This window comes from Dendrobates tinctorius, unplaced genomic scaffold (genome assembly GCF_039654945.1).
Source record: "Dendrobates tinctorius isolate UK_male_01 unplaced genomic scaffold, ASM3965494v1 ptg000164l, whole genome shotgun sequence".
NCBI lineage: Eukaryota > Metazoa > Chordata > Amphibia > Anura > Dendrobatidae > Dendrobates > Dendrobates tinctorius.
In genome coordinates this window covers 8,981,805-9,200,294 of record NW_027361831.1, presented here as the reverse complement: position 1 = coordinate 9,200,294, position 218,490 = coordinate 8,981,805, and the positions used below count along the sequence as shown (strand labels likewise).

Genomic DNA, 218,490 nt, shown 5'->3' with positions numbered 1-218,490 from the left:
CCCTGGGACCTCCAGTGCCGCGATCCAGAGGGTCCACTCTCGGACGTAACCTATTTTGTTATCACAGCATACGTCACAGCATAATCAGGCCATGGACCCTGCTAGCGCCTCAGCGGCCACCCAAAAAGAATAGCTCTTTTTGCGTGAAAATCAGACTAGAATAATGTCTTTTATGAAGTCCATGGACACCCGCCTTTCCGCCTTACAAACCACCGACCCGGGGAACGCCCCGTTGCTAACAGGACTCCAGCAGGAGCTCGCGCAGCAACGTGACGCCCAATCCCACATTCTTAGCTACATGGCGTCCGTGAACGACCTACTCCAATCGCTACAGTCCTCTGCTGCCGCTTCTGCCCTACCTCGGGATCCCCTATCCCATCCTCCACCACGCTTGGGGAAACCTCCCAGGTTTAGCGGTGACCCCAAGTTGTGTCGGGGGTTTTTGAACCAGTGCCGTTTGCACTTCGAGCTCCTGCCTCAGCAATACCCATCGGATCGGGCCAAGGTAGCTTTCATTGTGTCCCATTTAGAGGGAGAGGCCTTAGCCTGGGTAAATCCCCTCTGGGAGAGAGATGACCCGGTGGTATCTAGCATCCACAACTTCCTGGATACTTTCCGCAGAGTATTTGATGAGCCTGGCCGTGTAGCCTCCACCACGGAGGCTCTTTCCAATCTTTGCCAAGGCTCCCTCACCGTCGGTCAATATGCTATCCGCTTCCGGACCCTGGCCTCTGAACTGGGGTGGAATAACGAGGCTTTGGTTGGGGCCTTTTGGAGGGGACTCTCGGGTAAAATAAAGGATGAGCTGGCTGGCCGGGACACCCCTACCACTCTGGAGGATCTCATATCCCTAGCTACCCGTATTGATTTACGGTTCCAGGAACGCTCCTGGGAGTCAGTTAGGGAGAAGAGATCTTTTCGGTTATACCAGGCGCCCATTCCCCGCTCCCCAGCGTCTTCCAGTAATTCCACTCCTGAGCCCATGCAAGTAGACCGTGTGAGGTTGTCAGAGAAGGAACGCAGGGAGAGAAGGACACAGGGCCTTTGCCTTTATTGTGGCGGGGCTAACCATTTTGTGCGCACGTGCCCAGTGCGGCCGGGAAACGCCTCCGTCTAGGCCAGGTAAGAGAGGCCTCCCTAGGTGACACCGATTCCTCTCTACCCCTTACTATTTCGGCTTTAATTGTTTCAGGTCGGGAGCGCAGATCTGTGGAGGCGTATGTGGACTCGGGTGCGGCTGGTAACTTCATCCGGCTCAAGGAAGTGGACCAGCTGCGAATTCCGGTTGTGACGTTAGAGAGTCCGCGCTCCATCGCTTCCGTGGATGGCAAACCGCTACCTGAACCTATCACCATGGTCACTCTTGAGGTGGAGATACAAGTTGGAGCCCTTCACCGAGAAAAAAATCGCCTTTTATGTTTTGCCCAGTTTGTCTCATGCCGTGGTCCTCGGCTTACCCTGGCTTCGTCTACACAAGCCCGTTCTAGACTGGCATTCCGGGGAGATCCTCCGTTGGGGACACTTCTGCCATAAATGCTGTCTGTTGCCGGTATCTCGCCCCAGTCCGCAGCAAGCTCCTATCGATCTTCCTGGGCTTCCTACGGCTTACCACTCGTTTGCCGACGTCTTCAGTAAGAAGGAGGCTGAGATTCTACCGCCGCATCATGCTTATGACTGCCCAATTGAGCTGTTGCCAGGAGCAATCCCTCCCAGGGGAAGAATTTATCCCCTGTCGCCGGCAGAAACCGCGGCTGTTATGATTGAGTCACCGTAGGAGGCAAAATCAGAAATGCTAGCTAAGTCCAGAAAACCAGAGAAGTTGGCAACTATCGGATTGCAGACCCCTGATCCTATCAACACAACTAGCAGTAGCCGTGGGGGGTTCCTACAAAGCCCTAGACCCCTCGATCACAGCCGGAGAATTAAATAGGCCTAAAGAAAGAAAGGGGAAATCTAAACTGCCCCAGAGCAGACCCCAAAGCAATAGGCAGCCCCCAACATAAAATGACGGTGAAGCAAGATGAAAGCACTAACACAGACAGAAAGACAGACTGAGCAAAGACGGGGCCCAAGCTAACTAAATAGGAAAGGACAGGAAGGCTGCTGTCTGCAATCCGTGAAAAACCCTATGAAAATAAGAGCCAACAGACTGACAGTGAAAAAGGCCCAGAAGACGCTAGGCTTCAAAAAAGCTATAATCAGTACTCAGGAATATTCTGAAGACAGAGCAACCGGCAAAAGGAGATTCAGCTCACCCCAGCAGGGAATGGCAGAATCCAGAAAAGCAAGGTAAACAAAAACAAAACACAAAAGCTACCGGGCAAAGAAGAAACTTAGCTTTAGAGGAGCAGGAATCAGACTGGTGTCCTAGGAGTCCACAGAGAAATCACCCGCAGGGCAGAAGGGCGTCGGCAGCCTTATATCCAGTCCGTGACTCCACTCAGCCATTCATCCTCATCAGGCTCAGGTGCCTGATAATCAGGCTCATTACCTTCCTTCACCAGAATAGGGAGTTCACCAGACCTCAGTGAGGAAGGGGAAAATGAACTCACAACAGTACCTCCCCCTTGAGGAGGGGTCACCGAACCCTCAACCACGCCACCAGGGCGATCAGGGTGAGCCCGATGAAAGGCACGAACCAATCTTTTGGCATGAATATCAGAGGCAGAGACCCAGGAATTATCCTCCTGGCCATAACCCTTCCACTTAACCAAATACTGGAGTCTCTGTCTAGCCAGACGGGAATCCAGTATTTTCTCTACCTCATATTCCATGTTACCTTCAACCCATACAGGGTCTGGAGGTGCCACCCCAGGAACAACTGGTTCAACAAACCTCTTCAACAAGGACTTATGGAACACATTATGGATTTTAAATGTGACAGGAAGAGCCAACCGAAAAGAGACCGAATTAATAATCTCCAAAATCTTGTAAGGTCCAATAAATCTAGGCTTAAACTTAGGAGAAGCCACCTTCATAGCAATATTTCTTGATGATAACCACACCATATCACCAATCTTAAACTGGGGACCAATGGTCCTATGTCGATTGGAAAACCGCTGGGCCTTTTCCTGGGTGAGAGATAACTTATCCACCACTTGGTCCCAGATCTGGTGCATTCTCTCCACCACAGTGTCAACACCTGGGCAGGCAGAAGGCTCCACCTGCCCTGAAGAAAATCGAGGATGAAACCCAAAGTTACAAAAAAAAGGTGACATCACGTGGCAGAACTAGCTCTATTATTTAAAGCAAATTCGGCCAAGGGCAAAAATGAAATCCAATCATCCTGATCAGCGGAAATAAAACATCTCAAATACGACTCCAAAGTCTGGTTTGTTCTCTCTGTCTGCCCATTGGTCTGAGGGTGAAAAGTAGAGGAGAAGGACAACTGAATTCCCAGCTTGGAACAGAAGGTCCTCCAAAATCTAGACACAAACTGAACTCCTCTGTCAGATACAATGTTCTCAGGAATCCCGTGTAAGCGAACCACCTGTTGCAAAAACAGGGGCACCAACTCAGAGGAAGATGGCAACTTAGGGAGTGGTACAAGATGAACCATCTTAGAGAACCTATCACAAATCACCCAAATAACAGTCATTCTTTGAGAGACCGGCATATCGGAGATGAAATCCATTGAAATATGGGTCCATGGCCTCCTGGGGACCGGCAAAGGCATCAACAACCCACTAGAGCGAGAACAAGATTTAGACTGGGAGCAAGTCCCACAGGACTGCACAAAATTCCTGACATCATGAGACAAGGTGGGCCACCAAAAAGAGCGACTCACCAGATCTCTAGTACCAAAAATACCTGGATGACCAGCCAACGCAGAGCAATGAACTTCAGACATCACTCTCTTCTTCCACTGGTCAGGAACATACAACTTTCCACTGGGACAACGCTCAGGTTTGTCCTCCTGGAACTCTTGCAGAGCAAGTCTCAAATCGGGCGAGATGGCAGAAAGAACTACCCCTTCACCTAAGATGGTAGCAGGCTTGGTCACCACAGGAGAATCAGCAAAGAAACTCCTAGAGAGGGCGTCTGCCTTGACATTCTTAGTTCCAGGAAGAAAAGAGACCACAAAATCAAAACGTGTAAAAAACAAGGCCCACCTAGCCTGTCTAGGGTTCAAGCGTTTAGCCGACTCTAGGTAAATCAAATTCTTGTGGTCAGTGAGGACCACAACTTGATGTTTAGCTCCCTCCAACCAATGTCTCCACTCCTCAAATGCCCATTTCATGGCCAACAGTTCCCGATTCCCCACATCATAGTTACGTTCAGATGGAGAGAACTTTCGGGAAAAGAAAGCACAGGGATTCATTTTAGATGTTACAGGATCCTTTTGGGACAAAACAGCTCCTGCACCAATCTCAGAAGCGTCCACCTCTACCTGGAACGGGAGTGAGACATCAGGTTGCCGCAAAACTGGGGCGGAGGTAAATCTTCGCTTCCGCTCCTGAAAGGAAGCAACAGCCTCCGGAGACCAATTCAACACATCAGCACCCTTCTTAGTCAGATCAGTCAATGGCTTGGCGATACTAGAAAATTTTGCTATAAATTTCCGATAAAAATTAGCAAAACTCAAAAACTTCTGGAGGGCCTTCAAAGAAGTGGGCTGAACCCAATCATAAATGGCCTGTACCTTGGCCAGGTCCATTTCAATAGTTGACGGAGACAAAATAAATCCCAAAAATGAGCAACGGATCCGCTTTTCCGCCTTTTTGGCGGATTTTAACTGACACGAAAAACTTAAGTGTGAAAGAGGCCTAAGGCTTTGTATTCTTTCTATCTTTGCATTTTTATCCCAAAGGTATCTCACTGCTTTCTTTACCATGTGGCTGTGAGAGAATGATATATTCCATCTGTTACAGTAAGAAGTCGCGTCACGGCCTCCCTCACTTACCCTGGTGTGACTGGAGGGGTCCACTATAAGACCACCCAGTCTGTCTGAGAAGATTACACCCCAATGTGCATCTCACACTCCTGACTGCCCTCACTAAGGATTGGCCTAGGAGCAGCACTCTTCTCCCTGCCTCCATGTTATCTGTAAGGGGTTACTGCCCAGTAATGGAGGGGTTACTGTCCCCTGTGCCCAGTAATGGAGGGGTTACTGCCCCCTGTGCCCAGTAATGGAGGGGTTACCGCCCCCTGTGCCCAGTAATGGAGGGGTAACTGCCCCCTGTGCCCAGTAATGGAGGGGTAACTGCCCCCTGTGCCCAGTAATGGAGGGGTTACTGCTCCCTGTGCCCAGTAATGGAGGGGTTACCGCCCCCTGTGCCCAGTAATGGAGGGGTTACCGCCCCCTGTGCCCAGTAATGGAGGGGTTACCGCCCCCTGTGCCCAGTAATGGAGGGGTTACTGCCCCCTGAGCCCAGTAATGGAGGGGTTACTGCCCCCTGAGCCCAGTAATGGAGGGGTTACTGTCCCCTGAGCCCAGTAATGGAGGGGTTACTGCCCCCTGTGCCCAGTAATGGAGGGGTTATTGCCCCCTGTGCCCAGTAATGGAGGGGTTATTGCCCCCTGTGCCCAGTAATGGAGGGGTTACTGCCCCCTGTGCCCAGTAATGGAGGGGTTACTGCCCCCTGTGCCCAGTAATGGAGGGGTTACTGCCCACTGTGCCCAGTAATGGAGGGGTTACTGCCCCCTGTGCCCAGTAATGGAGGGGTTACTGTCCCCTGAGCCCAGTAATGGAGGGGTTACTGCCCCCTGTGCCCAGTAATGGAGGGGTTACTGCCCCCTGTGCCCAGTAATGGAGGGGTAACTGCCCCCTGTGCCCAGTAATGGAGGGGTTACTGCTCCCTGTGCCCAGTAATGGAGGGGTTACTGCCCCCTGTGCCCAGTAATGGAGGGGTTACTGCCCCCTGTGCCCAGTAATGGAGGGGTTACTGCCCCCTGTGCCCAGTAATGGAGGGGTTACTGCCCCCTGTGCCCAGTAATGGAGGGGTTACTGCCCCCTGTGCCCTGTAATGGGGAATCTCCAGCACCTACCTCCACCTGCAGAGCCGCACTCCACATATAAGGGTATGTGCACACTTAGTTTTTTGTCTCTGCGGATTTTGTAGAGAAAACCGCAGGAAATCCACAGGACAAAGTGCTGCGGTTTTTCTGTGGTTTATCTGCGTTTTTTCTGCGGTTTTGCCCTGCAGTTTTACACCTCATAATGGATGAGGTGTAAAACTGCAGCGTTTCTGCACCAAACAATTGACATGCTGCGTTTTGAAAACCGCAGCAAAGCCGCGCGGAAAAAAACGCAGCATGTGCACTGCTTTTTTTTTTATTTCCATAGGAAATAAAGGTACTGTACAACGCAGCAAAATCTGCTGCGTTTCTTCAGAGCCAAAACCGCTGCGGAAACGCAGCAGAAACCGCAAAGTGTGCACATACCCTATGGCTGCTCTGTGCGCACAGGACCTGGGATGAGGTCACAGGAGGGGAGGAGTCAGGGGTCACATGATCAGGGGCCTCAGTGTATGCAGGACTCTGCTGTGCTGGTTGTCATGGTGCTGGATGAGGGGAAGTTTCTGTGTGGGGTCAGGAAGGGATTACAGGGGGGATGTAGCAGAGCCGTGTGTGTACGAGGTGTACGGAGCAGAGCCGTGTGTGTACGAGGTGTACGGAGCAGAGCCGTGTGTGTACGAGGTGTACGGAGCAGAGCCGTGTGTGTACGAGGTGTACGGAGCAGAGGCGTGTGTGTACGAGGTGTACGGAGCGGAGCCGTGTGTGTACGAGGTGTACGGAGCGGAGCAGCGTGTGTACGAGGTGTACGGAGCGGAGTCGTGTGTGTACGAGGTGTACGGAGCGGAGCCGTGTGTGTACAAGGTGTACGGAGCGGAGCCGTGTGTGTACGAGGTGTATGGTGCGGAGCCGTGTGTGTACGAGGTGTGCGGAGCCGTGTGTGTACGAGGTGTATGGTGCGGAGCCACATATGTTCGAGGCATACAGAATGAAGCAGTGTGTGTATGAGGCGTACAGGGCAGAGTCGCATGTGTACAATGTGTGTGGAACAAAGCTATGTGTGTACGGAGCGGAGCCACGTGTGTACGAGGTGTACGGAGTGGAGCCATGTGTGTACGAGGTGTAAGGAGCGGAGCCGTATGTGTACAAAGTGCATGGAGCGGAGTGTGTGTGTACAAGGTGTACAGAGTGGAGCCACCTGTGTACGGGGTGTATGGAGCGGAGCCGTGTGTGTACGAGGTATACGGAGCGGAGCCGCATGTGTACGAGGTGTACGGAGCAGAGCCGCGTGTGTACGAGGTGTATGGTGCGGAGCCACGTATGTTCGAGGCATACAGAGTGGAGTCATGTGTGTATGAGGCGTACAGGGCAGAGTCGCATGTGTACAATGTGTGTGGAACAAAGCTATGTGTGCACGAAGCGGAGCCGTGTGTGTACGAGGTGCACGGAGCGGAGCCGTGTGTGTACGAGGTGCACGGAGCGGAGCCGTGTGTGTACAAGGTGTACGAAGCAGAGCCACGTGTGTACGAGGTGTAAGGAGCGGAGCCGTGTGTGTACGAGGTGCACGGAGCGGAGCCGTGTGTGTACGAGGTGCACGGAGCGGAGCCGTGTGTGTACGAGGTGTAAGGAGCGGAGCCGTGTGTGTACAAGGTGCATGGAGCGGAGCCGTGTGTGTACGAGGTGTACAGAGCGGAGCCGCCTGTGTACGGGGTGTACGGAGTGGAGCCGTGTGTGTACGAGGTATACGGAGCGGAGCTGCATGTGTACGAGGTGTATGGAGCAAATTCGCATGTGTACGAGGTGTACGGAGCAGAGCCGCGTGTGTACGAGGTGTATGGTGCGGAGCCACGTATGTTTGAGGCATACAGAGTGGAGCCGTGTGTGTATGAGGCGTACAGGGCACAGTCGCGTGTGTACAATGTGTGCGGAACGAAGCTGTGTGTGAACGAGGTGTACAAAGCGGAGCCGTGTGTGTATAAGGTGTACGGAGTGGAGCCTCAGTGTATGAAGTGTGAGCTGTGCAGCTCCTGTACACTGATATCCGGAGCGCAGACGCTGCATGGAAACTTCTCCTCAGTCCCGTGGGTCCTGGCACTCTTGTAACTGTGGTGGGAGCTGATGGATTGCTCCCTGACACTCAAGGGTTAATTCATGTGATGTTCATGTATCTGATAAAGGTATGATACCCACTTGAGCTGCAAGTAGCTAGGACAGGGTTAATTATAATGGCCTACCAAGTTTGGGAGGGGGAACTGAGTGTTAGTGGTAAATGGAGGAAGTGACAGTCCATGTGAGTGTAGCAGTGCGTAACCTAGCTCTACTGAGCCTGCTAGGGACAACGTGGGCCTAATACTTGGTGATTGCTGAAAATACCCTTCCGTGTGATTGTCTAAATGGCCTAGGACAACCTCCAGATGGAGTTCAGGGGCCGGGGCACACTCAGCTTGTGAAGCTACAGGGAAAGATGGACTCAGACCACATGGGGTGAAAGTTATTGCAATCCATATATACTAGATGTGAGGAAGATTTCCTAATGCTAGGAAAGCCAGAGAGGGGACTATGCCACCTATACCAGGGCTGAAATTGTATCCAGTACCTGTGGGAGAGATGACAACCTGTTGAGCCTTATCCTTTGTGTCTGAATGTAAATTGTCATGATCCTAGTGCAGGTTTTGACCTGCACGTCAGGGGTTAATGTCTTGAGCCCAATGCAGGCTTTGACCTGCATGCCTGGGGTTAATTATTGTGGCCTCTCTTTGGTTTGGGGAGAGCTTCTTATAGCCCTGGGAAGCTCCAATCCCAGTCAGTTACACTTTTGACTTTGGCTGAGTGTGGTGACGCCTTGTGCCTGTCTTCTAGCTTGCTTCTATGGTTCTGACTCGGTTCTGTCCCCCGTTGTGAGTTTGCCTTTTGATTCTGTACTGTGTATCTGCTTCTCTGGTTTCTGACTGCTGCTATGTCCTGACTATCCGTTCTGTCTAATCCTTTTGTACTGTTGTGCTATCTCGTGCTTTGACCTCGGCCTGATCTGTTTACGTCTCTGTCTATGCCCCTTGGTAACTTTGTCTCGTAGTTACCCTTGTAGAAGTTTTCTTGAAGCTCTTAGGCCACGCCCCCAGCAGTCACGTGCTTCAGGTCCTGTTGGTCTTGCACGCATCTTCACTGCTGCTGCCCCGCTCCACAGGTATCTTAGAGCACAGTTTGTCTTACTCAGGACACGCGCACTGGCTCAGTGAACAAGTGCAGTGCGGTGTTCCTGACATAAATACTACACATACTACCATTCACAAAGTAAAAGTATGGATTTTATAACCCTTGTGTTCTCTAGATTAATTGCTGCCCTGGTTCCAGAAGGATTCCTGGAGTCAGAAGAGGCCTGCAAGCCAGAAATGGGAAGTACCACATACTTAGCAGCACACCTAGACTGAGACACACCTTTTCTGTAGGATGCCAGAGCGAGTGGGGACTGTTGCTCACCCACGACTACCTCGGTTGGGCACTCACTCTTACAGATTTGAGGCATCTTGGTAGAAGTCTCTCCCGGTCTCTTACACAAACTCTCTGTCTCCGGAGTCTGGCGCTCTCTTACAGATTTGTGACATCTTGGTAGAAGTCTCTCCCTGTCTCTTTCTTACAAGGACTCTCATTTCCGGGGGTCCAGAGCGCTCTCTTACAGATTTGGGATATCTTCGTAGAAGTCTCTCCTGATCTCTTACTTACATGGACTCTCAGTCCTGTGGATCGGTGCTCTCTCTCTTAAAATTTAGGACATCTTGGTAGAAGTCTCTCCCGGTTTCTTACACGGACTCTCAGTACCGGGGTCCAGCGCTCTCTTACATATTTGGGGCATCTTGGTAGAAGTCTCTCCCGGTCTCTTACTTACACGGACTCTCGTTTACGGGGGTCCGGTGCTCTCTCTTACAGATTTGGGGCATCTTGGTAGAAGTCTCTCCTGATCTCTTTCTTTCACGGACTCACAGTCCTGGGGGTCTGACGCTCTCTCTTACAGATTTGGAACATCTTGGTAGAAGTCTTTCCTGGTGCCTTACTTACAAGTGGACTCTGATTTGTCTGCTTGGAGACAAAGAGACCCCATACATGAGGGAATTATCACCATTCACCAGATGTCTACTATATGGCGGCAATAATACAGAGATAATATTGAGCTCGCCCCACTTGCATGCAGGTAAGAAGCTGAGACTATTTTACCGGTGAGTGCCATGTCTGGCTGGTAAGATGCAGTCAAAAATATCAAAGTCTGGAGGAAAAGTTCGACAACCATTGGATAAAATAAAAAAATCTTTAATTCAAAAATAAAAACAGTAATCCCATGGTGAAAACTTGTAAGAACTGAACTGACGAATTTTTTAGGACATTAGAAGGATTTTAAGTTTAGCAGCAGATTTCTAATATTGATCTTTCGTCTTTGGAGACAAATTCATTTCTAAAATAGTTTTGAGGGGCCCAAATATTTTCCTGTATTAACGCTTCAGCTTTGGGAGTGTTCATCATAGCATGGGGGAAGATTGTTAGAGGGGGGTCAGATGCTGATCACAAAGCTGTCTGCTTCCCCAATGTCTCACACTGGTAACACCCTTTCTTTATAAATTAGCTCTGGGGGCAGATTCTCGGGGAGATCTTTTTTCCCTTCACCCATGACAGCACCACATGAGAGAGGGATCCGCCCCGCCAGGACAGGAACCTACTGAAACATAAGGGGCGGCACCTCTCCCCCGCTTCAGTTGGGTTCCTGTCCTGGAAAGGAATCCCTTTGACAGCGGCGGTGCCTGTCAGGATGAAAAGACCCAGGGCCGTCCCGGCGGGTAAAAATTGCAGGGCTAGCTTACCTGCGACGCCGGCCGTCGGCAGCTGGTAGCGCAGTCCCCGGGGTGTTGCCTGATTCGGGCCCTGGGTTCATGCGGGCACGTCCCGATGTCCTCCCTTCGGAGGTCCTCCCCGTGCCGCCCTCCCCCTGCGCGCGCACCCGTCCTTCGCCTGCATGCAGGGGAAGCCGGGGGCGGAGACCGGCGTCTGACGTCAGCGGCGCAGAGGATTCTGGGAGCGCGACCGCTGACGTCATCAGGACGCGACGGTCATGGCGCCGGGCGCGACGCCGGCCAGGAGAAGCGGCTGGCGGTCGCAGGGGGAGGGGTAATGAGGGGCTCACTCACCGATAAAAGAAGGAGCAGAAGCGGCTGCAGGGGTGACAATGGCGTCTCAGGAGGATCGCTCACCGTCCCCATTGTCCCTGCCCTCATCGCAAGCTTCTGGTCGCAAGAGCCGCTCGAGCGGCAAAAGCAGCAGCCGTCCAAGTCCAGACAGTGATACGGGGGGCAGACCTTGCTTTCCCGTAGAAGATACGGACGCTCTCCTTAAAGCCATCAGGTCCACTATGGGCCTGCAGGAGGAGAAGGTAGAGAGATCACTGGAGGATGTAATGTTTGGCGGCCTGCAAGAAAGGAAAAAGCGTACCTTTCCGGTCAATTACAAGGTTCAGGCCCTAATCGAGAGAGAGTGGAAGAAACCGGAGAAGTCAGGTAGCCTTCCCTCCTCTTCAAAGCGAAGATACCCCTTCGAGGCTAAAGACACGGACGTCTGGGACAAAGTCCCAAAGATTGACACAGCAGTGTCTAGGTCTTCCAAGAAGTCGGCCCTGCCCCTGGAGGATTCAGGGGTTTTGAGAGATCCCTTGGATAAAAAAGCGGACTCATACCTAAGGCACACTTGGGAGGCAGCGGCAGGGGGTCTGAAACCAGCAATAGCCGGCACCTGCACAGCCCGGTCATTAATGGTCTGGTTGCAACAACTTGAAGAAAAATTAGTCTCCAAAGTACCAAGAGAGAAAATATTAGGAGAAATGTACTTGCTACACGGAGCTGCCGCTTTCTTGGCTGACACCTCCGCCGACTCGATGAGGTTAACGGCAAGAGCAGCGGGGCTATCGAACGCCGCAAGACGGGCGTTATGGCTCAAAGGCTGCCCTGGGGACATTCAATCTAAGGCGAAATTATGCTCGTTACCATGTGATGGGCAGTTCCTGTTTGGAAAAAACCTGGATGACATCCTGGAAAAAGCCGGTGATAAAAAGAAGGGCTTACCCAGATTCATGGGTGATCAGAGGAGACCGCCCTTTCGGAGGGGAAGGTTCAATAGAGGCCGTCCCCCGGGAGAGCGGAAAAGGTGGGACGACAAGAGGAAAAAAGAACCAGGGTTCATGTTTGGGGGAACTACCTCAACCGCCAAAAAATCCCCGCAATGACACCAGCCCTCCTGTGGGGGGAAGATTGAGGCTCTTTTCCCAACAATGGGAGAAAATATCAGCCAACAATTGGATTCTGAACATTATAAAGAAAGGCCTAAAAATCCCCTTCTTCCAGCATCCAAGAGCTTCATTTGTGGTGACCCCCGTCAGAAAGGAACCAGGAGAGCAATCAGCCATAGAAACAGAAATCTTAGGACTGTTGGAGAAACAAGTTCTGATAGAGGTCCCAAAACATCAAGAGAGAAGGGGGTTCTATTCTCCCCTCTTCCTAATAAAAAAACCCGACCTTTCCTTCAGAACGATAATAAATCTCAGGCGCCTCAATCAATGGATTATGAACCAAACATTCAAAATGGAATCAGTGACTTCGGCCATAAAGCTGTTACACCACAACTGCTTCATGGCCGTAATAGATTTGAAGGATGCCTATTACCATATCCCGATGCACCAAGAATACCAGAAATACCTGAGGGTAGCCCTATACATCCAGGGCGACCTCAGGCATTTTCAATTTACAGCTCTTCCGTTTGGCATCTCCATAGCGCCAAGGATTTTTACAAAAGTAATAGCGGAAATGACAGCTTTCCTTCGAATCCACAATGTGATTATGGTGCCTTACTTAGATGATTTTTTGGTCATTGGCAATTCAGAACATCACTGCGCACATCAGGTAGAGAAAATAACAGAGACCCTGCAAGAACTGGGTTGGATGGTAAACTTAAAAATATCAAAACTTCAACCCCTAAGGAAACAAACATTTCTAGGTTTCGTCTTGGACTCCGACCGTCAAGTTTGTCTCTTGCCAGAGAAAAAACTAGAGAAGGTGAGAGAAATGACCCTTACAGCAATACAGCATCCTCACATGACCCTAAGAAGGGCAATGTCCCTGTTGGGCACGCTAACAGCCTGTATCCCGGCGGTCAACTGGGCACAGTTTCATACCCGACAACTGCAGGCGGAAATCTTGTCAGCCCAGAGACGATTGAAAGGGCGATTAGAAGGGAAGCTGGAACTTTCCGAAAGGGGGAAAAACTCTCTCACTTGGTGGCTAGACGGCACAAATTTAGCAGGGGGAACTTCGTGGCACAGGCCCATGTCCGATGTGATATTGACGGACGCAAGCTCCTCGGGATGGGGGGCACACCTGAGAGAACATATGGCCCAAGGGTCCTGGGGTCACATAGAGCAGAAGGCTTCCTCCAACTTAAGAGAGTTAAGAGCGATAAACAGAGCCCTAGAGGCATTCATTCCCATGTTACAGAGTCAAAACGTCCGAATTATGTCGGACAACAGGGTGGCAGTGGCGTATGTCAACCACCAGGGAGGGACAAGGTCAAACTCCCTAATGGACGAAGCCAAAAGAATCTTCCTCAAAGCAGAACAACATCTAACCTCCCTAACAGCCCTACACATCAAAGGGACAGAAAATGTTCAAGCCGACTTTCTAAGCCGCAACAAATTAAAACAGGGGGAGTGGGCCTTAAATCGTGTAATATTCCAGAGGATAGTACAGTTATGGGGGCAGCCAGAGATCGACCTCTTTGCCACCAAAAACAACCGGCAAGTGAGGAGGTTCTGCTCATTAAACCCAGGGGAAAACCCGTGGGCAGTAGACGCTCTACAAATCCCGTGGCTGTTCAAACTGAGCTATGCCTTTCCCCCAGTAGCGTTAATCCCGGCAGTGGTAAAAAAGATAAGAGACGAGCAAGCCAGAGTAATCCTCATAGCCCCGTTCTGGCCAAAAAGACCGTGGTTTTCACTACTACAAATGATGTCTCTCTCGGACCCGTGGGTACTGCCAGAAATTCCAGATTTATTAGCTCAGGGGCCGATATTCCACAAACAAGTCAAGGGGCTCCATCTGACGGCGTGGAATTTGAGAGGGCACTTTTGAGAGATAAAGGGTTTTCCCCGGGGTTGGTGACTACTCTAATGAAAAGTAGATAACCAATAACAACCAACATATATGGCAGGACGTGGAAGAAATTCCTACAATTCCTGGGAAAACCGTTAGGTCAAGAACCCCCAATCGAGTCCATCTTGGAGTTCTTGCAGGCAGGCCTACAGCTAGGCCTGGCGGTTAATACCCTCAAGGTGCAGGTTTCAGCGCTGGGTGCATTATACAATTGCAATATAGCGGCAAACAGATGGGTAGCCAGGTTCATAAAATCTTGCCACAGATCTAGGCCAGTTTCCTTACCGAAAATAGCTCCATGGGATCTAAATCTAGTGTTGGAAGCCCTTACGAAGGAGCCGTTTGAACCCATACAGCAGATTTCAACTAAAAATCTCACCCTAAAAACCATCATTTTGGTAGCTCTAACGTCGGCACGTAGAGTTAGTGACTTGCAGGCCCTTTCAGTCAACCCACCATATACCCAGATATACCAGGATAGGGTGGTTATGAGAACAGACCCTGCTTACTTGCCGAAAGTAGTAACTAACTTTCACCGAAACCAAGAAATTGTCCTCCCTTCCTTTTGCGAGAATCCGAAAAACCCAGGGGAGGAGAAATTTCATAGCCTAGACGTTAAAAGAACCCTAGTGGAGTATATGTCTATAACCAGCCAGTGGAGGAGGTCCCAGTCCTTATTTGTAGCCTTCCAGGGTGCCAGGAAAGGTTATGGAGTGTCAAAGGGGACTATTGCCCGATGGATTAGGGAGGCCATTAGTGTAGCCTATTCAGCTAGTGGCATCCCGGTTCCTGACGGCATCAAGGCTCATTCCACCAGAGCCGTGGCGACCTCCTGGGCTGAGAAAGCAGAGGTATCAATAGAGCAAATTTGTAAGGCCGCTACCTGGGCCTCACCCTCAACTTTCTTTAGACACTATAGACTAAACCTATCCTCCTCGGCTGACTTGACCTTTGGTAGAAGGGTGCTGCAAGCGGTGGTCCCTCCCTAAGGTGTTCAAAGTCTCCAGAATCTCTCATGTGGTGCTGTCATGGGTGAAGGGAAAACCACCATGGTTACTTACCGGTAGCCGGTTTTTCCGGAACCCATGACAGCACCCGTATATTTCCCCCCCCTTTTCACCGTTTGGGTGTGCACAATAGTCGGGTGTATTTGTGTGATGTGGTGTTGGATAAATATGTAACTAACCGGGAAGTCCTCTCAAGTGCTCTGTAATCCAACTGAAGCGGGGGAGAGGTGCCGCCCCTTATGTTTCAGTAGGTTCCTGTCCTGGCGGGGCGGATCCCTCTCTCATGTGGTGCTGTCATGGGTTCTGGAAAAACCGGCTACCGGTAAGTAACCATGGTGGTATCTGGCCCAAAGGTCTTAACAGCTCATTTATATATTGGGAAAAGTGTGGATTTCTCTAAAATAAGACATCAGATAACAAGGTATCATTTTTTTTCAGCGTTCTATGACCTGCATACCCATAGAAGAGGCTTGGGGGGGGGGGGTGGATCCTACTGACAAATTCCCTATAGACTTCATATTTTTTTTCTCAACATTAAAAAAAAATCAAGACAAAAGTTTGAAATCACAGTCATCATACTGAGCTGGATACTCCTACTGACGGGTCATTTTACCATAAAGTTAATGTCAAAACTAACAAAAGCAAAACTCTTCTCCCCCCTCAAAGAAAAAATAAATTAAAGGATTTATGTTCATTCACTACTTGTCTTTATTGCAGTGTGCTAAAGGGACACCATTTTAATTGACGCCTCAGCAGGAACAAGAGAGTCAGCCCTGTCCAATGACAGACATAGCACATCATTGGTGGGTGTCAGTTCCCGCACCAGAACGGGCTATGTCTGTCATGGCTTTGAACTATCACTGCGTGTTTAGCTGACAGGCACTGGATGATGTGTGGGGACCTATGGCGGTGGTCCCGGCACCCAGATAGCTATGATCAGTCAGTCAATCTGAATGACCTATCACAGCCTGATTATGCAGAAGATGCTGAAATATCAGCACCTCCTGGAAAGTCAGTGCAGCAGGGACCTGATCATTGCCATGATAATGACAACCCCCAGGTCACCAAGCTATAGAAAGCTTTTGGGACCATGCTCAGAGCATGGTGTCAGAAGCTTTCAGTATAGGTATATGCTGGTGCATTTGCGATGCATTATACCTGCAGTCGAAGTAAAAAAGTGAAAGTCCCATAAAGGGACTGTGATGTCACGTGTGACTGGATACTCCGCCTCCAGCAGGGCAAATTTCTATGACACCCGTGACCCTGGATACACCGCCTCCAGCATGGTGAATTTAAAGAATGAAACGTGCAGCCGGATACACCGCCTCCAGCAGGCAAATTTCAATAGTTACACGTGTATCTGGATACACCACCTCCAGCAGGGCGAATTTACAGAGATAAGGGAAACACCAGGGAAACCGATACAATGGAGGGCCCTGCAGAAGGGAACAGGGACGTGGAGACCTCCTGCACTCCCCTGAGTCAGTGTCTCTACACTCCTGACGGTCCCTAGACAGGTTCCACACCTGGCGACGAGCAGGATACCTAAAAACCCTAGCTCGCCCTGCACCTATCCCTTTCTAATGAATTGGACAGTGCAGAAACTAATCCCACCACTGCACTAATACCCACATAAGGAAAGTTACAAACAGGGAAAAACCACTTAGCTTTGCTCTGTTGCTATTGCTCCCAGCAACAGAGTCCAGCACCTGAGTGCAGCTTTCTGCCTGAATAGCTGCTACTTCACCAAAGCTTTGTCAGAGCTGCAAGAAACTCCTCACTGTTGCTCCTTCCACACCAGGACTCTGACTGAGCTGCAAGGAACTCTTCTCTAGCTCCTTCCTCCACCAAGGATGGTTGGAAATGACAAATATCACCAACAGTGAGTGAGACCACCTGACTCTCCTTTATAGGCAAGAGCCAGAGCAATCACACCTGCTAGTGATTCCTGTGTAATAATACTAGCCACCACCGGGGGCAAAATTAGAACTAAAGACACCACTGTGTAATGACCCTAATGGCCACCGGGGGCAAAACTAACTTTAAGCAAACAGCTTAAAGGAAAAAAGTTACATGTGCTTTTATCTGTCACAATCCATCATGGATCGTGACAGGGGCTAAGTAAAAATATGTAAAAAATAATTATAAGATAATTATAATTAATATCACACTATACACATTTTCATGTAAAAAAAATAAAAAATAGTACACGTTTGGCATAGTCGAGTCCAGAACAGCTAGATCTATAAAAGTGTCACACTAACTAACCCCTTCAGTAAACGTAAAAAACAAACATGTTTTTTCACCATACTGCTGGAAAAAAGTGGAATTAAACGTGATAAAAAACACAGATATAAATAAACATGATACCATTGAAAACATAGAATCGTAGAGTTGGAAGGGACCTCCTGGGTCATTTGGTCCAACCTCCTGCTCAAAGCAGGATTCGCTAAATCATCCCAGACAGATGTCTGTCCAGACTCTGTTTGAAGACTTCCATTGAAGGAGAACTCACCACCTCTCGTGGTAGCCTATTCCACTCATTGATCACCCCGTCAAAAAGTTTTTTTCTAATATCTAGTCTGTGTCTCCACCCATTCAGTTTCATCCCATTGCTTCGAGTCTTTTCTTGTGCAAATGAGAATAAAGATGATCCTTCTACAATGTGACAGCCCTTAAGATATGTGTAGACAGCTATTAAGTCTCCTCTCATTCTTTTTTTCAAGCTAATCATTCCCAAATTCTGTAACCGTTCCTCATAGGACATGTTTTGCAGACTGGTCACCTTTCTGGTCGCTCTCCTCTGAACTTGCTCCAGTTTGTTGATGTCTTTTTTAAAATGTGGTGCCCAGAACTGGACACAGTATTCCAGATGAGGTCTGACCAAAGAGGAGTAGAGGGCAATAATGACTTCACGTGATCTAGACTGTATGCTTCTCTTAATACATCCCAGAATTGCATTTGCCTTTTTTGCTGCTGCATCACATTGTTGACTCATGTTGAGTTTATGATCTATTACTATACCCAAGTCTTTTTCATATGTGCTGTTGCTTAGCCCTATTCCTCCCATTCTGTATATGCTTTTTTCATTTACAGTGGGGAAAAAAAGTATTTAGTCAGTCAGCAATAGTGCAAGTTCCACCACTTAAAAAGATGAGAGGCGTCTGTAATTTACATCATAGGTAGACCTCAACTATGGGAGACAAACTGAGAAAAAAAAATCCAGAAAATCACATTGTCTGTTTTTTTTTTCATTTTATTTGCATATTATGGTGGAAAATAAGTATTTGGTCAGAAACAAAATTTCATCTCAATACTTTGTGATATATCCTTTGTTGGCAATGACAGAGGTCAAACGTTTTCTGTAAGTCTTCACAAGGTTGCCACACACTGTTGTTGGTATGTTGGCCCATTCCTCCATGCAGATCTCCTCTAGAGCAGTGATGTTTTTGGCTTTTCGCTTGGCAACACGGACTTTCAACTCCCTCCAAAGGTTTTCTATAGGGTTGAGATCTGGAGACTGGCTAGGCCACTCCAGGACCTTGAAATGCTTCTTACGAAGCCACTCCTTCGTTGCCCTGGCGGTGTCCTTTGGATCATTGTCATGTTGAAAGACCCAGCCACGTTTCATCTTCAATGCCCTTGCTGATGGAAGGAGGTTTGCACTCAAAATCTCACGATACATGGCCCCATTCATTCTTTCATGTACCCGGATCAGTCGTCCTGGCCCCTTTGCAGAGAAACAGCCCCAAATCATGATGTTTCCACCACCATGCTTTACAGTAGGTATGGTGTTTGATGGATGCAACTCAGTATTCTTTTTCCTCCAAACACGACAAGTTGTGTTTCTACCAAACAGTTCCAGTTTGGTTTCATCAGACCATAGGACATTCTCCCAAAACTCCTCTGGATCATCCAAATGCTCTCTAGCAAACTTCAGACGGGCCCGGACATGTACAGGCTTAAGCAGTGGGACACGTCTGGCACTGCAGGATCTGAGTCCATGGTGGCGTAGTGTGTTACTTATGGTAGGCCTTGTTACATTGGTCCCAGCTCTCTGCAGTTCATTCACTAGGTCCCCCCGCGTGGTTCTGGGATTTTTGCTCACCGTTCTTGTGATCATTCTGACCCCACGGGGTGGGATTTTGCGTGGAGCACCAGATCGAGGGAGATTATCAGTGGTCTTGTATGTCTTCCATTTTCTAATTACTGCTCCCACAGTTGATTTCTTCACTCCAAGCTGGTTGGCTATTGCAGATTCAGTCTTCCCAGCCTGGTGCAGGGCTACAATTTTGTTTCTGGTGTCCTTTGACAGCTCTTTGGTCTTCACCATAGTGGAGTTTGGAGTCAGACTGTTTGAGGGTGTGCACAGGTGTCTTTTTATACTGATAAGTTTAAACAGGTGCCATTACTACAGGTAATGAGTGGAGGAAAGAGGAGACTCTTAAAGAAGAAGTTACAGGTCTGTGAGAGCCAGAAATCTTGATTGCTTGTTTCTGACCAAATACTTATTTTCCACCAGAATATGCAAATAAAATGAAAAAAAAAACAGACAATGTGATTTTCTGGATTTTTTTTTCTCAGTTTGTCTCCCATAGTTGAGGTCTACCTATGATGTAAATTACAGACGCCTCTCATCTTTTTAAGTGGTGGAACTTGCACTATTGCTGACTGACTAAATACTTTTTTTCCCCACTGTATATTGCCCAGATTTTTCTCTGTTAAAAACCATTCTGTTTAGTTTCTGCCCACTGCTCCAGTTTATTTATACCTTTTTGAATCCTCTCTCTCTTCCTCTCTTTTTAACAGGGAAAAATGCAAAGTACTACATCTGGGCAATAAAAATGAAAAAAGCATATACAGAATGGGAGGAATAGGGCTAAGCAACAGCACATGTGAAAAAGACTTGGGTATACTAATAGATCACAGACTGAATATGAGTCAACAGTGTGATGCAGCAGCAAAAAAGGCAAATGCAATTCTAGGATGTATTAACAGAAGCATACAGTCTAGATCACGTGAAGTCATTATTTCCCTCTACTCCTCTTTGGTCAGACCTCATCTGGAATATTGTGTCCAGTGTTGTGAGTTCATTTTCCCCTTCACTACTGAGGCCCGAGGAACTCCCTCTTCTGGTGAAGAAAGGTAGTGAGCCTGATTGTCAAACACCTGGGGCTGATGATGATGACTGGCTGAGTGGAGTTGATGACTGGATATAAGGCTGCCGACGCCCTTCTGGCCTGCGGGTGATTTCTCTGTGGACTTCTAGGAAACCAGTCTGATTCCTGCTCATCTAAAGCTAAGATTTCTGCTTTGCCTTTTTGCATTAGTGTTTTGTTTTCCTTGCTTTTCTGGATTCTGCCATTCCCTGCTGGGGTTAACTGAATCTCCTTTTGCCTGTTGCTCTGTCTTCAGAATATTCCTGAGTACTGACATAGCTTTTTTGAAGCCTAGCGTCTTCAGGGCCTTTTTTACTGTCAGTTTGTGGGCTCTTATTTTCATAGGGCTTTTCACGGATTGCAGACAGCAGCCTTCCTGTCCTTTCCTATCTAAGCTAGCGTGGGCCCCATCTTTGCTCAGTCTATCTTTCTGTCTGTGTTTTGTTCTTTCTTCTTGCTTCACCGTCATTATATGTTGGGGGCTGCCTTTTACTTTGGGGTCTGCTCTGGGGCAGTTTAGATTTCCCCTTTCTGTCTTTAGGCTATGTAGTCCTCCGGCTGTGATCGAGGGGCCTAGGGCATCGTAGGAGCCCCCCACGGCTACTGCTAGTTGTGTTGATAGGTTCAGGGGTCTGCAATCCGATAGCTGCCAACTTCTCTGGTTTTCTGGACTTAGCTAGCATTACTATTTTTGCCTCCTACAGTGACTCAATCATAACAGTCCAGTTTTGGGCACCACATTTTAAAAAAGACATCAACAAACTGGAGCAAGTTCAGAAAAGAGCGACCAGAATGGTGACCGGTCTGCAAACCCTGTCTTATGAGGAAAGGTTGCAGGATTTTGGAATGTTTAGTTTGCAAAAGAGAAGACTGAGAGGAGACTTAATAGCTGTCTACAAATATCTAAAGGGCTGTCACATTGTAGAAGGATCAACTTTATTCTCATTTGCACAAGGAAAGACTAGAAGCAATGGGATGAAACTGAATGGGAGGAGACACAGATTAGATATTAGAAAAAACTTTTTGACAGAGCGATCAATGAGTGGAACAAGCTGCCATGAGAAGTGGTGAGTTCTCCTTCAATGGAAGTCTTCAAACAGAGGCTGGACAGACATCTGACTGGGATGATTTAGCGAATCCTGCTTTGAGCAGGGGGTTGAACCAGATGGCCCAGGAGGTCCCTTCCAACTCTACGATTCTATTATTCTATGATTCTATAGTATTAGCTATCCCCCTAGCTTTGTGTCATAAGCAGATTTAATCAGTGTACCCTCAATTCCTTCATTTAAATCATTGTGCAAAAAAAAACCCTGTTTGGGAGACAAGAACAGACAAATCGCGGCGCCCTAAGTGCGTAAACACAATATTGTAGTCTTTAAAGGGTGCACAATTTTATGCACTCGCCTGATAGAAGACTAATATGGCTTTAGATTGTGTATCCTCAAAAATCCTTCCTTCTGGGATACTTCTCAGTAGACAGGGCTTGCAGCTTTCCTCGGGTGGATCCAAGTGAAAGAGCCAGGTTCAGGCTCACACAGGACGAGTAAATCAAGAAAGGCACATCCAGCCCATGAACGGCAGCGCTTCCCAGGACTCACATCAAAAGATGATATTTCACATTTTTTTATTTCATAGGTTAAAAAAAGAAGAGATACAACACGTTTCGGATACAGTGTATATCCTTCATCAGGTGTCATAAAAACACAGTACAAATCCTAATAGTATAAAATTCAGTTACACTTATATATAGTAGCAACCTTTTATCCCAGTCTCAGAAACTTGATTTAGGGTGCGGACCAAGTTCAGGAACACACCCACTGATTGATCCAACCTTGACAACATACATGCAAGAAGGAAAAAAAAAAAAACCCAAAAGGAAAAAAAAACCCAGAAAAAAAAAAAAAAAAAAAGGCAACGTTCAAACTCTCTCTATGATATCATTCAATCCATTTGGATGTAATGTTCCCAGATGATATATCCAAAACGTTTCTTTCTGGTTTAAAAGAGCATTCCTATTTGCAACACCAAACGGTATCTGTTCCACCGAGTTACTCCGATGCCTTTTTTTTGGTTTTTTTTTTTCCTTCTTGCATCTATGTTGTCAAGGTTGGATCAATCAGTGGGTGTGTTCCTGAACTTGGTCCACACCCTAAATCAAGTTTCTGAGACTGGGATAAAAGGTTGCTACTATATATGTGTAACTGAATTTTATACTATTAGGATTTGTACTGTGTCTTTATGATACCTGATGAAGGATATACACTGTATCTGAAACGCATTGTAACTTTTCTTTTTTAACCTATGAAATAAAAAATATGAAATATCATCTTTGGATGTGAGTCCTGTGAAGCGCTGCCGTTCATGGACTGGATGTGCCTTTCATGATTCATTTAAATCATTGATAAAGATGTCGAACAATACAGGGCCCAGGACAGAACCCTGTGGTACCCACTTGAGACATTCTTCCAACTGGATGTTCAGCCATTTACGACCACCGATCACTAAGTCAGTTATGAATCCACCTAACAGTTGTCTTATCCATTCCATACTTAGTCATATTTTCAATAAGGATGATGTGAGATACTTTGTCAAATGCTTTGCTGAAGTCAAGATATACTATATCTACAGCATTTCCCTGATCCACCCTGTCATAGAAGGAAATTAAGTTAGTCTGACATGACTTAATTAATTACAAACCCATGCTGGCTCTGTTTAATCACTAAATTCTTATCCAGGTACTAACACACATGTTGTTTAATAATTTGCTCAAAGATCTTTCCTGGTATAGAAGTCAGACTCACCAGCCTATAGTTCCCTGGGTCTACCTTCTTCCACTTTTTGAAGATAGAAACATTTGCTCTTCTCCAGTCTTCGGGGACTTCTCCTGTTCTCCAAGAATTTTCAAAGATTATGGAGAGTAGTTCTAGAATTTCTTCTGCTATCTCCTTCAGTACTCTGGGGTGTAATTCATCTGGACCTGGAGACTTGCATTCATTTATGTTAGCTAAGTGTTTCCTCACTATCTTTCTGTTTATAGATATCCTGGATTCTTCTATTCCTTTAATAGCACAGTGAAGATCAGTTGATGTTGCATTTCCTTTCTGAGATAAAACAGATGCAAAATAGAAATTTAAAAGGAATTTAAAACATCATCTTGCCCCGCAAAAAAACAAGCCGCCGAGGGGGGCGTGGCCAGCCGCCGAAGGGGGGTCTGGCCAGCGGCCTAGGGAACAAGATGTGTCTCCTCTGGGCTCTGCTTTCAGAGAGAAAGAATCTGCCATTTATCCCAATCCTGGTGGCCCATCTGAATCACAAACGGTCCCCTGACAGAGGATTAAGCTGAGGAAGATCAAATTTAGAGGAGTGCCTTGATCCCCTGGGGCACGGCGCGGAGGGAGATAGCTGAGGCCTAGCAGAGGTGCTTCCCCTCTGCCATCTTGCCACCTGGAGGACAGCTTACCCTCACACTAAAGGACTGCCGGAGGCCAGAGGGAGATTACAGAGAGACTTCTACCCCCCACCTGGATGGCATATTGGTGCGTCGTAATCTGGACGCGCTGCGGACGCCCGGGGCACTGAAGAGATTTAAGGCTGAAGAGAAGCCTGGGGCCTGGTCAGCGGGGCTCCCGCCACCCTCCATAACCTACTTTCCCGCTCCCTCACTTACCGACATTGCAGCGAGCTTTGTGATCAGCTTAGTTGCAGCGGTCGTCCTCACGAACGGACCCGGGGGAGGCTTCTTGAGGCGTATTGGTGTGACGGACGGAGTGGAGGGGAAGGCCTCGTGGTAGGCCCCGAGACCGGCAGGAAACGCTTGCCGCCTGTTGGCCTGCACCAACAGCTGTCTTTTAATCCACCGCCAACTTAATATCTTAAAGATAAGACCGCTACTCTGATCCTCTGCATATTAACACCATAACAGCTCCAGGCTGCCCCGGGCACGCTGTGAGTCAGAAAGCTCTGTGACACACCTGGAGCCCGTTTTATTAGAAGCACAGGCTAAAAGGCAGGCTTGAGATAATACAGGCACTACAGCAATAAATACAGTATGCTGAGCCCTTAGTGGGCTGAATTGAACTGATCTAGCAAAATCCAGATGGATCCTCTGTCCGATGGACATAAAAATAGAGCCACCACTTTCTCTTTTTAAACATTGAGCACACTCCTGATTGTGGAGCTCCACCTACTGGCCACTATTGAACTATGCTGACTTCTTAGAAATGACTGCTTAATTATACTGGAATGCCCAAACAGTGAGATTGCCCGTATTCATTTGCATTCATAATGGTTCACTCAAAAAATATACGGGCAAAAAGTTTACCAAGAAATACTGGGGAGAATCTGAAACACACACCCGGGGGAGATTTAGAGAAATTCTTAACCAAAAAAACAAGGTTAATGTGGCCTTCAGACAACTTATAGGACTCTAACATGGACTCTACTAAACTACCAGAAATTTCAGACATAAGCCCAGATGAGTCTGAGTCGGAGGGTGAATCGAACACGGGTGACCAGGCACCCATTTCACGAAATTTTATGAAGAAACATTTGGCTACTAGTATGAAACCCTTGACCAGGGAGATCGCAGGCCTAAGATCCGACATGAAACATATAGGCCACAGAGTGGAGGCACTAGAAAGCTACCAGACTGAACTGACTGAAGCTTCTAACTCATTAGGTGATCATCTGCTCGCTCATCAAAAACAGCTCAACGCTGCCTTCCTTGCAATAGAGGATCAGGAGAACAGAAGCAGAAGGAAAAATATAAGACTGAGAGGGATTCCGGAGTCTTTTGCTCCCGAGTCTCTAAACAAAGTCTCCAAAGAGATCTTCTCGGCTATTCTGGGACAAGACCGAGCAAACAACATCATTATTGAAAGGGTCCATAGAGCTCTGAGACCGAAACCTAAGTCCTCTGAGCCTCCGAGGGATATAATCTGTGGACTCCTCAGTTACCTCGACACTGCAGCAATTCTGAGGGGAGCCAGAGAGCACTCCCCCCTGATATATGGAGATACCACCACTCAAATTTTCCAAGACATTTCCCATTCTACACTGGCCAAGAGGAGAGTGCTGAAACCTCTGACGGATGCATTAGTGGCCAAGGGCCTAAGATTCAAATGGCTTTTTCCGTTTGGTGTAGGGAACACTAAAGACGGTCGTCAGGTCACCATCCGGACTCCAGAGGACATGGAGAACTCGTGAGAAATCCTACAAATGGATCCTATATCAGTTCCCTCCTGGTTTCCCCTGGACCTGGGAGTGGATACTCTGAAACTTGCAAGAATCCTGAAAATCACTAGACCAGCAGACTGGTCTGTCAGAAAGAGAACAGCTTCTCCAAAGGCTAAGAAGACCTCCTCCAAACATGGCTTAACCTGAAATGCCACAGAACTCTTTGGTCTACTCTCCATGAAGGGACTCGGTGATTACCTGAGTTTTGGTGGTCAAATTATTCTTGTCAACTGTATAGTTTTTCTAGTTATGCAAAATTGTACTGGTTTTAGAATATTTCCCCAGTGTACTCTGATCTTTCACAATTATTCTAAGTCACTGTTTGGGCCCGTTATTCCTCGTCTTCAAAATAGGGTTCCTAGTACCCCCCGGCTGAAGATGAGAAAGTTTTTGTTAATAGTTTTGTGTTGATTTTTATGTTATGTTTCCACAGGTGCTTAATGATGGCGACAGACTTTTATATTATCTATGTCAAGAGCTGAACAGGCTTTGGGAGACTCGATCACCGTGGCCTCCTTTAACGTGAAGGTATTAATGTTCCAGCAAAACGTAGCTAGATTCTCTCTCTGTTAAGGAAGAATCATGCTCAGGTATTGTTCCTACAAGAGACACATTTCAAAGCAGGCAGAGTACCAAACACTTCCTTCTCCCCATATCCAATTTGGTTTAACAGTTGCTCTCATTCGTCCTCAAAAGGGGTTAGTATTGCATTTAAGAGGGGACTGCCCTTCACTTTGAAGGACTGTCTTACTGATGCAGAAGGAAGATATGTATTTGTAAAGGTACTCCTAGCAAACACGCTAATTACTTTTGGGAATCTCTATGCTCCAAATAATGGACAGGCGAGATGGCAGTCTGGGGCTTTGGATACACTTGCATTGTTCAAGGAGAGCCTCTTGGTCCTGGGGGGTGATTTTAACCTAACCTTACACCCGAACCTAGATGCATCTAACGGTAATCCCTCAATTCCAAAAAATGAAAGGAGAGTCCTTCTGAATAAATTAAATACACTTGGCCTGATCGATCCATGGAGAATTGCTCATCCTACCACAAAGGATTACTCCTTTTATTCAAAGCCACACAATTCTTACCACAGATTAGATTACCTGCTGATTCAAACCTCAGCAATCTCACTGATCCTAGACACCTCTATAGGCTCCATAACACTTTCAGACCATGCACTGATTTTCATGAAGTTATGAATTGCTTCGTTACCCTGGCCTGCTACAAGCTGGCGACTGAATGAGTCGCTTTTGGGAAAACCGGAGCATCTGCTCCAACTAAACTTTCATATTGCTAGATTCTTCAGGGAGAACACTCTAGATAGAGAAACTAACCCCATAATTTGGGAAACACATAAAGCGGTCCCCAGGGGAGAGTTGATTGCATTAGGGACTACACCAAATTAGCACTCTGGAAAGGATTCACAAAAAAGGGGGGCTGACCGTGAACTAACAGAGTTGTCCACCCTGCGCTGCAAACCCAAAGATCTACTCAACTTAACCTCAGCTAAAGTATTTGCCCGATGTAGACAAAAGGTTTACATGCATGGGAACAAAGGGAGCAAAGTTATGTCCCCACTACTAAAGAAACAAAAGGGAGAAACACTTTATTAAGCAGGTAGATACGGGTGGTGCGCAAGGGTGGATAAGTCAAGCGAAATAGCGGACGCTTTTCGGAATTACTACGATTCTTTATATAACTTGGCCCCACTAGAGTCCATGAAAGATCCTATTGTAGCTACAGAGAACATCCATAATTTCCTAGCCCAGCTTTCGCTACCTAAGATTTCTCCCCTGGGGCAATGGTTACTTACTAAAGAAGTTACAGCACAAGAGGTTAAGGACACACTGGCAGAAATTCCAAATGGAAAAACTCCAGGCCCCGATGGCTTCCTGATAATATATTATAAAAAATTTACAGACACGCTAATCCCTCGTTTAGTAGAAGTTTTCAACTCTTTTTTAAAAGGTGCAGTTCCCCCACCACAATCACTAGAAGCATACATCACAGTTATACCCAAGGAGGGGAGAGACGGAACGCAGTGCAGTAATTACCATCCTATATCACTTCTTAATACGGATATTAAGTTGTGCGCCAAAATTCTGGCCTCAAGAATTAATTTGGTGTTGGCAGATCTAGCGCACCCTGACCAGGCCGGGTTTATACATGGAAGAGAGGGCAAAGACAACTCTACAAGAGTTCTGCAGACTATCTCATATGCAAAACATACAGGTCAGGCCCTCACGGTCCTTTCTACTGATGCTGAGAAGGCCTTTGACCGGGTTGGCTGGCAATATATGAACTGTGTTCTGCAAAAATTTGCCTTTCCACCATCATTTATTGAAACTATATTTTCGCTATACACTTTCCCGACAGCCAGGGTCAGGGTGAACGGAATTCTATCGGACTCCTTCAAAATTAGGAACGGTACCAGGCAGGGTTGCCCTCTCTCCCCCTGCTTATTCGTCCTAGTTATGGAGACGTTGATTCAGGCCATCCGACAAGACAAAGACATTGGGGTTATCAGGATTAATCGAATTGAAGTGAAGGCGGCAGCCTTCGCAGATGATCTATTGTTGATGATCTCAAACCCAGGGACAGCCTTCCCAAAGCTTCTTGAAATCTTCTCTTTATTTGGAGAACTCTCTAACTAAGATAAACCTGGATAAGTGTGAGGCCCTCAATGTTTCAACTGAGACAGAGGTTATTTCTGTACTTAAAAGGACTACCCCCTTCAAGTGGCCTAAGGAAAAAATTAAATATCTAGGGGTTTTCATTACGGAAGATCCACATTCCCTTTTCTAACATAATTTCACCCCCCTTACTGGGGAAAATCAAAAACCTCCTTAGTTCCTATGACCTTCCCTTTATTTCCTGGATGGGTAAAGTCAATGTAATTAACTCCTTCATCCCCAAGGGTGTTTTGCACGTTCATGACCGGGCCAATTTTTACAATTCTGACCACTGTCCTTTTATGAGGTAATAACTCTGAAACGTTTCCATGGATCCCTGTGATTCTGACATTGTTTTCTCGTGACATATTGTACTTCATGTTAGTGGTAAAATTTCATTCAAATAACTTGCGTTTATTTGTGAAAAAAATGGAAATTTGGCAAAAATTTTGAAAATTTCGCAATTTTCCAACTTTGAATTTTTATGCCCCTAAATCAGAGAGATATGGCACACAAAAAAATTAATAAGTAACATTTCCCACATGTTTACTTTACATCAGCACAATTTTGGAACCAAAATATTTTTTTGTTAGGAAGTTATAAGGGTTAAAAGTTGACCAGCGATTTCTCATATTTGCAACACCATTATATTTTTACGGACCACATCACATTTGAAGCCACTTTGAAGGGTCTATATGATAGAAAATACCCAAAAGTGACACCATTCTAAAAACTGCACCCCTTAAGGTGCTCAAAACCACATTCAAGTAGTTTATTAACCCTTCAGGTGCGTCACAGGAATTTTTTGAATATTTAAAAAAAAAAAATGAACATTTAACTTTTTTTCACAAGAAAAATACTTCAGGTTCAATTTTTTTTATTTTACCAAGGGTAACAGGAGAAATTGGACTGCAAAAGTTATTGTGCAATTTGTCCTGAGTACGCTGATACCTGATATGTGGGGGAACCACTGTTTCGGCGCATGGCAGAACTCAGAAGGGAAGGAGCACCGTTTGACTTTTTCAATGCAAAATTGGCTGGAATTCAGATCGGACGCCATGTCACATTTGGAGAGCCCCTGATGTACCTAAACAGTGGAAACCCCCACAAGTGACCCCATTTTGGAAACTAGACCCCACAAGGAACTTATCTAGTTATGTGGTGAGAACTTTGAACCCACAAGGGCTTCACAGAAGATTATAACGTACAGAGGTACAATTAAAAAATCATATTTTTTCCAAAAAAAGTTTTTTCACCCCCAATTTTTATTTTCACAAGGGTAACAGGACCCTAAAAGTTATTGTGCAATTTGTCCTGAGTACGCGGATACCCCATATGTGGGTGTAAACGACTATTTGGGCACATGGCAGAGCTCAGAAAGGAAGCAGCGCAATTTGACTTTTTTGGCTGGAATTGAGATCGGACACCATGTCGCGATTGGAAAACGCCTGATGTACCAAAACAGTGGAAACCCCCCACAAATAACACCATTTTGGAAACTAGACCCCTCAAGGAACTTATCTAGATGTGTGGTGAGCACTTTGAACCCCCATGGGCTTCACAGAAGTTTATAAACCTACAGCCGTACAATTAAAAAGTCATACTTTTTCCAAAAAAATGATCTTTTCACCCTCAATTCTTATTTTTCCAAGGGTAACAGGGCCCTAAAAGTTATTGTGCAATTTGTCTGGAGTACGCTGATACCCCACATGTGGGGGGTAAACCACTATTTGGGCGCATGGCAGAGCTCGGAAGGGAAGCAGCGCCATTTGACATTTTTGGCTGGAATTGAGATCGGACACCATGTCGCATTTGGAAAGCCCCTGATGTACCAAAACAGTGAAAACCCCCACAAATGACACCATTTTAGAAACAAAACCCCCCAAGGAACTTATCTAGATGTTTGATGAGCACTATGAACCCCCCAGTGCTTCACAGAAGTTTATAACGCCCAGGCATGAAAATAAAAAAATCATTTTTTTCCACAAAAATGATATTTTTGCCCCCAATTTTTTATTTTCCTACGGGTAACAGGAGACATTGGACCCCAAAAGTTGTTTTGCAATTTGTCCTGAGTAGGCTGATCCCCTATATGTGGGGGTTAAACACTGTTTGGGCACATGGCAGAGCTTGGAAGGGAAGGAGCACCATTTGACTGTTTCAACGCAGAATTGGCTGGAATTGAGATCAGACGCCATGTTGGTTTTGGAGAGCACCTGATGTGCCCAAACATTGGAAACCCCCCAATTATAACTCCAACCCTAACCCCAACACACCCCTAACCCTAATCTCAGCCCTAACCCTAGCCTTAGCCCTAACCCTAGCCCTAACCCTAGCCCTAATGGGAAAATGGAAATAAATACATTTTTTTTATTTTATTATTTTTCCCTAACTAAGGGGGTGATAACGGGGGGTTTGATTTACTATTTATAGCGGGTTTTTATGTTTGGCAGCTGTCGCACACTAAAAGACGCTTTTTATTGTAAAAATAGTTTTTGCCTCACCACATATTGAGAGCTATAATTTTTCCATATTTTGACCCACCGATTCATGTGAGGTCTTATTTTTTGCGGGACGAGTTGTCGTTTTTATTGATATCATTTTCGGGAACGTGACATCTTTTGATCGCTTTTTATTCCGATTTTTGGGATGCAGAATGAACAAAAACAAGCGTTTCATGAATTTCTTTTGGGGGATGCGTTTACACCGTTCCGCATGCGGTGAAATTGATAAAGCGGTTTTATTCTTCGGGTCAGTACGGTTACAGCGATACCTTATTTAGGTTTTTTTATGTTTTGGCGCTTTTATGCAATGAAAACAATTTTATATAAAAAATTATTTTTGCATAGCTTTATTCTGCGAGCTATAACTTTTTTATTTTGCTGATGATGCTGTATGGCAGCTCATTTTTTGCGGGACGAGATGACGTTTTCAGCGGTACCATGGATATTTATATGCGTCTTTTTGATCGTGCGTTATTGCACTTTTTGTTTGGCGGTATGATAAATCATTATTTTTTGCTTCGGTTTTTATTTTTATATTTTAAGGGGTTTGCTAAACGGGTTAACTAATGGGGCAGTTTTATAGGGCGGGTCATTACAGACATGGCGATACCAAATATGTGTACTTTTATTGTTTTGTTTTTTTTTATTTCCAAAAAATGAATTTATTTGGGAATTTTTTTTTTTTTAATTTATTTAGCGATTTTTTTAAAATTATTTTTACATTTTTTTTTAACTTTATTACATTGTCCCAGGGGGGACATAACTGTCATGTGACAGATCGCTGATCTGTCACATCACAGATCACTGTGACAGATCAGCGATCTGTCACAGGTACTGCACTTGGCTTCCTCGTGCCTGCGCTTTGCAGGCACTGAGGAAGCCAGCTCCCTGTAGGCCCCCGAAGGTCCCCGTCGCCATCTTGGATTCGGGGACCTGCAGGGATGGAGCCCGCCACAGCAGCGCTGCACATTGCACTGCTGTGGGGGGCTCAGGGAAGCACGGAGGGAGCCCCCTCCCTGCCGATGCTTCCCTTTAACCCCTGGTACACCGCGATCGTGTTTGATCGCGGTGTGCAAGGGGTTAACGTGTCGAGGGCGGTCCGTGACCGCCCCTGACACATTGTGCCGGGTGTCAGCTGTGATGATCAGCTGACACCAGGCTGCGATCAGCGGAGCTCCGCTGATTGCGCTAGACGTACTATCCTGTCCATGGGCATAGGGTCCCGGGTCCCATGGACGAGATAGTACGTCTGATGTCAGAAAGGGGTTAAATCATATGTTTTACTTAAAATTTTCTATGTGATGAATATGGTCCCAATATCCCTACCGAAATCTTTCTTCAAATCGTTAAATCAAATTATAGCCAGATTCGTCTGGAAATCCAAAAAAGCTCGGCTCCCTTTTAGGACTTTGATCTTACCGAGACGGGCGGGGGGGTTGGGTTTACCAGATTTGGTGTCTTATTATCAAGCCATACACTTCACCAGATGGATAAAACTAATCCATCTGATAGATCAGGATTCCCAAACTCACATCGACTAGCAATTATTGGGTACAGATGCGAAAAAACTAATATGGACAAATTACCCCACCTCAAAAATTAATTTTCATGACATTCTTCTGACGTCCATTTTGACCAGGCGTTTGTTGGTCCCAAACCTCCCGCCAGATTGCCATTTTCTTGATAAAATGCCAATAGGGATAATCCCATATATTTACAACCCAGACTTTATGGATCCCTATGACTTATGGGAATCTCTACCAAATAAACCAATCTCCCACCTTTTGAATAACAAGATTCTCTGTAAAAACTTCTGGCCTCAAGAAGCAAAAAGCACCCAAATAATTTCCTTCAACAGATCCATGTCTCCCACTATATGAAACAAATCAGAAAAGTAACCACTCCCTCACCTAATTTGCACTGGTTAGACTTACTGACGAAAATAAAACCACCTATTTCAAGACCTCTAAAATATATGATAATCTCCTTCAATCTAAAAACAACTACACCCCATTATTTCTCTATTCCTGGGAACGAGAACTTAACATTACTCTGTCACCAAAAGAGAAACAATTGATTTGTACTAACTCCCATGGCTTCTCGAGATGGATCCTGTTACAGGAATCGGCATACAAAATTTTATCGAGGTGGTATTACACCCCAGAGAGGCTCTTTCATTTAGGTCTATCTGATTCTCCGATGTGTTGGAGATGCGAAAAATCGAGAGGTATTATTACTCACATTTTTTGGACCTTCAGAAAATCTTAAAGTTCTGGCGGGATATCAATGATATCTTGAAGGCCTTGGGAGTGTTGCATTTGGATCTTGTTGCCTCTGAGGTGCTTTTATCTCTCACCTCCATCAATTTCAAACCTAAAATACATGATCTTCTACCCTTGTTGCTGGGTGCCGCAAAACACTTAATAGCTTTAAGATGGAAACAAAAATCTCCACCAACACACAGGGACTGGTTAGTGAAAGTCGGAGAGATCTTTCGACTAGAGGAACTCTCAAGCTGGGAAACCTTTTCCCATTACCGATTTCTGAAGATTTGGGATCCCTGGATTAAATGGAATGGCAGGAACTAGATTCCAGGTTCTGATTTTTTCTGCAATATCTTGGCGGTTCACGGTGGTCGGGCTCCTTCGAGCCCCATTGAGCTAAAAAACATAGAAGCTTTTCAGCCTTGAATTTTTTCTATTCTCTAGGTAGAAAACAAATTTCGTTCACATTACGCATAATTCGACATGTCGCCAGTCTGTTCCAGTTAGTTGCACCTGAACGTTACTTTGTTATTTCGTTTCTTTAAAAATCTTATATTCATTTATGTAAACTCGACTCTGCAAATTTTGTCTTATCTATCCCACAGGTACTTTAGGACTTTTGATCACTGTTGTGGAGCTAGTTATGAACCAAACCAAACACCACAAAATGGCATGTTAGATAAAAAAATATTTTTATTAAACATTAAAAAATGACACAAAGAAAGGGTACTGAAAAACATAATAATAAATGAGGGACACACACCATAGGAATCCACCAAAATACAACAACCAGATTTTAGTCTACAATAGGCTGATAAGGAATTGGATTTACTGCTGAATAGCAATTAGTATGCCTGCAACCCTGAAAATAAGTTTACTGCTAAAGTGCTCCATTGTATTCAGGAAATATTGCAGCTTAATCCCCTTAATGAGACAACAGTATAATTGATGTAACTACATACAATTCAGAAGATAATCAAAGCCAAAATCAGCATACCAAAAATCAGGTGGGTGGAATTCCCCAGACGTCCCTCTGCCACGACGCGCGTTTCGCTTCTTCGGGAGGCGCTGATTTTTGCTTTGATTATCATCTGAATTGTATGTAGTTACATCAATTATACTGTTGTCTCATTAAGGGGATTAAGCTGCAATATTTCCTGAATACAATGGTTGTTGTATTTTGGTGGATTCCTATGGTGTGTGTCCCTCATTTATTATGTTTTTCAGTACCCTTTCTTTGTGTCATTTTTTAATGTTGTTTAATAAAAATATTTTTTTATCTATCATGCCATTTTGTGGTGTTTGGTTTGGTTCATAACTAGCTCCACAACAGTGATCATATTATAGCTGTGGCATGTTTTTTCATGATATACATGATGGTATGATTCTTTTTGGGGCAAAATTCTTGTGACTTACTTAAGGACTTTTACCATATAAGATTTAAGTGTCAGTAATCATAATTTGTAGTGTTTCTTTAAAAATCCATAAATAAAGAATTACAAAAAAAAAAAAACCAAGCCGCCATACACTTGTGAAAATAAAAAAAATCGGGTCCTAAGTTAAATTTTTATGAAAAAAAAGTAAAATGTAGATTTTTTTCTTCCACATTGCTTCATTTTCTGTGAAGCACTTGAAGAGTTAATAAACTTCTTGAATTTTGTCGTAAAAATGAGAAATCACTGGTCAAATTTTAACCCTTATTACTTCCTAATAAAAAAAATATATTTCAAAAATTGTGCTGATGTAAAGATGACATGTGGGAAATGTTATTTATTAACTATTTTCTGTGACATTACTCTCTGATTTAAGGGTCTAAAAATTTAAAGTTTAAAAATAGTGAAATGTTCAAAATTTTTGCCAATTTTTGTTATTTTTTCCTAAGTAAATGCAAGTCACATCAAATAAATGTTACTTCTAACATGAAGTACACTGTGTCACAATAAAGCAATCTCAGAATCAGTGGGACCTGTTGAAGCGTTGTAGAGTTATTACCTCATAAAGTGACAATGGTCAGATTTAAAAAATGAGTCCTGATCATTAACCATCAAAGTGGCTCAGTCCTTAAGGGGTTACATTTTTAAAATTACTTTACATTTTTACTGGCTAATACATTCATTTTAATCATTTCCCATGGGTAATGTATGTGTATTTCACAGATCATATACATCAATTACTCATGATAAAGGTTTAAGAGCTACAGATAAATTACTAAGAGAGGCAGATGTCAACAGGGACATAAGAGAGTTCTGTTCCGATTTATTGGAACTGGTCTTGAAAGAGAGCTTTTTCCTCTTTCTGGATACAACAAGGACCAGCCATGGGCTCAAACATAGCGCCCCCCCAAATAATTGCATGTATGTTCGCATTTAAATAAGAATATATCTACACTAATCCACTTTTCCATCATCACTCACACATATGGTGCAGGTACATTGATGACATTTTTTGCATATGGGACGGTCTATTAGAGACACTTTTAAAGGGACCCTGTCACCTTGTTTTTCAGGTATAAGCTGCAGCCACTGCCTTTTGGGGATTATCTACAGAATTGTAGAATGCTGTACATAAACCCCAGATCTAACCTGAAAGAGAATAAAAACAAGCTTTATTATACTCACCCGGGGGCGGTCCGGTCTGATGGGCATCGCAGGTCCGAGTCCGGCACCTTCACATCTTCATACGATGTTGTCATCTCCCTTGCTTCAAGTCTTGGCTCCTGCACAGGCGTACTGATCTGCACTGTTGAGGGAAGAGCCAAGTACTGCATTGCGAAGGCGCCAGGATAGGTCACAGAGGCCAAGCGCCTGCGCACTGCAGTACTTTGCTCAGCCCTCAACAGGGCAGATCAGTACTCCTGCGCAGGAGCCATGACACAAAGCAAGGAAGATGACGACATCATATCAAGATGGGAGGCGCCGGACCTGAACTTGCGACACCCATCGGACCGCCCCCCGGGTGAGTATAATAAAACTTGTTTTTCTTATCTTTCAGGTTAGATCGGGGGCTTATCTACAGCATTCTAGAATGCTGTAGATAAGCCCCGAAAGACAGTGGCCGCAGCTTATACCTGAAAAACGAGGTTACAGGTTCCCTTTAAATTTTAACACCTACATTAACCAAATCTGGCCTGAACTACAGTTCACCATGCAGTATAGCATGAATACCATTAATTTCCTAGACACCATGGTCTGCAAGGACATCAATGGAACTCTGTCCATTGTTTATTATACTTTGCACACAAACAGGAATAGTCCACTACACTTCTCCAGGTTTCACTCCATAGCAACTAAAAAGTGTACCTCAATATCACAATTTTGTAGAGTAGACAGAATAGTGTCCCAAGATCACACAAAACAAATTAGAATCAGCAAGAAGAATAAGTTGTTATGATGTGAGGCTGGAAACCTCCGGGGCTGAACCCTCAGGACCGCGACGATGAACCTCCCCTAGGCGAGCTGACCAGGTGGACCACCCCCTATGCAGGGAGTGTAAGGGGCAGACCCAAGGGAGACTATCGCCGCGGAAGCTGATACCCGGGGACAACCGGAGGATGACGTAAGCCGGAGGAGGACTGGAGAACCGGTGGGAATGAAGACGACCACAGGGGAGACTGCTGTTGCAGCGAGCAGGGAGGTGACCACCAGGAGGGATGCTGGAACATGTAGCAGAAGGGAAGCTGGAACAGGCGGGCGAGGACAGGAACGGAGCAGACCTGGAAACGAACACGAGAGGGTAACTGACAGGCAGACTAACGGGAAGTCAGGAGGAGTACAAGGCACAGAGACAGACAGAGCGCTAGGAGACGTGGACCCGATATCAGAGCGCGAAGCACAATTGATAATCAGGCAGGGAGCCTAGGGAGAGGCTGCCTGATATAGGGCACGCAGGAGGACTTCCGGGTTAGGGAGAGGCGGAGTCTGGGATCCGAGGGATAGGACGCCTGGACAGAGGAGGCGTGCGCCTGCGTACCAGGAGAGAGGCAGAGGAGGTGGGCCGAGAGGACCGGAAGTGCCTGGACAGCGTGGAGCCAGGGAGGAGAGCGGAGACCGCCGGCGTCATGGCAACAGGGGACGCAGCAGAGGCGGGCGGCGTGGCGGCAGGAGCAGGGCCCGAAGCAAGGTCAGGACGCGCTGTGGTGGCAGAGGCCGGAGGACGCGCCGGGGAGGTGAGCGTGACATAAGTTCTTGGCCTGGGATTACCCCAGCAAAATTTTCTCAATAGTAAAAAATAAACAATCAGAATCTCACAATCCCAAATCACAAAAGAGAATTGTTTTTGTCCATACCTACCGTCCTTTCCCTTACTGAATCCAGAGAGCAACTTGTAAACATTGGTCTGTCCTTCACAATAGCTATCCACACTTCGCCGAATTCCAAGAACCATTTCCTCCCTGTTACAGACGCTCCCCCCAATCTCAAAGACAAACTCGTCAGAGCGGATGCCGGCTCCCAATCCCTGGTCCACTTACAAACATTCCTTCGCACACAAAAAACAATGTACTTTTCCCTGCTTGAATTGCATTCAGTGCAATAATATAGAAAGGGGTCACCTTATATTCCATCCCCATACAGGTACAGGCATCCCCATAAAGGGCTATTTACATGCAAATCTTCTTACGTCATCTATGATATTAAATGTCCATTTGGTCTAGATAGTATAAGTAAGAGAAAAAACAACCCATTCAAGATACTTTCATTACATCTAAATTATACTCCAGCTATAACTCTCTATGTCCCTCAACGGTTCACCGTATGACACCCTAAGGCCTCTTTCACACATCAGTTTTTTGGTGTCAGTCGAAATCCGTCATTTTTGAAAAAAAAACGGATCCTGCGTTTGATGCCGCTGGATCCGTTTTTTCTCATAGACTTGTATTAGCGACGGATCTCGACACGTTTCATCAGTCGTTCGCTGGATCCGTCGGAATTTGTCCGTCGTCAAGTAGACGGACAAAGTAACGTTTTTTGTATGCGTCGAAAAGTCGGATGACGGATCCAATAATTGAAGACTCTTTTAGTTGGCGTCAAGCCAATAATTCCATATGGCTTGAGCAGGTGTTGCGAAATTTGGAAGGCTTCATCTCCAACACACACAAATGGCATTGGTGGCCCAGAGGTTCCAGGGAGTGGTCTTGGAGGTGGAAATTGGAATGTGTCTCCGTATAAATGACGCCCCATTGCAGACATTTTAAAAACCTGTGAATCATTGGAGTGGCCATAGGCACCAATATCCACTGCTATAAACTTGCATTGGGCGTCTGCAATGGCCATCAGCACAATTGAAAAATATTTTTTAGAATTAAAATATTCCGAGCCAGATGCAGCTGGTTTGACAATCCTTATGTGCTTACCATCCACTGCACCCCAGCAATTGGGAAACAGGCAAATCTTTTCAAAGTTTTCTGCAATCTCCAGCCACCTCTCCAGTGTTGGATGTGGGATACTCCTCCTGTAAACAGTCCCACAATGCCCGGCAAGTCTGTTTTACTATCCCTGATATATGGTTGAAATCCCAAGCCAGAATTGATAATGTAGTGAGTAAAGGGATTTTCCAGTTGCAAGGAATCTGTTCAAAAAGGCAAAACAATAATTAATACAAACTACCAGCAACAACATTACAGTTATAAGTTTGCAGGAGGAGAAACAGTAAAAAAGGCTTACCGAAGTCACCATCAGACGCTCCGCCGGTGATATGGCGAAGCGGCAATACGTGTCATTTCTCCTGATTACTTCTCCAACACGTTTCACCAAAATATCAACATTTTCAGCTCTCATGCGTACATAGTTGAAGAATATCTCAGGGTTTACCCTCAATTCCATATACAGTGTTGAATAGACCCCATGTGTCAGTCGCTGTGCAGTGATCGGGTGGATCCAAAGACGTCATCGCCGGATGAGCTGTCTTGCTTCTTCCTTTTCCCAAATGATCACTGCCAACCGATTTGCCTCAAAAGCAAAATCCGCATAGATGTTCACAATCTTCGCTATAACTCCTTCTATTTCTGCCACTTGCTCTACAACCTTTCAAAGATGGGGTGTTAAAACACTCTATAGGTTTTCAGTAGCCAATCACGTTTGGGAGCCTCCCATTTGGCGTTTTAAAAAAATGGATCCGTCGAAAAACGGAAGAAACGGATGAAAAAAACCGATGCGATGGATCCGTTTTTCAATGGATCAGTCGAAAAACGGATCCGTCGCATGTTTTTTGCAATTTGACGGATTCGTCACGACGACGGATTTTGACTGACGCCAAAAAACTGATGTGTGAAAGAGGCCTAAACTGAAAGTAACAAACCCAGTATATACCACCAATCATTTATTCAGATATGCACATTACATGATGCACACCTTGCAATCTACCTCCTCTCTCCATACCGTTGCATTTCTGCCCTACTCTTTCTACAGACACATGACCCCAGCAGGCATCACTTGACCTGTAGACATAATGCTGCCAGAGGGATCGCAGTACAACACACTCCTCCGTCATAGACACGCCCCTGGTGCTCGTCACATGACCTTATGATGCAACGCTGTCATATGTGTCCTGTCCGTCCGCTTGTCTTTTCGTACACACGCCCCCATATTTCAACCTGGATTAAATAATTGTCCACAACACATAGTCCCTTCTAAAATGAACTGAGCACCACTTACAGATGACAAATGGAATCCCCTCCAATCATAGTCTAGTACCTCCAGTATCCTTTATAATCTCGTCTTCTAGCACTACAGCTTATATTAGATTATATGTAACTTGCAATTCTATTGCAATGTTTAATTGTTATAAAAAGTTTGCACATATTTTGCACATATTACCTTTATTCACTGGATAAAAGATCCTGCGGTCTGTTGCATTCTATATGAAATATATTAATAGGACATTTATTTCAAAATAGTTATAGAATGTTATATATAATGATTGAAACCTTGCTCTTTATTAAATTTTACCATTATCCTTTTCTATATATAACCTATTTTTCTTTTTGTACAATTCCCACAGTTCTGATGAAGGTCTGATTGTAAGACCGAAAACGTTTAACTTTCTTTTGATTGCCTGAATATAATTATTCTCAATTACTGCAAATCCATTTGAGTGCCAAGTTTTACTTTTGAATCCATAACTTAGAGATATTATCACTTCCGCATCCTCCTCTGCTTCCTCCTCTTCCTCTGGGACCACCACCTCCTCCTGCAGACTATTCAAAGTGTGGTCCAGCATGTAGATGACCAGAATAGTGATGCTGATGATGGCAATGTCATCACTAACCATCTTAGTAGCCATTTCAAAACTGTGCAGAAGGCTACATAGAAAGTTCATCTGTGCCCCCTCTGCAACTGTGATTTCCTACATGTTCGTACTGCTTTTGGCCAGAGTATGCAAAATGTCACACTTTATCAGAGGTCGTCACTGTTACCACAATCGCTGCAGCATGTGTAGATTGAAATTCAACCGTGTCGGCATATCGCAAATCAAACAGGCTATGTGCACACAAAGCGTTTTTGATGCGTTTTTGCAATGTTTTTTTCCGTGCGGAAATGGTCCAAAAACGCAAGGGAATCCTTATGCTAGGTAATTCAGTGACAATCCTGAAGTGTTGTGCACATGATCAATAAATTTCCGTGCGTATTTGCAGTGCATTTTTTTCTGCAGCATGTCAATTCTTTTTGGGGTTCTGCAGTGTTTCTGCACCCATTTACTTCAGTTGTGTCAGTCAAATCCGCAGCAAAACCGTAGGTATAAAAATGTTGCGAATTTGCTTAGTTTTTGTTTTGTGTTTTACAGGCTTCCCATGGTGTTTCCCATGCTGTCATCTTTGTGAAAGCGTGGGAAACACAGACGTGGTGGTTCTTATTGGCGTTAATGTTACCGTCAGTTAGACCGCCGGACAGAGAGCTGCAGGATAATACTGGCAGATGTCAGCGTGACCCTGCAGCTCTGACTACGACCCGCGGTAATGCTACCGTCGATACAGTCAGAGCGCTGCGGGATCATGCTGGCAGATGTCAGCATGATCCCGCAGCAGTGACCTGCGCAGTGGATGGCTGGCACTTTTTAGCCAGGAGGGCAATCACAAGGTAGTGGCAGTTGAGTTGTGGTTGCCCACCTTTGCCCTGCTTATATCTGGCCACTGCATTAAAGCAGCAGAGATAACAGGCTTTAAAAACAGGCTGGTACATAGATATGGGAACAGAATGGAACTTGCTGCATAGATATGGGAGCAGAACCAAGCCAACTACCTACATAGATACTGTAACAGAAGCAAGCTGACTACATAGACATGAGAATGGAACCAAGATTACTATGCAGATTAGGGAACTGAAAGGAGAGTACTACAGACATATGAAAGCAGAACCGAGCTTACTACAGAGATACGGAAGCGGAACCAAACTTACTACAGAGATATTTTTTCCCCACTAAAATGTTGTTATAGGTCCCAATTTTTCAAATGGTAAAAATTGACCCCACAATTTGTAAAGAAATTTCCCCCAAAACCTGAGGTCAGAAGTTCCTGTTGTGCACATGGCCAGGCTCGGATGGGAAGTCACTGTTTGACTTTTGGAGCAATAATCTGGCAGTCCGAGGTGTGTGACCAGCAGAAGACACCAATGGTGACCCATTTCTGACACTATACCCATCATTGATCATCTAAGGGAGTATATTTCACTGATTTCTTTACCATTTGGCTGTGAGAGAATGATATATTCCTTCTGTTACACTAAGAAGTAGCATCATGGCATCCCGCACTTCCCAATGTCTAACACTGGTAACATCCCTTTCTTTATAAATTAGTCCTGGGGCAGATTCTCGGGGGGTCCTCTGTCCAGGCCATAGATCTTAACAGCTCATTCACATATTGGGAAAAGCGTGGATTTCTCTAGAATAAGACTGTCAGAAAGACTCCATGAGAGTGGTATGAGGGACCAACGTCCACAAGTGGGTGTTGGGCTTACAGCCCAACACCGTGCAGGGTGATTGACATTTGCCAGAGAACACCAAGATTGGCAGATTCGATATTGGCGCTCTGTGCACTTCACAGATGAGCACAAGTGGCAGACGTGACAGTCTGTATATGCTGTGGAGAACGTTCTGCTGCCTGCAACATCCTCCAACATGACTGCTTTTGGCAGTAGGTCAGTAATAGTGTAGGAAGGCATTTCTTTGGAGGGCCTACAGCCCTCCATATGCTAGACAGAGGTACCCTGACTGCCAATAGGTACCAGTATGAGATTCTCAGACTCCTTGTGAGAACATATGCAGGTGTAGTGGGCCCTTGGTTCCTTCTGATGCATGACAATAATAAGCCTCATATGTCTGAAGTGTGTCAGGGTTGATGCTATGTTTTATTGTTCTTAACACATTCAACCATTTAAAGGGAATCTGTCACCCCATTTTTGGCCTATAAGCTGCGGCCACCGCCATCAGGGGCTTATCTACAGCATTCTGTAATGCTGTAGATAAGCCCCCGATGTAACCTGAAAGATAAGAAAAACTAGTTAGATTATATTCACCCCGGCGTCCGGTCCGGGCTGGCTCCTCCCATCTTCTAGAGATGACGTCCTTCTTTTTACTGCTGCTGTGGCTCCTGCGCAGGCATACTTACTCTGCCCGGTTGAGGGCAGAGTAAAGTACTGCAGTGCGCAGGCCCTCCCTGCCCTTTCTCAGCGCCTGCGCACTGCAGTACTTTACTCTGCCCTCAACAGGGCAGAGAAAGTACGCATGCGCAGGAGCTGCAGCAGAAGTAAGAAGGAGGACGTCATCTCTAAAAGATGGGAGGCGCCGGACCGGACCGTGACACCCATCGTACCAGACCCCGGGGTGAGTATAAGGCTACTTTCACACTAGCGTCGTGCACTGCACATCGCAATGCGTCGTTTTGGAGAAAAAACGCATCCTGCAAAGTTGCCCGCAGGATGCGTTTTTTCTCCATAGACTAACATTAGCGACGCATTGCGACGTTTGGGCACACGTCGCATCCGTCGAGCGACGGATGCGCCGTGTTTTGGCGGCCGCGACGCACAAAAAAAGCTACATGTAACTTTTTTTGTGCGTCGTCTCCGCCATTTTTGACCGCGCATGCGCGGCCGAAACTCCTCCCCGGACATTAAAATGGGGCAGCGGATGCGATGAAAAACTGCATCCGCTGCCCCCCGTTGTGCGGCGCTTCCACACTATGCGTCGGTGCGCTGCAACGTCGCATAGCGACGTGCAGTGCACGACGCTAGTGTGAAAGTAGCCTAATCTAACTCGTTTTTCTTCTCTTTCAGGTTACATCGGGGGCTTATCTACAGGTTTACAGAATGCTGTAGAATAAGTCCCTGATGGCAGTGGCCGCAGCTCATAGGCCGAAAATGGGGTGATAGATTCCCTTTAATGAATAAAGATATGCAACTGGAATATTTAATTCAGTGATATCTAGGATGTGGTATTTTAGTGTTCCCTTTATATTTTTGAGCAGTGCATATAATGTACAGTATAAATATATAAAAATGTAAAATATTCAATGCAGAATAGATGACTTTTTATTTGCTTATTACATGAAAGATATTAGTAACTGCAGATACTTTAAATTCTAAATATATAATTATAATTCTGAATTTTTTAGACTATAAGATGCACTTTACCATAAGACGCCCAGGTTTAGAAAGCAGAAAGTAGGAAAACATTTTTCGTACTACTAAAATTGAAGTACTAAACCTATTGTTAGTGTTTCTCTTCACCATGTGTTATATTTACATATAGCGTCACGGCATGGATATTAATGAACACTCTTCAGAGCGCAGCGCTTTGCAGACATTATTACCGCTGTCCCCAAGGGGGCTCACAATCTAAATTCCCTATCAGGATTTCTTTGAAGTGTTGGAGGTAACTGGAATACCCAGAGGAAACCCAAGCAAACACAGGGAGAACATACAAACTCCTTGCAAATGTGGTCCTTGATGGGATTTGAGCTCAGGACCCCAGAGCTGAAAGGCTACAGTGATGACCACTGAACAACCATGTGTCACGCGGGGCTTAGGACAACTAAGGCAGAAATACCCGGGGCCCCTGTGGTGTCCCTTTCACTAGGGGAAACCCTGTCTGACCCTCAACCCAGGGTTTTTGCTGAAGGTGCAAATGCCTGAGCCTCCAGCCTCTCCTTGTCTCCTGCTCAGCCCTGCACTTAACCCTCCACCCTCCACCCAGTGAGGAGACACACCACCAAAGCTCCCACACAAATAAGACAGACAGGGAGAACTTAAACTGCACTGCGCCGCACACACACAGGAATATACAGTAATGTGAACAGGGCACAACTAAACACAAATATGGGAAGGAGAAAGGATAACGACGGATCATATGACACCAGATACGAATCTCTCTCTCTGCAACACCTCCACTCCAGACCGGAACCACTTGGTATGAAAACACAAGCTATAATCGGCGACGCCCATATGCCAGTATGACTATTTAAAGACCGTGGGCGTGACTAACCTTCCAACCTGGTCTCCAGCAGGATTAACCCCCGAGAGCCTGAAGATCAAGCCGGCGCCACTGAGGCTATAGTGGCTGGAGGTGGAACTACCTCTGCCTGCCGGACGCTGTGGTGTGAACAGCGTCCGACATGACAGTACCCCGTCTTCTACGAGGGACCCCAGGGCCCTCAAGACTCATAGGACCCGGCTTGTCTGGATGACGACGGTGAAAAGAACTGCCCTGCCGATCCGCATGTATGTCTGAGGCTGGAACCCAAGACCTCTCCTCCGGACCATACCCCCGCCAGTGCACCAAATACTGAAGAGTACGGCGTACTACTCGAGAGTCCACTACCTTGGCGACCTCGAACTCTAAATCGCCATCCACCATGACTGGAGGTGGCATCGGCGTCGGGTCCACCAAGCCTACCACCTTTTTCAATAAAGCCCTGTGAAAAACGTTATGTATTTTGTACACCGCAGGAAGTTCCAACCGATAAGCCACTGGGTTAATGATGGCAGAAATCCTAAAAGGCCCAATAAACCTTGGACCCAGTTTTAAAGATGGAATTTTGAGTTTTATGTTCTTCGTAGCTAACCACACCCATTCACCCACACACAGGTCCGGACCTGGCACGCGTCTACTGTCAGCCACCCGTTTGTACCTGGCACTCATGCTCAACAAACGCTGTTTCACCCGCCTCCAGACTGATGACAATTGGGCTCCTAGCTGATCCTCCTCCGGGACACCCCCGGAGTCACCCTGACGTAAGGTACAAAACTGAGGATGTTGACCGTACACACAAAAGAATGGAGACTCTCCTGATGACTCTTGGCGGTGATTATTTAACGCGAATTCGGCCAGAGGAAGGAAAGTAGACCACTCCTCCTGGTTGTCGGACACAAAACATCATAAATACTGTTCTAGATTTTGGTTCATGCGCTCAGTTTGTCCATTAGACTGTGGATGAAACGCCGATGAATGTGACAACTTGATCCCCAACCTTGAGCAAAAAGCTTTCCAAAACCTCGCCACAAATTGCGTACCCCTATCAGATACTATGTCAGATGGTACTCCGTGGAGTCTGACCACCTCCTTCACAAATACCTGAGCCAACGTCTTAGCATTGGGCAAAGAAGACAACGCCACAAAATGCGCCATCTTTGAAAAACGGTCAACCACCACCAGGATGACCGTGTTCCCTGCCGAGGCTGGCAAGTCAGTGATAAAATCCATGGAGATTTCTGTCCATGGCCTATTGGGTACCCCCAGAGGCTGTAGCGTGCCAGCAGGACGGGTTCGGGGTGACTTAGCCCTAGCACACGTGATGCAAGCTGCCACGTACGAGACCACGTCCTGCCGGATTTTGGGCCACCAGAAACGACGCGATACCAGCTCTAAGGTGCCCTTCACCCCTGGATGACCAGCCAGTACCGAATCGTGGTGTTCCTTCAACACCTTAAGCCGAAGATGCAGGGGTACAAATGATTTGTTGGCGGGAAGTCCTGGTGGTACCTCCTCTTGGGCCTCGGCAATCTCCGCCTCTACCTCCGTCGTGAGAGCCGAGACCACTACCCCTTTCTGGAGGATGGGTACCGGCTCTTCCCGAGGTTCTCCCCCCGGAAAACACCTAGACAAAGCATCCGCCTTGGTGTTTTTAGCCCCGGGACGGTACGTCACAAGAAAATTGAAACGAGTAAAAAACAATGCCCAGCGAGCCTGCCTAGGAGACAGACGCTTGGCCGACTCCAGATAGAGCAGATTCTTATGGTCGGTGATAACTGTGACCTGGTGAGCCGCCCCCTCCAAGAAGTGTCGCCATTCCTCAAAAGCCAGTTTGATGGCCAACAACTCCCTGTTGCCGATATCATAATTCCGTTCGGCTGGCGACAGCTTCTTGGAGAAGTAGGCGCATGGATGCATCTCGCTCAAGGACGAGCCTTGAGACAGTACTGCCCCCACTCCCACCTCCGATGCATCAACCTCTACCACAAAAGGTTTAGACACGTCTGGTTGCACCAGAATGGGGGCTGAAGCAAAACTATTCTTCAGACGCTCAAATGCACGTATAGCCACCTCAGGCCAGTTCGCCAGATCGGCACCCTTCTTTGTCATGTCCGTGAGCGGTTTGGCGACAGTCGAAAAGTGTTTTATAAATTTCCTATAATAATTTGCAAACCCAAGGAACCGCTGGAGTGCTTTCAGACTCTCCGGCCTCTCCCATTGCAGCACCGCTTGTACCTTAGCGGTGTCCATTTTAAAACCGGCTGCGGACACAATATATCCCAAAAAGGGCAACTCCTGGACAAAAAATAAACATTTTTCCAGCTTAGCATAGAGCTGGTTCTCCCGGAGCAACTGTAACACCTGCCTAACATGCTCCAAATGAGTGTCCCGATCGCTAGAATAAATGAGGATATCATCCAGGTATACAATCACAAATCTCCCCAGGACATGAGCAAATACATCATTAATAAAATGTTGGAAAACGGCAGGCGCGGTGGTCAACCCAAACGGCATAACCAGACTCTCAAAATGACCCTCAGGAGTGTTAAACGCCGTCTTCCACTCATCCCCCTGACGGACCCTTATGAGGTTATACGCCCCCCTGAGGTCCAGCTTGGAAAACCATTTCGCCCCCGCTACCTGGTTGAACAAATCCGGGATCAACGGCATTGGGTAGGGATCACGGATAGTAATCTGGTTTAACTCTCGGAAATCCAGACACGGGCGTAACCCCCCATGTTTCTTCTTAATGAAGAAAAACCCCGTGGCTACAGGCGAGGACGAAGGCCGGATGTGTCCTTTGCTCAGACTCTCCGCGATGTAGTCTTTCAGAGCTTGCCTCTCAGGACCAGAAATATTAAACATCCTGGCCTTAGGTAATTTGGCCCCAGGTTTTAACCTAATCGCACAGTCATAGGCTCTATGTGGAGGCAGTTCTGAGCAACCCTTCTCAGAGAAAACATCCACGAAATCCTGCAAAGCCTCCGGCAGGCTGGGCGTCACGGCGGACACACATGTGGCCAAGCAATTGTCTTGGCAGAAACCACTCCATTGCACTATGTCCTGAGTTTTCCAATCAATTACCGGGTTGTGCCTGGACAGCCATGGAAAACCCAGGACCATTTGAGCTGGGAGATTACGGAGGACCCTACATGTAACCGACTCAGAATGTAGGACCCCAATGTGGAGTTTCACCTCTGCCACAAACTCAGTAATCTCCCCTTGAGGGAGGGGAACAGCATTAATGGTCACCACCTGTATGGGGTGAGGAAGTTTTTCGATCTTAAACCCGGCGGTGTGTGCAAACTCCTCATCTATGAGATTGGTAGCGGAACCGCTATCCACAAACACTGATATAGGTAGCTCTCTGCCGGCGATAATAACCTTGGCAGGGAGCATACATTGAGATACCATCATGGAGGATATGCATACGCTCAGTTGGGTCTCCTCCATACCCTCTGAGCTTAACAGTTTTCCGCCAATGTGACCCTCTTAGGTAGTACCGGGCAAACGTTAACATAATGACCTCTTTTACCACAGTAGAAACATGCTCCGGGCTTCCGGAATCCCGGAGCGCGAGGCTGAACCTGTGCCACGCCAGCAATCTGCATAGGTTCAGGGGACTCATCAACTTCAACCACACCTGCACCTCTGCTTTCCCCCAGAGGTAGCGTCTCCTGTGCCCCCTGGCGAAAACGGCGATCAATACGTATCACCAAACTCATGGCAGACTCCAATGATGCCGGAGTCTCATACATCAGGAGGGCTTGTTTCACCCTCCCTGATACCCCATGAATAAACTGGCTCCGCAGTGCTGGGTCATTCCACTTTGTGTCTACAGCCCAGCGGCGAAATTCCGAACAATAGTCCTCTGCCAAGCGCTCCCCCTGGCGGAGGGCGCGGATTTTAGATTCCGCTAGAGCCAGTCGGTCAGGGTCATCGTAAATGAGCCCGAGGGCAGAAAAAACATTATCGACCGAATGAAATGTAGCAGAGTCAGCTGGTAAGGAAAATGCCCATGCTTGGGGGTCACCACTCAGTAATGACAACACCAGCCCTACTCGCTGGGCCTCATTACCTGAGGAGATTGGCCGCATGCGGAAGTATAATTTGCAGGCCTCCCGAAATACGACAAATTTGCTGCGATCGCCTGAAAATCGTTCTGGCAGCGGAAACTTCGGCTCTGCACCGACACCTGCAGATGCCGTTTGCAACTTTGCTACTACCAGGCCCTGCTGCTGAACTGCCCTTTTCAACTCAGAGAGGAGACACACCACCAAAGCTCCCACACAAATAAGACAGACAGGGAGAACTTAAACTGCACTGCGCCGCACACACACAGGAATATACAGTAATGTGAACAGGGCACAACTAAACACAAATATGGGAAGGAGAAAGGATAACGACGGATCATACGACACCAGATACGAATCTCTCTCTCTGCAACACCTCCACTCCAGACCGGAACCACTTGGTATGAAAACACAAGCTATAATCGGCGACGCCCATATGCCAGTATGACTATTTAAAGACCGTGGGCGTGACTAACCTTCCAACCTGGTCTCCAGCAGGATTAACCCCCGAGAGCCTGAAGATCAAGCCGGCGCCACTGAGGCTATAGTGGCTGGAGGTGGAACTACCTCTGCCTGCCGGACGCTGTGGTTTGAACAGCGTCCGACATGACACCATGCTGCAACTCTACAACATACACATTTATAATATATATATATATATATATATACACACTCACTGGCCACTTTATTAGGTACACCTGTCCAACTGTGTGTTAAGACTTAATTTCTAATCAGCCAATCACATGGCGGCAACTCAGTGCATTTAGGCATGTAGACATGGTCAAGACAATCTCCTGCAGTTCAAACCGAGCATCAGTATGGGGAAGAAAGGTGATTTGAGTGCCTTTGAACGTGGCATGATTGTTGGTGCCAGAAGGGCTGGTCTGAGTATTTCAGAAACTGCTGATCTACTGGGATTTTCACGCACAACCATCTCTAGGGTTTACAGAGAATGGTCCGAAAAAGAAAAAAAATCCAGTGAGCGGCAGTTCTGTGGCCGGAAATGCCTTGTTGATGCCAGAGGTCAGAGGAGAATGGGCAGACTGGTTCGAGCTGATAGAAAGGCAACAGTGACTCAAATTGCCACCCGTTACAACCAAGGTAGGCAGAAGAGCATCTCTGAACGCACAGTGCGTCGAACTTTGAGGCAGATGGGCTACAGCAGCAGAAGACCACACTGGGTACCACTCCTCTCAGCTAAGAACAGGAAACTGAGGCTACAATTTGCACAAGCTCATCGAAATTGGACAGTAGAAGATTGGAAAAACGTTGCCTGGTCTGATGAGTCTCGATTTCTGCTGCGACATTCGGATGGTAGGGTCAGAATTTGGCGTAAACAACATGAAAGCATGGATCCATCCAGCCTTGTATCAACGGTTCAGGCTGGTGGTGGTGGTGTCATGGTGTGGGGAATTTTTTCTTGGCACTCTTTGGGCCCCTTGGTACCAATTGAGCATCGTTGCAACGCCACAGCCTACCTGAGTATTGTTGCTGACCATGTCCATCCCTTTATGACCACAATGTACCCAACATCTGATGGCTACTTTCAGCAGGATAATGCGCCATGTCATAAAGCTCGAATCATCTCAGATTGGTTTCTTGAACATGACAATGAGTTCACTGTACTCAAATGGCCTCCTCAGTCATCAGATCTCAATCCAATAGAGCATCTTTGGGATGTGGTGGAACGGGAGATTCGCATCAGGGATGTGCAGCCGACAAATCTGCGCCAACTGTGTGATGCCATCATGTCAATATGGTCCAAAATCTCTGAGGAATGCTTCCAGCACCTTGTTGAATCTCTGCCACGAAGAATTGAGGCAGTTCTGAAGGCAAAAGGGGGTCCAACCCCTTACTAGCATGGTGTACCTAATAAAGTGGCCAGTGAGTGTATATATATATATATATATATATATACACACACTAGCTGAAGAGCCCGGCGCTGCCCGGGCATAGTAACTAACTGTGGTTAGTTATAGCAAATTATAATTATCCTCCATCCCATAGTCCCGTGCCCATATACCCATCATACATATCCTCCATCCCATAGTCCCGTGCCCATATACCCATCATACATATCCTCCATCCCATAGTCGAGTGCCCATATACCCATCACACATCCTCCATCCCATAGACCCCTGCCCATGTACCCCTCATACAAAACCTCCATCCCATAGTCCAGTGCCCATATACCCATCACACATCCTCCATCCCATAGTCAACCATTATGACATCATAATGAGTGGCGGGGCTTGCAACCTATGATGACATCAGCGTTGCCATGGCAACCATTATGATATCATAATGAGGGGCGGGGATTGATACACACACACACACACTTTTTCCCCATTATGTAGATAGGGGCAAAATTGTTTGGTGAATTGGAACGCGCGGGGTTAAAATTTCACCTCACAACATAGCTTAGGACACTCTCGGGGTCCAGACGTGACTGTGCCAAATTTTGTGGCTGTAGCTGCGACGGTGCGGATGCCTATCCCGGACACACACACACACTTGAGCTTTATATAATAGATATATATATATATACTGTATATACACATACAGACTATGCAAAGAAACCTCAGAAACAGTCCAACACAAAGTGGCAGGATGCAAAATGCAAGCAGGAACAGCGTATACCAAACGCCACAACCAAGTAGCGGGAGTTGAATACAGGAACATCTGCACAGCATATGGGTTAAGTCCCCCTAAGACCAGGTGGGAGACCCCAGAAAAAGTGGTGGAGGATGAAAGGGCTAAAATCCTGTGGGACTTCCAAGATCCAGACGGATAAGCAGGTGTTGGCTAACCAACCAGACATTGTCATAGTAGACGAGGATCAGAAGACAGCAATGATAATAGATGCGGCAGTGCCAAGTGACAGCAACATCAGAAAGAAGGAATATAAGAAGCTGCAGAAATACCAGGGCCTCAAAGGAGAAGGTGGAGAAGATGTCGAAAGTGAAGGCAACAGTAATTCCAGTGGTGATAGGAGCACTTGGAGCAGTGACCCCCTAACTTGGAAAAATGGCTACAACAGATACCAGGAGAAACATTTGAATTCTCTGTCCAGAAAAGAATAATGCTGGCAAAAACTAAGATCCTGCGCAGAACCCTCAAACTCCCTGGCCTCTGGGAGGAAACCCAAGAATGAGTAGGGACAAAAAAGACCAGGAAGTCTTTTATATACACACACAGCTCCAATACATATGCAGATTTACATACACACAGCTCTACTACATACACATGCAGAACTACTATATACACAAGTAGCTCTGTGCACATTTATATACATGTACACTGTATACATTGGCCCATTTTGCGGTTCCTTCCAGGTCATGTGAAAGATCCTGGAACTAGTCAGATGACAGGTTCTTCAGCTGCTCACTCAGCATGAGCAGTCTCTGTGCAGATCCCGGTATCTTCCTCTCCTGCTCTGCACAGAGCACGTAGATCAGTGTGGGTCAGGAGGAGAGAATACTTTTTGCAGTGATCGTGAAGGATGCTCTCTTAGCGTTGTGCTCCATCACAGGAAGCTACCTTCAGACTATAATAGGCATTTATTAGCAAGAATTTTTCGAGTTAAAAGTGTGTCCAATAGTCCAAAATAAGTACTAAAGTAATTTTCCATTCATATTTAATTATACACACCAAATTCCCAAAACATATTCTGGACAGCTTAGATCTCATTTGCCAGTCCAAGTAAGAGAAAATGCACCAGCTCAAAGTATACCAAAACCACAGGAAGAAGAAAAGAGCCAAAGGTGTCTTAGAGATAAAAGTCAAATTTTTATTTTACAAATAATCATAGTATAAGTTATTATAACAATGCACAGATCCCAGTGAAAAAGCAGAAAAGGAAAACTATCCCTAAGTGCCGCGTTGCCTTGTAGGCAAGTAAAAAAACATGACACATAATTGTTGTGAACCTAATCAGCCATAGCAGCAAGTATTAACCAGTAAAAGAACAACAACCATGGCGCAATGCGCACCAGGCATTATGTAACAACAAATGGAGGCTCAATATGTAATGATACTGTACAAATTGTCCGGCTTACCAGGAAAGGACAGCGGGCACGAGTAGGAGGGTGTGATGCCCCCCGACGCACGTTTCGCAGCCTTAAAGAGCAGCTTCCTCAAGGAAACGCACGTCGGGGGGCATCACACCCTCCTACTCGTGCCCGCTGTCCTTCCCTGGTAAGCCGGACAATTTGTATCATTGCATATTGAGCCTCCATTTGTTGTTACATAACGCCTGGTGCGCATTGCGCCATGGTTGTTGTTCTTTTACTGGTTAATACTTGCTGCTATGGCTCATTAGGTTCACAACAATTATGTGTCATGCTTTTTTACTTACCTACAAGGCAACGTGGCACTTAGGGATAGTTTTCCTTTTCTGCTTTTTCACTGGGATATGTGCATTGTTATAATAACTTATACTATGATTATTTGTAAAATAAAAATTTGACTTTTATCTCTAAGACACCTTTGGCTCTTTTCTTCCTCCTGTGGTTTTGATATTTAATTATACGACTACCTGTTATATGGTTTTTGTACAATTTCTCTATAAAATATATGTTCTCCCCGTCAGCGTTACTTTTGATGTTTAACAAAGTATGTTTTCTAGTACTTGTTTTTTCCATTCCAGGTATGATAATGGCTTCTCCCCTTGTGGGATTTTATATGTTTAACAAAGTAGCATTATAGTTCAAAACATTTCCCACATCCTTAATATGAACACTGTTTCTCCTTTGTGTGAATTCTCTGGTGCTTATCAAGACTTGATTTATTTGACCAACATTTCCCACATTCTGAACATAAATATGGCTTCTCTCCTGTGTGAGTTCTCTGGTGTATAACAAGCTGTGCTTTCCATGCAAAACATTTTCCACATTCTGAACATGAAAAAGGCTTCTCCCCTGTGTGAGTTCTCTGGTGAGTAACAAGAGATGATTTCTTTACAAAACATTTTCCACATTCCGAACAAGAAAAAGGCTTCTCACCTGTGTGAGTTCTCTGGTGTATAACAAGGTGTGCTTTCCATGCAAAACATTTTCCACATTCTGAACATGAAAGAGGCTTTTCCCCTGTGTGAGTTCTCTGGTGTATAACAAGGTGTGCTTTCATTGCAAAACATTTTCCACATTCTGAACATGAAATAGGCTTCTCCCCTGTGTGAGTTCTCTGGTGAGTAACAAGAGATGATTTCTTTACAAAACATTTTCCACATTCCGAACAAGAAAAAGGTTTCTCACCTGTGTGAGTTCTCTGGTGATTATGAAGACCTTTTTTGCATACAAAACATTTTTCACATTCTGAACATGAATATGGCTTCTCTCCTGTGTGAGTTCTCTGATGTGAAATAAGATTAGCTCTCTCCCCGTAACATTTTCCACATTCTGAACATGGAAACAGCTTCTCCCCTGTGTGAGTTCTCTGATGTGTAACAAGTTGTGATCTCTGTCCATAACATTTTCCACATTCTGAACATGAAAAAGGCTTATCCCCTGTGTGAGTCCTCTGATGTGTAACAAGGTGTGATCTCTGTCCATAACATTTTCCACATTCTGAACATGAAAAAGGCTTATCCCCTGTGTGAGTCCTCTGATGTGTAACAAGTTGTGATCTCTGTCCATAACATTTTCCACATTCTGAACATGAAAAAGGCTTATCCCCTGTGTGAGTCCTCTGATGTGTAACAAGGTGTGATCTCTGTCCATAACATTTTCCACATTCTGAACATGAAAAAGGCTTCTCTCCTGTGTGAGTTCTCTGGTGTATATCAAGGTGTGATTTGAGTACAAAACATTTCCCACATTCTGAACATGAATATGGCTTCTCTCCTGTGTGAGTTCTCTGGTGTATATCAAGGTGTGATTGGAGTACAAAACATTTCCCACATTCTAAACATGAAAAAGGCTTCTCCCCTGTGTGAGTTTTTTGATGTGTGTTAAGATTTGATTTCTCTGTAAAACATTTCCCACATTCTGAACATGCAAAAGGCTTCTCCCCAGTATGAATTCTCTTATGCCTAACAAGGTTGGATTTCTGTTTAAAATATTTCCCACATTTCGAACAAGAAAATCTCTTCTCTTCTGTGTGAATTATTTGATGCTTAACAGAAGATGTTTCGGTGGGAAAGCCATTTCTATAGTCTGAATGTTTAATTGTCTTTTTTGCTTTAAGTGAAGTCTGTTTTTTGATGCATCTTTTCTGACTTTTATTTTTATTAGTAGTCTGCAATGAATCAGAAGATAGGACCTGTTTCAAAGGCGCAGATGATAGATTTTTGCTGTGAATAGATGATGGTATATCTGAAGTAATGATGTTCACTTTAATTGTATCGTGTGTGATCTCAAGGTCATCTGATTTAAAAATTGAAGATGTCACTAGTCCCTCTGATCTCCTAGTTAAGCCATCTGCCAAGATAAAACCAATTATTATTTTGAATAAAATATCCTTGAAACTTATATTTAACATTTCTACTCAAAATATCCATAGAAATGGGAATTTATGTGGTAAAATTGAATTATCTACTAAGACAATAACAGTTAACAGTCTAATAGAAAAACTCATAGCATGAACCAGTAGAGTGGTGTTCAACTGTTTCTTCATTCTGCCTCTCAAATATTGGAATATAAAGCCACGAAAAATGTTATGTAGGCGAAATATAGATTTTTTTTTTTTACTTACAGTAAAATCTATTTCTCGTAGTCTTCAATGGGGGGGGGGGGACACAGAACTATGAGACGAGATAGTCTGCTGCCACCTTGAGGCTGGCACTATTATTAAAATTAAATAAAATTGGCCTCTCCCCTGCCAACTATACTGCACCTGCTGGTAAAAACTTATACTCATCCCGCAAAAAAATAGGACTCGAATCAGGTGTCAAAATGGTCACTAGTTCTATAAATTAGGACAGCGCAGGCTCTGTCCATCCACCAACAATAGGGTTTCTGGGACCTGTAGTATTACCCAGTCTGGCAGTATGTGTGTGTTGTCCAGCTGGAATAATCAGCTCTCTGCTTCAGGTTACTGGGAAGCACCACACACTACCAAAGCTCAAAGCATATTGCTGGAAGCTGCCAGATACAGCCTTGTTCTCCTCGGGTTCAGTCCTCTGTGCTCAGCCCCCGGCTTGTGTATTTGATCCTGTTGTGATCCTGGCCCGTTTCTATCTGATTTTGTACTTTTTCTGCCCTCTATCAATCTAAAAGCTAGGCCCCTCAAAGTAATTTAAAAAAAGATTTGTGAGGCTATGGGCCCACGTAGCGTTTTAAAACGCACACTAAAAACTGGACTCCTTCCCAGAAATTGTGCGTTTTTTCCCACGCGATTTCACAGCGATTTTACCGCGATTCTGTTCGCGATTTTGCCGCGATTTTCTCAAGCACTTTCCAAGCGATTTGAAGCATCACTTGGAAAGTGATTGACAGGTTGGTCACACTCATCAAACATAGTGTTTGACAAGTGTGAGCAGCTTTTTACTATTGAGGCCGCCTATGCAGCATCAATAGTAAAAGATAAAATGTTAAAAAAATAAAAAATCGGGGTATATTTACCTTCCGATGTCCCGCGCTGCCATCCCGGGCCACAGCGTTTCCAGTAATGCCTTGCGAGACCTATGATGACGTTGGTCTCGCGTTACTATAGCGATCTCGCGAGACCGCTAGAGTCACACGAGACTACGTCATCACAGGACCTTGCCGCAAGGCATTACTAGGAACGCTTAGGCCGGGAATGCAGCGCGGGACGTCAGAAGGTAAATATACCCCGATTTTTTATTTTTTATTCTTTTTTTTTTACAGGGGTATGGTACCCAGGGCCTGGAGGACAGTCTCCTCCACACCGTGGGTACCAACCGCACATGAGACGCTTAACTTCCCGCATGGTGGGCATAGCCACATGCGGGAAGTAAGCGATTCTCATGCATTCCTATGGGTGCGGAATCACGGCAATTCTTTGCGATTCCGCACAAAAGAATGAGCATGCTGCGATTTTTTCCGCGATGCGTTTCCGCCGCGGAGAAAAGCGCAGCATTAGCACAGCATGTGCGGAATGCCATAGGAATGCATGGGGGGCGTTCTGTACACTATTTTTAAACGTTTTCGCTCCGAAAATCGCAGCAAAAACGCTTAAAAATCGCATCGTGGGCACATAGCCTGACTCAAAAACTAGCTTTTGCAAATTGAATTGAACATACAAAAACTTTTGCTAAACTTGTCATCCTTCTATTCCCCCCCCCCAAAAAAAAAAAAAAAATTGGAAATAAATAAAATGGGATGTTAGAAAAAAGCTGCCAACCTACAAAAGAAATTTTCAGGTATTTTAAAAAATAAATGCAAAATATATTAACCTAAAATTACTAGAATCATAAAGTACAATTTGTCACAGAAAATTGTTTTTCAGAATCACTGGAATCAGAAGAAGCAGCCGAAGTTATCACCACATAAAGTGACATGTCAGATTTGAAAAATAGGCCCTTGTTAGGACCACAAAATTGTTTGCTGCAAATGGTTAAATCATTGTATTTTGGGCAGTAAAAACTGTTACTATAGACAATAGCACATCTAGTGAAATGATCAAACTCAATAGTCTTAATCAGTAAACATTGAGTAACAAATGGTGAAACATCTCTGGAGTAAGTAATGGTATGTGCAGTGGAGTACCGTCAATGGTGGCAGGCTATGTGACTACTATGGAGCCCCTGGGCCGAGGGAGGGGGGACCAGTGCCAGCACTGGGACCCCTCTGCCCGTCACCACAAATTCAACTGTATCGGCATCCTGGATGCAGACACAGTTGAAAGCAATGATGCAAGAGGGATCGTCTGCTGATGCTTCCTTCTCTATCATTCTTCCTCAAGGTCTGACATCTCAACGCAGCGGGTGCGAAAACATCACACATGATGCCCCCTGTGTTGAGATGTATGGGCGCTTCAGACATGTATAGACTATGGTGAGTGCATTATACTCTATGAACTATGGTGAGGGCATTATACTGTATGGATTATGGTGAATGCACTATACTATATGGATTATGGGGAGTGCATTATATTATATAGAATACTATAAGGGATTGAATTATACTATATAAATAAAACTGGACGAGAATTTTACTGTATGGAGGACTATGGGGAGTACATTATACTATATAGAGGACTGTGGGGAGCGCATTATACTATATGGATGACTATGGGAAGTGCATTAAACTATATGGAGGATTATGAGGACTGCATTATACTATATACAGAACTCTGGGGGGGCTTAATACTGTATGGAAGACTATGGGGTGCATCAAACTCTATGGAGGACTACAGAGGGTGCATTATACTGTAATGAGTATGGTGAGTACATTTTACTATATGGATGACTATGGGGAGTGCATTTTACTATATGAAGGGTTATGGGGAGTGCATTATACTTTATGGACTATGCGGAGTGTGTTATACTGAATGGACTATGGAGGAGTTAATTATTCTATATGTAGGACTACGGGAAGTGCATTTTACCATATGGAGGATTATGGTGGGGCATTATAATAATATTAATCTTTACTTATATAGCGCCAACATATTCTGCAGCGCTCTACAGTTTAACAGTTTCAAAACACAAGTCATAAGTAACAACGTTAATAATACAATCATTAAAGCAAAATAAGATGACCCTGCTCGTGAGAGCTTACAATCTACAATGAGGTGGAGGAGATACAGAGTACAGGTACAATAATGTATATACAATGATGGTCCAGCCATCTTGATGGAGTGAGGGATAGATGGAACTGGTGAACGGGCTTCACACACTTATACATAAAATGAATTAGATTTGTGAATGTGATAGGCCGCCCTGAACAAATGTGTTTTGAGGGAGCGCCTAAAACTATGCAAATTGTGGATAGTCCTAATTTCTTGGGGTAGAGCATTCCAGAGGATTGGCGCAACATGGGAGAAGTCTTGGAGTCGGGAGTGGGAGGTACCGATTAGTGCCGAGGTTAGTCGAGAGTCGTTTTCAGAGCGCAGAGGTCGGTTAGGCCAATAGACAGAAATCAGGGAGGAGATGTAGAGGGGTGCTGCACTGTGGAGAGCTTTGTGAGTGAGAAAAAGTACCTTGAATTGGATCCTATAATGAATGGTCAGTTAATGTAAGGACTGGCGAAGAGCAGACGCGTCCGAGTACCGATTAGCCAGATGGATGACCCTGGCTGCTGCATTAAGTATTGACTGGAGGGGGAAAGTCGAGTAATGGGGAGGCCAATTAATAGAGCGTTGCAGTAGTCCTGGCAGGAGTGGATCAATGGGACAGTGAGGGTTTCTGTTGTTTCCATGGTGAGAATAGGGAGGATTGAAGAGATGTTCTTTAGGTGTAAGTGGCAAGAGATTGTATATGGGATGAGAAGGAGAGATTGGTGTCAAATATAACACCCAGACAGCGCACCTGCTGCTGGGGTGTTATTATGGTGCCACACACGGAGAGGGAATTGTCAGATTTATGGAGGTTAGTACACAGCGAGAGCAGAAGAAGTTCATTTTTGTGAGGCTGAGTTTCAGATAGAGAGCAGACATGATGTTGGAGACTGTGGACAGACATTCACTGGCGTTCTGTAGTACAGCGGGGGTAAGGTTGGGGGATGACGTGTATAGTTGTGTGTCATCAGCATAAAGATGGTATTGAAAGCCAAATCTGCTGTTGGTCTGTCCAATTGGGGCCATGTAGAGAGAGAAGAGAAGGGGGCCAAGGACTGAGCTCTGAGGTACCCCGACAGTGAGAGGAAGAGGAGATGAAGTGGAGCAAGCGAACAAAACATTGAAGGAGCAGTCAGAGAGATAGGAAGAGAACCAGGAGAGAGCAGTGTCCTTAATGCCTAGTGACTGGAGCCTAGAGAGAAGGAGGCGGTGGTCAACAGTGTCGAAAGCTGCAGAAAGGTCAATAAGACTGAGCAGAGAGTGGTCACTGTTACATTTTACATTATACTATATAAAACACTATGAGGAGTGCATTATAGTATATAAAGAACTCTGGAGGTGCATTATACTGTATGGAAAAAGCGCATTATGCTATATGGAGGACTAGGAGTGCATTATTCAATTTAAAGAACTCTGGAGGTACTTTAAAGACGACTATTTGGAGCGCATTAAACTATATAGAGGACTATGGGAGGTGGACTATACTGAATGAGCAATGGGAAGCGCATTATACTGTATGGAGGACTATGGGGGATGTATTATGCTGTATAGAGAATAATGGGGGCATTATACAACATGGATGACTATATGGAGTACATTATACTGTATGGAAGACTACAGGAAACATACTATATAGAGGACTATGGGGAGCGCATTATTATATGATATAAAGAACTCTGGGGGGTGAATTTTACAGTATGGAGAACTATGGAGGGTGCATTATATTGTTTGGAGAAGTATAGGGGTGCCTTGTACAATATGGATGACTATGGGGAGTGCATTTTACTATATGGAGGACTATGGGGAGAGCATTATCCTATATAGATTATTGGAAGTGCAATATACTATATAAAAATGAGTACAATAATGTGCATTATACTATATAAAAAAACTCTGGGGCTGCATTATACTGTATGGAAGACTATGGAGTGTGCATTTTTCTGTATGGAAGTGTATGGGAAGTGTATTATACTGTATGGAGGACTATGGGGAGTACATTATACTATATCTAGAACTATAGAAAGCACATTATCCTATATGGACTATGGGACATGCATTAAACTGTATGGAGGACTATTGCAGGATGCATTATACTGTATGGAGGGCTATGGAAAGTACATTATACTGTATGAAGGACTATGGTGTGCATTACACTACATAGTGGACTATGGGGAGCTCATTATACTATATGGAGGACTATGAGGAGTGCATTATACTATATAAAGAGCTCTGGGGGTGCATTATACCATATGGAGAACTATGTGGAGCACTCTACTGTATGGAACACTATGCAGGTATATTTTACTGTATGGAGGACTATGTAGGGTACATCTTAGTATATGGAGAACTATGGGGAATGCAAGTTACTATATGGAGGATTATGAGGAGTGCATTATACTGTATGGATTATGGAGAGTGCATTATACTATATGGTCTATTGAGAGTGCATTATACTGCATGGACTAGAGAAAGTTCATTACACTGTATGGAGGACTATGGGTAGTTCATTATAATATATGGTAGGAGTAAGGAGGGAGCATTATGCTATATGGAAGACTATGTGGATTCATTTTTCTTTATTAAGGAGTATGGAGCGTGTATTATACTGTATTGAGGATTATGGAGGTGTCATGGTCACGCGCGGCTGGACACAGCGCCTCCAGCAGGGCGGATTTAGATGACATGCGTGACCCTGGATACACAGCCTCCAGTTGGGCGAATTTAAATAATAAATTTTGCAGCTGGATACGCCGCCTCCAACAGGCGAATTTCGGAAATAAATGTATATCTGGAAACCCCGCCTCCAGTAAGGCGAATTTAAACAATAAAAGAGAAAACCTGGGTAACAATAACAATGGTGGCCCTGCGATAGGGAACGGGGAAGTGGAGACCTCCTGCACTCCCCTGAGTCAGTGTCTCTACACTCCTAACGATCCCTAGGCCAGTTCCGCACCGGGCGCCGATCAGGATACCTAATATCCCTAGCTCGCCCTGCACCTAAACCCTCACTAGTGAAGTGGACAGTGCGAAAACTAATCCCACCACTGCACTAAAACACACATAAGGAAAAGAGACAAAACAGGGAAACACCACTTAGGTTTGCTCTGTTGCTTACGCTCCCAGCAACAGAGCCCACCACCTGCGTGTATCTTTTCCTCCGACCGGATCCAACACCATAGTGCAGCCTTGGAGCAAACAGAGTTCACCAACTGTGTGCAGCTGTCCAGAAACAGAGTCCAGCATATGAGTCCAGCTTTCCAGCAACCGAGTCCAGCATCATGAGTGCAGCTCTGCACCATAGCTGCCACTCCACCAAGCCATGCAAGAACTCCTTGCTGACACCATAGCTGCAACTCCACCAAGCCATGCCAGCCCTCCTCGCAGACACCATAGCTGCCACTCCAGGACTCTCACTGAGCTGCCCGGGACTCTCCTTCAGCTCCATCCTTCACCCAGGCTTGCTTCTAACTGAGGACTAATCACCAACAGTGATTGACACACCTGACACTCTCTTATAAAGCAATCACACCTGTTACATAATCACGTGCACTAAACCAAAGGAACCAGAGTGCAATGACCCTAATGGCCACTGGGGGGAAAACTACCTTTAGCACAGCTAAAGGAAAAAAAAAAAGGTTACTTGAACATTTAATCTGTCAGATCCAACCTGGATCATGACAGGAGGGCTGCCATTCAAGCCTATATCCCATCCCTTGATGACGCCGCTAACACGGTGAAACATGTTGGGGGACGTTTGTGCTAAAAATTATCGTCCTATTCTACAAGATATGTGTTAGCATCCCGGGTGCTATACACTACACTAATACAGAGCAGCACTATGTTAATTTAATGATCAAAATAATTTCGGCAGATTAGGGACTGAATTTTATACCCTTCTGGTCACATTTTAGTTGAAAATTAAAAGTTAAATTTTCAAGTCTTCTACTAAGGGCCTATTTGGGGTTCTACCCAATTTGTTAATTATGTATATATTCCTCCAAAGGTTTTTTGATATCCTCAAATTATAGATTGCTATACAGATTTATATTGGGTTTTTATGTTTGGCTGCTGTCACACACTAAAAATTAATTTATAAAAAAAAATAATTGTTTTTGCATTGCTATATTCTAAGAGCTATAGCTTTTTTATTTCTCCACTGACTGAGCTCTATGGTGGCTTATTTTTTGTAGGACAAGACAGTTTTTAGCTATACCATTGTTATTTATATTCAATGTTTTGATAGTGTTTTATTCTACTGTTTGTTCGGCAGTCTAATGAAAAAGCATAGTTTTTTGCAACGTTTTTAATTTTTTTACTGTGTTCACTGAAGATGTTCACCAATGTGACAGTTTTATACGTCGGGTCATTCTGGACGCGGCGATACCAAAAGTGTGATTTTTTTGTTTAGACATAAATATACCCATTTATTGGTATATATGTATATTTTTTTTTACTCTATAGGCCTTTAGCCTTTATTACTCTTATTGTTGGTATAATGCATTGCATTATACCTTCCAGTATTACAATGACAGAAGCCTCTTAGACCGTGTTCCTGTTATGGGCTATCAGGCTTGCTATAGGTCTCAATGATGACCTCCGGTCGCTATGTCAATGATCGGGCCCTTGCGATTATGTCGCAGGGGTGCCGATTATATGGGAGAGGGAGACCCCTCCGTCTCCTAGCCTCCCAAATGCTGTAATCTACTGCAGCATTTGAGAGATTAAACAGCAAAAAGCGGTGCTGGCACCACTCCTGGCCAGATCTCAGCTGTCACGTCACCAGGGCTCCTGAGGGCGTTCACTTGGGCACAGCTTCTGTGTCATGCACGATCGGCATAACATACACATTCGTCAAAGGTCAGGAACCCCTATTTCACCATTACGAATGGGTACATCAGAGGTCATGAAGGGGTTAAAGACTACCACAGAGTTGCAATCATATAAGTGAGGAAGGCTGATCTCACTATAATCATCAAACACATCATACAGAATGAACTAGTAAAAAAGGAGACATTGCACACAAAAAAACATGTTACATTTCCAATAAGAACGTATGGTCAGTGAAAGAACTACAACACTATACCATAGTTGCTCTCATTTTTGATGGACCATTTGAGCTACTATGAGTTCTGACCTAGTGCTCCCCATTACAGGAGCGATTGTGCAGTAATCTGAATTCCTTAGTATCAAAAACATAATGGAAATAATGAGATGGCGTGATGCCATTAAACCAGGGAAAGAGACATGCCAACACACACATACATATACACTCACTGGCCACTTTATTAGGTACACCTGTCCAACTGTGTGTTAAGACTTAATTTCTAATCAGCCAATCACATGGCGGCAACTCAGTGCATTTAGGCATGTAGACATGGTCAAGACAATCTCCTGCAGTTCAAACCGAGCATCAGTATGGGGAAGAAAGGTGATTTGAGTGCCTTTGAACGTGGCATGATTGTTGGTGCCAGAAGGGCTGGTCTGAGAATTTCAGAAACTGCTGATCTACTGGGATTTTCACGCACAACCATCTCTAGGGTTTACAGAGAATGGTCCGAAAAAGAAAAAAAATCCAGTGAGCGGCAGTTCTGTGGCCGGAAATGACATGTTGATGCCAGAGGTCAGAGGAGAATGGGCAGACTGGTTCGAGCTGATAGAAAGGCAACAGTGACTCAAATTGCCACCCGTTACAACCAAGGTAGGCAGAAGAGCATCTCTGAACGCACAGTGCGTCGAACTTTGAGGCAGATGGGCTACAGCAGCAGAAGACCACACTGGGTACCACTCCTCTCAGCTAAGAACAGGAAACTGAGGCTAAAATTTGCACAAGCTCATCGAAATTGGACAGTAGAAGATTGGAAAAACGTTGCCTGGTCTGATGAGTCTCGATTTCTGCTGCGACATTCGGATGGTAGGGTCAGAATTTGGCGTAAACAACATGAAAGCATGGATCCATCCTGCCTTGTATCAACGGTTCAGGCTGGTGGTGGTGGTGTCATGGTGTGGGGAATTTTTTCTGGGCACTCTTTGGGCCCCTTGGTACCAATTGAGCATCGTTGCAACGCCACAGCCTACCTGAGTATTGTTGCTGACCATGTCCATCCCTTTATGACCACAATGTACCCAACATCTGATGGCTACTTTCAGCAGGATAATGCGCCATGTCATAAAGCTCGAATCATCTCAGATTGGTTTCTTGAACATGACAATGAGTTTACTGTACTCAAATGGCCTCCTCAGTCACCAGATCTCAATCCAATAGAGCATCTTTGGGATGTGGTGGAACGGGAGATTCGCATCAGGGATGTGCAGCTGACAAATCTGCGCCAACTGTGTGATGCCATCATGTCAATATGGTCCAAAATCTCTGAGGAATGCTTCCAGCACCTTGTTGAATCTCTGCCACGAAGAATTGAGGCAGTTCTGAAGGCAAAAGGGGGTCCAACCCCTTACTAGCATGGTGTACCTAATAAAGTGGCCAGTGAGTGTATATAATGTAAGGTAGCGCTGTCATTCAAGGTGGGGGATACTCGCTTGGCAGTCAATAAATCACATCCGGCACAGGTTTTCCATAAAACCATAACAATTCATGCGGTTTATTCGGCATCATAAACCATGACCAGCAACAGAAAGTTCATATAAACGGCATAGCGCCCATGACAGAGCTTCACTCTGTTAGCAATGTCCAATACGCAGGCTCTCGAGCCTCACAGTTATATCCCCTGTCAGGATTTTACCTCATGGCTGCTTCTCCATGCTTCAGACGTCCCTTCCCTCCTCTGGGAACTCTCAGACGCTGGCAGCCATTACTCACAGCCACTCCACATGCTGTTAGCCAGGAGACACATCTCCCAGCGTGACCTTTCACAACGGACCAAGCAGGTCCCTGCATTCACCCATGTGACCTACCCTGGCCACCTTATATGCTCAGTAGCCACGCCCACCGGGTCACATGGCTATGACCTCATCACAGGTCCTACAAGCATTCATACATTCTTTAGTATGACGTTCTAGACACACCCCTGGGTGGTTTTGTAGGCAACTGGCCCACCAGTCTCCCCAGCTACCTGGAGACTTCTCCCGAACACATTGATACAACACATCAGCAGTATCACTGCTGATCAAAACACACATCAGTCTCCATCTCAAGGCCACCCACCTTGAGATATATAATGGTCATTCACGACTCTGCCATTCATTCTCTCTCCTCGGACATCCACACAGCGCCGTGTTATGAATGAGTCACCGAGGAGGAAAAAACAAAAAGCAAGCTAAGCCCAGAAAAGCGGAGAGATTGGTAACTAGCGGATTGCAGACCCCTGATCCTATCCACAACAACTAGCAGTAGCCGTGGAGCGTGCCTACGGTGGTCCTAGACGCCTCGTCACGGCCGGAGAACTAAATAAGCCTAAAGAAAGAAAGGGAAAATCTAAACTGCCCCAGAGCAGACCCCAAAGCAATAGACAGCCCCCAACATGTATTGTCGGTGAAACAAGACGAAAACACAGACACAAGTAGAAAGATAGGCTGAGCAAACGATGGGGCCCTCGCTAACTAGAAAGGACAGGAAAGAAAAGCTGCTGTCTGCAATCACGCAAAAAACCCTGCCAAAAAGAATGTCCAACACATCTGATAGAAAAAGGCCCTGAAGTCGCTAGACTTCAAATCACTATATCAGCACTCAGGTATATTCTGAAGACAGAGCAAAAGAGATCAACTGATCAGAGACAAAATGGGGATTCAGCCCAGTCCCAGCCAGGGCTGGCTGAACACAAAAACTAAGTAAACCAGACAAAAACTCATATGAACAATAGCAGAGAAAACTTAGCTTTAGGAAGGCAGGAACCAAACTGGAAACCAGGAGCCACAGTCAGGAAAAATTACCAGCAAGAAACTAGGGAGTCGGCTGCCTTAAATCCAATCAGAAACTCCTGATGTCCAATCGCAGTCCTCTTCCTCAGATGGCCAGTCTCTGCCATTTAGATCAGCTTCATTACCTCCCTTCACCAACAGAGGGAGTCCAGATAGAGAACTCGCTACTCCTCTGTCAGCACAGCCAGCTCCATAACCCTCACCAGAAGCCAGAGGCAAACCCGAAAATGAGCTCACAACAGTACCCCCCCTTGAGGAGGGGTCACTGAACCCTCATCCACGCCACCGGGCCGATCAGGATGGGCCCGATGAAAAGCACGAACCAATCTATCGGCATGAATATCAGAGGCAGAGACCCAAGAATTGTCCTCCTGGCCATAACCCTTCCACTTGACCAAATACTGGAGTCTCCGTCTAGCCAGACGAGAATCCAGTATTTTCTCTACCTCATATTCCACATTACCTTCAACCAATACAGGGTCAGGAGGTGCAGCCATAGGAACTACTGGCTCAACATATCTCTTCAACAGCGACTTATGAAACACGTTATGGATCTTAAACGTAACAGGAAGAGCCAATCGAAAAGAAACCGGATTAAGAATCTCCAAAATCTTGTAAGGTCCGATAAATCTTGGCTTGAACTTTGGAGAAGCCACCTTCATAGAGATATTCTTTGATGACAACCAAACCATATCACCCACTTTAAACCGGGGACGAATGGTCCTATGCCGGTTAGAAAACCGCTGGACCTTTTCCTGGGAGAGAGACAACTTATCTACTACTTGGTCCCAAATCTGCTGCATTCTCTCTACCACAGTGTCAACACCTGGGCAGGCTGAAGATTCCACTTGCAATGAAGAAAATCGAGGATGAAACCCAAAGTTACAGAAAAAGGGCGACATCAAGGTGGCAGAACTAGTTCTATTATTTAAAGTGAATTCGGCCAAGGGCAAAAATGAAACCCAATCATCCTGATCAGCAGATATAAAACATCTCAAATAGGACTCCAAAGTCTGGTTTGTTCTCTCCGTCTGCCCGTCTGAGGATGAAACGCAGAGGAGAAGGACAACTGAATTCCCAGCTTGGAACAAAAGGCTTTCCAGAATCTGGAAACAAACTGAACTCCTCTGTCCGATACAATGTTCCGGAATCCCATGCAACCGAACCACCTGTTGTAAAAACAAGGGTACCAACTCTGAGGAAGATGGCAACTTTGGGAGTGGTACAAGATGGACCATCTTAGAGAATCTATCACAAATCACCCAGATAACAGTCATTCTCTGAGAGACAGGAAGATCAGAAATAAAATCCATTGAAATATGGGTCCATGGCCTCTTAGGCACTGGCAAGGGCATCAACAACCCACTAGAGCGAGAACAGGGTTTAGACCGGGAACAAGTCCCACAGGACTGCACAAAATTCCTGACATCACGAGATAAGGCGGGCCACCAAAAAGACCGACACACCAAATCTCTGGTACCAAAAATACCTGGATGACCAGCCAATGCGGAGCAATGAACTTCAGACATCACTCTCTTCCTCCACTGGTCAGGAACATACAATTTTCCCATAGGACAACGCTCAGGTTTGTCCTCCTTGAATTCTTCCAGAGCACGTCTCAAATCGGGAGAGATGGCAGAAAGAACTACCCCCTCACCTAGGATGGTAGTAGGCTTGGTCACAATAGGAGAATCAGCAAAGAAACTCCTAGAAAGGGCATCTGCCTTAACATTCTTAGTGCCTGGAAGAAAGGAGACCACAAAATCAAAACGCGTAAAAAACAAGGCCCACCTAGCCTGTCTAGGATTCAAGCATTTGGCCGACTCAAGGTAAATCAAATTCTTGTGGTCAGTGAGGACCACAACTTGATGTCTAGCTCCCTCCAACCAATGTCTACACTCCTCAAATGCCCATTTCATGGCTAACAATTCCCGATTCCCCATATCATAGTTGCGTTCAGATGGGGAGACCTTTCGGGTAAAGAAGGCACAGGGATTCATTTTAGACGTCACCGGATCTTTTTGGGACAAAACAGCTCCTGCACCATTCTCTGAAGCGTCTACCTCCACCTGAAAAGGAAGTGAGACATCAGGTTGCCGCAAAACCGGAGCAGAAGCAAACCTCCGCTTCAGCTCCTGAAAGGCCGAAACAGCCTCTGAAGACCAATTCAGCACATCAGCACCCTTCTTAGTTAAATCAGTCAGTGGTTTAGCAATACCAGAAAAATTAGCTATAAATTTACGAAAAAAATTAGCAAAACCCAAAAACTTCTGGAGAGCCTTAAAAGAAGTGGCTTGAACCCAATCATAAATGGCCTGTACCTTGGCCGGGTCCATTTCAATAGTTGACAGAGACAAAATAAATCCCAAAAATGAAATCCTCTGTACACCAAAAAGGCACTTCGATCCCTTAACATACAAGGAATTCTCCCTCAAAATCTGGAGCACAGTCCGAACATGTTCCACATGAGAATTCCAATCCCTGGAAAAGATCAAAATATCATCCAGATAGATGATCAAAAACTTATCCACAAAGTCCCGGAAAATATCATTCATGAAGGATTGGAAGACAGAAGGGGCATTAGTGAGCCCAAAAGGCATCACCAGGTACTCAAAATGTTCCTCCGGAGTATTAAACGCCATCTTCCATTCATCCCCATGCTTGATGCGAATAAGATTATACGCCCCCCTGAGGTCAAGCTTAGTAAACCAGCAAGCACCTTTAACTCTGGAGAATAAATCAGAAATCAGGGGTAACGGATACTGAAATTTAACCGTAATTTTGTTAAGGGAGCGATAATCAATAAACGGTCTTAATGAACCATCTTTCTTGGCCACAAAAAAAAAAAAACAGCGCCTAACGGTGACGAGGATGGTCTAATATGACCCTTCTCTAACGACTCCTTAATATAGGATCGCATAGCATCATGTTCGGGTGCAGATAAGTTGAAAAGCCAACCCTTGGGAAATTTACACCCAGGCATCAACTCAATTGCACAGTCATAACTCCTATGAGGAGGCAAAGACGCAGACTTGCTCTCACTAAGTACATCATAAAAATCAGCCAAATAGGAACATCATGCGACTGGGGAGAGGTGGAGAAAACAGGAGTGTCACCAAGAGCACACCGACAACCCCAACTCACCACAGACACAGATTTCCAATCCAAAACCGGATTATGGATTTGCAACCAGGGATAACCCCAGAACAATGGTATCATGTAAATTATGCAACACCAAAAATCTGTAATTTTCTTGGTGGTCTGGGGCATTATCACCTGGGTCCAAAACTGAGGTTTATTCTTCACCAAAGGAGTAGCATCAATACCCCTCAAAGGAATAGGCATCTGCAGAGGTGTCATAGGAAAACCACAACGTTTAGCAAAATCCAAGTCCATTAGATTCAAGGCCGCTCCTGAATCCACAAAAGCCTTCACGGAAAATGTGGATAAGGAGCAGATCAGTGTAATTGCCAAAAGAAACTTAGGTTGTACACCACCCACAGCAAATGTGTGCGCAAAACGTTTCTCTCATTTAGGGCAGACAGAAATAACATGAGAGGCATCTCCACAGAAAATACACAGCTTATTACGCCTTCTAAACTCCTGACGTTGCGACCTAGTCAAAACTCCATCACATTGCATAGGTTCAGACATTTGTTCAAAATGTGGCAGCGCCTCCCGTGTAGTCTTGCGTTCAGGAAACGCCGATCAACTTGAATGGCTAATGACATAGAATCGTCAAGACCAGAGGGAACAGGAAATCCCACCATAGTATCTTTTAAAGTCTCAGACAAACCCTTCCGAAAGAGAGCTGCCAATGCACTATCATTCCATGTAGTAAGGACCGCCCACTTTCGGAATTTCTGACAGTATAACTCTGCAGGATCCTGACCCTGGTTCAATGCCAATAGGGCTCTCTCAGCTTGATCAATAGCATTAGGTTCATCATATAACAACCCCAAGGCTTGAAAAAATGCATCCACATTAGTCAAAACAGGATCTTCAGGTGTCAAATAAAACGCCCAATCCTGGGGATCGCCGCGCAGCAAGGAGATGACAATTTTAACCTGCTGCGCAGAGCTCCCCGATGAGTTAGGCTTCAAGGCAAGAAATAATTTACAATTATTCTTAAAATTCAAAAATTTAGATCGATCCCCAGAAAACACATCAGGAGCAGGGATCCTTGGTTCAACAGCATGTGAACGAGTGAGATAGGCGGAAATTCCCTGCACTTCAGCAGCGAGCTGCTCCACACGATCAGACAATTGCTTAATCTCCATCAAGGAGAAAAAGAAAAAAAAAAAAAAGAATCCTCCTACGTCCCCAGAGAAAAAGAGGAGAAAATATACATATAAAAAAAAAAATTCGGACACTTTTTTTTTTTTTTTTTTACAATTCTCTCCTGCTTTTGAGTACCCTAGAATTTGCGGTATGGCTGGTGATTCTGTTATGAATGAGTCACCGAGGATGAAAAAACAAAAAGCAAGCTAAGCCCAGAAAACCGGAGAGCTTGGTAACTAGCGGATTGCAGACCCCTGATCCTATCCACAACAACTAGCAGTAGCCGTGGAGCGTGCCTACGGTGGTCCTAGATGCCTCGTCACGGCCGGAGAAATAAATAAGCCTAAAGAAAGGGAAAATCTAAACTGCCCCACAGCTGACCCCAAAGCAATAGACAGCCCCCAACATGTATTGTCGGTGAAACAAGATGAAAACACAGACACAGGTAGAAAGATAGGCTGAGCAAACGTTGGGGCCCTCGCTAACTAGAAAGAACAGGAAAGAAAAGCTGCTGTCTGCAATCACGCAAAAAACCCTGCCAAAAAGAATGTACAACACGTCTGATAGAAAAAGGCCCTGAAGTCGCTAGACTTCAAATCACTATATCAGCACTCAGGTATATTCTGAAGACAGAGCAAAAGAGATCAACTGATCAGAGACAAAAATGGGGATTCAGCCCAGTCCCAGCCAGGGCTGGCTGAACACAAAAACTAAGTAAACCAGACGAAAACTCATATGAACAATAGCAGAGAAAACTTAGCTTTAGGAAGGCAGGAACCAAACTGGAAACCAGGAGCCACAGTCAGGAAAAATTACCAGCAAGAAACTAGGGAGTTGGCTGCCTTAAATCCAATCAGAAACTCCTGATGTCCAATCGCAGTCCTCTTCCTCAGGTGGCCGGTCTCTGCCATTTAGATCAGCTTCATTACCTCCCTTCGCCAACAGAGGGAGTCCAGATAGAGAACTCACTACTCCTCTGTCAGCACAGCCAGCTCCATAACCCTCACCAAGAAGCCAGAGGCAAACCCGAAAATAAGCTCACAACAGTGCCCCCTAGCGGACACAGTGGTCACTACACCACAATATATACACATAAATAAATATATATACTAGCTGAAGAGCTCGGCGCTGCCCGGGCATGGTAACTAACTGTGGTTAGTTATGGCAAATTATAATTATCCTCTATCCCATAATCCCGTGCCCATATACCCATCATACCCTCCATCACATAGTCGAGTGCTCATATACCCATCACACATCCTCCATCCCATAGTCCCATGCCCATATACCCATCACACATCCTCCATCCCATAGTCCCGTTTCCATATACCCATAATACATATCCAGGATCCCATAGGCCCGTGCCCATATACCCATCATACATATCCTCCATCCCATAATCGAGTTCCCATATACCCTTCACACATCCTCCATCCCATAGTCCCATGCCCATATACCCATCATACATATTCGCCATGCCATAGTCGAGTGCCCATATACCCATCACACATCTTTCATCTCATAGTCTCATGCCCATATACCCATCATACATATCCTCCATCCCATAGTCCCGTGCCCATATACCCATCATACATATCCGCCATCCCATAGTCCCGTGCCCATATACCCGTCATACACATCCTCCATCCCATAGTCCAGTGCCCATATACCGATCATACATATTCGCCATCCCATATTCGAGTGCCCATATACCTGTCACACATTTTTCATCTCATAGTCCCATGCCCATATACCCATCACACATCCTTCATCTCATAGTCCCATGCCCATATACCCATCATACATATCCTCCATCCCATAGTCCCGTGCCCATATACCCGTCATACATATCCTCCATCCCATAGTCCAGTGCCCATATACCCATCACACAGCCTCCATCCCATAATCAAACATTATGACATCATAGTGAGCGGCGGGGCTTGCAACCTATGATGACAGCGTCGCCATGGCAACCATTATGACATCATAATGAGGGGCGGGGCTTGATACACACATACTTATTCCCCATTATGTAGATAGGGGCAAAATTGTTTGGTGAATTGGAACGTGCGGGGTTAAAATTTCACCTCACAAAATAGCCTAGGACACTCTCGGGGTCCATGTGTGACTGTGCCAAATTTTGTGGCTGTAGCTGCGACGGTGCGGATGCCAATCCCGGACATACATACACACACACATACATACACACACTTGAGCTTTATATATTAGATATTATATATATACACACACACATACTGCTCAAAAAATACAGGGAACAATTAAACAACAGAATATAACTCCAAGTAAATCAAACTTCTGTGAAGTCAAACTGTCCACTTAGGAAGCGACACTGATTGACAATCAATTTCACATGCTGTTGTGCAAATGGAATAGACAACAGTTGGAAATTATTGGCCACAAAAGTGACCAAAACATCAGCCAGAAAGCATTGGTACTGAGATGTGGTCTGTGGTCCCCACCTGCAGAACCACTCCTTTATTGAGTGTGTCTTGATAATTGCCAATAATTTCCATCTGTTGTCTATTCCATTTGCACAACAGCATGTGAAATTGATTGTCAATCAGTGTCGCTTCCTAAGTGGACAGTTTGATTTCACAGAAGTTTTATATATATACAGCCATCAGGCACACACAGATTAGAGATGTATCATGGCACAGGTGTAATGTTCTTTTTCCCTTTCAGTTTATCACAATTCTCTTTGAAGTTAGTTGGTTTTAAAAGAAATTGAAAATTCAGTATAAAGGGAAACTCTGTTTTCTTGCAGAGGAATTCACACTTGGCCCTCACTGCACAATTAATGTTGTAGAACATAAAAGAGAAGTTTGGCCACAAACCTGGACCTGGTCTTGTAGTGACCATATTAGCACAGTCAGCAACACAGAAGGGAGAGAAGGTAGATTCATCCAATAAGATATCAGGATTCTAGGAAGGTAACAGCATCATTACCCTCACCTTTGTCTTGGAGGCCCATCATATTTTTTTTTCCCAAGAGATTTTCTAACTTGTCAGCACATTCTACGTACGCTGGTAGTTGGATTCGTAGGTTACATATCAGGGCAAATAAGTCAGTGTCTTCTAATTTCAGGGGGATCCTTCACATTGTAAGGCCGGGGTCACACTGCGTTATGGCAGTCCGTTAGACGGACTGCATTACACCGCTGCATAACGCGGTGTAACGCAGTACATTAACGCTGCCATTAACCCTCATTATCAGGCGCATCGCGACACATGCCGTAAAGCGGCATGCATTCGCGATGTGCCGTCATTTAGTGACGGAGCCTCGGACGCGGGCTGCAGTGTCTGAGGCTCTGTCACCACTAGTGGTATAGCATAACACATATCACGTTATGCTATAGCATTAACGCAGCCCGTCAACACTATGCGTTGAACGGGCTGCCTTAACGCAGTATGAACCTGGCCTTAGCTCTATAGAAAGGCTTTCAATGCACAAAGAAATTGGAATATTTTAGAGTGGAGGAACATATAGGGATCAAACGGAAGAATGGTGATCACTTGATTGTGACTTGTTGGGACTACACCACCGATAAAGCAGTGAAAGCTGACGACTGAGAAGAATCTGTGATTCTGTATTTAGTGGTTACTACTCACCTGGACAGATATCTGTAGAAATCTCCTCTTTACTCCGCTTATCACTCCTAACAAATGTCTCTGTAGTGTGCGTCAGATCTTTACCCTGAAACAAATATTGTAAAAGTCAGGCAGATGGAGAAGTCACATCTATGATCAGCTCCAATCCTGCCATATCCACCTTTCTAATTACACAAAACATTACATAAAACATATAATACTGGTGGATAAAACAAAACTGAGCACAACACCTTCACAGCCGTCTACACATCACAGGGGAGATCTCATGACATCTTCTCCATCTACCTGATGATCCTGAGGAACATCGATTACTTCTTGCTTACAGTCCTGTGGAAGAAGAGGACGGGGACATCTCTCTGGTGTTGTCCTCTCACTGGGTAGTTCTGGAGGAAACACATACAGGGACTGAATTAATTCTTTACATACAGATAATTATAGGCCGTGTGTATTTAGTCCTGTCTATTACCTGGTGATGTGAGGGGCTGGGGAACCTCCATCATGATGTCCTTGTACAGATCTTTGTGTCCTTCTAAATACTCCCACTCCTCCATGGAGAAATAGACAGCAACATCCTGACACCTTATAGGAACCTGACACATAAAATGATACTGTCATCCCCCGATCCCTTCATAGCATTACTATATAATGTCCCAGCATTCCCAGCAGTGTCACCTCTCCAGTCAGCAGCTCAATCATCTTGTAGGTGAGTTCTAGGATCTTCTGGTCATTGATGTCCTCATGTATCAGGGGGTTAGGTGGAGGCCCTGTGATTGGGCTCAGGGGTCTTCCCCGTTCCTCAGACACAGGGGCCTGACAGCGCTCACTAGAGGTCTTCTTCACTACTGTGTAATCCTGGTTATGGAGAGACACATTAATAAATCTCACTACAGACATTTCCAGAGTCCTCACCTCTCCAGTTCTGTCCATCTGTTATTCCCATAGATAAGAATGATGTAATGTGACGTCATCAGAATCTCTCACCTCTCCAGTAAGCCGGAAGAGGATCTCTAGGTTAAGTTCTAACAGCCTCTCCGCCATTGCGTTCTTGTCCATATCGAACCTTGATGGGTAAATCAGAAAAAATGTCTTAATATAGAAGATCATATTGAGAGGATCCAATTTCATAGGGACCCTGATGTGACGAAGGTGAGACTGATGTAACATCATCAAAGAATCCCCAAAATCCCATGTAATAATTAGAGATGAGCGAATATCTTCGGTTCCCTCCTTCGCTCATCTCTAGTAATAATACAATTACTGGATATAATAAAGGAAACATATGAGATGATATAACATGTAGGTGTTGTAATCTCTAGTCTTGTATAGACTGGAACATAAGTTGAATTGCTGAACAAGTCATCTACTGCATTCTCCCAATCACTAGTTATGACGGCCATTGCTTCGGCAATCAATTGGTCATAGGTATGTCAAATTTGTTGGGACTGACCAGGAAATACAGAGACTGGTGGAGGACTCAAGCAGTGGTGGCACAAGAATCATTCATGTGTTACTATCTTTACTCTTAGAACATTCTCTTTTTTCCTGACATCTACTAATGAATCCTATATACTCACACATCAAACATAAAAAAAAAAAGAAATAGACATGAGCCCACAGCTATTCAGAAAGCACCTAAATCTTTATTAGGTAAAAGTCTAGGATCAAAAGATGAATATATCAGTTTAAACGGCGTCATGCATAGCCCAAACGCATGTTATATCAAAGAAATATTACCACTATCATGAAGTACAATATGTCACGAGAAAACAACGTCAGAATCACCGGGATCCATGGAAGCGTTCCAGAGTTATGACCTCATAAAGGGACAGTGGTCAGAATGGTAAAAATTGGCCTGGGAATTAAGTACCAAATTGGCTCCGTCACTAAGGAGTTAAGAGCAATGGTACCAAATATTACAGAAATGTATGTAAACTTTTGATTTTGTAGTAAGCAATAAAAATGCCTTAAAAAATTCTCTCACTCATTATTCTGGTATTTGGCAAATATTAATAATTATGATAATCTTAATTGACCTAAAACGGGAAAGGTTTATTCTGATTTCATGTCAGATATTGAGAAAAACACGCAGATGTGTCTTTTTATATAGTGTATGGAAACTTCTATTTTCAACTGTATCTTCCATTGCTGGGTCTCTACAGTTGGGTAATATATATAGTAACATAGTTTTGAAGGCTGAAGGAAGACCTTATGTCCATCTAGTTCAGTTTTAGTGCAGCTGTTCTGCATTGTTGATCCTGGGGAAGGCAAAAAACCCACAGAGTAGAAGCCTATTTTCTCCATAGGAAAAAAATTCCTTCCCCTAAGCTGGGTCAACCATCTACCTATAATATTCAGTTATTCGTAACCTTCTATACTGTTACTCACAAGAAAAGCATCCATTCCTTTCTTAAATTCATTCAGTGAGTTGGCCATCACCACTTCCTCAGGAAGAGAATTCCAGAGCCTCACTGCTCTTACCGTGAAGAACCCTCTTCTATGCTGGTGCAGAAATTGTCTTTCCTCCAAACGAAGAGAATGCCCCCTTGTTCTTGTCACAGTCCTTGGTACAAACAGTTCATTGGAGAGATCTCTGTATTACCCTCTGATATACTTGTACATATATATTAGGTCTCCCCTAAGTCTTCTCTTTTCTAGAGTAAATAGACCTAATTTTGATAACCTTTCTGGGTATTGTAGTGAACCAACTCCATTTATCATTTTAGTAGCCCGCCTTTGAACCCTTTCAAGTTCAGTAATGTCTTTCTTGAGCACCGGCGTCCAAAATTGCACAGAATACTCCAAGTGTGGTCTGACGAGTGATTTGCACAGAGGGAGAATTATGTTTTCATCTCGTGTCCCCAGACCTCTTCTAATGCATCCCATGGTCCTGATCCTGCTCAGCCCTTATTGATATTGAGGTCATTTCTGACACATGGTAAGGTTTTAATACTAGAGCTTAGTACTGTCTTGATTGGCTACACCTTGGGGCTGATGGGAGGGCTTTTATGCTTTTTTTTTAATCAAAAACCGAGTGTACTAAGTACCCTGTTATTTACATGCACTTTTGCTTTTTACTTATAGTAGGGTATATGTTCATTTAGAGTCTCTCTTAGGTTTTGTCTGTGTAATGGCCGGTGTGAACAAGCTACTACACATTCCATATTTACCAACTTAGGGCTCATACTCACTTGCGAGAGACTCACATGATTCTTGTGCGAGTCTCTCGCTTGAAAACCTGGCACTGCCGCTGGCACTCGGACCGGAGCGTGCGGCTGCATAGAAATACATGTAGCAGCACGCTCTTTCCCCAGTGCCGGCGGCAGTGCCAGGTTTTCAAGCGAGAGACTCGCACAAGAATCATGGGAGTCTCTCGCAAGTGAGTATGAGCCCTTATACTCCAGTTCATTTGTTTTGGTTTTCCTCTTCTGGGATTATCGGTCCCCAGAATGTCTCCATTCCATGTACAGCTCACACCGCAGATAACAGCCCCTCATACATCTATAGCACCAGCCCGGGACCACATCTCCAGACCTGGGAACCTGACCCAGGAGGTCAGTGCTGTGTCCCGGGGTCATCTGTATCTGTACCAGGAGTGGGGGAAGGGAGGGTTTATTTATTAGGAGGAGGGGGGACATATTGTGGGGGCAACTTGTACTATCATAAGTGGCATCAAAAAAGGACTAAAATAGTCTCAGCGCTGAAGGGGTTACTGCCCCCTGTGCCCAGTAATGAAGGGGTTACTGCCCCCTGTGCCCAGTAATGAAGGGGTTACTGCCCCCTGTGCCCAGTAATGAAGGGGTTACTGCCCCCTGTGCCCAGTAAGGAAGGGGTTACTGCCCCCTGTGCCCAGTAATGGAGGGGTTACTGCCCCCTGTGCCCAGTAATGGGGAATCTCCAGCACCTACCTCCACCTGCAGAGCCGCACTCCACATATATGGCTGCTCTGTGCGCACAGGACCTGGGATGAGGTCACAGGAGGGGAGGAGTCAGGGGTCACATGATCAGGGCCCTCAGTGTATGCAGGATTCTGCTGTGCTGGTTGTCATGGTGCTGGATGAGGGGAAGTTTCTGTGTGGGGTCAGGAGGGGTTTACAGGGGGGATGTAGCAGAGCCGCGTGTGTACGAGGCGTACGGAGCGGAGCCGCGTGTGTACGAGGCGTACGGAGCGGAGCCGCGTGTGTACGAGGCGTACGGAGCGGAGCCGCGTGTGTACGAGGCGTACGGAGCGGAGCCGCGTGTGTACGAGGCGTACGGAGCGGAGCCGCGTGTGTACGAGGCGTACGGAGCGGAGCCGCGTGTGTACGAGGCGTACGGAGCGGAGCTGCGTGTGTACGAGGCGTACGGAGCGGAGCCGCGTGTGTACGAGGCGTACGGAGCGGAGCCGCGTGTGTACGAGGTGTACGGAGCGGAGCCGCGTGTGTACGAGGTGTACGGAGCAGAACCGCGTGTGTGCGAGGTGTACGGAGCGGAGCCGCGTGTGTACGAGGTGTACGGAGCGGAGCCGCGTGTGTACGAGGTGTACGGAGCGGAGCCGTGTGTGTACGAGGTGTACGGAGCGGAGCCGTGTGTGTGCGCGAGGTGTACGGAGCGGAGCCGTGTGTGTGCGAGGTGTACGGAGCGGAACCGTGTGTGTAGGAGGTGTACAGAGCAGAGCCGCGTGTGTACGAGGTGTACGAAGCGGAGCCATGTGTGTACGAGGTGTACGGAGCGGAACCGCGTGTGTAGGAGGTGTACAGAGCGGAGCCGCGTGTGTACGAGGTGTACGAAGCGGAGCCGTGTGTGTACGAGATGTACGGAGCGGAGCCGTGTGTGTACGAGGTGTACGAAGCGGAGCCGCGTGTGTACGGGGCGGAGCCGCGTGTGTACGAGGTGTACGGAGAGGAGCCGTGTGTGTACGAGGTGTACGGAGAGGAGCCGTGTGTGTACGAGGTGTACGCAGCGGAGCCGTGTGTGTACGAGGTGTACGGAGCGGAGCCGTGTGTACGAGGTGTACGGAGCGGAGCCGTGTGTGTACGAGGTGTACGGAGCGGAGCCATGTGTGTACGAGGTGTACGGAGCGGAACCGTGTGTGTAGGAGGTGTACAGAGCGAAGCCGCGTGTGTACGAGGTGTACGAAGCGGAGCCGCGTGTGTACGAGGTGTACGGAGAGGAGCCGTGTGTGTACGAGGTGTACGAAGCGGAGCCGCGTGTGTACGGGGCGGAGCCGCGTGTGTACGAGGTGTACGGAGAGGAGCCGTGTGTGTACGAGGTGTACGGAGAGGAGCCGTGTGTGTACGAGGTGTACGGAGAGGAGCCGTGTGTGTACGAGGTGTACGGAGCGGAGCCGTGTGTGTACGAGGTGTACGGAGCGGAGCCGTGTGTGTACGAGGTGTACGGAGTGGAGCCGTGTGTGTACAAGTTGTACGGAGCGGAGCCGTGTGTGTACAAGGTGTACGGAGCGGAGCAGTGTGTACGAGGTGTACGGAGCAGAGCCGCGTGTGTACGAGGTGTGCAGAGCGAAGCAGTGTGTGTACGAGGTGTACGGAGCAGAGCCGCGTGTGTACGAGGTGTGCAGAGCGGAGACCACTGCAGAATGAATTAATTCATCTCTGCGCAGGCGCCCCCCGGCTGACCGGAGATGAACTAATAAGCGTGGGAAAGTTTCTGAACCTTTTCCCACGCTGTCAGTTTACCTCCAGTCAGCCAGGGACTCCGCGCAGCCTCAGTGACGTCAGTGGTAGTAATCTAATTATTAGTCACAGACATATAAAAAACTAAATGAAATGAAATGGTTTACTGTATGTAAACCATGCGTCATTTCATGTCGGGTTTTGTAATGATTTTACAGAAGCCGGCAAATGATTTAGCGGCTATTAGGACACCAGTGCGTATTTCTCGCAAGTCACACTTGTGGTCCATGTGTAATTTGTTCTTGCATTTGCGAGTCTCGGCCGAGAATCGCTGACAATCGCAGCTTGCTTCGATTTTCTCAGCCCATTTAAAACGGCAAGTATGGGGTTAATCTACAGGTTCAAAACCATTCTGACATGGTATAGCGCCCACCCAGAGAGCCCCACTGCTGGGAGGAAATGAATTTCATTCCCCACCCAGTAGCCTCACACTTTCTGTCATAGGGAAGGCGCTGACGTAGTTTGTCATCATTGTGTGCAGAGAGTGGTGGCTATAACCGCTTCCCTCCACACACTGACAGGTCAGCTGTAAAGAAAGATCCAAAGATAACAGCCCCTCATACATCATAAAGTGGGGAAAATAAGTATTTGATACACAGCCGATTTGCACGTTTTCCCACCTACAAAGAATGGAAGGGACTGTAATTTTATCACAGGTACACTTCACCTGACATAGACAGAATCTAAAAATGAAAATCCAGAAAATCACATTCTATGATTTTTACATAATCAATTTGAATTTAATTTCATGAAATCACTGTTTGATACAAAGGAAAAACAGAACTAAATATTTGGTACAGAAACCTCTGTTTACAATTACAGAAGTCAGACATTTTCTGTAGTTCTTGACCAAGTTTGCACACACTGTAGCAGGGATTTTGGCCCAATCCTCCATACAGATCTCCAGATTTTTCAGGTTTCGGGGTTGTCGTTGGGCAACATGGAGTTTCAACTCCTATCAAAAGATTTTCTATTGGGTTCAGGTCTAAAGACTGGCTAGGCCACGCCAGGACCTATTCTTACGTCAGGTATGTTCATCCACCCAGCTCTCCTGCTATCTATGAAGAGCACATGGTACATCACCCAGCTTTGCATATAGACTTGCCTCTGCACCTAGCATTCACATGGTATGTTCATCCACCCAGCTCTCCTGCTGTCTGTCTATGAAGAGCACATAGTACATCACCCAGCTTTGCACATAGACTTGCCTCTGCACCTAGCATTCACATGGTATGCCTTTCAGCTAACCCCAGCTTACCCCAGTGTTATTTATGACCTTGTTTACTCTGGCTTGATCATATGCATCTGGTCCACTCTTAATTGTCTGGCCAAGATGAGCAGAGACCACGCCACTCTGCTTCACACCTGACTTCACTTAGTTGTACATATATTGCATAGCTCAAGTCTGCATATACTTCATTCTGCAGTGTGATTCCTATAAGTGTGTCCTAGAAGTCTGAAGATAAATTTTAGAATTAAAACCAGAATTGGAACTGAAGGTAACTGTACACAGTCACTGTAAACAATGTTTCTGTTTGTTTTCACTTTCACCCCTATAATCCTTCACTTTCTGCTAATTCCCCTAATCCCTACTCCTAGTAAGGAACTGTTCATCTCTTCTTCAGTCTTCCCCATCCACCTCATCTCCTCCTCAAAACTGTTCCTTAACATACAATCCTCCGTCTCCAAACACAGACAGCCCCCTCATGCCCTCTCCTGCTCCCACCTGCTAACACTTTAGAATCATAGAATCATAGAGTTGGAAGGGACCTCCTGGGCCATCTGGTCCAACCCCCTGCTCAAAGCAGGATTCGCTAAATAATCCCAGTCAGATGTCTGTCCAGCCTCTGTTTGAAGACTTCCATTGAAGGAGAACTCACAACTTCTCTTGGCAGCCTGTTCCACTCATTGATCACTCTAACTGTCAAAAAGTTTTTTCTAATATCTAATCTGTGTCTCCTCCCATTCAGTTTCATCCCATTGCTTCTAGTCTTTCCTTGTGCAAATGAGAATAACGATAATCCTTCTACAATGTGACAGCCCTTTAGATATTTGTAGACAGCTATTAAGTCTCCTCTCAGTCTTCTCTTTTGCAAACTAAACATTCCCAAATCCTGCAACCTTTCCTCATAACACAGGGTTTGCAGACCGGTCACCATTGTGGTCGCTCTTTTCTGAACTCGCTCCAGTTTGTCGATGTCTTTTTTAAAATGTGGTGCCCAAAACTGGACACAATATTCCAGATGAGGTCTGACCAAAGAGGAGTAGAGGGCAATAATGACTTCACGTGATCTAGACTGTATGCTTCTGTTAATACATCCTAGAATTGCAATTGCCTTTTTTGCTGCTGCATCACACTGTTGACTCATATTCAGTCTGTGATCTATTAGTATACCCAAGTCTTTTTCACATGTGCTGTTGCTTAGCCCTATTCCTCCCATTCTGTATATGCTTTTTTCATTTTTATTGCCCAGATGTAGTACTTTGCATTTTTCCCTGTTAAAAACCATTCTGTTAGTTGCTGCGCACTGCTCCAGTTTATTTATATCTTTTTGAATCCTCTCTCTCTCTTCTCTAGTATTAGCTATCCCACCTAGCTTTGTGTCATCAGCAAATTTAATCAGTTTACCCTCAATTCCTTCATCTAAATCGTTGATAAAGATGTTGAATAATACAGGGCCCAGGACAGAGCCCTGTGGTACCCCACTTGAGACATTCTTCCAACTGGATGTGCAGCCATTTACGACCACTCTTTGGGTCCGATCACTAAGCCAGTTATGAATCCACCTAACAGTTGCCTTGTCCAATCCATACTTCATCATTTTTTCAATAAGGATTGTATGAGATACTTTGTCAAATGCTTTGCTGAAGTCAAGATATACTATATCTACAGCATTTCCTTGATCCACCCAATCAGTGATTCCATCATAGAAGGAAATTAAGTTAGTCTGACATGACTTATTAGTTACAAACCCATGCTGACTCTGTTTAATCACTTCATTCTTATCTAGGTACTGACATACATGTTGTTTAATAATTTGTTCAAAGAACTTTCCTGGTATAGAAGTCAGGCTCACCGGCCTATAGTTGCCTGGGTCCACCTTCTTCCCCTTTTTGAAGATAGGAACAACATTTGCTCTTCTCCAGTCTTCTGGGACTTCTCCTGTTCTCCAAGAATTTTCAAAGATTATGGAGAGGGGTTCAAAAATTTCTTCTGCTATCTCCTTCAGTACTCTGGGGTGTAATTCATCTGGACCTGGAGACTTGAATTCATTTAGGTTAGCTAAGTGTTTCCTCACTATCTTTCTGTTTATAGATATCCTGGATTCTTCTATTCCCTTAATAGGACAGTGAAGAACAGTTGAGGTTACATTTCCTTTCTGAGAGAAAACAGATGCAAAATAGGAATTTAAAAGTTCGGCCTTCTCAACATCCTGTCTTACTATTTCATCATTTTCATCCTGTAAAAATCCTATAGCATCTTTGACTTTTCTTTTACTTTTGACATATCCCCAAAATCCTTTATGATTGCTTTTGACATCTCTTGCAAGCCTCAATTCATTGTCAGCTTTAGATAATCTGATTTGTGCCCTGCAGGTTCTGCAGACAGCATTATATTCTTCTTTAGATATGCCTCCCTCTTTCCATTTTATAAACATTTCTTTCTTCCTTTTTAGCATGTGCTTAAGTTCTGTGTTCATCCATCCTGGTTTCCTTAAATGCTTCCTATTCTTCCCTCTTTTCGGAATTGTTAACAATTGTGCTTTGAGAATTTCATTTTTCAAGATTTCCCATCCTTCCACTTTCTCTGCTCCTTCTCACTGCTGGTGATATCTCTCCAAATCCTGGACCTCCTCACCACATTCCCACAGTCATTTCTACCTCCCATCCACGCTCTATCACAACCTTCCGTAACCACTCCAACCTTATACCCATCCACCCAGCCCCCGCTTCCCCAGTCCCACTAACAGGAGCTCTGTGGAACGCTCGCTCTGTCTGCAACAAGCTTTCCTACATCCATGATCTTTTTGTTACTACCAAACTTTCCTTCCTCGCCATCACCGAAACCTGGCTCACCCCTTCTGACACAGCCTCTCCTGCTGCACTTTCATATGGTGGCTTCCACCTTTCTCACACCCCCCGCCTCAGCAGCAAACATGGCGGAGGAGTTGGTTTTCTCCTGTCAGATACCAGCTCCTTGACCCCAATCCCACTGCCACCCTCTGTTACCCTCCCTTCCTTTGAGGTGCACTGTGTGCGCATCTACTCCCCCTCCAACCTCCAACTGGCTGTCATCTACCGCCCCCCAGGGCCAGCCACCACCTTCTTTGACCACTTCACCACCTGGCTACTTCATTTCCTTTCCGCGGACATCCCTACTATCATCATGGGCGACTTCAACATCCCCATTGACACTTCCCTCTCAGCTGCCACTAAACTTCTAACTCTCACTTCCTCCTTCGGCCTCACTCAATGGTCTTCTACAGCCACCCACAAAGATCGCCACACACTGGACCTCATCTTCACCTGCCTCTGCTCCCTATCTAACCTCTCTAACTCACTTCTTCCTCTCTCTGACCACAACCTTCTCACATTCTCTTCCCTCTCCACTCCATATCTACAATTCCCACCCCACAAACTTTCACAGCCTCGCAGAAATCTTAAACACCTTGACCTACACTCATTCTCTGAATCCCTCCTCCCTCTCACAGATATAAGTTCCTTACACAATGCGGATGACGCTGCTGCATAACACCACAATAGCTGCAGCTTTGGAATCTGCTGCCCCACTTACACATACCAAAGCTCGCAAAATCAACAGACAGCCCTGGCACACCAGCCTGACCAAAGAACTGAGGCGAGCTTCCAGGGCTGCTGAGCGCAGAAGGAAAAGATCCCACTCCAAAGAGCACTTCATCGCATTCAAACAGTCCCTCACTACTTTCAAGACCACACTCGCCACAGCTAAACAAACCTACTTCTCATCTCTCATATCCTCCCTGTCTCACAACCCTAAACAGTTATTCAACACCTTCAATCCTCTCCTCCGTCCCCCAGCACCTCCTCCCTCCCCACTCATCTCAGCTGAAGACTTTGCCTCATTTTTCAAGCAGAAGATTGATAACATCAGAGACAGTTTTGGTCAACAACCCCCAGAGCCCTACCTCCCGACTTCCCAGCCCTCCACCTCCAAAACCAACTTCACCATCACAGAAGATCGACTCTCCACTCTACTCTCAAGATCACATCTCACCACCTGTGCACTTGACCCGATCCCATCCCACTTCATCCCAAACCTCACCACAGTCTTCATCCCAACCCTAACCCATCACTAACAACTGGTGTTTTCCCCTCAAGCTTTAAACATGCCTCCATCACACCTATCCTCAAAAAGCCCTCTCTTGACCCATCCTCTGTATCTAGCTATCGCCCTATATCACTTCTCCCCTATGCCTCCAAGCTACTGGAACAACACGAATACCTTGAACTGTCCTCCCATCTCTCTTCTTGCTCCCTCTTCGACAGCTTACAATCTGGCTTCCGGTCACACCACTCCACTGAAACTGCCCTTACTAAGGTCACCAATGACCTCTTAACTGCCAAGAGCAAGCGACACTACTCTGTCCTCCTCCTCCTGGACCTGTCGGCTACCTTTGACACAGTGGACCATTCCCTATTATTACAGACCCTCTCATCCCTTGGCATCACAGACTTGGCCCTATCCTGGATCTCATCATACCTAACAGACCGGACATTCAGCGTCTCCCACTCACACACCACCTCCTCACCTCGCCCCCTATCTGTCGGAGTCCCACAAGGTTCAGTCCTAGGACCCCTGCTCTTCTCCACTTACACCTTTGGCCTGGGACAGCTCATAGAATCTCATGGCTTTCAGTATCATCTCTATGCTGACGACACACAGATCTGTTATGATTGAGTCACCGTAGGAGGCAAAAATAGAAATGCTAGCTAAGTCCAGAAAACCAGAGAAGTTGGCAGCTATCGGATTGCAGACCCCTGAACCTATCAACACAACTAGCAGTAGCCGTGGGGGGCTCCTACGATGCCCTAGGCCCCTCGATCACAGCCGGAGGACTACATAGCCTAAAGACAGAAAGGGAAATCTAAACTGCCCCAGAGCAGACCCCAAAGCAAAAGGCAGCCCCCCACATATAATGACGGTGAAGCAAGAAGAAAGAAAAAAACACAGACAGAAAGATAGACTGAGCAAAGATGGGGCCCACGCTAGCTTAGATAGGAAAGGACAGGAAGGCTGCTGTCTGCAATCCGTGAAAAACCCTATGAAAATAAGAGCCAACAAACTGACAGTAAAAAAGGCCCTGAAGACGCTAGGCTTCAAAAAAGCTATGTCAGTACTCAGGAATATTCTGAAGACAGAGCAACAGGCAAAAGGAGATTCAGCTCACCCCAGCAGGGAATGGCAGAATCCAGAAAAGCAAGGAAAACAAAACACTAATGCAAAAAGGCAAAGCAGAAATCTTAGCTTTAGATGAGCAGGAATCAGACTGGTTTCCTAGAAGTCCACAGAGAAATCACCCGCAGGCCAGAAGGGCGTCGGCAGCCTTATATCCAGTCATTACCTCCACTCAGCCAGTCATCATCATCAGCCCCAGGTGTTTGACAATCAGGCTCACTACCTTTCTTCACCAGAAGAGGGAGTTCCTCGGGCCTCAGTAGTGAAGGGGAAAATGAACTCACAACACAGATCTACATCTCTGGACCAGATATCACCTCCCTACTAACCAGAATCCCTCAATGTCTGTCCACTATTTCATCCTTCTTCTCCGCTAGATTTCTGAAACTTAACATGGACAAAACAGAATTCATCATCTTTCCCCCATCTCACGTGACCCCCCCAACGAACCTATCCATTAAAGTAAATGGCTGCCCACTCTCCCCAGTCCCACAAGCTCGCTGCCTCGGGGTAATCCTTGACGCTGATCTCTCCTTCAAACCACATATCCAAGCCCTTTCCACTTCCTGCCGACTTCAACTCAAAAATATTTCACGAATCCGTTCATTCCTCAACCAAAAATCTGCAAAAACCCTAGTCCATGCCCTCATTATCTCTCGCCTTGACTACTGCAACCTCCTGCTCTGTGGCCTCCCCTCGAACACTCTCGCACCCCTCCAATCTATTCTAAACTCTGCTGCCCGACTAATCAACCTGTCCCCCTGCTATTCCCCAGCTTCTCCCCTCTGTCAATCCCTTCACTGGCTCCCCATTGCCCAGAGACTCCAGTACAAAACCCTAACCATGACATACAAAGCCATCCACAACCTGTCTCCTCCATACATCTGTGATCTCGTCTCCCGGTACTTTCCTGCACGCAACCTCCGATCATCACAAGATCTCCTTCTCTACTCCCCTCTTATCTCCTCTTCCCACAATCGCATACAAGATTTCTCTCGCATCACCCCTACTCTGGAACTCTCTACCACAACATATCAGACTCTCACCTACCATCGAAACCTTCAAAAAGAACCTGAAGACCCACCTCTTCCGACAAGCCTATAACCTGCAGTAACCACCGATCGACCAAACCGCTGCACAACCAGCTCTACCCTCACCTACTGTATTCTCACCCATCCCTTGTAGATTGTGAGCCTTCGCAGGCAGGTCCTCTCTCCTCCTGTACCAGTTATGACTTGTATTGTTTAACATTATTGTACTTGTTTTTATTATGTATACCCCTCCTCACATGTAAAGCGCCATGAAATAAATGGCGCTATAACAATAAATAATAATAATAAATGGTTCTTATGCAGCCACTTGTTTGGCTACTGGCATTACTATGATTGGCCAGCTGCATAGCATCATCAGGTCTATATAAGACCCGGTGATACCATGTTTCCAGCATTGTATCTGAAAATAGTGTAGAGAGAGTTTCTGCTGCAGAAGTGACAGTATGTAATAGAGTTCCAGTGCAACAATAAACCAACAGCCCTTTATAGGGCTAATTCAAATAGATTCTATTCTATTATAGTGCTCTTTGCTGCAATTAGGGTAGGATTAGCTGATGGAGTAGGAATAGTGCTGCAACGTTAAACCGATTGGGGATTCTGCCTTCTGATCACCATGGCCAGTTGTGGGGCACACCTTCCCACTCCTCTGACAGGTCATGGGTATCTCTTTCCTATCATCCTGCCAGACTGTGGGACACACATTCCCCTCGCCCTGCCCGGTTGTGGGAAATAGAATCCCAACCCCCTAACAGGCTATGAATAAGACCTTCCCTGCCCCCCCTTTTCACCTGAGTCATGCTAATCATGGGGCAGCTTCCACCGGCCAAATCAGAGTCTGTCATCACACTGATCAGCTGCATGGGACCACTTACTTCATGGTCTCCATGCCTGCTCCCATTGCCCTTAGCACTTATGCTGGCTCCTTTTAGGGGTTCTTCAGCAATGTCACCCTACAGAGTAACATAGCCGAGTTCTCCTTTACCACAACACACACTTTCATTAGCCAGGACAGTCACATTATCAACTTTTGAAATGCATGACCTATCAGATCTAAGAGGGTTGTCAGAGTTCAGTCCCAGATCAATTCCCCATAACACATTTTCAGGGAGATTCTTGGACACCCCCGCTTCCCTTATCCACTTCCCCACACCCCAATCCAAGAAAATAAGGGACAGCGAACACCCAGGAATTAGCTCTTCCGGTAGCACAAACTCAGGGTGGAAGACGGTTCACTCTGCGTCAGTGTCCTTGAGCCCAACGGTAACAGTGTTGCCCACAGTGACCGGTTGCAAATTCTCACAGGCACTCCTAATCACCCCACCCACAAACAATAGCTGAACTAGGCCTCTGAACCTCAGGTGTGGGGTTAAACTTCTGGCTCACCAGGCAGACAAGGCTGATGTGACTAGTTCAGTTGCAGGTATAGCACCACTGAGAGTTAGATGCAGGCCGGGTGCTGGAAAATGGGGCAGAACCCCCTGAGGGTCGGCTTCAGGGGTAGTGGAGGTGGTTGTCAGCTTACCTCCTTTCCAGCTTTCGACAGCTGATTTCCGCACCTACGGTATATGATTGGCCTCATAAAGCAGCACAGAATGCAGACGCCTATCGGCCTCCATTGTCTCCCGATCCAGCACGAACTGTCACATCTTCACTAGGCAAAGCTGAAGAAACTAGACTTTCACTATCAGGTCTTTCAGGTCCTCGACAGTGGTGACTGAGAGTCTTTGGACCCATAGTTCAAAGTTGGTTCTGAACCTATCTACCACATCACTGTAGCTGTCATGTGATCCACGCTGGAGGGCTCAGAACTTTTTCCAGTACATTTCAGGAGTCAGCTAGTACTTTTTTATCAGAGCCTGTTTGATGGTCTTGTAGTCTTCATATTGGTCTTGAGGGAAAGAAGCAAACACCTCCAGAGCTTTTCCTCGAAGCCCAGGGTTAAATATTGGTCCCACTGGTCCTCAAGCAGCTGGTACTGCTGGCAGGCCATTTCCACCCCCACAAGTCCCGGTCCTTTATCATTACAAGAAAATGTTCAGGACCGGGTTTAAATCTGTTGGTATCTCTGGACTCACTCCTCGATGAAGAAGATCTCTGCATCTGGATATGGGCTAACGCCAGCTGGTACTGACGCTCTGATTGATGCTCAGCTCTCTCAGCCTCTCGGTACTGCTGAATCAGTTTCAGACGTCTCTCACAAACGCCTGCATCGAGTTGCTGCAAGGCCATCTTCAGTCGGGGGTCCACACTACCCTGGTTGCGGGTATGGCTGCATTCATAAGTGGGACCTCTGCAGCAGAATCATCTGTGCCTTGCCTTGCTTCCCCATCATCAGGGCTTGGGTGATGGACTGGCTCTGTGTCCCATTGCAACAGTTCAGCAATCATTTGGTGCCTGGTTTTGACCATGGATTCAATCTGTCTTGTTGTACAGAGGGCAATAAAAGTGTACTTGGACTACTGGTTATACCACGGCTCTCCAACTGCAGCCATCATTTCCAAATAAAAAATAGGACAGAAAAGCAAGAGAAAGTGGGGGAGGAGAATGTCTGAGGCAAGAGCAGACGCAGCGGTGGATGCCACCGCACCCCCCACAGTGCCGCAAGATGCAGGGGCCAGCGCAGCTGCGGCTCAAATGGCACCGCAGAATCCAACAGCCAGCGCTGCCTCCAGAGCACCGCAAGAATCAGTGCCCACCGCAGCAGTCCCCATAATGCCGCTGTCCATGCCCTATATACCGGGAGCGGCCTAGCTACCGCAGTACTCAGGGGAGTCACATACCCTGAGTGAGGTTAATGAGAGACTGTGCAGTTTGTTTGAGGTGTATCCTCTATCTGAAAACCAAAAAGTGAACATCCTTATTGGGCAGCTAACTGGTGCAGCACAGAGGGAAGTAAAAGCCTGGCAGGACACTGATAGAGAGACTGTTAAAAAGATTCTGACTAAGCTAAGAAGCACCTTTGACACCAGCACTGCAGCTGAAATAAAAATGAGATTCTTTGGGTGTAAGCAGAGAGTGCAGGACAGTATACGGGACTATGCTCTTAACCTGCAGGAGGCGCTGCGAGCCATCAAGCAGATTGACCCAGACAGTGTGAAAGATGGAGAAAGACTGTTAAAGGAGCAATTTATTGAGGGCTTCTTATCCAGTACCCACAGAGCACAGCTGCGCATCATAGCACTACAAAACCCTGACCTAGACTTTGCAGACTTCAAAGACAAGGCTATTCGGGTGCTGCATGAACCAAATGTCAGCTGTCCAGCGCCCCCTAGGCGTCCAGTGATCACATACCACCAAGAAGCAGCATCTTTCCCTCCCAGCCCTGTGGAGGCTGATGCACAGACTCTGGATAATGATCCATCTACAGAACTGCGCCTTCAGGTCCAAGAGCTGGCCAAAAGTATGGCAGCACTTGCCAAAACTGTGCAGTCCATGCAGGTGTCCTCAAATGAGAAGATCCAGCTGACCTCCAGTTCAGAGGATGTCCCATGGCTACGGAAAAAGAGGATCCCGCCACGCCGAGGGAGAGACAACGATCGCTATGACCAGAACGGACGTCCCATCTGTCGTCACTGCCACAAGGCAGGCCACATTGCAAGGTTCTGTTATTTAAACGAGCAACCCCTGGGGCAGAGGGCCAACCCCCAGGAGTAGGACCACAAGGCCCAAAGAACTGGCGAGCCAAGTATGTTGGAGGGCGACCGGTCCTCCCAGTGGTGATTGACGGCATCCCCATGAACACTTTGCTGGACACTGGCTCTCAGGTGACAACTATGCCATATATCCTTTACAAGCGGTATTGGGCTGACTCTGAACTTACCCGTGGCCCAAGTGATGAACTGACAGTAGTTGCCAGCAATGGTCAGTCTTTGCTGCAAGTAGGATGTAAAGAGATTACCATTAAAGTGGGGGAGTAGAGTTAAAATCTCAAGGTCTGATAGTTGTAGACATTGATCGATGAGAATGTAATCCAATGATGACCTTAGGTACTAATGTGATTGAAAATTGTCTTGCTGAGGTTACTGTTTTGTTGCAACAGGTGGCTGAGACTGCTGGTTCCAGTGAACAACGAGTCCTGCAGAAGGAGATTAAGGCCCTGATGCAAAGACAGCAGGTAGAACTGTCTGGCGGAGAAATTGGCAGCGTCAGAGTGAGTGATCCTTTCCCCACTGCGATACCCCCCCAGATGTGAAATGTTGATTTGGTGTTGGGCAGCCATAGGCCTCAGAGGAAAAGATTACCAAGCATTGGTAGAGCCAGTGTACTCTGATAGCCGGCCCACTGTCCTGACAGCCAGAGGGGTAGTTGATGTCCGCAAAGGGAGAGTACCTGTACGCCTCTTGAATTGTGGGGAGCAAGAGGCCACAATACCTCGGTATGCACAATTGCTAAGCTGCTTACTGTCAGTAACAACGCAATGCAGGCAGCAGAGCCCTTGGTCTCATCCGACCAGGTGGAGGACAATGGCTCTGTAAAGCAGCTGGAGGAGTGGTGTCAGCAGCTGCATGTGGGGACTGACTCCACCCCTTCATACCAAAAGAATGGGATTTACCAAGTGACTCAGGAGTATGAGCGGGTATTCAGTAAACACCCTCTAGACTTTGGGAAGGCAAAAGTGGTTCAACACCATATCCCCACTGGAGATCATCCACCCATTAAAGAAAGGTACCGGCCTATACCCCCAACACAATACCAATGTGCCAAAAGTATGTTGCGGGAAATGAAGGAGGCTGGGGTGATCAGAGACAGTTGTAGCCCCTGGGCAGCTCCAATAGTCTTTGTGAAAAAGAAAGATGGCACCATGAGAATGTGTGTTGATTACCGAAAAATTAACAGCATTACACATAAGGATGCCTACCCATTACCCAGAATTGAAGAGTCATTAGCTGTGTTATGAGCGGTGGAACGCACTAAATAAAATTATAATAAGTGCGTTCACCGCTCGGGGTCCACCGTGCGGTAGATGTTAAAACCACTGCTAGGTGGTGGCAGAGCTATGAGGCGGTAGTGTGCACAGGGTTAAAGGCGTCACCCAAGTGCACTGTGCGGACTCTGTTACACACACAGAGCTGCAAGCTAAAGCACATGTAGTGGTAATACTGGACCAAGCTCTGTTACACACACAGAGCTGCCAGCATAAACATATGCAATAGTAATGCTGGAGCAAGCTCTGTTTCACACACAGAGCTGCAAGCAAAAACATAAATACAAAACGCTGAGTCTGTTGAAAACTCACAGAGATTCAGAGGGAAAGACGCGGTATTCGGTCACAGGAGTGGCCTTAGATGACAGGACACACTCCGTCTAGACCTACCGTGAGTCTGTAACAGAGACGTTGCTACTGCGAACACTCTCTGGACTGCGAAAGCAGCGCGGCGTAGATAGTGCCGCAGGGAGACACCGCTGAAACACAGGCGCGATGTCAGACGCTAAGCTGCTGGGCGCTGGAGCAATGGCGCGCTGGCGCTAATACTGGCTCTGACTCAAACACTCACACATTCGTAATAACCAAGGAATGGGGGTTTCAAATGAGTCATTCACCAGTCCATGCATCCATCAACAAACATACAGCAGCAAGTATGACTATACTAGCCCATGGCGGAACAGCCATGCGCACTTTTTATAGCGTACGAGACCTGCTGGAAATCTCCAGAACTCCCAGAGGAGCCAATAGGATTCAGAGCAGGACCTGAGCACCTGACACCTGAACTCCAATAGGAGCTCGTCCTGTGAACATGCTCAGAAGCTGGTACAAAGGACTTAGCCTCTGGAGATAAATGTGAGGAACTGGATCTCTGCATAGGTATGGCAGAACACAGATTCCTAACAAGCTGCACTTAAAACTGCTAACTATTTTTCCACCTTAGATCTCACTAGTGGGTATTGGCAGGTTCCCGTGACAGAGGTAGACGAGGAGAAAACAGCGTTTACTACACCAAGGGACATTTCAACGTCTAATGGAGTGCTGTCTTGGACACAAGAACTTCGAGAAAGTTCTGTTATACCTTGATGATATTATTGTTTTCTCCAAGACTTATGAAGGCCATCTGAAGCACCTGGCTGAGGTGTTTGAAGCCTTGTCCAACTTTGGCCTGAAAGTGAAGCCATCCAAATGCCACTTCCTGAAGCCCAAGGTACAGTACCTCGGTCATGTAGTGAGGGCAGAAGGTGCGGCACCAGATCCTGACAAAGTCACTGTCATCCGGGACTGGCAGAGGCCCAGCAACCTCCATGAAGTACGTCAATCCCTCGGGTTGGTAGGCTACTACCGAAGGTTCATCAAAGGCTTCACTGAGATAGCCACGCCTATGCAAAATCACACCTATGCAAAATCTTCTGGTGGGCCAGTCCAAGAAAGCCAGAAAGAAGAGTCCTATATTTGAATGGAATAAGGAACTGGAGAGGTCCTTCACTCGACTGAAAATGGCTCTCACAGGAGATGAAGTTCAGGAATATCCAGATTATGACCAACCATTTGTTCTGTATACTGATGCCAGCAACGTGGGACTGGGAGCAGTACTGTCACAGGTACAGAATGGAAAAGAAAGAGTGATCTCCTACGCCAGCAGGAAGCTTCATCCCACTGAAAGGAACCCTGACAACTACAGTTCCTTCAAACTGGAGTTCCTCGCCATAGTCTGGGCTGTGACTGAACGATTCAAGCATTACCTAGCTTCAGCCAAATTTACCATCTTCACGGACAACAACCCGCTTACTCACTTGGAAACTGCAAAACTAGACGCACTGGAGCAACGATGGATGGCCCGGCTGTCTACCTATGAATTTACCATCAAGTACCGAGCGGGCCACAAGAATGCCAGTGCTGATGCGCTGTCCAGAATGCCCAATCTGCCAGATGCAGGAGAAGACCCTGAGGCACTCAAAGAAATAGAGTTACCTGCCTTCCACCGGTTAATTGCAGCTCAACTTGCCCAAGGAGTGAGAAACAGACGGTCTGTCGTGAAAGAGGCCACCCTAAATCCATTGCCTCATCATGACTGGGCAGAAACCCAGGATAGCAACCCCGCAGTCTGCCTGGTAAAGGAGCTACTGTCACAAGCTGACTCGCGCCCAGGTCCAGATGCTCCTGAAGAAACCCAGCAGTTGAGGAAGGAAAGAGGCAGGCTGTTCCTCTATGAGGGAAAGCTGTGCCGGAGGAGTATCAATGCCCGCACTCATGAGTCTGGCAAGTTGTAGTCCCAAAAGGGAGGCATCAATGGTCTTGGAAGCATACCACAATGGAGCTGGACACTTCGGATGGAAGAAGTTGGAGGCCTTGCTCCGAGAGAGATTCTACTGGGCTGGTATGAGGAAGGCCATTGAAAATTGGTGCCGGGAGTGTGGACAATGCAACCTGCGCAGAAAGGACCGTAACAGCCAGCAAGCTCCTTTGCAGCCAATAATAACCAAACAACCACTCGAGTTGGTCGCCCTGGACCATGTGAAGCTGGTCCCAAGCCGTTCAGGCTACGTTTATGCTCTTACCATCGTTGACCACTACTCGAGTTTCCTGGTAGTCGTGCCTGTCAAGGATCAAACAGCCAGGACAGCAGCCAGAGCATTCCAACAGCACTTTTGTCGACCACACGGATATCCCAAACAAGTGCTTACAGATCAAGGTCCAGCCTTTGAGGCAAAAATGTTCCAGGAATTCTGTAACTTGTACGGTTGCAAGAAGATCAGGACAACACCATACCATCCAAAGACCAATGGCATGTGTGAAAAGATGAATCTGTTGGTGATCGATCTACTGAAGACCTTGCCTTTGGAAGAGAGGAATCTGTGGCCAGAGAAGTTGCCAGATCTGGTTGACCGCTACAATCACATTCCTGTGAATTCCACCAACTGCACTCCAGCCTACCTAATGAGAGCGAGGCCTGGCAAGTTGCCTATTGATTTGGATATGGGAGTCCTGACACCTGAAGTAACATCACCAGATACTGACTGGGATACAGAACGGCAGCAGCAGTACCGTAGAGTACAAGAGTGCGTAGAAAAGAGTCTAGCTCAGGCGAGACAAAAACAAGAAAAGAACTACAATCAACATGCACCTGCAGTTCCCTTGTCACCAGGAGAACAAGTCGTAAAGAGGAAAAGAAGGATGCATAAATTGGATGACCAATGGGAAGCTGAACCCTACACCGTCCTACCATCAAACTTTGACAACACCAAAGTGTGCCTTATCAGTAAGGATGGAGGAGAAACCTCATCAGCAGTATCGAGGGATCATCTGAAACTGTGCCCTGACCAACTAAAAGACAGAATGGAAGAACAAAACAACCTTCAACCCATAGAAGAAGAAGAAAAGGTCTACTCTGTACTCAGAGAATTTCCTGCAAATTGGACAAGAATGGATCAAGCCATCATAGTTCCTGTCCTAATCTTTCCCCAGCCTACTGCAACTGAAGTAGCAGAGACTCAAGACAACTCTGAAAATCAGTAAGTTCAGGCAGCGGATGCTACACCAGCAGTGGAACAAGAGAATTCTCACCCTGCCAGTGGTGAATCTGTCATGCCCATAGTGAGTCTAAGAGTTCGCAGACGGCTACTACCCAGTTTACCCACACCAGTGCTACGTAGGTCTGTCCGTAGTACCCAAGGTATACCACCCCTAAGTTTTCATATATAAATAAGTTTGTGTAAATGCTAAAATATAAATATGCAACTTCTCAAGTTTATGTGCCTACAGAGACTACGTAAGAACCCTTTTTGAAGATCTTATTTTGTTTTTGATGGACAATTGGACCACAGGACTATGTGTGGTCAAAACTAACTTGTACATAGTTACCAACTGCTCAGGAAATGGAAACATGGACATTGACGCATGGACTAATCGTCATCAGGACTATTTTTGAGCTTTGTTTTTTGTAATTTTTCATTTTTTTAAATCCTGTTACATTTACAATTGTTCAATTTGTTAATATGTTTGTATGTTTTCTTCAGTCCGGGAGTACTGAATTGCACTAGGGGGAATGTGGCGCCCCCAGGAGTATGGTCGCCACAGTGGCATTACCTTCCTCCTAGGGAGTGGATGTCATGCTTGGAAGCAATGAAGGGTCTCTCTGTCAGTTAATCACAACACACAACACAGTTCTCATTCCAGGCCAGCAGAGGGAGCTCTGAACCAAAACTAGGGGAAGAGCTGCTCTCTGGGGGCCAGGAAGGGGGAAATTAGTCAGTTCGTGTGAGGAGGGCAATGTGTGTGGACGTGAGGAGAGGAGCTGGAAGATTGAGCAGAGTTCAGAGCTCACTTCTAGCTATAGCGCATGATCTGGAGCCCGGTCTCCAAGGTTGTATGGATACTAATGGTCCTGCGACAGACACCGGAGGAATAGGAAGCTGTAAATGCTCTGTTCCCATATAAGACTCGGAGGCACAACAGCAACGGGTGAGCCAGAAGAAGAAGAAGGCTACACGTTATGATGAGTCACCGAAGGAGAAAAAAACAAAATACCAGCTAAGTCCAGAAAAACCAGAGAGGCTGGCAGCTATCGGATTGCAGACCCCTGAACCTATCCACAACAACTAGCAGTATCCGTGGGGGGTTCCTACGGTGCCCTAGACCCCTCGATCACAGCCGGAGAACTACATAGCCTAAAGACAGAAAGGTGAAAAACTAAACTGCCCCAGAGCAGACCCCAAAGCAATAGGCAGCCCCCAACATATAATGACGGTGAAGCAAGATGAAAACACTAACACAGATAGAAAGATAGGTTGAGCAAATGATGGGGCCCAAGCTAACTACATAGGCCAGGATAGGAAAGCTGCTGTCTGCCATCCGCAAAAACCCTATCAAAATGAGCCAACCGACTGATAGGAAAAACAGGCCCTGAAGTCGCTAGGCTTCAAAAGACTATATCAGCACTCAGGTATATTCTGAAGACAGAGCAAAAGATCAACAGATCAGAGACAAAAATGGAATTCAGCTCACCCCCGGCCGGGGATGGCAGAACTCCCAAAAAACAAGGCAAAACAAAAACAAAACTGAAGAGTTCAAAGCAGAGCAGAAAAACTTAGCTTTGAGATGCAGGAATCAGACTGGTCTCCAAGAATCCAGCAGGAAAATCACCAGCCAGGAAGAAGGGCGTCGGCAGCCTTATATCCAGTCCTCAATTCCAGCCACCCAGTCATCATCTAGCTGCCCAGGTGTTTGGTAATCAGTCTCACTACCTTCCTTCACTAGAGGATGGAGTTCATCAGACCTCAATGGTGAAGGGAAAAATGAACTCACAACAGCTACAGCTGTCTGCCATTCGTGGGAGTTCTAAGTGAGAACAAGCAAATGGAACCTCAGTGTAACACAGTACTGCAAGTACCTAAAATAAGCGCTAGAAAGGAGACTACACAACCCATCTACATAAAGAGATTCCTAAGTTGCTTCCAAGCTGGCCAGCCTCTGTTGCATCTGTAATCTGGACCCTGGACTGCACTTACAAAGCAAAGTAAAGGTAACGGAAACGGTACCCTGTTGTGTCATAGCATTCTTCCTGCAAACCCTCCAGCACAGCTACATCTCTGTGCCAGACACTACACCCTCTTCCTCAACATCTATTACCACTGCCCTGGGACCACAGCTCCACCTGTGGGGAGCTATTACACCTTGCTGCCTTATACCGTCTGTCCCAGACGATCAGTCTGCAGCGTCGGCTTAACCCCTTCATTGGAGATCACCACAGGTGGCGTCACATATCATCTTCTTATAAACTTTAACCAGCCACTCTTAACCCCTTTTACATGGACGCCCAGGGCCACGGACCAGGTCACCGCTACTGTGACACTTCCCTCTGAGATACCGGCCCGGTGCCGAGTACGCCACCGCCCTGGCGGGCGATCCACCTGTGCCTCCAATGCTTGGATAAGATGCCCCCTTACGATAGGCATTACTTTCACCATTCTCTCTAACTGGGAGACATGCTCTATAATGCTCCTGTGTGGCATGACCTCAGCTTCCCAGGTTTCCTTGGCGATGTCCTGGAACCCTCGTGGATGCTGACCATACAGAAGCTCAATCGGTGAGAAGCCAGTTGAGGCTGGAGGAACTACTCTGACTGAAAAGAGCAGAAACAGAAGCAGATGTTCCCAGTCTCAACCGTCCGTCTCAATGACCTTCATGAGCATGGCCTTTAAGGTCTTATTGAGGGGCCCTACTAGGCCCTCTGTCTGTGGATGGTAGACTGAGGTTTGCAGCTGGGCAATCTGAAGGACCTTACACAACTCCTTCATTACCTTGCTCATAAAAAAGGTTGCTTGGTCTGTCAAAATATCCTTTGGCAGGCCTGTCCTAGCAAAATTATGGACAAGTTCCGGGGCAATACTCTTGGCCGAAGAGTTCCTTTGTGGTACTGCTTCAGGGTATCTGGTTGCATAGTCCTTGACCACTGGGATGTTTTGATGCCCTCGTGCAGACTTAACTAGAGGACCACTAGGTCCATGGAAATTTTCTCAAATGGGACCTCTATTACAGGTAAAACAGGTACAGGTACTAGGGGTCTTCAGAAGTGAGTAGAGGGAGCGGTTATCTGGCAGGTGGGGCTGGACCTAAAATAATTTAGGATCTCCTGGTAACATCCCAGCCAATAGAACCTCTGCATTATTCTCTCCTGCGTTTTCTCTACCCCCAGATGTACCCCCAAAACATATGAATGGGCCATGTCTAAAACCCTCTGCCAGTAGGGTCCTACAGCTGCTCCATTATCTTCCCTCCTCTCAGTGTGCTGCGAGGGATTAACAGCTGATTTACATAAGGAGCTGGATTTTTGTGGACAACCATAGAATGGGTGGAAGGTTGTCCACCTTATTTTCACCCCAGGAAGTGGGCTGGGGCTTAAATAGCTGGACTCCAGGGGCATTCTGTGTTCAGTAGGGATGGAGAGAGTATCTCCAGTGGTTTGTGTCCTGAGGAGGAAAGAGTAAACCCGTATTGCTCCAGAGCGGGCAGTTCCCTGCAAATTTATGGACTGTGTTATAGCATTTTGGCTTTTTTTTTGCTTTCCTGTTTTGCCTGAAGGGCTGTGTTTACTTTTACCTTCATGTAGGTTTATGCCATCTATATAAGAAACAAACAAAAAGATTTAAAGAGACAGTGTTCCTGTTTTCTATCTCTGTGTACCGCTGAGTGAGTTGAACTACCACAATACACACATCACTGCTGGACACTGCACTTTTTTAAATTTGTTTAATTAAACAGTTTTGCAACAAATTCAAATCATTATAAATCATCCAGATTACAGCATATTATTAGATATCGTGTAACATTTGTTATCAAGTAAGGCATACATTATCAATAAAGAAGAAAAAACAAGATGTACATGAGCCTTTTGTTACACGAGCGCCGTTTATTCTGTATAAATGAGTAATAATCTAATAGAATATGAAAGTAACAAAACTTTAACTCAAACTTTGAACCACAACAATAACATCAATTTCAACTTTGCTGCCAAGATTACCTCCATACTGATATCACATCTTATGATATACTTGACTACATACCTATACACAAATTTTCCCTGTCTCCATGAAAAATAATACCTTATCTTATTCACATACCAAATGCAGAAATTTCTCACCACTTGAACCCTCATCCACGGATAGAGACTTTGAGAAATGACCTCAAAAAGTCCAAAATTCTGGAAAACTTTAAACTATATCCTCTATTTTGATAGACTATTTTTTTCATATGGAATTATTGAATTAACCAGTGTGATCCAGGATTGTAGTGTTGGCTGTGAATTACCCATCCAATGCATTGCTAGTAGCTTCTTAGCCAGAAACAAAGTCTCACGCAAAAAAATCTTAATACATTTCTTCTTCTAGTGCCCCAAACAGACAAATCAATGGATCACATGAGATTGGAATAGATATTAAAAGAAGGATAATAGAGTAATCACCTCACAACAAAAGGATGAAACTATTGGGCAAGTCTATATCATATATACAAATTCTGCATCAGGAGTATGACACCGTACGTATTCGGAGGTAGGAGAACGTTCCTTTCAGAATAGCTTGAGAGGAGGAAGAGATTGGGCAGAAGGGACTGAAGTGCCGCCCTGAGCTGAAGATACCTAAAGAATTGGGACCTTGGAATTTAACCCCTTCACCCCCAAGGGTGGTTTGAACGTACATGACCGGGCCAGTTTTTACAATTCTGACCACTGTACCTTTATGAGGTCATAACTCTGGAACGCTTCCATGGATCCCGGTGATTCTGACATTGTTTTCTCGTGACATATTGTACTTCATGTTAGTAGTAAAATTTCATTCAAATAACTTGCGTTTATTTGTGAGAAAAACGGAAATTTGGCGAAAATTTTGAAAATGTCGCAATTTTCCAACTTTGAATTTTTATGCCCTTAAATCACAGAGATACGGCACACAAAAAACTTGATAACTAACATTTCCCACATGTTTACTTTACATCAGCACAATTTTTGAACCAAAATTTTTTTTTTGTTAGGAAGTTATAAGGGTTAAAAGTTGACCAGCGATTTCTCATTTTTACACCATTTTATTTTTAGGACCACATCACATTTGAAGCCACTTTGAGGGGTCTATATGATAGAAAATACCCAAAAGTGACACCATTCTAAAAACTCCACCCCTTAAGGTGCTCAAAACCACATTCAAGAAGTTTATTAACCCTTTAGGTGCGTCACAGGAATTTTTTTGAATATTTAAAAAAAAATGAACATCTAACTTTTTTTCACAAAAAAATACTTCAGGTTCAATTTTTTTTATTTTACCAAGGGTAACAGGAGAAATTGGACTGCAAAAATTATTGTGCAATTTGTCCTGAGTACGCTGATACCTGATATGTGGGGGGAACGACTGTTTCGGCACATGGCAGAGCTCAGAATGGAAGGAGCGCCGTTTGACTTTTTCAATGCAAAATTGGCTGGAATTCAGATCGGACGCCATGCAACGTTTGGAGAGTCCCTGATGTACCTAAACAGTGGAAACCCCCTACAAGTGACCCCATTTTGGAAACTAGACCCCCCAAGGAACTTATCTAGATATGTGGTGAGAACTTTGAACCCACAAGGGCTTTACAGAAGTTTATAACGTACAGCGGTACAATTAAAAAATCATATTTTCCACAAAAATGATCTTTTCACCCCAATTTTTATTTTCCCAAGGGTAACAGGACCCTAAAAGTTATTGTGCAATTTGTCCTGAGTACGCTGATACCCCACATGTGGGGGTAAACCACTATTTGGGCGCATGGCAGAGCTCGGAAGGGAAGCAGCGCCATTTGACATTTTTGGCTGGAATTGAGATCGGACATCATGTCGCGATTGGAAAACCCCTGATGTACCAAAACAGTGGAAACCCCCACAAATGACACCATTTTGGAAACTAGACCCCCTAAGGAACTTATCTAGATGTGTGGTGAGAACTTTGAACCCCCAAGGGCTTCACAGAAGTTTATAACGCCCGGGCGTGAAAATAAAAAATTTGTATTTTTTCCACAAACATGATCTTTTAGTCACCATTTTTTTATTTTTCCAAGGGTACCAGTAGAAATTGGACCCCAAAAGTTGTTGTCCAATTTGTCCTGAGTATGCTGATACCCCATATGTGGGAGAAAACTACTGTATGGGCACACGTCGGGGCTCGGAAGGGAAGTAGTGACGTTTTGGAATCCAGACTTTGATGGAATGGTCTGCGGGTGTCATGTTGCCTTTGGAGAGCCCCTAATGTACCTAAACAGTGGAATCCCTCCGCAAATGACCCCATTTTGAAAACTAGACCCCCTAAGGAACTTATCTAGATGTGAGGTGAGCACTTTGAACCCCCAAGGGCTTCACAGAAGTTTATAATGCCAGGGCATGAAAATAAAAAAATCGTATTTTTTCCACAAACATGATCAATTAGTCCCCAATTTTTTTATTTTCCCAAGGGTAACAGGAGAAATTGAACCCCAAAAGTTGTTGTCCAATTTGTCCTGAGTACGCTGACACTCCATATGTGGGAGAAATCTACTGTATGGACACACGTCAGGGCTCGGAAGGGAAGTAGTGACGTTTTGGAATGCAGACTTTGATGGAATGGTCTGCAGGTGTCATGTTGCCTTTGGAGAGCCCCTAATGTACCTAAACAGTGGAAACCCCCACAAATGACCCCATTTTGGAAACGAGACCCCCTAAGGAACTTATCTAGATGTGAGGTGAGCACTTTGAACCCCCAAGGGCTTCACAGAAGTTTATAATGCCAGGGCATGAAAATAAAAAAATCGTATTTTTTCCACAAACATGATCAATTAGTCCCCAATTTTTTTATTTTCCCAAGGGTAACAGGAGAAATTGAACCCCAAAAGTTGTTGTCCAATTTGTCCTGAGTATGCTGACGCCCCATATGTGGGAGAAAACTACTGTATGGACACACGTTGGGGCTCGGAAGGGAAGTAGTGACGTTTTGGAATGCAGACTTTGATGGAAAGGTCTGCGGGTGTCATGTGCGTTTGGAGAGCCCCTGATGTACCTAAACTATTGAAACTCCCCACAAGTGACCCATTTTGGACACTAGACCCCCCATGGAACTTATCTAGATGTGTGGTGAGCACTTTGAACCCCCAAGTGCTTCACAGAAGTTTATAACGCTCGGACGTGAAAATAAAAAAATCATTTTTTTCCACAAAAATGATATTTTTGCCCCCAATTTTTTATTTTCCTAAGGGTAACAGGAGAAATTGGACCCCAAAAATTGTTTTGCAATTTGTCCTGAGTAGGCTGATACCCTACATGTGGGGGTAAAACACTGTTTGGGCGCATGGCAGAGCTTGGAAGAGAAGGAGCACCATTTGACTTTTTCAACTCAGAATTGGCTGGAATTGAGATCAGACGCCATGTTGCATTTGGAGAGCCCCTGATGTGCCCAAACATGGAAACCCCCAATTCTAACTCCAACCCGAACCCCAACACACCCCTAACCCTAATCTCAGCCCTAACCCTAACCTTAGCCCTAACCCTAGCCCTAACCCTAACTCTAATGGAAAAATGGAAATAAATACATTTTTTTTATTTTATTATTTTTCCCTAACTAAGGGGGTGATAACGGGGGGTTTGATTTACTATTTATGGTGGTTTTTTTATTTGGCAGCTGTCGCACGCTAAAAGACGCTTTTTATTGTAAAAATAGTTTTTGCATCACCACATATTAAGAACTATAATTTTTCCGTATTTTGACCCACCGAGTCATGTGAGGTCTTATTTTTTGCGGGACGAGTTGACGTTTTTATTGGTACCATTTTCGGGCACGTAACATTTTTTGATCGCTTTTTATTTCGATTTGTGGGACGCAGAATGAACAAAAACCAGCGTTTCATGAATTTCTTTTGGGGGGGTGCGTTTACACCGTTCCGCGTGCGGTAAAATTGATAAAGCGGTTTTATTCTTCTGGTCAGTACGGTTACAGCGATACCTCATTTAGGTCGTTTTTTTATGTTTTGTCGGTTTTATGCAATGAAAACTATTTTATATAAAAAATAATTATTTTTGCATCGCTTTATTCTGCGAGCTATAACTTTTTTATTTTTTCGCTGATGATGCTGTGTGGCAGCTCGTTTTTTGCGGGACAAGATGACGTTTTCAGCGGTACCATGGATATTAATATGCGTCTTTTTGATCGCGCGTTATTACACTTTTTGTTTGGCGGTATGATAATAAATAATTATTTTTTGCTTAGTTTTTTATTTTTATTTTTTAAGGGGTTCGCTAAAGGGGTTAACTAATGGGACAGTTTTATAGGGCGGGTCTTTACGGACACGGCGATACCTAATATGTGTACTTTTATTGCTTTTTTTTTTTTTTATTTCCAAAAAATGGATTTATTTGGGGGAATATTTTTTTTTTCTAATTTATTTGGCGATTTTTTAAAAATTATTTTAACATTTTTTTTTATTTTTTTTTAATGTTATTAAATAGTCCCAGGTGGGACATCACTGTCCTGTGACAGATCGCTGATCTGTTACATCACAGATCACTTTGACAGATCAGCGATCTGTCACAGGCAGTGCAGAAGGCTTCCTCATGCCTGCGCTTTGCAGGCACTGAGGAAGCCAGCTTCCTGCAGGCCCCCGAAGGCCCCCGTCGCCATCGTGGATTCGGCGGCCTGCAGGAAAGGAGCCCCCCGCAGCAGCGCTGCACATTGCGCTGCCGTGGGGGGCTCAGGGAAGCACGGAGGGAGCCCCCTCCCTGCCGATGCTTCCCTTTAACCCCTGGTACACCGCAATCATGTTTGATCGCGGTGTGCAAGGGGTTAACGTGTCGGGGGCGGTCCGTGACCGCCCCTGACACATTGTGCCAGGTGTCAGCTGTGATAATCAGCTGACACCCGGCCGCGATCAGCGGCGCTCACCACGTGGGCGCCGCTGATCGCGGTAGACGTACTATCCCGTCCATGGGCATAGGGGCCCGGGTCCCATGGACGGGATAGTACGTCGGATGTCAGGAAGGGGTTAAGCTGCACGTGCTCAAATGACATTACTACATTTCCCTCATAAATGTCTTTCAACAAGTGGACATTACTAGAGTTTAGAAAAGGGGAAACAGATGTTTCATCAATGTCAAGAAATATGGATTCCCTCATATCAACATTTCAGTTGGACATGGCTAAAACCAAATCGATTCCTAGTCTGTCTCCACACTGAGCATGCAAGTTTAAGTAAGGGTAACAATTTGGTGGAGATAAATTTATTTAATTCCATAAACCCCAGCAAACAGTCGGTTCCAACTGCTCGAGCCAGATGATTCTCTGAGTTTGGCAAGTAAGAATCCAGCATCGAGATATGGAGGTGCCTTGAATTGACCCAACAGATAGTACGGGAAAAAAAATTGCCAGTGCAGCCCTCCCACATTCTTGGACACTGCACATTTACATACATACAGCTTTTTTTTATTATGCATTGCTTAAGTTAGTGCCATGATGTACTCCAGCGCTTTACAGACATTATCATCGCTGTCCCCAATGGGGCTCATAATCTAAATTCCATAACAGTATGTCTTTGAGGTGTGCGAGGAAACCGCAGAACCTACAGAAAAGCCGTGCAAGCGGGGAGAACATACAAACTCCTTGCAGCTGTTGTCCTTGGTTGGATGTGAACCTAGAATCCCAGCGCTGCAAAGCTGCAATGATAACCACTAAGACACCGTGCTAGCCCATACATTAGCTCTGCTACATATACATATTTACATACACATGCCCTGCCTACACATTAGCCCATTTTGCATTTCTTTCAAGGTCATGTGAAAGATCCTAGAGCTAGCCAGGTGGAAGGTTCTTCAACTGCTCCCTCAGGACGAGCAGCCTCTGTGCAGGTCCCGGTATTTTCCTCTACTGTTCACAAAGATCAGTGTGGGGCAGGAGGAAAGAGCAGTTCTCTCAGTGATTGGGAAGGACACTGTCTCAGAATTCTTCTCTTCTACAGGAAGCTGCCACCAGGCTATAAGAGGCACTCACTTATTAGGATGAATTTTACGTTAAAATTGCGTCTAATAATCAAAAAAATGCAGTGAGCACTAAAGTAATTTCCTTTTCTCGTTTAATTAGATGACTGTCTGTTGTATGGTTTTTGTGAGAAGATAGAAATTGTGGTTATCTCCCACACTTCTGTGTATAGAAGATGTCAATTCTGAGGGATTTATTCAAACATGCAGTTTTTATTGAACTTGTTTCAAAGTGTCAAGCACTTATTCTTCAGGAAATGTGGTAATTCAAAACACAGCAGCGCGGAAGATATCCATAAATTATTCCTATCTTCATGCTTATTGGTTTTGCAACTGGAGGATTGACAGCAGATGTACAATAAATTAAAAACACATTTTAAGTAATAAATTAGGTTAGTACAGACTGATAAATAACTCCAATAGTATATCAGAAAATACTCTATTTGGGCTACTTTCTGCCTAGTTTTTTTTATATATGGTTTAAGTAAAATTTGTCAATAAAATATATAATTTCTCCCAGTGTGCATTATTTTTGATGTTTAATAAAATATGTTTTCTAGTAATTCATTTTTTCACATTCCAGGTATGACAATGGCTTCTCGCCTTGTGGGATTTTAGATGTTAAAGAAAATAGCATTATTGTTCAAAACATTTCCCACATTCTTAATATGAACATTACTTATCCCCAGTATGAGTTCTCTGGTGCTTAACAAGACTTGATTTATCTACCCAACATTTCCAATATTCTGAACATGAAAATGACTACTCTCTGTGTGAGTTCTCTGGTGTCTAACAAACTGTGATTTCCATGCAAAACATTTCCCACATTCTTAATATGAACATTGCTTATCCCCAGTATGAGTTCTCTGGTGCTTAACAAGACTTGATTTATCTACCCAACATTTCCAATATTCTGAACATGAAAATGACTACTCTCTGTGTGAGTTCTCTGGTGTCTAACAAACTGTGATTTCCATGCAAAACATTTTCCACATTCTGAACATGAAAAAGGCTTCTCCCCTGTGTGAATTCTCTGGTGATTAACAAGCAAAGATTTATATACAAAACATATTCCACATTCTGAACATGAAAAACGTTTCTCCTTTGTGTGAGTTTTCTGGTGTCTATCAAGACGTGATTTCTCTAAAAAACATTTCCCACATTCTGTACATGAAAACGGCTTCTCCCCTGTGTGAGTTTTCTGGTGGCTAACAAGCAATGATTTATATACAAAACATATTCCACATTCTGAACATGAAAAAGGCTTCTCCCCTGTGTGAGTTCTCTGGTGACTGACAAGCGATGATTTCCGTATAAAACATATTCCACATTCTGAACATGAATATGGCTTCTCCCCTGTGTGAGTTCTCCGGTGTCTATCAAGACATGATTTCTCTCCAAAACATTTCCCACATTCTGAACATAAAAAAGGCTTCTCCCCTGTGTGAGTTCTTTGATGTATAAGAAGATATGATCTCTGTCCAAAATATTTTCCACATTCTGAACATGAAAAAGACTTCTCCCCAGTGTGAAGTCTCTGATGTTTAACAAGATGTGCTTTCTCTACAAAACATTTTCCACATTCTGAACATAAAAATGGCCTCTCCCCTGTATGAGTTCTCTGATGTATAACAAGATTTGATTTCTCTACAAAACATTTTCCACATTCTGAACATGAATATGGCTTCTCTCCTGTGTGAATTCGCTGATGTGTAACAAGATGTGATTTCCGTACAAAACATTTCTCACATTCTGAACATGAATATGGCTTCTCCCCACCAGTATGAATTCTCTCATGCTTAACTAAATCTGATTTCTGATTAAAATACCTCTTACATTTAGAACAAGAGAAACTCTTTTCCTCTGTGTGAATTGTTTGATGTTTAACAAAAGATGTTTTGAGGGGAAAACTATTTCTATATTCTGAATGTGGAATTGGCTTCTTTTCTTTAAGAGCAGTTTGTTTCTTAATACGTCTTTTCTGACCTTTATTTTTCTTAGTAGTATGTAATGAATCAGAAGATAGGACCTGTTTTGAAGGATCAGATGTTAGATCTTTGCTGTGAAAGAATAATGGTATATCTGAAATAATGACATTTTCTTCAATCGTATCCTTTGTGATCTTAAGGTCATCGGATTTCAAAATTGAAGCTGATAGTCGTCCCTCTGATCTCCTGGTACATTCAACTGCCAAGAAACAAAACCAATTATTATCTTTGAATAGAACATTCTTGAAAATTATATTTTTGAACATTTCTTCTCCAACTGTCCATAGAAATGGGAAGTTATGTACCAAAATTGAATTAATCACTAAGACAATGACAGTTCACAGTCTAATAGTAGATGTCATAGAATGAACCATTAGAGTGTGGTGCTTAACTGTTCATTCTGCCTCCACAAAATTGGAATAAAAACACACAAAAAATGTAGGCGAAAATGATACTAATAAAAACTTCTATTTATTTTGTAAAAAACATGCCCCCACTAAGGTCTCAAAATAGTTACAACTGCTATAGATGAATTCACTGATAGTAATAATTTACAAAATAAGGTCACTTTATGAGGTTTTCTTCTGCTCTAGTTTTCTGCAATTCTTTAACATTGGGGCTTCTGCAAATGGTGTGCCAATTCTCCTCTGGGATCTGCTCCTGCGATGTCTGCTTCTATCACCAGTCAGCGCCATCATTAATTCTGTGAGCGACATTGGTGATGGAGGAGACATTGTAACCAGAAAATCTCGGCACCACAGGCTTGGTTTAGTCACTGAGAATTGGGTGGCCAGGACCAGTGATACCATCAAGTCTGGCAGTGTGGGTGTCTGTGGCATCCAGCTGGAATAATCTGCTCCCTGCTTCAGGTAATTGTTAAGCATCACAACTTACTAAAGCTCGAAGCATATTTTTGGAAGCTGCCAAATACATATTGTTCTCCTCTAATTCATTTCTGTATATTTGAACCTGTTGTGATCCTGGCCCATTTACTACTCGTGTCTTCTGTTTTTGTATTTTCTATGCCCTTCCGGTTCTGTCTAAAATTTAGGCCCCTCAAAGTAATTTTAAATGTGAGAGGTTAGTTTCTCATTATATGGCAGCATACAGGACCTGTATAATCATGAGTAGGTGGTAAGGGTATTATTAAAAAGTGGCAAGAGGAGCTACAGCCATCACCAGCAACTCCCCTGATGAATCATTAAAGAGGAATCACATTGGGAGATACCCTTTACAAAAGACCCTCTAATTTGGACCACTGTTGAGCTCAGACATAGTCTCTCTGTACTTCCCAATAGGAGGAACCACCTGACCTTTTCTCACTCCTTGAGAAGCCGGGTGAGAACGTTCTTCATACTTTTGCCATGTTACTGTAAGGCTATGTGCACACGTACCGGAACTCTCGCGGAAATTACCGCGAGAATTCCGGAATTCCATTCCGCGGGAAAATTGCATTTTAAATTCCCGCGATTTTCCTGCGGAAAAACTAGCATTTTGTAAGCGTAATTAGCTTGCAAAATGCTAGCGTTTTCCAAGCGATCTGTAGCATCACTTGGAGAACTGATTGACAGGTTGTCACACTCATCAAACATAGTGTTTGATAAGTGTGACCAACTTTTTACTACTGAGGCCGCCTATGCAGCATTAGTTGCAAAAGATAGGATGTAAAAAAAAAATAAAAAATGGTGTTATTCTTACCTTCCGACGTCCTGCGCAGCCGTTCCCAGTAATCCTTTGCGAAAATGCCAGCAATGGCGTCCGTTCTCGCAGGATCGCGACGTCTCGCGGTAATTCGCGATGACGTCGCGCGAATGACCGCGAGACTTCGCGATCCCGTGAGAACGGACGTCATCGCGGGCATTTTCGCAAAGGATTACTGGGAACGAGAGCGTGGAGAGAGGCGGGAAGGCTGCGCGGGACGTCGGAGGGTGAGAATAACAATATTTTTTATTTTAAATTCTATTTTTTACAGGGATATGGTACCCAAAGCCCGGAGGACAGTCTCCTCTCCTCCGCACCGTGGGTACCATCCGCAAATGTTCTGCTTACTTTCCACATGTTGTGCACAGCCACATGCGGGAAGTAAGCGGAACAATGCATTCCTATGGGTGCGGGATCGCCGTGATTCCGCAAAATAATGAGCATGCTGCGTTTATTACCGCAAAGAGATTCCGCCGCGGTAAAAACCGCAGCATTAGCACAGCATTGCGGAATCCCATAGGAATGCATGTAATGCTTATTTTTCGCGTTTTCGCGGCAAAATCACGCGGTTAAAACCGCCGCGGAAACGCGAAAAAAACGCCACGTGTGAACTCAGCCTAATGGTGTTTATAATCCCTTTAATATTACCACTGTCATTTGACATTGTGAAGTTATAAGTTCCATGTGTATTTCTGGATTTTGGTATGAATATGACCACTATTGACACTATATTACTGCTTAATTCTTATACCAAGTTGTCAGGTTAATGGAAACGTCAGGTTGGTAGATTTTCAACCAGCTTTTTAGGTGCAAAAGGTTGGAGGTCATTGGTGCATTATCTGGGATGATCCCAGCCTGGACCAATAACCCAGAAATACACCTTGATTATATGCGTTGTATTTTTTAAAAAAATATATATTTTTGAAATTGGCATTTTCATATAGATTTAGCAAAGGTTATGTTATGTATTACCCCTTTTTCTTGCTGTATCTATTGAAACTAATTTGCCACTGGCTAGTTTACCCAAGCTACTTGATTTGTCACCAAAATAATAGTTTTTGAAAATTTAATTGAACATATAAAAACTTGTTGCTAAACTTGTAATCTTTCTATCATCCAAAAAAAAAAAATTACTGGGATGTTGGAAAAATGCTGCCGACCTAAAGTAGAAATACACTAAATGTTATTTAATAACTATTTTGTGTAGTATTACTATCTGATTAGAGAGCATAGAAATTTAAACTTTGAAAATTACAAATGTTTCTAAATTATTTGGTAATCTGGGAATTTTCAAAAACAAAGGCAAAATATAGTAATGTAAAATTACCAGAAACAAAGTATAATGCGTCACGGAAAAAAAATATTTCAGAATCACTGGAATAAGAAAGTTATCATCACATAAAGTGACACGTCAGATTTGACAAATGGGGCCTGGTTAGGAACACAAAACTGGCTGCAGGAAGTGGGTAAAACAGAGTATTTTGGGCACTAATTACTGTAGTCAAAACTGTGACTATAGACAATAACACATCTACTGAAATGATCAAACTTAGCAGTCTTCATCAGTAAAAAAGTGAGTAACTAGTGGTGAAACCTCTATGGAGGAATTAGAGTATGCAGCTCGGTGGTTCTTAGGCATCTAAACTATCTTAGGGCCAATATTTTCTGTAACATGAGTCTCTTGATAAAATATATATATATATATTTTAAGGAACATTTTAAGGAACATTTTAAAACAATGCAGAGCTGAGGTGTCTAAAATTTGCATCTCAGGCATTTGGCAGAGGCAATAGAGACCCTTTTTTAACCCCCTACTCCCATGTCTGGAACATTATTGGTGAATTTTGATTGATATAATTTGCATTTATTTACGAAAGTATCGAAAATCTGGCCAAAAAATAGAATTTTTAGCAATTTTCAAACTTTACATTTTTATGCCCTTAAAACCGATATTTCTAGTAACTATTTTGCATGATACGACTAACACTTAACACATTTCTACTTCACATCAGCATAGTTTATAAAACATTTTTTGTTAGGTAGTTAGAAGGGTTAAAAGTTTATCAGCAATTCTGAATTTTTCCAACAAAAGCAAATATTTTTTTTTAGGGACCACAACCCTTTTGAAGTGACTTTGAGGGCCTATGTGACAGAAAATATCCAAAAGTTGCACCATTTTAAAAACTACACCCCTCAAAATGCCCCAAAACACACTTGAGAATCTTATTAAACCCTTTAGGGACTTCACCAGAAATTAAAGCAATGTGGAAGGAAAACATGAAAATTTTACTTTTTTTCCACAAAAATATTGATGGCCCCAAATTTTGTGTTTTTAAAAAGGGCAACAGGAGAAAATAGACTGTACAATTTGTTGTGTATTTTCTCCTGAGAACACACATACCCCATATGGGGTGCAAAACTACTGTTTGGGCACACGGGAGGGCTTGGAAGGCATGGAGCGTAAATTCACTTTTGGAGCTCAAAATTGGCTGGAATAGATAGAGGACGCTATGTTGCGTTTGCAAAGCCCCTGATGTGCCTAAAGAATGGAAACCCCCACAAGTGACCCCATTTTGGAAACTACACCCTCAAGGAAGTTGTCTAGAGGTGTATTGTATTGTTCATTTTCTCCTGAGTACACAGATACCCGACATGTGGTGGAAAACTTCTGTCTGGGCACATGGCAGTGTTAAAGAATTGGTTAAAATCTGTTCTCCTGAACTTATAATAAACTTACTATATACTTGTTTTCTATGGTTATCATCTGTGTCTACATAAGCATTCCTGCCACTGTTTTTGGAGCAATGGTTGACCTCAACCGGACGGATTTATTTCTGTGTGAAATGTCCCTTTTCTTCTGTGATTTCTGAGAATTCTGTCAAGGACAAACAGTATACTGTGTTTACTAAGGTTGAAGAGGGGCCTGGATGCCTTTCTTGAAAAGTATAATATTACAGGGTATATACACTAGTTTCCTTAATATTGCGTTGATCCAGGGAGCTTGTCTGATTGCAGTATGTGGAGTCGGGAAGGAATTTTTTTCCCCAATGTGAAGCTTACTGTTTGCCACATTGGTTTTTTTTCTTTCCTCTGTATCAACATGTTAGGGCAGGTTAGGATAGGATATGGGTTGAGCTATATGGACTTAAAGTCGTCCTTCAACCTTAATAACTATGTTACTATGTATGTTGATTTATTTGACATCTGTAGCATCAAAGCGGTTCCCCAAATATAATCCATGATATCAAAGTCATTATCTCTTACCAGCAATTGGTTTTACTAGTATTTCTGCCAGACATTGTGTACGAATTTTGTAAATTCCTTCCCTAATCAAAACCCTCTAAAAAATTAGCATATTCTATAATAAACAAGACATCCAGAAAGACAACCCTGGTGCATGTGTCTTACTGCTTGGATATCTAGGCCGGTCCTGTCTACCTGAGTGAGGAGAGATTCTCATCTCCAACAGCAACGCTCGGAAGAGCATGAGCGCCAATTGGCTTTTGAAGCAAAAAATTGACTGGGACTACTAATGCCATGTTGTATTTGCAGAGCCACTAATGTGCCTAAACAGTGGAAACCCCCAAAATGTGACCTCATTTTGGAAACTACACTCCCCAATGAATTTATCTAAAGGTGTGGTGAGCACCTTGAGGCTGGGTTCACACGTGGCGTTTTTTTCGCGTTTCCGCGGCTGTTTTAACCGCGCGATTTTGCCGCGAAAACGCGAAAAATAAGCATCCCATGCATTCCTATGGGATTCCGCAATGCTGTGCTAATGCTGCGGTTTTTACCGCGGCGGAATCGCTTCGCGGTAAAAACCGCAGCATGCTCATTAATTTGCGGAATCGCGGCGATCCCGCACCTATAGGAATGCATTGTTCCGCTTATTTCCCGCATGTGGCTGTGCACAACATGCGGAAAGTAAGCAGAACATTTGCGGATGGTACCCATGGTCCGGAGGAGAGGAGACTGTCCTCCGGGCTTTGGGTACCATATCCCTGTAAAAAAAAGAATTTAAAAATAAAAAATATTGTTATTCTCACCCTCCGACGTCCCGCGCAGTCTTTCCGCTTCTCTCCACGCTCCCGTTCCCAGTAGTCCTTTGCGAAAATGCCCGCGATGGCATCCGATCTCGCGGGATCGCGAAGTCTCGCGGTCATTCGCGCGACGTCATCGCGAATTACCGCGAGACATCGCGATCCCGCGAGAACTGACGTCATCGCGGGCATTTTCGCAAAGGATTACTGGGAACGGATGCGCGGGACGTCGGAGGGTAAGAATAACACCGTTTTTTATTTTTTTTTACATTTTATCTTTTACTACTGATGCTGCATAGGCGGCCTCAGTAGTAAAAAGTTGGTCACACTCGTCAAACACTATGTTTGACGAGTGTGACCAACCTGTCAATCAGTTCTCCAAGCGATGCTACAGATCGCTTGGAGAGCGCTAGCATTTCGCAAGCTAATTACGCTTGCAAAATGCTAGTTTTTCCGCGGGAAAATCGCGGGAATTTAAAATGCGATTTTCCCGCGGACTGGAATTCCGGAATTCTCGCGGTAATTTCCGGTACGTGTGCACTTAGCCTGAATGCGCAGATACTTCACAGAATTTTATAACGTTGAAAATGGAAAAATAAAATTTTCCCACAAAAATGTTGCTTTAGCCCCATATCTATCCTTTTAAAGGGAATCTGTCACCAGTTTTTTGGCCTATCAACTAAAAATATCATCTAATAGAGTGTGAGCTATACATTCCCCAACTACTTGTGAAACCCCCTGACTCCCCATAAGAAACGTTTATTTTGCTCCTGCATTGTATGTAAATATCCTCGGTCCGGTCCGATGGGCGTTGGTTCTGGTCCCTCTCTCCACCCCAAATCAGCGTGCTGCACGCAATACGTTCTGTAAATAGCATTGTTCGCCTACAGATCCCGTGTGTGCGCATTCAAATTGCCTCCCGCGCGTGCGCAGTATGCTTTGCCGAACTGCGGGCAAAGCCGAAAAGCATTAGTGCGCATGCGCTGGAAGTACTATGTCCCGGAAGTATTTTGCTGTGTTCTGGTACATAGTTCACTGGCGCATGCACACTAATGCTTTTTGGCTTTGCCCGCAGTTGGGCAAAGCACACTGCGCATGCGCAAGAGGCAATTTGAATGCGCACACGCAGGGCCTGTACACGAACAACGCTATTCACAGAATGGAATGCATGCAGCATGCCGATTTAGGGTGGAGAGAGAGACCAGAACCAATGTCCATTGGACCAGACCGAGGATATTTACATACTGCGTGGGAACAATATAAAAGGTTTTTATGGGGGATTCATGGGGAGTCAGGGGGTTTCACAAGTAGTTGTGGAATGTATAGCTCACACTCTATTAGATTATATTTTTCGTTGATAGGCCAAAAAACTGGTCACAGATTCCTTTAACAAGGTTAACAGGAGAAATTGAACAACAGATTTTGGGGTCCAATTCCTCTTGAGTACACTAATTGCCCATATATGGTGAAAAACTACTGTCTGAGAGCACAACAGAACACTTAAAGCAAACAGTGCCAATTGAATTCTGGAGCGCAATTTTGGCTGGAATATATTGCAGATGCCATATCATATTTGAAGAGCCCCTGACGTGCCAAAACAGCAGAAACCCAAACAAGTGACCCATCTTTGGAACCTACACTTCTTGAGAAATTCATCTAGTGGTGTAGTGAGCATTTGTAACCCTCAAGCGATGCACAAAATTATATAATATTGGGCATTGGAAAATGACTTTTTCCACTAAAATGATGCTTTGGTCCCAAGCTTTTAATTTTCAAAATGGACAACAGGAGAAAATAAATGGCAACGTTTGATACACAATTACTCCAGAGTATGCCAATACCCAAGATGTGGTCAAAAAGTACTTTTGAGGCACAGTGCAAAGCTCACAAGGGAAGGAGCATCATATTGGAAATTCAGATTTTGCTGGAATGGTAGCGTCATGTAAAATTAGAAGAGCTGAGGTGCCAGAACAGAAAGAACCCCCTTACATAAGTGACCCCATTTTACAAACTACAGCTCTTAGTGAATTCATCTAAAGGTTCAGTGATCATATTGACATGTGTGTCACAGAATTTTATACCATTGGAGAGTGATTCCAATTCGTCACAAATTCTGCTGAATGTGGCAATACCCCATATGTGGCTATACAGTACTGCTTAGCCATATGTCGGGAATCGAAAAGGATGGAGCACTAACTGACACTCGGAGAACAGATTATTTTAGAATAGTTTGCGGAATCCATATGCAGAGCCCCTAAGCACTAGGATGGCAAAATTGGCCCCTCAAGTCACCCCCATTTTGGAAATTATACCCCTCTGGGAATTTATCTACAGGTGTAGTGATGATTTTGACCCCATGAGTGCTTTCCTGAAACAAGCAGCAGTGTATGTTGCCGACTAAAAATTGAAAATCTGCTATTGTAGTGCCCGTACATTGCAGTGCCCAGTATGTTATAGTGCCAATACATTGTAGTGCCCATACATTGTGCCGAGTTGGTGCTTCTGGAGACATGCATCCCATAAATTAAGTGGGCTCTCATTGCTACAGAAATGTCAGACATGTGGACGCTAAATGCTGTGATAGATCGGCTCGCTCAGCTGCTTAATGAGGTACTCAAAGGACTGCTTTTTCATTATAAACCTTTAACTAGCTTACTAAAAAATTGCTTCATAAACCAGTCCACAAAATAGACATACTCAGTCTTGTTCGCACAAAAAAATCAGCACTCATTACTGTCAGTATAACTACGAGGTCCAACCGCTCAGAAAACAGGGTCCAGCTCTGTTTAACAAGAGCACAGCTCTGGAGGTCAGCACACCTTTAGATCACCAAGGACTCTTACAGAGTTCAGAAGTTAAACTTTTCCTGCTAGACCACACCCAGAGGTAGATATAGTGAAAAGCCATTCAACCCAGCTCTTTAGCTGTTCACAACAAACCTGGCCCAGTCATGGCCAATTTACTCCTCTCAGCACATAACATGCTGGAACAAACTTCCAGGTTCATATCATTTAAGCCTAAATCTTAGTGAAACATCATCCCTCCAGTATTCTACTAGTAACCCTTTACATTTTCAACCTTACCAAAGCTGGGGGATTTGGCACTTTCAGTCACTAGAAGTCCACTTGACCATCGAGGACTTTGTGCCCTTACGGAGGTCGGTCAAGGGTGTGGTTATCATGGCAAAATTTGGGATAAAAAATAGAAAAAAAATTATTCCAGCTCCTGGTAAAAATGTTTTAAACTTTATTCCATCATAGATTAATTAGTATAATTCTGATACAAAGCAGAAATGCAGAAAGAGACGCATTTCTAAAGGATGAAACTGTTCTTTGTCAAAGCTTTTTTTCCAATTACAAAATTCAGCATAACCCGCTGACAGTATCCCACAATTCCTAAAAACGCCCTAACCTGTTTCTTGTACAGTGATTGCGGCCAATTTTGGATCACCTCAAGTTTGTTCTCCTGCAAATTATTTGGCTTCTTCCTTCCCAATGGCACACTTCTTCAAGTTTATGGCAAATTTCGCTTTCCTTAGCGCATTTTGTACCGCCTGAACCATCTGCAGATTATTTTCCCAAACCTTGCTGAAGAATACAATATAATCTAGGTAAGCTGCAGAGTATTTCTTGCTAGGATCCGGTTCATGGCCCTCTGGAAGGTGGATGGGACTCACTGCAGCCCAAAAGGCTTCCTGGTGTAGTGGAAGCAACCATTAGTTGTAAAGCAGGCCATCTTCACTTCAGTCATTGGGGACATGGGAATTTGCACCTACACTTTCGTTAGGTCAAGAGAGATGATGTACCTTACTGACGCTAACCTCTCAATGAGCTCAACAATCAGGGGCATTGGATATGCATCGAACTTGGACATCTTATTCACCTTACGATAATCAATTAAAAAACCACAATTCTCTATCTGGCTTTGGCACAAGGAGAATGGAGCTGGTCCAGCCGCTCCTTGACTTTTCAATGATGCCCAGGCTCAACATTCTCCTCACCTCCTTCAAAATCGCGTTACGGCGGGCTTCAGGGATTCGTTGTAGCTTAAGGTTTACTCAGCCATGCATACAGTTCTATTAAAACTTTGTGCTCCATGGTCTGAGTACATCCCAGCAAATCTCAAAACAGGTCTCCGCTTCGCTGGACAAGTTCTCGGTAATGTTGTTTCTAGATCAGTGATACCAAATAAAACATTGGCTCTTGGAATGGCCCCAAGGCACAGAACATTCTCATGCTACCTATCTTGCCATGGCTTGAGCAGGTTGACATGTTAGACCTGGTAGGGTTTTCGCCTACCTGGGTTTCCCGATGACTTCATATGGCCCTTGCCACTTAGTCAGAAATGTACCTTCTACCATGGGAATTAGCACTATAACTCGATCTCCAGGTATAAACTGCCCTGTGACAGACTGTAGACCTGTGATTGAGCCTCTTGTGCCTGGAGGAGGCTCTCTCTAACAATTGGCATTACCTCTTCAATTCTCTCCTGAATTCGGGTCACATGCCCAATGATACTCCAGTGGGGTGTATCCTCTGCTTCCCAGGTCTCTTGCGCAACATCCAGGAGACCCAGGGGGGCCATCCATACAACACCTCAACTGGAGAGAACCCTGTGGAGGCCTGTGGAACTTCACGAAACTGAAAATGGCAGATACAGAAGTAAGCAGTCCCAGTCTCGGCCACCCTTCTCCACAACTTTCTTGAGCATGGCCTTCAGGTTCTTATTAAACCTCTTCATCACGCCATCCATTTGCGGGTAGTACACCAATGTCCTGAGGCGTGTAATCTGGAGAGCACTACACAATTCTTTCACGACTTTGAACATGAACTGTGTTCCTTGGTCCGTCAGGATTTCATTTGGCAGACCAGTGGGGGAAAAGACATGGACAAGTTCTCAGGGCTATAATTCTGGAGAAGTTTCTTAGGGGTACTGACTATGGGTACTGTGTCACGTAATCCAGAAACAATCAGCATATATTTATGCCCTAGGGCAAACTGTACAGAGGGTTCAACTAGATCCATGGCAATGCGGTCAAAACGGACCTCTATAATGGGTAACAGCACTAGAAGACTCCGGAAGTGAGGAACTGGGGCAGTTAGCTGGCAAGTGGGACAGGATCTACAATAGTTCAAAATCTCTCAGGGACATCCGACCCAGCAGAACCTTTGTAGAATCCGCTCTTGGGCCTTGTCTACACCCTGATAACCACCCAAGACATGATAATGGGCAATTTCTAACATCCTAAGCCTATAGGTATTTGGTGGCACCAGATGTTCCAAAACCTTCCACCCCCTCGCTTAGTCACTCGATTTAGCCAATCCTCATCTACTGCAAAGTATGAAAACCTAGTGTCAGACCCTGGTTCCTGAGCAACCTCGTTTAATATGGTTATCAAAATGGCCCTTCAGTTGCGCAGTACCAAAGTTCTCCCCAGAAGCCCCCAACTCACGGATACTAGCCGTGAACTCCCCCCAACTCACGGATACTAGCCTCATGGGTTGCTGTCTTGTCCTCATCGCCATCGAGCACACAGGGGGAGCTCACCTGCCTCCGACTGCAATGGGTAATTTTTAAAGACGAGCCTGTTTTTATCTGAGTAACTTGGCACCCCCCCTTTTCTCCATAAGTTCCAAAATAAGGTAAAGTCCCACTGTATTATAACCGAATATATCAGGTCATTAACCACTATGACCTCATGGGACACAGTTCGCATCTATGGTCATTATGGTGACAGGGCAGGATACCCACAATCATTGCAAGGATTAACTGGTGGGGGAGTGTAACCAGTAATAGGGTCACCAAAATTCCATGAATTCAGACACCAGTACACCACTTACCATTACAGGACATGTCTGTGGCCTCTTCCAGGGTTGACAATCTTTACTGCAAGATGGATAGGCATATTACGAACCGTGGCGCCCTAGGCTGAGGTCCATCAGTTTGTGGATATGGGACAACTTCTACATAGTCACACAAGGTTATCTTTTGAATGGCACATCTTGCTGCCTTTCGGACGTGTGAGTCATCATCTGAACTTGGGGGTGGGGCGGTCACCCTGCCACGAAATGCATCTGCAAGGAGTTACATCTGCTGCATAAGCATCGCATGTTGCTTCCTCTGTTGCAGTTGCTGAACTTGGACCAGGTGCTTGATCAGCTCCTCTATTTTCTCCGACCGCCTTCACCCAGGATATGTAGTTTGTCCACAGCCATCACACTTGCTTCCTGGGGATCTTCCCAGCACTTCTAGCTTCAACTGTGGTAGATCAGCTCATGCAGCTGCTTCATGAGGTACTCAGAGGAGTGCTTTTTCATTTAAATCTTCAACTGGTTTATTAAAAACATGTTAAAAAAATGAGTCCAAAAGAAAAATAGACATCAAAATACTTGTTCACCTAAAAAAAAAAACAGTACTCATTACCGTCCACATAACTGCGGGGTCCGCAGAGTTTAGCTTTGTTTAACAAGAGCACAGTTGTGTAGGTCAGCTCACATTAAGAGCGCAGAGAACTCTGGACTCAGTCAGAGGTTAAACTTTTACCTGTTGGACCACACCAGAGAGTGGAAGGTGGACAGCCGACCCACCCAACTCTTTAGCTGTTCACAATATACTTGGCCCTGTGATGGCCGATTATCCCCTCCCAGCACTTAACATGCTAGAGCCAACTTTCAGGCTCAAATTACTAAAGCTAATAACCGCAGTGAAACATACTGTATCTCCCCTCCAATATATTACCAGTGACCTTCTTACAACGCTTAAAAAAAAAAGACGCCGCTGGATCATAGGCCAAACGGCGTCCATAGTGTCTCCATCTGCCTCATTATAGGGAATCTTCCGTTGGAGTCTCGGCTGTCATGTAAGCTGAGCTCGCGGAGTCAATCACGCGGTCACAGCTCCTGTACTGCGCACTTTCGCCATGGTATACCTGTAGGTCAAAGGTGGGGAAAGCTCTCCCCAATCATGACGTATGAGTAAGTCAAATGTCGTGAAAGGGTTAAACGCTACCAGGAAGTTGCAAAATAATATAAGTGAGGCAGGCCGATCCCACCACCATCAAACATATCATACAGAACGTGTAAAAAAAAGAGACAAAATAAAAAAACAAGTTACAGCAACGTAAAGAACATATGCTCTGGGGGAGAACTACAACACGAAACAAAAGCAGCATTAATTTATCTTGGACCAATGGAGGTCCTATGAGATCTGATCAGAAGAGTACTCCACATTACAGGAGAGATTGTGCAGTAATCTTAATTAATAAGTGTCAAAAACATAATGGAAATAATGACATGGAATGATGCCATGAAATCAGAGCTCAAGCCATGCCAACACATCTCCTACAGACATAAATAAATGGATATTACAGCCGTCAGCCATGCACAGCTGAGAGATATATCATGGCACAGGTGTAATGTTTCTGTGTAGTTCATCACAATTCTCTTTGAAGTTAGTAGATTTTAAAATAAATTAAACATTTAGGAAAACTGTTGTTATTGTACAGAAATTCACACTTGGCCCTCACTGCACATTTAATGTTGTCAATCATAAAAGCGAAGTTTGGCCACAAAGACTGGACCTGGTATTGTAGGGACCATACGAGAACATTCAGCAGCATAGAAGGGACAAAAGGTAGATTCCAAAAGGTAGATTCATCCAATAAGATATCATGATTCTAGGAAGGTAACAGCATCATTACCCTCAGCTTTCTCTTTTAGACCCATCATAATAATTTTTCTTCAAGTGATTTTCTAACTTGTCAGCACATTTTACATACGCTGTCATTTGGCTTTGTAGTTTACAAATCTGGGCAGGTAACGGTCAGTGTCTTCTCTTTCCATGAGGTAAGTGGAACCTCTAGGTTGTAAGCTCTATAAAAGAAGGACTTTCAATGCCCAAATTCATTTTAAAAGTATTGGGTGGAGTAAAATACAGGGGTCTATCGGCAAAATGGTAAATCAGTTGATTGTGATATGTCCGGACTACACCACCGATAAAGCAGTGAAAGCTGATAACTGAAAAGAATCTGTGACTCTGTATTTAGTGGTTACTACTCACCTTGGCCGTTATCTATAGGAATCTCCTCTTTGCACCTCTTATCATCCCTCACATATGTCTCTGTAGTATTAATATGAGTCAGAACTTCACCCTGAAACAAATATTGTAAAAGTCACAGACAGTTGGAGAAGTCACATCTATGATCAGCTCTAATCCTGCCATCTCCACCGCTCTCATTACAGAAATATAGAACATATAATACTGGTGGATAAAACAAGACTGAGCACAAGACCTTCACAGCCGTCTACACATCATAGGGGAGATCTCATGACACCTTCTCTCCATCTACCTGATGATCCTGAGGAACATTGGGATCTTCTTGTTTACAGTCCTGTGGAAGAAGAGGACGGGGACATCTCTCTTGTGTTGTTCTCTTACTGGATAGAACTGGAGGAAACACATACAGGGACTGAATTAATTCTTTACATACAGATAATAGGCCGTGTGTATTTAGTCCTGTCTATTACCTGATGATGTGAGGGGCTGGGGAACCTCCATCATGATGTCCTTGTACAGATCTTTATGTCCTTCTAAATACTCCCACTCCTCCATGGAGAAATAGATGGATACATCCTGACATCTTATAGGAACCTGACACATACAATGATGCGGTCAACACCCTATTCTCTTCATAAGGTTACTGTATAATGTCCCAGAATTCCCAGCAATGTCACCTCTCCAGTCAGCTGCTCAATCATCTTGTAGGTGAGTTGTAGGATCTTCTGGGCATTGATGTCCTCATGTATCAGAGGGTGAGGTGGAGGCCCCATGATTGGGTTCATGGGTATTCCCCATCTCTCACACACAGGGGCCTGACAGAGCTCACTAGAGGTCTTCTTCACTACTGTGTAATCCTGGTTATGAAGAGAAACATTAGTACATATCTCTACAGACACTTCAAGAGTCCTCACCTCTCTAGTTCTGTCCATCGGACATTCCCATAGATAAGAATGATGTAATTTGATCTGAATCTCTCACCTCTCCAGTAAGCCGGAAGAGGATCTCTAGGGTGAGTTGTAATAGTCTCTCTGTCGTTTTCTTCTTGTCCATAGCCAACCCTAAATATAGACGATCTCCACTGAGAGGATCCTGTATCGTTGAGACCTTAATGTGAAGAGGATGAGACCGATGTAACATCATAAAGAATCCAGTGTAATAATACAATTACTGGAGATAAGAAGAGGAAATATATGATGCAATATATTGTGTAAATGTTGTATTCTCTAATCTTGCACAGAGTGGAACATAAGTTGAATCGCTGAACAAGTCATCTCCTCTGTGCTCCCAATCACTAGCTATGATGGCCATTGCTTCGGCAACTAATTGGCCATAGGTATCATGAGTAGAGATGAGCGAATATTTCCATATTGGGTTCGGATTACGATTGCTGAATTTGCAATATTCGCAGAATTATTTGTTGAATATTCGCCGAACATAGCCAAACGCCACTGGAGTCAATGGCAGACAAAAAAAAGCGTATACACAACGTCTTCAAACGGGCCCAAAAGCTGCCACAGCACATAAAATTATCGGCAAACACCAGGAAAGTGGCCTCAATTGACCCACAGTACAAATTTTAGAATGGCGCAGCAGCAATCAGCCATACATGAAGTGTCAGGGTCTGGGCTAACATTTACAACTTTGAATTGAGCTTCAAATTAAGACGAGGTGGGTGAAGCAACGGTGTAGGCCTGCTGTGCTGGAAGCCCTGATACCACATGCAACAGACCAACCTGCTTTGATGCTCAGCCACACTCTGGTGGCACAAACATCAGTTTCGAAGACTATTCTCAGAAAAATTTAAGGATATCACTATCCTGCCTACTGCTACAGGCAATACACATGAAGGTGACCCAACCAGAAGTCTACACATTTACAAAAATTAGTGACAGACACCAAGAAAGTGGAATCGATTTCAATAGAGTATAACTAGTATAATGGGGAACAAAAACCTATTCCACTACAGCCAACCCATCAGATAGAGACCCAGTCAGGAGTCTTCATATTTAAAATAATTAGGGGCAGACACCACTGAAATGTCATGAAATTCACCATTGTAGAAATACTATAATGGGCAGCGACATCTCTTCCACTACAGCCAAGCAGATGAAGACCCAATCAGGAGTCTCCACATTTCCAAAAAATAGTGATAACATATGCAGCAGCAGCAACAGTAAGCAGAGAAGCCCCGCTAAATATATCACAGACTGCAATTACGCAAGATCAATGCAGCACACTAAAAACTACACATTGCCTAGTGTGTACAGTCTGTGATTGGTGTGCAAAAGTCCTTGGAGATTCATGACTTGTTCATCTTGATGAAAGTTAGGCAGTCTACACTTTCAGGGGACAGCTGGCTGCGCTTATCCATCAAGACGCCACCAGCATCACTGAAGACACGTTCTGAGAGAACGCTGACTGCCTGGCATGATAAAACCTCCAAGGCGTAACAGGCGAGCTCAGGCCAGTCATCCATTTTTGAAGACCAAAATGTAAAAGAGTCCAAACCCTCCCTGATGGTATTGATGTTTAGTTCTAGATACTCCTGTACCATCGTCTCCATGAGTTCACCACGTGTCAGACTTGGACTTGAGCTGGTCTAAAAAATGCGTCAAAGTACTCACAGAAATTGCTTCTAAGGGCTCATACCCATTTGTGAGAAATACGGACCAATGTTATTCAATGGGTTACATCTAGTGTTGAGCGATACGTTCCGATATTGGGAAATATCGGATCGGATTAGATCGGACCGATACCCAAAAAGTATCGGGTATCGCCGATTCCGATGCCAGAAACCCATGCAAGTTAATGGGACAGAAATATCGGAATTAAAAAAAACCCTTTCTTTACTTGCACATCCAGTTCGGGAGGGGAGAAGAGTGTGGGCGGTGCGTGGGCGGACACTGCGTGTCTGTGTGTGCGGGCGGGGTCTGTACGGGTCTCTCGGGGGTCTGTGCGGGCCTGCCGGGGGTCTGTGCGGGCCTGCCGGGGGTCTGTGCGGGCCTGCCGGGGGTCTGTGCGGGCTGCCGGGGGTCTGTAAGTGCCTGCCGGGGGTCTGTGCGTGTGTGCAGGCATCGTCTGATGGGACTACAAGTCCCATCGGGCTATGCCTGCTACAATGACAGTGATTGACACATTAGCCAATGATGGGACAGTAGTAGTCCCATCATCCGGCTAATGTGTTGAATGTAAAAAACAAACAACATACATACTACATACATACTACATATATACAACATTCATACAAGATACATACATACTACATATATACTACATTCATACAACATACATACTACATATATACTACATTCATACAACATACATACAAACTACATACTACATACATACTTCATAAATACTACATATATACTACATTCATACTACATATATACTACATTCATACAACATACATACTACATACATACTACATATATACTACATTCATACAACATACATACTACATACAACATACATACTTCATATATACTACATTCATACAACATACATACTTCATATATACTACATTCATACAACATACATACTACATATATACTACATTCATACAACATACATACAAACTACATACTACATACATACTTCATATATACTACATTCATACAACATACATACATACTACATATATACTACATTCATACAACATACATACTACATACATACTACATATATACTACATTCATACAACATACATACTACATACAACATACATACTTCATATATACTACATTCATACAACATACATACTTCATATATACTACATTCATACAACATACATACATACTACATATATACTACATTCATACAACATACATACATACTACATTCATACAACATACATACATACTACATACATACTTCATATATACTACATTCATACAACATACATACATACTACATATATACTACATTCATACAACATACATACTACATACTACATACATACTTCATATATACTACATTCATACAACATACATACTTCATATATACTACATTCTTACAACATACATACTACATATATACTACATTCATACAACATACATACATACTACATATATACTACATTCATACAACATACATACATACTACATACATACAACATACATACATACTACATACATAAAACATGCTACAGACATACAACATACATACTACATATATACTACGTTCATACAACATACATACATAGTACATACTACATACATACATAAAACATGCTACAGACATGCAACATACATACTACATACCAGACATTCATATATTCAAACTACATACATATAGACATACAGTACATATAACATAGACAGAGTACATACTCACCATCACTTGTCACTTTGATCCTCGAAGCCAGTGTCATCTGTAAAAAATATTAAAATAACAAACAACCGATATACTCCCTGATCCGCAGAAATCCACGAGTGTCCCACGACGATTTCCCGTGGAGAACAGCAGCATCAGCTGATGCCACCGCTCTCTAGGGGCCCCAGGAATACAATGACGGGAGATAGGTATCCTTCCGCACTGTATTCCTCCACCACTGTAAAAAAATAGTCCCTAGTCTCACTTTTGGCATTGCTGTGTGAGAAAGTTCCCACGTAGCTTTTGCCATAAAGTGAGACCAGTGAACTATAGTAACCTCTCAGTGATGCACTGCAGGAGATCGGCGTGGGACACTCGTGGATTTCTGCGGATCAGGGAGTATATCAGTTGTTTGTTATTTTAATATTTTTTACAGTGAGATGACACTGGCTTCGGGGATCAAAGTGACAAGTGATGGTGAGTATGTACTCTATGTTATATGTACTGTATGTCTATATGTATGTATTGTATGAATGAATGAATGTATTGTATGTAGTATGTATGTTGTATGAATGTAGTATATATGTAGTATGTATGTATGTATGTTGTATATATGTAGTATATATGTATTATGTAGTATGTATGTATGTTGTATGAATGTAGTATATATGTAGTATGTATGTTGTATGAATGTAGTATATATGTAGTATGTAGTACGTATGTTGTATGAATGTAGTATATATGTAGTATGTATGAATTATGTAGCATGTATGTATGTTGTATGAATGTAGTATATATGTAGTATGTATGCATGTTGTATGAATGTAGTATATATGAAGTATGTATGTAGTATGTATGTATGTTGTATGAATGCTGTATATATGAAGTATATATGTAGTATGTATGTTGTATGAATGTAGCATGTATGTAGTATGTATGTATGTATGAATGTTGTATATATGTAGTATGTATGTAGTATGTATGTAGTATGTATGTTGTATGAATGTAGTATATATGAAGTATGTATGTACTACGTACAGTCATGGCCAAAAGTATTGACACCCCTGCAATTCTGTCAGATAATATTCAGTTTCTTCCTGAAAATGATTGCAAACACAAATTCTTTGGTATTATTATCTTCATTTAATTTGTCTTAAATGAAAAAACACAAAAGAGAATGAAGCAAAAAGCAAAACATTGATCATTTCACACAAAACTCCAAAAATGGGCCGGACAAAAGTATTGGCACCCTCAGCCTAATACTTGGTTGCACAACCTTTAGCCAAAATAACTGCGACCAACCGCTTCCGGTAACCATCAATGAGTTTCTTACAATGCTCTGCTGGAATTTTAGACCATTCTTCTTTGGCAAACTACTCCAGGTCCCTGATATTTGAAGGGTGCCTTCTCCAAACTGCCATTTTTAGATCTCTCTACAGGTGTTCTATGGGATTCATGTCTGGACTCATTGCTGGCCACCTTAGATGTCTCCAGTGCTTTCTCTCAAACCATTTTCTAGTGCTTTTTGAAGTGTGTTTTGGGTCATTGTCCTGCTGGAAGACCCATGACCTCTGAGGGAGACCCAGCTTTCTCACACTGGGCCCTACATTATGCTGCAAAATTTGTTGGTAGTCTTCAGACTTCATAATGCCATGCACACGGTCAAGCAGTCCAGTGCCAGAGGCAGCAAAGCAACCCCAAAACATCAGGGAACCTCCGCCATGTTTGACTCTAGGGACCGTGTACTTTTCTTTGAATGCCTCTTTTTTCTCCTGTAAACTCTATGTTGATGCTTTTGCCCTAAAAGCTCTACTTTTGTCTCATCTGACCAGAGAACATTCTTCCAAAATGTTTTAGGCTTTTTCAGGTAAGTTTTGGCAAACTCCAGCCTGGCTTTTTTATGTCTCGGGGTAAGAAGTGGAGTCTTCCTGGGTCTCCTACCATACAATTCCTTTTCATTCAGACGCCGACGGATTGTACGGGTTGACACCGTTGTACCCTCGGACTGCAGGGCAGCTTGAACTTGTTTGGATGTTAGTGGAGGTTCTTTATCCAACATCCGCACAATCTTGCGTTGAAATCTCGTCAATTTTTCTTTTCCGGCCACATCTAGGGAGGTTAGCCACAGTGCCATGGGCTTTAAACTTCTTGATGACACTGTGCACGGTAGACACAGAAACATTCAGGTCTTTGGAGATGGACTTGTAGCCTTGAAATTGCTTATGCTTCCTCACAATTTGTTTTCTCAAGTTCTCAGACAGTTCTTTGGTCTTCTTTCTTTTCTCCATGCTCAATGTGGTACACACAAGGACACAGGACAGAGGTTGAGTCAACTTTAATCCATGTTAACTGGCTGCAAGTGTGATTTAGTTATTGCCAACACCTGTTAGGTGCCACAGGTAAGTTACAGGTGCTGTTAATTACACAAGTTAGAGAAGCATCACATGATTTTTCAAACAGTGCCAATACTTTTGTCCACCCTCTTTGTTATGTTTGGTGTGGAATTATATCCAATTTGGCTTTAGGACAATTCTTTTTGTGTTTTTTCATTTAAGACAAATTAAATGAAGATAATAATACCAAAGAATTTGTGATTGCAATCATTTTCAGGAAGAAACTGAGTATTATCTGACAGAATTGCAGGGGTGTCAATACTTTTGGCCATGACTGTATGTTTTTTTTTTTTTACATTCAGCACATTAGCCGGATGATGGGACTACTACTGTCCCATCATTGGCTAATGTGTCAATCACTGTCATTGTAGCAGGCATAGCCCGATGGGACTTGTAGTCCCATCGGACGATGCCTGCACACACACACAACCCCCGGCAGGCCTGCACAGACCCCCGGCAGCCCGCACAGACCCCCGGCAGCCCGCACAGACCCCCGGCAGGCCCGTACAGACCCCCGGCAGGCCCGCACAGACCCCTGGCAGGCCCGTACTGACCCCCGGCAGGCCCGCACAGACCCCCGGCAGGCCCGTACAGACCCCCGGCAGCCCGCACAGACCCCCGGCAGGCCCGTACAGACCCCCGGCAGCCCGCACAGACCCCCGGCAGGCCCGCACAGACCGCGCATCATGATGCGCACAGACTGCGCATAATTTCAGCAACCAATCACAGCCACAACACTGGCTCATTGCATTATGGGAACTTCCAATTCCGGTATTCGATATTGTAAAAATATCGCTACTCTGTATCGGAATTCCGATACAGCGAATATAGGCCGATACCCGATATTTGCAGTATAGGAATGCTCAACACTAGTTACATCTCATCTGCAATTTTTTTCTCAGCTGAAATCGGTCAGAGAAAAAAAAATCGGAGCATGCTGCAATTTGCTGTGTATCTTGGACGAGACTCGCCAATGCAAGTCAATGGATGCGAGAAAAAAAATGCACAGCACTCGCACCATTTTGTGCCATTGAACACTGTAAATGGTCCTGTAAAAGATTGTAGAAAAATAGTTGCTGAGAAAAAACCGCATTGCATACACATGTCATACGGATGCAATGTAAGAAAAATAGCATTGTAATCGCATGACACTCGTCTGTTTTTTCGGTCCTGATATCAGACCGTTTTTTTTCTCGCAAATGGGTATGAGCCCTAAGACTTACACTACTGCTCCTGCTGCTGCTGCTAATGGTTTGGCATTGACGAATTGACGGGCCGGAGGTTGGAAGTCTAGAGCTGCGATGCACACTTTATGCCTCACTGCTGTCTTGGGGAAAACTTAAGGTTGTGTAAAAGCATGTTTCAATACTTCAGCATTTGCGGGTCCCTTCTTTTTTATTGTATCAGCTAAATTTTTATTAACAAGATTCAAACAAAGAAATAGAGTCCAGACATTACCATGTCCAACAAGGTCACATATTTTCAATTACAGCGCATCCCCTCCCTCCACCCCTCATAGAAACATCAGCAACAAATACTCAGAAGTACGTCCTCCTTTCAGGATCATCGTCTCTCCACCCACGGTGTCCACAATGCATTGATTGTTTTTTCCCTTTTTCTTTTGGCATAAATACCTTTTTCCATATTTACAATAAAGTCGGATTGTCTAATAAATTCTTGTATCGTCGGCGGTTCTTCATTTATCCCGTGCCTGGCTATTAATTTATGTGCAATGTATAACAACCTAGCTATCGCCAATTTGACCTGATTTTGAATCTGAATCTCCTCCACATAACCCAAAATACTAACCACAGGATCCCTCTCAATTCTACAGTCATACACTCCCTCTATAGTGTTAATAACCACTGTCCAGTATGAGTCCAGTCTGGAGCACTGCCACAACATGTGTAAGATCCTGGCCCCATCAGCCTGACAATGAGGGCATCCAGAAGTCTGTCTCAGTCCTGCCCTATGTAGTCTTTCAGGGATCCTGTACACTCTATGGATCACATATATTTGTAAGAGTCTACCCAGCTAACTCAGTGACAATTGGGGTATATATTCCATAATCGTCTCCCACTTATCCTCTTCTATCGGCCCCAATTCATCTTCCCACTTTTCTTTAGCCTTAATCGGGTAATTAGTTAAAAAGGTGTGCATAAATACCTGACATACCGTATTTTTCGGACCATAAGACGCACTTTTTTCCCCAAAAAATGTTTCGGGAAAGTGGGGGGTGCGTCTTATGGTCGCAATATACTCACTTGCGACCATGGCTGGTGGCTGGTTCGGGTGCCACGGGTCTCTGTGGTGTGGTGGTGGCGGCGGACTGTGCTCCGGTGCAGGGGCAGCAGCTCTCTGTGCTCAGTGCAGGCCTCCACCGGCATTTCCTCAAAGCCCGGAGGCCCCCGCACATCAGTTGCTGCCATGTTGCGGTGGCCTCCGGGAACATGGCCGCCGGGAAGATGGCCGCCGGTCAGGGGGCGGCGCATGCTCAGGTTCATATCTCCTCCCGAGATCTCGTTGCCGAGATTTGAATCTCGTGTCCTGAGATCTCGGGACGAGATCTGAACCTGAGCATGCGCTGTCCCCGGAATGGCGGCCATCTTCCCGGCGTCAATGTTCCCGGAGGCCACCGCAACATGGCATCAACGGATGTGCGGGGGCCTCCGGGCTTTGAGGAAATGCCGGCGGAGCCGCTGCTCCTGCATCAGAGCCGCCGCCCCTGCACTGGAGCACAGCCCGCCGCCACCACCACACTACAGAGCCCACCTGCCCCAGCACAGCCCATCTGCCCCAACACAGCACACCTGCCCCAGCACAGCCCAGCTGCCCCAGCACAGCCCACCTGCCCCAGCACAGCCCAGCTGCCCCAGCAGAGTCCACTTGCCCCAGCACAGCCCAGCTGCCCCAGCACAGCACAACTGCCCCAGCACAGCCCAGCTGCCCAAGCAAAGGCCCACCTGCCCCAGCACAGCCCACCTGCCACAGCCCAGCTGTCCCAGCACAGCCCAGGTACCTCAGCACAGCCCAACTTCTCCAGCACAACCCACCAGCCCCAGCACAACCAACCTGCCCCAGCACAGCCCACCTGCCCCAGCACAGAGCCGCTGCCGCCACCGCACCAGCCTGGACCACTGAATGACCCCTGTAACCACTCCTCCACCTGTGCCGGATCTCTTCCCTGGTAAGCTGAATTCGGACTGTAAGACGGACCCCCATTTGACACATTATTTTTTTCCATGTTTTCCTTCTGCGTCTTATGGTCCGGTGCGTCTTATATTGCAAAAAATACGGTAACTCCTTTTGTTCCTCCATCACTACACACATAGTCCACCTGTAGGTACCAACAGGTTCTTAGGATGCAGTGACGAGACACAACACTATGATTTTGGAAAGCAACGTTTATGAACTGAAGCCGCTAGGGCTATGCTGAGCAACCAAAAAGGTGTAACACTTATTTGTCCACGCAGGGACTCAACAACAATAACAATACTTTTCTTATCGAGACTACGTCTAACCCGGCAGGGCCGGCTAATATAGGCCACGTACGGCAACTATGAGTACTTATTTCCTAAAGTCAACTTATCCTTCCGGTCGTCCTTTGGTGTCACTGGAGGGTCTGCTTCGAGGTCTCTGTTGCGGCTGTTTTGACGTTGCAAACGCTAGGCCCAGCAACTGAAGGATGGCAGTGATCTTAGGCGTCTCCGTATCCAAAAGAAGTTGGGGCACAACAAGCCCTGAAGGATCTGTGCTGTTGGGGCACAACAGGCCCAGTAGTAATCCTGAAGCTGGGAGCACAAAAGGCCCTGAAGGATCTTGGCTGTCGGGGCACAACAGGCCCTGGAGTAATCCAGAAGCTGGGGGCACAACAGGCCCTGAAAGATCTTGGCTGTTGGGGCACAACAGGCCCTGGGCGAACCTTTGTAGAGATAACCCCCTGTCAACACGGCGGGGTCAGCCTCTCAAAGTCTTGTCAGGCTTCTCTCTCCAAAGCGGGGTTGTGACGCAGTTTGCAATAGTGACCGTTGGCAGGCCTAAGGGTCCCTCTGTAGGCGGGGAGTAGGCCTCAACTGCAGACTGTGGCGAGATAGCACCCGCTGTGGCCGGTGATGAAGGGGCCGCAGCCATGGGCTGAGGCAGGGAGGCAGTGTCCAGGTCACCGCAGCGGGCTGGTGTGTCGTGACAGCGGCGGCTAGGGATTGCGGACCAGCCGCACCAGAGCGAAGGACAGCGGTAACAGCTGCGGCTGACCGTGGATGGAGAGTTGCCCAGGGTTGGGGTGAAGCACAAGCCTCTTGTCGGGCAGTTCCCCGCTTACCCTCCACAGACCACTCACGATCTCCCTGCTGATCAACGTCTGACAAGATCGCTCTCTCTCCTTTCCATGGTCTCTCTCGTCCTGTCAGCCTTTGTGCCCTATGAACTCCCCGCTCCTCTTTTCCTAGCCCCGCCCCCTGCTGCCCTGTTACCTCTAGTCGCCCGCTTTCCTTCGTTGGCCCCCTGGTACCGTTTCTTCAGGAACCCAGATGGCGATCCCTTTTGGTCCAGACACTTTACGGGAGTCCTCCTCCCCACACACCAATATGTCTTTTTGGACCCTCATAGAAACTGTCTTACTCTGTGCAATGTAAGCGTGACAAAGCTGTCTATACTGGAACCCACAGATCTCAGATAAATCATATTTCTCCTGTAGTTTCTCAAAAGTCACTAGTCCTTGCGAGTCCTGTAATTGGGCCATGTATTGAACTCCTTTCCTCGTCCAGTTTTTAAATTCCCCCATTTTGTCAAGCTCCTGCAGTTTTTCATTTTGCCATATAGTGGAATAATTAGTCAGGGCCTCCACTACCCTAATCCTTTTACTCTCCACCCACACTTTGTGTACCAGGGCCAGAGTCCAAGCTTCCTAAAACTACCTTCCTTTAGTCCTTGAACTAATGAGTCTCTCTCCAGTACCCGAGTAAATATCTGCCACACCGAACCCATGCCCTCTGTCTCTTTCCATCCTCTCAGCTGTTGGCCCTGACTTGCTAGACAATAAATCCACGGGCTTGGTAGAGACAGACCCCCCTCATCTTTGGGCCCTAGTAATATTTCCTGTCTAATCCTCGGTTGTTTTTTCCCCTCACACAAAATCTGTAAATATAGAACTGATTGAACGGAACCACCGTTTAGGTAACCATATGGGGGCATTGTGCAGCACATACAACACCTGGGGCATCAGCACCATTTTAATCAGATTTGTCCATCCTACCACTGATAGATGTAATCTACACCAAGCCCCCACTTTGCTTCTGAACTTACCCAGTAGCGGGATCAGATTCAGGTCTATATAGCTCGAGAGCGGGAGCGATACCTGAATGCCCAAGTACTTGAACTGCCACACAACCGCCAACATACTACCATCCTTCTCTGTCCTAAGGTCTTCACCACTACCATCCACGGCTAGAATAATGGATTTCTCCCAATTCATTTCCAGTACCGACATAGCCCCAAATCTCCCAATGATGCTCATCACACCGTGCAAGAACTCATCAGGGTCTTCTAGGAAAGGCAGCACATCATCTGCGTATAAAGCTATTTTTTCCTCTATAGGTCCATATTTAAACCCCCTGACCGAAGCTGCCTCTCTAATTGTCTGCACCAGGGGTTCCACCGCCAACGCAAAAAGCAGCAGAGGCAGCGGACACCCCTGTCTGGTCCCCCTATGAAGAGCGAATTGTCTGTATGTCTGCCCATTAACCCTGACCCTAGCAGTTAGGGATGTGTACAGCAGCCGAATCCATGATATGAAGGTTGGCCCAAATCCCAAGCACTCCAATACCTTCCAAAGATAGCTCCATTCAATATTGTCGAATGCTTTACGTGCATCCAACGACACTACCACCCTACGACCCCCATTATTCGACGGCAGCTGCAGTTTAAGGAAGAGTCTACGTATGTTTATTGCTGTAGACCTATTCGGCATAAATCCGGATTGATTGGGGTGGACAAGATCTTGCAACACACACGTTAACCGGTTGGCCATAATTTTGGCCAGAATTTTAACATCTGGCGTTAGCAATGAAATGGGCTTGTAGGATTCTGCCAACTTCAGGTCTCTACCTTCTTTAGGGATGACCAATACCACAGCCTCCCTCATGGACAACGGCAGTGTACCACGCTCCAAAGCCTCCTAGACCACTTTAAGTCCATGTGCTACCATCTCAACCAACTGTTTATAGATCTCACCCGGGAGTCCATTTGTCCCCGGAGCCCTATTATTTGTCGTAGACATTATAGCTGTTTCAACCTCCTCCTGTGTTACAGGCTCTTCCAGTCTCCTCCTGTTATTCTCTGCAATCCTAGGGAGTCCCACCGCCCTAAGAAACCCTTGTATCTCTGCTGATGAGGCTCCTGACTCAGAAGAATATAGCAGCTCATAAAACCATCTAAAATCTTCCAGTGTATCCTCCATATCCACCACTTCCATCCCCTCGTCAGTCTTCAGCTTGTATACAAATGAGGATTCCCTTTGTGCTACCACCACTTCTGATAGCATATGCCCCACCCTTTCAGCCTCATCGTAGAATTGTGCCTTCTGGAAAGCTCTTTTCTTCTCTACTCTATTTTAATATAGTTCGTTGACTCCCTCCTAAGCTTCCTTGAGCCCGTTCTGACACTCCACTTATGGGTTCACTATCAGTTCCCTTTCCGCCCTTTCTAAAGCCTCCACCACAGCACCGCCTGAATATATATCACCAGGTCCAGCCCCAGCCCACTGAGCTCAGCACCACCTGTATATGCATCATCACCAGGTCCAGCCCCAGCCCACTGAGCCCACCATCACCTGTAGATACATCATTACCAAGTCCAGCCCACTGAGCCTAGCACCACCTGTATATACCTCATCACCAGGTCCAGCCCCAGCCCACTGAGCTCAGCACCACCTGTATATACATCAGCCCAGCCATAGCAAGCCCACTGAGTCCATCCCCACCTGTATATACCTCATCACCAGGTCCATCCCCAGCCCACTGAACCCAGCACCACCTGTATATACATCATCACCAGGTCCATCCCCAGCCCACTGAGCCCAGCACCACCTGTATATACATCAGCCCATCCAGCCCCTGTATATATATCAGCCCAGCCAGCCTGCAGCCCCTGTATATACAGCCACAGCCAGCCCCCAGCCCCTGTATATACATCAGCCCAGCCACAGCCAGCCCCACTATATACATCAGCCACAGCCAACCTCTGTATATACATCAGCCCAGCCACAGCCAGCCCCTGTATATACATTAGCCAAGCAAGCCCCTATATATACATCAGCCCAGCCATAGCCAGCCCCTGTATATACATCAGCCCAGCCAGCCCCTGTATATGCATCAGCCTAAGCCACAGCCAACCCCTGTATATACATCAGCCCAGCCAGCACTCACTCACCCAGACCCGGCATGACATCACTGACTGAATAGAATAACAGCGAATGCCTCAGGAGCACGCGGGTACTAGGAGCTCCTCTGGATGCCTGACCTGATACGTTCAGCGGCGCGCTGCATCCAGGGGCGGGAGACGGGGAGATTAGAACACTCTCTCTCCACCCACAAAGAACGTCCTGACGTTCAACCTGTAAAGTCACCATGCCCGAGGATTTAAAGGGCCGGCTGCAGGAAAAACAGGTGACCTCATCATGATAGGTGTGCTTCTGGGGGGGGGCTGCCCCCCCTGCTCCACGGTGGGTACGCCCATGATTCCAAGACTTATGGAGCAGCCCCTTCCCTGCCTGCCCCCACAGCCACAGGAGTCAACTAGCGCCCAGTCAGCTAGATGTAACGCCCTGGGTCATGCTTAATCGTCCAAGTGTCAGTGGTGAAATGCACCCTGGCAGATATAGATTTAGTCAAGGAACGGATGATGTTGTTTGTGATATGTTGGTGTAGCGCACACACTGCTTTCTTAGAGAAGTTACGGCGACTGGGAACCTGGTACTGGGGGGAGTACAATAGCCGTCAACTTTGAGAAACCGTCTGTATCCACCAGGCGGAAAGGCAGCATTTCCATGGCCAACACATTGTAGATGGTAGCGTTCAAGCTCTTGGCTTTACCATGTGTAGGAGAAAACATTCTTTTATGTGACCACAACTGCAGGACAGAGGGCTGACTGCTGTGCTGAGAGATGGCGCAGTACGGAGACCTGGACAAACTGCTAGACTGTGAGTGAAGTGCAGGAGGAGATGTTATGGTGGAATGAGAAAGATGTGTTATGATAGGTGACACAAAAGCAGCAGTCATGTCTACTTCCATAACAGCTGATCGGCTCTCACTCACCCCGACTGAGACGGGTAAACAATTGTAGTTTCTGTGGCCGGAGACCTGTGTGAGAAGACTTGTAATAGTGACGGAGAGGAAGAAGCAGCAGATGGGGATGATGGGACAGCCAGTGGTTGGCGAGGTGCCAATTCATGAATGTCGTTGTCAAATTATTGCCTCTACAGAGTTTTTTTTAAAAGTTTGACAGATAACATGTGTTTGGTAATCCTTTGCGGTCTCAAAAAATGGCCCAGGCTAGGCAACCCTTGCTGCCCCTGCGAACTGAACACTCGTAAGCTGTGCTGGCAACAGCCGGAGTTGGGGCTGAGTATGCAGTTCTTGTCATGGTTGCTTTACTTCATGCCTATGTGGGAAGCCGCAACATAATCTCCTCCTCCAACTCCTCTACTGAGTAACTCAGCTGCGTACCTCTAGGTTCACACCAAGTGGGATCTACAACCTCATCATTATCCTCTCCGTTCTCACACTCCTGACCCTGAGAGTCTCCCTCCTCCTCTTCCTGACCAGACACCACAGTACAGTCTGCGTGTGCCTCTGGTATCTGAGTTTCATTGGCATCACCTCCACCCTTGGTGGTTAACGTCTGGTGATGAGGGTCTGGATTCTGTTTGGAGACAACAATCTAAAGAACAAAAATTAAAAAAAAAAAACAGAAAAAAAACAGCCTTTCCAACACCAAGTCAGATCACAAATGCACAAGCATAAAGACGGATGCTGCACAGGGCAAACTACTGATGAATGCAGCCACTCACAGAGGGTCTGCATTCTGCTCAGACCCCACTTCGTCCAGCCCCAGATGCAACATGAAAAAAATTTTGGGCATCAGTGCCGATGTTTTCCTCCTCTGGATTCTGTGATTCTTTGGAGAAAACCTTTGATGCCCATGGAATACAGTGTGTGAACAGCTCTTCAGAATGGCCCATCTGAGGTTCCCCACATTGATATATGGGGCTCGCTATACTGTAAGGAGCATTATATGGTGCTCATTATATATGGAGCATCACATGGAGCCCATTATAAATGGAGCATCATATGTAGCCCATTATATAAAGAGAATTATATAGGGCCCATTCCTTGTGGAGCAATATATGGGGCCCATCATATACTGGAGCAATATATGGGGCCCATCATATACTGGAGCATTATATGGGGCCCATCATATTGTATGGAGCATTATATGGGGCCCATTCTGTTTGAATCAATATATGAGCCCCATCATATACTGGAGCATTATATGTGGCCCATTCTATTTGGAGCAATATATGGGATCCATCATATACTCGAGCATTATATGGGGCCCATCATATACTAAAGCATTAAGGGGGCCTACTCTGTATGGAGCAATCTATGGGGCACATTATGTATGGAGCAATATATGGGGCTCATTATACTGTTAGGAGCATTATCCATGGAGCATCATATATAGCCCATTATATATAGAGCATTATATGGGGCCCATTCTGTTTGGAGTAATATATGGGGCCCATGATGTACTGGAGCATTATGGGGCCCCTCATATACTGTATGGAGCATTATTTGGGGTTCATTAAATACTGTATGGAGCAATATATGGGGCCTAGTCTGCATGGAGCAAGAAATGGGGCTCATTCTATATGGAGCAATAAATGTGGCTCATTATAGTATATGGAGCCCATCATATACTGTATGAAGCATTATATGGGGCCCATTATACTGTATGGAGGAATATACTGTCCAGTTTCTGACTTAGAGTAGAATTTTCACTAGATATCACTCATGTAATGTAAGAAGTGAAATCTTTGTCATTGTACTGTCCCTATATGTCTCTGCTGTATCTGTTCATCATGAATTGTGGTATATGTTAAAGGAGTCCACTGAGAGTCTTTCACCTCGCGCCCATTAATAGGGAATCTCCAGCACCTACCTCCAACTGCAGAGCCGCACACCACATATATGGCTGCTCTGTGCGCACAGGACCTGGGATGAGGTCACAGGAGGGGAGGAGTCAGGGGTCACATGATCAGGGGCCTCAGTGTATGCAGGACTCTGCTGTGCTGGTTGTCATGGTGCTGGATGAGGGGAAGTTTATGTGTGGGGTCTGGAGGGGTTTACAGGGTGGATGTCATGTAGCAGAGCCGTGTGTGTACAAAGTGTATGAGCGGAGCCGCGTGTGTACAAAGTGTGCGGAGCCGCGTGTGTACGAGGTGTGCGGAGCGGAGCCGCGTGTGTGCGAGGTGTACGGAGCGGAGCCGCGTGTGTGCGAGGTGTACGGAGCGGAGCCGCGTGTGTGCGAGGTGTACGGAGCGGAGCCGCGTGTGTGCGAGGTGTACGGAGCGGAGCCGCGTGTGTACGAGGTGTACGGAGCAGAGCCGCGTGTGTACGAGGTGTATGGAGCGGAGCCATGTGTGTGTACGAGGTGTACGGAGCGGAGCCGTGTGTGTGTACGGTGTGTACGGAGCGGAGCCGTGTGTGCGAGGTGTACGGAGCGGAGCCGCGTGTGTGCGAGGTGTACGGAGCGGAGCCGCGTGTGTGCGAGGTGTACGGAGCGGAGCCGCGTGTGTGCGAGGTGTACGGAGCGGAGCCGCGTGTGTACGAGGTGTACGGAGCGGAGCCGCGTGTGTACGAGGTGTACGGAGCAGAGCCGCGTGTGTACGAGGTGTACGGAGCAGAGCAGTGTGTGTACGAGGTGTACGGAGCGGAGCCGCGTGTGTATGAGGTGTACGGAGTGGAACTGCGTGTGTACAAGGTGTACGGAGCGGAGCCATGTGTGTACGAGGTGTACGGAGCAGAGTCGTGCTTATATTACTGTGTTCCCCCTTAGCACACCCAGTTTTCCTTTTACAGCCCCATTTCTCTGCTTTTAGCTCAGTCCCAGGGGTCTGGCGCTCTCTGTGTGATAGATTTGGGGAATTTTGGTAGAAGTTTCTCCCAGTCTCTTACTTTCTACTGATACATTACTGCAAACTGGTGTTTTCAGTTACCGTATTTATCATATACACTACATTGTACAATCCATCTATGATAATGTGAGAGAGAGGGTCGCCTCCATTTTATCTGAGGTACACCGAAAGAGCCAAATAGAACAGTCCCTCATACAGCAGATCTGCTGGATGTCCCAGATCCACATCTCCAGACCTACGAAACTGACCTAGGAGGTCAGTGCTGTGTCCCGGGGTCATCTGTATCTGCGTCACTGAGCCTAGATTGCTACTACATATACTACTAGAGAACCTGTAAAAATATATAGGCGGATTAGCTAAAATTAATTAAAAAGTTTTTCTTTTATAGAACAAATATCAGACAAATATAAAAAAAAATCTAAAATAAGAATATAAAGGGAGAATGTCAGACACAAGCTAAAACCACACACGAAGCAAACTCACGGCAAAATGATTCCCATAACAATTAGTCCAACAGAAACAAGTATCAAAATTGGTTGGTGAAGTCCGAAAATAGAGAAGAATGAAATAGATATAACTATACTGTGGATAAAGAAATCCTATACAATAATTTGCGACCTTCGGATAATGATACAAGTGAATATGAATACAAGATCACTCAAATATTAGAATAAAAAGTGGAATAAAAGATGATAAAGGCATGTGCAGCAAAAACAGGGTTGTAAACATTAATCTAGGATTAATAGTGAACATCTGTCCCCACACTCTACAGTACAACAAAGTAAAAAAAATTTCTTTTTTGAAGTTTTGCACGAGTCTATTGGTAATACAATGTCCCGGGATCATTCCCACTCATGCAGGCTCCTGCTGCCGTGTCTGGAGCGCGGCACACGGACATCGCCAGTGGACGATGCACACACTGAGAGGGTCCTCCAGGAGCGGCAATCCGATAGATGATACTGCGCAAGCGGCGCCATTTTCCTAGAGAAAAAAATTGCCTCCTCCAAGATAGTGTGGCCGGCGCCATTTTAAGGGTATGTGCACACGCAGGGATACAGTGAGTGTAATGTTGCCTCCATCCTTAAAATGGCAGTCCATTACAACAAGGTCAAGCAGCAGACATGGCCAACCCAATCTCCAGACCTGAACCCAATTGAAAACCTCTGGAATATAATCAAGAGGAAGATGGATAGTCACAAGCCATCAAACAAAAAAGAACTGCTTAAATTTTTGCACCAGGAGTGGCATGAGGTCACCCAAAAGCAGTGTGAAAATCTGGTGGAATGCATGCCAAGACGCATGAAAGCTGTGATTAAAAATCATGGTTATTCCACAAAATATTGATTTCTGATCTCTTCCCGAGTTAAAATATTAGTATTGTTGTTTCTAAAATGATTATGAACTTGTTTTCTTAGCATTATTTGAGGTCTGCAACCATTGTACTTTGTTGTTATTTTGACCATTTCTCACTATCTGAAAATAAATACAAAATTTAGTGCTTGGAAATTCGAAGACATGCTGTCAGTAGTTTATAGAATAAAAGAGCAATTTACATTTTACTCAAAAATATAACTATAACAGACAAACAGAAAATTTTGCAGTGGTCTCTTAATTGTTGCCAGAGCTGTATATTATTATTATTATGCATTTATATAGCGCCATTTATTCCAAGGTTGCTTTACATGTGAAAAGGGGAAAATATAGGCAAGTATAATAAACATGTGTAAGACAAGGGACACACAAGTACATAAGGAGAGGGGACCCTGCCTGCGAGGGCTCACAGTCTACAGGGATGGGTGAGGATACAGTAGGAGAGGGTAGAGCAGGTCGTGCGGTGGTTCAGTAGACCGAGGATCATTGCAGGCTGTAGGCTTGTCGGAACAGGTGGGTCTTCAGGTTCTTCTTTAAGGTTTCCGCTGATGGTGAGAGTCTGATGTGTTGCGGCAGAGAGTTCCAGAGTATAGAGGAAGCACGGGAGAAGTCTTGTATGCGGTTGTGGGAAGAAGAGATAATGGGGGAGTAGAGAAGAAGATCTTGAGATGATCGAAGGTTGCGTGCAGGTAGGTACCTAGAGACCATGTCACAGATGTATGGAGGAGACAGGTTGTGGATGGCTTTGTATGTCATGGATAGGGTTTTGAATTGGAGCATCTGGGCAATAGGAAGCCAGTGAAGGGCCTGGCATAGGGGGGAGGCTGGGGAAAAGCGGGGAGACAGGTGGATTAGTCGGGCAGCGGAGTGTAGGATGGACTGGAGCAGAGCCAGATAGTTAAGAGGGGAGGCCAAAGAGTAGGAGGTTGCAGTAGTCAAGGCGGGAGATGATAAGAGCATGCACTAGTGTTTTTGTGTTTTTGTGGTTGAGGAATGAGCAGATCCGGGAAATATTTTTGAGTTTGAGGCGGCAGGAGGAGGCGAGGGCTTGGATATGTGGTTTGAAAGAGAGCGCAGAGTCGAGGATCACCCCAAGGCACCGAGCGTGCGGGACTGGGGAAAGCGAGCAGCCATTGACATTGATGGATAGGTCTGGTGGAGGGGTAGAGTGAGATGGGGGAAAGATGATGAATTCTGTTTTGTCCATGTTCAGTTTGAGAAAGCGAGCAGAGAAGAAGGCTGAGATAGCAGACAGACATTGTGGGATTTCAGTCAGTAAGGAGGCGAGGTTGGGTCCAGATAGGTAGATCTGCGTGTCATCGGCATAGAGGTGATACTGCAAGCCGTGGGATTCTATGAGCTGTCCCAAGCCAAAGGTGTAGATGGAGAATAGTAGGGGTCCTAGGACAGAGCCTTGAGGAACACCAACAGACAGGGGGCAAGGTGAGGAGGTGGTGTGTGAGAGGGAGACACTGAATGTTCGGTCTGTTAGGTATGATGAGATCCAGGATAGGGCCAAGTCTGTGATGCCAAGAGATGAGAGAATCTGTAGCAGGAGGGAATGGTCTACGGTGTCGAAGGCAGAGGACAGGTCCAGGAGAAGGAGGACAGAGTAGTGTCGCTTGCTCTTGGCGGTTAGTAGGTCGTTAGTGACTTTAGTTAGGGCAGTTTCAGTTGAGTGATGCGATCAGAAGCCAGATTGTAATCGGTCAAAGAGGGAACAGGAGGAGAGGTGGGAGGACAGTTCAAGATATACATGCTGTTCCAGTAGTTTTGAGGCATAAGGGAGAAGAGATATCGGGCGATAGTTAGACACAGAGGATGGATCAAAGGAGGGCTTTTTGAGGATGGGTGTGATTGAGGCATGTTTGAAGGAAGAGGGAAAGACACCATTTGTAAGTGAAAGGTAAGGTTGAAGAGGTGTATTAGAGATGGGATGAAGACTGTGGCCAAGTTAGGGATGAGGTGAGACGGGAGTGGGTCGAGGGAACAAGTGGTGAGGTGTGATCTTGACAGAAGGGTGGAGAACTGATCTTCTGTCATGGTGGATAAGCTGGCTTTTGCAGAACAGGGCTGAGCGGCTAAGAGGGGCATTGGGGGCTGCGGGCCAAAGTTTTGTCTGATCGTATCGATCTTCTGCTTAAAGAAGGAGGCAGAGTCTTCAGCAGAAATGAGAGGAGGGGGAGGAGGTGCTGTGGGATGGAGTAGAGAATTGAAAGTGTTGAAGAGCTGTTTAGGGTTGTGAGACAGGGAAGATATGAGAGATGCGAAGTAAGTTTGTTTTACAGCAGAGAGCATGGACTTAAAGCTGGCAAGGGACTGCTTGTATGTGCTGAAGTGCTCAGTAGAATGGGTTCTCTTCCTTCTCCGCTCAGCGGCCCTGGAAACCCGTCTCAGTTCTTTGGTCAGACTGGTCAGCCAGGGCTGCCTGTTGATTGTTCAAGTTTTGCTCTGTGTGAGGGGGGCAGCCAAATCAAGTGTTGCTGTTATTGTGGTGTTGTAAAAAGTGGCAGCAGCATCTGTGTCATGAAGGGAAGCTATGTTTATAAGAGGGAGAAGGGACTCAGAGAGTGATTGTAAATTGATGTGTTTGAGATACCTGCGAGGGTGATCGAGTTTATGGAGCGGGGGTTGAGCAGTAGGAGAGGAGAGGGAAGAGACTGTCAGTAGGTTGTGGTCAGACAGGGGGAGGGGTGAGTTATTGAGATTAGTGAGGGAGCAGAGACGGGTGAAGATAAGGTCCAGTGTGTGACCATCTTTGTGAGTGGCCGCAGAGGACCATTGAGTGAGGCCGAGGAAAGCCGTGAGCGATAGACATTTAGAGGCAGCCGGGGTGGAAGTGTCAATGGGGATGTTGAAGTCGCCCATGATGATGGTGGGGATGTCAGCAGAAAGGAAATGGAGTAGCCAGGTGGTGAAGTGGTCGAGAAAGGTGGAGATGGCTAGTTCTGGGGGGCGGTAGATGACAGCCAATTGGAGGTTGGAGGGGGAATAGATGCTGACGGACTGCATCTCGAACGAGGGAAGAGTAGCGGAGGGTGGCGGAGGAATTGGGGTAAAGGTGCAGGTATCAGACGGGAGCAAGTCAACTCCTCCACCTCGCTTGTTGCTGGGGCAAGGGGTGTGAGAGAGATGGAATCCGCCATAGGAAAGCGCAGCTGGAAAGGCTGTGTCAGAGGGAGTGAGCCAGGTTTCAGTGATGGCAAGGAAGGAGAGTTTGTTGGTGATAAAGAGGTCATGGATAAATGATAGCTTGTTGCAGACAGAGCGGGCGTTCCATAGGGCTCCAGGTAGGGGGACCGGGGGAATGGGGGCTGGATGAATAGGTATGAGGTTGTCATGGTTGCAAAAACGTGTAGAGGATCGTGGCAGGGTGTTAGAATTGAGTGTGGGGATGTGTTGAGGAGGGCCAGGATTTGGGGATACGTCGCCAGCAATGAGGAGTAGTAGACAGAGCATTAGAAGGTGGGAGCAGGATAGGACATGATGTGGCCGTGTGTGTCTGGAGAAAATGGATTGTATGTGGAGGAACAGTTGTGACGAAGAGGTGAGATGGCTGGGAAGGATGGAGGGGGAAATGACAAGTTCCTTACTGGGTGGAGGGATTTCAGGAGTTAGGGAGAAATAGAGTAGTATGGGGGTGATAGTAAAAAGTAGGTGAAACATTGTTGTGGTGTTATAGCCCGTTACCTTACAGTCAATTCCAGTCCAATTCTAGTCTAATTCAGAGTACTTAGAAGTCAGTACTTTGAAATATGGATTTTGAAATAGATGGAGCCGACTAGGTCTGGAGCAGGCCCATGGTGCTGAATATATGTGCAGCTAAACACAATCAGCTGTGAGTGAAAGTGGGGTGTGACTGCCCAGGCCAAATGCACAGTGTTAAGCAAAGGTCATAAAAGGGGGAAGGGGTTATACAGACCACTTAGATGAGTGGCAGAGATAACAAGAATGGAGTACAATTATGGATACAAGAAGATGGGTAAGCAATGCATACCATATAAAATACAATGCAGTTCACATCAGGCATTCAGGAGTATGAGAAAGTGGTGGAAATTCAGCAGTGCATACCATATAAAATACAATGCAGTTGATATCGGGTATTCAGGAGTATGAGAAAGTGGTGGAAATTCAGCAGTGCATACCATATAAAATACAATGCAGTTCACATGGGGCATTCAGGAGTATGAGAAAGTGGTGGAAATTCAGCAGTGCATACCATATAAAATACAATGCAGTTCACATGGGGCATTCAGGCTCTACACCCCCTTCTCCATGTGAGTGGCGGTGGTGTATCATCCTCCCGGCCCCTACCATCAGTTCCTGGATCATTTTGCCACTTGGCTTCCACATTTTCTCTCCTGTGACATATGTTATGAATGGGTCACCGAGGAGGACAACAAAAAGCCAAGTCCCAGAAAACCAGAGCGGTTGGTAACTATGCAGATTGCAGATCCCTGATCCTATCCACACAACTAGCAGTAGCAGTGGAGCGTTCCTACGATGACCTAGACGCCTCGTCACCGCAGGAGGACTACATAAGCCTAAAGCAAGAAAAGGGGAAAACTAAGTGCCCCAGAGCAGACCCCAAAGGAATAGACAGCCCCCATACATGTATTGACGGTGAAACAAGATGAAAACACAAACACAGGCAGGAAAATAGGCTGAGCAAACGATGGGGCCTGACTAACTAGAAAGGACAGGAAAGGAAAGCCACTGTCTGCAATCTGCCAAAAACCCTACAAAAAAATGTCCAACATGTCTGATAACAAAATTAACCCTGAAGTCACTAGACTTCTCCCACTATATCAGCACTCTGAAATATTCTGAAACAGAGCAAAAAGAGGCCAATCTAATAAGGGACAAAAAGGCAAATTGGCAAATACAGATAAATAGGAGTGGAAGTTCAGCATAGCCCCAACAGGGGCAAGCTGACCACACAAGAAACTGAATTGACCAACAAGCGCAAGTGTGAACATTAGCAAAAAAACAAACTTAACTTGGGAAGACTGGAAGGGAGCTGAAGTCCAAGACCTGAGAAGCAGACTGAATCACCAGCGCCAGGATAGGGCGTCTGCTGTCTTATATCCAGTCTGATACTCCAGAGATCCAATTGTTATCCTCCTCATCAGGTGGCAGATCACTACCACTTAAACCAACCTCACTACCTCCTGTCACCACCAGAGGGAGAACGGAAGGAGAACTCTCAACTGGTGGAGCAGAAAATGAGCTCATAACAGTACCCCCCCTTGAGGAGGGGTCACTGAACCCTCATCCATGCCATCAGGCCGATCAGGATGGGCCCGGTGAAAAGCACGAACCAATTTATTGGCATGAATATCAGAGGCAGAGACCCAAGAATTATCCTCCTGGCCATAACCCTTCCATTTGACCAAATACTGGAGTCTCCGTCTAGCCAAACGAGAATCCAATATTTTCTCTACCTCATATTCCACATTGCCTTTAACCAATACAGGGTCAGGAGGTGCCGCCACAGGAACTACTGGCTCAACAAACCTCTTCAACAGTGACTTGTGAAATACGTTATGGATTTTGAACGTAACTGGAAGAGCCAATCGAAAAGAAACAGGATTAAGAATCTCCAAAATCTTATAAGGTCCAATAAATCTGGGCTTAAATTTTGGAGATGCAACCTACATAGGAATATTCTTAGATGACAACCAAACCATATCACTCACTTTAAATCGGGGAGCAATGGTCCTATGCCGGTTGGAAAAATGCTGGGCCTTTTCCTGAGAGTGACAACTTATCCACCACTTGGTCCCATATCTGCTGCATTCTCACAACCACAGTGTCCACACCTGGGCAGGACGAAGATTCCACTTGCCCTGAAGAGAATCGAGGATGAAACCCAAAATTACAGAAAAAGGGTGACATCAAAGTGGCAGAACTAGCTCTATTGTTCAGCGCAAATTCGGCCAAGGGCAAAAATGAGACCCAATCATCTTGATCAGCAGATATAAAACATCTTAAATAAGACTCCAGGGTCTGGTTTGTTCTCTCAGTCTGCCCATTGGTCTAGGAATGAAACGCGGAGGAGAAGGATAACTGAATTCCCAGATTGGAACAAAAGGCTTTCCAGAATCTGGAAACTAACTGGACCCCTCTATCGGACACAATGTTCTCAGGAATCCTGTGTAACCGAACCACCTGTTGTAAAAACAAGGGTACCAACTCAGCGGAAGATGGCAACTTTGGGAGTGGTACAAGATGGACCATCTTCGAAAATCTTTCACAAATCACCCAGATAACAGTCATTCTCTGAGACAGGAAGATCAGAAATAAAATCCATTGAGATATGGGTCCATGGCCTCTTGGACACCGGCAGGGGCATCAGTAGCCCACTAGAACGAGAACAGGGTTTAGACTGAGAACAAGTCCCACAGGACTGTACAAAATTCCTGACATCACGAGATAAGGCAGGCCACCAAAATGACCGACTCACCAAATCTCTGGTACCAAAAATACCCGGATGACCAGCCAATGCGGAGCAATGGACTTCAGACATCACTCTCTTTCTCCACTGGTCAGGAACATACAATCTTCCCATAGGGCAACGCTCAGGTTTATCCTCCTGAAATTCCTTCAGAGCGCATCTCAAATCGGGCGAAATGGCAGAAAGAACTACCCCCTCACCTAGGATAGTAGTAGGCTCGGTCACATTAAGAGAATCAGCAAAGAAACTCCTAGAAAGGGCGACTGTCTTAACATTCTTAGTGCCCGGAAGAAAAGAGACCACAAAATTAAAACACGTGAAAAACAAGACCCATCTAGCCTGTCTAGGATTCAAGCGTTTGGCCGACTCCAGATAAATCAGATTCTTGTGATCGGTGAGGACCATAAATTGATGTCTAGCTCCCTCCAACCAATGTCTCCACTCCTCAAATGCCCATTTCATGGCCAACAATTCCCGATTCCCCATGTCATAGTTGCGTTCAGATGGGGAGAACTTTCGAGAAAAGAAGGCACAGGGATTCATCTTAGAAGTCACAGGGTCTTTTTGGGACAAAACAGCTCCTGCACCAATCTCGGAAGCGTCTACCTCCACTTGAAATGGAAGTGAGACATCAGGTTGCCGTAAAACTGGAGCTGAAGTAAATCTCCGCTTAAGTTCATGAAATGCTGAGACAGCCTCAGGAGACCAATTCAGCACATCAGCTCCCTTCTTGGTCAGATCAGTCAGTGGTTTGACAATACTAGAAAAATTACCTATAAATTTACGATAGAAATTAGAAAAACCAAAAAACTTCTGGAGAGCCTTCAAAGAAGTAGGCTGAACCCAATCATAAATGGCCTGTACCTTGGCCGGGTCCATTTAAATAGTCGATGGAGACAAGATAAATCCCAAAAATGAAATCCTCTGTACACCAAAGAGGCATTTCGATCCATTAACAAACAGGAAATTCTCCCTCAAAATCCGGAACACAGTCCGGACATGTTCCACATGAGAATCCCAATCACTGGAAAAGATCAAAATATCATCCAGATAGATGATCAAAAACTTATCCACAAAGTCACGGAAAATATCATTCATAAAGGACTGGAAGACAGAAGGGGCATTAGTGAGCCCAAAAGGCATCACCAGGTACTCAAAATGTCCCTCCGGAGTATTAAACGCCGTCTTCCATTCATCCCCGTGCTTGATGCGAATAAGATTATACGCCCCCTGAGGTCAAGCTTAGTAAACCAGCAGGCACTCTTAACTCTGGAGAATAAATCAGACATCAGAGGTAACGGGTACTGATATTTAACCGTCATCTTGTTAAAGGAACGATAATCAATACAAGGTCTTAATGAACCATCTTTCTTGGCCACGAAAAAAAACCCAGCACCTAAAGGTGACGAGGATGGTCTAATATGACCCTTCTCCAACGACTCCTTAATATAGGATCGCATTGCATCATGTTCGGGTACTGATAAGTTGAAAAGCCGACCCTTGGGAAATTTACACCCAAGCATCAACTCAATTGCACAGTCATAACTCCTATGAGGAGGCAAAGACGCTGACTTGCTCTCACTATATACATCAGAAAAATCGGCTAGATAATCAGGAATATCATGAGACTGAGGAGAGGTGGAGAAAACAGGAGCGTCCCTAAGAACACACTGACAGCCCCAACTCACCACAGACCCAGATTTCCAATCCAAAACAGGATTATGAGTTTGCAACCAGGGAAAACCCAGAGCAATAGTATGATGCAAATTATGCAGCACCAGAAATTTACAATTTTCTTGGTGGTCTGGGGCAACTCGCATTATCACCTGGGTCAAAAACTGAGGTTTATTCTCCGCCAAAGGAGTAGCATCAATACCCCTCAAAGGAATAGGTGTCCGCAGAGGCGTCATGGAAAAACCACAACGTTTAGCAAAGTCCAAATCCCTCAGATTCAACGCTGCTCCAGAATCCACAAAAGCCTTAGTGGAAAACGTGGATAAGGAGCAGATCAGAGTAATTGCCAAAAGAAACTTAGATTGTACACCACCCACAGCAAGTGTGTGTGCAAAACATTTCTCTCATTTAGGGCAGACAGAAATAGTATGAGAGGCATCTCCACAGAAAAAAACACAGCTTATTACGCCTTCTAAACTCCTGACGTTGCGCCCTAGACAAAACCCCATCACATTGCATAGGTTCATACGTTTGTTCAAAAGGTGGCAGCGCCTCCCGTGTAGTTTTACGTTCACGTAAACGCCGATCAACTTGAATGGTTAATGACATAGAATTATCCAGACCAGAGGGAACAGGAAATCCCACCATAACATCTTTTACGGTCTCTGATAAACCCTTCCGAAAGAGAGCTGCCAATGCACTATCATTCCATGTAGTAAGGACTGCCCACTTTTGGAATTTTTGACAGTGTAACTCTGCAGAATCCTGACCCTGGTTTAATTCCAACAGGGTTCTCTCAGCTTGATCAACAGCATTAGGTTATCATACAACAACCCTAAGGCTTGAAAAAATGCATCCACATTAGTCAAAATAGGATTTTCAGGTGTCAGAGAAAAAGCCCAATCCTGGGGATCGCCGCACAGCAAGGAGATGACAATTTTAACCTGATGCACAGAGTTCCCCGATGAGTTAGGCTTCAAGGCAAAAAATAATTTACAATTATTCTTAAAATTCAAAAATTTAGACCGATCCCCAGAAAACACATCAGGAGTAGGAATCTTAGGTTCAGCAGCATGTGACTGAATGAGGTAGGTGGAAATTCCCTGTACTTCAGCAGCAAGTTGCTCCACACGATCAGACAATATATATATATATATATATATATATATATATAAATATATATTATATATATATATAAAAAAATTCTGACACTTTTCCTTTTTTTTTTTTCTTTTTTTAAACAATTTTCTCCTGCTTTTGAGTACTCTAGAATCTGCGGTATGGCTGGTGATTCTATTATGAATGGGTCACCGAGGAGGACAACAAAAAGCAAAGTCCCAGAAAACCAGAGAGGTTGGTAACTATGCAGATTGCAGATCCCTGATCCTATCCACACAACTAGCAGTAGCAGTGGAACGTTCTTACGATGACCTAGACGCCTCGTCACTGCCGGAGGACTACATAAGCCTAAAGCAAGAAAAGGGGAAAACTAACTGCCCCAGAGCAGACCCCAAAGGAATAGACAGCCCCCACACATGTATTGACGGTGAAACAAGATGAAAACACAAACACAGGCAGGAAAATAGGCTGAGCAAACGATGGGGCCCAAACTATCTATAAAGGATAGGAAAGGAAAGACACTGTCTGCAATCTGCCAAAAACCCTACAAAAATAATGTCCAACACGTCTGATAACAAAATTAACCCTGAAGTCACTAGACTTCTCCCACTATATCAGCACTCTGAAATATTCTGAGACAGAGCAAAAAAGAGGCCAATCTAATCGGGGACTAAAAAGCAAATTGGCAAATACAGATAAATAAGAGTGGAAATTCAGCACAGCCCAGCCGGGGCTGGCTGAACACACAAAAAACTGAATAGACCAACAAAATTAAGTGTGAACATTAGCAAAAACACTTAGCTTTGAGAAGGCTGGAACAGAGCTGAAAACCAAGACCTCAGAATACAGAAGCAGTCACCAGCACTGACTTAGGGCGTCGGCTGTCTTAAATCCAGTCTAAGATTCCTGAGGTCCAATCGTCATCCTCTTTATCAGGTGGTATTAAATCAGCCTCACTACCTCCTGCTCCCATCAGAGGGAGTTTGGAAGGAGAACTCACTACTGGTGGACTAGAGAATGAACTCACAACAGACATCCCTCCCCTCATCATGGGAGATTTAAACATCCCCATTGCTCTTCCCCTCTCCCCATCTGCTACTCACCTTTTATCTCTAACCTCCTTGTTTGGCCTTTCGCAGCTTACTAACTCTCCAACGCATGAAGACGGAAACTCCCTCGACTTGGTCTTCTCTCGGTTTTGTACAGTGGATGATTTTGCAAACTCCCCTCTCCCGCTCTCTGACCACAATCTTCTTTCATTCTCTATCAAGAACTGCCAGGCTGCTCAGGTCACCCCAACTATCCATATTTATAGAAACATACAGGCCTTTAACACCCAGAAACTTATGAAGAACTTGCAGTCTTCATTGGCCCCGATCTCCTGCCTCTCATGTCCTGATTCCGCATTGAAGCATTATAATCAAACACTTCAAAGTGCCCTGGATGAAGTTGAACCCCCTATAAATAGAACACCACAACACAGACGGCGACAACCCTGGCACACCCTGCAAACATGTTTCCTGCAGCGGTGCTCCAGGTGCGCCGAACGTCTGTGGAGAAAATCCAATCTACACGAAGATTTCATCCATTATAAGTTTATGCTTAGAACATACAACACTGCCCTTCACCTCTCCAAACAAACCTTTTTCAACACCCTCATCACCTCACTGTCCAATAACCCGAAGCGTCTCTTTGACACTTTTCATTCTCTACTCAACCCAAGAGTACAGGCCCCAACCACGGAGCTCCGAGCTGACGATCTGGCCAATTACTTCAAAGAAAAAATTGACCAGATTCGACAGGAAATTTTCTCCCAATCAGCTCATACCATGCACTGTCCTCCCTCCCCCACTGCATCTAGCTCACTCTCTGATTTTGAACCAGTCACAGAAGTAAGCAGGCTCCTTGCATCTTCTCGCCCAACCACATGCACCAGTGACCCATTTCCGTCACATCTCCTCCAGTCCCTTTCCCCTGCTGTCACCCCTCACCTAACTAAAATATTTAACCTCTCTCTCTCTTCTGGTATCTTTCCCTCCTCATTTAAGCATGCCATAATACATCCACTACTTGAAAAACCATCTCTCGACCAAAACTGTGCCGCTAACTATAGACCTGTCTCTAATCTTCCTTTCATCTCTAAATTCCTGGAACGCCTGGTCCACTCCCATCTTATCCGCCATCTCTCTGATAACTCTCTTCTTGACCCTCTCCAATCCGGTTTCCGCTCTTTACACTCTACTAAAACTGCCCTCACTAAAGTCTCTAATGATCTACTAACAGCTAAATCAAATGGTCATTACTCCATGCTAAATCTCTTGGATCTCTCTGCAGCATTTGACACTGTGGATCATCAGCTCCTCCTCACTATGACTCCGTTCCATTGGCCTCAAGGACACCGTTCTCTCCTGGTTCTCCTCCTATCTCTCTGACCGCTCCTTTACTGTATCTTTTGCCGGTTCCTCCTCCTCTCACCTTCCCCTTACTGTTGGAGTTCCTCAAGGATCGGTTCTAGGCCCCCTCCTCTTCTCCTTCTACACTGCCCCTATTGGTCAATCAGTAGATTTGGTTTCCAGTACCATCTCTATGCTGATGACACCCAATTATACGTTTCTCCTGACATCACGCCAGCCTTTCTAGAAAACACCGGCAATTGTCTAAACGCTGTGTCTAACATCCTGTCCTCACTATATCTGAAACTGAACCTGTCAAAGACTGAACTCCTTGTTTCCTCCCTCTACAAATGTATCTATACCCGACATTGCCATTTCTGTGTGTGGTTCCACTATTACTCCCCAGCAACATGCCCGCTGTCTTGGGGTCATACTTGACTCCGAGCTTTCCTTTGCCCCCCACATTCGATCACTGGCTCGCTCTTGTCATCTGCACCTCAAAAACATTTCTAGAATTCGACCTTTTCTTACTTTTGACTCTGCAAAAACTCTTATTGTTTCTCTTATTCATTCTCGTCTCGACTATTGTAACTCTCTTCTAATCGGTCTCCCTCTTACCAAACTCTCCCCTCTCCAATCTGTCTTGAATGCTGCAGCCAGGATCATATTCCTCACCAATCGTTACACTGATGCCTCTACCTTGTGCCAGTCATTACACTGGCTACCCATCCACTCCAGAATTCAGTATAAACTTATTACCCTCACCCACAAAGCCCTCCATGGCTCAGCATCACCCTACATCTCCTCCCTTGTTTCAGTATACCACCCTACCCACGCCCTCCGTTCTGCTGATGACCTGAGGTTAGCATCTTCAATAATCAGAACCTCCCACTCCCGTCTCCAAGACTTTACACGTGCTGTGCCAATTCTTTGGAATGCACTTCCAGGTCAATATGATTAGTCCCCAATCCCCACAATTTTAAGCGTGCCCTGAAAACGCATTTATTCAGACTGTCCTATCGCCTCAACACATTAACCTGATCTATCTGAATGGGAGAAGACACAGATTAGATATTAGAAAAAACTTTTTGACAGTTAGAGTGATCAATGAGTGGAACAGGCTGCCACGAGAAGTGGTGAGTTCTCCTTCAATGGAAGTCTTCAAATAGAGGCTGGACAGGCATCTGACTGGGATGATTTAGCGAATCCTGCTTTGAGCAGGGGGTTGGACCAGATGGCCCAGGAGGTCCCTTCCAACTCTACGATTCTATCCCTGTGTGGCACAGCCAAAAGTTTTACCATAACCAGGTTCCCCACATCATGTTCTCACATGCTTTATGCATCCATTAGCCCTCTGTGTCTGTACTGTTACACACTTAACAATATGGCTGGTCCATACAATCAGGGCAACCGTTACCACCCACCTTTCATGTCTACCTCTTTCCTCATAGACTGTAAGCTTGCGAGCAGGGCCCTCATTCCTCTTGGTATTTGTTATAATTTATGTGATTATTGTTATGCTGTAATGTCTATTGTCTGTACAAATCCCTCTGAAATGTAAAGTGCTGCGGAATATGTCGGCGCTATAGAAATAAAATTTATTATTATATTATTATTATTCAGGAGTATGAGGAAGTGGTGGAAATTCAGCAGTGCATACCTGTGGGAACAGAAGAACATCTCGGTCAGATGGTGGTGATGACAATACTGTAGGGGTCATGAGTGGTCAAATGCATTCTAGAATTCTAGTCTAATTCAGAATACTTAGAAATATGTACTTTGAAATATGGATATATATAATATTCATTATGTAAACTAGGGGGCAGGTCAGTGAGGGATCAGTGACCTGACAGAAGCCATCACATGAATTCCCCCACACAATAAAGATTAAACAACAACCACAAGACGGACTTCATCAAAGTATCACTTTAAGGCCGGCGTCACACTAGAGAGGAATACAGACGAGTGAGAGGCGTTAAAAAATGCATTGCACACGGACCAATGATTCTCTATGGGGTAGCTCCCATCAGCCGTATTTTTCTTGAGTATTTTCTACGGTCCGTGCCAATCGCAGCATGCTGCGATTGTCAGCGTATTACGACCGTAGTACGCCAATGCAAGTCTATGAATGCGCAAAAAAAAAAGCATTACACACGGACCACCCGTGTGACTTGCGAGAAATATGCAAGACTTCTCTTGGTGACCGGAAATGGGCCAATCCATCATCAGGAAGCTTAGACATGCAAATTAGCTCAAAAAGCGCTCCAGACATCCAGGAAGTACGCCTCCATGGAGTCCTGCAGCGCCATGTCTGGCCACATTAATGTGGAGCTCCTAATTGTATTGGTCCAGGAAAGGCCCGAACTTTGGGACCAACGGGATGCCCATTATTCTGACCGGGGCCGCAAAGAGGTGGCATGGAGGCGCATCTGTGTGCACGTGTTCCCAGACTATGCCCAACGGCCACGTGAGGAGCAACAACACATTCGTAAGTAATTGTCATTTTTACCAATCAGCTTAAAGGCCAGAAGTGAGGTTTTTTTTAAATGTAACCCCTACAATCCTATACTGTGTATGTAGGTATCTCTGTTTGCTAAAGAAAAATGTATCTAAAAACCACCCCCTACTAGGCCACGTGACTATGTGAAATGTTTGGAATATTGCTTGGCACAATTCCCAAAGGTTACAGTCCCTTTTCACTTCACATTGCAGTTGAGGATGTGATGAGACGCTGGCGCAGCATTCGCGACCACTACCGGCGGGAAAGACAGCAGAGGGCCAGGAGTGGGGCAGCAGCACCGACCAAGCGGAAATACATCTATTTTGACCGCTTGCCATTTTTGGCACCCAGTATGGATCTCAGACCGTAAGTACAGACATCACACCACATGACACATATGCTGTTTAGGGTCAGAGCTAGATTTTGTTTTTTGAACATTTCCTAACAGAACTCAGTCCCAACTGTCACGGTCACGTGTGTATGGACGCAGCTGTTACCGCAAGGCGAACCCATAACACACGTGACCCTGGATACACCGCCTCCAGTGGGGCGCATTTAAATAATAAAACGTGCAGGTGGATACGCCGCCTCCACCTGGCGAATTTAGGTATTACACGTTATACAATAATCAAATAATAAAGGGGAACCTGGGTAACTTTAACAATGGTGGGCCCTGCGATAGGGAAAGGGGGACGTGGAGACCTCCTAAGCTCCCCTGAGCCAGTGTCCCTGCACTCCTAACATTCCCTATACAGGCTCCGCACCTGTCGCCGCACGCGAACCTTAACCCCTTGCTCGCTCTGACCCTAAACCCTCACTAGGGAATGGGTTGGTGCGGAGACTAATCCCACCACTGCACTAATAACACACATGAGGAAAGAGACAATACAGGGGGAACACCACTTAGCTTTGCTCTGTTGCGTGCGCTCCTAGCAACAGAGCCCACCACCTGCGTGCATCTTCTCCTCCACCTGGATCCATCACCATAACAGGATCCTTCACCCTAGTGCAGCCTTGGAGCAGAGTCCACCACCAGTTGCTGCTGCTTAGAACCAGAGTCCCAAAGATGAGTTCAGCTTCTGCCACGAAGGCAAGCATGCTTGAGTCCAGCTCAGCAGCCAAGTCCCACATGGTGAGTGCCACTCTCCATAGTCGCCACTCCACCAGTCCATGCAGACACTTCCCGCCGACACCATCACTGCGACCCCACCAAGCCATGCCAGCCCTTTGTCCAAACACCATAGCTGAAACACGTCCCCCCTGGCTAAGCTGCGCAGGACTCCTCTCCAGCTCCATCCTTCCACCAGGCTCTCAAACTCAGAATGAAACAATCTCACAATATCACAGGCAGTGATTGCACACCCCTAGCACACCTTTATAGGGTGTCACACCTGATACATAATTACGTGCACAAAAACCTCAAGTGCAATACCACTAAACACCACCGGGGACAGTCAAGACACCTTGGAACTTTCCAAAGTAAAAAAAGTTCACCCAGTGCAATTTAAAACTGTCAGATCATGACAGTACCCCCTCCTTAATGAGGGGCCTCTGGACCCTCAAGACCACCCCTCATTAGGGAAACACCTACAGCGGGGACGCCCAGACCCTGAGTTCACCCCACCATTACCTGACACTCCAGGTTTATGACAAACACACCGCTGGTATTGGCAATAAAGTTCGTTTTGGAGGCACCACTCCTCTCCACAGCGCCGGCCTGGTGAACAAGTTTATGTAAGTGTATGTTTGTTAAGAGCTGATCAGACTCCAAAACACATTTCCACAAGATGTTTTTTGGTGGCCACCCATACATGCTCGTTCACACACAGGTCCGGACCTGAACGTTTATTACACACATTCGTTTGTCATAAATTTGGTGAACTCCTTCTGGACACGACAACAGAGGCGTCCCCCTGTGTCACCACACTCACACCCCCGCTATTCACCAAGGGACACCACCCTCCAACCCTTTCACCATGAGGTCTGCGCCTCCAGGGTTGGTTAATGGCGAGGGTTGAGATTTGTCCCTACTCCCCCGCAGCACACCTGCTGCACACACCAGGAGGAGAAGGGGACGGGAAATGGAGGAAATATACACTCGCTGGTCGCCTCCACACAACCAGGAGGGCGGCTTCTTCGGTGGTATTGAAGATTTGGCGTAAACCCCACGGACTATCACACCAGTCAGCTCACCACAGGGGCGTACCCCTTCACCTCGGGGAATACCAGGCAGCTCCGTGGGGCACCATTCCTCCCACCTGCCTGGGTGCGCCCGCATGCATGAACCAGTCCCGCTCCCCAGCAGCGACTCTAGGGGGCTTTTAGCCAGACCGCAGCCGCCATTTTTTTTTTTTGATTTTCTGGTTAGCTGAGCAGAGGCCCCAGACCCTGATAACTGCTGCTGCAGCGGCACTAACACACCTTGCCGCTCCCCACACCTCAGTGAGGCCCGGCAGCAAATACCATAGGTCTCCACATGGCCAAGGCTCACCAGAAAAAAAAAACTGTAGGGCCTGTGATAATGTCACGGTCACGTGTGTCTGGACGCAGCTGTTACCGCAAGGCGAACCCATAACACACGTGACCCTGGATACACCGCCTCTAGTGGGGCGCATTTAAATAATAAAACGTGCAGGTGGATACGCCGCCTCCACCTGGCGAATTTAGGTATTACACATTATACAATAATCAAGTAATAAAGGGGGAACCTGGGTAACTTTAACAATGGTGGGCCCTGCGATAGGGAAAGGGGGACGTGGAGACCTCCTAAGCTCCCCTGAGCCAGTGTCCCTGCACTCCTAACATTCCCTATACAGGCTCCGCACCTGTCGCCGCACGCGAACCTTAGCCCCTTGCTCGCCCTGACCCTAAACCCTCACTAGGGAATGGGTTGGTGCGGAGACTAATCCCACCACTGCACTAATAACACACATGAGGAAAGAGACAATACAGGGGGAACACCACTTAGCTTTGCTCTGTTGCGTGCGCTCCTAGCAACAGAGCCCACCACCTGCGTGCATCTTCTCCTCCACCTGGATCCATCACCATAACAGGATCCTTCACCCTAGTGCAGCCTTGGAGCAGAGTCCACCACCAGTTGCTGCTGCTTAGAACCAGAGTCCCAAAGATGAGTTCAGCTTCTGCCACGAAGGCAAGCATGCTTGAGTCCAGCTCAGCAGCCAAGTCCCACATGGTGAGTGCCACTCTCCATAGTCGCCACTCCACCAGTCCATGCAGACACTTCCCGCCGACACCATCACTGCGACCCCACCACGCCATGCCAGCCCTTCGTCCAGACACCATAGCTGAAACACGTCCCCCCTGGCTAAGCTGCGCAGGACTCCTCTCCAGCTCCATCCTTCCACCAGGCTCACAAACTCAGAATGAAACAATCTCACAATATCACAGGCAGTGATTGCACACCCTTAGCACACCTTTATAGGGTGTCACACCTGATACATAATTACGTGCACAAAAACCTAAAGTGCAATACCACTAAACACCACCGGGGACAGTCAAGACACCTTGGAACTTTCCAAAGTTAAAAAAGGTCACCCAGTGCAATTTAAAACTGTCAGATCATGACACCAACCTCACAGAGAGGGAGACAGGCTCGGATACTGAGCCCATTATAGACCCGGACGGGGGATGTGAAGAGGTGGCTGGCCCATCTTCTGACCAGTGCTTTTGCAACCCCCAAGCTTCACCAGCATCAGGACCAGCATCAGGTTCTGGACCTGGTCCAGACCCAGCAGAGCCACCAGCATCCAGCAGCTTAGAAGACCCTGGCAACAGCAGCAGCCCTACTGGCCGTGTTGAGGGGTCCCCCCAGCCTGCAGCCGTAGGCCGGCGTGGGAGACGGAGAAGGGACAACACTGTCTCTGATACCTGGAGGCATGTAGACACAAGTGTCCTAAATTACCTGTCAAGGGCTGCCCGGGATGAGGGTGAAGAGGTATATTCCCGAAGCCTGGCCTGGTACCTCCGTCCCCTACCCCGTGAGGTGAGGCTACGTGTGCGAGGATCCATTCAGATCCTAATTGATGCATGCACACACCCAAATAACCCATGAGTTGTTTGAGTATCTTGAGAGGTGGCAGCTCTCAACCCGTAACCGTCTCCGCCTTGTCCGACAACCAGCTGTGCATGCTCAATTAGGATCTGAGTGTCCGCCTGCACGTGTGCCTACACCTCCACCCATTCCCCCCCCAAACCAACCTTGGCAACAACATGGCCAAATGGCAGCCTATAACCAACCTGCCCAATATGGCCACTTGTACAGACCTGGTGTTGGAGGCTGGCCCCAACCTGGGTTTGAACGACATGGTCATATTGGGGGGTATGATGGACGTGGCTACAATCAGCCACAGGATTATAATCGACAGTATCCTTATGGTCTCTTTGGTGCGCAGCTGCAGGAACATAGCCACATATTCCCACAGGACCAGGATCATCCACCCCAACAGGGTGATGTTCAAGCTGGGCACCCCAACACCCAACAAAGAGATGAAGGCCTCCCACCATCACCTCTGCCAAGCTACCAGTAGTTGTAAAATACATAATTGTTTTATTTTTTGTTTTTGTTGGTATTTATCATTTCTTGTTACCCATATGTGTGTCAAAAAATGCAAATGGTATATACAGAAAAGGCTAAATGGCCTGGGCAATATCTGTCATATGAAAAAAATATGGTAAACCGTATTCTAAGCTATATTTCGCATTTATAAAACATTTGAAAATGCATCTTTGGCCTTCTTCGGGAATTATTTTAGGCATTTGATTAAGTAAGTCAACTTTATCACATATAAACAGACAACACAAATCATAGAACACCCAAAAAAAATTCCACACCTTCAGTCACATCAGATGAGGAGCAATCATGCAGTCTAGTGAAGTTATGGAGGACTACACAAGGTTTGATGACCTCATTGACGTTGGCTTCACTCAGCTGAATGGCAGACTGGAGGACACGCCATTTGGCACAAAGAATGCCGAAGGCACACTCCAACAGTCTTCGGGTACGTGAAAGGCGCAAATTAAAAATCCTGCGCCGGTGGTCAAGGTTTCTGCGCGGGTATGGCCTCATGACATGCCTGGTCAATTGGAAGGCTTCATCCCCCACTAGGACATAAGGCACCGCTTCTTGATTTGAGCCTGGCAGCTGACGTGGTGGTGGTAGGTCCATCAGGTTATTGCGCAGCCGCCGACCCAAAATGGAAGAATTGAAGACTCGAGAGTCTCCAGTTCTTCCATAAGCCCCAATGTCTACAATTATAAACCTGTAGTTACTGTCAACCAGAGTGAACAAAACTACAGAAAAATATTGTTTATAATTATAGAATTGGGACCCTGAGTTCGGCGGCTTACGCACACAGATGTGCTTCCCATCCAGGGCTGTATCCTGTTCATTTAGACACTGTTCACATGTTCAGGTTTTAAATACATTAGATAGGGACTGCTTCGTGAAGGGTTACCGTGACGTGGTGAAGCGGCTTGGTATACATTTTTTTGCAAAAAACGTATCGACTAAATACCCTGTATTTGTTATACAGCACTTGCTGATTACTGTTATGTTTTTTACTGCAGAGTATTTTTGCAAATTTGTCATTTTGTGTTCTCTTGTTGTGTTTCAGCCATTGGGTGGTGTGAGCATTGTCTTACTGACTTGTTCACACTTGTGCATGTCACATGTTTTTAATCTGTTTTTCCTTGCTAAGCATGGTTTGGGAGACCCCACCCCTCTCCTGTGTGACATGCACATAAATGAGCTGTCTTACACCACAAGCCCATATGCTAGGAGGCGCCTGTCTGTATCCTGTTCATTTAGACACTGTTCACATGTTCAGGTTTTAAATACATTAGATAGGGACTGCTTCGTGAAAGGTTACCGTGACGTGGTGAAGCGGCTTGGTATACATTTTTTGCAAAAAACGTATCAACTAAATACCCTGTATTTGTTATACAGCACTTGCTGATTACTGTTATGTTTTTTACTGCAGAGTATTTTTGCAAATTTGTCATTTTGTGTTCTCTTGTTGTGTTTCAGGTGTAAACAGGGAGCCCGGGTTGCTGAGGCGTACTGCTCAGAGTTTAGGAGGTGGGCCACTGACTCTCAGTGGAATGACCCTGCACTTAGAAGTCAATTTGTGCAGGGTCTGTCTCTAAAGTTGCAGGATACTCTGGTGCAGTACGCTGCCCCCAGGTCGCTGGAGGCTGCCATGTCCCTTGCCATCCGGGTGGATAGACACCTTGGGGAGAGACATACACAAAATGTGCCCCCTGTAGTCCTCGTTAGGGAGGAGGACCCACCAGTGCGGATGGAGGAACCCAAGCAGCCCGGTGTTTTTGGTACAAAAAAGGATTGTCTGCGGTTCGCCGTGGTGGTGGGGTATGCTTTTCATGTGGGAAGCCGGGCCATTTCATGAGAGCCTGCCAAGTCTCCAGACGAACCTATGCAAGTAGGAGGAGCTAGTTTGTGTACGGAGCTGCCTACGGTTCGGGGAGTGGTGTCGGCATGTTTTTACTGTGGGCAGACTGGTCATGTCCTGAAGGCTTGCCCAACCCACGCCAAATTATCTGTGCCATCTTAGAAGCCGCGTTCCCCTGGTCGCTTGGAGGGAGGCGACCAGGGAGTGTATATTTCCTCCATTTTGCCCTCCCAAGGTACTATGTCAGCAGAGGTGTTGGCTGGCGGAGTACCGAAGGTGATTGGCGGGCGAGGGAAGTAGTCAGCTGGGGGGAGTGGTGTGAGGGCTGCTGCCTAGGGACTACTGTCTCTGCCGTCTCTCTTCAACCGACCCCTTTCTCTCCAGTGAGAGCAGCAGATGTGCTGCAGGAGAGTAGGGGCAAGGCTCAACCCTCGCCATTAGTCAACCCTGGGAGGCGCAGACCTCGTGGTGGAAGGGGTCGGAGGGTGGTGTACCCCATGGTGAATTGCGGGGGTGTGAGTGTGGTGACACAGGGGGATGCCTCTGTAGTCGATCCCAGAAAGAGTTCACCGAATTGTGACAAACGAATGTGTGGCAATAAATGTTCAGGTCCGGACCTGTGTGTGAACGAGCATGTATGGGTGGCCACCAAAAAACATCCAGTGGAAGTGTGTTGCGGAGTCTTACCAGCTCGTACCAAACATACACAACTCGTTCCCCAGGTCGGCGCTTCGGAGATGTGTGGTGCCTCCGGAACATACATTGCCAATACCAGCGGTGCTCGTTTGTCATAAACCTGACGTGCAGGTAGTTGCTGGGGTGAACTCTGGACCTGGGCGTCCCCGCAGTAGGTGGTTCCCTGATGGGGAGCGGTCTTGAGGGTCCAGAGGCCCCTCATTAAGGGGAGTGTACTGTCATGATCCATGCTGGATCAGGACTGATAAAAGCACAGGTAACCTTTTTTTTTTCCTTAAGCTGTGCTTAAGTTTGGTTTTTGCCCCCGGTGGCCATTAGGATTATTGCACTGTGGTGTCATTTGTTCTAAGTTTGCCCCCGTGGTGGTGAGCGTCATTGCACTCTAGTCTCTCAAGTGCACATGATTATTATGCAGGTGTGATTGCTGGCTCTGCTGTAAAAGAGTCACAGGTGTTGCAATCAGTGTTGGAGATAGTGTTCATTTCAACCATCCTTGGTGGAGGAAGGATCTTGAGAGAGGTCCTGGCAGCTCTGTCAGAGCCCTGGTGTCAAAGGAGTCATAGGTGATTTCCTGGTAGCTCTGACAGAGCTTGGTGGCAGCGATTCAGCAGGAGAGCTGCATGCTGGTGGTGGACTCTGTTGCCAGGAGCAAGTGCAAGAGAGTAAAGCTAAGTTGTGTTTCCCCATTTGTTTTCTCTTTAGTGTGTATTAGTACAGCGGTGGGGCCAGTGCCTGCGCCACCCAGCTCCCTAGCAAGGGATAGGTGTAGGGTGTGCTAGGGCGACAGGTTCCTGATCGGCGCCCGGTGCGGAACCGGCATAGGGAACGTTAGGGACACTGAGTCAGGGGAGTGCAAGAGGTCGCCACGTCCCCTTTCCCTATCGCAGGGCCCACCGTTGTAACTGTTTTCCTACCTCTTGTCTTGTTTTAGCTACCGGCCTGCGAGCCGTGTCACACAGGACAGTATCATGTGCCGCGTCCTGTTGTTTTAGATACCGGCCTGCGAGCCATGTCACACAGGACGGGTCCACGTGACAGCCGGATATTGTCGATCGCCCAATCAAAAACTCTAGATGGAGTGCTGCATAAGAAAGGCCAGTTGAGAGGAACCTACAATTAAACAAATGTAGAAAATATATACATTAAAATACATGCTCAATAATGCACACATTACATATAGAACACCAGAACAGTGTGTAAGAAGCTAGGCGAACAATACATATACACATGTCCCACGGCTATGTAATGTGGAATAACACATCAAAGTGTTCTAACTTTGAGAGCATATATTTGGTACCAATACCTAATGTTCTTGGCCAAAAAGGGGTTACTGAGTAAGAGAATTATTTGAGAAAATAATCATCTACATACATTCGGTAGTTGAGAAATACATACCGTAACGTAAGGAGAAGCCGCTTCTCTGCAGAGATACATTTGCGCATCCAGGTGTCCTGGAAGGTGATCCCTGGGCGCACTGTCTCCAACAAAACATCAAAGGTAGAAACGGTCATCCGACAATAGAGGAAAAACTTGTCAGGATGTGTCCTCAGAGCTGCATAAAGCCTGTGAAAATGGCCTTTATTGAGGCGTTGTCTCAAATGCAGATGCACCCACATTCGTCTCCTCCTCCTCAGATCCACAATCACTGGGTATGGCTGGCCAAAGCGCCGGGACAAAACCCAGTTGAACAGAACACGGTCAGTTGGGGTGAACTGAAGTGTGTCAGACATGTTTGCCAACAACCACCAAGACACTAACCCAAGCAGAGCACCAAAATGGGTAGATTGGTGGCTGCCACCTGATGTTGAGGCAATAAATAGGGTTGGTGCTGATGATTTAAATTATGTGCAGGACTCAAAACCGTTAAATGTCCATTTTGCAAGGTTGCGAGAAAAAAAAAAACTATACGGATCACATACAGATTACATACGGATGCTTACATGAGAAAAATACGCAGCCACACCCTGACAACGGATGACATACGGCGCACTATTTAGGGACCATTTATGCGTATTATGGACGTAAAATACGGTCCGTATTTTCTACGTTGTGTGTGACTCCAGCCTAATCAGGTAAACGGCACCACACTGACAGCGTCTGCAGTTTACTCTGCTCAATCCTGCTGACAGGTTCCCTTTAACAACACTATTAATCCTAGAGTGAAGTGGTTGCTACACTCTGATCACATATACATCCCCGCAATATAACTTTCAGCTCTATTTCAGGGGATAATTGCAGCATAGGGCAGATTGGTGAAAAGGGTGGATTAATTTACTTATTTCACTTCCACCACCCTGGGCAATCCGTTCAGGTTGCATTTCATGCCTGTTTTTGGGCAAAGGTCAACTCTAACACATGGTATTGATGCATTTTAAATCTGTAAACTTTGTTAAAGGTGGGTAACCTGCAATCATATTTTTGGTCCGCAATGGGCTATTTCTGATAAGTTATCTATTCAGCTAGTGCTCCGTTGTGTTTTTCAATCTTTGATATACGGTACATTGGGTTAGTATTGTATAGCATAAAGCTTATAAATCAATATTGGTCCTTTAGACTTGGAAACCAGTACAATAGACAAACAGGATTAGGTTATTCCAACAATAATTTTTGTCTTACACGAATTTACAGGAAGGTACTCCCTCTTGAATTTTAGATTACGTTTATTAGATTACCTCCCCCTGAATTGTAACATAGTAACATTGTTAGCACGCCAAAAAAAAGACATTTGTCCATCCAGTTCAGCCTATATTCCGTCAGAATAAATCACCAGATCTACGTCCTTCTAAAGAACCTAATCACTGTAAGATACAATATTGTTACGCTCCAGGAAGACATCCAGGCGTCTCTTGAACCCTTCGACTGAGTTCACCATCACCACCTCCTCAGGCAAGGAATTCCAGATTCTCACTGCCCTAACAGTAAAGAATCCTCTTCTATGTTGGTGGAAAAACCTTCTCTCCTCCAGGCACTGAGAATGCCCCCTTGTGACCATCACCTTCCTTGGTATAAACAGAACCTCGAAGATATATTTGCATTGTCCCCTTATATACTTATGCTTGGGTTATTAGATCGCCCCTCAGTCATCTTTTTTCTAGACTAAATAATCTTAATTTTGTTAATCTCTTTGGGTATTGTAGTTCCCTCATCCCCTTTATTAATTTTGCTGCCCTCCTTTGTACAAGCTCTAGTTCCATTATATCCTTCCTGAGCACCGGTGCCCAAAACTGTATACAGTACTCCATGTGCAGTCTAACAGGAGTTGTACAGAGGCAGTATAATGCTCTCATCATGTTTATTCAGACCTCTTTTAATGCACCCCATGATCCTGTTTGCCTTGGCAGCCACTGCCTGGCACTGGCTGCTCCAGGTAGATTTATTCCATTAGAGTACTCCATCTTGACAACTACAGGGAATCCTCTAAGATTTCTCTTTCATTTTATCCTATTTTATAATTACAATAATTCACACACTCCAGGCGATTCCAGATCACTACTTTCCCACATGGAGTTTTGTAAGGATCACTTTGATATCAGAAATAAACTTATAAAACATCTACTAGGGGAAACTGATCCAAATAAGCTCAGGAAGGAACCTGTGGTCTCTAACCATAGCAATTAAAATGTAAAAAAATATCAACATATTATTCCTAGAATTGGAAGATCATTATAAAATTGAAATCCAACACATCTTGGATGTAATGTTTCTAAAACTATATCTAAAACAAAACTTTTGTCCTCAGGGATTGAGGATGCCATTTGCTTCCCCTATCAAGGAGGATCTCTTTTTCACTCAAAATTGTGAGGTCTACATGTTGGAATGTTCACATGGCATGATCAATAGACTCATTCAGAAACGTAAGTCTATAACTTTATAAAAAACTCCATTGATTCAAGCTATCAGAAACTCACTAGCCCAATTCAGTGATAGTATAGAATTCAAAGGTATGGATAGAAATATTATATTCAGATTAAATAAATTTAAACAAGAATTTATTTTAAAAAAGTCAAATTTTTTTAAGGGATCGTAATGATTTAAAATTAGGACAACCAGCGTTGAAAACAGTTTGGCAACTCTTGGGGAGTGCTCCAATCTCACACATGAAGGACAAACCAGTACAAGGGATCACTGCACGTCCGAAATCTACAGTAACTCTTTCTTCATCACCCCATATAAAGATAAATATGGGTAAAACCAAAACTACTCTCCCCCCAAGTAAATCTCAAAACCATTACACCTACTATGGGAGTTCACAACCTGGACAACCACCAGGGAACTTTCAGAGATCTCCCTGATCATCCCACTAAAACCCACTAATAATCTTTATTTTTATATAGCGCTAACATATTCCACAGCGCTTAACAGTTTGCACATATTTTCATCACTGTCCTCAATGGGGCTCACAATCTAAATTCCCTATCAGTATGTCTTTGGAGTGTGAGAGGAAACCGAAGTGCCCGGAGGAAACCCACGCAAACATGGGGAGAACATACAAACTCCTTGCAGATGTTGTCCTTGGTGGGATTCGAACCCAGGACTCCAGCGCTGCAGCAGCGCTAACCACTGAGCCACCGTGCTGCCCTTAAGCAGTATGTTCCCGATACATACCTTCATTAACACCACTAACCAGATCCGTACTGTACACTGTCAAATCGAAAAACGGTTCCCCCAGACCTATTAACAATGATCAAGTTCATCAATCCAAGGGGCACAATTATAAGGGAGCCAAATATGGACCAATACAGGTGCTTCTCACAAAATTAGATCATCATCAAAAAGTTAATTTATTTCAGTTCTTCAAAACAAAAAGTGAAATTCATATTATATAGAGTCATTACACACAGAGTGATCTATTTCAAGTATTTATCTCTGTTAATGTTGATGATTATGGCTTACAGCCCATGAAAACCCAAAAGTCGTTATCTCAGTAAATTAGAATACTTTATAACACCAGCTTGAAAAATTATTTTAAAATCTGAAATGTTGGCCTACTGAAATGTATGTTCAGTAAATGCACTCAATACTTGGTCGGGGCTCCTTTTGCATCAATTACTGCATCAATGCGGCGTGGCATGGAGGCGATCGGCCTGTGGCACTGCTGAGGTGTTATGGAAGCCCAGGTTGCTTTGATAGCAGCCTTCAGCCCGTCTGCATTGTTGGGTCTGGTGTCTCTCATCTTCCTCTTAACAATACCTCAGATTCTCTATGAGGTTAAGGTAAGGTGAGTTTGCTGGCCAATTAAGCACAGTGATAATGTTGTTTTTAAACCAGGTATTGGTACTTTTGGCAGCGTGGACCGGTACCAAGTCCTGCTGGAGAATGAAGTTTCTATTTCCAAAAAGCTTGTCAGCAGAGGTAAGTATGAAGTGCTCTAAAATTTCCTGGTAGATCGCTGTGCTGACTTTGGTCTTGTTAAAACACAGTGGACCCACACCAGCAGATGACATGGCTCCCCAAACCATCTCTGATTGTGGAAACTTCACAATAGACATCAAGCAGCTTGGATTGTGTGCCTCTCCACTCTTCCTCCAGACTCTGGGACCTGGATTTCCAAATGAAATGCAAAATTTACGTTCATCTGAAAACAACACCTTGGATCACTGAGCAACAGTCCAGTTCTTTTTCTCCTTGGCCCAGGTAAGACGCATTTAGCATTGTCTATTGGTCATGAGTGGCTTGATACAAGGAATGCGACACTTGTAGCCCATGTCCTAGATGCGTCTGGAAGCAATGACTCCAGCAGCAGTCCACTCCTTGTGAATGTTCCCCAAATTTTTGAATGGCCTTTTCTTGACAATCCTTGCAAGGCTGCGGTACTCCTGGTTGCTTGTGCACCTTTTTCTACCACACTTTTTCCTTCCACTCAACTCTCCATTAATATGGTTAGATACAGCACCCTGTGAACAGCCAGCTTCTTAAGCAATGAGCTTTTGTGCCTTACCCTCCTTGTAGAGTGTCTCAATGATAGCCTTCTGGACATCTGTCAAGTCAGCAGTCTCCCCCATGATTGTGGAGCCTACTGAAACAGACAAGGGACCTTTATAAATGCTTAGGAAGCCTATGCAGGTGTTTTTGTTAATTATTCTAATTCACTGAGATAATGACTTTTGGATTTTCATTGGCTGTAATCCATAATTATCAACATTAACAGAAATAAACACTTGAAATAGATCACTCTGTTTGTAATGCCTCTATATGAGTTTCACTTTTTGTATTGAAGAACTGAAATAAATTAACTTTTTGATGATATTCTAATTTTGTGAGAAGAACCTTTATCTCTCATCATTGGTTCCACACAGGATCCCCCTGCCACAACAGGTGTCGAAATCCATTCTGCATCCAATAGACACCTCACCACAAATCAATTCAGTTTTGGGCGACACAGAACTTGATCTATCCTTCCTTACAGCACATAAAAAAACTCTGTGACATCATATGGTACATTACATGATGATAATCATGGAGTCATATAGAATACAAACAAATTTCCACTCATGTTCTAGAACTAATAAACCTAAGTTCATGGGTTTGGAAGAGGTAAAAACGTTATCTGGTCATTTCTGTAGCCCCAACTCATCTAGGACCATAGGACCACAGATGAACCCTGTGATTCAATAGAAACCTGTATTACAACATCAGCCAATTCTGAGTGTACCTTAGTCCAATGGAACCCACACTGGACAGAAGTCCTATGCCCCCCAAGTTTGTGAGGGAATCAAAAACCTCCTATTCCTGCCTGATGTCAAACAGTAAGAACCATAAAGCTTCACGTGATGATGACATAACTAGTTTGGAGTTGGGTGCATCTCTCCCACAGGAGAATGCGGTACCCTCCTCCATTCCCAATTTGTTCTCAAGAAAAATTACCTCTTTTTTTCCCCTTGGTCAGCACTCCGAATTGTCCACTAATAAGAAAAGCCGACCAAGGGGGTGCAGAAGAATCTCAAACTGTAAAAAAATCACAAAATCAACATACAAAAAAAAGAACCAGAACTAAGGATTTTCAATTTGTTTGATTACACTCTTAGAAATGGTAAGACTGTTGAACAGAGGTCTGTTTTTTGCCCAAATTTTTGGATCTAAATTCCTTTGTCAGACCAAATTTTTGTTAAATGTTTAGTCGAACCTGAAGGACCTGAACATCCAGGGGTTCGCCCATCACTATTCAAAACATTTCCCACATTCTTAATATGAACATTGCTTCTCCCTTGTGTGAACTCTAAGACTTGATTTATATGCCCAGCATTTCCCACACTGTGAACATGAAAAAGGCTTCTCCCCTGTGTGAGTTCTCTGGTGACTAACAAGCGATGATTTCTGTACAAAACATTTTCCACATTCTGAACACGAATATGGCTTCTCCCCTGTGTGAATTCTCTGGTGAATAAGAAGATCTGTTTTCTGAGAAAAACATTTTCCACATTCAGAACATGAATGTGGCTTCTCACCTGTGTGAATTTTCTTGTGTCTAACAAGGTGTGATTTCTGTACAAAACATTTTCCACATTCTGAACATGAAAAAGGCTTTTCCACTTGGTGAATTCTCTGGTGTAGAACAAGATGTGATTTAAGTCCAAAACATTTCCCACATTCTGAACATGAATATGGCTTCTCCCCAGTATGAATTATCTCATGCCTAACAAGATCTGATTTCCGTTTAAAACATTTTCCACAATTGGAACAAGTAAATCTCTTCTCAGTTTGAATTTTTTGACGTATAACAAAAGAAGTTTTTTGGGCAAAATTATTTCCATATTCTGAATATGCAATTGGCTTCTTTGCTTTAACAGTAATTGATGTTTCTCTGTCTCTTTCATGACTTCGATTTTTCTTAATAGTTTGTAATGAAATAGAAGCTCGGATCTTTTTCATAGGATCAAATGATAGATCTTTGCAGTGAAGGGATGATGGTATATCTGGAGTAATGACATTCACTTCAATTATATCCTGTGTGATCTCAAGGTCATCTGATATAAAAATTGAAGAAGTCAGCTGTCCCTCTGATGTCATGGTACAGTCATCTGCCAAAAATAAAACTATTAATTATGAATAAAATATCCTTGAAATATATATTTTTGAACATTTCTACTTAAAGTGTCCATAGAAATAGGACGTTATATAGTCAAATTGAATTATTCATTAAAACAATAACAGTTCATAGTCTAATAGAAGACCTGATCGCATAAGTGGAGCGTGGTGCTTAACTGTTTGTTGATTCTACCTCCCTAATATTGGAATAAAACACCATGAAAAATTGTTATGTAGGCTGAAATGATAACAATAACATTTTTTATTCATCCTACAAAAAACAAGCACGTAGTCAGGTGTCTAAAAACTCACTACTCCTATAGATTAATTTAATGATAGTTATAATTTACAAAATGGAGTCACGTTATGTAACATTAGTGCTTCTGCAAATAATGTGTCACATCTCCTCTGGGATCTGCTACAGCGATGTCTACTTCTATCACCAGTCGCAGCCATCATTTATTTTGCGGGTGTCACTGGTGATGGAGGAGACATTGGAACCAGACGCTCTGGGCGGTGCAGGCTATGCCAAGCCACTTAAAATAGGATAGCTGGGACCAGCAGTATCACCAAGTCTGGCAGGATGGGTATATGTGTGCAGTTCAGCAGGAAAATTCAGCTCCCAGCTTCAGGTAATTGGAAAGCACCACACTCTACAACAGTTCGAAGCATATTGCCGGAAGCTTCTGGATACAGCCTTGTTCTCCTCAGGTTCACTCTTGTGCTTAGCTCCCGGCTTGTGTATTTGATCCCATTGTGACCACGGCCTAGGTCAAATTTCAAAAGCGATTTGTTACTCATAAAATCGCTTATTTTTTATTTTATTCTTATTATTTTAATTTATATTATTTAGGCCTGTTTCACACATCCGTTTGTGTCCATCAGTAAAAATCCGCCGTTTTGCAAAAAATACGGATCCGCCATTTTTCTTGGCGGATCCGTTTTTTTTCCCATTGAGTTTCATTACCGGCGGATCTTGACGGATGGTCATCCGTTGGATCCGTTTTTTTGCGGATTCGCCAAAATTTTGACGTCCGCCGACATGCCCGAACGGACCATGCAACGTTTTTTCGGGCGGCAGGATCCGCATTTCTCACTGCGCATGCCCGAAAGACTTCACTCAGCCGCAAATTTAACCCTAAACTCTGTTCTGGCGGCTGAAAAATCATCTCTCTCTGTCTCTCTCGGCAGCGGTTCCTTTAAAATTCTTCCTTTGACGGATCCGTTAAAATAACGGTCCGGTGCCAAATGTTGTGGTCAGTACAGGAAAGGATACGTTATCCGCCATTTTAGCGGATTTTGACTGACCAAAAAAACTGATGTGTGAAACAGGCCTTACCGTATATACTCGTGTATAAGCCGAGATTTTCAGCCCATTTTATACGCGAGTCATATACCGGGGGGGGGGGGGGTCAGTTCATACTTACCCCCTCCTGGCACGGTCTCTGCAGCCCCCCTGCTTCTCCCAGCCTCAGGCTCCTTCCTTCAGTGGTCATGTGGTACCGCTCATTAAAGTCATGAATATGCGAATATTTATGACTTTAATGAGCGGTACCATGTGACCGCTGAAGGAAGGAGCCTAAGACCGGGAGACGCAGGGGCTGCAGAGACCGCACCAGGAAGGGGTAAGTATAAGCTATATTCACCTGTACCCGGTCCATCGCCGCGCGCTGCTCTGTCCTCTCCTCCGCGTCCTCTGTCTGTGATGTTCAGATGGCACGGTGATGTAGTTAGTGCGCGCCGCGCCCTCTGCCTGAACGTCACTGACAGAGGGACGCGCAGCCATGGAGAGGGGATCGGTAAATATCGCCAGTGCCGGGGTCCTGAGCCAGCAGAGTATCAGAACCTGTCACCGCCTGCTCAGGACACTGGCACCTGGCCCCCAGCGACGAGAGGTGAGTATGTCATTTTTTTTTATTTGCAGCGGCAGCAGCAATATATAGGGGCATAAACTATGGAGCAGCATATGGGGGTATAATTATGGAGCAGCATATGGGTGCATAAACTATGGAGCAGCATATGGGGGCGTAATCTATGGAGCAGCATATGGGAGCCTAATTATGGAGCAGCATATGGTGCGTAATCTATGGAGCAGCATATGAGGGCGTAATCTATGAAGCAGCATATGGGGGCATAATTATGTAGCAGCATATGGGAGTGTAATCTATGGAGCAGCATATGGGGGCATAAACTATGGGGCATAAACTATGGAGCATCTTATGGGGGCATAATCTATGGAGAATTTTATGGGGCAGCATATGGGGCATAATCTATGGAGCATCTTATGGGGCATAATCTATGGAGCATAATCTACGAATATCTTATGGGGCCATAACCTTTATGGGGCAGCATATGGGGCATATTATTCTATGGAGCATCTTATGGGGGCATTATTAACCTTTGTGCAGCATTATATGTGGCATATTTTGTATGGAGCATCTTATGGGGCCATCATGAACTGTGTGGAGCATTATATGGGGTGTATTTTGTACGGAGCATCTTATGGGCCCCATCATGGATTGTATGGTGCATTATATGGGGCTCCTGATTCAATATGGATATTCAAAAACATTTAACCTACTGATGTCTCAATTAATTGTACTTTTATTGGAATCTATTTTTATTTTTGAAATTTACCAGTAGCTGCTGCATTTTCCACCCTAGGTCTATACACGAGTCAATAAGTTTTCCCAGTTTTTTGTGGGGCGGTCAGCTTATACACGGGTCGGCTTATACACGAGTATATACAGTATTTATATTTGGCAATTTTCAGGCATTTTCAAAAATAAATGAAAACTGTATCAACTTAAAATTAATAGAAACATAAAGTTCAATGTGTCACAGAACAAAAAATATTTCAGAATCCCTGGAATCAGAAGAAGCAGCCAAAGTTATCACCATATAAAGTGACACATGTCAAATTAGAAAAATAGGGCATGGTTAGAAGTAACAAAAAAACTGGCTGTGGGAAGTGGTTAAATCAGAGTTTTTTGGGCAGTAACTATTATAGTCAAAAACCGTGACTATAGACAATAATGCATCTACTGAAATTATCAAACTCAACAGTCTTCATCAGTAAAAATTGAGTAACTAGTAGTAAAACTTCTCTGGAGTAACAAGTAATGATGAGCGAGCGTGATCGACACTGCTCGATACTCGTTCGAGCTTCATGGTGTTCGGGCATGCTCACTACACGGCTGAATATTGCGTGGTCAAGAACATGCCCCTGCCCCGCATATTTCACGACTTGTTTTTAAGCCATTAAATATGCGGGATTGACAGTCAATCATTTTAATGCCGTAGCCATGTTACCTGTTGGTATTACTGTGATTGGTGAAAAAGGAGAAAATGATAGCTCACCAGTTGCAGTAATATTATGAGAGAGCACGGAAGTTCATCTTTAACCCCCAAAGATGGCTCGCACGGTAATGACCAGACCATTTTTACAATTCTGACCACTGTCCCTTTATGAGGTACGGTAATAACTCTGGAACGCTTCCATGGATCCCGGTGATTCTGACATTGTTTTTCTCGTCACAAAGGAGGAAGAAAAAGACCGGGCTTTTCAATGTATCCAAGTTGACCACAAGGACAGAGATATTTCTGTCCTTGTGTGGTCAGCGCGGATACATTGAAAAACCCGGTCTTTTTCTTCCTCCTTTGTGACATTAGATATCAAAGAAATAATTTTCGGATTAACCGTGCGCTGCTAGACAAAATGACTCCTTTCCAGATTGTGTACTTGCATACTTTTATTTTCCCAATGCGTTTCGAAGTTTGAAACTTCTTCCTCAGGGGATGATATGTACCTGAGGAAGGTACATATCATCCCCTGAGGAAGAAGTTTCAAACTTCGAAACGCGTTGGGAAAATAAAAGTATACAAGTACACAATCTGGAAAGGAGTCATTTTGTCTAGCAGCGCACGGTTAATCCGAAAATTATTTCTTTGATATCTGATGATCTATGGTCACGGCGTGGCCATCTGGATGTGCAGCAGCTTTGACCTCCATTCCTTTATGCCTTAAACTCTCCTGCTATCGGTGAGTATAATAGCTTGAACTATATCTCTTTTACCTGGGTAAGACCCTATTGCGCTCTTTCTCTTTTAGTTTTAACTCCTTTGTGACATTGGCATCTACGGGAGTCTGCAGCGACCACTGGTTTCGTTCACATTCTGCAAAGGGTTGTGACTGTTCACAACCTGTAAAGGTGAGTGCACTTACCATGTATTGTCACCCATAAAATCACTTTTATCGCCCTATGTGCGCTCTCTTTCCTTAATTTCAGATTCTTTTTCTCGTGACATATTGTACTTCATGTTAGTGGTAAAATTTCTTTGATATAACTTGCGTGTATTTGTGAAAAAAATGGAATTTTGGCAAAAATTTTGAAAATTTCGCAATTTTCCAAATTTGAATTTTCATGCCCTTAAATCACAGAGATATAGAACAAAAAATACTTAATAAGTAACATTTCCTACATGTTTACTTTACATCAGCACAATTTTGGAACCAATTGTTTTTTGTTAGTAAGTTATAAGGTTTAAAAGTTGACCAGCGATTTCCCATTTTTACAACACCATTTTTTTTTTTTTCAGGGACCACATTTGAAGTCAATTTGAGGGGGTCTATATGACAGAAAATACCCAAAAGTAACACCATTCTAAAAACTGCACCCCTCAAGGTGCTTAAAACCACATTCAAGAAGTTTATTTACCCTTTCGGTGCTTCACTGGAATTTTTGGAAAGTTTAAAAAAAAAGAACATTTAACTTTTTTGCAAAAAAATTACTTCAGGTCCAATGTTGCTTATTTTACCAAGGGTAACAGGAGAAATTGGACACCAAAAGTTATTGTGCAATTTGTTCTGGGGACGCCGATATCTCATATGTGGGGGGGGGAACCACTGTTTCAGCGCATGGCAGAGCACGGAAGAGAAGGAGCGCCGTTTGACTTTTTCAACGCAAAATTGGCTGGAATTGAGATCGGACGCCATGTCGCGTTTGGAGAGCCCCTGATGTGCATGAACAGTGGAAACCTCCCACAAGTGACCACATTTTGGAAACTAGACCCCCCAGGAAACTTATCTAGATGTGTGGTGAGCACTTTGAACGTCCAAGTGCTTCACAGAAGTTTATAATGTATAGCCATAAAAATAAAAAAATCATTTTTTTCCTCAAAAATTATCTTTTAGTCCCCAATTTTTTATTTTCCCAAGCATAATAGGAGAAATTGGTCCCCAAAAGTTGTTGTGCAATTTGTCCTGAGTAGGCGGATACCTCATATGTGGGGGTAAACCACTGTTTGGGCGCATGGCAAAGCTTGGAAGGGAAGGAGCACCGTTTGACTTGTTCAACGCAGAATTGGCTGGAATTGAAATCGGGCGCCATGTCACGTATGGAGAGCCCCTGATGTGCCTAAACAGTGGAAACCCCCCAATTCTTACTCCAACCCTAACCCGAACACACCCCTAACCCTAGCCCTAACCTTAATGGGAAAATGGAAATAAATACTTATTTTTTAATTTTATTATTTTTCCCTAACTAAGAATGTGATAAAGGGGGGTATGATTTACTATTTATTGCCGGTCTTTATGTTTGGCAGCTGTCACATGCTAAAAGATGCTTTTTATTGCAAAAAATAGTTTTTGCATCACCACGTTTTGAGAGCTATAATTTTTCCATATTTTGGCCCACAGAGTCATGTGAGGTCTTATTTTTTTGCGGAACGAGTTGACGTTTTATTGGTACCATTTTCGGGCACGTGACTTTTTTGATCGCTTTTTATTCTGATTTTTGGGACGCAGAATGAACAAAAAGCAGCATTTCATGAATTTCTTTTGGGGGGGTGCGTTTACACCTTTCTGCGTGTGGTAAAATTGATAAAGCGGTTTTATTCTTCAGGTCAGTACGATTACAGTGATACCTCATTTATATCATTTTTTTATGTTTTGGCGCTTTTTATACAATGAAAACTATTCTATATAAAAAATAATTATTTTTGCATCGCTTTATTCTGCGAGCTATAACTTTTTTACTTTCTCACTGATGACGCTGTATGGTGGCTCGCTTTTTGCGGGATAAGATGACGTTTTCAGCGGTACCATGATAATTTAGATCCGTCTTTTTGATCGCGTGTTATTCCACTTTTTGTTTGGCAGTATGATGATAAAGCATTGTTTTTTGCCTTGTTTTTTTTTTGAAGGGGTTCACTAAAGGGGTTAACTAGTGGGACAGTTTTATAGGGCGGGTCGTTAAGGACACAGTGATACTAAATATGTGTACTTTTTTTTTTTCTTACATAAAGATATGAATTTATTGGGGAATATTTTTTTCTTTATTTAGGAATTTTTAAAAAATAATTTTTACACTTTTTTTCTACTTTTTTACATTGTCACGGACATTACTATATAGTTTCAAATCGCTGATCTGACACTTTGCAATGCACTTTGTCAGATCAGCGATCTGACAGGCAGTGCAGGCGGCTTCTCATAGCCTGCTCTCAGCTGGCACTGAGAAGCCACCTCCCTGCAGGACCCCGCAGCCATCTTGAATCTGGGGGCCTGCAGGCCCTCGAAACAACATGATCATGCCGCGTTGTTCTGGGGGTCTCAGGGAAGCACGCAGGGAGCCCCCTCCCAGCGCGATGCTTCCCTATGCCCCCGGAACACTGCCATCATGTTTGATCGCAGTGTGCCAGGGGTTAATGTGCCGGGAGCGGTCTGTGACAGCTCCTGGCAGCCAGGTGTCAGCTGTGAGAATCAGCTGACACCCGGCCGCGATCAACTGCGCTCCCCCCGTGAGCACAGCTGATCGCTATGATGTACTATCCCGCCCATGGGCATTAACCGCACCATGACGGACTCTGCACGTCCTGCCTGTGAACTGTCACTTCAGTTTCAGTTCAGTGCCGACAGCTGTCTATGACAGCTGAGAGGCACAGCAAGGGGGGCAGGGACCCTTGCACTCGGTCCCTGCACCCACAGCGCTGTGATTGGTCAGTCAACCTGACAGACCAAACACAGCAGTGATGAGCAGGAGAAGCTGAAATTTGAGCTTCTCCTTGCCTGATCAGTGAAGGAGCTCAGCATTGAAGTGGCTGAGCATCCTGCACTGACAGCTGGGAGCGGAGCCCCCACTGCCCCAGGCTGTTAACCCCCTCACTGCTGTGATCGCAGCATTCAGAGGGGGAGGCAGAGGGTAGGGGGCTCCCTCTGCCTCAGGTTGGTCCCCACGATGTAATCGCGGGGCCCGACCTGTGCCATGATGACCCGGAGGTGTCATGACAACCTTCGGGTCATTTACCTATGGAAAGCTGGTGAGAACATGCTCATAGCATGGTGACACCAGCTTTCAGCATTGGTATAATGCATTACAATGATGGAGCATTGCAATGTATTATACCTAATGTGAAAGTGAAAGTCAAAGTCCCATGAAGGGACAAGGTAAAAAAAAACAAAACATTTTTTAAAAAAATATGTAAAAAAAAGTATTAAAAAATAATAAAAAAATTCCCTAAAAAATCCCCTCAAAATTACACATTTTCATGTAAAATAAAATAAACAAAAAAAATACACGTTTGGTATCGCCACATCACCCTAGTTAACCCCTTCAGTGAACGTCATAAAAAAAAACACAAAAAAGTAGCAAATTATTCTTTTTCTAAGCGGTATCATCATTCCGCTTGTAAAAAGTGCAATAACACTCAATCAAAAAGACGGATATAAATATACATGGTACCGCTGAAACCGTTATCTTGTCCTGCAAAAAACGAGCCACCATATAGCATCATCAGCGAAAAAATAAAAAAGTTATAGCTCGCAGAATAAAGTGATGCAAAAATAATTATTTTTTCTATAAAAGTTTTTATTGTGTAAAAAACACTAAAACACAAAAAAACGATATAAATGAGGTATCGCTATAATCGTAGTGACCCGAAGAATAAAGCTGCCATACTAATTTTACCACACGCGGAACAGAGGGGGGGGGGAAAAAGCATTCCTAAATTGCTGGTTTTTGTTCATTCAAAAAATGAACAGAAAAATCAGAGTAGAAAGAGATCAAAAAACGTTATGAGCCCGGAAATGGTACCAATAAAGCCGTCAGCTCTTCCCGCAAAAATCAAGCCTGCACATGACTCTGTCGGCTGAAATATGGAAAAATTATAGCTCATTAAAGATCATTTTTGTGGAAAAAAAATATGATTTTTTTATTTTCACGCCTGGGCGTTATTAACTTCTGTGAAGCATTGGGGGCTCAAAGTGCTCACCACACATCTAGTTAAGCTCTATGGGGGGTCTGGTTTCTAAAATGTGGTCACTTGTGGGGGGTTTCTACTGTTTTGGCACATCAGGGGCTCTGCAAACGCAACATGACGCCTGCAGGATCAAAGTCTGCATTCCAAAACGGTGCTCCTGCCCTTCTAAGCTCTGCCATGCGCCCAAACAGTGGATCCACCCCACATATGGGGTATCAGCGTACTCAGGACAAAATGCACCACAATTGTTGGGGTCCTATTTCTGTTACCCTTGCGAAAATAAAAATTTAGGGGAAAAAAGGTCATTTTAGTGGAAAAAAATGTTTTTTTTTATTTTCACGGCTCTACGTTATAAACTTCTGTAACGCACTTGGGGGTTCAAAGTGCTCACCACACATCTAGACAAGCTCCTTGGGGGGGTCTAGTTTCCAAAATGGGGTCACTTGTGGGGGGTTTCCACTGTTTAGGCACACAGGGGCTCTCCAAATGCGACATGGCGTCCGATCTCAATTCCAGCCAAAAAAGTCAAATGGCGCTCGTTCCCTTCCGAGCTCTGCCATGCACCCAAATAGTAATTTACCCCCACATATGGGGTATCAGCGTACTCAGGACAAATTGCACAATAACTTTAGGGGTCCTGTTACCCTTGGGAAAATAAAAATTGGGGGTGAAAAGATCATTTTTGTGGAAAAAATATGATTTTTTAATTTTACGGCTCTACGTTATAAACTTCTGTGAAGCCCTTGGGGGTTCAAAGTGCTCAACACACGTTTAGATAAGTTCCTTGGGGGGTCTAGTTTCCAAAATGGGGTCACTTATGGGGAGTTTCTACTGTTTAGGTACATCAGGGGCTCTCCAAACGCGACATGGCATCCGTTGTCGATTCCAGCCAATTTGACATTCAAAATCTCAAATGATGCTCCTTCCCTTCTGAGTACTGCCGTGCACCAAAAGATTGGTCTTCCTTCACACATGGGGTATCGGTGTACTCAGGAGAAATTGCACAACAAATATTATGGTTCATATTCTCCTGAAACCCTTGACAAAATAAAAAAAATTGTGTCCAAACAAAAATTTTGGGGAAAAAAAGTTAAATGTTCAATTTTTCCTTCCACATTGCTTCAATTCTTGTGAAGTACCTAAACGGTTAATAAACTTCTTGAATGTGGTTTTGAACACCTTGAGGGGTGCAGTTTTTAGAATAGTGTCACTTTTGAGTATTTTCTGGTATACTGACCCCCCAAACTCACTTCAAATGTGAGGTGGTCCCTAAAAAAAATGGTTTTGTAAATTTTGTAAATGAGAAATCGCTGGTCAACTTCTAACCTTTATAACTTCCTAAGAAAAAAAAAAATGTGGTTCCAAAATTGTGCTGATATAAAGTAGACATGTGGGAAATGTTATTTATTAACTATTTTTTTTTTACATAGCTCTCTGATTTAAGGGCATAAAAATTAAAAGTTTGAAATTTGCAAAATTTTAAAATTTTCGCCATATTTCCATTTTTTTCCATAAATAAACGCAAGTCATATCGAAGAAATTTTACCAGTAACAAGAAGTACAATATGTCAGGAAAAAACAATCTCAGAATCAGCGGGATCCGTTGAAGCGTTCCAGAGTTATGTCCACAAATTGAGAAAATAGATATCCGGCACCATTGTGTGGACAAATACCCTGAATGTCTGCACATATATTTTTCACATTAATAAAAAACACCTTAATCTCCCACTTGGAACGGGTACTCAATCCCATATTGAAAAAAACAGAACATTTCGTTGTGGAGAAAGAGAAAAAGCAGGATGGCACTCACCGTTCATGTGAATCAAATCACTTTATTTCACATACACAGGGCATCGGCATAGGCACGGGAGCAATGTGCTGGAAGACGGACAACAGCAGTTTCGCGCTCAATACGCCCGGCGCATTGAGCGCGAAACGGCTGTTGTCCGTCTTCCAGCACATTGCTCCCGTGCCTATGCCGATGCCTTGTGTATGTGAATAGCTTAGTTACTCACTGATAACGGTGTTTCTCGGAACCCATGACAGCACCACGGAGAGAGGGGATCCGCCCTTCAGGGACAGGAACCTACAGATAAAAGGGCGGTACCTCTCCTCCGCCTTCAGTTGGTTACACAGCATCAGAGGGTCTCCAGGTTAGTTAGACAACAGAAATATATACACAATAGTATAATACTGCTTATTTATCAAAAGCACCGTGCCTAAACGGAAACACTCTACTAACAGTAAAACGTGCTCACCACACTCGTGAAGGGGGAGGGGAATAAGCGGGTGCTGTCTTGGGTTCCGAGAAACACAGTTATCGGTGAGTAACTAAGCTATTCTCTCTCACCCATGACAGCACCACGGAGAGAATTACTGAGATTGGTAGCTTAGGGAGGGACCACCGCCTGAAGGACCCTTCTCCCGAAAGTCAGGTCAGATGTAGAAGCTAGATCTAATCTATAGTGCCTGAAAAAGGTCGAAGGTGATGACCAGGTGGCCGCCTTACAGATTTGTTCTATTGATACCTCAGATCTTTCAGCCCATGAGGTCGCCATTGCCCTTGTGGAATGAGCTCTCAGCCCCTCCGGGATGGTATTTCCACTGGATGAATATGCCAGGGCAATCGCATCCCTTATCCACCTTGCCAGGGTACCCTTGGATGACTTGAGCCCCTTCCGAGGACCCTGGAAACATACAAAGAGGGAGCCTTCCTTTCTACATTTTTTGGTGTCCTCTTAGTACTGTACAAGGCACCTTTTGACATCTAAAGTGTGGAATTTTTCTTCCCCCTTATTTTTTGGATTTGGGCAGAAGGAAGGAAGGACTACCTCTTGGGACCTGTGGAAATGTGATGATACTTTAGGTAGATAGGCCGGGTCAGGTTTTAGGATGACGCTATCCTCTAGAATTTTTGTAAAAGGTGGCCCTGCTGATAAGGCTTGAATATCGCTCACTCTTTGAGCTGAAGTTAGTGCCACCAGAAGCACCATTTTAAGTGATAGGATTTTTAGGGGTGCCGAGTAAATTGGTTCGAACGGAGGGCTTGTCAATGTTGAAAGTACAAGATTCAGGTCCCATGACGGTAACCTTTGACTAGCTATTGGCTTAGATCTGGTTGTGGCTTTAATAAACCGTGCTACCCAAGGGTCACCTGCTGCATCATGGTTATAGAGGGCACCTGACGCCGCTATTTGTACTTTTAATGTGTTGACCGCCAGACCCTGTTCTAGGCCCTTTTGTAGAAATTCTAGGATCTTATCAATCTGAACCCTGTCCTGAACCTTTGCCCTAGAAGTAGAAAGGAATTTTTTCCATGTTCTGCCGTAAGCTCTCATCGTAACCGGTTTCCTACTTTTTTGTAGTGTAGTTATCAGGTTCTCTGAAAATCCCCTGTCCCTCATCAGTGCCCTCTCAAATTCCATGCTGTTAAATGGAGGTTCGGTGCCTGAGGATGTAACACTGGGCCCTGCGATAGCAGGTCCGGGAGATCCGGTAGGATCCATGGGTCAGTTACTGAGAGCATTCTTAGCCAGGAAAACCAGGTTCTTTTGGGCCAGAAAGGGGCTATCAGTATCATTCTTGCCCTGTCCTCCCTGACTTTTCTTAGGACCGCTGGAATGAGCATGATTGGGGGAAAGGCATACTGTATGTTAGACTCTGTGTCCATGGGAGCATAAACACGTCCAGAGTTAGAGGATTCCCCCTGGGATCTAGGGAGCAGAAGGTGTCTACTTTTTTGTTTTTGAAATCGGCAAACAGATCTATGTCTGGGGTCCTCCACATTTTTACAATCTGCCGAAAAATGGACCACTTTAGTACCCATTCCCCCTGTCGTAATTGGGTGCGGCTCAGAAAGTCTGCCCTTTGATTCTCTGTACCCCGGATGTATAGGGCTGACAGAGATAGCAGGTTTGCCTCCGCTAGTTTGAGGATTCTGGCGGATGTGTCCATTAGGGCTTGGGACCTGGTTCCCCCCTGATGATTTATATATGCCACTGTGACTCGATTGTCTGAAAGAATGCGGACATGGTGATTCTGGAGCAGGGGTAGGAAGTGTGTCAGTGCATAGCCTACTGCTAGAAGCTCTTTTTGATTTGAGGAGGCTTTTAGTTCTTGATCTCCCCATACGTCCTGAGTCACCTCGTTGTTCATGTGTGCTCCCCATCCCGTGGGACTGACATCCGTTGTCACTATGTGTGTTATCTTTGTTACCCAGGGGATCCCTTTGGACAGATTTTCCTGGTTTCCCCACCAAGTTAGGGAATGAATAGTTCTTGAATTTAGGGTAATATGACCCTCTAGGTGTCCCCCTATTGCTGCCTAGTTGGCTAATACGTCCCACCGGAGATCTCTCGTGTGTAAGTGAGCCCATTGAACTGCTGGCAGGCAGGCGGATAGGGAACCCAGCAGTGACATAGCTTTCCTTAATGTCATAGAGGGATTTTGGATTGCTCTTTCTGTAATCTGAGCGATTTTCTCTTTTTTGTGGTCTGGGAGGGGACACTCCTGAATGTTTGAGTCTAGTGTTAGGCCCAAGAATTCTTGTACCCTGCTGGGCTCCAATCTTGATTTTTTTAGATTTAGAAGCCAGCCTAGGCCTTGTAGAGTGTCCATCACCCTGTCCCTCTGTTCTCTGCATTTCTGAGCCGAGTTGCCTGCTATTAGGAAATCGTCTAGATACGGGATTATTACTAGGTCTTGTTCCCTTATATGAGCCATCATTTCTGCTATTATTTTGGTGAATACCTGCGGGGCTATCGATATTCCGAACGGCAGGGCTCTGTACTGGAATTCTTTCACCTTGCCCTTTATTGAGACGGCTAACCTGAGATATTTTCTGGAGTCTTTGTGGATAGGGACGTGATAATAGGCGTCGCTGAGATCTAACACCGTCATGTAGCAGTTTGGGAACAGGACTTTGGTGGTGGACCTGATCGACTCCATTTTGAAGCTCTGATTCCTGACGTATTCGTTTAGCTTTTTCAGATTTATAATCGTTCGAAAGGTGCCGTCCGGTTTGGTTACTAGAAAAAGAGGGGAGTAGAACCCTGTACCCATATCCTGCAGGGGAACCTCCTGGAGGACTCCTTTTTTTTCTAGGCCAAGGACCTCGCTTTCTAGCGCTTCCTGTTCTCGCGTACTGGATCTCAGCGGCGTTGTTACATACTTTTGAGGTGGAAGAGAGAGAAAGTCTATTCTTAGGCCCTCCTGGATTAGGTTTACTATCCATGGGTTGTTTGAAATTCTCTTCCAGGCTGGAAGAAAAAGGGTTAACCTTCCCCCCACCCTGGGCGTACTGTCACTTGGAGGGCTTTTTGTCTCGGGAAGAGTTATTAAAGAACCCTCTATCTCTTCTTTTGTCATCCCACTTTTGTTCCCTCAGTGGTCTCCTATGAAAAAACCTCCTATTTCGAAAGGGCCTTTTAAATGCAGCTGGCCCCAAATTTGGGAATCCTTTCTTCTTGTCCCCTGATTTCTGGAGGATGTCATCTAACGTCTCCCCAAAAAGGAATTTCCCTTCACAGGGGATTGAACATAATTTCATTTTGGTCTGTAGGTCCCCTGGCCAACTTTTAAGCCATAGTGTCCTTCAGGCCGCGTTTGAAAGTGCTGCTGTTTTGGATGATAGCCTGACCGAATCGGCCGATGAGTCCGCTAGGAAGGCAGCCGCTCCCCTTATTACTGGGATAGAATCTAAGATCTTATCTCTTGGTGTCCCTTCCCTCAGCTGTTTCTCAAGTTGGTCCACCCATACCATTAGGGCTCTTGAGGTACATGTCGCCGCTATGGCTGGCCTGAGGTTTCCGCCTGCTGACTCCCATGCCCCCTTTAGAAAGGTATCCGCCTTTTTATCTAGGGGGTCCCTGAGGGTGCCCATGTCCTCAAAGGGAAGGGCAAATTTCTTTGAGGCCTTTGCGACTGCTACATCGAGCTTCGGGGCTTTATCCCAAGACTAGATGCCTCCTCCTCAAAGGGATATTTTCTTTTAAGGGTAAGGGACTGTAGTATTTTTCCTGTCTGGCTTGTCCCATTCTTTTTTGATTAGGCCCTTGACAATTTCGTTAAGCGGAAATACTCTCCGTTTTTTCTGGCCTAGTCCCCCGAACATTATGTCCTGGACTGTTTTATCCGGCCTAGGGTCCAATACCCCCATGCTAGACCTTACAGCTTTTACTAGTCTGTCTACCTCTTCTAGGGGAAAACAGTGACGCCCTCCTGTTTCCTCGTCCGAGGATGAGGAGCCAGATTCCGAGGTTTTAGACGTGATTTTTCCCGACATGGAAGAGTCTGACTGGGAGGTTTCTATCGTGTCTTTCTTCCTCGTTTTATCCCTATGCTTAAGGGATATGAGGGCACTCTGAACCTCTGATTTAATTGCGGCCCTTAGGTCGGATGCGAAATCCGGAATCTCCTGACAAAGAATTTCTTTTGTGCAAGACTCACATAGTTTTTTCTCCCATGATACAGGTAGGGGTCTAGTGCAAGAAGGGCATTCCCTGTTCTGCTTTTTCCCCTTCTTCTTTCCCTAATAAGGGAGAGGAATGTATTACAAGGGTGAACATTCACGAAGATCACTTACCCCCAAAGGTGCGCGGCTGCAGGTATCGGTTCGGGAGATGGAGTCAGGTCCTGTATAGGCTGATCTCCTGGTGGCGATTTTCTCCTTGCCGCTGACGTACTGCGCCGCGTGGAGTGACTGCTGGAACGGCCATCTTTGTCTCGTTCCTTCTGTCGGTGGTGGTGTTGGTGTTGCTGCTGCTTGGGCTGCAGCCTGGCATGCTGCTCCTGTTGCTGGTCACTATCCCCCATTATCAGGATCGCTTCCAGCCAGGAGTTGTGAATCCACCATTTTAAATTTTGCCGCCCCCGTGACGTCACCGCTCCCATCCTGCACCGCGCTGGCCGGGGAGCGTGCTCCTGAGCATGCGCCGGTTCCAGGGACCCGGAAGCTGCCCCTCTACTTCCGGGGCAGTGGCCATCTTGGTACTCTCTGTACCATGGCGCTGCCCGCACTTCCACCGGGTCCCCGTGAGCCCCGATCTCCTTTCCGGAGCGGCGGCTCCGACGTCTCCCCCGGCAGCCCGCATCGGCCCCAGCGGTGGCGGCTTCAGGCACCGCTCCTGCCGCAACAGGGGCCTCCCCGCTGCCATATACCGGACAGGCCGGCCCCGGATCCGGACTCTTCTTAAAAACACAGGTACGCCGTACTGTTTGTCCACCCGTCAGGGACAGGAACCCAACTGAAGGCGGAGGAGAGGTACGGCCCTTTTATCTGTAGGTTCCTGTCCCTGAAGGGCGGATCCCCTCTCTCCGTGGTGCTGTCAGGGGGTGACAGAGAAATAAAGTGATTTGATTCACATGAACGGTGAGTGCCATCCTGCTTTTTCTCTTTCTCCATAACGAAACGTTCCAGAGTTATAACCACATAAAGTGACAGTGGTCTGATTTCAAAATTAAGGCTTGGTCTTTAACCTACAAAATGGCTTGGTCGTTAAGGGGTTAAGGCCCAGGGCAAATGGACGGGATAGTACGTCAAATGTCGGGAAGGGTTTAACAGACGTAGGGAAATTCAGAAATGTTGGAGAATCCAGCTCCAGTTTAAAAGTAAAATTATTGAAAAACATTAAAAATGGTAACTCCATAATGGTGATATGTCAAAACTTTTGTTAAATGTGAACAAGCATGTTATAGCTAAGTGTTTCAGATGCAGTTCAGCGCCCTTTTTCTTTCTAGATTCATTAGCTTTGACAAAGTTCTATAATCTGACTAGATTAGAAACAGATGGGCAAGAAAATCACGCAACACTTAGCATATGTAGCAGACATAAGCATGTCTGCATACTGAGCGTGAAATACATACAACAATTATAAGAAGTATAAAAACAATAAACCAAAAATACTACAAACAATGGCAATATACATACAGTGGCGTGTAAAAGTTTGGGCACCCTTCGCCAAAATTATTGTGAACAGTTAAGCAAGTTAAAATTAAATGTTCCAAAAAATGCCTAAAATTACAAAGGACACGTTTCCTTTGTATTTTAGGCAAAATATATACATTATATTAGTATGATTAGCAGTACCTATTAAACTCACTACTGAGCATGTACAGAAAGTGCAGCACAGATTCATCTAAACTAAAAGCCGAGATCCTTAGATCAGGAACAGAACAGACATTTATAGGACATTTCAGAACTTTCCCAAATTCTTATGAAAATATTTACAGCACATCCTGCATTGTACCCAATTTATTGTATATTTTATGAGTCGGTCCATTTTATGCCGACTCCACCAAAATGGACACTGACTCCTCAGCACCGGTTAACTTGAAATCCTGATTGAAGTTAATCAATTTAAAAGAAATTGAGGATACAGGTAAACTCTGTTGTTATTGTACAGAAATTCACACTTGGCCATCAATGCACATTTACTGCTATCGATCATAAAAGTGAAGCTTGGCCAGAAAGACTGGACCTGGTCATGTAGGGACCATATGAGCAGATTCAGCAGCACAGAAGGGAGAGAAGGTAGATTCATCCAATAAGGTATCAGGATTGTAGGAAGCCAACAGCATCATTACCCTCCACTTTCTCTTAGAGGCCCATCATAATATTTTTCAGTGAATGATTTTCTCATTTGTCAGCACATTCTACGTACGATGTTATTTGGTTTTGGAGTCTACAGATCAGGACAGATAAGAGTCAGCATTTTCTAATTTCAGAGGGTACGTGGATCCTCCAAGTTATAAGCTCTATAGAAGAAGAACTTTTAATTTCCTAAGTAGTTTGAAAAGTTTCGCGTGGAGGATCATTTAGGAATCTAATGGCAAAATGGTGATCATATGATTGTAACAGGTCCAGACTACACCACCGAAAAAGGAGTGAAAATTGATGAGTAACAAAAATCTGTGACTCTGTTTAGTGGTAACTACTCACCTGGGCAATTATCTGTAGGAATCTCCTCTTTACACCTCACATATGTCTCTGTAGTATTAATATGGGTCAGATCTTCACCCTGAAACAAATATAGTAAAAGTCACAGACAGATGGAGAAGTCCCATCTATGATCAGCTCTAATCCTGCCATCTCCACCGTTCTCATTACACAAGTATAAAACATATAATACTGGTGGATAAAACAAGACTGAGCACGAGACCTTCACAGCCATCTACACATCATAGGGGAGATCTCATGACACCTTCTCTCCATCTACCTGATGATCCTGAGGAACATTGGGATCTTCTTGTTTACAGTCCTGTGGAAGAAGAGGACGGGGACACCTTTCTGGTGTTGTCCTCTTACTGGATAGAACTGGAGGAAACACATACAGGGACTGAATTCATTCTTTACATACAGATAATTATAGGCCGTGTGTACTTAGTCTTGTCTATTACCTGGTGATGTGAGGGGCTGGGGAACCTCCATCATGATGTCCTTGTACTGATCTTTGTGTCCTTCTAAATACTCCCACTCCTCCATGGAGAAATAGACGGTGACATCCTGACACCTTATAGGAACCTGACACATACAATGATACCGTCATCCCCCCGAACCCCTCATAGCATTACTGTATAATGTCCCAGCATTCCCAGCAGTGTCACCTCTCCAGTCAGCAGCTCAATCATCTTGTAGGTGAGTTCTAGGATCTTCTGGTTATTGATGTCCTCATGTATCAGGGGGTGAGGTGGAGGCCCTGTGATTGGGCTCAGTGGTCTTCTCCATTCCTCAGACTCAGGGGTCTTGCAGCACTCGCTAGAGGTCTTCTTCACTACTGTATAATCCTGGTTATGGAAAGACACATTATTAACCCCTTAACCCCTGGAGCTTTTTTCCGTTTTGCGTTTTTCGCTTCCCTTCTTCCCAGAGCCATAACTTTTTTATTTTTATGTCAATATGGTCATGTGATGGATTGTTTTTTGAGGGACGAGTCGTACTTTTGAACAACACCATTGGTTTTATCATGTCATGTACTAGAAAACGGAAAATAAAATCCAAATGCGGTAAAATTGCAAAAAAAAGTGCAATCCCACACTTGTTTTTTGTTTGGCTTTTTTGCTTTTTTACAGACCAGAAGTTTGGACACACCTGCTCATTCAAAGAGTTATATGTGTGTGTGTGTGTGTATGTATATATATATATATACACACACACACATATATACAGTACAGACCAAAAGTTTGGACACACCTTCTCATGCAAAGAGTTTTCTTTATTTTCATGACTATGAAAATTGTAGATTCACTCTGAAGGCATCAAAACAATGAATTAACACATGTGTAATTATATAGTTAACAAAAAGTGTGAAACAACTGAAAATACCGTATACACTCGAATATAAGCCGAGATTTTCAGCCCGTTTTTTGGGGCTGAAAGTCCCCCTCTCGGCTTATATTCGAGTCATATACACCGGGGGGTCAGAGGGGGAGGGGGGCGGGGGTGTCAGGTCATACTTACCCGTCCTAACGCTGTGTCTTGAGCCCCCAGCTTCTCCCCGTGCTCTCTCTTCCTGCCTTCAGCGGTCACGTTGTGCCGCTCATTAAAACTCATGAATATGCGCATATCATGAGTTTTAATGAGCGGCACCACGTGACCGCTGAAGGCAGGAAGAGAGAGCGCGGAGAAGCTGGGGGCTCAAGACACAGCGTCAGGACGGGTAAGTATAGCGATACTCACCTGTCCTGTGTCCATCGCTGCTTGCTGCTGTCTGTCATCGGTCAGTGACTTGAGACAGCAGAGGGCGCGGTGACGTGATTAGTGCACGCCGCGCCCCCTGCAGTCTGGACGTCACTGACTGATGACGTGGCAGATAGCGGTGAGCAGCCATGGACGCAGGACAGGTGAGAATCTGACACCCAGCGACGGAGAGGTGAGTATGTCATTTTTTTTTATTTTTACATGCTGCAGCAGCGGCAGCATATGGGGGAATAATCTTAAGGAGCTTCTAATGGGGGCAGTATATGGGGGAACAATATGGAGCTTCTAATGGGGGCAGCATATGGAGGAACAATATGGAGCTTCTAATGGGGGCAGCATATGGGGGAACAATATGGAGCTTCTAATGGGGGCAGCATATGGGGGAACAATATGGGGGAACAATATGGAGCTTCTAATGGGGGCAGCATATGGGGGAACAATATGGAGCTTCTAATGGGGGCAGCATATGGGGGAACAATCTATGGAGCTTCTTATGGGGGCAGTATATGGGGGAATAATCTATGGAGCTTCTTATGGGGGCAGCATATGGGGGAATAATCTATGGAGCATTTCCCACCCTAGACTTATACTCGAGTCAATAAGTTTTCCCAGTTTTTTGTGGCAAAATTAGGGGGGTCAGCTTATACTCGAGTATATACGGTATGTCTTATATTCTAGGTTCTTCAAAGTAGCCACCTTTTGCTTTGATTACTGCTTTGCACATTCTTGGCATTCTTTTGATGAGCTTCAAGTCATGAAAATAAAGAAAACTCTTTGAATGAGAAGGTGTGTCCAAACTTTTGGTCTGTACTGTATATATATTTTTCTGTGCCATTTTCTGAGACCCGTAGCGTCTCCATTTTTCGTGATGTCGGGTTGGCGAGGGTTTATTTTTTGCGTGCCAAGCTGATGTTTTTAATGATACCATTTTGGTGCAGATATGTTCTTTTCATTGCCTGTTACTGTATTTTAATGCAATGTTGCGGCGACAAAAAAAACGTAATTCTGGTGTTTTGATTTTTTTCCTCGCTACGCCGTTTAGCAATCAGGTTAATTTTTTTTTTTGATAGATCGGGTGATTCTAAACACTCCGATACCAAATATGTGCATGTTTGATTTTATTTTTATTGTTTTAGTTTGAATGAGGCGAAAGGGGGGTGATTTGAACTTTTATATTTTTAAAAACATTTTTTTTTTTACTTTTGGCATGCTTCAATAGTCTCCATAGGAGACTAGAAGCTGCCATAGCCCGATGGGCTCAACTACATAGAGACGATGATCAGTTCGCCTCTATGTAGTCGATTTACTTACTTGCTATGAGCGCCAACCACTGGGAAATGTCCCGGGGAACATTTGTGGGCTCACCGCAGGAGCTCACATCAAAGGGAGGGAATCCGACATCAGCGTAAATGTATGCCCAATGTTGGAAAAGGGTTAAATCTCACTACAGACATTTCCAGAGTCCTCACCTCTCCAGTTCTGTCCATCAGTTATTCCCATAGATATGAATAATGTAGGGTGACACAATCAGAATCTCTCACCTCTCCAGTTAGCCGGAAGAGGATCTCTAGGGTGAGGTGTAATAGCCTTTCCGCCATTTTGTTCTTGCCCATATCCAGCCTGGATGGGTAAATCAGAAAAATTGTCTAAATATAGAAGATCTTCACTGAGAGGATTCAATATAGTACGGACCTGAATGAGAAGATGAGACCGATGTAACATCATAAAGAACCCCATGCAATAATACAATTGCTGGAGATAAGGAGATATAATTTGTAGATGTTGTATTCTCTTTTCTCGTACAAAGTGGAACATCAGTTGAATTGTGACCAAGTCATCTCCTCCATGCTCCCAATCCCTGGCTATGATGGCCATTGCTCCAGCAACTAATTGGCCATAGGTATCTCAAGTTTGTTGGGACTGACAGAAACTGTTGGGAGTCCTCAACCCCGGACCAATGGTGGTCCGCTTCTGGCGACTTGCAGAAATATTCCTCCTGTATCAATCATCTTGAGCAGCTTAAGAAAGTTCACTTTGACTGGTATTACACCCTGCTGAAGATTTCCAAATTCCGTGGTTCCTATCCCCGATCCTGCTGGAAGGGCTGCTCGGGTGTTGGTTCCCTAGGGCACGTGTGGTGGGATTGTCCGCTCATCCGGCCTTTTTGGGAAGAAGTGTCTAACATTACCTCAGTTACAGGCCTGGCTGGAAGTTTGAGCGGTCCGCTAGCGGTTTTGGGGATCGGTTTACATATATTCCCTGGCGATTTGAGACCAATTGTATCACACATTCTAATAGCAGCACGTATGTGTCTGGCAGACCACTGGAGAGAAATAACTATCTCCTCTAAATTGGAAATTATCCAAAAAATCAATAAACATTACCAATACGAGCTCCTTCTGACCTCAGATATGTTTACCAAAAATAAAATAAGGAATCGCTGGTTCCCCTGGGTGGTGTCCAAATTCTCGTCCTTCCAGTCCTGAATGGTGGTCCTATGATCTTATTACCTATCATACCTACCCTTGCTTCCTATGTTGCACATTGTATCCCCTAACCCTACTATGCAGAATTTTCAGCTGTTATCTGTTTTTACTTTGAATTTTATTGTCCTGCTGTTATAGGACAAATTTTTCAACTGTCCGCATGTTTGTTGCGGTGTATAATCTGTTGTATATAAAATCTTAATAAAAATTATTGATATAAAAAAAATAAAAAAGAAACTGTTGGGAGGACTCAAGCAGTGGTGGCACAGGAGTAGTGTGGAATCATTATTGTGTTACCATGTTTACTATATTGTGTTTTATTTACCTGACCTCTATTAATAAAACCTATATACTTTAGACCACACAACCAAAAAAAAAGAAATAGTCATGCTAGAAGGCTAATGCAGAGAGAAAAAAAAAAAAGCGTTCCCAAATGGCGTACGCCAGAAGCAGCACCTTCCAGGGCGCATGCACAAGTACTCCAGACAGAAGAGGTCAAAATTATGATTTGCGCATGTGCCTTGGACCTTAAATAAAGTAAGGATCTGTAAAACAGTGCCCCGTACTAGTGCATGTGCAGTACGAGTCCATCGATGCCGATCACATGACCCCGCTGTCACAGCAACAGTCAGTTGCCTGGAGAAGGCGCCCGCACGGCGTAGCGAGTGTTAAGATATTGCTGCAGTTTACATATATTAAGCCACAGCGGGAACCAATAAATGACACAGCTGGTGCGATATTATCACCTATAGGGAAACCATATAATGCAAGAGATTCATATGCCGTATTTTTCGGACCATAAGACGCACCGGACCATAAGACGCACCCCAAATTTTCAGAAGGAAAATGGGGGAAAAAATTAATGTGTCAAATGGGGGTCCATCTTACAATCCTGAATTCAGCGTACCCTGGGGGGGGGGGATCAGCAGGGATAGTGGAGCGGAGTCACAGGGGGTGTTTGGTGGTCCGGCGATGATATAACCCAGACTTGTGCGGCAGGTTCAGCGGTGCTCAGTAGTGCGGAGACTCCGCCAACATTTTATGAAAGCCTGAAGCTCCCACACATCTATTGCTGTGATGCGGTGGTCTCCAGGAAAACCCATCCCAAGGCTGGTGCTGCAGGCTCGGCGGTACTGGGCCGTGCGGGGGCTCCGGCGACATTTTGAGAACGCCCGCGCACTTCCATTGCCTCGCTGCTGTGGCCTACGGGAAGGCGGCACATACACAGATTGAGATCTCGATCTCGGGAGACAAGATCTGTTGCCGAGATCTCAATGTGCACATTCGCCGCCTCCGGCGGCCATTTTCCCGAAGGCTGCAACATTGAGGCAATGGAAGTTTGTTGGCTCCAGTCTTTCACAAAATGTCGCTGTAGTCCGAGCACCGCAATAGGAGTGAGATCATCGCGCTGCAGCATTGGAACACAGACAGAATCACCCGACTCCTGCTGCCACCTCGCTAATTTTAAGTACAGTATATTCCGACTATAAGACGCACCCAGTTTTCCCCCAAATTTTGGAGTGAAATTAGTACGTCTTAGGGTATGTTTCCATTGGCCGGAATCCCTGCGCTTTGGACGCAGCGGATACCCAGCTCCGCCCCCTGTTGTGCGTGCTGTGATTCCGGATGTGTTCATTAAACACATGCGAAATCACCGCGTCATATTTATAGACTGGGTTATTTATCTTTCGGAGACAGAACATCTCCGCAAGATAAATAGACATGCTGCAGTCTATAAAGACGCAATGCATGTCCGGTCACGCACGGCCACCGGATGCGGCTGTGCATGCATAGTGAAGACGGGATTTCATAAAATCCCCTCCACTATGCTGTAACATCTGGACGCTGTGTATTGGACGCTGCGGATGTACGCAGTGTCCAATACGCAGCAAATCCTGAAGGGTTCCGGTCAGTGGAAACATGCCCTTATAGTCCGAAAAGTAATGTAAGTTACTGCAGATATTTAATATCTTATTAAGAGCTAAAATAGATATTAACAGAATCAATATATATAGTAATTATCTCTCTGCAAAAGTCAGTACAATATTGGAGGCATGAGTGTGTGGAATAAAAACTGGGGTCACAGAACAGTAGATATCACCTGTGGTATACACCATGGTAAGAGGTGTCTAGCAATGTCTCTTGTATGGAGCCAGAAGTCGTGCGACAGGCTTACAGCAGAAATCCCAATATACATGCCCTAAATAACACAACCAAGCTCATCTGTTCATTCAGCCCCATGGGGGCGAGAGAGTCCAAATGGAAAACCCATTGGCATTGTTGTTGGAGGATTAGTTTATTCCAATCTCCTTTTCTGACAATTGTGTCTGACAATCTGTAAAATACAAAAAGAGATAGCTGTGTTGTCACCCTGATGATGATGATATCTTTATTCTGTCTACCAATGGGGTATGACTTTTATGTCTGATGTCTCCGAGGTGTTCACTGATGCTTCTTCTAAATTCCCTTTTAGTTTTTCCCCCAAAGTCTAAATATAGTGACATTCTTACTAACCTTTTCGTCGAGGGTCTGGATAGAAAACTAATCTCAAACAATGAATTTGAGGCACCTAATTGTCACCATTCCCACTATTTCTGCTCTCCATAAAGTTCACAAAGGGTTAGACCCACTTAGAGGACGACAAAAAGCAAGATCGAAAGAAAAATAACATACATCCTACTATACAATTAGGTCCATATATATTTGGACAGAGACAACATTTTTCTAATTTTGGTTCTAGACAATGCCACAATGAATTTTAAACAAAACAATTCAGATGCAGTTGAAGTTCAGACTTTCAGCTTTTATTTGAGGGTATCCACATTAACATTGGATGAAGGGTTTAGGAGTTTCAGTTCCTTAACATGTGCCACCCTGTTTTTAAAGGGACCAAAAGTAATTGGACAGATTAAATAATTGTAAATAAAATGTTCATTTCTAGTACTTGGTTGAAAACCCTTTGTTGGCAATGCCTGCCTGAAGCCTTGAACTCATGGACATCACCAGACGCTGTGTTTCCTCCTTTTTGATGCTCTGCCAGGCCTTCACTGCGGTGGTTTTCAGTTGCTGTTTGTGGGTCTTTGTCTGAAGTTTAGTCTTTAACAAGTGAAATGCATGCTCAATTGGGCTGAGATCAGGTGACTGACTTGGCCATTCAAGAATATTCCACTTCTTTGCTTTATTAAACTCCTGGTTTGCTTTGGCTTTATGTTTTGGGTCATTGTCCATCTGTAGTATGAAACGACGACCAATAAGTTTGGCTGCATTTGGCTGGATCTGAGCACACAGTATGGCTCTGAATACCTCAGAATTCATTCGGCTGCTTCTGTCCTGTGTCACATCATCAATAAACACTAGTGACCCAGTGCCACTGGCAGCCATGCATGCCCAAGCCATCACACTGCCTCCGCCGTGTTTTACAGATGATGTGGTATGCTTTGGATCATGAGCTGTACCACGCCTTCGCCATACTTTTCCCTTTCCATCATTCTGGTAGAGGTTGATCTTGGTTTCATCTGTCGAAAGAATGTTCTTCCAAATGAAAGCTGAAAGTCTGAACTTCAACTGCATCTGAATTGTTTTGTTTAAAATTCATTGTGGTAATGTCTAGAACCAAAATTAGAAAAATGTTGTCTCTGTCCATATATGTATGGACCTAACTGTATGTAAGGCCTTTTTGACACTTCAGAGAGAGAGAGAGATATTTGGGGTTAAAAATCATGAAGGGAAATTCTTCCGAGCATGCTCAGTATAAAAAGGCAGATCCGTTGGCGGATTCCATCAATTAACGATTGCCAACGGATCCGCCGCCCATAGACGTCCATTATAACGCATGGCGGACAGTGACTGATCCGTTGCTATCCGCTGTTTCAACGCACACAAAAAATGTTTCATTGTCCGTCCACTCAAGACAGCGGACGCCAAAATTATGACGGATCCGTCAAAAAAATGGATGCAACGGATGACCATCCGTCAAAATCAGCCGCAATGCAAGTCAATGGGAAAAAAAACAGATCCGTCCAAAAAATTGGCGGATCCGTTTTTTTTTTTGCAAAACGGCGGATTTTGACTGATGTCAAAAAACTGAAGTGTGAAACAGGCCTAAGAGGGAAAAGAGCATATAAATAACATACGGTACTAAGTAAATGCTGTTTTTCATTGGATAAAAGCTTAAAAGCCATCTATGCTTTAGGTTCTTGCACTCAAGGGTGAGGCCTCCCTTTCTTTTACCTGGACAATACGTTTATATAGCTTCCCATTGCTGGATGTCCACAGTTGGGTCCCGATCTTGCTTAGTTATTTTTTATCTTTTTGTTTTATTAAAAACAGAGTTTACTAAGTACCCTATGTTATTTATATGCACTTTTGCCTTTTATTTATAGTAAAGTATGTGTTCTTTTACTTAGGTTTTGTCTGTGTAATGGCCAGTGAACATGCTCCTATATGTTGTATGTATACGAACTTTCAGTTTTACTCCACTTAGAGGACGACCTGGGACACAGGGATCTACATAGACATGTTGATGCCTTCATATGTCAGGGATACAGTCGATCTCTTGGTGAAATTGGATGGTATGGTCATAGAGGACAGCACTATTTGGCTTTCATAGATGTATGGGCACAATATAGCAATATTCCCCATGATGCAGGCACCATAGCGGCTAATTATTTCCTTAACCATACAATGTAATGAACATAACCCTTTTTTTTTTTTTTAATTACTTTGATTTATTTTTACCCATAATTATTTCCTATTTAATGGGAAGATATTCCACCAGCTCAGAGGGACCGCGATGGGGAATCCCTGTGTTCAGTCGTGTGCAAATCTCCTTCTGGGATGGTGGGAGAAAATGGTACTCTTCCAGGAGGAGCTTGATGGAACTACAAGAAAATGTTCTGGGCTATATTATATATATATATATGGAGGACAAGTTCATTCTATGGTCGGGATCCGCTAAAGAGTTCAATTCATTTGTTGGGTGTCTGAATATAAACAACATTGGCCTCAAATTCACACCAGAAATAAGCATCACAAAATTGCCATTCCTCGACCTCACCATTAAAAGGGAAAGGCAAGAAAATCTGATAAGTCGCACGTATCGTAAACCATCTGCCCCAATTTACTCAAACAGGAGAATGCAGAAACGGATTTCCAGGTTGTCAAGGAGCGCTTCCGGCTGATTCATTAATTACTCCGAAAATTTAAAGGAATATCCAGTTTATTATTAGACATAAAAACACAACGCGTTTCGGCTATACATAAAATTAGCCTTCATCAGGTAATATCATATATATCTTTAAAAGACACATTTATATAGGGGAAAAAAAAAAAAAGGTTCCACCCTTCAATAAATTATCATTGATTAAAAACACATGCACACCTCTCCAAACTGTTGGAAGGTTAGTTGTAGGTGGAATCTATATTACTTGGAATCTAAAAAAAAAACAAAAACATTTTCTATGTGTTTTTTTTTTTCTCTTCCTTTTTCTCCTTTTTTCCCCTTTTACTCCCTCTGCCTTCCCTTTCCTTCTCCTTTTTTCTTTCATTTCTCCATTCTCTTCTCATTATATATATATAATTCTTCCATGTTTAAAATTAATAAGGTTATTTATCGTTTAGCATCCATATTAAAGAATTTGTATAAATCTGAGTCAAAACTATTTTTCCAACCTGTAGATAATTCCATTTTATTAGTTTCATCACTAGGGACCATCAGATGAACTAGTATCTGTCGGGACTAGAACTCATGCATTCTTATTCCCTATATCATTATCGCACTTACATAGTTACGCTCCAGAGCCACCCACACGTATGGTCTCTGGGTGCTTAGTTTCTTTCAATGGGGTTTTTAGCCATTGATTTCTAGCCAGGGATATTTGTGTTCCACACCAATCATTATTATATACTAGAGGAAACATCTCATCAGAAATGGCATATGACACAAGACAAGGGTGCCCACAGTCACCATTGCTGTTCAATATAGCGTTGGAGCCTCTGGTGAGAGAGCTATCTGACCCACTATTGTTCCCTGGAATTCAGATCAACAAGGAGGCAGTGCGAGCCATCTTCTTTGCAGATGACATTCTGCTTTTCCTTCGTGATCCATTTGAACAGGTGGAAACGGCACTGAAAACAATACACACATATGGGACTTATTCGGGCTTTAAAATTAACAAAACAAAGTGCGAGCTACTTCCCTTCGGAAAGTGGAACATGAGAAACCAAGACAAATTAAACGAAGCACAATTGGGGGTGAGCATTGCAAAATCCTATATCAAATATCTGGGCGTTAAAATAGGGGGGGATCCATCCTCCATATATAAACTAAATTACCCGTCACTAATAACAAACATAGTGAAAGATCTAGAAAGATGGAGAGATTTACCACTAAATTTAACAGGGAGAGTACAGCTTATTAAAATGATGAGCACCTCGAAACTAATGTACCACCTACAAACAATCCCATTACTTTTGAAACATAAAGACATAAAAATTTTAAACACCGCGTTCTCCAAATTCGTCTGGAGAAACAAACAACCGCGCATAAGTCTCAAAAAGCTGATGACTCCAAAGATAGATGGGGGCCTAAATCTACCTAGTGTTAGAAATTACAATATAGCATGCCTTGCGAGGTACCTTCTGAATTGGATTCACGAGGAGAGCAAATACTCTGCCTACAAATTGGAGAAAGACTATGCTCAACCGTGGGGTCTTAGATCCTTAATACATGCAAGAATAAAAATGTTACCGCCCACAATAAAAAACTCACTGATATTTAGAGACACCATAGCCACCTGGAAGACGGTGAGAAAAAAATATAAATTATTGTTTAGAATATCAAAATATCTTCCAATATGGAACAACCCAGAATTTCTTCCGGGAGTAGAAAATAAATTGTATAAGGAATGGAGAGATAGGGGTATAAAAGACATCACACACTTGATACATCCCACAGAAAACAGATGGCTATGTAAAAAAGAAATAATAGAAAAATTCAATCTAAAAGAATATCAAACTGTACAATTTGAACAAATTAAATACCATGTCATGGCCCAACTAGTTGATACGCAGACTGAGTTCACACGTAATGCGTTTGACATAATGGTTAATTCAGCGAAAAACTCAGCGTCTATATCAAAGCTATATAGCGAGATGAGAGAGGTCCTCTTGGATAGCCACCCAGACACATTCTATAAGAAATGGGAAACGCAACTAGAGGATAAAGATTTGGGAGACAAAATAAGGAAAGGTTGGATGAAAGTCCGCCAGTTCCTTGGTAATGAAGGCTGGAGAGAAACTCAATACAAAATAATCCATAGGGCGATTTATGCCTTCCAGTTTCCAAAGGGCTCTGCAGTATCAGAAAGAATCACCCACTGTCCCAAATGCAGCACACCATATACTGACCTACTTCACGGTTTGCTGACTTGCAAACTAGTAACAGACCTCTGGTGGGCGGTGAGAAAATTTATGGAAAAAATCTGGGACTGGGGGGACGAAATCCCGGTGAATTTGGTTCTCTTCCATTATTGGGAGGAACAATCTAGAATATGATTGGGAAGCAGAAGCCCTCCACAGGTTGTACACTAATAAAATGAAATGGAAAAATAGTTTTGACTCATCAGAGATATATACAAATTCTTTAATATGGATGCTAAACGATAAATAACCTTATTAATTTTAAACATGGAAGAAGTATATGTATAATGAGAAGAGAAGGGAGAAAAGAAAGGAAAAAGGAGAAGGGAAGGGAAGGAAGAGGGGGGGGGGGGAAAGGAGAAAAGGAAAAAAAAAAACACATAGAAAATGTTTTTTTTTATTAGATTCCAAGCAATATAGATTCCATCTACAACTAGCCTCCCAACACTTTGGAGAGGTGTGCATGTGTTTTTAATCGATGATAATTTATTGAAGGGTGGAACCTTTTTTTTTTTCCCTATATAAATGTGTCTTTTAAAGATATATATGATTTTACCTGATGAAGGCTAATTTTACGTATAAGCGAAACACGTTTTTATGTCTAATAATAAACTGGATATTCCTTTAAATATTCGAAGTAATTAATGAATCAGCCGGAAGCGCTCCTTGACAAACTGGAAATCTTTCTCTGCACTCATGTAGGAGAGTCATCTCAAAAAAAGGTTTACCTAAGGGACTGTATATCCGTATTAGAAGAAACTATTCACAAATTGATGAGTTTAGGATGTAGACAATGGACTTCAGGAGTAGATTCATCCAGAGAGGGAAGCCCAAAACAACTTTGGACTCAGCTATGTAGAATACTCTTTATCACTATAGAGAATCACATCTCTACCCCAGGGAAAGAGGGGACAATAAAAGAATAGTAAGGATTATAGCTATATTTTGCAATCAAATATGGTCCATCAGATAATTAGAAAACAGAGGCATTCTTCAAGCAGATCCAGATGTAAGGGATATCATTCCGACTAATCCAGTCCAAGTCCACAGGTTTTATAAAAAAAAAAAAAAAAAAAAAAAAAAAACGAAGCAGGAAGGTACTTGGCTAGACCATAGAGCCTGAGCCACATTTATATGTGGGGACTGTGGTTTCTGCAACTGGATTAGACACTGTAGAAGCTTCACTGGGGCATCTTCCAAAAGTCTTTTTTCAGAGGAACATTATACTGTATGGGGGGATGGCGGTACTGTGGGAACATTACACTTTGTGTGGGGGGATGGTGTGTGTGTGGGAACATTATACTGTGTGTGGGGGGATGGTGGTACTGGGGGAACATTATACTGTGTGTGGGGGATGGCAGTACTCTGGGAACATTACAGTGTGGGAGGATGGTGGTACTGGGGGAACATTATACTGTGTGTGGGGGGATGGCGGTACTGTGGGAACATTATACTGTGTGGGGGGGGATGGCGGTACTGTGGGAACATTATACTCTGTGTGGGGGGATGGTGGTACTGTGGGAACATTATACTGTGTGTGGGGGGATGGCAGTACTCTGGGAACATTACACAGTGTGGGAGGATGGTGGTACTGGGGGAACATTATACTGTGTGTGGGTGATGTCGGTACTGTGGGAACATTATACTGTGTGCAGGGGGATGGTGGTACTGTGGGAACATTATACTGTGTGGGGGGGATGGCGGTACGGGAGGAACATCATACTGTGTGGGGGGGATGGCAATACTGTGGGAACATTATACTGTGTGGGAGGATGGCATTACTGGGAGAACACTATACTGTTTGTGGGGTGATGGCGGTACTGTGGGAACATTATACTGTGTTGGGGGGATGGTGGTACTGGGGGAACATTATACTGTGTGGGAGGATGGCATTACTGGGAGAACACTATACTGTGTGTGGGGTGATGACGGTTCTGTGGGAACATTATACTGTGTGTGGGAGGATGGTGGTACTGGGGGAACATTATACTGTGTGTGGGGGATGGCGGTACTGTGGGAACATTATACTGTGTGTGGGGGGATGGTGGTACTGTGGGAACATTATACTTTGTGGGGGGATGGTGGTACTGGGGGAACATTATACTGTGTGTGGGGGGATGGTGGTACTGGGGGAACAGTATACTGTGTGTGGGGGGATGGCGGCACTGGGGAAACATTATACTGTGTGTGGGGGATGGTGGTACTGGAGGAACATTATACTGTGTGGGGGGATGGCGGTACTGTGGAAACATTATACTATGTGGGGGATGGCGGTACGGTTTGAACATTATACTGTGTGTGGAGAGATAGTGGTACAGTGGGAATATTATACTGTGTGTAGGGGATGACGGTACTGTGGGAACATTATATTGTGTGGCGGGATGGCGGTACTGTGGGAACATTGTACTTTGCGGGGGGTGGCAGTACTGTGGGAACATTGTACTTTGCGGGGGGGTGGCAGTACTGTGGGAACATTATACTTTGTGGGGGGATGGCAGTACTGTGGGAACATTATACTTTGTGGGGGTATGGCAATACTGTGGGAAAATTATAGAGTGGGGGATGGCTGTACTGTGTAAACATTATGCTGTGTATGGGGAATGGGGTTACCCTGGGAACATTATATTGTGTGTGGGGGGATGGCGGTATTTGGGGAGCATTATACTTTGCGTGGGAGGATGGCATTACTGGGGGAACATTATACCGTGTGCGCTAGGATGGCGGTACTGTGAGAACATTATACTGTGTGTGGGAGGATGGCGGTACTGTGGGAACATTATACTGTGTGTGGGAGAATGGCGGTACTGGGGGAACATTATACTGTGTGTGGGAGAATGGCGGTACTGGGGGAACATTATACTGTGTGTGGGAGGATGGCGGTATTTGGGGAGCATTATACTGTGTGTGGGAAGATGGCAAGATGGCAGTACTGGGGGAGCATTATACTGTGTGTGGAGGATGGCGGTACTGGGGGAACATTATACTATGTGTGAGGGGATGGCAGTACTGTGGGAACATTATACTGTGTGTGGGGGGATGGCGGTACTGTGGGAACATTATACTGTGTGTGGGGGGATGGCAGTACAGTGGGAACATTATACTATGTGTGGGGGGATGGTGGTACTGGGGGAACATTATACTGTGTCAGGGGGATGGTGGTACTGGGGAAACATTACACTGTGTGAGGGGGATGGCGGTACTGGGGAAACATTATACTGTGTGGGGGGATGATGGTACTGTGGGAACATTATCCTGTGTGTGAGGGGAGGGCGGTACTGTGGGAACATTATACTGTGTGTGGGGGGATGGCGGTACTGGGGGCACATTATACTGTGTGCGGGGGGGATGGTGGTACTGTGGGAACATTATACTGTGTGTGGGGGATGACGGTACTGGGGGAACATTATACTGTGTGTGGGGGATGACGGTACTGGGGGAACATTATACTGTGTGTGGGGGGAAGGCGGTACTGTGGGAACATTATACTGTGTGTGGGGGATGGTGGTACTGGGGGAACATTATACTGTGTGTGGGGGGATGGCGGTACTGTGGGAACATTATACTGTGTGTGGGGGATGACGGTACTGGGGGAACATTATACTGTGTGGGGGGAAGGCGGTACTGTGGGAACATTATACTGTGTGTGGGGGATGGTGGTACTGGGGGAACATTATACTGTGTGTGGGGGATGACGGTACTGTGGGAACATTATACTGTGTGTGGGGGATGGTGGTACTGGGGGAACATTATACTGTGTGTGGGGGGATGGCGGTACTGGGGGAACATTATACTGTGTGCGGGGGGATGGCGGTACTGGGGGAACATTATACTGTGTGTGGGGGATGACGGTACTGGGGGAACATTATACTGTGTGTGGGGGATGACGGTACTGGGGGAACATTATACTGTGTGTGGGGGGAAGGCGGTACTGTGGGAACATTATACTGTGTGTGGGGGATGGTGGTACTGGGGGAACATTATACTGTGTGTGGGGGGATGGCGGTACTGTGGGAACATTATACTGTGTGTGGGGGATGACGGTACTGGGGGAACATTATACTGTGTGGGGGGAAGGCGGTACTGTGGGAACATTATACTGTGTGTGGGGGATGGTGGTACTGGGGGAACATTATACTGTGTGTGGGGGATGACGGTACTGTGGGAACATTATACTGTGTGTGGGGGATGGTGGTACTGGGGGAACATTATACTGTGTGTGGGGGGATGGCGGTACTGGGGGAACATTATACTGTGTGCGGGGGGATGGCGGTACTGGGGGAACATTATACTGTGTGTGGGGAGAAAGAAAGCTGCACTGTACTATGAGTAATATGTGTTTCCTTCCCATCTTTCATAGTTGGGTCTTATGTGTCTATCAAAGGAAAAGGAACAAAACATTATTGATTTTTATAAAGTGACAACAGAAAAACACCAAAATAGTCTCAGCACTGAAGGGGTTACTGCCCCCTGTGCCCAGTAATGGGGAATCTCCAGCACCTACCTCCACCTGCAGAGCCGCACTCCACATATATGGCTGCTCTGTGCGCACAGGACCTGGGATGAGGTCACAGGAGGGGAGGAGTCAGGGGTCACATGATCAGGGGCCTCAGTGTATGCAGGACTCTGCTGTGCTGGTTGTCATGGTGCTGGATGAGGGGAAGTTTCTGTGTGGGGTCAGGAGGGGTTTACAGGGTGGATGTAGCAGAGCTGTGTGTGTACGAGGTGTACGGAGCGGAGCCGTGTGTGTACGAGGTGTACGGAGCAGAGCTGTGTGTGTACGGAGCGGAGCCGTGTGTGTACGAGGTGTACGGAGTGGAGCCGTGTGTGTACGAGGTGTACGGAGCGGAGCCGCGTGCGTACGAGGTTTACAGAGCGGTGACACGTGTGTTCGAGGTGTACGGAGCGGAGCCGTGTGTGTACGAGGTTTACGGAGCGGAGCCGCGTGCGTACGAGGTTTACAGAGCGGTGACACGTGTGTTCGAGGTGTACGGAGTGGAGCCGTGTGTGTACGAGGTGTACGGAGCAGAGCCGCGTGTGTACGAGGTGTACGGAGCGGAGCCGTGTGTGTACGAGGTGTACGGAGCGGAGCCGCGTGTGTACGAGGTGTACGGAGCGGAGCCGCGTGTGTACGAGGTGTACGGAGCGGAGCCGCGTGTGTACGAGGTGTACGGAGCGGAGCCGCGTGTGTACGAGGTGTACGGAGCGGAGCCGTGTGTGTACGAGGTGTACGGAGCGGAGCCGCGTGTGTACGAGGTGTACGGAGTGGAGCCGCGTGCGTACGAGGTTTACAGAGCGGTGACACGTGTGTTCGAGGTGTACGGAGCGGAGCCGTGTGTGTACGAGGTGTACGGAGTGGAGCCGCGTGCGTACGAGGTTTACAGAGCGGTGACACGTGTGTTCGAGGTGTATGGAGCAGAGACGCGTGTGTACGAGGTTTACGGAGCGGAGCCGCGTGCGTACGAGGTTTACAGAGCGGTGACACGTGTGTTCGAGGTGTACGGAGCGGAGCCGTGTGAGTACAGAGCTGAGCCATGTGTGTATTATAGTGTCCTCCCCCTTAGCACATCCACTTTACCATGTCTCAGCCCTGAGCTCAGTCCCGGTTGTCCGGCTCTCTCTTTTACAGATTTGCTGCACTTTGGTAGAAGTTTCTCCTGGTCTCTTACTTCGGCCGGGGTGAGACTTGTGAGTACAATGTGAGAAAATCACAAGAGTCTCGCATCAATACCCGTCACTACCGCTGGCTCTCGGGACCAGTGTGCGCGGCTGCATGTATTTCTATGCAGCTGTACACTCCGGTCCGAGTGCTGGCGGCAGTGACAGTTATTGATTCGCGAGTTTCTTGCATTGCACACGCAAGTGTGATCCCGCCCTTACATGGACTCTCAGTCCCGGGGTCTGGCACTCTCTTACAGATTTGGGGCATTTTGGTAGAAGTCTCTTGCTTAGGCTGGAGTCACACTACTGTAGAGTACGGACGAGTGCTATGAGAGAAAACATCACATACCACTCGGCCCAGTGTTACTCTATGGGGCACCTGACATCACCGTTTATTTTCTTGGGCGTATTCAGTGTGTGTGTAAAGTCACAGCATGCTGTGGTTGTCACCAAGACTCGCCAGTGCAAGCCTATAGGTGGGAGAGAAAAAAAAAAAAAAAAAAATCGCACAGCACTCAGACCATGCGAGTGCTGTCTGATTTTTACACACTGGTGTCCTTTGAAAAGCCGGCAATTCATGTGGCGCGTACAGTAAAATCACCCTGACAGGTTGGAATAGAATAGATATAGACACATATAATATATAGATGTCAGTGATACACACATACAGTGGGTGCGTAAAGTATTCAGAGCCCTTTAAAATTTTCACTATTTGTTTCATTGCAGCCACTTGGTAAATTCAAAAGTTCATTTTTTTTCTCATTAATGTACACTCTGCACCCCATCCTGACTGGAAAGAAAAACAAATGTAGAAATGTTTGAAAATGTATTAAAAAAGAAAAACTAAAATATAACATGGTCATAAGTTTTCAGACCCTTTGCTCAGACACTCATATTTACGTCACATGCTGTCCATTTCCTTGTGATCCTCCTTGAGATGGTTCTATTCCTTCATTGGAGTCTAGCTGTGTTTAATTAAACTGATAAGACTTGATTTGTAAAGGCACACACCTGTCTATATAAGACCTCACAGCTCACAGTGCATGTCAGACCAAATGAGAATCATGAGGTCAAAGGAACTGGCCAAGGAGCTCAGAGACAGAATTTTGGCAAGGCACAGATCTGGCCAAGGTTACAAAAGAAGTTCTGCAGTACTCAAGGTTCCTAAGAGCACAGTGGCCTCCATAATCCTTAAATGGAAGAAGTTTGGGACCACCAAAAGTCTTCCTAAAACAGGCCGTCAAAGACAAACTGAGCAATTGTGGGAGAAGAGCCTTGGTGAGAGAGGTAAAGAAGAACCCCAAGATCACTGCGGCTGAGCTCCACAGAAGCAGTAGGGAGATGGGAGAAAGTTCCACAAAGTCAACTATCACTGCAACCCTCCACCAGTCAGGTCTTTATGGCAGAGTGGCCCAACGAAAGCCTCTCCTCAATACCAGACATATGAAAGCCTGCACAGAGTTTACTAAAAAAAAAACACATGAAGAACTCCAAGACTGAGAAATAAGATTCTCTGGTCTGATGAGACGCAGATAGAACTTTTTGGTGATTGATAATTCTAAGCAGCATGTGTGGAGAAAACCAGGGACTGCTCATCACCTGCCCAATACAATCCCAGCAGTGAAACGTGGTGGCAGCATCATGCTATGGGGGTGTTTTTCCGCTGCAGGGACAGGACGACTGGTTGCAATTGAAGGAAACATGAATGCGGCCAAGTACAGTCATGGCCAAAAGTTTTGAGAATGACACAAATATTATATTTTCACATGATCTGCTGGCCTCTGGTTTTTATGTGTTTTTGTCAGATGTTTTTATCACATATAGAAATATAATTGCAATCATATTATGAGTAACAAAAGGTTATATTGACAGTTAGAATGAGTTAATGCAGCAAGTCAATATTTGCAGTGTTGACCCTTCTTCTTCAGGACCTCAGCAATTCTCCCTGGCATGATCTCAATCAACTTCTGGATCAAATCCTGACTGATAGCAGTCCATTCTTGCAAAATCAATGCTTTTATTTTGTCTGAATTTGAAGGTTTTTGTTTGTCCACCTGTCTCTTGATGATTGACCACAAGTTCTCAATGGGATTAAGATCTGGGGAGTTTCCAGGCCATGGTCCCAAAATCTCTATGTTTTGTTCCCTGAGCCATTTAGTTATCACCTTTGCTTTATGGCAAGGTGCTCCATCATGTTAAAAAAGGCATTGTTGATCGCCAAACTGCTCTTGGGACGGTTGGGAGAAGTTGCTCTCGGAGGACATTCTGGTATCATTCTTTATTCATGGCTGTGTTTTTAGGCAAGACTGAGAGAGAGCCCATTCCCTTGGCTGAGAAGCAACCCCACACATGAATGGTTTCAGGATGCTTGACAGTTGGCATGAGACAAGGCTGGTGGTAGCGCTCACCTGGTCTTCTCCGAATAAGCCGTTTTCCAGATGTCCCAAACAATCGAAAAGGGGATTCATCAGAGAAAATTACTTTACCCCACTCCTCAGCAGTCCACTCCCTGTACCTCTTGCAGAATATCAGTCTGTCCATGATGTTTTTTCTGGAGAGAAGTGGCTTCTTTGCTGCCCTCCTTGAGACCAGGCCTTGCTCCAAGAGTCTCCGCCTCACAGTGCGTGCAGATGCACTCACACCTGCCTGCTGCCATTCCTGAGCAAGCTCTGCACTGCTGGTGGCTGATCCCGCAGCTGAAACACTTTTAAGAGACGGTCATGGCGCTTGCTGGTCTTTTTGGGCGCCCTGGAGCCTTTTTGGCAACAAGGGAACCTCTCTCCTTGAAGTTCTTGATGATGCGATAGATTGTTGACTGAGGTGCAATCTTTCTAGCTGCGATACTCTTCCCTGTTAGGCCATTTTTGTGCAGTGCAATGATGACTGCACGTGTTTCTTTAGAGATAACCATGGTTAACAGAAGAAAAACAATGATGCCAAGCACCAGCCTCCTTTTAAAGTGTCCAGTGGTGTCATTCTTACTTAATCATGACAGATTGATCTCCAGCCCTGTCCTCAACACCCACACCTGTGTTAATGGAGCAATCACTGAAACGATGTTAGCTGGTCCTTTTAAGGCAGGGCTGCAATGATGTTGAAATGTGTTTTTTTTGTGGGATAAAGTTCATTTTCTAGGCAAATATTGACTTTGCAAGTAATTGCTGTTAAGCTGATCACTCTTTATAACATTCTGGAGTATATGCAAATTGCCATTAGAAAAAATGAAGCAGTAGACTTTGTAAAAATTAATATTTGTGTCATTCTCAAAACTTTTGGCCATGACTGTACATCCATGCAGCCTGCCATCTATATGTAGCAGAGCTGGACCTGTCGTGGGACAAATGGATTATCATCATTTATGCGGAAATGTGAGGAATACTGTTGTTTGTTTGTTTTTTACCTCTTTTGCAGATTACAAGGGGATCAGGGAAATAAGCGAGGTCATAAGTATGGTTTAATTAAGAATATTGAAGGAGTCTGTGTCTTTCTTTCAATTTAAGAACTTTTTTCTGGGTGTGTTTTCTTACAATGTGACTATGGGGTTAGTAATGGGGGCGTCTTATTTACGCCTCTCCATTACTAACCTCTGGGCTTGATGTCACCTGACAATACAAAGGTGACATCAACCCCCCAACTATCACTCCACTTGCCACTACCACAGGGCAAGTGGGAAGAGCGAGGCTAAGTGCCAGAATTGGCGCATCTTAGAGATGCGCCTTTTCTGGGGTGAATTAGAGCTGATGTTTTTAACCTGGGGGGGCAGTATCCATGGCCCCTTCCTAGGCTATTAATAGCCTGCAGCTGTTTGCATTGCCTTTGCTGGTTATTAATTATAAGGGGGCCCTATGTTATATTTATTAGTGTCCCTCATTATAATAGCCAGTAAAGGCTAATTATACAGCTGTGAGCTGATAACAGCCTGGGAAGCTCCATGGGTATTACCCCCTTCCCAGGTTATACACACGTGGTACCCGTCATTTAATGACAGAAAAACCCACAATGGTCACAGAAATAACTTGAATCTGATAAAAGTAATAATTAAAAATCTATGAAAATGAACAAATGAAAATCAGACACTGCTTTTCAACCATGCTTCCACAGCATTTAAAAAAAAAATAAATAAAACTCATGAAACAGGCCTGGACAGAAATGATGGTACCCTTAACTTAATATTTTGTTTCACAACCTTTTGAGGCAAATCACTGCAATCAAACGATTCCTGTAACTGTCAAGGAGACTTCTGCACCTCTCGACAGGTATTTTGGCCCACTCCTCAAGAGCAAACTGCTCCAGTTGTCTCGTGTTTGAAGGTTGCCTTTTCCAGACGGCATGTTTCAACTCTTTCCAAAGATGCTCAATAGAATTTAGGTCAGGGCTCATAGAAGGCCACTTCAGAATAGTCCAATTGTGACGTCCGTCTGGTGTGAGTCTGAGCTGCAAGTAAGACAGCACCCCGAGAAACCCCGAGATCCTTTACCCCTATACAAGGATCTGGAATTACAGCGGAGCCCAAGGGGTAGCTGCCTATGACAGCAGCGGACCGGAGCAGGACGGTCACCAGTAAGGGATTAATAAATGGGACCGAAAGCGTAGTCAGGAGTCCAAGTCAAAACCGGGCGGCAACAGAGGTACAAAATCGGCTGAAGCAGAGTCAAAATCTAGGCTAAGGTCAGAGTCATAAACCGGGAGAGCAGCAGAGGTACAAAATCAGCAGGCTGAAGCAGAGTCAATATCTAGGCTAAAGTCTGAGTCCAACGGCAACGTGACACCAATGTTTTCCTCTTAGCCATTCTTGGGTGATTTTAGCTGTGTTTTAGGTCATTATCCTGTTGCAAGACCCATGACCTGCGAATGAGACCAAGCTTTCTGACACTGGGCAGCATATTTCTCTCTAGAATCCCTTGATAGTCGTGAAATTTCATTGTACCCTGCACAGATTCTTGACACCCTGTGCCAGATGCAGCAAAGCAGCCCCAGAACATAAGAGCCCCCTCCATGTTTCACAATAGGGACAGTGTTCTTTGCTTGATATGCTTCATTTTTCTGTCTGTGAACATAGAGCTGATGTGCCTTGCCAAAAAGTTCAAGCTTTGTGGTTTGGCAAATTTCAGCCTGTCTTTTTTATGATTTTTTTTCCCCAACAATGATGTTCTCCTTGGTCGTTTCCCATGAAGTCCACTTTGGCTCATACGACGACGGATGGTGCGATCTGACACTGATGTTCCTTGAGTTTGAAGTTCAACTTTAATCTGTTTAGAAGTTTTTCTGGGCTCTTTTGTTACAATTCGTATTATCCATCTCTTTGATTTGTCATCAATTTTCCTCCTGCCGCCACATCCAGGGAGGTTGGCTACAGTTCCTCGGATCCTTCAGACGGAACCTGAAAACCCATCTCTTCAGGAAAGCCTACAGCCTGCAATGATCCCCCTGCCCCCTCACCACTACTGGAGCTACCACCTCACCATCACAGAGCTGCTGCAACCCCCCAAACTACTGTCTCTTTCACCATCCTGTAGAATATAAGCCCGAAAGGACAGGGTCCTCTTTCCCCTCAATATCAGTCTGTGATTGTTAGTTTGTTTACTGTAAGTGATATCTGTAACTTGTATGGAACCCCTTCTCATGTACAGCACCATGGAATCAATGGCGCTATATAATAATAATAATAATAATAATAATTTACATTTCTGAATATGTGCAACTGTAGTCACAGGAACATCAAGCTGCTTGGAGATTGTCTTATAACTTTTACCTTTAACATGTTTGTCTATAATTTTCTTTCTAATCTCCTGAGACAACTCTTTCCTTCACTTCCTCTGGTCCATGTTGAGTGCGATACACACCATGTCACCAAACAGCCCAGTGAGTATCTGTAGCCCTCTATACAGGCCCACTCACTGATTCCAAGATTGTAGACACCTGTGATGCTAATTAGTGGACACGCCTTGTTTTAACATGTCCCTTTTGTCATATTATTTTCAGGGCTACCATCATTTCTACCCAGGCCTATTTCATGAGTTTTATTTTTTTTAAAAAATTCTGTGGAAGTATGGTTGAAAAGCAATGTCTGACTTTCATTTGTTCATTTTCATAAATTTTTGATTTATTATTACTTTTGTCAGATTCAAGTCATTTCTGTGACCATTGTGGGTTTTTCTGCCATTAAACGAGAGGTACCAACAATTTTGACCACGTGTGTAAACATTGGCCCCCCAGCTGTCAGCTTTCCCTCTGCTGGTTACGAAAATTGTGCGGTAACCCAGGCCATTTTTTTACGAAAAATATTTTATTAATTAAATACATGTATAATAAGCTGCACACAACACACACTGTCCTACTTGTATTTGTCACTGACAAATATCTACCTATTCTATTTGTATTTACTGTATATAATCCTTCTCTTCTATCATGTTGGCTCCTGCAGTGATTTTACAGTATAGTGCAGGTGAATTGCCGGCTTTTCTTCTATGTATGCAATATATATACACATATATATGTGTGTTACTGACATCTATGTATTCTATGTGTATCTATTCTATTCTAACCTGTCACTTTGTGATTAACTGTATGCAGTACATTAATTGCTGGCTTTTCTATTATATACAGTATATATATATATATATATATATATATATATATATATATATATATATACACATACACACACACACACACACACACACACACGTGTGTATTGACGAATATTTCCTTTGAAAACGAAGTGTAAATGACAGAGAATTGTATGTAAAAGCTGATGTTAAAATCGCACTGCATTCGGATGTAAATCGGATGCTTGGTGTGAAAATTGGATTGTACTCGCATTATACTCCTGTGACTCTCGGCAGCGAGACTCCGACCGATTTTTCATACGTTTAGTGTGACCCCGGGCTCACACAGACTCTCAGTCCTGAGGGTCCAGAGATCTCTCTTACAGATTTAAGGCACCTTGGTAGAAGTCTCTCCCAGTCTCTTACTTACACAGATTCTCAGTTCCAGGGGTCCGGTGCTCTCTCTTACAGATTTGGGCCATCTTGGTAGAAATCTTTCCTAGTCTCTTATTTAAAATGACTCTCAGTCCCGGAGGTCCGGTGCTCTCTCTTACAGATTTGGGCCATCTTGGTAGAAATCTTTCCTAGTCTCTTATTTAAAATGACTCTCAGTCCCGGAGGTCCGGCGCTCTCACTTACATATTTGGGGCATCTTGGTAGAAGTCTCTCCCGGTCTCTTACTTACACGGATTCTCAGTTCCAGGGGTCCAGCGCTCTCTCTTACAGATTTGGGGCATCTTGGTAGAATGCTCTCCTGGTCTCTTACTTACACAGACTCAGTCCCGAGGGTCCGGCGCTCTCTCTCACAGATTTGGGGCATCTTGGTAGAACTCTCTCCCAGTCTCTTACTTACACGGACTCTCTGTCCCGTTTCCAGCATTATTTGCCCCTCACTACGGGCACAATTACCTCTTTTCTACACAGTTTTTTGTGTGAAATGTAACGTGTGATTTCTCTGCTTGGAGACAAATAGACCACACACATGAGGGAATTATCACCAGTCACCGGACGTCTACTATATGGCGGTATTAGATTTTTCAATGTCTTCTTATTTTTTTAGGGCTTTAAAAGAATTAGAAATTTAGCAGGAATTTCCCACAATGGATCTGGCTTTTCTGTGATCTGTTATTTTCTCAAGTGTCTTTTAAGGGCCATCTATTATCCTGCAGTAATTGCGTCACCTCTGGGAGTTTTCATCATCGCATTGAGTAAGACTGTTAGAGGGGCTGTCAGGAGCCTCCACTTCAGATATGAGTGGCCCCAATAACGTTACGTCCCAATACACACATGCACCATCAGCAGGTATAGTTATTGGGTTTTAATAATGGCAATAGAAAGCGATGATCGAGCACTAAAACGCTCTGTACTAGAATCAAGTAGGTCGGACTTTCTGGTGCTTAACTCGAGTACCAAGTATAATGGAACTCAATGGGAAACTCAAGCATTTTTATAGTAGACCTCTATGTTTTTGTCACTCTTTTCTATGCTATTAGATGTGAAAATATATAGGTAGATAGATATGGGGTAAATAGATATAGGGTAGCTAGATGTGGTGTAGATAGATACAGGTGCTTCTCACTAAATTAGAATATCAACAAAAAGTTACAGGAAAGATGTATATCTTTGTACCGTGTTAGCCAGTAGATAGACAAATATTCAGGATTGAGAGTCCTCAGTGGTTGATACCTTTTAATGGCTAACTAAAAAGATGGTAACACATTGCAAGCTTTCGAGACTACTCAGGTCTCTTCATCAGGCTAGACTAATACAAAATCTGAAGAGTCACATATTTATGCACAATACAGCCTAGAAAAAATGCAATAGATAAGACAAGTGACGTGAAGCAGAACTATCAATATGGGAGAGGGAGAAACATAAATATAAACATTGGACCAGTTCATAGATAAGGAGTCGGATGTTTTATAGTCCTCTGATTGGGGTCTCCTAATGTGTTGTGATGCCCCCACAAGGTTTTAAAAGGAAATTCCTTAATTGATGTAAAAAGACATAAATCCATGCGACACATTCATTCCAGCACTGAGAGTGTCAAAGTTCGTCATAAATTTGTACTCCCAAACTCGTCTCTCTCTCTGAGAATTGAAGTTACCTTTCAATACCAGTAATTTCATATCCACGTTGCTGTGATCAGGGATACAGAAATGTTTTGCCACAGGTAGATCCATTCTTTTTTCTCTTATTGTGTGACGATGAGCATTCATCCTTGTTCTAAGCTTTTGCCCTGTCTCCCCCACATACAGACCCCCAGTTGGACATTTAGTACAAATAATTAAGTACACCACATTAGATGTAATGCAGCTGAAAGTACCTGCGATCTTGTAGTCCTGATGTGAGTTGGGGATCTTTATCTTGTCCGTGGTCATTATAAATGGATAGGTTTTACATTTTTTCTGGTTGCAAGGAAAGGTTCCTGCAGCTGTTGGAGAGGACAGGGAGATTCTGACAATGATGCTTCTTAAATTTGGGGGCTGCCTAAAACACAGCAGTGGGGGGGGTCTGGAAAAATGGATTTTAATCGGGCATCTTTTTGTAGTAAAGGTTGTAATTTCCGTGCAGCTCCCCTTAGCACCTCCAGATTTGGGTTGTAGGTGACTACTAGAGGCACTCGGTTATTTTCTTCTTTAGCTTTGTAATTTAGCAGGTGATTCCTTGACAATCTGGTGGCTCTTGTAATTTGGTTTTCAATTGTTCTTGGATGGTAACCCTGATTCAAAAAGGTCTTTTTGAGGCGACCAAGGTGTTTGTCTCTATCCATGGGGTTGGAACATATACGATTGTATCTGATGGCTTGGCTATAGATAATAGAGTTCTTTATGTGTTTTGGATGGAAACTGTCCCATTTAAGGTATGTTGGACGGTCGATTGGCTCCTGATACAGGGATGTCTCTATTTCATTGTTTTTTAGCTTAATGATGGTGTCCAAAAAATTAATCTCAGTACTGGAGTAGTTGAGTGTTAAATTGATGGTGGGATGAAATTGATTAAACTGTTCGTGGAACGTCTTTAGCTGTTGCTCAGACTCCGTCCAGATGATTAAAATATCATCAATGAAACGGTAGTAGGCCAGGGGCCTGATGGGGCATGAGGACAAAAAGTCGCTTTCAAGCTTGGCCATGAAAAGATTTGCATACTGTGGAGCCATTTTACTTCCCATAGCTGTGCCAGTCTCCTGTAGATAGATCCTGTTGTCAAATTCAAAGTAATTGTGGGTGAGGATGAATTTTATAAGTTTCACCACAGCATCAGCATCAGTCCCTGTGTTTTCCATGAAGAATTTGCAGGCATTTAAACCATCTTGGTGTGGGATATTAGAGTACAAAGATTCCACATCCATGGTGGCCAGGATGGTTCCTTCTGGTAGAGGACCTATTGCTGCTAGTTTATTCAATAGGTCAGTTGTGTCCTGAATGTAGCTGGATGTATCCTTCACCAGTGGTTTAAGAATACCCTCTACCCATCCAGATACCTGCTCAGTGAGGGTGCTCGGGAGATTTCGGGACGAGATCTTAACCCGCGTATGCGCCGTCCCCGGACCGGCGGCCATCTTCCCGGCGTCCATGTTCCCGGAGGCCACCGCAACATGGCGGCGGCCAGCAGGGGATATGCGGGGGGGCCTCCGGGCTTGGAGGAAATGCCGGCGGAGCCGCCCCCCCTGCACCGGAGCACAGCCCGCCGCCACCACTGCCCCGCAGAGCCCTGCCCGCTGCCACCACCGCACCGCAGAGCCCCGGAGGTGAGTATATTGCGACCATAAGACGCACCCCCCACTTTCCCCAAAAATTTTTGGGGAAAAAAGTGCGTCTTATGGTCCGAAAAATACGGTATATAGAGTCATTACAAACAGAGGGATCTATTTCAAGTGCTTATTTCTGTTAATGTTGATTATGGCTTACAGCCAATGAAAACTCAAAAGTCATCTCAGTAAATTAGATTAATTAACAAATAACACCTGCAAAGGCTTCCCAAGCGTTTAAAAGGTCCCTTAGTCTGTTGCAGTAGGCTCCACAATCATGACTTGACAGATGTCCAGAAGGCAGTCATTGACACACAAGGAGGGTAAGCCATGAAAGGTCATGGCTAAAGAAGCTGGCTGTTCACAGAGTGCTGTATCCAAGCATATTAATGGAAATTTGAGTGGAAGGAAAAAGTGTGGTAGAAAAAGGTGCACAAGCAACCGTGATAACCGCAGCCTTCAAAGTTTTGTTAAGGAAAAGCCAATGCAAAAATTTGGGGGAGATTCACAAAGAGTGGACTGCTGCTGGAGTCATTACTTCAAGAGCCACCACACACAGACGTATCCAGGACATGGGCTACAAGTGTCGCATTCCTTGTGTTAAGCCACTCATGACCAATAGACAACGCCAAAAGCGTCTTACCTGGGCCAAGGAGAAAAAGAACTGGATTGTTGCTCCATGGTCCAAGGTGTTTTCAGATGACAGTAGATTTTGCATTTCATTTGGAAATCAAGGTCCCAGACTCTGGAGGAAGAGTGTAGAGGCCACAATCCAAGCTGCTTGAGGTCTAGTGTGAAGTTTCCACAATCAATGATGGTTTGGGGAGCCATGTCATCTGCTGGTGTAGGTCCACTGTGTTTTATCAAGACCAAAGTCAGCGCAGCTGTCTACCAGGAAATTTTAGAGCATTTCATGCTTCCCTCTGCTGACAAGCTTTTTGGAGATGGAAATTTCATTATCCTGCAGGACTTGGCACCTGTCCACACTGCCAAAAGTACCAATACCTGGTTTAAAAACAACAGTTTCACTGTGCTTGATTGGCCAGAAAACTCACCTTACCTTAACCCCATAGAAAAGCTATGGGGTATTGTCAAGAGGAAGGTGAGAGACACTAGACCCAACAATGCAGACGAGCTGAAGGCTGCTATCAAAGCAACGTAGGCTTCCATATCACCTCAACAGTGCCACAGGCTGATCGCCTCCATGGCACGTCGCATTGATGAAGTAATTGATGCAAAAGGAGACCCGACCAAGTACTGAGTACATTTACTGAACATACATTTCAGTAGGCCAACATTTCGGATTTTAAAATCATTTTTCAAGCTGGTGTTATAAAGTATTCTAATTTACTGAGATAATGACTTCTGGGCTTTAACCCCTTACCTACAATTGACGTAATATTCCGTCCATGTGACCATGGACCTAATTACCATGGACGGAATATTACGTCATCGCGATCAGCGGCGCCCACGTGGTGAGCGCCGCTGATCGCGGCCGAGTGTCAGCTAATTATCATAGCTGACACCCGGCACAATGTGTCAGGGGCGGTCACGGACCGCCCCTGACACGTTAACCCCTTGCACACCGCGATCAAACGCGATCGCGGTGTACCGGGGGTTAAAGGGAAGCATCGGCAGGGAGGGGGCTCCCTCCGTGCTTCCCTGAGCCCCCCACGGCAGCGCAATGTGCAGCGCTGCTGCGGGGGACTCCCTTCCTCCAGGCCCCCGAATCCAAGATGGCGACGGGGGCCTTCGGGGGCCTGAGGAAGCTGGCTTCCTCAGTGCCTGCAAAGCGCAGGCATGAGGAAGTCTGCAGCAGTGCCTGTGACAGATCGCTGATCTGTCACAGTGATCTGTGATGTGACAGATCAGCGATCTGTCACAGGACAGTGATGTCCCACCTGGGACAAGGTAATAAAGTAAAAAAAAAAAAAAAAAAAAGTGTTAAAAATAATTTAAAAAAAATCGCTAAATAAATTAGTTAAAAAAAAAAAAAATATTCCCCAATAAATCCATTTTTTGAAAATAAAAAAAAAACAAAACAATAAAAGTACACATATTTGGTATCGCCGCGTCCGTAATGACCCGCCCTATAAAACTGTCCCATTAGTTAACCCCTTTAGCGAACCCCTTAAAAAATAAAAATAAAAAACGAAGCAAAAAATAATGATTTATCATACCACCGAACAAAAAGTGCAATAACGCGCGATCAAAAAGACGCATATAAATATCCATGGTACCGCTGAAAACGTCATCTTGTCCCGCAAAAAACGAGCCACCATACAGCATCATCAGCGAAAAAATAAAAAAGTTATAGCTCGCAGAATAAAGCGATACAAAAATAATTATTTTTTATATAAAATTGTTTTCATTGCAAAAAACCGACAAAACATAAAAAAACGACCTAAATGAGGTATCGCTGTAACCGTACTGCCCCGAAGAATAAAAACGCGTTATCAATTTTACCGCACGCGGAACGGTGTAAACGCACCCCCCAAAAGAAATTCATGAAAAGCTGGTTTTTGTTCATTCTGCATCCCAAAAATCGGAATAAAAAGCGATCAAAAAATGTCACGTGCCCGAAAATGGTACCAATAAAAACGTCAACTCGTCCCGCAAAAAATAAGACCTCACATGACTCGGTGGGTCAAAATATGGAAAAATTATAGTTCACAATATGTGGTGATGCAAAAACTATTTTTACAATAAAAAGCGTCTTTTAGCGTGCGACAGCCGCCAAACATAAAAACCGCCATAAATAGTAAATCAAACCCCCCGATATCACCCCCTTAGTTAGAGAAAAATAATAAAACTAAAAGAAAATGTATTTATTTCCATTTTCCCGCTAGGGTTAGGGTTAGGGTAGGGTTAGGGCTAGGGTTAGGGTTAGGGCTAGGGTTAGGGCTAGGGTTAAGGCTAGGGTTAAGGCTAGGGTTAGGGTTAGGGTTAGGGTTAGGGCTAGGGTTAGGGCTAGGGTTAGGGATAGGGTTAGGGCTAGGGCTCAGATTAGGGTTAGGGGTGTGTTGAGGTTAGGGTTGGAGTTATAATTGGGGGTTTCCACTGTTTGGGCACATCAGGTGCTCTCCAAAGGCAACATGGCGTCTGATCTCAATTCCAGCCAATTCTGCGTTGAAAAAGTCAAATGGTGCTCCTTCCCTTCCAGGCTCTGCCATGTGCCCAAACAGTGTTTTACCCCCACATGTAGGGTATCAGCCTACTCAGGACAAATTACAAAACAACTTTTGGGGTCCAATTTCTCCTGTTACCCTTAGGAAAATAAAAAATTGGGGGCAAAAATATAATTTTGCGGAAAAAAATGTTTTTTTTATTTTCACGCCCAGGCGTTATAAACTTCTGTGAAGCACTTGGGGGTTCAAAGTGCTCTCCACACATCTAGATAAGCTCCGTGGGGGGTCTAGTTTCCAAAATGGGGTCACTTGTGGGGAGTTTCAATAGTTTAGGTACATCAGGGGCTCTCCAAACGCACATGACACCCGCATACCAATCCATCAAAGTCTGCATTCCAAAACGTCACTACTTCCCTTCCGAGCCCCGACGTGTGCCCATACAGTAGTTTTCTCCCACATATGAGATATCAGCGTACTCAGGACAAATTGGACAACAACTTTTGGGGTCCAATTTCTCCTGTTACCCTTGGGAAAATAAAAAAAATGGGGACTAAAAGATGATGTTTGTTGAAAAAATACGATATTTTTATTTTCACGCCCGGTCGTTATAAACTTCTGTGAAGCACTGG

General features: G+C 45.0%; 1 protein-coding gene across 1 annotated transcript; it reads right to left on the bottom strand.

Moving 5' to 3' along the window:
* Positions 1–52,991: 52,991 nt before the first annotated feature.
* Positions 52,992–190,746, bottom strand: LOC141052977 (uncharacterized). Its single transcript, XM_073550305.1, is given in 25 exon segments — positions 52,992–54,925; positions 73,971–74,055; positions 74,256–74,353; positions 74,437–74,560; positions 74,643–74,822; positions 74,952–75,030; positions 77,876–77,949; positions 98,000–98,175; positions 99,153–99,173; positions 106,462–107,754; positions 121,355–121,445; positions 121,644–121,741; positions 121,822–121,945; positions 122,029–122,208; positions 122,333–122,412; positions 145,638–145,647; positions 169,193–169,231; positions 169,749–169,912; positions 187,114–187,192; positions 187,391–187,488; positions 187,572–187,695; positions 187,779–187,958; positions 190,413–190,517; positions 190,519–190,563; positions 190,675–190,746. Coding segments are annotated over 25 exon segments (5,310 nt in total). The 3' UTR covers positions 52,992–53,234.
* Positions 190,747–218,490: the final 27,744 nt, after the last annotated feature.